The sequence below is a fragment of the Theropithecus gelada genome, chromosome 5 (genome assembly GCF_003255815.1).
Source record: "Theropithecus gelada isolate Dixy chromosome 5, Tgel_1.0, whole genome shotgun sequence".
Classification (NCBI taxonomy): domain Eukaryota; kingdom Metazoa; phylum Chordata; class Mammalia; order Primates; family Cercopithecidae; genus Theropithecus; species Theropithecus gelada.
Window position 1 is genome coordinate 95,656,042 of NC_037672.1, and position 243,793 is coordinate 95,899,834.

Genomic DNA, 243,793 nt, shown 5'->3' on the forward strand with positions numbered 1-243,793 from the left:
AGGTCTGAATATATGCTTTGTCTGTTCTCATTTGGTCTTCATTTATTTCCATATATGGGGTACAGTTTCTCTGGGGATCCCAACAAAATTAAGCCCCAGTTGCCCACTGCTGTACTTTGCTCATTGATGCACTTTTTATTGGCTTTCCCTGCTTCTCTATCTCAGTTTGGTTTCCTCAATTTGCCTACCATGAGGAATTATCTCCCAAATATATCATCTGCACCTAAGCTCTTCTTCCAGGGTCTATTTTGAAGGAAACCTAATGAAGATAGACCATATTAATGGAAGCACAATTTTAAGACAATTATATATATTAACCTTGAATATTTCCTATAAAAAGAGGCAATTAAAACTAAAATTCCAAAGTGAATGCATCAACCATTGTTTTCTTCTAGTCAAAATGTTAAAATACTGAATATCACTTTTTAAATGTTGGGATTATTCCAATGCCTTTCTATGCCATTAATGTATTTGGCATACATTTTTCATTTTCTAAAAAATGTTGGCAAAATTCCCTAAAGTGAATAGTCATTTAAAAACTTTTTAAAAATTTTTTGTTTATCCCACATGTTAGATATGAGTTCTAAATTTCTTTTCAAAGAATCAATATGTTAGTAAATCAATTCTTTGCCTTCTACTTTTAAACTTAACTTCCACATAAAGCAATCTTTTTCGATTACCTGCTCCACCCTGACTCATTTCAATCACCTGCTCCACCCTGACTCATTCCGATTACCTGCTGCTACCTGCTCCACCCTAACTTATTCTCCACCCTGCATAACCATTTTTCCCGCCAAACCACTCACCCCGTCACTCTTTTTAGCTAATCGTAATTAGTTTAGCCTGTGCGGCCTAACCCTAGCCAATAGGGGAACAACACAGTATCAGGGGCCACGTGCATCAGGCATAAGAACCCCTTCCCCTCCTTTGTCCAAGTGTGCGCTCACCATTGCTCTATCTGTAAGGGCGCACCCTTCTATACAAGTAACTTGCCTTGCTGAGAATTAAAAAGAAAATTTTATATTCAAGTACTATTTCTTTTGCAGCACCGAAACTTTATTTATAACACACAGGTAAAGGTTTAATGTGTGATTGTACTAAAAATAGGACTGAAATTTGAGAATGCATTTAAAGGAGAAAGAGTAATAATCAATAATATTCTACTGGTTGGAATAGAGTTTATAAGAAAAGCTAATTGCATTTACAGAGTAGTTGAAAACCTGGGACTTAGAATATGTGAATGATATGCATTTGAATAAATTAAGAGAATTGAATCATCTTTCTTGCAAAGTGATCCAGTTACATTTAGTCAGGGAATATTCATGTTTAGACTCAGTGTTTCTGGAAACCCAAAAAAACTAGAGCACATTTGCCCTGCAGGTTCTAACTTGGAAATTCAATTACGATTTATTGATAAAAAGACTGCACCAGTGAAAATATGTTATCCTAATTTAGGAATCAGTAAGCATTTCTGTGATTTTTATGCCCTACAAATTATATACTTTAATTTATGCCTATCTGATGTCCAAGTATGTTGGTAAATGAGATGCCTAAAACAACATGTGGGGTTAGAATATAATTATGTTAATGCATAAAAAAGGTGGCATTTGTAGTCTAACCGTAACAGAGCTTATGTGAACTGTTTTAAAAACTTGCTCACTAGGCCCATTGCAGTTTCATAGTGTCCCTTCTGTCTGTTATCTTTTACACCTGGCTGATCCACCCACACACCATAAAGACAAAGTGAAAGCACCAAAAGAAGTTTTAAGCAATTACCTCCACACATTTCCATTTCTCTCTCCCAAAACTCTCATCTCCGTCTGGCCTGCTCTAATTTTTGATGGCCTGCATGTATAATAGAGTTCCAAGTGAGGCTGAATTTAGAACACTGAGTGACAAGCTGGCAGCATGTACTGCTTTACGTACCTGTAGCCTGTCCTCTTGGAGATTTTCTCTGTTTTGCTCTTAGTTGTGTAAGATGTTCAGGCACCTGTTCTCTTGCGGGGAAGTCCCATAACCTGATGTTTGTCAAGACTTCTTGGTATGCAGAGCTTGCGTCTAGGGTAGGGTATGGAAAATTTGCATACTAATGAAGGAGCCTTTTAGGGAAAAAAATGAGTCAAGATCTGAACGACTAACTTCCCTTTTGAGGTTTAACGTCGTTAGAAAATTTCTGACAGATTGAGGTGGCTTTGCTCAAGATTTTTAATTGGAAAATGGCATCAAAGGTTTTGAAATAGAAGTCTCCCTCAGTGCTTTGGGCTTAAGACCCATCCCAACTCATGAGCCTAGCCATCCAGAATAAGCAGTTTCAGTTAAAGCACATGTGAGAAGTGGGAAGTTCCTAAGCTACTTCAATTCCTAAGAACCCAGCACGTGGTCAGTTTTGGAGATCCAAGGCTAAATGTGTGTCTGTATAAACTTGAAACCTAACTATGGTATAACTGTACAGTGCTAAAGAGATCTGAACAAAGAAAGGATATCATTGCAGCAGTAATAAATAGGCATTCCTTGGACTGCAGAACAAGTGCTTGGTAGAAAAACCAAGTGCAATAATAGAAAACCTCTGATGTTAAAGGCCTTCATGGAATTTTCAGTTCTCTCTCTTCCCTTCTTTTTATGAATAGTTTTTTTGTGGGGAGGCCATAGGAGGCAGACATTGATATTTCTGCAAATACAAGAATGAGATTGCTAATAGATATAGACCAAACTGATAAATTAAGTTGCGGTTTCCAGCTCTGCTCGGTTTTAGAGTTTTGGCAGACTCCCTGTATTCCTGTGTCTCTGAGTATAAGCTGCATATATTGCAAAACTTAGATAAGAGTCTGTGGATTCCATGGGAGCATAAAAATTGAGCAGAAAAATAGTTAATTAATTTATTTTTTAAAAATCCACATAACTCGAAATATTAGAAAACATAATAAATTAAAACATAGAAATCAGTATGTAGATTTACAATGTAGCCCGTTTTGGCCAGGTGCAGTGGCTCATGCCTGTAATCCCAGGATTTTGGGAGGCCAAGGCGGGTGGATCAACTAAGGTCAGGAGTTCAAGACCAGCCTGACCAACATGGAGAAACCCTATCTCTACTAAAAATACAAAATTAGCCGGGCATGGTGGAGCATTCCTGTAATCCCAGCTACTCAGGAGGCTGAGGCAGGAGAATCGCTTAAACTTGGGAGGTGGAAGTTGTGGTGAGCCAAGATCACGCCATTGCACTCCAGCCTGGGCAACGAGAGTGAAACTGCCTCTCAAAACAAACAAACAAACAAACAAACCAAAAACACAACAATGTAGCCTGTTTTACAAATCTCAAAGATTTAGGTGGCCAGTAGGAAGTTGGCTAATTGGGAAAGATGCTGAGATACAAGATTGGCTGAATAATTAGAGAAGGCATTCTTAGTTTTGGAATGGGGAACTGGGAAGTAGGATAAGAGCTAGACCAAAAAAAAAAAAAAAAAAAAAAAGACCAAATATAGCCCAGAAACTCTAACTGATGTCTTAACTCTGTGCTTTTAAATCAGTTTCACACTTCTATTCCTTATGTGCCTGGTACCCAGTCAAAAACAAAAAAAAACAAAAAACCCTCTGGACAAAAATGTGTTGGAAAATAAAATGAAAGAAAGCATCCCATTTACAAAATCAGATTTCATAACTAAAATACTTAGGAGTAAAAATTGAGAATCTACTTGGAGAAAAAATTAGGGAATTTTTAAAACTTTAAATAAATGGAGATATGTTTTGATCTGGTATAGAAAGACCAATCTTATAAACATGAAAATTCTCCCAAAATTTAGTAAGTTGATTCAATGTAATCCCTAGCAAAATTCCAAAGAGTTGTCTTCTTTTATTTTTTGATTTGCAGAAGCAATACAAGAGCTCACCTATAAAAATAAATATATGAATAGAGCCAGAAAATTTCTTAAAAAGAAAATTAATGTGGGGAAAATATTTCTATCTGGTATTAATATGTATAAAGCTTTAATATTAATGAATGTTATTAATAGCCAAAGAACAGGCAGATCTGTGAAACTAAAGAATTCAGAAGTAAGCTCAAAAACAAATGGGAATTCAGTGCATTAATAAATATATCTCCTTAAATTACTGAGAGAAAAATCAGTTGTTCAAAAAACCAATATTGAAAAACTGGGCTAGCAATTTAGAAAGCTCTCAAAATAAAACCCAGATATATAAATACTTGATTGTAAAAATGAAATCATAAGAGAACTAAAAGAAAAAACAGAGGATTTTTTTTAACAATCTTAGACTAGGAGGCTTTTTATAGGAAGACTGAAAATCCGAAGTCGTTAAGGAATAGATTACATTTGACTGCATGAAAACTAAGATCTCCTGTAAGACTAAGTGCCTGTAAGAAAAAGAGTCTTACCACAAAGACAAAATACAACAAACCACCTGAAGAAAGCATTATTTGCAACATATGACAATAAAATCTTAATTTCTTTAATACACAAATAAGACTTGCTAATCAATAAGAAAAAAGGCAATCAAATAGACAAAATAAATGGCACTGTCTATAGACCTGTAGATCAATTTAAAATACTTTACTTCACTAAGAAATGATGCAGGCACAGAAAAAGTCTCCTTCATGAGTCTTAATTCTAGTAGGAGGGCTGACAGTTAGCTGGTGAACACTTGTATAGCCATACTAGTTGCTTATGACTTGTGCTTACTCTTATTGGTCAATGCCCATGCCCCTTTTAGTTGTTAAATATTTTAGGTATCATCACTGCTGGCAGAGTGTAGGCAGACAATAAACCAACAAGAATGTATAGCAGAGTTTCTCAACCTCTGCAGTACCGACATTTAAGAATGGATAATTCTTTGCGTGAGAGCCTGTCCTGTGCATTGTAGGATGTTTAACAGCATCCCTGGCCTCTACCCACTAGATGCCCACAGTAGCAATCACCCCCCACCATTTGTGAAAACCAAACATATTTTTAGATATTGCCAAATACCTCTCTCTCCTGTTGACAACCACTGATATATGAATAACATTTCAGGTAGAGTGTTATGAAGAAGAATAAAGGTAGGTGAGAAGAGACAGAATGAAGGAGGCATAGGCAACTTTCAGTGGGATGGTAAGGTAAGAGCTCTCTGAAAAGTTGGCACCTGAGCAGTGAGCTGAAGTGAGTGAGCCATGCTGCTACAGAGGAAGAATTCCAGGCGGAGGGAACAGCAAGAGCAAAGAACCTAAGACATGAACATGTCTGACATGCTTGAAGAATAGTGAGAAAACCAATATAGTTGGAGCAGAAGGAGAAAGAGTGGGATTGAAAGATAAGGTCAGAGAGGACGCCAAGAGCTGGTCTTTTAGGGTCTTGTAGAACACAGTAAGAACTATGAATATTACTTTGGATAAAATGGAAAACCATAGGATGGTTTTGAGAGAAGATGGATGCGGTCTATCTTACTCCTCTATTTTAAAAAAGGAATAAAAATAGCTGAGAATCTTATTAAAAAATAATCAACCAGTTGCTATTAATTCGAAAGACTTTTAAAAATTAAAATACCACCTTTCTCACTTAGGACATTAGCAAAGAATTGGAAGTTGAAATACCCCGTCATGGGGAGATTTTTGGGAAACAGGCACATTCCTCTGCATTAATGGATGTAAATTGGTACAATTTCTTTGAAGGACAAGTTGTTAATGTCTATCTATCTATCTATCTATCTATCTATCTATCTATCTATCTATCATCTACCTATCTAATCTATCTAGTTTTTTTGTCGTTATTGACAAGGTCTCACTCTGTCACTGAGGCTGGAGGGCAGTAGTGTGATCATGGCTCACTGCAGCCTCAACCTCTCCGGGTTCAGGTGGTTTTCCTACCTCAGTCTCCCAAGTAGCTGGAACTACAGTCATGTACCACCATGCCTGGCTAATCTTTGTATTTTTTGTAGAGAGCGGGTTTCACTATGTTTCCCAGGCTAGTCTCAAATTCCTGGCCTCAAACCATCCCCCCAATCTCGGCTGCTGAAAGTGCTGGCATTAATGGCATCAGCCACCCCAGGCCCAGGCAATTTTTTTTTTCTTTGAAACAGTGTCTCACTCCAGCTCAGGCACGAATGCAGTGGTGTGATCATGGCTCACTGCAGCTGCAACCTCCTGGGCTCAAGCAATCCTTCCACCTTAGCCTCCTGAGTAGCTGGGACCATAGGCATGCAACACCATACCTGGCTAATTTTTTATTTTCTGTAGAGACAGGGTCTCACTATGTTGCCTAGGCTGGTCTTGAACTCCTGGGTTCAAGAGATCCTCTCACCTTGGCCTCCCAAGTGTTGGGATTACAGGCATGAGCCACCACACCTGGCCTGTTAGAATTTTAAATTTTAAGTGTTAAAATGGACACAGTAGGCCAGCAGGGCGCAGAGGCTCATGCCTGTAATTCTACCACTTTGGGAGGCCGAGGTGGGAGGATAATTTGAGCCCAGGAGGTGGAGGTTGCAGTGAGCCGAGATCCAGTCACTGCATTCCAGCCCAGGTGACAGAGCAGGACCCTGTCTTAAAAAAAAAAAAAAATGACACAGTAACTATATTTAAAAGGAACTTATACGGATATACTCACACAAATGTGCAAAAAAAAAATGTAAAATTATTTATTGCAACATTGTTTGAAAGCGAAAATTGCAATTAGCTCAGTGTTCACTAATATTGAACTGGTTGTAGAAATTGCAGCAAATCTATATAACAGAAATGGTTCAGTAATCAAGAAGTTTAAGATAAATCTATATAGGCTGATATGGAATTCTCCAAAAAAAACATTGTTAAAGAAAATAAAGCTTGGTACAAAAGCAGCTTATAGCATGATTCCATTGTTATTTAAAAGAATTTAAAAGGCACATGCGTGTTTGCTTTAAGGATATTTAATGTCTTTATATCTGGTTTCAATTAACTGGTTTGTTCCCTATAATTTTCATTGAACATAATAAAAAATGATCAGTAATGAATGCTCCATTCTGCTTGGATTTTGATTCTCAGGACTATGCTTATTTTGTAGATTTTCATTGGGGAACTCTTCATGGGTTTTGTGTGTGTGTGTGTGTGTGTGTGTGTGTTTGCTTTGTTTGTTGAGGTATTATCTGACTTACATTTACACTTTAATATAACTTCATCATAAATATAATAATTTTTAAAGTAAAAATTCCATATTTCCATGTGGATAGAAAGTTTCTGGGAGGATATATAAGAAACTAGTAACGATGATTTGGAGAGTGGAAGTAGAAATGAGACAGGGGTGGGAGACTTCACATTTCATTTCACAGTTCTATGTACTTGTTTAATTTTTTATCATGTGCCTATTTTCTACAAAATTAATAATTTAAATTAAGCAAGAGAATCTTCTTCAATACCAGTGCCATCTTATAAGTGATCCCTACACTAGTGGCCCTGAACTTTTGTCTCCAGGGCCTGTCTCCCATTCCTGGCCTAGGATTATCTCTTGAAAGGGATAACAAATTTGATTTTCCTGGTTTTTATTTTCAATTCTCTGAGACTCCACTTGCTTTCACTCTGGCTCCTGTTCCTCCTAGTACTTCAGGTAACCATCGCATGATCTAACCTGTAGTCCATCTGTCTGCTTAACTAGCACCCAAACCTGGCCTTCCATAAAAGAGAGTAAGATAAAACTTTCATAAACCTGCCCAATATAAGCAACACTATCCTGCAGGAAATGCTACTGTAATATTTTGTGGAAATAGACATCATTAAGATGCTCAATAACTGCATTACATCCAATTTAGAATTGGTGGTAGTTGTCATGTTTTTGTTTTTCTGTTTGTTTTTGTTTTTGAGACAGGGTCTCGTTCTCTCACCCAGTCTGGAGTACGGTGGTACAAACACAGCTAACTAGCCTTGACGTCCTGGGCTCAAGTGATCCTCCTGCCTCAGCCTCCTTTGTAGCTGGGATTATGACAAAATGGCATGACACCATGTCTGGCTAATTTTTTAAATTTTTTATAGAGAGAGGGTCTCACTTTGTTGCCCAGGCTGGTCTTGAACTCCTGTGCTCAAGAGATCCTCCCGTCTCAGCCCTAAAGTGCTAGGATTACAGGTGTTAGCCACTGCGCCGGGCCATGTTTTTGTTATGGAATGGTAATATTATTATGGATTTTATATGCTGTAGGTCTTTGTAAGCAGATGCATGCTTAGTTCAGATTTCTACCATATAACATGCATTATTGCAAAAGAGTAGCTGAAGTTGGTAATTTTTTTCTTACTGGTTTTCAATGGGCCCATTTTTGGTGCATCCCCGGTCAGAGAATATATGGGAATATTGTTTCACATAGACTTGAGATCATATGTAGTTTGCAAGGGAGCGTTTCTCATCTGTCTCTTACCCATCCCTCATCTCCATGGTTTGTTTTCTCTCACCATTTTTATACACTACTTTCCTGACCATTACTTCCACCTCCCAAGTCTAGGGTGAGTACTTTTTATCTCTGCTACTGTGATAGGTTACCCTGAGTTGTTAACATGTAGCCAATAATAAATGATGACATTCCCGACATTTTCACAAGGAATAAAACAATGTATATAGGTGTACATGTCAATTTTTGATGTCCAATCTCATTTCATGCTTCTTCTAACCTTTATTTTGTGCCATTATTTCTAACATCTATTTCTGGGCAAAGTTTTCTAGATGAAAACTTCCCGATTTGTTGACATTTTCTGGTTGAATAACTGTCAGATTCTCATTTGGCCTTTACACGTCATTCAGCTCCAAGTGGATAAACACTAAAGAGGAAAAAAAAGCAGATATTCAGAAGCAGCCTAAATAACATATGGGTTTTTTTTTTTACTACTGACTCTGCCAATGTCAGTAGTAGTATTGCAGCTTCAGTTAATAAATGTGGATTGTTGCAGCCAAAACACAATTATTATTTTTCCAGTAACTGTATTAAAAGAGTATTAAAATGATTATTCAGGTACCCGACTCTTTAAGGACAGATGGGATTCTATAAAACTGTCTGAAAAGCTAATTTGGCAAAATGCTATTTGTTATTTTAATTACGGAATTGGGGAGATAGTACCATGCAAAACAAATTCTCCATTTGGCTGAGTCCAGAGCTTTCCAGAAGGAAAAGATTGCTATGGTGATCATCATTGTGCTTTGCTGGCTATCGTCAGATAATAGCATTCCAGATGAGCAGGGCACCTAGTGATGAGCAATTTTTGCCTTAGGTTTTTGAACATTTGGGCAGATCTTAGCAATGCCTTCTCTACTTTATGATCTACTCTTTCATTATTTCCTTCTATTGCAGAATCCTGTTTTGCCTGAGTATGTCCAGGTTCTTCATAGAATTCTCCTACCTTTTATACTTTTTAAATGTTAAAAATTAAAAATGTTAAAAAATAATAAATAAAATAAAATATGTTAAAGGACCTGAACAGATAGGTGGCTAATACATGTTGTATTCCTCCAGCAAGTATCTTAACTTCAGATAATGTGTTAGCTCCCTATTTTGTCAATTTTGTAAGTGTGAAGTTTCATTTATTCAGTAATGAATGACATTTATGAGTAACATTTCATGTATAATAAACTTCACTATTAATATAGAAAGTATGGATTATTAGCAACAGAATTTTAATTAATACTCAATTAGCCTGGAGTCTCTCTGAACCTACTCTGGCTCAGGATGCTGCCTGATTTAAAAAAAAAAAAAACAAAGAAAAATAACCTTCCAGTTCGCCTTAGAAGAACTGCTACAAATATTTTTTAATGTAAAGATCTGTTTTCACTTGAGATATAAAAGGAAAAGACTGAATTTTACTTGTTAGTGTAATAATTATTGGAAAATGACAATAATGCTTTCAAAATTATGGTTACATAAGAAATCAGAACGTTTTTAATGTTTTTAAAATAAGCGTTTTTTTTTTTTAGACAGGCTGTCACTCTGTTGCCCAAGCTGAAGTGTAGTGGCATAATCATGGCTCATTGCAACCTCAACTTTCGGGCCTCAGGTGATCGTCCCACCTCAGCCTTCCTAGTAGCTAGGACTACAGGTGTGTGCCATCACACCCGGCTAATTTTTGTGTTTGTTTGTTTGAGACAGAGTCTCGCACCGTCACCTGGGCTGGAGTGCAATGGCGTGATCTCGGCTCACTACAACCTCTGCCTCCCAGGTTCAAGCGATTCTCCTTGCCTCAGCCTCCCAAGTAGCTGGGATTACAGGCACCCAACACCATGCCCAGCTAATTTTTTTGTATTTTTAGTAGAGACAGGGTTTCACTATGTTGGCCAGGCTGGTCTCGAACTACTGACCTTGTGATCTGCCCATCTCGGCCTCCCAAAGTGCTGGGATTACAGGTGTGAGCCACCACACCCAGCCAATTTTTGTATTTTTTTTTTTATAGGGTTTTACCATGTGGGCTAGCCTGATCTTGAACTCCTGGATTGAAGCAATCCTCCCACCTCAGCCTCCCAAAGTGCTAGGAATACAGTTATGAGCCATCACACCCAGCCTAAAAATAAGTTCTTAAAGTTAAGCTACAATATGCAATTTGGATGAGAAGTTTCTTGAAATCTAATTTTAATTAATTGTTTTGTTATCACTATATTTTGTGATCAAATGTAATAACTGATGGGGCCGGGCACAGTTACACATGCCTGTAATCCCAGCTACAGTGAGGCTGAGTGAGCTATGATTGTGCCACTGAACTCCAGCCTGGACAACAGAGCCAGACCTTGTCTCTTAAAAAAATAATAATAATAATTGATTACTACTAATAAATATGTAACTGTCAGTTTTTTGCTTCTTTAATAACTGTATCGTATTATCAGCTCTCACAAAGAAGAATTACTTTCATTACATTTTTTTCTTTTCCAATGTCTTTATAAAACAGGTTCTCTAAAGCTATGAATGAATAAATAATTTTGAGCCAGATCTTCTTTCTTACCTCAGGTATCTTCTTTTTAGAACTTCCTTTGAAGGGATGACAGGCCAAAAGATGGAAATGGGAAGCAATAGAGGGAAATCAAAATTTCACTGCTGGTATTTAACATTATTGTGAAGTCAATTCACCAACTTCAAAAGAGCAGTGATAGGAACTGGCAAAAAAAGAGAGATCAGACAGAATAAGTAAACAGAGGTTTGAATGAAAGACTGAGAAACTTGGATTTAATTCTACAAGTAAAAGTAAGTCAGTGAGAGTTCCTGACCAGAGAATTGACCCAATAAAAAATTACTTTTGCAAAGATTAATCTGCAACTCTGCTAGGAATAAACAGGAGTCAAGAGATGGAAAACAAAATTAATATAGGAATTTGATTATAGTTATTCTAGCCAGAGGTCCTGAACACCTGGAGTAAAGTGGTTATTATGCAGAAGACAGACAGTATTTAAGGAATGTTATAAAGAAGGAATGGGCAAAGTTTTGGGACTGATTGATATGGGTAACAAATGATGGGGAGAGATAAAAAGGATTCCCTGATTCTGCCCTTATTAGGGTAGCAAAGTCAACAAATATTTTCTGTGTAAGGACATCTTTTTAAGAAACTCATAGTCACCTACAAGATCATAGTCGTAATTTAAAAATCCAATCATGGAGAAAAATATTTAACAAATAATTGCTATTAACTCAATAATGCTTTTAGATGAATATATATTTATAAATAACATCCACTATATGTCTGTTCACGCTGTGCACTGTTTGACTCTTCTGCATATTGACATTGATATAAATGTCAATTATAGCACAACCTAGAGTTGTGCAGTATACAACCTACCCTACTGTACACAGTAGTCATAGACTGTAGCATTTATGTATCTCTGAAAACAGTTAAGCAAAACTTGAGGAACTCCCACTTATTCAGTCCTCGGATATTATCCAGTTCAAGATGACTTCAGGGATGTTTTCGAAAGACTCTATAATTCACCAGGGACAGTCATCTATATATCAGATAACAATAAGAGGAAGAAAAACAAGAGGACTATATTGCTATGAACAGTGATGGGAAAGTTCATAGAAAGAAGAGTTCTTCTTCCCTACAAAATCCCTTAGCCTCTCTGCTTTCTAAGATAACGTAGGGACTAAGAATTATCTACTCCACTATATTAGTTTCCTAGGGTTGCTGTAACATTACCACAAACTTGGTGGCTTAAAAAACATAAATTTATTTTCTTACAGTTTTGGAGGCTAGAATTCCAAAATCAAGGTGTCAACAGGGCCATGTTTTTCCTGGAGGCTCTAGGGAAGAACCGTTGCTTGCCTCTCCCAGCTTCTGGTGACTTTCAGCAATCCATGGCATTCCTTGGCTTGTAGCTGCATCACTCCAATCTCTGCCTTCCTCTTTACATAGGTTTCCTCTCTGTGTCTTTATGCATCTTCACATTTTCTTATAAAATCACTTATCATTGGATTTAGGATCCATCCTAATCCAGTATGATCTGATCTTGGGATCCTTAACTAATTACATCTGCAAGGACCCTTTCAAATAAGGTTACATTTTGAGGTTCTGGGTGAACACGAATTTGGGGGGAACTTTATCTAATCCACTACATATATCTATGTGAAAAACCTAAATATTTTGCAGGCCATGCTTTCAAGTCTCTTAAATAAAATGCTACCTCTTACAGTTGCTGAATTTTACAAAGGTAAAAACGCAATATGTTCAGATTCTAAAGCTCAAATAAAAAAATAACAGCCTCAAGACCCCAATAGGGGTGGGTTACAGCAAAAATGCTTTGGTTGAACAAAGAAGCACGGGGCATCAAAGAAAAGTCAATGTCTCCAGGCTCCTGCTTTAACAAACTCTTGAGAACATAGCCTTCCCTTGAGTAATGACTTTCCCATTCATTGTTTTGATGTACTTTTTCCTACTTGTGTTAAAGTCCTGCTTTTATTTCATTATGAAAGAAGAAAATGAAGGAAAGAAAATAGGATATAATTATATGGGCATGTTATCTGTTTTCATAAAACAAAACCTTTTATTTTGTTGTTAATTGATGTTTACATTGTACAATTAGTTATTATATTGATTTTTCCTTTCTTAATCTAGTTTCATATATTCATTCATTGAAGCATAATTGGAATGTTTTATCGAAAACATTATGATTGTTTATTAATATAGAATAGAATATTTGAGACTTTTAAAATATTAGTTTATAATTCTTTTTGAAGTTTGTATAGAATGGTGAATTTTTAAAAATTCATCACGATGTTTTTTCCTAACATGAATTATTTATCCTTTGCATAAAAAGAGGTAATTTTTTATTTATAAAACTATCTTTCTTCTTATTCTTTGTTGCTTTCACATTTTCACATAGCAAATTAAAGGAAAAATTACATTATTGCAGGAATTCAGTAATCTTTTCCTAAATAAGGTTAAATTTGTTCTGCTATCTATATTAAATAATAACAGAGGAGATAGGTTTCACCAGAATACTAGGGGCTGATGGCAAAAAGATGGGAGAAACTGTACCCCTGCTATTAAAGGACTGAACAAACTAGTGGTAAAGAAAGAAATAATTATAGGCTGGGTACAGTGGCTCACGTCTATAATCTCAGCACTTTGGGAGGCCAAGGAGGGAGGATTACTTGAGGCCAGGTGTTTGAGACCAGCTTGGGCAACATAGCAACACCTATCTCTACAAAAAAATTTTAGGAAAATTAGCCAAGGCCGGGTGCAGTGGCTCATGCCTGTAATCCCAGCACTTTGGGAGGCCAAGGCGGGTGTATCACCTGAGGTCAGGAGTTTGAGACCAGCCTGACCAACATGGAGAAACCCCATCTCTACCAAAAATACAAAATTAGCCAGGCGTGGTGACACATGCCTGTAATCCCAGCTACTTGGGAGGTTGAGGCAGGCAAATCGCTTGAAATGGGAGGCAGAGGTTGCGGCGAGCCGAGATCTTGCCATTGCACTCCAGCCTGGGCAACAAGAGTGAAACTCGGTCTCAAAACAACAACAACAACAACAAATTAGCCAGGCGTGGTGGCTCATGCAGGTAATCCCAGCACTTTGTCAAGGCAGGCAGATCACCTGAGGTCAGGAGTTCAAGAACAGCCCGGCCAACATGGCAAAACCCCTTCTCTACTACAAATACGAAAATTAGCTGAGCGTGGTGGCCCATGCCTGTAATCTCAGCTACTCTGGAGGTTGAGGCGGGAGACTCTGTTGAGCCTGGAAGGCATAGGTTGTAGTGAGCTGAGATGGTGACACTGCACTCCAGCCTGGGTGACAGAGTGAGATTCTGTTCCACATTAAAAAAAAAAAAAAAAAAAAAAAAAAAAAAAAAAAAAAAAAAAAAGGAAGGGACTAGAGACTGTGGGTTTGCGTTGTTGTCATGGGCAATGGGGTATAGTGACCTTTACTGACATGGAAGGCTTGGTAGAAAATGAGATGCAGAGGAGTCAAGAGTTTTGCCTTGTCTGTGTTAAGTTTGAGATGCTAATGAATCCAGGAGGAGATACCAAGTTAGGAGAAAGATACACAAGTCTAGAGAAGAAGAATTTAGAATTGGAGATTGGAGATCAGTCTACAGGTCATCTGCAGCATAAAAATGGCATTTAAAGCCAAGTGTTACCTATGATGGGTTCAACTACACAGGGAGCGAGGAACTTCTTTCCTCACTACCAAAGGCTGTGTGAAGTGCACAACCTTCTCCTCCCACCTTAGAGACTCTTGGAGAGGAATAGTGGAGAGAGAAGAAACCTGAGAAACTAAGCATGCTACCTTAAGTGACTACACATTAATCCAAAGAGATATTTAAAATTGTTTTACTAGATTATGTCCACAGATTTAGAACAACATTTTTGCCCACCACACAGTAAGTGAGGGCTTATGGGAAATATAGGATCAGCCCTAGAGAAAATAAAGAAATTCCATTTTCTTTGCTCATCTTTGCTCACCTGAGTATAATGTGAATAAATCTAAGCTCTTTTATCACATATAATTTTAAACGCAACAATTCTTACTATTAACAAATATCTGCTCCTATTACTCCCCTGAAATGAAATTCATGTATAATAAAACTAACCTACGCAGAGTTTCAAAAATAATCAATATAATATTTAACATTATATCTTTATAAGAGAAATGAGAAAAAAGTAATTTGTAATAAAATAGTATGTGTTTCAGTATGTCAATGCTCAGGCACAGCTATACTAGAATACCTGAAGCAGTCAGATGCTTGCATTTATTTATAGTTACATGCCATAAATGTGACAGCCACAATGCAGGTACATTTTTGGCAACTCAAATATCCCAAGCAGCATCTACCGACAGTGGCAAGATTCTCCAAAATAGCTAACAAATTTTGTAAAACTCTGAACAAAAGAAAAGTATATGCTTCCCTCAATTTACACAATACTTCCATTTCTAGAAAATTCTTGTTTATATGCTGAAATAGATTTTCACCTATATTAATTGCTAGGGAGACATTTGAAAGTTGTGCAGGATGTGGAACAATATTTTGTTGAGAAAGACTGTTCAAGCACTGCAGGATCTAACCTCCCCGGTCCCTGCCCAATAAAAGCCAGTAGTACTTCTAATCTCTGGGACAACCAAGAATGTCCCTACACATTAGCAAATATCCCTAGGGAACAGTCTCATTCCCACTGAGGACCACTCTTTAAGTGATGTAAAACTATGTTTTAGTTAATACAGAATCAATGAAAACATGATAAGCAGAAATGTGTCCACACACAAATGTTTTGGAAGATACTACCAATGGCATCATATAGACTGAAATGGGTGGAAATTAATGGCTAACAGTTCCATCCAGTGACTGTTGCAGTGCTTCAGATAATAGATTATAAAAGCTAGATTAAGATCATGATATTATAAAGGGAGAGAAGAATACAAATCTAGAAACTGTGTAAAGCAAAATGAAAAATATTTGAAGGTCAATTAGACATAGATTGGGGAAGACCTGGAATGTAGTATGGCTCTGAGCTTTCTAACTTAGAAGACCAAAAAATTATAATGCTATTAATCGTGTTAATAAATACAGAAAAAAAAGATTTGAAGGACATGGGGGTAGAAGATAAGTTAAATTCAACTTCATGCACATATAGCTTGAAGGAACTGCAGGGTGATTTTGCTTCCACCTAATTTATTATCATTAATTCATTCAACAAGTATGCATTATCGACTGTCTGCCTGGTATTGAGTCTGTGGCAGTAAGACAATCATGTTCCCCAACCTCAAGGAACATAGCATTTAATGAGAAAGACTTACCAATAATTACACACATAATTATCTAGTTATAATTGCTGTGAGTGAAGTTGTGATAAGTGCAATAGTTTGACATCCAGAGAAAGGCTGATCTACGTTTGGGCAGTAAAGAGATGATCCTTGAGTGGAAGGCACCAGCAAATGTTATGCTATCCAGTTTCTCAACCATATTTCTTTATGTCCCTCTGCATTGGTAGGATATGACATTGATTGAAAAAATTATCGAAATGACCTATTGTCTAATTTCCTCACCCATTGTCTTGTGATCTTTGAGCCAGGCTTGCAAACTTTATGATCCATCATGGCTTTCATGTGAGAATAGAGTTGTTACATCTTCTACACAAAAAATGCCCACAATTGAACCCATTGGGAAAAAAATAAAACAAATCTTTTTCCCCGTGTAAATTCAGACTCTTTATTACCAAACACTCCTAACTCTTAGCGGGACCATAAGAGTAACTGGTCTTTTAAAAGACTCATGTACTGCTGGGCATGGTGGCTCATGCCTATAATGCCAGCACTTTGGGAGGCCAAGGCAGAGGGATCACTTGAGCCCAGGAGTTTGAGACCAGCCTGGGCAACATAGTGAGACCCTGCCTCTACAAAAAAAGGAAAAAATTAGCTGGGTGTGGTGGTACATGCCTGTGGTCCCAGCTACTTGGGAGGCTACGGTGGAAGGATCACTCGATCCCAGAAGGTGGAGGCTGCAGTGTGCTGTGATTGCACCACTGCACTCCAAAAAAAAAAAAAAACAAAACAAAACAAAAAACCCTCTCATGTTGGTTCTTTGGTTCTTTCAAAAATTGTATGAGACCAACAATCTTTATAAGGCCAGGAAAGCAAACACCCAATCTAACAAAACTGCAGATCAGTTCCAGCAAAATTAGCAAGTCCTCAGCCCGAATCCTGAGTGCCCACACCATACACAGGAAGGCTGAGATTACCCAGGGCTCCTCATACCCCAGCGGAGACTGTATCCCAAGGGAATCCTTCCCTCTTCAGTCATACCTTGTGAAGAAAAGCTGGTGGAGCAATTTTTGAATAAGATAAAGTCTTAAAAAATATCAGAATAAAAGGGAGGGCGTTACATAAAGTGAACGTTGGTGAGTTATAAAAATCTATGGATAAATTAAGTTTCTTCTTCCTATAACATGGCCAAATGATGTTCACAACATGCATCTTCAAATCACTCAATATTGAACTGGCCAGGAGTCATAGCATCAACTCAGGACAAATGGGAAATATTTTCCATCTTTTGCAATTTTCACTGGAAAACCGTATTTCAAATATAATTTTAATAAATAAATCACTACTCTTCTCTAATTCAGTTTGAAAAACCAAAATTTGTGTGAACTTCTGCATTTTACCCCTAGACACAAGTCCTAGTTAACATACACACTCAAACTCTCTACTTTTATTTAACAGGAAAATCTAAAATATTAAAATCCAGCTGGGCATGGTGGCTCACGCCTGTAATCCCAGCACTTTGGGAGGCCGTGGATCACCTGAGGTCAGGAGTTCGAGACCAGCCTGACCAACATAGTGAAACGCTGTCTCTACTAAAAATGCAAAAATTAGCCGGGTGTGATGGCATGCACCTGTAATCCCAGCTACTTAGGAGGTTGAGACAGGAGAATCGCTTGAACCCGGTAGGCGGAGTTGCAGTGAGCGAAGATCTCACCAGTGCACTCCAGCCTGGGTGACAGAACGAGACTTCCTCTCAAAAAAAAGAGGCCAGGCACGGTGACTCACACCTGTAATCCCAACACTTTGGGAGGCTGAGGCAGGCAGATTACCTGAGGTCAGGAGTTCGAGACCAGCCTGGCTAACATGGTGAAACCCTGTCTCTACTAAAAATACAAAAAAAAAAAAAAAGAAAGAAAAGAAATTAGCCGGGCATGGTGGCATGTGCTTGTAATCCCAGCTACTTGGGAGGCTGAGGCAGGAGAATCGCTTGAACCTGTGAGGCGGGGGTTGCAGCGAGCCGAGATCACGCCACTGAACTCCAGGCTGGGTGACACAGCAAGACTGTCTCAAAAAAAAAAAAAAAAAAAAAAAAATTTATAATCCAGGCTATAGTGAAAACAAAAATTTAACATCTATCTTCACTTAAAAAATATCTCAGTACCAAAAGACCATGAATTCATAAAGCTTCCAACCATCTTGCAAACACCTGGTAGTTCTGTTAAGAAAATCTAGGTGATTAGAAGTTTTTGGAAACTTAATTAAAGAGGGGTGCTCCTAAAGATGAAGACAGTTTTGCATCTGTGACATGCTGTTTTCCTATCATCCTTGATAGTTTGACAACGACAGACACATGCATCTCTTTGTAGCGTAGACAGGGTCTATGGAACATCTACAGAAGAGTAATTAATTTGTGTAAATGTCTAATTTGGAAGTTGTTGGAAATTATGTACTAAAATATTCTGAGTATTTTTAAGAAGTTGTATGATATATATGTGATTAAATAGATAGTGTAAGTCACCAATTATTCTCTTTTAATGACAGTTCTAATGCAGATAGAATTCGTTGCATTTCTGATGATAGGTGTGCTTTAAAAAAATTGTTTCTGCTAAGTAAAAATGATAATTGTGGAAAATATTCAGCTACCTTGATAATTGGGGCCAGGAAAGAAATGATGATAAATAGATTCAAATCCTAGGGCATAAATTCAAATCAAATGTATTTCGATAATGAGGTCTCACTTAGCTATAATCTCTTCGGGAGCCTCTATTCAAATTCTCAGATATGGGAACTTGGAAAACACAAGCTGATGCAATATTCTGAAAAATCCTCCAGGGAAAAGAACATCTACCTAACAAGCGTATCAAATGAATTTTGTTCAAGAATTTAAACCAAAATGTTAAAGCTAAAAGAGCAATAGTGGATTATGAAAGTAAAATTACTTTGCATTATCATTTTAAATCATTCTCTCTGTTTGGGAACTGTAGTAATTCCTTTCAAGAATATATTCCTTATCTGAAATGAAAGCTACAGTTATTTTGTCTGCTTTGGGTCAAAAACAGTGTCATTTTCATGATAGCATTTAGCTTAATAAGAGTAATAAAACAAAAGACTCCCATAAATGCATAGTAGTATATAAATGGCTCCTACTTTGGCCACACCCACCTAAAAATAAGGAAAGATTAATGTTTATAATAAATCCCACTGGATTTGAGAATATTTTTGAGTTTGAATATGAAAGTTCCTATGAGGAACATTTGCATTTTGCCACTGCAATAAAATAAAGCAAATTGTAAATAAGATAGAATTTAATTAAAAATACTTCACTAAATCGTAATTCTTAAATGCCTAACAAACCATTGTGATAATACTCTCACTGACTAGTTAAGATGGAAAAAGCTTTTCAATTTTAAGTAGTTTTCTAAAAGTGTAAGGAATCCTCACACTAATCTTGGTTTACAGTTTAAAATGTTAATTAGGCTACCTTCTAAATTACTATTAGAAAGTAATCATTGTGATATTTGTGTGTGTGTGTGTGTGTGTGTATGTGTGTGTATAGGCCAGAAAAGAAATGATGATAAATTCAAATTTATCAAATTCAAACATTATAGAGAGAGAGAGAGAGAGACGGAGTCTCGCTCTGTCACCCAGGCTGGAGTGTAGTGGTGTGATCTTGGCTCACTGGAAGCTCTGCCTCCCGGGTTCACGCCGTTCTCCTGCCTCAGCCTCCCAAGTAGCTGGGACTACAGGCACCCGCCATGACGCCCGGCTAATTTTTTTTTTGTATTTTTAGTAGAGATGGGGTTTCACCATGGTCTCGCTCTCCCAACCTCGTGATCCACCCGCCTTGGCCTCCTGAAGTGCTGGGATTACAGGCGTGAGCCACTGCGTTCAGCCTTTGTTTCTATATTTTAATGTATTCAATAAAAATTTAGTTCTATGAATTTAGCAAGATGTAAATACTTGTGATTATGTAGTCAAAATTCTTATACATTATTCAGTAGGTATATACTATCTTCTTACGTTGGTACAAATAGGAATCTCATAGAATACTTATAAAATTTAGAATCTTTGATAGACCAGGAAGGACAATTATAAGTTACCTACTATGAAATCTACGCTAAAAATTTGTTTCTGAATTATAAAATCAAACATGGTCAAAGCAAAAGTTTTAAAAAGTTTGTTTAGTGTTCATTTATACTTCTGTGACTGGCTTCATTCACTTCTATTCTTCTATTGGGTTGGGTGCCTTTTTACTATCGATTTTAAGAGCTCTTTGTTTATTATGGATGCTGGTCCTTTGTTTAGCAGATGTTTGGCAATTTGTTTTTCTAGTTTGTGGTTTATTGAATATTTTTTACTATGTTTGAGATTATTTTTCATACAAATCTTTATATAGTAGCTTCAGAATTATTCATTTAGTACCTTCTAATTTTCATGATATTCTTTTAAAAGTCTACCTTATTCAGCCACATTTTCTTCTTATACATTTATAATTTTGTTTAATAAAACTTAAGCTTTTTATCCAGCTATTTGGATTATGTTGTTAAGAATAAGGTAGATAGCCCTTTTTCTAATTTCCCAAGTGCCTAGCCACTTATTTCAATATAATTTATAATCACTTTTTTCCTCTCACTTGAAGTGATAATATCTTCTGCAGTAGACAGAAGATATATATCACAGATGCCCACATCCTAATCTCCAAAAACCTGTAAATATGTTAGGTCACATGGCAAAGGAAAATTAAGGTTGCTAATCAGATGAAACTGTGATGTGGTGTGTACCCTGGATTATCCAGGTAAGCCCAATGTAATCACAAGAGTGCTTGTAAGTGGAAGAGGGAGGCAAAAGGGTCAGAGTCAGAGAAAGAGTTGAGAATGCTATGACTTTGAATATTGGGGCAAGGGCCATGAGACAAGCAAAGAAGGCAGTCTCTAGAAGCTGGAAAAGGCAAGGAAACAGATTCTCCCCAGAGCCTTTTGACGTCACCTTGATTTCAACCCAGAGAGACCCACTTTGGACTTCTAATTTCCGGAACTGTAAGATAATAAATTTGTATTGTTTTAAGCCAGTAAGTCTGTGGTAGTTTGTTACAGCAATATATGGCAGATGCACCTGTCAACAATAGCTTAACTTAAGCCTACCCTGAGAATGACCTTATAATCTAAGAAGAGGGTGTGTTTCAAGTTTCAAGTTAAGGAATCCAGGAGCGGCCAACCTGAAGATTTATTCCTTATTCTGCGAAGAACATCTGAACCCCTAGTCCATTCCATGGAGCACAGGCCATATTGAGGATCAAGGCCCTTTGTTTTGGGTTAAAGGAAGGTTGCCTGGTGGAGGCTGCTAGGGGGAGGGTGCTAAGTGAAATTGCAATATAAACTGCATGCTTTTTATACTTGGTTGCAATCCTCCCATCCTGCCCACCACTACTGCACCACCCTGTATGTAAGTCCTCTCAATAAGCCCTATGTCTCGTTTGCTGGTTCCAGGTCTCCTCTTTGGCCTCTTGAACACGGTGCCATCCATATTGAAGTCAATAGATGTCTGGCAGAAGAGCAGCAATAGAAAACTAAAATGCCTTCTTTTACAAACAAGAAAATAGATAAAGTGGCATTAATTTTCTAATTAATAGTAAACTTGGTTAATATAGAGGGCTTCTTACTTTTACCTATGTACTTACAGTTAAAGCACTTATATTTATAATTAATAAAGGAAAAAGGAGAAAGCTAAAACTTAAAAAAAAGGACAAATATTTGAATTGAACTACAAATAAAACTATTAAAAGATAGAAGGCAACTACTACAAATAAAACTATTAAAAGATAGAAGGCAACTACTATGCCATTCAACAGTACTATGGAAAGTTATGGCAGATAACTCTAAGGACTGGACAATCATATTGTTTTTTAACTTTAGAGTATAATTTACTTTATTTCTTGGGACAGAGCCTCACTCACATCCAGGCTGGAGTGCGGTGGTGCGATCATGGCTTATTGCAGCCTTGACCTCCAGGACTCGAGTAATTCTACCACCTCAGCCTCTTAAGTAGCTGGAACTACAGGCACACATCATCACACCCAGCTAACTTTCTAATTTTTAGTAGAGACAAGGTCTTGCTATGTTGCCCAGGCTGACATCAAAATTCTGAATTCAAGTGATCCTCCCACTCTGGCCTCTCAAAGTGCTGGGATTACAGGTGTGAGCCGCTGCATCTGGACATAGAGTATAATTTGTATGGATGCACTTGACATTTTTAGAATTTCCAGAGTCCCACAATAAAGGCCACAATGAGGATGCCATAGAATGAACTTTTGCTTATAAGAAAGAATGAAACTTTCTAGATTATGGTACCTTACCTTTCCACCCAATGTATGATTTCCTTTCCACACAAAAGTTGGACAGAAGAACTTCTTACACAAGTGAATAGTGTAGTTTACACGGAGAAACTTTCTAAGTGTGCTGCCTTTCTCATCTCATCCTTCTGGTGCAGAGAAAGCGTGAAGTTTTAGGCTTTAAAAGAGTGTTGAGAGATTTACAGTTAAGATGACACTAAATATAGGTGTTCATGCAACATATGGAACCAAAAATATATATGTAATAGATAAAAACATTAAGAAAGAAAACCAAAAAGACTTAGTCAGATCCAAATACAAGATAAATATCCACGGATAAGAAGCAGAAGAGAAATGCCACCACCTCTGCTAGATTCTAAACCAAGACTAGGCACTGGTGGCTGGAATTTGGTTTTTGCAGGCTAAAAGGTCAGAAAATATACTGTGCAAGATAGAAGACTGAAACTACATCTATTGCTCAAAGCTAAAACCTGAGATGGAACTCACCTCCTAAAAGGAAATAAAAAATAATTGTTGTATCTGCTGCTTTGTTCATAGTTCATTTGAAACTTTAGGCTCAGGCAGGGAGAACAATAGGCACAGTTCCTTGAATATGAGGCAAAGCAAGCCACCAGCTGGCTTGATAAACAAATTTGCAATATTACCAAGTCAATATTTGTGTACCAAAGACTCCAAACTCATATGATGATACCTGATTTTGGCCTGGGAGCCAGGGCATCTGAGCAGAGGTAACCATACAACCACCAGACAAGCAGATGTGAACACAGAGGTTGAGAGAGTAAGAGAGAAATGCAAAGTGAAACTTCAAAATACGTATTTGTATGTGTGTGTGTGTGTAGCCAACAGCAACACCTAATAAAATAAAAAATCAGATGAATCCATCTCAGATGAAATTAGAGAGCAGTCTAAAAAAGATATTAAAATAAATTCTTAGTAAGTTAATTGATATGAAGGTAAAGTTTCAAAAACAAAAAATTTTAAACAAAAGGAGAAAAAATAAAGGATACAAAGATAAAAGAAGAAACAGATACATGTGACAATTACAGAACTTACAAAAATTAAAAATAGAGGCCAGGCACAGTGACTCATACCTATAATCCCAGCACTTTGGTAAGCCAAGGCAGGTAGATCACTTAAGGCCAGGAGTTCCAGACCAGCCTGGCCAACATGGCGAAACCCTGTCTCTAAAAAAAATACAAAAATTAGCCAGGGATGGTAGTGCATGCCTGTAATACCAGCTACTTGGGAGGCTGAAGCAGAAGAATCACTTGAGCCTGGGAAGCAGCGGTTGCAGTGAGCCAAGATTGCCCCACTGCACTCCAGTCTGGGTGACAGAGTGCGACTCTGCCTCAAAATTAAATAAATAAACAAATATAATAAAATACAACTGCACACTACTAGCATAGCTAACTAGAACCCTCCTACATTATTGATAGCAATGTAAAATTGGACAAACACTTTGGAAAACTTCTTCGCAATTTCTTATACAGTAAAACAAGCATTTCTCGTATGACCCAGCAATCACATTCCAAAATACTGGCTCCAGAGAAATAAAAACATGTGTCTACACAAACTCCTATAAGAGAATGTTTATAACAAGTCTATTTCTAATAGCCTCCAAACTGGATAAAACTCAAATGTCCATCAACAGGTGAATAATGAATGGGTGAACAAATTGTGGCACATTCATACAATGAAATACAACTCAGCAGTAGGATGTCACAAAGTACCAATACATGTAAGAACATTGATAAACCTCCAAAGCATCATGCTAAGAGACAGAAATCAAACACTGAGTTCTATATGATTCTATTTACACAACATTCTGGAAAGGGTAAATCCATAGAGATGGTAATCAGATCATTGTCAGAGATTGGAACTAGAGGAGGGATTAAATAACAAGGAGCATAAAATAATTTTTGGGGTTAATGGAAATGTTCTATATTATCACATTATCAAGTTTACACATTAGATAGTAAATTTCATTCTATGTAAACTATACCTCAATAAGCTTAAATTTTAAAAACAAGAATAAAGAGAAAATATTAAAAGCTACCAGAGAGAAAAGGAACACATTTTGACCTCCAGCGGGCCTCTCCTCTGTGATAATAGGTGCCAAAAAGCAATGAAGTAATACCTGTAAGCAATGAAGAAATATAATTATGAACCTAAAATTTAATATCCAGTTAAACTATTATTTGGGTTAAAATACATTTTCAAATATACAAAGACTAAGATTTTTATCCATGGATTCTCACTAAAAGAATAAAGAATGTCCTTCAGCAACAAATAAAACCAGCAGGGATGCAAGATTTATTTTTTAATGATATGCTCAAAAATTAATAAAAATAAAGTTAATTAATATTAGTATTGACTGTAAAAAAAAAAAAAAAACCACTACTTTTGAAACCCCATCTCTACCAAAAATACAAAAAATTAGTTGGGCATGGTAGTGGATGCCTATAATCCCAGCTACTCGGGAGGCTGAGGCAGGAGAATCACTTGAACCCGGGAGGCAGAGGTTGCAGTGAGCTAAGATCGCACCATTGCACTCCAGCCTGGGCAACAAGAGCAAAACTCACTTTCAAAATAAAATAAAATAACAATCATAACAGCATGGGAAAGTGTAATCAGTAAATAACTCAAGCATGCTAAGAATATTTTCATGTTTGGAGAAGCATAGAAATGGCAAATAAATTAAAACGTATAAAAAATTATAGTTAAATATTATGTGAATAACTAAGGGTTACCACTAACATACATATGTGTATGTAATACATATATATAAAATTAGTATAATTTGTATGTAATACATATATATAAAATCAGTAGTACCTGACTCAGCAGAGGAAAAGTATGAAAATAGAAAACTTTTGGTCCAAGAGAAGACAGAAAAAAATGTAAAAGCAACAACAAAGAAGTAGGGAGAAAACATAAAATAAGATAGTAAAAATCAGTACAAATGTACCAGAAATAATAATAAATAAGATTATTAGATTGGATTAAATAACAAAACTTTACTCTATGCTGCTAGTAATACACTAAACTGAAATAAAGACCATAGACACAGTTAACAAGAAAAGATAAAGATATCCTATGCAAATACTAACCAGAGGAAGGTTATTTTAGCAATATAATAAATAAAAAATAAATTAAGGGCTATAAAAAAATAGAACATTAATTGAAAAAAATGATATAACAAAATAGTAACAGAAAACAGCCACCTGGATGTTAACAATAATTACGTTACAATAACATAACAGCCATGAAACACATAAAATAGAATTGCAAAAATTAACAAACTCTATAGTCATTATAGAAGATTGTAATGCCTCCTTATCAGAAACTACTACGACAAACAGGCAAAAAATTTAGAATATAGAAGATTTGAACAACAGAATTAACAACATGATGTATATAGTCCTGCTCCCTATGGGTTTACATATCCTTTTCTTGCATGCTTAGAAAATTTATGAAAATTGAGCATCTATTAGGTGACAAAATAATAACAACGTATATTAAATTATAAATTAATAATGGCAAAAATAGATATACATTTGTAAACTAAAGGATGCACTCCTAAGTTCTTCATAAGTTAAATAGAAATGGAAATGATGAAATATTTATAATTAAATGAAAATAAATGTAATATACTAAAAAAAATCCTGTGACATACAACCAAAACAATAATTGTAGAGTAATTGTACAGTTTTAAATGCATTTATTTAAAAATAAGTGAAATTGATTTTAAAAGTCTTAAGTTGACTCAGGAAGCTAGGGAAAGAACAGTGTCTTAAAGTTTCTAAAAAGCAAAACTGGGCGCAGTGGCTCACGCCTGTAATCCCAGCACTTTGGGAGGCCGAGGCAGGCAGATCACCTGAGGTCGGGAGTTCAAGATCAGCCTGACCAACGTGGAGAAACCCCGTCTCTACTAAAAATACAAAATTAGCCGATGTGGTGATGTAATGTAATTACATGCCTGTAATCCCAGCTACTTGGGAGGCTGAGGCAGGAGAATCGCTTGAACCCTGGAGGCAGAGGTTGCGGTGAGCCAAGATTGTGCCATTGCATTCCAGCCTGGGCAACAAGAGCGAAACTCAGTCTCAAAAAACTAAATAAAAAGCAAAAGTAATAAAATAATGACGATAGAAATTAATAAAAGAAAAGAAAAAATTTAAAGCAACATATAAAAATCAATAGCATTCCCATATACCTATAAAACACTAGAAAATGTAGTAGTCACAAAAGTCACTAAAGACATATATTGGGCCTAAGAATACATATTAGCCTAAGAACATATAAGAATAAATCTATCAGTATATACAGAGAATAATTTTGGAGGAAATTGCAGAAAACTATTAAAAAAACTTTCATTAACGAATTTCACTGTCTTATTGTTCAGGGAACAACAACAACACAAAACAACCAAGAAAGATGACAAAGGCCGGGTGCAGTGGCTCACACCTGTAATCCCAGCACTTTGGGAGGCCAAGGTGGGCAGATCACGAGGTCAGGAGATCAAGACCATCCTGGCTAACACGGTGAAACCCCGTCTCTACTAAATATACAAAAAAATTAGCTGGGCGTGGTGGCGGGAGCCTTTAGTCCCAGCTACTCGGGAGGCTCAGGCAGGAGAATGGCGTGAACCCGGGAGCGGAGCTTGCAGTGAGCTGAGATCCGGCCACTGCACTCCAGCCTGGGCCACAGAACGGGACTCTGTCTCAAAAAAAAAAAGGTGACAACGAAGACCTGATTCAATGGAGAAATATGCCATGCACATATCAGAGAATACTCAATGTTGTTAAGATGTCAACCTCACCCAATTAATCTATAAATTCAATGTAATTCTAATGAAAGTATCCAAATGGATTTTTCATGGACCCTGAGAACTGATCTAAAATTTCACACAGAGAGCAAAGGATTATAATTAAGCAAGATAATTTTCAGGAAGGACAAATTGGGAAAACTTACATTCCCAGATAGCAAAAAAAAAATTTTTTTTTTTGAGACGGAGTCTCGCTCTGTCGCCCAGGCTGGAGTGCAGTGGCCGGATCTCAGCTCACTGCAAGCTCCACCTCCCGGGTTCACTCCATTCTCCTGCCTCAGCCTCCCGAGTAGCAGCGACTACAAGCGCCCGCCACCACGCTCGGCTAATTTTTTGTATTTTTAGTAGAGACGGGGTTTCACCATGTTAGCCAGGATGGTCTTGATCTCCTGACCTCGTGATCCGCCCACCTCGGCCTCCCAAAGTGCTGGGATTACAGGCCTGAGCCACCACACCCAGCATAACTTCTTATGAGAACACGATTATTAAACAGCATGCCATACACACAGCGATAGATCATGAAATAGCATAAAGATCACAGAAACAGATTCATGCCTAAATGGAAACTTAATTATGACAGAAATGGCATTACAAACTACTGAGGGAGTTATGGGCCCATCAGTGGGTTTGTTGGTACAATTGCTATCCATATGGAAAATTAAAATTATCATGCAACATACAGAAAAATCTGTTCTAAGTTAAAGAAGGAATATTATGAAAAGCAAAACTTAGAATAAAATAGAGAGAGAGGACAGGGAAAGACATTATCAAAAGCCAAATTACAGACCATGAAGGAAATGTTTGATACATTTGACGTTATTAAAATAAAAAAATCTTATTTTACAAATGTATATAAACTGTATAAGAATATACATATGTGTAAAACATATATATGTATGTGTAAATACTCATGTATCTTAATAAACAACTCAGCAGAAAAAAGTTGTAGGTAATTCAAAGAATCATAGAAGGAATAAGACATAAGAATTAAAACAACACAATAAGAATAAAACCAATAAAATAAGAAAGCTCAAAACCAATAACAGACAGTATATAAGCCAAGGGGAAGAATATGAGTGGGTGAGCACTGTGTACAACACTGTATTCCCCCACAGTTTGTAAGTGCAGTAGCATCAGTGTAATTTGCATTCAGCTGCTATTACTTGATGACACAAAACATTAAAAGATTGGAGAAAATGTGATTCGATTTTACTGACATCATTTCTTTATATACCAATTTATAAATCTAATTCATGTCACAGAAACTTGAATGGTAGCAGAACAGGCTAAATCTAAAGCTGAAGATGCATAAACCTATCAATTACACTTTTATTTATATGCTCTAGAGAAAATCTCAGATATGTGCACAGGGAGACATGTTCAAGGATGTCCATTGCAGCATTCTTCATAATAGTAAAAAAAAAAAGACAGGTATAAGGATGTCCATTGTGGCATTTTTCGTAATAGTAAAAAATGTGAAAAAAGTATCAATATAATTCATCAGAGGAATGTAAAAGTCAAGTGTATATTCAAATAACAGAATACCATGTCAATTAAATTGAATGAACTACAGCCACATTAACATACGTAACTTTTAAAAATCTAATGTTGAATGAAAAGAAGTTGCAGAATGATACTACAGAGACCATTTATATAAAGTTTTAAAATATGCAAAATACATAAAATTGTTTATGGATGCATATATATATAAAATAAAGATGGATATAATTATATAACTATGGATATATAAATTTTACATAAACTAAGTTTCTTTAATTAAATCAAAGGTTATTTGCCTTTTCAGGGCAGATAGAGGCACTTTGCTCCGTGAGGTTACCCAAAGACACTGACTGGCACGGTGGCTCTGCCTTAACATGTGGCTTCCAAGGCTGTTTCAGTTACCACTTTCCAGCCAGTGAGAAAAAGGAAGCATCTTTAAAGAGGTTATCTAAAGTTGCATCATCACTTCCACTTACGTGCAATTGTCCCTAATTTAGTCTTGTCTTGCTGCAAGGGAGGCTGGGAAATGCAGTTTATTCGTGTGGCCACATGCCCAAGAAGTAAATAATGTACACGAGGAGTAAATAAGGCACTGAGCCCACCAGATAGATGTCTCAGTCACAATAGTAAAAATATAAAAGCAGACATGGGAATGAGAGTTGTTGTCTCTAGGAAAGAAGAGAAGGAAAAGAGATGAGGGAGGCTACACAGAAAGCTTTAAACGTGATGTTTAAAAAAATAATGAATATCAAGTTCAACAGAGCTTAAAGGGAAAAATAAATAAGTTTTTAGAAAATGAATACAATCTGACAAAATGTTAGAATTTCTTAAATCTGAGTGATGGAGATAAAGGTATTCATTATCCTATTTTTCACAGGTTTGAAATATTTTATAAATAAACAAATAGCCTTTAAGTACCTCTAGTAAGTGAATAATAATATGCAAAAGAACAAATAAGTAGATAGTAGTTGTAGTTGTCATATGATACAGTTTTCATCTACATTAAGTGTTTACCAAACATATTGTAATAATTAAATCAACAAAATCAGCATTACAGGCTTTCTAAATAATGAACGGTGCATACTAAAAACATTTTACATATTTTCACTTTTTTGAGACAGGATTTCACTCTGTCGCCCAGGCTGTGAGTGCAGTGGTGCAATCTTGGTTCACTGCAGCCTCAACCTCCCGGGCTCAGTTCACCTCAGCCTCCCAAGTAGCTTGGATTACAGGCACACGTCACCACACTCAGCTAATTTTTTGTATATTTTGTAGAGACAGAGTTTGGTTTAACCATGTTGCCCAGGCTAGTCTGGAAGCCCTGGGTTCAAGTTATCTGCCTGCCTCTGAAATCCCAGAGTGCTGAGATTACAGGCATGGGCCACCACACTCAGCCCCCCCCATTTTAAGTATTTTAAAAATGCTGAAGTTAACCTGAGGTCCTTAAAGCGCAACCACTGCCTAGCCTTCTTAGCGAATCTGAGAAGGCTGAACTGCCCTAAGCACACCCACTCAATCTGTATCTTGGCTGCATCTCTTTTTGGTGAGTGACAGCTGTTTTAAGGGGCTATATGCAAGGCGGGTTGGAGGTAGAAAACTAAGAGAATCTAAGAAAAGAAGCGTATCCAGTCCATATCACTTAATTACAGGGTACAAATCAATTACTCAAATCAAACACATACATAGTTTTCTCTAATGAGGTCTAATTCATAAATTTTAATTAAAAAGGAAGATTTGTACAGTCCTGTCATCAGAACTGAGTTTTCTCATAAGAAATCAAGAAACTGGCAGATACATATGTTTAATTTACTATATTGTAATCAGTGAAAACGTACGCTTTTAAACCAGCTACAAATTTTAATCATGAAAGTACTTATTTAGATTTGGAAGGATTACAAAATGCAGGGGAGGTAAGACTGTATAATAAACTAACAGAAACTGTGTTAAGCTCTATTACACAAACAATTGCCTCATCTTTTGAATTATACATGATAAAGCATATTAATTTCTGTGTAAACAAACACATTACTTGATATGGTATGATTGTATGTTTTTAAATAAATGATAAATAAGTAAACTATGTATTTATCACTACATGCTTCCACAGATCTCATGGATTTTACATTTCTTCGTTTTCTTTGGGGATATATATCTCTATCTCAATGAAAAATTCCACACAAATCATTGATTCTGAGCTAGATACTTTTTTTTTCTAAGGATAGAAGTTCCTAATTTGCCTATAATTCTTACTTTTTGTACCAAGCAATTAATGTGATGGCTTAAATGTAATGGGTAAGTTAACACAAATATTATATATTAAATACTTTATTAACTATGTAGCCCTGGATTGCTTAGAACAATGTTGCTCAGAGTGAGTTTTGTGTACTGATGCTAATCTACAAACTGTTAGTGGTTGTGGTGTAGTAAGCTCAGAAACTCAGAATATAGCTTTGGCAACTGTTATAGCAATTTGACAATAATTTTATGTCTATTAAATCTACAAACATTATTTTTGTTGAATTTTTCAAGTAATTCATTTCTAATATGTTGGTATTGGTCCACAACTAACTGGAAATTCAAAAACTTGGTTGTCCCCACAGATAGTATGAGAAATACCAGCCAAAAAAAAATAAAACAAACCTAGTAGCTTTGACCTAAGAGCCTTAAAGCTCCCAGACAGATTGATTTTATATAGTACTGAGAAAAGTCATTTTAAACAATGTTAATAAGACCTTACATTTATTTAACATTTAATAGTTCACCAAGCATCTAAGTCCGGTAGGATAGGGATCATTATCTCCACGTTATAGATAAGGAAACTGAAACTGAGGTAAGTGATCTGGCCAAGGTCACCTAGTCACTAGATAAAAGAGCCGTAAATGGAACATGCATCTTACAACGCTAAGCCAATATTCTTTCTGGTACATCATGCACAAGGGTAAAATAACGCTGGTTTGATAGAAAAATTGAAACCATGATTGTATCACTCAACTTTGAAATGAAGTTATTCATGCTTTTAAATTCAATTGTTCTTGGGGATACAGAGAAACAAAAGAACCTATTCAGATCTGAACTTGGTGTTTTAGACTGCAGCCTTTAATGTCGAGGAATCTTAGACTTTTACTTCCATTGTGCACACAAGCTCAGGGGTAATAAAGTGTTAATATTTTGTTGATGTATCAAGTTTGAAATGCGAAGGAGTGAAATAGAAGGCCTACATTTAAAAAACTAACTTTTTTCACTGCTATGCAATAGATGTACATATTTCCAAATAATAAAGTTATTAGAGGTACACATGATAATTGAATACATTTATATAATTTCCAATGATCAAATCAGTGTGATTAGAATATCTATCACCTTAAATATTAAATATTATGCCAGAAACATTCAAATTATTGTCTTCTAGCTATCCTGATATATACAATAGATTATTATAAATAGATTATTGTATAGTCACCCTACCGATCTATCAAACACAAGGTCTTATTTCTTCTAGCAAAATTAACTTTAGAAGGCATGTTCTAGTCAGTGCTGTCTAATCATGCCACATATGGCTATTTAAATTTAACTTAGTTAAAATTTTAAGTTAAAAATTTGGTTTTTTAATTGCTTGGGCCACAATCCAACTGCTTAATACCCACACATGACTGATGGTTACCATATTGAACATCATAGCTATGGAACATTTCCATCACTATAGAAAATTCTACTGGACAGTGCTGTTACAGTTTTCCAGACAGACACTTACCTTTGATGAATTTAAAGTAGAAAGATACAGAAATTAAAATCAAGAGTCTCCTACAATAAGAAAAATCTAGTTATATATATGCAACAATTATTTCCAAAGCCAAATTGTTTCATACACTATAGGCAGTCAGTTAAGATAGTGAGGGGAATTTTATCCTAAATTTATTAGATACAGATTAACATAAAAAACATAAAACTTGCATTGAAAGAAGTCTAATTTTGAGATAGAAATTTATCATGAAAGTAAATAGTCAGTATGCCTCACCTTTATAATTTAAAAAAAGAAAAGAAAAATATGTAAATAAGATGTAATTAAGGCGAAATAAAAGAAACATTTGATGGCTCTCTGAGAATTTATAGCAATGCCAGCATAGCAAATCAGAAAATTAGGCTCAATAACACAATTAGGACACATTGGAATTATGGTGGAGTAACCTTATTATTTGGTAATAGAAATTAAAAATGCAGAGTAGAAAATCTAAAGCAATAAGACAAAATGAGTTTTTTGTAGCAAGCAAATCAACCATGATTTAGAGTCCAGGAAATGGAATGTGTTTTTAGATCCATCTCTGAAGAAAGACATATGGCCAGCATCCTGAAGGCTGCTTCCTAGCCAGCTGCCATGCTCAAATCCTAAGGTGCATTTCAGGCAAAGGCACTCTTCATTGTGTATGATCTCGTCTCTCACTCTGATGGAGTATGCTGGACTCACGTGAAAGCCTCAAAAACTCCTTTTACTGCTTTATCTTAAGGCTCACATCAAAGGTAGGCCAACACTGTGTTCCACATTGCCTTTCAAGGTCAGGGAGGTCTGAAAATGCATCCAGTCTCCATTTTATTATTCTAATGACATGACAGGAAGAAAGCAAAGCACTAAGGAAGGACCAAGAGGGATGACAATGCAGAAGAGTGCTGCAGGAACATGTGTCGCAGTCCAAGGGTATTTAGAGTAACTTTACTCCTGGCATGTTACATCGTTGACCCATATGTAGGCTCCTCCTCTTTTAGGGTAGATGGAGAGAGAAAGAGAATTTTTTTTTTAATGTCTCACAAAAACAAAATATATTTACTTCCAAAATATCTCTTCTGAAATCAACTGAGATAACCATAGTTTACCCATTTTTTTTGAAGGCTCTGTGAACAACCTATCTGATTCTTGCTAACAGAAAGAAATTAGTCGGAAATTTAAAAGTAGGTGTCAGTGCTGGAAGAAGTAATCACAGCGCTCACAAAGTGATGACAAGAAGCAAAGAGGTGTTGAAGGAGAACTGGCTCTGAAGGCAGGTGGACCTGTGTTCGAATTGAGCCTGAACCTCTTACTAGCTCCATAGGAGGAGTTGATAACATTCAATCAGCTACATTACCCGCAATTATCTAGGGGTAAAGGTATCTATCTTGCAGAAGAAGATAAACAATGTGGCTAAATAAAAGTAATTTTTAGAAAATCTAAAGTTGCCACAGTTGGAATCCAATGGAGAGGCAATAAAAAAGCCAAAGAACATAACATTTTTACATAATCATTAGCAAATTATCCCAAGAATGAGAAGGGTAATTTTAAAAATCAAGTTAGCTACAGACTAATATCTAATGGCAATTGAGTCTAACTGCCACAATGTGGAAAGTGAGATCTGATCACTACAGATTAGCATTAGCAGGGGCCTCTATGCAAAGGCTTTCAAAGATCAAAGTGGAAAGCATAAATGCGTGAAGCGGCAGAGAGTGGTACAGCCTGTAAAGAACTGAAGAGGCTACACCAGTCAAAAGGTATTCAGATTTTAAAATGTTAAAAACCACGTATGCTGCACAAAACAAATCTGAAGGCAGAATTTGACTTAAGGGATGCCAGTTTGGAACTTCATACACAAAGACAAATTCCCATCTATGGATAACTTATACACAACATAAAACAAAAAAAAAATCCTGTCAATCCAATATAATTCACTTTGCACCATAAGGGGATGAGGATGTGGGAAAACAAATACTACCTACATTTCTAAAAAAAAATTAGTATTTATTGAATATTGAATTGAATTGAATATTGTGGTCACTATTCATTCCACATCCTATCCTTTCATTAACTGCAGAAAAGGGTGAAGGAAGAAGGCATTAAAATCATTCAGTAGAGGAAGGTATGGAGAGAGGAGTATGGAGTCATAAAATATCCCAAACCAGGAACAATGGTAAAGGTGAGCCTTAGGAGTAGGAAAACATCCTGAAAAGCTGGGGGAGAACATCTTGCCTAGAAGAACAAGGAACAGATATTTTCCTTTCTTCTCCCTTTGTCTGTTTGGTTTAAAAGACTGGATTAAAACTTTTATAGGAGCATTAAAGGAAGCTGAGGGAGTCATGGATTTTTGGTCTGTCGGCTTTTGTGGCTTTAAATCTTTTAGCCTGTGAGCTTTCAGGATTTTGCCTTTTGGGGCTGAGGAACTTCATGGGTCTTTTGGACCTTTGGAATTCTGGGGCTATGTTGTCTCTCTTGGACTGAGGAATGCTATTGTTTTACAGATACAGGGATGGAAAAAGTACAGAGCGAATTGTTTGAGATTGACTCTCAGCCTCAGGCTGAAGTAAGAGAAGCGAAGGATAACTGTATATGTCTTTCTGAATTCCTTTAGCAGATGCTTGTCATTTCTTTTGACTGCCCAGCATTGGAGTCCTTTTCTGGATTTGGGGAATTCTCTGCCTTATAAATCTTGATGGGAGACAAAGACTCCCTGCCCCATCTAGAAGCTAGATACTCTCTTTCCTACTTTCCTTTGCAGGTAGAAAGAAATGTATCCAGGCTCCACTTTGACTCAGGAGTTAGTGGCACAAGGAAGCAGGCACTCTGCAGAATCCAATCCAGAAGCTGCAGTGGTAGCAGTTCTATAGTAGCCACAGTTAAGTGTTTCTTATATGTTGGCAGCTATTTGAGATGCAGCATCTGGGCAGTGGTGCCTTTATGGGACTAATTTGGCTTCAGACTTCAGAGTTGGTTTCTATCTGTGTAACCTCCAAGCTTGGTTCGACTTCCATTCTAGAGATTCTGGGAGGTAGCCAATATCCTTTATGAAAATCCTTTTCTACTTATTCTTAGCAGAGCTGGTTTCTATTGCTTACAACTAACAATTCTTACTGATACAGCTCTGAGGTCCAACCCACCAGGAAATTAAAGAAGAAGTTCAACAAACAAGCTCTATTGAGAAACAGACTGCTGTCATACTGTGTTGGGAATCTGAGCATAGTAGTATAGGTGAGGGTATGAATAATTTAAGAGTTATGTCCACTTATACTGATACTCTACTAAAACTAACTCTCTCTGAGGTCACCTATGACTTTCTTATTGCTAAATCTAATGGCCTCTGTTAACTTCCCACATTTACATTTTCTGCCATATTTGACAGTGTTGACCATTCCTTCCTCCTGGAATCTTTATTATCTATTGACAGGGAACATCTTGAGGGCAAAAATTTATCAGGACTGTCTTTGTACTCCCAGCACATTGCATTTTGCCTGACACATCGCACTCAAGATTTCAATGAATAAATGCATGAATACATATTGTATTTTTAACTATGATGAAAAGAGAAAGGCTAATTGAATAAAGCACACAGAAAATATTGGTGAAGAGTGAAAAAGTGACGGTCACCTATTTTGAGTATTTTAAGCCCATTTTAATGCAGTGATCAGCAATAGATATTATATAAGCAATGTATTGATTAATAATACAAACAAGACAAGTAACTGTCATCGAACTAATATTTATCAATGGAATTGGTCTATTTGTTAAGACACATTGATTTATCAATTAAATTGAAGACTAAAAACATAATGAAGAGTCACAAAAACTGCATGTAGTTGTCAGAATCCCAAGAAACATCAAAGGCCTGTGAATATTTAGTTAATCAAACAGGTTTTTACCTCAACAAAGTCAAAAGTTCTCTTGTCCATGTAACAAGATCATCACACTTTCTGGATCTTCAGAGATCACCAGATTGATGTTTACCATACTTAGATGAAAATCTGAAGATAAAAGTGATATTTAGCTGGGCAAGACTGAACCTCCTCTGTAGAACACCAATAGTTAAATAGGAAAAATCAAGATCAACATGTCCCAACCTAACCAGATATCAATCTCTCTGCTCTTACTGATCAAGAACCGGGATCACAAAACTGTCATCAGTGGGACAAATCCAGCCCATCATCCGTTTTGGCAAACAAAAGTTGATCAGAACACAGCCATACCCACTTGTTTATATATTGTCTATGGCTGCATTTGTTCTGCAATGGCATAGTTGAGTAGTTGGGGGACAGAGTATAGCCCAAAAAGAGCCTAAAATATGTACTACCTGCTCCATTATAGAAAAAGTTTGCTGACTTTTAATAAAAAAGATATGGAGAAAGAAGAGAAGTCTAATTTAGATTTCTGGACCTACACAAAAGTGCCCTGAAAATGAGAATTATTTTGCTCCATCCATCTCACTCTCAGAGCTGAAACGTTTCCTCTATCCTCCCTCTTCCTCACTTCACTACAATCAAGGCTTACAACTGTGAACAGTTTATTTATTTTTTTCCATACTTTGGAACACTTACATCAAAAGTAAACAGTTTATGGTAATTAAAATATGTGATTAAAAATCTAACCACTTCTAAATTATCCCAGTTCTTTTCCTTGAGTTATCACATTGTTCTCTTTTTTTTCAAAAGTAATAGTTTCCTTTTCATTGACAATCCTTCTTCTGACCACTCCTTGTCAACCTGTCTCTTTGCTCTTATTTTCCCACAGATTTTTCTTTTTTCTTTTCTTTTCTTTTCTTTTTTTTTAAGACAGAGTCTCCCTCTGTCAGCCAGGCTGGAGTGCAGTGGTGCCATCTCAGCTCACTGCAACCTCCTCTGCATCTTGGGTTCAAGTGATTCTCCTGCCTGAGCCTCCCGAGTAGTTGGGACTACAGGCGCATGCCACCATGCCGGCTAATTTTTTGTATTTTTAATAGAGATGGGGTTTCACCATGTTAGCCAGACTGGTCTCAAACTCCTGACCTTCTGATCCACCCGCCTCAGCCTCCCAAAGTGCTGGGATTACAGGCGTGAGCCATTGCGCCCGGCCTTTCCCACAGATTTCTTAAATGCAATATGTGTTCTAAGAACTATATTCTTCCAGCTCCATACTTGCGCATGCATCATTTATCTTTTTTCCAGAGCTTTCACCATCGTTCCGTACAGCTAATTCCCGTTCACTTTAACCTTTACTTTAAACCCCACACCTGCATTTCCAAACGCTGTAAATCTTCATGTGGGCGTGTTGTGTTCCTATTCACATTTGTCTGGCTTGACATCTAAATCATTATCTCTGCCCACAAAAACAAATCATAAAATATACACAAAAATAGTACAGCTGCCGGGCGCGGTGGCACACGCCTGTAATCCCAGCACTTTGAGAGGCCAAGGTGGGCAAATCACAAGGTCAGGAGATCGAGACCATCCTGGCTAACACGGTGAAACCCCGTCTCTACTAAAACTACAAACTTAGCCAGGTGTGGTGGCACCACCTATAGTCCCAGCTACTCGGAAGGCTGAGGCAGGAGAATCGCTTGAACCTGGGAGGTGGAGGTTGCAGTGAGCTGAGATCCCACCACTGCAGTCCAGCCTGAGCAACAGAAGGAGACTCTGTCAAAAAAAAAAAAAAAAAAAAAAAAAGCACTGCTGTTCATTGTCTAACGTTCTCTGGGTTAATTACATCACTCTCCTACCAGTTGCCAAAACTAGAAACAAGAGAACCTCTCACCATCTACATCTAACCAAACATAAAATTCTAAAGATTCTTGAGTTTAAAATGTATCTGGAAATTTTCTCCTCCATGTAATTTCCAATACTCTATTTTATAGTCTCATCATTGAATACCTTCAAAATAGCTGCAACTGTATTCCTGTTTTGCTTGGGCTATTTCTCTAATTCATCTTTCATGTTGTTCCCAGAATTATCTTCCTATAATACAAATCAGATCATGAAACATCTCTGTTCAAAAATCTTCAAGATTCCCCTTGACCTACAAAGTCCAAATGCTTGGAGTGGCATTCAAGGCTGATCATGGTCTAAGCTACCTTTTCAGATCTATTACCAACTTACCTCCATCATAAAGTTTGAACTCTGATAGCACTGGATTATTTTTCATTTTCTGAACATAGCTGTAACATGTTCATATATTTCTATTATATTATGTTCCAAAGAGTTGAGCCATACTCCCCACCCGCACCCCTAGGCTAACCATCCTACAATGCACTTGAGGAAAAACAGGTGGCCATAGTTTGGCTGGCAATTAGATTTTGCTTGCTGAGACATGTATGCAAGGTGGCTAGATTTTCAGAAGGGGGAAAGGGAAAAGGGGACCTCAGTAAGGTGGTTAGAAAGGCTGCTGAGGAGGTTCTGAGCCAGAACCAAAAGAAATAAGGCAATTATACGAGAAAAACTTCACAGAAAGAGCAGTTTAATGCTGTTTGCTGTATCATTCCCTCCTGTTTTCCCACTAAACTTGTAGTGAGTCTATATTTCTAAGCAGTATTCTCACAGTTGGGTTTATTTAAGAGCTAAAACCTAGTGGCCTGGCCTGAAGGTATGCGTGAAGTGATTCCTTTGAACTATGTTAGCCTCAATTTTTATGTTGAAAATTTCTTTAAAGGCATGAATCATATTTTATAGTAACTGATCTTTGTTTATGCCATTGATTTGAATTCTATCCAGCTCTATCCTGTTTTTCTCTTGTACCTAGTTCCCCCTTATCCACAGTTTCACTTTCTGTGGCTTCACTTACCGGTGGTCAACTGTGGTCCAAAAATATGAAATGGACAATTCCAGAAATAAAAAATTCATTAGGTTTAAATTGCCATCATTTTGAGTAGCAGGATGAACTCTCTCATTTTCCTGCTCCATCCCACCTGGGATGTGAATCATGCCTTTGTGCAGTGTACCCACATTGTAGATGTTACCCACATGCCCCTTAGTCAGCTTGTCTCAGTTATCAGAGCAACTGTTTCAGTATCGGTATGGAAATGCTTGTGTTTAAGTAAGCCTTATTTTATTTAATAATGACCCCAAAGTAGAAGAGTAATGCTGCTGGCACTTCAGATATGCCAAAGAGAAGCCAAACATATGCCAAGGAGAAGTTGTTAAGCTCCTACTGTGCCTAATTTATAAATTAAACTTTATCATAGGCATATATTTACAGGAAAAAAACATAGTACAGTATATACAGAGTTCAGTACTATTTGAGGTTTCAGGTATCCACTGGGGTGGGCTTGGAATGTACCCTTTGTGGATAATGGGGGGACTACTGCAATTGTTATTTTAGTACGATTTCTGTGGTCTTTTTCTCCCAACCCCTTATAATATAAGAAGCTGGAAAAATGAGGTGCTCCATTCCACAATGGTATCTCCTATATAATCCTATCAACGTCATCAGCATGGCACATGCTCAGAAGTGCTCCTTGAGCCTATTCATTCTTTCTCTGAAACAGAAGTCTAAAGCTATGAAGACATTTTAGAAAACAGTTATGTCATTAGACATCTCTCCCACTACCAAACAAATGTTGTTGACTATGGTCCATTCTCCCATTAAATAACATTAGATTTGAGATACTTTTTAATGAGGCTTATAATATTATTTAATTCTTTAATAATTCTTTAACTTTTAAAGCTGTCTCTTCCACTGCAGTCAATTAGAGCATACAATTGATGTTTAAAAGAAAATCATGCCAGGCACTGTTCTAACAGTGCCAGTTAACAAGAAAGACAAAATCCTTGTTTTCATTGTTATCCCACTCTAGTACAGAGAAAAAACAAGCAAGCAAATAAAATAACAAAATACCAGAAAAGAATAAGGGTGTAATACAATAAAACAGGATGATGTGATAGAATGACGATTTTAGATTTGTTTGTTTGTATACATTATAAAAATGAGGCAACTGAGTTCTTCCAAGATACTTGATCTGTGACGGGAATGACCAGAAGGAGGCAGTTATAGAAATATCTGAGGAAAGAACATTCCTCACTGAGAGAATATGTAAGGTAGGAATGTGCTTGGCACGTTCGAGAAACAAAGTGTAAGGGGAAAAGATTTAAAATGATGACAAAAATACAAGCATAGCATAGATCACTTGAGGTCTTACTAGCAGGGTAACAAATTTCAGTTTTCTTTTAAGTGAGTGTATTAGTCTATTCTTGTGTTGCTATAAAGGAATACCTGAGACTGGTAATTTATAAAGAAAAGAGGTTTAATTGGCTCACAATTCTGCAGGCTGTACATGCACAGCTCCTGTATCTGCTCAGTTTCTAGGGAAGCCTCAGCAAGCTTTTACTCATGGCTGAAGGTGAAGTGGGAGTAGGCTCATCACATAGCCAGAGCAGGAACAAGAGAGAGAGAGAGTGGGAGGTGTCACACAGTTTTAAACAACCAGATCTAGTGTGAACTCGCTCATCACCAAGAGGATGGTGCAAAGCCATTCATGAGCGAGATTCTCCAATGATCCAAATATCTCCCACCTCCAGTGGATTACATTTCAACATGAGATTTGTCAAGGACACAAATCCAAACCACATCAGTGAAGTAGGAGGTTTTTGGAAGATTTTAAGCTTGGGAGTGATGGACCTGATTTTATAATGATGGTTCTGACTGTTCTATGGAGATTAGATTGTAAGTGGGCAAGATAAAAGGAAGGAAGACTAGCTGGGAGGCTCTTCAAAAAGTATAGACATGAGAAGATGGTGGCTTGGACCAAGGTGGTATAACAGTAGAAGTGGATAGATGTGAAATATGTTTTGAAAGAAGGAGGAATTCAATGGATCAAATGTGAGGGCAACAGAGAAAGAAAAAGGACAATCAACAGTGACTTCTAAGGTCAGGTACGGTGGCTCACGCCTGTAATCCCAGCACCTTGGGAGGTCAAGGCAGGCACATAACTTGAGGTCAGAAATTCAAGACCAGCCTGGCCAACATGGTGAACTCCATCTCTACTAAAAGTACAAAAATTAGCTGGGCGTGGTGGCGCATGCCTGTAATCCCAGCTACTCAGGAGGCTAAGACAGGAGAATCACTGGAACATAGGAGGCAGAGGTTGCAGTGAGACAAGATGGTGCCACTGCACTCCAGCCTGGGAAGCAAGAGAAAAACTCTGTCTAAAAAAACAAAACAAACAAACAAAAAACACACAAACAAACAAAAATCCCAACAATGGCTTCTAGGTTTTTGGTTTAAATAAAATGAGATAGTAAGGAATGGGAAAGGAGCAGATTAAGGGGGAGAGGATAATCAAAATTTGTCTTTTAGCCACATAAAAATTGAATTGTTTATGACATGCAAGAGGAAGTACCATTATAGGTAACTGGATATACACATCTGGAGCTCAGTGTCAAGATCAGAGATGACATATAGTCTTGGGAGTAAATGGAGACATTCAGGGAAAGTGTGTAGAGGAGAGAAGAGAAAAAAAGGGGACGGGAGGCCACCAGTATTTAGAGGACAGCAGAGAAGGAGCCTCTGAGTTACAAGAAAAAACAGAGCATGAACTCTTCTCCACTAAGCTGCAGACTCCTACATCCAATGCCCATTTTATAATCACTACCAAACAGCCAACAAGATCTTCTTTTCTTATGTTACTGTATGTAGAAATGCTAGGATTTGCCTATAAGATGCTGGTCCAATGTGCTTATTTGTTTTAACAAGACAAACATTTCCAAGAACTTTCTTATTTTGAGTGATATTTCTAGTGCTGCAAGCCACTCACAGGTCATTTCTGAACTCAGCATACTGTTATCTGACTTCAGCAATTGGATGTCATGCTTTTCCCCCGATGGCACAAGTCCTGTTGCACATTTTTGTTCTGGGGGGATGTCTCTGTTTTATTTTGAGCATTTTATGCCTGATTAAACTCCATCTCAGCAACTGAAGAACTTCTTAAGAGAAGCATTTTTAGGTAGAAAACCTGGGAGCTTAGCTTATTGTTCACTACTAGTGTAAAATTTGGTGAATCCTTGAAACACATTTGTCTCACTTCTACAATGTGTGCTTTGAATGTCATTCTGTACTATAAAAAACAAAACAAATACAAAAAATAAAAAGTATGCCAAAAGTTCTGGAACAAACATTAAGTGAATGATTGAAAAAATAAATATATGCATGTAATATACACCCAAAGTCTAGGAGTTAAACCAGGTCTCTTTATCATCCAGAGGTCTTGTCAAATACTAAGAGTTTTAATTCTCCCTGATTTGGTGGTTAAAAATTGTGTGTGAGATAGATAAACCAATAGTATCAATTTCTTCATTCTTCTCTCTCCTGTCCAGTTCCTTTCCTTCAATGTAAAAGTCATTGGCTGGGCATGGTGGCTGACCCCTGTAATCCCAGCACTTTGGGAGGCCAAGGCAGGTGGATCTCGAAGCCAAGAGATTGAGACCATCTTGGCCAACATGATGAAACCCCATCTCTACTAAAAATACAAAAATTAGCTGGGTGTGGTGGTACGTGCCTGTAGTCCCAGCTACTCAGGAGGCTGAGGCAGGAGAATCACTTGAACCTGAAGGTGGAGGTTGCAGTGAGCCGAGATCATGCCACTGCACTCCAGCCTGGTGACAGAGTGAGACTCCATTTCAAAAAAAAAAAAAAAAAGTCATTGTTTAAACAATTGTCTGTATGTAGTTGGTGCTTAATAATTGTACTGCAGTGAGACTTTTTGGTATGAATTCTCTATCATGCCAGGTGTCTTGAGAACCTGGAACCATTAGTCACCCAAGTCACTGTTTTACTGAGCTGTTTTACAGTTTTAAGCAGACCATGTTGCTAGAGCAAAATATCCACTCTCCTCATCCTTAAAGAATGTAGTTTCTAACATGGGGTATGCAAAACAAAACAATGGGAAGCAAGAAGAAAATATATACTTTATAAATATAAACTTTATACTTTATTTTGTATAAATTTCATATAAAGTATAGACTTTGTACTTTATTTTGTATCTAGAAAATATGGAAGGATTTACGTTTTTCTAACACATAATGTAATGACTAACACTTGTTCTCACATGTTCCAGAAGTCAAATATAGTACAGTGGGTAGCCCCAGTAGGGCTTGGCAGCAAGACACTCATAAATTCATTCCTCTTCTATGTATTACACTGCACCACAGTTTATGTTTATACTGTACCACAGTTTATGTGCTACACAGAACATTGTCAATGTGATTATTTTTTATAAAGTAAAATCTTTGAAATAATAATAGAGTCATTGTGATACTTTGTAATAAGACAAGGGCTGATCATGAACTTTTTTTTTTTACCACATAGTAACCAGTTCACCAGTTATCTTGCAGAAATGACTGTCCAACTAAAAGCTGAGTAGCAACACTTATGTTTTAAAAATTTTAATAAGTGTTCCTAGTATGCTGACCCTTTCTATGAATACAACTGACTGTCAGATTTTTAAAAACAATATTATTAATCAGTTCTTTCAAGGTAAAGGTGACATTTTTAATAATGAAGGAGAAAATGGCTGCTGTTCAAAAGACATTTGTGCTATGGAGAGAGAATTTTTAAAATAGAAACTTGAAAATGTTCCAACATTATCTAATTTTATTGCTGAAAGCAATTTAAATGTAGAAACTCTTAATATCTGCACATTTAAAAACTTGGAAAAATAGAGTTTTAAAAACTGTTTGTAAAAGATCTTCCAAATGAGTAGTTTCAATATGTTTTGAACCCATTTCTTAAAGATACAAAAATGCAATAACTTCTGATTAGTTTGCAAGAAAAAGTGATGATATTGGGGATGATATATATTTGCTAGCTGAATTTCAATAAAACTCTTTGCATAATTGGGGATGGGATTGAAAATAAATGAATATCATGATTTAGCAAGCACAACTAATGGTGCACTTCTTCCATCTGGCTGTACTTATTTTTGTGAGATAGCTCTTTCAGCTAAAATAGCTATTAACACCAACATGGGAATACGCTGAACTTAGAACCAGACTTCTGAGCCACAATATCACAAGGTATAAAATCAAGATTTTTTAAAACTGATGACGCATTTTTAGTCATATTGTTCTCACCAGAAAAGGCAAAAAAGTTATTAAACCATTGATAAACAATATGAAATAATTCAAAAAATATTATTTAATCTTTATCTCACCATTCTTAATCTTTGTTTTTGGTTGTTTTACAAAGTATATATTATAGCAGAATATTTGTTTGCTTGTTTCTTTGAGATAGAGTCTTGTTCTGTCACCCAGGCTGGAGTGCAGTTGCGCTATCACAGCTCACTGCAACCTCTGCCTCCTGGGTTCAAGCGATTATCGTGCCTCAGCCTCCCGAGTAGCTGGGATTACAGGCATGTACCACCATACCCTGGCTAACTTTTGTGTTTTTAGTATAGGCAGGTTTCACCATGTTGGCCAGGCTGGCCTTGAACTCCTGGCCTCAAGTGATCCACCCACCTTGGCCTCCCAAAGTGCTGAGGTTACAGACATGAGCCACCAAGCCTGGCGAAAATATTATTAAATATATATAATTAATAATTATTTAATTATAATATTTGAGGAGTGTTCAAAAATTTTAGTAAGGGGTGCATGATCATAAAGAAATTTGGAAATCACTGCTTCAGTAGAACTAGTCCTGTCATGCCTCAGATTTCTGTTTACTTCTGTTATGTTGGGAGGTACAAGTCCCTCTGTCATCTACTACAATTTGCTCTTTCATTCCCATACTGCTTTGTAATCTTCTAAACTGAACCCCCACTTCTACCTCAGTCTTTCCAATCTACCCTCAAAAAATTCTGGATCTATGATCAATAAACTTCCTGTTGTAGCTAATGTCCACAGATGTTTCCCATTGGATCACATCTCCTGGTATTGATATCATTGTGAGTCCCTTCTCTTGAATCTGGATTGGCCTCATTCTTCAATTTAATCAAGAGAAAAAGGCAGAAGTGATGCTGTGCCAATTCTGGGTCTAAGTCTCAAGGAGGCCTAGCAGCTTCCACCTTTGCACTTTTGCAAGCCCTGAGCTGCCATGTAAAATGTCCAGCTGTACTGCTGGAAGGTTCATGTGAAGAAAGAGAGACTTTGAGATGAGAGAGAGAGAGAGAACTAGCCATCCTGCCTGAGCCCAGCTATCCCACCACCTCCACTAAAGCAGGTACCAGTTACGTGAATGAGCCATTTTGGCTGTTTCAGCCCTGTCAAAGCCTCCAGTGATTTCAGCTCCCTCTAATATCATGTGAATCAGAAGAATCACCCAGCTGGGCCCAGTCAACCAAAAGTATCTTGAGGGATAATAAAATTGTTATTTTAAAACATTGAGTTTTCACACGGTCTATTGGACAGCAATACACAACAAAACCCTCTCTTACATACTCAATCCTCTGGGAACTTTCCCTTCAAATTTTTGACTTGTAAGTAACTTTCCATTTGAGGACAAAATTTTACCCAGTAGTCCTCTCAAGTGACATATGCGTTTTCCCTCACACCCCACCTACTAAAAGCCCAATACATCACACCCATGTGATGACTCAGCTAGTAACCTTTCTCTCAGTTTCTAGACTTCTTAGTTCTTACCCTACTCCTCCTTAACCACCTGTTCTCATGGTCACACCCTAAAACTTATAAACTGAAACACCTCTGAAATACAAATTTTAAACATTTTATCCTTTCAGTTCACATGTGCAATAACTTGCACTGCAACCACTCCTTGGCCACATCAGGACCTCAAATAAACAATGAAAATTGTTGAGGAAAATAACACAACCAGGCTGACATATTAAACTCTTCATCAATGATTCCAACCTTAAATGGCCATTCAACACAGCCCAGCAAATACTATTTTATTTCTGCCTTAGGTTTGCAATCACAATTTTGGATACAACAGCTTCATGCTCTCTTCTCTCCTCAAATCATCTATCTCCCATGCCCCTTCTCTTACCTTCCATTAATGACCCCTTCTCTTGCTTCATAAATATAATCGAAGTTATTCAGTGGGGACTTGCCATCTTCTTGCCATCAAATCTACCAACCCTCCTGTGTATGATGGTCTTCATTTCTGTTACAAAGGTTCATGTTGGGTGTCCTTCTTTCAGGACCTTCACCCACTCTTGCCTCTCCAAAAGTTTTGTACCTCTAGTTATTCTGTCTATCCTGTGTCACCAACAGATCATTTCCTTCAGTGTAAAACAACAAAAATATTTTAAAATATCGTATTTCCCCTCCTATGCCATTTCTCTGCTCACCTCCACAGCAGAACTTCTTTTAAAAAGTGTGTGTATACACAGAATCATTTACTAGTTCTTCAAACTCTAAATCTAGCTTCCCTTCACAGTATTCACAGAAATCATTCTTGCTAACTGACCAACAATTTTCACATTGACAAATCCAGAGTACGATTCTGTTGCCATCTTATTTCTCTCCCAGTTTTCCTTATTTCAGTACATGACATCATCATTCATCCAATCACTTAAACCAGGAATTTAATACTTAACCTGAACAACTCCTTTACATTCTCTTCTAAATCCAATTCATCAGCAAGCCCCAGCTTTTCTACCTGTAGACAACCAAACCTCTGGTTTTTCTCCTTCTCCACCACAACTGCCCTGGTACAGCCTCAGCATGTCTCACCCTGATCTCTGCAACAGCCTCCTGGAAGCTCACCTTATTTCCACTTATCTCCATAGCTGCCAGAGTGATCTTTCCAAATTGTTGGTCAGTCTATGTAGTTTCATGGGTAAAACACGTTCAATGCTTTCTTTTAGTATGTAGAATGAAATTCTGATTCCAAATCATGGCCTATAAGACCCATCTGATAGGAGTGTAAGGATAATACTTATCCTCACTCCACACATTTCATAGAGAGGCAAGAACTTTCTATCAACAGGAAGAAGATCATGGAAACATTCCTGGTCCCTCTCATTAACTGCCTCATCTCCTCTCATCCCTTAGTACTCCTTTCTCTCCCTGAGAGGAAAAGATAATCCTCTCATTGGTGAGAGGGGAAGAGAGATTGAGCATGTGTGTCTTACTGGGTTCTTTCCCTTAGAGTGGCTTAATTCTCTGCCAGTTACTTAGTAGCCTACCCTGGAAGGAAAGCCTGCAGTTCCGCTTTGCCTGGGTCAATAGAGAGGTAAATTGATTCAGGGTGATGACAGTGGGAGGAGTATTTGGAAGCCCATTTGGCTGCAATTCTCCAATCAGCAAACTCAGTAATAAGGCTGTCATTTTGATCTTCATCTAGTGACTCTTGAGTCTCATCTCCCACCTTGGTTCCAAATTCTGGAGTAACACAGAGGACTTTTATTTACTGGCACCCACTAAAGTGCCAACTTTCACATTATTTGACTTTTCGCTGCCTCTGCAACTTCATTTGTTGCCATTCTCCCCTGTTTACTAGGCTTCAATTACTCTGACATTCTTTAATTTCCTAAAACATAGCCACAATTTTCTTGTTGCGCTTTGCACTTGCAGCTCCCTCTGCCTAAAATGTTTCTCCTCTGGCTTTTTCATGATTGGCTCTTTCTCATCTTTGGGTCTTAAATTAATTATCATGCTCCAAGAGTGGCCTTCAAACACAAAATGTTACATAAAGGTGCTTCTCCACTGCCATTTTTGTCAATCACAGCTCCTTATCTGCTTTCCTCACAGTATTTATCATATCACATCTTCATGTGTAGTTTGTTTGTTTATTTGCTTATTGATTGTCTTCCTCACTCAAATGTACTCAATGAGGGAATAGGTCTTTCTTGTTCACTATTGTATCTTCAGGACTTAAATCACAGTAGGCTAGTAATAAGTAGTTGTTGAATAAATGAATGATTACATGGAACTAGCAATTTAGAATTAATACCTGGTTTTCTGACTTGATAATTACAAAGTATTTATTTCAATTCATTTCCATGTGAATTTTTCATGTTTCAGTAATTGTTTTGTTCCCAAGTAAGCAGAAATTGTTTCTCTTTTTGCCATAAAAACCAAGTTCTAAAAATACAAATGCCTTAGAGAGATGTTACTTCAAGAATGCGGGGGTCAAGTTAATGATGTTTATTGAAAATTACATTGTGGAACTTTGACTAAGTTTTAGGAGGGAAAAAAGGACATAAAAAGGAAATTTATGGTACATCTGAAAAGACAAAAATGTATGTCACTGACATGATTAAAGCACACATATAAAATAAAAAGTAAGAAAAGTCTATTTTCCAGCATGATTAGAGAAAGTTAATACATTTATTAAGTAAATTTACATATACATATCACATATGTATCATTTATACATATAGGTTCTTACTAATTTTTAAAAATTGGAACAAAATAAATTTGATATTAACTACTGAGGTAAGCAAAATAATGCCCTGTCCCACTCCCCTAAGATGTTCATATGCATGTCCTAATCCCTAGACCCTGTGAATATGGCACCTTATGTGGCAAAAGGGGTTTTGCAGATGTGATTAATTAAGAAGCATGGGATTATCCTGGATTATTTGGGCAGACTGGATATAACCACAAGGGTTTTCATAAGTGAAAGAAAGAGGCAGGAGGGTGAAAGATGTGATTACAGCAGCAGAGGTTGAGTGATGCGATTGCTGGCTGGCAGGGGCCACAAACTAAGGAATGCAGGCAGCCTCCAGAAGCTTGAAAGGGCAAGTAAACAGATTGTCCCCTAAAGCCTCCAGAAAGAAGCCCTGCCCTGCCCACACCTTGATTTTAGCTCAGTGAGATCCATTTTGGACTTCTGACCTCCAGAACTGTAAGATAATAAATTTGTGTGGTTTGAAGCCACTAAATCTGGGGTAATTGTTAGAGCAGCCATAAGAAACTAACACAACTACATTAAGCAAACTTTATTCAGCCTTTAGTATTTTAGAATCTTGCAGCCCCTCAGGATCATCATATGAGAATCAATTATTGTGAACTGTAGGTAAGTAGACATGTTGGTTAATGAGGTTTTCCTATTCAGAAGGCTGAATAAGCCAGCTTTTATTACAGAACTTTTGTAAATACTAAGAATTGCTTAATCAGGACTGGCTGAGATTCAATTAGAAAATGTCTCCTAAAGGAAGTGAGTCTTCAGGTGAACTTTCAAGGAGATAAAAGAGGATCCTTGAAAAGGAGATGGCAGAGACTCCAAGAGGATCTAGAAAAACCCTAAGAGATGGGAGGATGGGTAATTACTGGCAACTGGAGCTACATAGAAGTATATGAAGGAAGTAAGATAATCTCATCAGAAACACCGTTTTGAATTACAGCTGACCCTTGAACAATTTAGGAGTTAGGAGCACTGTCCCCCAAATCCCCATCAAAAATCTCTATATAACTTTAATTTGACTGCCTTAAAACTTAGCTACTAATAGCTTACTTGTTGACATTACTGATAAGATAAGCAGTCAATTATCTCACAGTTTTGAGTGTTTTATATTATATACTGCATTCTTACCATAAAGTGAGAGGAAAGGTTAAGAAAATAATAAGGAAGAGAAAATATATTTACTATTTACTAAGTGGAAGTGGATGATCATAAAAGTCTTCATCCTCATTGTCTTTGCACTGAGTAGACTGAGGAGGGGGAGGAACACAAGGGGTTGGTTTTACTCTCTCAGGTGTGGCAGAAGCAGAAGAAAATCCAGGTATTTGTGGACCCATAACATTCAATCTTGTGTTGTTCAAGGGTCAACTGTACTTTATTTTTGCCTAAAAGACCACTCTTAAAACACATATACCTATTTCACAAGACTTTGGAAGGGATGGCTATAAGCCTATTGGCATAGATTACTTGACTAGCTTCCTATTGCTCTGGAAAGGAAAGCACTTCTAGACAGAAACCGAACCAGACAGGTAACCATGCCAGTGTGGATAAGTAGGTAAGATACACTTCTCTTCCTCATGGAATGTCACAGTGGAGGTAAGCTTAGGGGTGAGGAACAAATTTACCCAAGGCAGTATGATGAAATGGAAAGACCATGGACTTTGAAATCAAACAGACCATGTTCAAATTCCAATTCTACATTGTATTGGTCATGTGACATTAGACAAATGAATTAAAATATTTTGATTCTCCATGTCCTTATCTGTAACATAACTAACTTATGTGGTTAGCATTATATGAGAGTTTCTGATACAAATAATTCCAAGAGCATCAAGGACAAATTTCAGTTACTTCCCAGTTTTCCCTTAGGCTAGACCGAGGTAGAAAGAATGGAATGCTTTAAGACATGGAGGATGTCTTCAGTGAGTCTGTGAACATGTGTACATGTAGGTAGGTAGGGTGGAGGGTGGAGAGTGGAGATGATTTTAGGTGGTAGAACTAAATCCCTCTACTAGAACCAAACTCCATGAGAAATATATTTCTTACATTTGAAAGACAATTCATGGCTTCTCCCCTTGACATGCAGATATTATAATTCACAATTTTTACCAATAGGAAATATGAGAGCCAGAGACAAAGTCAACTGCTCAGAGAGACAAAATTAACTATCAGAGGTAGTTAGCGGTGGAATGAGACTCGACATTCTCATTTCCTGGACTCTCTTTCCCGCTATGGTAATGTTGTCAGCCATCAGGTTTCTTGGTGTTCTCAAGCCACCTCTTATTTTATACTTTGGCACAACTTTACTATGAAATGTGGAAGATACAATGATGTGAGAAAACTCAGTGAGGCTTCTTTAAAATGAGAGCTCATTCTTCTCTGAGCAGATATCACTCCTAAGAACGAGTTAAGAACTGAGGTGGGCAGAATGGCAAAGCCAGTTGAAATTATTATAAAATAGGCTAAATATTATTTCAAGAATAACTGAACCTATGTCTTAATCAAAAGTATCTTTGTTAAACATCCATTCATAAAATGATATGATAGTAATACAGAGATTCTTCTTACATCTGTAAATTTAAGAGAAGTAGGAACAAATATTAATAAATCATATTTTAAAGGCATGAACATCTTTATTGAAATAAAGATATTTTACAACATTGTATTATTTTTTAATGTGTGGAGGTCACACAATATATAGGGCATTTTCCCTCAACACATTTATCTGCATATTATTTTTGCTGTGAGGATCTGAGCCAGAGAGGCTTAGAAATTACTTCTGCTTTTTTTACTTATTAGTTATAGATCCTAAGTTAAATTATTTAATCTCTGAGCATTTTTCATTATTTGTAAAGCTGACACAATAATACTTCACACATAGCACTGTTATATTATTTAATAGTAATATATGAGAATTTCTGACACATAAATAATTCCACACAACCTCTAATCAATCATCAAGCCAATACTACTTCCTTAATATTTCTCAAGACTGTCTATTACTCTCTAACCCCACTGCTTTTAATTTACTTCAGCTCACTTCTGGAATATTACAAGAGTCTCTTAATAGTCTCTCAGTCTCTGGTCTACACTCCATTCTTAGCCATTTTCTTTTTTTTTTTTTTAATTATACTTTAAGTTCTAGGGTACATGTGCACAACGTGCAGGTTTGTTACATATGTATACATGTGCCATGTTGGTGTGCTGCACCCATTAACTCGTCATTTATATTAGGTATATCTTAGCCATTTTTTACTTTGCAACTACTAAAATATAAATTTAACAATGTCGCTTTTAAACTTAAGAGCCTCTAATGGCTCCTGATTCCCTTAGGATACTGTCCAATATCTTAGGTCAGATGTCAAGGCCCTACAAGATTTGATCCCTCTAACTTCTCCATTCTTGTCCCATGACCTTCTCTCTTTCCCTACATCTTTGCATGCTTCATGCTAGCCAGAAAGCACTGCTTGCAGGTTTCTTAAAAATTCAAACTCTTGCCTCCAGGTCTGTGTACATTTAGCCCTCTGCCTAGTTGACTCTATTCATTCCTCAGGTCTCTGCTCAGATAGCATCTTCTCCAGGAGGCTTTCTATGATACAGTTAAATGTTATACCCATATTCTTCCACACTACCCCAGTGTGGTAGTTGTAGCACTGTATTTTAACTATTTACTTGTCTGTCTCTATCACTATACTCTTTCAGTACCAGAAATTCACCCTGTGTACCTAATTCCCAGACAGAATGACGCATCTCTCAATATTACTTAAATTACAATAATTACGGCCAGGTGCGGTGGCTCACACCTGTAATCCCGACACTTTGGGAGGCTGAGGCAGGCGGATCACGAGGTCAGTAGTTCGAGACCAGCCTGGCCAATATAGTGAAACCCCACCTCTACTAAAAATACAAAAATTAGCTGGGTGTGGTGGGGGGTGCCTGTAGTCCCAGCTACTCAGGAGGCGGAGGCAGAAGAATTGGTTGAACACAGGAGGTGGAGGTTGCAGTGAGCCAAGATCACACCATTGTACTCTAGCCAGGGCAATGGAGTGAAACTCTGTCTCAAAAAAAAAAAAAAAAAAAAAAGAAAAAAAAGAAAAAGAAAAAAAGACAATAAATTACAATAATTACTAAAATTATAATATTATTAAATAACAATAAATATTACTTTCTTTGATGCACTACTTTTCCCCCTTCGATTCTGTTTTTGCCACGCTATTCCATTTCTCAAGAAACTTTCAATGGTTTCTTATTTCCTAACTTACCAAGTTTAAATTCCTCTGGCTGGCTTTTTCAGCCCCTCACAATCTGTTCTTCATAGTAAATTTTTAATCTTATTTCTCAAGATGCCACAATAAGTACTCCTGCATCTTTTTTGTATTTTTTTATTTTTAGACAGAGTCTCACTCCCTCACTCAGGCTGGAGTGCAGTGGTGCAGTCTTGGCTCACTGCAACCTCCACCTCCTGGGTTAAGGTGATTCTCCTGCTTCAGCCTCCCAAGTAGCTGGGGACCACAGGTATGCGCCACCAGGCCCAGCTAATTTTTGTATTTTTAGTAGAGATGAGGTTTCACTATGTTTTCCAGGCTGGTCTTGAACTCCTGACTTCAAGTGATCCGCCTGCCTTGGCCTCCCAAAGTGCTGGGATTACAGGTGTGAGCAACCACATCCGGCCAATATGTACTCTTTTTAATGGTCTTATGAATATGGCATAGAGGTGTCTTACCTCATTCTGTTTCCCTGTCTTGGAGTAAATTATTTTCTTCCCATCCTTTCTAGAAAATTATATCCATTCTTCAGTTATGTTCTCCTTATACAGCTATAGGAAGAGATTTTTAAGAGAGATTGGTCTTACTCTATTGTTTTGCATGATATGTACTTACAGTGATTTTTTTTTTTTTTTTTTTGAGAGGGAGTCTTGCTCTGTCACCCAGGCTGGAGTGCAGTGGCAGGTTCTTGGCTCACTACAAGCTCTGCCTCCCAGGTTCACACCATTCTCCTGCCTCAGCCTCCTGAGTAGCTGGTACTACAGGCACCCGCCATCACGCCTAGCTTATTTTTCGTATTTTTAGTAGAGATGGGGTTTCACTGTGTTATCCAGGATGGTCTCGATCTCCTGACCTCATGATCTGCCCACCTCGGCCTCCCAAAGTGCTGGGATTACAGGCATGAGCCACTGCGCCTGGCCCTTATAGCTATTTCTTATAGTATCTAGCACAGTACTGAGCTCAGAAGAAATGTTCAATAACTACATGACTGATTTTAAAGTGGTATGTCCCATCTAAAAACTGTATATAATCTAGGTCTGTAGTTGCTTGAAATATGTAGACATTAGTTTGAGGTGACAGCCTATGAAAACAATTTAGATTTTACAACATTTAGAAAACGGCTACAATATTAAATAAATGGAGGGTGGGGGAGAAAGAGGTTACATTGAGGTTAAGACATTTCAGTTGTTCAACCTGGACTAACTGGATCTCACCAACGAAGTCTTTGAAAAATAAACAGTTTAGGCAAAAGGCTGTTCACTGGCAAATCATTTTCTATCACTGCAAAGTTCAATTAACTACTCCAGTGATATTCCCTTAAATGATATTCAGAACATCTTGGTGAAGAGGAGGCAATCAGTTCCCTATTATACTTTTACAGAACATTCTCTCCTCTCTTTCTACTTCCTGTTGTGTTGCCCCTCCCAATAGTTTTCCTCTAAAGAATTTAAATCACCTTCTAACCTCTTTAAGCTTACATGCATCAATGAGGTGATAAGTCTTGCCAAAATGTACGGCTTCTGATCTTTTCTAAAAGACATTTTCCTTGATACTCCCCCATAACAGCTATTTAGCTAATCATAAACCAATTTTCAACAGAAATTGTCATTCAAATAAATCTGATACTTTATAAATGACATTTCCTAGATTGAAGTTGAAAACCTTTGCACTGGGCCAGAACTTCCTGTTTTGTAGCAGGCCTGAAAAAATCCTGACCATTGCCTAACCTGCAGTTTGGGTATCAGTAGATTGATTTTGGAAGAGTCTCTTGACATCCCTGATGTCAAGAGATGTTGATATAAGGTGTTGCTGTCTTGTACTGGCTGCTCTCAAGATCCTGACCTCAAGTGATCCTCTGATCCTCCCTCCTCAGCCTCCCTAAGTGCTGGAATTATAGGCGTGAGCCACCATACCTGGCAAATGTTTATTAAGCACTTGCTACGTGCTAGCACTGTTTAGGCATGGGGGTTATAATGGTAAATAAAGCAGACAAAAATTATTTCCCTAGGAGAACTTACATTTAAATGTGGAAGACAGTCCAAAAGCAAAATATATATTATTTTACTGATAAGTGCTAAGGAAAAAAGTAAAGTATAGAAGTGGGCATATGAAATGGGAAGGAGTGTTGAAATTTTAGATAAGATAACCAGGGAAGATCTCATGCAGGTAACTTTTGAATAAACACATAAAGGAAGAAAGTAAATATATGAGAAAGAAACGTTATATTTTTATAATAGAACAAGAAAGGAGAGGGGAAGGGAGGTGGCATTGTGTGTGCAAGGAGTAGGCAATATACCAGTCTGGAAGTAATTCACTTCTGCATGTAACAATCAGTATTGGTTCTCACTATGGTTCCAACACCAGTGCATTAGAACTCAGTATATGCACTAAGCCTGAACAACCCTTTGGTTTTAATTCGCAGGAAGGCTAAGGAGATGGCTTGTAGATTGAAGTAGAACAAAAAAGGCACTTAAACTAGTGTCAGATGGGAGGTGAGAAAGCCACTTCAGCTGCTTTTGCTAATTTCAGTGCTTGCATCCAAATAAATGATAGAAGATACTCTATGAAATTATTGTAATATGTAATTAGATAAGGAAGTAGGAAAAATAAAGCAAGTTAACTTGAGAATCTGGAAGAGGTTAATGAAGGTTAAGGAGAGATGAACAAAAAATGATGAGCAGCAATGCAAAGGCCCAGGCTGGTCTTCTGGAGGAGTAACAAAATGAATGTGTGACATGGCAGATGTGGGGGCAGTGAGGGGCCCTGAGGGTGGGGTCTGCGTTGGTGTATTATGCGTTGAATTGTGTATCCCTCACTGATTCTTTTTTTTTTTTAATTGAAACAGGGTCTTGCTCTGTGGCCCAGGCTGGAGTGCAGTGGTGCGACCTCAGCTCACTGTTACTTCCGCCTCCCGGGTTCAAGCGATTGTCCTGTCTCAGTATCCCAAGTAGCTGGGATTATAGGCACGTGCCACTACGCCCAGCTTGCTTATTTATTTATTTTTTAGTAGAAATGGGGTTTCGCCATGGGGGTTGGCCAGGCTAGTCTCCAACTCCTCACCTTAAGTGATCCCCCGCCTTGGCCTCCCAAAGTGTTAGGATTACAGACGTGAGCCATTGTGCCTGACCCCGGCTAATTTTTTGTATTTTTAGTTAGACATAGGGTTTCGTCATGTTGGCCAGGCTGGCCAGATTCGTATGTAGAAGTCCTAATCCCTAGTACCTTAGAATGTGACCTGATTTGGAAATGGAATCATTGCAGATACAATTAATGTTCATGAGGTCATACTGGAGGATGGTTCACCCCTAATACGTTATGACTGCTGTTCTTACTAAAAAGGGAAATTTGAACACACAAGAACACTGGAAAACAGCCATGTTCAGATTGGAATTATGCTGCCACATACCAAGAAACTACCAGAAGCTACAAGAGAGGCCTGGACGAGATGCTTCCCCAGTGCCCTCAGAGGGAGCACAGCCCTGCCTACACTTTGATTTCAAACTTCTGGCCTCCAGAATTGTGAGATAATAATTTGTTGTTCTAAGCCACCCAATTTGTGGTATGTTACAGCATCCCTAGGGAACTAGGGATTATTTTGAGAGGCAAACAAGAAGAGCATCCTAAGAGAGTGAGATGCCTGATAGTCTCGTGCATCAGAAAAGTCCCATATAGTTGACTTCAGCAGTTAAATTGTATTTTCCTGTTTTACCAAACCTTTTTAATTATCGTTTCTTACTGTAGAAAAATCACATAAAATCTGCTCTTTGCTTAACAAATTACAGGGCCCCTTCAGATTTGTGTGCTCGAAATACCAGTCACCCAACAGAAACTGATGACTGTGACAATAGGCGACTAATTAAAAAACAAACAAACAAAAAAAGCCCTGTCTCAACATTGGATTGACCGAGTGAAAGTTGACAGGGGAAAGACACCTCGATTCAGCTATCTTTCTCCCACAGGTTGTACTGCTGACTGCACCCTCTCCCCTGAAGGACTGCGGTCGCTGCGCCTCGGAGAGCGACCAGATTCCGCATCCCACCCAGGAGGAGCCAGGGCAAGATTAGGGTTTCCTCCAGCCTCCTCCCACAGGGCAGAGGACCGAAGCCAGCCCTGGCCTCACGCGCATGCCAGGTCGGGAGGACGCCCTCAGTGGGAGCGCCCTGCTCAGGTTCTCCCCGCGGCCGAGTGGTGGTGGGAGCGGGCGGCGGCCCCGGGATCACAGGACCTCCGCCGGGTTAGCTTGGCTGTGCCGCCGCCAACCCAGCAGGACGCCTATTTTCAAGCCTGGGGAACGTAGTTCCTCCCGCTTTCACAGAGAGCAGGATGGAGCCCGACGGCACCTCGGTTAAAGGGCCTTTCCAGCGCCCTCCGGGGAACGGAAGGCCGCGCTCCTCCGGGAGGGAGAACGACACACTCTTCAAGGAAATCCTGGGGCAGGCGCTCTCCTGGCTGCTGGGACCTCTGTTTCTAAGCTGGCTACTGCTAGAGCAGCCTTAACTGTCCCAATGACACCCCTGCTATAGAGCACCCTCCCGGCGGCCGCTCCTCGGCCAGCTGCCCAGCGGGCGTCCTCAGGTGTCCCCAAGAGGCGCAGGCCTAGTCGCCTACACGTACTTTCCAGCTTCGTGTCGAGGCGTCAGCTTTGGCTTCCCACCACCCCTCCCGGCTCTGCGGCGGCTCAGCCTCTTCTCCGGTTAATTCTGGCCTGTGCTGCCGGGTCGTCCCGTAAAGAAGGCGGGCCCGGGTTCCGGGTGGGGGGTTGGTGGGTCAGGGTGGGAAAGCAAGGCAGCTGTGAGTCCTCTGCTAGCAGATCGGGCTCAACAGCCCCATTCCCTGCTTTCTCCGGGCCCACCCTCCGCCCCTCAGACGGCCGCCATGAAGATCCTCTGCCGCGGCTGCAGCCGGTCTGCGAACACACGCCCACCCGCACGCTTAGCCTCGCTCGCCACAGAGGGGTGGAAAAGGCACTGAGCATGCTCAGTGGGGAGGGCGGGGCGCTCGCGGGCCGCGAGTCGGAGCCGCTGTTCTTCAGGCCGGCTACCGCGCCTCCGCCGCCCGCTCGCTCGGAGCCGCGCCCGCCGCAGGCTGCGCCCGCCAGCCCCGCCCCGCCCCGCCCCGCCCCGCCCCCCGCCGCTCGTCCCCGCCGCGGCCGCGCCGCCTGCAGCAGCACCAGCTGCTCCTCCCCGGCGGCCGCCCCCCGCGGGTCCCTCCCTGGCTGCGGGAGAGACGGAGGTAGAGGGAGGACACAGAGCCGCGCCGCCCGCACCGGAGACCTTCTCCTCGCCCCGCCGGTTCCTCACCCTCGGGGAGCAACATGGGTAAGTCATCCTTCCTCCCCCGTCATCGCCTGACATTTTTTTCTTTCTCGGCGTGCTGCAGGGTGGAAAGCATTTCTCGCGCAAAGTTGCCGGATTTCTCCAGTCCCCCGGCGTGAGACTGTGGCTGTTCCTCCGGGGAGAGTCAGCGCACGCGGAACGTACGCTGGGTGCCGGGGCTGGGAGGGTCCCGAGCGCGGGCTGGGGTGGGGTCGGCCGCGGGCCGGACCGCCGCCCGGCTCCCCGGCACCTCGCCGTCTCGCCTCCCCTCCTCCATTCTTCCTGCCGGTGCCCGGGCACCACGGAGCCTGCCTCGCGGGCTCGCATCCGCGTCTCCATCCCCGTTTCTCCGGAGGCCGCCCGCTTCCTTTTCCCCGGCGTCTGCTGAGCTCGAGGCTCGGGTCCGACCACGACCACTTAATGTAACTTCCTTCTCTGTCAGTGCGACCTTTCCCGGTCGTGGAGACTCCTCATCCCGGGCGGGGAAGTGGAAGCAAGTAGTTTGTGAGGGAGATCTTACAACCTGCACGGAAATTATTTTCCAAGGGGGAGAGCGGACAGCCCCATAGGTTGAAAGGATGACTTGTCAGAGGCCACGAGGAACGTGAGGAAGGATAGAGCCGCTCGCTGTAGAATTAATGCTGGGTGACTACAGTGTGCAATATTCCTGTACTCAGCCTATTTTTTGGATTCCTTCGTCTGTCTTCTGAAGCAGGAAACTGCGCCCTGTAACGTTGTTACCGAACTTACATGGTAGTTATTCTTTCCCAGCTTCCCCCTGTCTAATCTACATAATCTGATTTTACTTCTTTTGTATTTATAGTTAATCTGAAGATACTGGTTTGGATGAGATATTTAAGAGCAAATATGTTTTATAAAACGACATATAAATTTAACCTAATTTTTTTACATCATCTATTGCTTAACTGTTACATTCAGTAATCACAGAAACGTCTGATGAATGCTGTCGTGTAATTAAGAGCTCAAAGTTTCTTTTAATAGTAGCGATAAGTTCCCCAGTTTGCTGCCACTCCTGTCTGTCATAATTTCCTCTTTTTAAAATTTGCTCCCTTGGCATCTGTCAACTGGGACTTTTCCCACCCCTTCTGTGCGAGTTATTTAAAGATTGAGATGAATGTGATCCTTTCATCTGTTAATACAGTGCTCAACACGTTCAAAGTTAGGTTGCGCAACTCAGAATCTTCAAGAAGTATCTAAACCTGGGAATGGTGTCCATAGAGTTTTCTGGAACAGCAAATACTTCAGGCTTTGATCGCGACCTTTGGCCATATATCTGGAAGAGGCCAGGGTTGATGGAGGAGGTGGTATGAATCAAAAAAGGTCTACGGCTCTGAATTTTATTTTCAGTTAAGTTTTTTTTTGTTTGTTTGTTTTTAATGTGAGTACTCTTGATATGCTGAGCAAATTTCTGTAAAAATTGGGTGGGCCGTTTATGCGTGTCTACCCTTTCTCTTAAAGTAGAATTTTAAATAGGTATTATATCAGATTATTGGACAAGCTGTGTATTTCCGTCGAACATACACACGTTTATGTATGTTTCCTTTGAACGTACATACACAGATAAATGTGTGTACGTTCGAAGGAAATACTCAGTATGTCCAATAACCCTATCTGATATTGGACTGTAAGTTCAAGTTTGGCTTGAAAAATACATTTTCCTATGTTTCCAGGTGAGCCTCAAACAAACCATTTAACATTTTAACTTATATGTTAAATCCGTACTTTTTCAGTGGAAAAAATCCAATTTCGTTACAACACTAGTGAATAAAAATACCTAAAAGAGATGAAATTATCTACTTAAATATCATCTTCAAAATCTTGAATGCTATTGCTTGATTTTTAAAAAGGGCCAAATAGAAACCTATCTCTCATTTTGAAGCCATCTCTGATACTCTTTGGTTAATCGCTCTCTCTTCATAAGCACTGTTTGTACCTTATTAGAAGCTTTTTAGCACTTATATAATCTACCATATAATGGAGTTGTTTATGTGTGTGTGCTGTGCATTTAATCTTGAGTCCCAGAAGATGAAAAATGTCCTATTATTTTTTGTGTTGCCCACACTGCTTTTCAAATAGGAATTCAGTAAGTCTTTGGCAAATTGTTGAACTTAAAACCACCTATTATTTTCAGCTTTTGCATCTGAAGATTTAGTCTCTGAACAAACATTTGGATTGGCACATAGTACCTAGTTGGGGGATAAGCAGAAACAGAAAGGTATAATTGTACCATGCTTCCCAGTACACTGTAGGTAGGTTTTGAGTCAACCTCAGGCAATGGTAAGGCAGTTTCATGTATGATCAGTAGGTACATACGATAATTTAAAATTGAAACCTTGGGTAACAGTTTTATATCTGAGCCAAGGAAGTTAGTATTACAATTCATGTACACATAAGAAGGTAGAAGGTATACTGGTTAATGATGGGGGGAGGGAGAAGTGCTTTTTAATTTGTCTCAAGAAATAAATAAGGTTGATTTTTAAAGATGTGCTCGGCTGGGAGCGCACTTTGGGAGGCCGAGGCGGGTGGATCACCTGAGGTCAGGAGTTGGAGACCAGCCTGACTAACATGGTGAAACCCTGTCTCTACTAAAAATACAAAAAAAAATTAGCCGGGCATGGTGACGGGCGCATGTAATCCCAGCTGTGTGGGAGGCTGAGGCAGGAGAATCACTTGAACCCGGGAGGCAGAGGTTGCAGTGAGCCGAGATCATGCCATTGCACTCTAGCCTGGGCAAAAAGAGCGAAACTCCGTCTCAGAAAAAATATATATATATATTTTCTTGTAGCAATAATTTCCTACACAAGAGAGTGAAAGAAAATTCCTATATGACTTTATGGCCATAGCTACTATTTTATGTATATGTCATATTTCAGATTCAACATACGTTTAGTGTTTGTTGGATATCAACAGTGTGCAGTGTACTGTACTACAGTGTACTGGGAGGACAAAGATAAAAATATATTCATGTTTCATGTTTATAATCTTAGCGGGAACAATATGACACATACACAAATTATAATAGAAGTAAATATATGAGTTATATAAAAGACTTTTACATATATTATAGATTCAGAGAATGGAGAGAACGTTTTGGAGAAATGGTGTTATTTGAACCAAAGGTGGATTAAACTTCTTAAAGGTGGAAATGGGACTGTTAATCAGAATGGAGTTGGTCTGGGGTTGGAGGAGAAGTGACATAAATGAAAATAGAGAGATAGGAAACATTTTATGAGTTTCCGGGATATGATTAAACAACATTGTTTGGCTAGAGCAAAAGGTAAGGAAATAGTGGGTAACAGACATGAAAAAGTAGTACAGTGATAGCTAATGGCCAGATAATGGAGGATCTAAAATGCCAAGCTGAAGAATTTTAACCTGACTTACCTATTGAGAGACCACTAAACTTTTTTATGCAGTTAAGTGATGGATCACGTCTGTGGTATAGAAAAATGTGTCAGTTGAGTGCAGGGTGGCTTGGATGAGAAACTAGAGAACACTTCAGAAGATTGTTGTTGGAGTTCGGACGAAAATGTTTAATGACTTGAACCAGGTTATGGCAATGGGAGTAGAATATTGGAAATGAAGAATAGGATTCACTTGGCAACCTATTGAGTAATGGAATTGAGAGTCACAGGTTTTAGCCTGGGTGATAATGAGGATATGAGACTCTCCTGATACATACTCAGTTAACAGGAAGAGGAAACATAGATACTCAATTTTGTACCTATTGAGTTAGACTATTTGGTCTGTCCTTTAGTCTCTGCTCCTTGATGACAAGGACGTTGTCATATTGGGATTTGAATACATTTCTAACACTAGTGTCTGGCACATAGTAGCTATGTAGAAAAATTTGTTGACTGACTGAAACTAGATAAAAAATAGTTAACAAACATTTATTTTAACTTTTGAGTGTACAATTTGAATTAGAGATCTGGAAGTTATCCACAAATATCCTGAGGTGATACTTGAAGTTACATCAGTGGATGAGAGTCAACAAAGAAAAAAAGGAAAATTGTCCATGGTAAGAATCTTGAGGAATGGGGTTCCTTAAGTTTCCCGTAGTTAGGGAAAAAGGAATGATACGATTTCACACTGAAAAACACAGAAGTAAGAGTGAAAGACTGGCATTGGTATATGGTTGGTTTTAAGAAAGAGTGAATAGTCAATAAGGTCTGTTTTTTCAGAACAGTCAGGAGGCAGATAAGGACTGAGAACAGGCTCTAAGTGCTTTGGTTAGGATATTACCCAATATATTTTTCTAAAAAGCCACTTTAAGAGGTTTAGTAGATATGGAGGTCAGTTGTAAAGGCTAGGTGAATAGTAAGTGGAAACAGTTCACTAGGTGTAGTCATGCTGTATTTCTCACCTTGTTTAAAAATCTGTGAGAAAACATAGATTTTTAAAAATATTTTTAACTCACTCTGCTTGACATATTACATTTTAGAAAATATTTTAAAATTTTAAATGTATTTTAATTTACAAATATTAAAAAATTATTTTAATGTTCCATTTTACATGGACTGACGTGCTGTTTTCTTGTCTAGGAATAATTTTTAATTTCACCATAGTGCCTCACATTTCTTTGACATTTCATTTTTAATGTCTTTGTGACTTAGTATAGTACAATTTTTATTTTTATAATGTCTGTCATGCAGAGTGAGTCTAGAATGATTTTATAATTTTACACAGCATTTTGCCTAAGTAATACTCTTTACTGATGAATGATTTTATCACTTTTACTCTTAGACTTTGTGAATTTGAGACTTCTTTAGATTATAGGTATACTTCTAATTATATTTTTAATTCCTGGAGTTGTATTTTTCTCTGTAAATGTGTATCAAACTTATAGTCATTTTATTTTGCCTATATTTCCAAGTCCAGGAATGGTTTTCATAGCTAAATAATAAATACAAATTTTGCCTGATCTTTGCAAGTCTAGGCAGGGTGATAAAATATTTTTGAAAGCTAGTAATTACTAAAATTTGTGATTTCAAAAAAGCATAGCTGCTAGATTGGTAAATTTAAAAATGTTTCTTTGGTTGGCATTATATCTGTTTTGTATATGTCTTTTTTCATATGAGAGAAGGGTTGAATTCACTATCCTTGGTAGTCATATTCTGAAGCCTATACTACTACTATTTGAAAAGTTAAAATAGCCTTAATTTGTTTTAAGAACCAAAGTGATTTTGCTTTCATAGTGGAATCTTGGAATTTCTAGGTGACTTTGGGGAAATAGTGTGGATGTTTTCCAGAAATTCCTGATTGAACCTCAGATTGAACATAGCATTTCTGGAGTTATTGGTGGCACTAACAATAGCCATCAGAATTACCTAAATTTTAATATCCAGTCATGAACATCAGGAGGAATGAAGGAGGAAGATCCAGTCCTTTGGGAACCTGATGTAATTTTATATAGCCAAATGTTTGGATAACTGATGGGGAAAAAGTTTAATTTAAAATACATGTTGATGTTGAGTTCAGTTTGCCAGTATTTTGTTGAGGATTTTTCTATTTATGTTTATTAAGGATATTAGCTTGTAGCTTCTTTTCTTGTAGTATCGTTGTCTGACTTTGGTATCAGGGTCATGCTGGCCTCATTAAATGAGTTTGGAAGTATTTCCCTTTCTTCATTGTTTGGAAAGAGTTTGAGGAGGATTGGTATTAGTTCTTTTTTTTAAAATAATTTCAACTTTTGGTTTAGGTTCAGAGGGTACATGTGCAGGCTTGTTACATGGGCATATTACTTGACGCTTTGGAGTATGAATAATCCCATCACCCAGGTAGTGTGCATAGTACCCAATGGGTCGTTTTTCAGCCCTTACCTCCCTCCATTTGTCCCTCTCTAGTAGTCCCCAGTGTCCGTTGTTCCCATCTTTATGTCCATATGTACGCCCAGTGCTTAGCTTCCACTTATAAATGAGAACATGTGGTATTTGGGTTTCTTGTTTCCATGTTAATTTGCTTAGGTAGTGGCCTCCAGCTCCATCCATGTTGCTGCAAAGGACATGATTTCATTCTTTTTTGTGGGTGCATAGTATTCGATGGTATATATGTGCCACATTTTCTTTATCCAATCCACTATTGATAGGCACCTGGGTTGATTTCATGTCTTTGTTATTGTGAATAGTGCTGCGATGAAGATCCAAGAGCATGTGTCTTTTTGGTAGCATGATTTATTTTCCTCTGGAAATATACCCAGTAATGGGATTGCTGGGTCAAATGGTAGTTCTGTTTTAAGTTCGTCGAGAAGTCTCCAAATTGCATTCCACAGTGTCTGAACTAATTTGTATTTCCACTAACAGTGTAAAAACATTCCCTTTTCTCCACAGCCTTACAGCATCTGTTTTTTGTTTTTTGTTTTTTTTGTTCTGTTTTTTGTTTTGTTTTGTTTTTGCTTTTTAATAATAGCCATTCTGACTGGTGTGAAATGGTATCTCATTGTGGTTCGATTTGCAATCTCATCACATTAAGAGGATCATACATCATATTATCATCTCAGTTGATGCAGAAAAAGCATTTGACAAAATTTGACATACTTTCATTTTCAAAACTCTCAACAAATTTGGTGTAGAATGAATATGCCTAAACGTAGTAAAGGTCATATATGACAAGCCCATAGCTAACATCACACTTAGTGGTGAAAATCTGAAAGATTTATCTCAGTTTGAGGAAAAAAACAAGGATGCCCACTCTTGCCACTGCTATACTAGAAGTCCTAGCAGAACAAATAGACAAGAAAAAGGAAAAAAAAAAGCATTCAAATTGGAGAGTAAAATGATCTGTTTATAGATAGCATGGTCTTATACATAGAAAGCCTTAAAGACTCCTTGAAAAAAAAGACAAAAACTATTAGACCTAATAAATGAATTCAGTAAAGTTTCAGGATACAAAATCAGCATAGAAAAATCAGAAGCATTTCTGCACACTAACAACAAACTATCTGAGGATGTAATCAAGAAAACCATCCTATTTACAGTAGCTACAAAAATATAAAACATTTAGAAATAAATTTAACCAAGAAGGTGAAAGATCTCTACACTGAAAACCGTAAGATATTGATAAATTTGAAGAATTAAATAAACATATCCCATATTCATAAATTGGAAGAATTAATATTGTTACAATGTTCATATTACTGAAAGTGATATGCAGATTCAATGTAATCCTTATCAAAATTCCAATGAAACTTTTCACAGAAATAGCAAAACAATTCTAAAATTTGTGTGGAGCCACAAAATATCTGAATAGCCAAAATAATCTTGAGCAAGAAGAACAAGGCCCGAGGCATCACACTACCTGATTCAAGTCATGTTACAAAGCTATAGTGATCAAAATAGTATGGTACTGGCATAAAAGCAGACACATAGATCAATGGAACAGAATAGAGAGGCCAGAAATCAACCCAAGAATTTACAGTCAATTGATCTTAAAAAAAAAAAAAAAAAACAGCCAAGGAAACACAGTGGGGACAGGACAATCCCTTCAATAAACACTGTTGTCAAAACTAGATATGCACATACTGAAGAATGACATTGGATCCTTATTCACCCCATATACACAAATCAACTCAAAATGGGTCAGAAATTTAAACAAAATATTTGAATTTGAAAAGCATAAGATGCCTACAAGAAGATACTGGAGAAAAGCTCCATAACATTGGTGTTGGCAATGATTTTTTGTTTATGGCACCAGAAGCACAGGCAACAAAAGCAAAAATAAACAAGTGGGACTTCATCAAATTAGTAAGTTTCTCTATAGCAAAGGAAACAATCAACAAAATGAAAAGGCAGCTTACATAATGAGGGGAAATATTTGCAAGCCATATATCCGATTAGGGGTTAACATGTAAAAATAACCAGGAACTCATACAACTCAATAGCTAAAATAAAAATAGAGGTTGAGGATCCCTAATCCAAAATCTGAAATGCTTCAAAATCTGAAACTTTTTGAATGCTGACGTGACACTCAAAGGAAATGCACATTGCAGCATTTGGATTTTTGGTTTCAGATTTTTGGATTAGGGATGTTAAACCAGTTAGTATCATGCACATATTCCAAAATCTGAATAATTTCAAAATCTGAAACGCTTCTGGTCTAAAACATTTTGCATTAGGGATACTGAACCTGTATTTACCTAGATGTAAATAATAAATGAAGATATTAGAATAGGTTATTGTCTCAGTCCATTTTGTGCTGCTATAAGAGAATGCTGGAGGCTGGGTAATTTATAAAGAACAGAAATTTTGTCTCTCAGAGTTCTGGAGTCTGGGAACTACAAGATCAAAGTGCCCGCAGGTTTGGTCTTTGGTTTCAAGATGACGCCTAGTTGCTGTGTCCTCCGAAGAGGAAAAACCTTGTACCCTCACCCAACAGAAAAGCAAAAGAGAAAATCCATTCTGGTAAGCTCTTTTTATGATGCCATTAATCTATTTATGAGGACAGAGCCCTCATGACCTAAATACCTCCTATGAGGCCCCACCTTCCAGTACTGTTGTATTGGGGATTAAATTTCAACATGAGTTTTTGAGGGGACAAAAACATTCAAACCATACTAGTTATAAAGACTATTTCAGTTATAAAAGCCTGTGATTCCCTGAAACTAAAGTTTGAAATATACTCTGTATCATTGGTATCTTAAATATAATCTCTGTATAACTTGTTTTTCTTTAGTGTTCAAATGGTAATGTATACTTGAGGTAGCAACTTAAGGTTCGAACCAACTTATTAGCTTTGTCTAAATAAATGACCTAAAAAACCATTTCCCATGCTGGCTAAGATACGGATGCTGGATTCAAATTGCAGATGAAATAATTCTCTCAATGCTTCTATTTATACCACTTTGGTTACTAGAAGCATTTCAGGAGTTAAAACCAAGGACTAGGATAGTGATAAATGGAAGTGGTTAAATTGAGCTCCTAGCTATGATTGGTTGTACAGTTGACCCTTGAATAACATGGATTTGAACAGCACAGTTCCACTTCCATGTGGATTTTTTTTTCAATAAAAGCTATACCAAGTGAGTCTGCCTCTCCTGCCTCACCTTCTCCACCTATGCCACACCTGAGACAGCTAGATGAACCCCTCCTCTTCTCAGCCTACTCAGTGTGACTGTAATAAGGATGAAGACCTTTATGATGATCTAATTCCATGTGATGAACAGTAAATAAATTTTCTCTTCCTTCCATTTTCTTTTCTCTAGCTTACCTTATTGTAACAATATGGTATTTTATGCATATGGTATATGATGCATATAACATACAAAATATGTGTTAATTGACAGTTTATGTTATTGGTAAGGCTTCTGGTCAGCATTAGGCTATTAGTTAAGGTTTTAGGGAGTTAAAAGTTATGTGTGGATTTTTGACTGAGTGAGAGGGGGATTAGTACCCCTAGTGCCTGCATTGTTCAACGGCACTTGTAAATTCCAAAGTCCTTTTTGTTCACAAAATGATTTTAGGTTCTTATTGGTACTGAAATATATTTATTAATATCTGGACTACATCTTTGTATTTAGCAGATTAGTAGACCTCTCTACATGTATAGTTAATTAAAACTCATTGAATTCAAAATATAACTCATTTTATAATTTTTAATAATGATAATTAGAGGGGTGCTGGTAAATGTTTAACTAAAAGCCTTTCTCCAAAATAGCCCTGATTTGTGATGGCTGTCAATTTCCTGTGGTGTAAATACTCCCCCCATGGCCAATTTCAAGCTACTAAAATAGTGTCACTGAATGCAGAGTTGAGAAGAGATAAGAGGTAGCACGTCATTATATACCGTATTCACCATACAGACATAATCTCATTAGCACATATAATAGTAACATGTAAAGTAAGTAGTGATGGTTTTGAGTGTTAATTCTTGTTTTAGTGTAACTCATTTATGTTTATATAATTTCAATAATGACTGTTTTAATAACTGCCTCATAAAAATCCTGAAAATTTAATAATTATATCTCATGGGGTAGTACAGGGGGCTCTAGTACACCATTGAGTTCGTAATTACCATTTATTAGGAATTATTGATGTCAGTTATGCTACACTTTACATATTTTTAAAACAATTTTAATCCTTTCAACAATTCTGTGAAGTAGGTGACACTGTCCCCATTTTACCAAATCAAAGAATTAAATAATTTATTCAAGGGGACAACTAACACTCCAACATCCTGATTTAGAGCAATGGTTCTCAAACTATAACTTGCATTGAATAACTTGAAGAGCTTGTTTGTAAAAAATACTGGGCCCACCTTCAGAAGTTCTGATTCAATAGATGTGGGGTGGGCTGAGAAATTGCATTGTCAAGACCTTCCCATGTGATGCCACACTGGGAACAGCACCACCATCAAGCATAGGCTGACAAGCTTTTTCCATAAAGGATCAGATGATAAGTATTTTAGGCTTTGTAGCCCATGAGGTGGAATCAAAGATATTACATATTAGGTTGGTGCATAAATAATTGTGGTTTCAGACTGTGCATTTTAAATAATTATTGCTGGGCGCAAACACATCTTTATAAAATAGGAACATTAAAATCAACGCATTTGGAAAGGCTTTTCCACCTTTCCAATTTGCTGCAAATGCTGAACTACCGTAGAATGGTCGACATTGAGTTCTTCGGCAACTTTATAAGAGGATCAGCTTTGATGGTTGCTCTCAATTGGTCATTGTCTACTTCTCATCTCCCACTACACTCCTCATCTTCTAGGCTTTCATCTCCTTTGCAAAACTTCTTGAGCTACGACTGCACTGACGTTTGTTAGCAGTTCCTGGGCCAAGTGTGTTGTTGATGTTGGAGTTGTCTCCGCTGCTTTACGACCCATTTTGAACTCAGAAATAAGAAAATAGCTTGTAAAGAGAACTGTGCATTAAAATGATGTATAACATAACCACATTTATTTAAGAATGTATTCAAGCATCTAACAGCAAATTTCAACAGTGCAAACACTGAAGTTATGTTTGCACCAGCTTAATAGCAAAGGAAAAAAATATATATGAGAGAACATAAATGTTCATAATTTTTTTTACTGCATTTGAAATATGATAACATTAATTGAACACAATTTATTGTGATGCAAAATGAAAAAACTTTCATTTTTCATTTTCAAATGAAAAGAAATTTTTTTATTTATATTTTTTGTTTCGAAGTTTTTTTGGGAGAACATTTCACTTATTAGAATTCAAAGTTATCCTCTTATCAGAATTTATTATAGATGTTCATCTGTAATGCAGACCTATAATGCAATTTTACAGATTTCATCTTGGAGGCATTTGTTTTTCCTCAAACAAATAAGTACTGCCAATTGTATATGATCTTAATGAGCATATTCATTGTATGGAAGGCACTAATAGAATTCTCTCAGTACAGCTGTAATTGTTGGCAAAAACATTGTTTTGTTTTGTTTTGTTTCTTCTAGACTTTTTTTGATATTTGCCGTTTAGTATGCAATTACATTGCAGAGTAACCACTTCCAATTTAAGGTTAGGTGGGAGCTCCTTAATTGTTTGGTTAAATGGATTTTGAGATATAGAAATTTCCTTTGCACTTGCAGTGAGTTCTGAAAAGCACTGCAGGAACTATAGTTTGAGCTTGCAAAACATATCTATTGCAAATTTGTGTATGGAGGGAGATCTTTTTATTTTAACATTTGACAACACAGGAAGTATATATAAAGCCATTATTACTTGTAATTGGAACAGTGTTGTCAAAATGACTTTTATTGCAGTATTTTCTCATATAAGCACTGCTTTGCCTTGACTTTTAAGTCAGATTCATTAGGAAACTATCAAATTTGCAGCAAATTTTAATTTCCAAAGCCATAGTAGTAGTTAAAGGCATTTCTTTTTGTTCAGAAAATTTCGTTTGTGCCCTTGAGCTCAAAAAAATCACAATAAAACTCTGTAACCACTAAGCCATTAGACTTCTGTGTCATAAGGCAAGTCCAGATTTTGTTTCCATTTCTGATCAAAATTCACGGAACTTATGATGGTTAAATCTTTGAGAATAAAGAAGTTCACTGGTGACATTACTGGTTCAGTGATATATGATAAATTAATGTTTTCCCTACTGGTTCAATGATACATGATAAATTGTTTTTCCTATTGATGAATAATAGAATGAAGTACCATAGCTTTAAATACCTATGCTTTCACAAACTTAGTACATTTGTTCAACTAAACCTTTTTCTGGTCTTCATTTATTTTTGTCACCATCAGTTGCAACACATCTTAAGAGATTCCACTTCAGGTTATTCTGAATTGGTGCTTTCTCAACTCGGGAAATATTCTTGCTTATTATTATTTTATGGAGACTCTTCGGAGAGTCTAACTCTTCCGTGATTTCAAGCTTGGAATTGACTTCTTGAGAAAAAACTAAGCAGTATCATTAATATCTGCCAGCTCATCAAGAGCCAAAGAAAACCTCTACGATTCTTTTGCCTTGTTCTTTAGTTGAATGTTGGTATTGCTCCCAGTGTCCTCATCTCCAATAGTGTTATTCTCTCTGAAAGATTATTCTTAAACAAGTTTATTTTCTCTGGAAACATTGGTTGCTACAGCCAAATACAATTTAATTAACTCCCCATGGGTAACTGGATTTCCTTGCTTGGATAATAAATGAGACACCCAGAAACTTAATTTGTTTGCAGCTGTGAGTGTGTGTGTCTGTGTCTGTGTGTGTGGAAATTCTTGTGATGAGATACTTTGTTTTATATTTTCCTGATTTCTCTGATGATAACTTTCCTTTGTCTTGGGAATGTGATGTGTGCTTAGTCTGGTAATATTGATGTATATTGATAGTACAATGGTTTGCCATCTAACTCAATAACAAAACAATTCACGTACTACTTTAAATGCCTTAAAGGCGTGACATGCTTCTCTTATTTTGACAGGATGATCAAATGTGGTATAACAGTATACTATGGTTTTTGAAGCACTTGACAAGTCATAACTGTCACTGCAATTTGTAGTGCATCCAGCAACAGTGTAAAGTGAATCATTCTGTTACAACCCCTCAACTCTGCTATCATAATGCAAACACAGCTATAGGCAGTGCACAAAGGAATGAGTTGTGTCCCAATAAAATTTTATGGACACTGAAATTTAAATTTTACATAATTTGCATTTCATGAAATATGTTCTTCCCTTAATTTTATTCAACTGTTTATAAAAGTAAAAGCCATTATTTTTGCATTACTTTTACTTTCACTGTTACATAAAAGTATGTATGGGTTGTGGACTGTACAAAAATTTTACATGGGCAATGGGCTGTAGTTTGCTAGTTCTTGCTATAGAGTAAAGCTGTGCTACTTCACCTTTCCACAAGACTTTTTCTCTCTGAATTCCCTATCTAAGTGAATGGTATCACCATTCATCGTGCAACCGTTCCTAAAATCTGGAGTCATTCTTTGAACATCATTGGGTTCCCTAAGTCTTAACAATTCTACTTCTTTGAATTAATCCTCCCCGCCCCTTTACTGTAAACATGTAAGTTTAGGCCCTTATTACCTCTTCTTGCGACTCTACTACTCTTTTAACAGATGTTCTTTCCCCTGGCATCCCTCTTCTTGACCAGTTTTTACATGTTGCTAGAGTACTGTCTTAGTTCATTTGGACTGCTGTAACAGAATACTATATATATTGGGTGGCATATAAACAACAGATTTTTTTTTTTCTCACAGTTCTGGAGACTGGGAAGTTCAAGATCAAGGTGCTGACAGACTCAAAGTCTGGTAAAGGCCTGCCTCCTGGTTTATAGGTCATCTTTTCTCTGTAACCTCAGATGGTGGAAGGAGTGAGGAAGCTCTCTGGAGGTCACTTTTATAAGGGCACTAATTCCATTAACAAGGGCTCCACTCTAATGATCTAATCACCTCTCAAAGGCCCTACCACCTAATACCATCACATTGGGAGTAGGATTTCAACATATGAATTTTTAGGGGACATAAACATTCCATCTTAACAAGTACTCTTTCTAAAATATAAATCTGATTGTTTTACTCCTTAGACATATTTTGTAATGATTTTCCATTACCTAGAGCAAGGTTCCCAAACTCAAATGAAGCTGATTAAAGGTAATTAAATGGTGATTTTTTTTGACATGCTGTTCTTTTTTTTTTTTTGCATATTGAGTAAAAGAGAATATTTTTTATTTCCATGAAGATGACTTTCTCTTATTTTTCTTGAAGTATGTCTTTCTTTTTGTCTTTCATTTTCTTACTTTGAATAAAAGAGAACAGCTTAGAAATACATTTCTCCACTGTAACAAAGACAGCAGCAAAAACATGATGAATGGCATCTAACACTGGACGTCATTCTAAGGATACAGAAGGAAATGCTGGGACTTTGGCAACTAGAGCATTTGCCCAACCTGGAAGAGGATTCCCTGTGCAACCACAAGTTTTGCCCTAGGAATGTGGGCCCAAGGAAGTCAGATTTTTGACTTTTCAAAAGAAGTCAGAAACCAGATTTTTAAGTCTGAATTCTTCAGATGGCTGGTTTTGGACATGGAAAAATATGAGATCTGGAACCTCAAATGATGAAATTATGGTTCTCTCTCTATTTGGCTAGATTAGGGAACTGAGGATCAGTAAGGTCAAGAGACAGGTCTGAGTTCATGTCTTTTGTTAGGAGCAGTGTCAGGCCTAGAATGTTGATCTTTCAACTCCTGTACTAATGTTCTTTTTATTATACCAGGCTAGCTCCAATTTGTTGCTGAAAAAAAAGCAAATGCACACATACATACACACACACACAAACATGAACAAGCTAATACTAAGGATTCATTCAAGTGAGTGAGTTAATGGAAAACTCTTGACCCTTTCGGACATTTCCACTAACAGAATCCAGGCACTAATCACCTCATTCCTGTAGTACTGTGACTTTCTGCTCCCCAGTCCTTGCTATATACTATGACCAGATTAACATTTTTAAAAAGATCAATTGTATTACTTTCTTATACAAGAATCTAATATTGCTTCAGTTGCTGTCATGTCAAGTCTAAACCCTGCTGAGCTTTCAAGACCCACAGAAATTTGCTATCTCTTATTTCTCATTACTCTCTGAAATACATCTTCCTTTGATATTTCACTGTCCCCTGTATTCTTTGTCATAACACCAGTGATAACACCAGCACATCTTTGATCCTGTTATTTTATTACTTCTTCTAGAATAGCCTGTTTTCTTCTGTCTTCTTAATCATTTTTCATAGTCGAACTCATTAAGACGGCTTCTGAGTTCTACTCACTTCTCATTTTTGTGGTATCTACTACTACTTGGATTTCAAATCTCATTGAGTGATGTAGTTCTATTCAGTGTTTCATATTTCATTTTGGCATTCAGTAAATACTTGTTTGTAGATGTTACAAAGTCACTACAGGTTTAGGTCATGCTCCTACTCTTAACAACAGTATCCTACAGTGATAATAGAAATGTTTGTAATAGAGTTTTCAAGCAGCAGCCTGTGGGCCAAATATACCATGTAGATGGATTTTGTTAAGGAAATTTTAGAAATTGGAATTAGTTGTCAACACTTGAATATCAAGAAATTTCTGATGAAAATATGCTTTATAGCCGAGTAGTGGCTTATGCCTGTAATCCCAGCACTTTGGGAGGCCAAAGCAGACGTGTCACTTGAGGCCAGGAGTTCAAGACCAGAGTGGCCAACATGGCAACATGAGTACTTTGTACTCAAAGTACAAAAATTAGCCTTTAGTCCAAGGTACTTAGGAGGCTGAGGCATGAGAATCCCGTGAACCCGGGAGGTGGAGATTGCAGTGAGCCAAGATAGAGCCACTGCATTCCAGCCTGGGCGACAGAGCAAGGCTCTGTCTCAAAAAAATAAAAAATGTACAGTCCCTTAGGCTGCATTTCCATTAAACAGTGATCTGTAGTTGTCTTTTAGACAGGGTATGAGGTCCCCCTAGTTTTCATCACTTCCTATTATCTTATATCCTTCAAATTTCACTCATTAAAACTCCTGTTTATCTGGTTCCTGGAGGTATCTGAATTGCTAAAGATTTAATTATGTTCAAAATTATTGTAAAGTTGGATTTATGTTACTTTTTGAAAATGAATATTTTAAAATTAAGAAGTTAATTATGAAAATTTAATCATACAAGTAGTCAAGAGCACAGTTAACTACTTATGATCTATATAGTTAGTAATCATGGTTAAACTGAATTTTTAATTAATTAGAATGATATAAGAAATCATAGAGATATGGGATAGAATCTCTGCTCTCCCTTGAAGTGTGTATAGCCTTTGGCAAGTTACTTTAGCTCTTTTATATCCTCATTTTATATATACCCATAAAATATTATCATTATCATTCATTAAGAACCACAGAATAAATTCCAAATGAAGGAAATGAGGGACCTATTTTGTAAGGAACTAATACAAATTTTAATATGGAAACTTTCAATCTCAGTTACTTCATAAGGACTTCACTAGCCCAAACCAAGATCTGTTGAATTTTTTCTTTCCTTATTTTTGGCCTTGTAGCATTAAATAAATTTTATAGGGAAAATGATGGCATTCCATTTTTAAAAGTCATAGTATAATAATAGGGCCACTATATTTTTTCTAAAGAACACTATTTTTTTATATCTTAGCATTTTATAATATATAAGAGTTCTATAACTATTTAAAATAATTATATGCAAAAGAATTACATAAATGATACATAATTTTGAAATTTTAAAATAATTACATTAAAAATTTTTTTTAATGACATAAAAAAGAATTGTACAAAATAATTTCAGATAGCTGGTACATTCTCTTTGGAATTTTTTTTTCCTAGTCAGGGAAAAAAAACAGGAATTGAACTTTTTTTTTGTGACTTAGTTTTTTAGAGATGTAAATTATTTATATATACTTACATGTATGCATATATTGTGTAATTTATATTTTTGACATTATAAAATATTTTCTGAACTTTAAGTTCTGTACTTTAAGTTCTAGGGTACGTGTGCACAACGTGCAGGTTTGTTACATAGGTATGTATGTGCCATGTTGGTTTGCTGTACCCATTAACATTAGGTATTTCTCCTAACGCTATCCCTCCCCCTGCCCGCCCCCCTACGACAGGCCCCCATGTGTGATGTTCCCCGCCCTGTGTCCAAGTGTTCTCATTGTTCAGTTCCCATCTATGAGTGAGACTTGTGGTGTTTGGTTTTCTGTCCTTGTGATAGTTTGCTCAGAATGATGGTTTCCAGCTTCATCCATATCCCTGCAAAGGGCGTGAACTCATCCTTTTTTATGACTGCATAGTATTCCATGGTGTCTATGTGCCACATTTTCTTAATCCAGCCTATCATTGATGGACATTTGGGTTGGTTCCAAGTATTTGCTATTGTGAATAGTGCCGCAGTAAACATACGTGTGCATGTGTCTTTATAGTGGCATGATTTATAATCCTTTCGGTATATATCCAGTAATGAGATTGCTGGGTCAAATAGTATTTCTAGTTCTAGATCCTTGAGGAATTGCCACACTGTCTTCCACAATGGTTGAACTAGTTTACACTCCCACCAATAGTGTAAAAGCGTTCCTATTTCTCCACATCCTCTCCAGCATCTGTTGTTTCCTGACTCTTTAATGATCACCATTCTAACTGGTGTGAGATGATATCTCATTGTGGTTTTGATTTACATTTCTCTGATGACCAGTGATGATGAGCATTTTTTCATGTGTATGTTGGCTGCATAAATGTCTTCTTTTGAAAAGTGTCTGTTCATATCTTTTGCCCACTTTTTTGATGGGATTGTTTTTTTACTTGTAAATTTATTTAAGTTCTTAGTAGAGTCTAGATACTAGCCCTTTGTCAGATTGGTAGATTGCAAAAATTTTCTCCCATTCTGTAGGTTGCCTGTTCCCTCTGATGGTAGTTTCTTTTGCTGTGCAGAAGCTCTTTAGTTTAATTAGATTCCATTTGTCTATTTTGGCTTTTGTTGCCATTGCTTTTGGTGTTTTAGTCATGAAGTCCTTGCCCATGCCTATGTCCTGAATGGTATTACCTAGGTTTTCTTCTAGAGTTTTTATGGTTTTGGGTCTAACATTTAAGTCTTTAATCCATCTTGAATTAATTTGTGTATAAGGTGTAAGGAAGGGATCCAGTTTCAGCTTTCTACACATGGCCAGCCAGTTTTCCGAGCACCATTTATTAAATAGGTAATCCTTACCCCATTTATTGTTTTTGTCAGATTTGTCAAAGATCAGATGGTTGTAGATGTGTGGTGTTATTTCTGAGGCCTCTGTTCTGTTCCATTGGTCTGTCTCTGGTTTGGTACCAGTACCATGCTGTTTTGGTTACTGTAACCTTGTAGCATAGTTTGAAGTCAGGTAGTGTGATGCCACCAGCTTTGTTCTTTTTGCTGAGGATTGTCTTGGCAGTGTGGGCTCTTTTTTGGTTTCATATGAACTTTAAAGTAGTTTTTTCCAATTCTGTGAAATTCATTGGTAGCTTGATGGGTGTGGCATTGAATCTCTAAATTACCTTGGGCAGTATGGCCATTTTCATGATATTGATTCTTCCTATCCATGAGCATAGAATGTTCTTAGATTTGTCTGTGTCCTCTTTCATTTTGTTGAGCAGTGGTTTGTAGTTCTCCTTGAAGAGGTCCTTCACATCCTCGTAAGTTAGATTCCTAGGTATTTTATTCTCTTTGTAGCAATGGTGAATGGTAGTTCACTCATGATTTGGCTCTCTGTTTGTCTATTATTGGTGTATAGGAGTGCTTGTGATTTTTGCACATTAATTTTGTATCCTGAGACTTTGCTGAAGTTTCTTATCAGCTTAAGGAGATTTTGGGCTGAGACGATGGGGTTTTCTAAATATACAATCATGTCATCTGCAAACAGGGACAATTTACCTCCCTCTTTTCCTAATTGAATACCCTTTATTTCTTTCTCTTGCCTGATTGCCCTGACCAGAACTTCTAACACTGTGCTGAATAGGAGTGATGAGAGAGGGCATCCCTGTCTTGTGCCGTTTTTCAAAAGGAATGCTTCCAGTTTTTGCCCATTCAGTATGATATTGGCTGTGGGTTTGTCATAAATAGCTCTTACTATTTTGAGATACGTTCCATCAATACCTAGTTTATTGAGAGTTTTTAGCATGAAGCGCTGTTGAATTTGGTCGAAGGCCTTTTCTGCATCTGTTGAGATAATCATGTGGTTTTTGTCTTTGGTTATGTTTATGTGATGAATTACATTTATTGATTTGCGTATGTTGAACCAGTCTTGCATCCCAGGCATGAAGCCCACTTGATCATGGTGGATAAGCTTTTTGATGTGCTGCTGGATTCAGTTTGCTAGTATTTTATTGAGGGTTTTTGCATCAATGTTGGTCTAAAACTCTTTTTTTTGTTGTGTCTCTGTCAGGGTTTGGTATCAGAATGATGCTGGCCTCATAAAATGAGTTAGGGAAGATTCCCTCTTTTTCTATTGATTGGAATAGTTTCAGAAGGAATGGTACCAGCTTGTCTTTGTACCTCTGGTAGAATTCGGCTGTGAATCCGTCTGGTCCTGGGCCTCTTTTGGTTAGTAGGCTATTAATTATTGCCTAAATTTCAGAGCCTGTTATTGGTCTACTTAGAGATTCAGCTTCTTCCTGGTTTAGTCTTGGGAGGGTGTCTGTGTCCAGGAATTTATCCATTTCTTCTAGATTTTCTAGTTTATTTGCCTAGAGGTGTTTAGAGTACACTCTGATGGTAGTTTATATTTTTGTGAGATCGGCGGTGATATCCCCTTCATCGTTTTTTATTGCGTCTGTTTGATTCCGCTCTCTTTTCTTCTTTATTAGTCTTGCTAGCGTTCTATCAATTTTGTTGATCTTTTCAAAAAACCAGCTCCTGGATTCATTGATTTTTTTGTAGCGTTTTTTGTCTCTCTATCTCCTTCAGTTCTGCGCTGATCTTAGTTATTTCTTGCCTTCTGCTAGCTTTTGAATAGTTATTTCTTGGCTTCTGCTAGCTTTTGAATGTGTTTGCCCTTGCTTCTCTAGTTCTTTTAACTGTGATGTTAGAATGTTGATTTTAGATGTTTCCTGCTTTCTCTTGTGAGCATTTAGTGCTATGTATTTCCCTCTACACACTGCTTTAAATGTGTCCCAGAGATTCTGGTACGTTGTGTCTTTGTTCTCATTGGTTTCAAAGAACATCTTTATTTCTGCCTTCATTTTTTAAATTTACCTAGTAGTCATTCAGGAGCACATTGTTCAGTTTCTATGTAGTTGTGCGGTTTTGAGTGAGTTTCTTAATCCTGAGTTGTAGTTTGATCGCATTGTGGTCTGAGAGACAGTTTGTTGTGATTTTGTTCTAGGAATTGAACTTTAAAAAAAAAATGCCTTCAGAGCTGTGAGAAACACATACCATGAAAGATATTTTTTTCACAAGAAATTTGTCAGATTTTAAAAACATTTTTTTTAACTCTTCTGAAAATTATCCCCATTTGAAGATTATTCAAGTAACTTCATGAAAGATGAAACTGATCATTACAAAAACACAAAACTTACATTGATGTAGTTATGTTTCAGAGAAATAAAAGTGTTGATTTGTTTTTAATATTATAAGCTATATTTGGTGTCAGAAATACAGTTAAAGCAAAGAAAAAATTGTATGAACTGATGGTTTTCCTTTAGTTGCAGAAATGCATTTCTGGGGATGGTGGTGTGGTCTTAAGCTCTAATAAAAACTGTCCAGTGTGTCATATTTCAGGCTTTACTGTGTTGTGTACAAAGCACCATCAGTCAAATCAGCAACACAAGACTACCATATTAGGCATAATAAACAGTGACAAAGTAAGTAGTGCAAGTAGTCATATTTTCTGGTTTTGAAATGCTTAAAGTCTAGTAGATAAAGAATAATAGAAAATGAATGATAAAAAAGGACATAATTTAGATTGTCAAAAGAAAGCACAGAGCCCTAAGAATTTAAATAAGAGGACAGATTATATTTACCTTTTCAGCACCTAGTATGGCTTCTTGGACGTGCATAAGTGCTCATTATTTAAAATGATCTGGAACTTTTTTCTAGAATTTATTATTTATTCAGTAAAACACTTATTGAAAGCTAAAGTGTGTATTCAGCATTGTACTACCCTTGAGATACTATGCAGACTGCTTCCTGGTACCTTTCATTGTGATTTTTTTTTTTAGTCACATATTCAGATACATAGACCGTTGTTACCTAGTACAACTAGCTAACGTGTTTGGATTATAAATTCATTTTTGAAGAGCTTACATCTATATAAAGGAAGGTACAGACAGTCCTTCGCACAGTTCTGATTAGCACGTATCTGCGTAACTTTCATTTAACTGAGCAAAGTTCAACTGCCTATACAGAAGGAAGAGCCTGTACTTGCAGGCACACGTATATCTGGATTTATCTGAACTTTGGCATTTATTCTGGGCAAGTTATTCAGCTTCTGAATTCAGCTTTCTTATTACAGTCAGATAATAATATCTGTTTCACAAGGGAATTGGAAATAGTACATAAAGTGATATCCATATAACTTTTAAAAATAATGTTATCTGTAGGTTTTTTCCCCCTAAATTTTATTTTAAATTCAGGGGGCACATATGCAGGTTTGTTACCTGGATACAAATGATCCCATCACCCAGGTACTGAACATATTAAATAATACAGAGGAGTTTTTCAGCCCCATGTAATTTTAAATTTCTGTTTCCAAAGCTAAAAATATAATCGTTTTTAGAAAACTTTATCTTGTATTCGGAGCTAAAACCAATCAAAGAATATAATGCTGTTTATTGTACTATTTTAACCAAACCATGTGGTGAATATTAAGTTATGGTAGCCAATTATATTTTCGGAAGATGATCACAACAATGTCTCTTGCCCCACATATTTTTTTAAAACTTCCTACCACTCATTAAGAATTGGGGTCTAATTCTCCTATTGAATCTGAGCGCACTTATGTAACTGGTAGAATGCACAGCATGTGACTTTCCTAGTTTAGGTCATAAAAGGCAATGCTGCTTCCACTCTGATTGTTGGAATACCAGCCTGCTTGGAGCCCTGAGAAATCCGAGTACCTGGAGGCTGCTATGTCAGGAAGCTGAGCCTTGTAGGAAGGTCCCAGGTCTCAGGTATCAGATTTCAGATCAGAAATACTAGTCTTCGAATCCTTTCATGCCAGTCACCAGCCATGTGAGTGAATGAACTATTAGATGATTCACATCATGCCAGCTTCAGCCACTGAGTCACTCCCAGTCACCCCTAGCCTTTGAGACTCTGCATCAAGGCCTTGGATTTTGTGAAGTAGAGACTAGCCCTTTGTGATTCCTGGTTCACAGAATCTATGAGCATAATAAAATGGCTTTTGTTTTATGCCAGTAAATTTGGGGTGGTTTGTTATATAAAAACAGTAGCTGAAACAGTTATAAAATTTAAAAGATACATTTTCTCAGTGAGCAATAGATTGCTGTTAAAATTCATCAAAGTAGGAACTACCTGCTGAATAAATGTTAACTGAGCTTTTCTTTCATTTCAAAAGAAATAGCCTAAACAGAAGTTTGCCTAGAGAAATTTGGTTTCTCTACTTGTTCTTTATTCTGACATTAATTGTCTTGAAGAGATATTAATTGACTGTTCTAACAGCCAGGAAAGAAATATGTATGTTTAAAGAGTGCTGTGGGTTTTAACATAGCTTTATGATAATTTTTTTACCAGTTTGGCTAATGGAAAATGTCAGTTAGTACTTTTAAATTAATAAGAATAGTTTCCACAAAAGTTTAGTATTTTTATTAACACAGGAGCCTAATAAAACTTTGTAGGAAAAAAGGAATATCTGTACTGATCTCTCCAACTGAAAATTGTTATCCCTGATACTAATTTAGTGTTAATGTAAAATATTAGCGTCATCAGTAGTATATTTGGCAGTTGTTTTGAGTCATATCTTTCCTGTCACTTCTTAGAAGACAGTGGATTTTCTAGGTTGATCACCATTGAATAAAATTATAGCTCTGTCATAAAATTATCAAGGGATTTCTGTTATGTAGTACATATTATGATTTCCTAAAATAATATAATAATTATAATAATGGGCACTTTTTATTAAGATGGTTGCCATGGCTGGGCACGGTGTGCTCATGCCTATAATCCTAGCACGTTGGGAAGCTGAGGCAGGAGGATGGCTTGAGCTTAGGAAGTCGAGACCAGCCTGGGCAACATAGAAAGACTCTGTCCAAAAAAATAAAATTAGCTGGGCTTGGTAGTCAGCACCTGTGGCCCCAGCTATTCAGTTTGCTGAGGTGGGAGAATCGCTTAAGAATCGCTTAAGGTTAAGGTTGCAGTGAGCCATTATTGTGCCACTGCACTCCAGCCTGGGTGACAGAGTGAGACCCTGTCTCAAAAAAAAAAAAAATTTATTGCTGTGAGTGCCAGGAACCAAAGCATTGTAGGCCTGTCACATACAGACACAATGTATGTGTGTCACAGAGAGAGCCTAATCACATACAGACATAATTTTTCAACTTTATGGGAAAAGGTCTTTAGGTATTGTGTGAAATAAAATATTACAAATTGTATTTTGCTCTTATTTATTATAATTTAGTATTGTAGCTATGAAGATCATCTGTCAGACTCTTCACCCTCTAATCAAACAAAATAAGTAAGACTAGAATGTTTCTAGTTCAGACTAAAATAGATTTTTAATTCCATTTAAGAATGAACGAGGCCGGGCGCAGTGGCTCACGCCTATAATCCCAGTACTTTGGGAGGCCTACGCAGGCGGTTCACCTGAGGTCAGGAGTTCAAGACCAGCCTGGTCAACATGGTGAAACCCCGTCTCTACTAAAAATACAAAAAAATTAGCTGGGCGTGGTGGCGGGTGCCTGTAATCCCAGCTACTAGGGAGGCTGAGGCAGAAGAATCCCTTGAACCCAGGAGGTGGAGGTTGCAGTGAGCCAAGATCGCGCCATTGTGCTCCAGCCTGGGCAACATGAGTGAAACTCCGTCTAAATAAATAAATAAAAAAGAATGAAAAATGACAGCTCAGAAAATTATTATCACATTTCTAAAATAATTAGAGAAGATAATTTAGAGCGAAATAAAGTCACTGTTTTTAGTATAGCCCGTTTTAATACAATTATTTCTTAAGACAGTTTATGTCATAATTTCTTAGAAAACATGCAAGTGCAAGTAACTCAAAAGTAATGTAGGTTTCCAGGATTTACTAAATTTTCACTATAGGGAGTAGCGTGAGTATCCTAGAATAATTTCCTGTCCTAGAGGAATTTTCAGTCTAATAGTAGAACTATACAGGTAGGGTTTTATTTACCTAGAACTATAAAACTAGCAAAATGAAAAATACAGAAAAAATAGAACTGTATGAAATTCTACAAAAATAATCTCATAAGTAGATTACAGGCTTATTGATGAAGTTAAGTTTTGGGATTTAACCACTTGGTGTAGAGTTCAAACTGCTTGACTCACACATAGGACAGGTTGATTACATTCATATAAGCCCTTATATTTTATGAAATCTTATAATTAATTATAATTAACCTGGAATGAAAGAGATGTATCTAGTGGATAGATGTGTGCGTAACTGGTGAATAGGCACAGAGTTACAATGTCATTGCAACCTGGAGAGTCATACTGGGTGCAAAGCCGATGTGTATGAATAGGTATGACCACATGTTAAAGTCATAAATTAATGAATTAAGGTAGAAGTTAGGTGTGTAACATTTATGAAATTTAGTTTGGAGTTTTCATTAAATAGAATAGTTTTTAGCTCTTCTGTTTCTCTTCAAATATTAGAAATATTTTTAATTTTCCAAGTACTGCGTGAATTGCCTTTGAAATATTGCGCACATGCACCCTGAACAGTTACGTTTTTGCTCAGATATTTCTTTTTCAGATCACGTGTACATAATGTATATTCACAAAACATATTTAGTATTTAGGTACATTCCTGTTAGATCTTGCTTCTGTAGAACTTAATCGTGGAAACTAATTTATCAAAGTAGCCCATTCACATTGGCTTCATATTCTTTTTGATTTTCAATTTTATTGGGACCAAGTAATAATTATGAAGGTAGTGATAAATGATTAAACTTTAAATACTTTTTCTAAGCTCTCAGTTTTCTTAATTTTTTTTTCTAGTTTATATCTTAACAGCAAGCTTCTGTAGCAGCAGTAACAATGAAGAGAGGCATGATTTTTATTTCATATCATTAGAAGTCAGTGAAATGGGGAATAACTGGAGAATTAGATTATAATACAGTAGTCTCCCTTTATCCACAGGGGATATGTTCCAAGATCAAGAGGCATAATTTTTGTACTTAAACTTTTTTAGCTTGCTAAGAAATAAAATAATTTGAATGGTGACTGAATATGTGATAATTAGACAAGGTAGCCCTTTTTTTACTGTAGATATGTCACCTACCCATGAAAATGGGACAACTTATTCTCAGCAATGACAAAATTCTAAAATATGTTGGAATAAATTTAACATTAAAGAATCTACATAAAAATAGAAAATTTCTTGTTTATCAAGGTATAAACAAAATATGGGAGCCTAGAAAAGGAAGGTTCCTCTGACTGCAGGAATACAGAAAGCTTCATGTAAGACTTGGCATATTATTTGACTTTGTCAAGTAAGTAGCCATGCTATATGTGGAAAATGCACAGAAAGGAATTTTAGAAAAGAATTTAATTCTCACAATTGTAAAAATGGAGGTGTGCTTGGGAAAAAGCCAGTAATGTAGTGGGACTGACATACATGATGTTGTGTGAGAAAGTAATGGGAGATGAGGACATAATGTGAGTTGTAAAAGTTTCTGATTGGTTTAGGACCAGCTCTGGTAAACAGGAAAAAAAAAAGAAAAGAAAAGAAAAGTAGGAAACTGAAATACAACATAGTAAAACTGAAAATATTATAATTTTTAAACACAGATCTTTCCCCTTGACATGCTAACAGAAACTATTATTCCTACTTCGTTAGACAGGCTTTTAAAAGTATCTTCATTCTGTCAGATACTAAGCCCTTTAGATAAGTAAAACATAATATTCAAGAGAGATTGCTATTATTTCCAGCTGCTAAGCCAGGTGCCCCAAATTGACTTAATGCCATTCATTTTGAGATAAACTTGAAATTCTTCCATTCACGCATTGGCTGTATTCTAGGTACTTGAAAACCACATTAGCACAGAAATAATTTTGTTTTTTAGATTTGATGTGGATAATGATGCTTTTAAAGTAAAGCTTTGTTACTAGATAGTTATGTGAAAATTATAAATACAGAAAAAAATTGAGGGACATTTGAAGTGAGGTAAAAATGTCTTGAACTTTTATAAGCTCAGTTAGCAGTTCTTATGTACTTGTCTCCTGTCGGTTTTATCATCAACAATGGTATAATTGTCCAAAGATAACAAACATGTATCTATCTATATACCCATGTATCTACTTACTAGTATATAGTAAAGTGATAGAATTCATTAACATTTAAAAGTACAATGTTTTAGATCCAATAACCTTGAAAATAAAGCTACCGTTTCTGAATAATATTGTGAGGAAGATAAACTGAAAAATGCCACCACAAATAACAAAGAATTTCATGACTTCCTAGTTTAAGATGACACTGTCTTGAGATTGGTTCTTTGGGAAAATCCTTTCTTCACAGTCAAGTATATTCTTTGATGATGGTGATGGTCTTAAGTACTTTTATAGTCAAATTATTTAAATATTAAAACAGCCTCACTTTCCTCATTAGTTTTTCTTAGATTGATGTTAAGAAAAGAGAGGAAGTGATAGCTAAAAATTTAGGTCTTATGAAAACTATTCCGTTGCAGCAAGTAATTACAGACCAGTAAATAATTTGTTTCTGGTTTATAGAAGAGAGAGATTGGAGTATAAAGAGCCTCTGGTGCCTAAGATAAAAGAATAAAAAGGCTTGGCAAAGTTTGAAGGTTTTAGTGGGAAAGTATAGCTGTCTGTCTTTAACAGGTACTTTTGAGAAATGTGAGGAATGATAGTTAGCTGTTCATGGTTACCAGAAGTTGCATCAGGTTTTATGCAAATGTAACAAGGCCTAAAATGTGGCAGTTCTTTATACTGATAGGAAGATAAAGCAAGTGGTCTGTCCAGCTGGATAAAAGAAGGAAGGACAGAAGGAAAGAGCATACCATCCTAATATTATGAAGGGCATACATATGTTATTCAGGAAGAGAAGAGGCTGTGTGCACAACTGGGGTCACACTAATTTCAAAGGGGCAGATAGAGAAGGAAGATCTATTGAAGAAGACCAAAAACAAGTGTTGAGACTGATGTTTCTAAGTTAAGAGGTGTTTCAGAAATGGAAAAACAGTCTGTTGCTACAGAGATATCAAATAAGAGGACTGAGAAAAATTCATTGGCTTTGTCAAGGTATCATTTAAGACCTTTGACAGAGTAATTTTGATAGGCTTTTAGAGGACTTGGTTAGATCAGGTTTTAAGGAGTGGTTGAGTGGGTAAGAAGTGGGAGACTCAGAATTAATGACCAAGTCAACTTTGCTTTAACCCTTTGAAGATGTCGCATATTTCACAAGACAAGCTAGACCATATGTTGATATATAGGAAAGAAATTGTTTTAAGAAAAAATTTTATTTTATTTGTTAATACTTCTCCATTTCTATCTCTGCTTACTGCCTCATTACCAGCCAGAGGCTGACAAATTTTCATTAGAACAATTTCAATGTTTTTAAGGAAATATAAAATACAGGTCTCTGGAATTACACAAAAAGTAATTTGGATGCTAAGGATTTGCTACTGAAATTTACTCTCATGGTTTGAAGGAGTACAAAAATAATATCCTCTGTTTCTCACCCAAGTTTAGAACCACTGGAGATATAAGCAGATGAGTCGTCTGCTACAATTTAAAATATCTGCTTTGAAATTGATAAAGACTAGAGTTAAGGTCTCTATTTGTAGACTCATAATGGGATTACTTACAATTTACTGCTGAATTACCATATTTACTCATTTTGTCACTGGTACACCTGGACAGCCACAGGTTTAGAACAGAAAATTCGTGTTCCTTCTGAAAGAACAGGAATGCAGAAGGGGTTGAGCCATACACGTCCAGTAGTCCTTCTCAGCCTTAATCAGATAAATCAGATAAATCTTTCCTCTTCTGGAGAATGGAAACTTTCATATTGTTTCAGCTTAGCAGGGCAACTAACCTTTAAGGAACTGCCAGGTGTCCAGTTTTAGTGTATCAATGAATATCTGCAATTATCTGAAAAGGCTGTTAAAAATACTCACCTGTTTTCCAACTACGTACATATTGAGACTAAATTTTCTTCATTTATTCAAACCAAAACAGCACAGTAACCAAGATTGAATACAGAAGTAGATACAAGAGTCCAGTTATCTTCTGTTAAACCACATTATGGAGATTTCTTTTTTTTTCCCCCCCTTTTTTTTTTTTTTTTTTTTTTTTAAAGAGATAGGGTCTTGCTCTGCCGCCCAGGCTAGAGTCCAGTGGAGCAATCCTAGCTCACTGTAGACTCAAACTCCATAGGTTTAAGTGATCCTCCCACTGTAGCCTCCTGAGTAGCGGGGAATACAGGCACGTGCCACCATATGCAGTTAATTTTTTTTTTTTTAATTTTTCTTAGAGACGAGGACTCACTTTGTTGCCCAGGCTGGTATCAAACTCCTGGCCTCAAGTGATCCTTCTACCTTGGCCTCCCAAAGTGATGGGATTACAGGCATGAGCCACCGGGCCTGGATGAAATTTCTAAAAATGTAAAACAATGCCTTATGTAAGTGACAGGTGGGTGGGTGCGGCAAACCACCATGGCACATGTATACCTATGTAACAAAACTGCATGTTCTGCACATGTAAGCCAGAACTTAAAGTATAATAAAAACAAAACAAAAACAATGCCATTCTTCTTGCTAAATTTTTTTGTTAGGAAATAATACTTTTTTCATTAAAATGCTAGTTATGTTAATATGCAATAGGTTTATAATTGTTACAGTAAATTACTAAATAAATTGAAAGAAGTTTCAGTTTTGATTTTTTAGTATGTTAAATGTCTATAGCAATAATATAAACAAAAGCTCTTTGGGATTCTCAATAACTTTTAATAGTGTAAAGAGGTTTTGAGAATCTGTGATCTAGAGGAATTTACATATAATTTAGGAAGAAAACATAGCTTTATAATCCAAAATATGCATGTTAGGGCTTAAAACAGTACTTTGATGTAAAGTGTTTTTTAAATGATAGTGTAAGTTTTGTAGTTATCACAGTTTGTATTATTTGGAATTTTTCATATTATTCATATTATTTTGAAATTTTTCTAAACTTTTTTTGTGTCTTTAATGTACAACAGAGGAAGTGAACAATGAAATAAAATGTTTGCAAAACTATATAATTTTTTTGTGAACATTTAATTTTTCTAAGCCATAGATGCTTTCCTGAACAAGCTCAGTAAGTTGTAAGAATATGGAAAAAAGATGTTCATTGATAATCTTTGGAATATTCCTGGTATCTTACACCTAACAGAATGAGTATTTCATATCTGCGTTAAGTGAACAAAGTGTATTTACATTTTTTTTTTGATAGTACAGTCTAATGCCATTTTGGAATGTATGTGGAGGTTAATTTGCTATTATAGGAAGCTCTCCAGTTTAGTGGTACCTGTTTATCCTTTTATCGTGTGACATATGGTGGTCATAAGGTTGGTGAGTTTCTGATTTTTCTTTTTTTTTTCTTTAAGCAGATAGTCTCAGTGATACCTTGAAGAAGCTGAAGATAACAGCTGTTGACAGGACTGAGGATAGTTTAGAAGGATGTTTGGATTGTCTGCTTCAAGCCCTGGCTCAAAATAGTAAGTTTCATTATGTTTACTCAAATTCCAAAGAGGAAAATCAAATCAGTAGTCATTCAGAAACTGGTATGTAGTTAAGCACATAACTTTGTATTCATATAACTTGAATTCTTTTGAATCATACCCCTGAATACTGAGATTGTTTTACGTGTTCTACCCTCCTACTTACCCTCCACGCCCCCACAAGATCCTCAAAGCCAAGTTGATAGGCAAAGAAAGGAGGAATTGATGGGTAGTGATGACATTAATACCAGTCCCGGAGAGAGGCCATTGTTTCATTTCTAACAGTCAAGCTTCATAGTTGTTTTTCTTAACACCTACGTCTGTGCTTTAAAAATAGACTGTTTTATATGTCGGGAGAGTGGGGAGGGATAGAGAGGAGAAACAGAGGAGGAGCTTAAAACACTTAACGTTTTTTTGGGATCTTATATTTTAAAATAATTGTACCTTAAAATAATATGTATGCATAGATAAATTTGGAAGGAGCCATTAGTAGTCATCAAAAATCTTTTGAAATTGGAGTAAGATTTCATCTTTGATGTGATAAATAATGCTAGAGATAGAAACTGTGCAATTCTTCATTGACTAACACATTATATTGCATTTTATTTATCCTATTTCTATGCACTAATTTCTGTGTTATCACCATTAATCAGTATAGAGTGATTTTCATTTGTTATGTTAATTCTACTTGGTTGTGCTATAGTTTGTTCTGTACTTGTTTTTAATTATGCTCTTATCCTATCCTGAAACTAATTATGTAGCTGACAAAGAATCAAGGGGAAAGTATATATTGTTAAGGTTTTAATTGTAAGGTTTCAACACTTGTTGATGCATGTGTTTTTTATTTTTTAGTAAATCTTGATTAGAAAAATCTAAAATAATTGCAGTACTTTTCATCAAAAAAGCACATTTAAGAGCTAGCTTTTAAAATTATTTTTCAGTAATTATTTTGAGGTTATAACTGTCATGCTGTTTAATCTTAGAGATAACAGGAAGGGATTTGAAACAAGGAGTTCAATAAGAGCATCTGGGTAAGGCTCAAAATGGTAAAGAAAAAGGACAGGAAAGCAGAATGTCTAAGACTGCTATCCATTTTAGTAGATACATGTGGCTATTTAAATTTAATACAAGTAAATAAAATTTAAAAGTAAGTTCCTTAGTCTTACTTCTCAGTAGCTGTATTTGGCAGATAACCACCCTCTTGGGAATCACAGATATAAAATATTCCCATGATCACAGAAAATTCTTATGGATAGCACTGGTCTAAAAACTGGAAAGAACCGCACGATGACCTAATTTTTTTTTCACATGTGCCTGTAATAGGCAGCTTTACACAGTAACGTAATTAGCCTAAGTAAATTGACTATCTCAGGTATATTTTTTTGAGCAGTTTTTTATTATAACCTTCGTCTGTTTTCAACGACATTTTTTTTCTCTGTTAGACAGTAAACTTTTAAATAGACTGTTTGCTTTAGGTACTGAAGGACATGAAGGGTCATATTCTTGATCATCTTTAGAGGTTGCCCATTTGTCTCCTAGAGAAACTAGAAGACAGGATGAAGTTGAAGGGAAATGAAGAAAAAAGGGAGTAAAAAGTTTATAATTTTAAAAGAACAGATTTAAGAAACACTGAGAAATTCATAATTATTAGATTAAATTAGCTTAGATTAGAATAAGCCCATTGCGGGCTTATTCACTGTACCTTTTGTTGAAAATGGTCTTGAAATTGTGTATCACAAAATGTTAAGGCCACGTAACCACAAGGGATTAAAACAATAAATTCTCACCAATTTAATGACGTCCCAGAAAGGGAACAAAAGGAATGTCTTGTTAACAATCTGAAACAAAATTTATAAATGTCCTCATGCCTGAGACTACTGACAAAAAAGAGTTGGACTTTGGAAGAAGGAGTTCATGCAGATGTTCAGTCTTTGATTTAGGAGTTACACCTGTCATTGGATCACTTACTGTATGTTTAGCACTGGGCTGGGGATTATAGCCACTATCTAATCTTTCCTATAGTCCCATGAGGTAGGTATTATTATCACCATTTAAAGGATGAAGTAACAGATTAATAAGCTTATTTGCCTTGCTCTGGAAGAAGTCGGAGTTTGGATTTGAACTCTTGATTTACAAAATAAAAAATTGTAATCTGAGTAAAGTGAAGCTTTTTGCTGAGTTCATGTAATGTGAAATCGTTCCAAGAAGCTAGGTTTTAACATTGTGTTTTAAATTTTTGTTTTTTCTTTAAAACAGTTCCAAATTTTTATTAAAGCAGATAAGCCTTTTTTCTTGAACTATAGTGATCCATGTATTTTATAGGCATTTATTGGCATACTTTATAAAGTTAGCATATAGCTTTTTAACAAGAAAAAGTAAAATATATTAGTGAGATGTTAATTTTCTACAGTTCTTCCTTGAATAAGGTGATTGAGCCATTGCTACTTCTGTCCTAAATGTAAAATTATAAAACATTTAACTTAGAAGAATCTGTGCTTGCTTTTTTAAACAACAACAACAACAAGAACACAAGAGCTTCTAGTTTCGTATTTCTTCCTTAAAAGTGTCAGGTGTTTTAACTAAAAATAACACTGTTTCCACCACAATTGCACCTGATCAGGAAAGAAAGATTTCTCCATTCTGTACAAATATAAGATGGTAATGTGTGTAATGGAAATATAAACAAAATTTTATTTTATAATCTACTACCCTGTTATTGGAAAGGTTATCTCAGAAAGGAACAAAATAATGCTTTTGAAAGTTTTACACTGTGTGAATTTAGTGTATTTGAATTGCATATTACAAATGACTGTAATCTGAAATTAGAATTTTTACTTTGATGTATGGCTTTAGAGTGGTTTTCTTTTTTTACCATTGGCAGTATTTCTCTCTGTAACATTTATAGTATATGTGTCTATCTTAAGAGACAAGAAGTTTTGAATACTTACTAGATTTTATGAAAACATTTTGTTTAAGCAAGCATTTTGTGTAAATCTCTGATCTAAATTAATATAAAGTCATTCATTCACTCATATGAATACATCAGATCTCAGTTTTAAAATGTTTTTGGTAAATGTGTGAAGGCTACCAGCCAATAAATCAGCTTCTGTTTATTTTGGTCTCTTTTGATTCAGATTATAGTTAGAAGATTCTCAGTAAATGCTTATTTGATTGTAGTGTGGTTACTCTATTTTATGCTTATTTGGAAATGTAAAAGAATAGACACCTGTTTTCATACCTAAACATTAAGACAGGAATTGTCTTTGGAAAATGTGGCATCTAAATCATCTTGCAAGAGAAACTATTAAATTAAAGTCCCAAAGGCAAGAAAAAATTAACCTGTTTGTAATACAAATTCTATTCACTTTATTCCATTTTGTGGATGAGGACCATTTTGTGTTGCCAGGGGGGACCATAAAGTGATGCCATACAGCTTTAAATTCTCTTCCTGAAGAAGTAAGCTGTCTTCTCCTGCCTCGTTCTCTCTCTTTTTTTTTTTTTTTTTTTTGTCTTTAACGTAGTTTCTTGCTTGATGGCAATTCCCATTTCATATGAGAGTCATGTAATTGTTTATTTATTTATTTATTTATTTATTTATTTATTTATTTTTTGAGCCGGAGTCTCGCTCTGTCGCCCAGGCTGGAGTGCAGTGGCCGGATCTCAGCTCACTGCAAGCTCCGCCTCCCGGGTTCACGCCATTCTCCGGCCTCAGCCTCCCGAGTAGCTGGGACTACAGGCGCCCACCACCTCGCCCGGCTAGTTTTTTGTATTTCTTAATAGAGACGGGGTTTCACCGTGTTAGCCAGGATGGTCTCGATCTCCTGACCTCGTGATCCGCCCGTCTCGGCCTCCCAAAGTGCTGGGATTACAGGCTTGAGCCACCGCGCCCGGCCAATTGTTTATTTTTTATAGAACAACTCTGTGAGATACTGTGTGTTTACTTGTCTTCAAAGAAGAAAAGCATTTAATGTCTAGTTCCACATCTCTAACCTTCTATCATAATATTCACTCACATGTTGAATTCTTGGTTTATTTTCTAGCCCTAAGGTAATTTGCTAGCCCTTATTCTTTATTTCATTTGTTGTATTGATTTTTGGCTCCCTTCTAGGCTACAATCCTAAGCATACATAATTATAGGCACACTTCATTTTATTGTGCTTTACTTTATTGAGCTTCAGAAATACTGTGTTTTTTACAAATTGAAGGTTTATGGCAACTCTGAGTTGAACAAGTCTTTCGGTGCCATTTTTCCAACAGCATGTGCTTACTTTGTGTCTCTGTGTCACATTATGGTAATTCTTGCAATGTTTCAGACATTATTATTATATCTACTTTACTTTGGTAATCTGTGATCAGTGATCTTTGGTGTTACTATCATGATTGTTTTGGGGTGCCGTTAACCATGCCCATATATGATGGTAAACTTAATTGATAAATGTTGTGTCTGTCTGACTGCCCCACCAACTAGCTATGCCGTATCCCCTACTCCCCATCTCTGTTCCTCTCCTCAGGCCTCCCTATTCCATGAGACACAATGTTTAATTTAGGCCAATTAATAATTCTACAGTGGCCTGTAAGTGTTCCAGTGAAAGAAAGAGTCACATCTCTCTCACTTTATATCACAAGCTAGAAATGATTAAGCTTATTGAGAAAGGCATGTTGAAAACAAAGACAGGCCAAAAGCTAGGCTTCTTGAGCCAGTTAGCCAAGTTGTGAATGCAAAGGAAAAGTTCTTGAAAGAAATTAAAAGTGCTACTCCACTGAATACATAAATGATAAGAAATCAAAGCAGCCTTATTGCTGATAGGAAGAAAGTTTGAGTGATCTGGTTAGAAGGTCATACTAGCCACAACATTCCCTTAAGCCATGTCCTAATCCAGAGCAGGGCTCTGATTGTCTTCAGTTCTGAGAAGGCTGAGAGGTGAGGAAACTGCATAAGAAAAGTTAGATGCTAGCAGAGGTTGGTTCATGAGGTTTAAGGAAAGAAGTCATCTTCACAACACTAAAAGTGAAAGATGAAGCAGCAGCTGCTGATGGAGAGGCTGAAGCAAGTTACCCACAAGATCTAACTAAGATCATTGATGAAGGAGGCTATGCTAAACAACAGATTTTCGGTATAGATGAAACAGCTTCATATTGGAAGAGATGCCACCTAGGACTTTTATAACTAGGGTGGAGAGGTCAATGCCTGGCTTGAAAGGACAGGCTGACTCTCTTGTTAGGGGCTAATGCAGCTAGTGATTTTAAGTTGAAGCCAGCATTCATTTACCATTCTGAAAATCCTAGGGCCCTTAAGAATGATGTTAAATTTCTCTGCTGTTCTCTGAAGATGGAACAACAAAGCCTGGATGACAGCACATCTATTTACATCATGGTTTACTGAATGTTTTAAGCCCACTGTTGAGACATACTGCTCAGAAAAAAAGATCCCTTTCAAAATATTACAGCTCATTGACAATGCACCTGGTCACCCAGGAGCTCTGACAGAGATGTACATGGAGATAAATCTTATTTTTGTGCCCGTTAACACAACATCCATGGATGAAGGAATAATTTCCAAGTCTTATTATACATTTCATAAGGCTGTAGCTGCCATAGATAGTGGTTTCTCTGGTGCATTTGGGCAAACTAAATTGAAAACATTCTGGGAAGGATTCACCATTCTAGGTGAATTCTTATGCCATTAAGAATATTCATGATTCATGGGAGGAGGTCAAAATATCAACTTTTTAAAAATTATTATTATACTTTAAGTTCTAGAGTACATGTGCACAACGTGCAGGTTTGTCACATAGGTATACATGTGCCATGTTGGTGTGCTGCACCCATTAACTTGTCATTTACATTAGGTATTTCTCCTAATGCTGTCCCCCTGCCAGCAACCCACCCCACAACAGGCCCCTGTTTGTGATGTTCCCCACCCTGTGTCCAAGTGATCTCATTGTTCAATTCCCACCTGTGAGTGAGAACATGCAGTGTTTGGTTTTCTGTCCTTGTGATAGTTTGCTCAGAGTGATGGTTTCCAGCTTCATTCGTATCCCTGCAAAGGAGATAAACTCATCCTTTTTTATGATTGCATGGTATTCCATAGTGTATATGTGCCACATTTTCTTAATCCAGTCTATCATTGATGGACATTTGGGTTGGTTCTAAGTCTTTGCTGTTGTGAACAGTGCTGCAATAAACATACGTGTGCGCGCGTCTTTATAGTAGCATGAAAATATCAACATTAACAGGAGTTTGGAACAAGTTAATTCCCTCTCTTATGGATGACTTTGAGTAGTTCAAAACCAGTGGATGAAGTAATTGCAGATGTGGTAGAAACAGCAGGAAAACTAGAATTAGAAGTGGCACTTCAGGATGTGACCAAATTGCTATAATCTCACGATAAAACTTGAGCAGATGAGGAGTCACTTCTTATAGATGAGAAAAGAAAGTGGTTTTTTGTTTTGTTTTTGTTTTTGTTTTTTGTTTTTTTGTTTTGTTTTGTTTTGAGACGGAGTCTCGCTCTGTCGCCCAGGCTGGAATGCAGTGACACAATCTCAGCTCAGTGCAACCTCCGCCTCCCGGGTTCAAGCGATTCTTTTGCTTCAGCCTCCTGAGCAGCTGGGACTAAAGGCGCAGGCCACCATGCCTGGCTAATTTTTGTATTTTTAGTAGAGATGGGGTTTCACCATATTGGCCAGGTTGGTCTCGAAACTTCTGACCTTGTGATCAACCCGCCTCTGCCTCCCAAAGTGCTGGGATTACAGGCGTGAGCCTCCGTGCCCGGCCTTGAAAGTGGTTTTTTGAGATGGAATCTACTCCTGGTGAAGATGCTGTGAACATTGAAATGACAGGAAGAATTTAGAATATTACATAAACTTAGGTGATAAAACATTGACAGGGTTTGAAAGAACTGACTTCAGGCTTTAAAGAAGTTCTATAGGTGAAATGCTATCGAACAGCATTGCATGCTACAGGTATCTTTTGTGAAAGGGAAGAGTCAATCAGGATGATAAACTTCGTCTTATTTTAAGAAGTTGACATAGCCACCCTAACCTTCAGCAACCAGCACCCTGATTAGGTGGTGGTTAGTCAGCAACCTTCAACATTGAGGAAGGACCCTCCAGCAGCAAAAAGATACGACTTAGTGAAGGCTCAGATGATTGCTAGCATTTTTTAGCAATAAAATATTTTTAAAGCAAGCTGTGTACACTGTTTTTTTAGACATAATGCTCTTGCACCCTCAGTAGACTACAGTACAGTGTAAACGTAACTTTTTTTTTTTTTTTTTGAGACAGAGTCTTGCTATGTCACCCAGGCTGGAGTGCAGTGGCATGATCTTGGCTCACTGCAACCTCCTCCTCCCACGTTCAAATGATTCTCCTGCCTCTGCCTCCTGAGTAGCTGGGATTACAGATACCCACCACCACATCTGGCTAATTTTTTGTATTTTCAGTAGAGATGGGGCTTCCCCATGTTGGCCAGGCTGGTCTTAAACTCCTGACCTCAGGTGACTCACCTGCCTCAGCCTCCCAACGTGCTGGGATTACAGGCATGAGCCACCATGCCCAGCCTGTAAACATAACATTTATATCTACTGGGAACCAAAAAAAAAAATGGTGTGATTTGCTTTATAGGGATATACACTTTATTGAAGTGATTTGGAACCAAACTCACAATATCTCTGAGGTATGCCTTTATGTACGTACATAAGGTGTTAATCTAGATTACTCAATGAGTCTTCTCCAGCAGTAAAAACTTTTGTTGTCATTTACTTTAGTCAGCTCTATGCATTTACTATTTTTGAACAGACTTACTTTCAGGTAGCAAAGTTACTTCCTAAGTAAGAGACTTCTTATTATCAACTGTTTTTTTTTTTTTTTTTTTTTTCAGTGTTTGCAATCTCTGAACATACTCCTGCTGTTTTAGTACAGATGAAAAATTATTATTTTATTCTTTCATAGTAGTATCTTGAATAGATTTTTACCTTTTTATCTAGAGTTATCAGATGTTCCACAGAAGTGATGTATTTCTTTTGTGAATGGAATTCATTGGGTTTTTTTTTTTTTTTTTTTTTACGTCCTTTACTTTTTTTCATATTATATGCCTCTTTTAGTGATTGTGTTCATTGTCCCTGAGGACTTAGCACTGGTGCTCCTTATGAACTACTGATGATTCAGTTTTTACCAAATAAAGATAGCATTTGAAGAATATAGGGGATTCTCAACTAAAGTGTCAACTAAAAAGACATTGACAATTCCTGATGAGTTGAGACTCCTGGATTGCCATAGGATGGTGATGGCCTCCTAAATCTGTGTCTTTCCATGCATTCTCTAAAAGTCCACACAGATCCACGAAGAGATAAAACCAACTAACAATATTCTGTGTCTTCAGCATAACTAGGAGACGGACTTCAGATTATTACGGAGATAAATAAATATCCAAATTTAGCCTACTCAGCTTCAGAGACCACTGCAGAAAGAGTTACGACTGCAGAGACCACAAGGACAAGAGGAGAGGGAAATGGGGAACCAGGAGCCCAAGGGTAATAGCACACAATGAAAATTACCTTTAAAAGAAAAAATTCCTACCCTAGTAGGAAAATAGTATGATCTGGTCTTAGATTAGATTCTGACATTGGCTACTCAAAAGTACATGGGACTCCAGGTGACAGGTCAAGAAAGCACCACTTTGGGGATGGAGTTGTTCACCTTTATATACTTGGTGATGAAAAGAAAGAAGCAAGAGGGAGAAATGAAGTGTTCTGTAGAAATAAGGAAACCACAAAATCAGAAGACATACTAATCACCCCACTTTGGCCTCAGTTCAGAAGAGGGAGCATTTGAACTAAAAATCCTGGGTATTTATCCCAAATTGTTGGCTTTACTGCATTCAATTTTTATTACTAGTCAAGGAAAATAAAAAATTATACACTGAATAGGAAATTTCAGATAAGGTACATACATAGGTGCTACAAAAAAGGAAACAGAAAATAAGAATCAAAACATTTTAGCTATTAAAATTTTTCAGTCTAAGCCATCTGTGAGGCAGTTATCATTAACAGAACACGATGACCCATGTTAAATATTCTTAAATAAGCCTTTGCAGATATGAACAGAAGAAACCTTCAAGTTATAAATTCAGAAACTTAGAACCAAAGTAAACACCAGGAAGATGTAAAATTAGAGTTGACCAGAAGAAATTGAAGAAAATGACAAAATTGTTTTAAAAATTAAGACTAAATTTCAGGGTACCCAAGGAAGAATAGAGGTGATTGAAAATTTAATAAGAGGCATTGAGGAAAGAGATGGAAACAGGCAAATGAGAAGACAAAGGGTCAGAGAAAAGATAATACAGAAGACAGTCAAAAAGATCCAACATACATGCAATTGGAATTCATAAGAAGGAAAACAAAATTGTGAAACAGAGATAGTATTTAGAAGTATAAGCTTTCTGAGAGTAAAAGAACACCAGAATCTGTTTATTGAGAGGGCCCACCATATATTTGTGAACATTGATCTGAAACAGTCAACTGAAAGACATAGTGTAGGAAAATCTTTAGACTTTAAAGATAAAAACAAATACAGAGGAAAAAATCCTTAAGGCCTCCATGCAAAAATATTATTTACAAAGGAAAGAAAGGCCAGGCATGGTGACCCACACCTGTAATCCCAGCACTTTGGGAGGCCAAGGTAGGCGGATCACTTGAGGACAGGAGTTCGAGACCAGCCTGGCCAATATGGCAAAACCTCATCTCTACCAAAAATACAAAAATTAGCTGAGTGTGGTCATGCATGCCTGTAATCCTAGCTACGTGGGAGGCTGAGGCATGAGAATTGCTTGAGCCCAGGAGACGGAAGTTGCAGTGAGCAGAGATTGCGTGACTGCACTCCAGCCTGGGCAGTAGAGTGAGACTCAGTCTCCAAAAAAAAAAAGGAAAGAAAGTCAGATTGGCATCAGACTTCCACAGAGCAATACAGAATTCAATAGTGGGGCAGTATTTTCGGTAACTGAAGGAATAAGAATTTTATATTGAACCAAGCTGCCCCTTAAAAATCAAAGCTGTAGAAGAATCCTGTTAAAGGTAAAAGAATCCAGGGAATACTGTACTCTTATCCTTACAGAAGAATCTTCTTAAACTTGTACTGTTTAATACAGTAGTCACTCTTCAACATGGCTGTTGAGCATTTGAAGTGAAGCTAGTCTAAATTGAGATGTGCTGTGCATTTAAAAAACATAGCAGATTTCAAATACTTAGTACAAATTTAAAAATGTAAAATACTCATTAATAGTTTTAGAAATATTGATTACATATTAAATCTTATTTTAAAAATTTTGTGAAATATTTACAAATGCTTTGTTTCTCCTGAAGCTTTATAGGCCAGCATTTCTTGGATTGTGGGTACTAGCTGATCAAAGTGCTTTTAAGACTTGGGCCAGTCACTGTGATATGATGGAAAATGCAGGTTAGAAGAAAATAATAAGTAAATTAATTTAATATAATATATAATATAATTGGGGTATTCAGTAGAGGAAGAGAACTGTTTTAAAAAATTATTTTAAGTTCTGGAATACATGCGCAGGGCATGCAGGTTTGTTATATAGGTAAATGTGTGCCATGGTAGTTTGCTGCACCTATCAATCCATCACCTAGGTATTAAGCCCCACGTGCGTTAGCTGTTTATCCTGATGTTCTCCCTCCCCATAACCCCCTCTATAGACCCCAGTGTGTGGTGTTCCCCTGCCCGTGTCCATGTGTTTTCTTTGTTCAACTCCCACTTATAAGTGAGAACATGCAGTGTTTGGACTGCTGTTCCTGTGATAGTTTGCTGAGGATAATGGCTTCCAGCTCCATCCATGTCCCTACAAAGGGACATGATCTCATTCCTTTTTATGGCTGCATAGTATTCCATGGTGTATATCTACCACATTTCCAGTCTGTCATTGATGGGCATTTGGTTCCATGTCTTTCTATTGTGAATAGTGCTGCAGTGAACATACTCGTGCATGTATCTTTATAATAGAATGACTTATATTCCTTTGGGTATATACCCAGTAATGGGATTGCTGGATCAAATGGTATTTCTGGTTCCAGATCTTTGAGGAATCAGCACACTGTCTTCCATAACAGTTGAACTAATTCACATTCCCACCAACAGTGTAAAAGTGTTCCTGTTTCTCCGCAGCCTTGCCAGCATCTGTTGTTTCTTGACTTTTTAGTAATCACCATTCTGACTGGCGTGAGATGGTATCTCATTGTGGTTTTGATTTGCATTTCTCTAATGATCAGTGACGTTGAGCTTTTTTTTCCTGTTCAATGGCCGCGTGTCTTCTTTTGAGAAATATGTTCACGTCCTTTGGCCACTTTTAAATGAGGTTCTTTTTTCTTGTAGATTTGTTTGTAGTTCCTTGTAAATTCTGGATTTAGACCTTTGTCAGATGGATAGATTGTGAAAATGTTTTCCCATTCTGTAGGTTCTTGGTTCACTCTGATGGTAGTTTCTTTTGCTGTACAAAAGCTCTTTAGTTTAATTAGATCCCATTTGTCAATTTTTGCTTTTGTTGAAATTGCTTTTGATGTTTTTATTATGAAATCTTTCCCCTTGTCTGTGTTCTGAATGGTGTTGCCTAGATTTTCTTCTAGGGTTTTCATAGTTTGGGGTTTTACATTTAAGTCTTTAATCCATCTTGAGTTAATTTTTGTATAGGGTGTAAGGAAGGAGTCCAGGTTCAGTTTTTTGCATATAGCTAGCCAGTTTTCCCAGCATGATTTATTAAATAGGGAATCCTTGTCGAAGAGCAGATGGTTCTAGATGTGTGGTCTTATTTCTGAGATCTCTATTCTGTTTTACTGGTCTGTGTGTCTGTTTCTGTACTAGTACCATGCTGTTTTGGTTACTCTAGCCTTGTAGTGTAGTTTGAAGTTGGGTAGCGTGATGCCTCTATCTTTGTTCTTTTGCTTAGGATTGTCTTGGCTATACAGACTCTTTTTTGGTTCCATATGAATTTTAAAGTAGTTTTTTCTAATTCTGTGAAGAATGTCAATGGTAGTTTAATGGGAATAGCATTGAATTTATAAATTACTTTGGGCAGTGTGGCTGTTTTCATGATAATTGATTCTTCCTGTCCGTGAGCATGCAGTGTTTTTCCATTTGTTTATGTCCTCTCTGATTTCCTTGAGTAGTTGTTTGTAGTTTGGTAGACAACATTTTTAAAGGAACCTTAGGTTCATTATTCTAGGGTTACATTCTAAGGAGAAGGCAGTATATAGGGTCTAAAATATGTTCTATGTACTTAATCTAAAGCAGAAAGGAGAGAACAGTGTATATCCAAATATATTCTTACCTAAGAGTTTATAGAAAAGGGAGCACGGAAAAACTTGAATCTGGGAGTGAGAAAGACCATCTTAAAATCAATCTCTCACAAACCATGAGATTAGTAACAGAAACAAGATATATAACAGTGATACTGGGTGCTGTTTGCCTTCTGATATGCTCTGAAGCACCATACTTTATAAAAGGCAAAAAAGGACTCTCATGATGTGCAGTTGCCAGAAGGATATAAATCTCCATTGGTATTTGTAGTTGGTGATTGAAGCCTTGGCAGAAGATCTGGGTTTGCTAACATTAGCTAATGAATGTTACCATTTTTGCTTCTTAAGTTTGCTACATTTGAAAAACTTTTTATGTTCCTAACACAGAGAAAATGTGTAAGAGAGAAATGTGATTTGAAATGATGCTGTATGCCAAATACATACTGAAGAAGATTTGCCAGTCTCAGTATTTATAGTACCAGTACTGATTTACTATCACTAAGGACTTCACTTTAAATTATACCTGGGGAAGAAGAGATGAATTTGTTCTGCTGTGTCTTTCTAACATTATTTTTCATCAGGGTTCCATGTCACTGCACCTATAGCCAGCTGTGTGAGTAGTCTGTGGACATATACTTGATTGAAGTTAACTGGCTTCTCTAATCGTATAAGCAGTATAAGACTGACAATGTGTCAGTCTATTTGTGCTGTTACAACAGTACCACACACTGGCTAAATTACAGATAGTAGAGATTTATATTTCTCCCTGTTCTGGAGGCTGAGAAGTCCAAGATCAAGGTGCTGGTAGGTTCAGAGTCTGGTGACATGCCATACCTCATTGATGGCACCTTGTTACTGCATTCTCACATGACAGAAGGTGGAAGGGAAGGAGAGTGAGAGAGCGAGGCAGCTCTCTGAGGCCTCTTTTATAATGGCATTAATCCATTATAAAGGCCTCACCTCATACTACTGTCATATTGGGGATTAAGTTTTAATATATGACTTTTGGGTGGTACACAACTTTTAAACCACAGCACCCAGTATGTTGTGAATGTGTTCAAGAATATAAGACATGTAAATTGGCATATTAATTGATATAATGAATTGGAAATGAATTAATATTTGTATCTGAATAAGAATTAGGTATTCTCAACAGAAAGCTAGTTTGATACAAAAGAAAATAGCTTAAAGTAATAAATAGATTAGATAAATGTGTTTTCATTGTAGATGTTTGAATTTGAAATTAAAGGCAAGGGTAGTATCATGCTACTTTTTACTTCAGTAGTACTTGAAAGTCCAAGTGGGTTGTATTCACTCTAGAACATCTAAATGCTTTCATTTTTACCTCTTTCTTTTCAGATTTTCTGAAAAGTACCCATTTGGCATTGTAAAAGAGAGAAGATTAAAGTTTCATCATTAAGTATACCTTGGAATCTATAATGTGACATTTTTTGGAAATAATAAAATTTAGTGAATCATTTTTTTCTAATGGAAGAGTCTTTCTAAAATGTATGTATTCTTGTTATAATTTATTTGTACTATATGTTAAAATTAATTTTTACACACACACTTTTGAAGCTACACATTACTAGATTAAGAAATATCCTATGTTTGTCAGACGTTTTAATAGTCATTTTTTCTAAGATATACACATTCATATTATAAATTCCAGTCATTCTTTACATACTAATTCTCATTAGATAAATATTTGTCCCTGAATACACAAAGGAGGATATAAATTATACTGAATTTCACTAGTATACTAAATGACCTTGATTCAAAGATTATAAAACTTTGTTGTATTTTCCTTCTTATAAAAAAGTTCCCTTATTATTAATGCTCTCAACAAATAATTTTTTTATAAACAATCTTTACAGCAATAAAATGGTAGAGACTTACTACTTTCAACACTTATAAATTAATAATTTCAACACTTATTAACATACACACTATGTGTGTGTGTATGTGTGTATATATATACACACATACATATACATATATACACACACATATACATATGTATATATGTATGTATATATACACACATACACACTATGTGTGTGTGTATGTGTGTATATATAGATGTTCCAGGCATGGTGGTATGTGGCTCTATTCCCAGCTATGTGGAAAGCTGATGCTCAAGCATAGAAGTTTGAGGCTGCAGTGAGCCGTGATTGTGCCACTGTACTCTAGCCCAGGTGACAGAACAAGACCCTGTCTCAGAAAGAAGAGAAAGGAAAATAATTAAAGCACAGTTTCTTAAAAAACAAAAAGATTTTAAACCACAAATTTTTTGCCAAATTAATAAGTGTTGAAAGTAGTAAGTCTCTACCATTTTATTGCTGTAAAGCTTGTTTATATAAAAATTATTTGTTGAGAGCGTTAATAATAAGGGAACTTTTTTATAAGAAGGAAAATACAACAAAGTTTTATAATCTTTGAATCAAGATCATTTAGTATACTAGTGAAGTTCAGTATAATTTATATCCTCCTTTGTGTATTCAGGGACAAATATTTATCTAATGAGAATTAGTATGTAAAGAATGATTGGAATTTATAATATGAATGTGTATATCTTAGAAAAAATGACTATTAAAACGTCTGACAAACATAGGATATTTCTTAATCTAGTAATGTGTAGCTTCAAAAGTGTTTAAAGCTACATTCAATAAGGCATTGCTTTTGCCACCAGAAAATTGTTTACACTTACAAGGTCATGTTATATCAGCCTTTAAAGTATATCTATATGCCTTTAAATTACTAAGTATTCATTTATTTGTTAGTTTATATTCAACCCTGAAAACGTGAACTTAATTGCTTATGATTTCAGTTACTTTAAAAAATGTAGTTTTACACAGATTCACATATTGAGTGCATGATGCCAAGTGAATTTTGGTATTTCAAGATTTAATAATATATGAATAGAAATTTTTAATAAATTAGTACAAAATTTTTAAAATACTTGGCCTTAAAGACTGTTTTTTGGCCCTAGAGGAAAAGAGAAACACATTTAACTGGGAAAAGAGGTAATTGAATTGGAAAGAATTTTGAGTGAATCTTAATTCACACAAATCTGTCATTTATCCATTATGTTAAATTGTGTGGTTCATGGTCATTTTATTCTTTCTTAAATCTCTAATAACTGAAGAAATGTGAATATTTCATGTTTTTAGTAAGGTAGGGTTGAGGTATAATTTTCTAGGGTAATATATGTATATACATATGTATATAATGGGTTATATAATTAAGAGTCTTATTTGAGTTAACTTTTTAAGAAAGAAATTCACTTACTAAATGTAGGTCGGCTCATTAGAATATTTGGTGAGTATTCAAACAGAATTGAGCTCATACTGTTGTGCTGTGTCATACTGCTATTAAATACTTAGTTTAACGTTTAACATAAATGTTAAATACTTCATTTAATCAGAGATTGGGAGCATTTTATACAGTTATATCATGCTTTGATGAGGTAAGATTTAGACTACACACGCCTCCATCTTCAGGTCTCATTCATTCATTTATTCAACACTTAGTATTTATTTATAAATGAAAAAGGCATATACAAACAATGAATACACATTGTGCCAAACATTGTGCTATCTCCCAATAATTACAGAAGCTTATTTCTTTCGATCAGTAGAGACTGATCGATAAATGTTATATTATAATTTATCATAATAAGTGCTATCATAGGGGAATGTTCAGTGTCTATACTTGATCTTAGCCAGACAGCTGAGAAGCAGTGAGGTACGTTCAGTATCTAATGGGACTACATATTTACTGACCTTAAAGTAAAAATTGTGATGTCAAAAAGGAATAATCATAAAATAATGAAGGGCAAAAGGAAATGATCTGACTCTAGTACTTAATTCAGCTTATTAAAAGTTCAAATCTTTGATTTTTGATTGAATTGGTTCTTTAAAAAATTGTTTTAGAAGACCCCAGAAGTACTGTATGTAAAGTAGAATGAACTAACTTATATTGTATTATGCTCTGAATTACTCTGATAACATGCATGCTGATGTTTTTGGATCATGTACCAGTCTTTGAATAACAAGTTCTAGATGTATGCCAAACAGTCCACTAGCCACCAAGCCACATGTGGTTATTGAGCACTTCAAAGGCAGCAAGTTGAAATTGAGATAAACTATAATCTCAAAGACTTATTGCTAAAAAAAAAAAGATTTAATTTTTATATTGATCAAAACTTAATTTTATGTGTTTCTTTTTACCTTTTTAAATATTGCTGCTAGAAAATATAAAGTTATATATGCAACTCACGTTATATTTCCCTTGGACAGCAATGGCTCAGACAAATGCTTCTCAAATTTTAGACTGCATAAAATTATTTGGAAAGATTGTTAAATTATAAATACTTAGGCCCTATCCCCAGAGATTCTGATTCAGTAGTTTTGGGGTGGGGCTCAGGAATTTGCATTTCTAATAATTTTCTAGAGGATGCCAATATGCTAATTTATGGATGGCACTTTAAACCATAAGGTTTTAATGTAGACAGTATCTTTTCAGTGGGTTGAAAAGAATGCTGCCTAGAGTGAATCAAAGGCAATACCAGTTTTCACACAGTCTGTTATCTGGTCTAATCTGTAAATAAGATACTGTCATACCGTCTAGAGGAATATAAATGTAAGCATTTTGCTAGGCCTCTGAAGAAAAAATGCAGAATTTTGTCAAAGACCATAAGTATTTTTTAAAATAAGTATGTGTTTGTTGTTGTTATTTCTTATAAAGAGAAAAGAAAATAACTCTTTGTAAAATGGGAAAGTAAGACCTAGTTTGTCATTTCCAAGACAACAGAATTTACTTACATTCTAAGCAAAGGAGGGGGAGAACGTTGTAGGAAAAATCTTACATACCTATGAAAGTCCCATTGTGTGTGAAATTAGAGAGAGAGATCTTTCATTTAAAGTATTTGCTTTTTCCTATTTTCTTGTCATAGATACATATGGTAAGAAATATATATGTATATTTATGTGTGTGTGCACACGCGTGTGTATGTTTTGAGACAGGGTTTTGCTTTGTTACCCAGGCTGGAGTGCAGTATTGGGATCCATGCTCGCTGCAGCCTTGAACTCCTGCACTCAAGCAGTCCTTCTGCCTTAGCTTCCTGAATAGCTAGGATTGCAGGCATGCCTCACCATGTCCAGCAATTCATTTTTACTTTTTGTAGACATGGGGTTCACTATGTTATCCAGGCTGGTCTCAAACTTCTGACCTCAAGCAGTCCTTCTGCTTCAGCCTCCCAAACTGTAGGGATAGCAGGCATGAGCCACTGCAGTTGGCTTCATTTTTATGTTCTTAAAAACACTTAAGCAGGGGATGATGAAATTGGAATGAGGAGTAAGATAAGGCAGCAAGAAGTCAGAGTGACAGGAGGAAGAAGATAGAGGATAGTAAATAATGGAAAGCAGTGAGGAGATAGATGATTTTACTAAAGTTGGGGAACAAGGCTTATGGTTTCTTCTACTATGATACTTGTAGACCTGTTTAGCTACTATTCTCAGGGCCAGGGAAAGCATTTTAATGATAGTATCGTCTAATCTTACAATTCATAAACACCTTAGTAACCCAGTCTCCAGCTAATAATTCTGTCTCATCCTTACCAAATAGTTACTCAGCCTTTATGAAGAAGGAATCTTCCATCATTCTTTATGAGGGGATCTGTTTCATTTTTTCATAGCCCTAAGACTGGAAGACACTTTTTAATGTTGATCCCTAATCTTCTTTCCTTCAGTTGCTGCTCATTGGTCCTATTTCTAGCTCCTGGATAAACATACAATGTGCTTTCTCCCTAATAAGTCCTCTATACTTGGTGATAACTGTCATATTCCTTATTTCCTCATTTGGCCCTCATATGATGACAAGGAGACAGTAGATGGTAGAGCAGAGGTTGATACTATTTTTTCCTAATACTTGTGTGGTATGTTTGTGTTCTTACTTGGAAATATTTGTTGGAAGGGCTAAGATGATCCTTTTTCTAGGAGCAGTGGTATATTAGGGTTCTTCAGAGAAATAGAACTAATAGAATATGTGTGTGCGTGTGTGTATGTGTATGTTTGTGTAGCTATATATAGATGTATAGATATATATGTAGAGATAGATAAGTATGGGCAGTGGGGAGAGAGATTTATTTAAGAAATTGGCTCATGCAAATATGGGGGCTGCAAGTCCAAATCTGCAATGTGGGTTGTCAGGTTGGAGACCTCGGGAAGAGCTGATGCTGTAGTTCAAGTCTGAAGACTGTCTGTTAGCAGAATTTCCTCTTCTTTGGACAAGGTGTGTTGTTTATTCTATTCAGTTCTTCAACTGATAGGGCAATGCCTGCCCCAGTGTCCTACCTCAAGGGCAAATCTGCTTTACTGAAAACCTACTGATGTAAATGTTCATCTTATCCAAAAACACCTTCACAGAGACATCCAAAATAATGTTTGGCCAAATGCCTGGGCACTGTAGCCCAGCTAATTGATACAAAATTAACCATCAGAAGTGGAATATACATTTCTGGGTATCAAGATGGATTGTATTGTACAATAGTTATATGTTGGGATAACTGCTAGTGAGGAATACCTTAGCATTAGAACTTTACACACAAGAAGCTACAGTTGGGCCTGATGTGTTAGCTCACACCTATAATCCCAGAACTTTGGGAGGCTGAGGCCAGGAGGATCTTTTGAGCCCAGGAGTTCAAGATCAGCCTGGGCAACATAATGAGACCTCATCGCTACAAAAAAATTTAAAACATTAGCCAGGCATGGTGGTAGGTGCCTGTGGTCCCATCTACTTGGGAGGCTGGGGTGAGAGGATCACTTGGGCCCAGGAGGTTGAGGGTGTAGTAAGCCATGATCATGCCACTGCACTCCAGCCTGAGCGACAGAGCAAGACCTTGTCTCAAGAAAAAATAAGAATCTATAATTGATTTTACTGAGATTTTTCATGATCACAACCAACTTTTTAATCATTGAAGTAAACCTCACAAGGAGGCTCCAAAAGGCAGAGAAATTGGGTGGTTGTTTTGTTTCTTAAGAGATATAAGGAATCATAGTCTAGGTTTTAGCACACAATGTTCCATGAGGTGAGTTCATTTTAGATGCTTATAATTTTCTTTTCCATGGTTGGTTATACATCTTTTCATTGTACTAAAGGAGCAAGCAGAATGTTTTTATTTGGCTCATAGTAACTTAGTTATGGATTGATTATATTTTCATTCTGATGTGTGCATGTGGGAGGGATAATATAAAGGCAAGGTAATTTTCTGCAATGATTTCTGAAAGCTTAAAGAACATTTTTGCATACATTTGCTTATGAAAAAACTATAATCCAAGACCTGATTAGCTTAATGCAAAGTAAAAAGTTTAGTCTCTGCATGAGCTAGTAACTGGTAATTATATGAAAAACTTCTATTCTTAACTTCAGAAGAAATCAGGGTTACTTGGTGAGAGAATCTTACCAAGATGCTTGATGAGAGAATCTTAAAATATAAGACAGTCTCTTTGTGAACTCAATCCTCTTTCCCTTAGGAGTAATTATAACTATGACAACATCAATACATGTAACTTGCTTCATCTTTAGTATTCCCATAGCAGTTTATACATCCCTCCAATTGAACTTACGTCAGTGTGTATTCATTGTTTGTATATGCCTTTTTCATTTATTCTGTTATAACTCTGTAAGAGGAGGGATGCAGTTCTATTCAACTAGCATTAATTGTGTACCACTATGCGTTAGTTGGTAATCTTGCCCTGGAGAGTTTAGTGGTCTACATAGATAAGTAATATATAAGTTTTAATATAGTATAATATAATATATAATGGAGCTGATTACAAAGTGTTGTAGAAACAGAGAGATGGATTCAACTCACATTTTTAAGAGTCTTTCAAAGTGTCACAGAGGGGATGACATTTTATCTGGATCCTGATGGGTAAATAGACATTTTATAGGTATATTGTTGTCCTTTTCCTTCTACCTAGCTTTTCTTCAAATCTTGGATAATACCAGTCATCTACTTTTTACAGCTTCTCAATACTGGTAGCCTTCAACTGTTGGCCAAAAAATTGCTCAATGGTAGAGAATGTTGCTTTTAGAAATTTAGTGTCTGTAGTTTCAGCTGATAGTGCTTTTACCTATTCCTTGCTTGTAGAATGCATTTTTCTTTTTGTCTTAGAATATGCTTTATTGTCCTTAATAACTCAGCTCAAATGTTATCTTATTTGGAAACTTCGTGATATTTATACATCTTTGATTGTTTATCATTATAGCTTGTACATAGCCTCCATAGTGGTATCAATCACATTGAATTGTGATAATTTATTAACCTCTCTCTGTCTCTTACTGGACAGTTAGCTCTCTGAGGATATGATTTGTGTCCTCTTTATTTTTATTCCCAAGATAGTAGCGACTCAGTTAAAAAACACTTTCCTTGGGTGATCTCGTTCTCTCCATGTCTTTGACTACCAAATATGCTCTAACAACTTGGAAACAATTACAATGCTGTGTGCAAGTATTGAAGTGGGGGTAAGTTTGATAAGCAGAACCAAGGAATGCTGAATTTTGAAAACACAATGTATTTTAACCAGCTAAATGTGGGGGCCTGAGGATTATGGGAAGAAGAACATCCTAAGCAAAGGGAGAGCATGTACAAAGTCATAGTGGTGAGAAAAGAATCTAGTCCATTAAGAAACTGAAAAGCTTGGTATGGCTAGGAAAAAAGGTACATGCAAAGGAGGATCAAGGATCAAGAGGTGAAAAATGGAAAGGGCATAAGGGATCATATTATGAAAGGACTTTTATGTCATGCTAAACATGATTTTTTTATTTGAAAAGCAAGTAAAAATCAGATTTGTGTTTTAAAAAGATCAGTGTGGAGACAGTGTGAAAGGAACAAAATGTTGACACACCTAATTACCAGGAAAGGTGATCTGTTGACAGTGATGGAGAATATGGCATATAGAGAGAGTAATAAATGTTTAGAGTGTAGGAATATGGCGTACATAGAGAATAATAAATGTTTAGAGTTCCAGGGCCTAGGAAATGTGAAAGGAAAATGACCAAGGGTGAAAGGATAACTGAACAATGTTGAAGGGTCCAATTAAGATTATAAATTATGAATTTGTAGTGATACCAGCGAACATATTTAATAACATAATTTACTGTTTTAAAATCACGGAACAGGCAAAGTATATGGCTAGATTTATCCAGTGCTAGAATTTAATAGCAAGGTGAAATAAATAGATAGGGTTTGGGGTACTGCAGTAATACTAGAGTTGTTGAAATCATTGGTCTTTTTTTTTTTTCAGTGTAGGTAAGCATGACTTGAATTATGGAAAGAGGGCTGATAGGGAAAGAAGGAGGAGTTGAAAGAATATAGGTTTCAATGAGGCTTAAAAAATGTTTAAGAAGTATAAAAGACATGGTAGAAGAGAAGACTAATCAGAAAGTGATTTCCAAATAAAAGCTTTCAATCATAGGGTAGTTCTACCTATGATGATAGGCTTTGGGTGTGATATTGTGATGGATTGTTAAAGAGCAGTGGAAGTTATTAAAGTCAGGGAGTGTGAGGCCAAGTTATTAACCACTCTGTGTAGATTCAGAGTTGTTCAGGACGATGGCAGGAGTTGAAGGGGAGAGACAAACTGGAAGTAAGCTCCAGTGTACTGGAGGGTTGTTGTGGTACTAATGAAGAGAATGGGGAAAATATGTTACCAGATGGTAGAGGTTGAAAAGAGAGAAGCTGTCTTTGAGTGAAGCCAGAAGACAAAATGTCTCAGATATTTTTGAGCTAAGAAAATACAACTTCAGCTCCAAGCCTGGGTCTTGGGGTAGAAAGTGAAGAAAAGAGAGTTGAGAAGTTTTTCATGAGAGTACTTCAAGGGAAGTCTCCTGAGAAGAATTAATCTAGCTAAAAGTGAAAGGTAGGGCCTAGAGTTTTGTGAGTGTCTGGCTTTAAGAGATTCAAAGGGTACAGTAAAAAGTGTTCAAAACTAGGTCTGAGGGGAAAATTCCAGTGGAAGGATGCTGCTATAGGGTGGGAAAGTCTTTTATTGACTGTCGTGCAGTTAATCTTTTCCCAGTTGCTTTGCTCTGTCCGTATGGTTTGGGAGATTGTGATCTGTTTTGTCATTATAATCTTTTCTTTTCCTCTCTGCTTGGGAGGGTGAATTCTGGTTTGACTATTATTTCCCTCTTTGTTCCCCTAAATTAGGTACTGTTAAGGGGCCTCCATCACACTTTTTTACCCTTATCATTTAAATAAGGCCAGCTTGTGATACCATGCATTCCCTCTTACCTTAGAACATCTTGCCTTGGCCTTTCCCCGTGCCAAATTGTAGGATTTTTACAATTTCAGCATTTGTCTTAGGTATTAGGGAGATCTAAGTAATTACTCTAGTGCCATGATACTTAGTAAATCCAGGATCAATATGAAAACCTTTCAGCACTCATGTTAGGCTGCTGTGTATTACTGTATCTCCACAGTCTACAAAGAACATTATATGTTTTTAGAACACAGACATCTCCAAATTCAGGACTAAGGTCATATTGCCAGTCTGGCTTCTACTGTCATGGGGTAATTAGATGTTAAGGTGATAGAGTTGGAGGAGGAGGAAGTATGGGAGTGTAGTGAAGAATAGGAACTAAATGCAGTTTTTGAAGACGAGGCTGAACTGATAGATGATTGTGAAATATTGCATGTGGGAAGAGTTTTTGACATCTGCAAGATTCTGCAAGCCACACTAAGTGTCTTTATTCCCTAAGCTATCATGGAACCTTAAGTAGCCACAGGAGTCATGCCTTAGTGTGGGGTGTGGAGAGGGAGATAGTTTTTTGGTGAACATCCTAGTGGTTTTAACAGATGTGATGCTCTGTGCTGTTACCTCAGCCCTAATATTTGACTATGTTCTTTTTTTTTTTTTTTTTTTTTTTTTTTGAGACAGAATCTTACTCTGTCGCCCAGGCTGGAGTGCAGTGGTGCAATCTTGGCTCACTGCAACCTCTGCCTCATGGGTTCAACCGATTCTCGTGCCTCAGCTTCCCGAGTAGCTGGAATTACAAGCGCATACCACCACACCCGCTTTTTCTTATTTTTAGTAGAGATGGAGTTTCACCATGTTGGTCAGGCTGATCTCCAACTCCTGACCCCAAGTGACTTGCCGGCCTTGACCTCCTAAAGTGCTGGGATTACAGGTGTGAGCCACCATACCCAGCGATATCTGGCTGTGTTCTTGGACGCTGAATGTAGCCACTCTGGATAAATACCTTGCTTAGTCTAGCTTAGTCTCTAATACCTTTCATTTTAGCATGGGACCTACAAAAGGAAAGAGTACAGAGATCCTCAGGGGATGCGTTCCTAGACCCACAGTGGATGCCTGAGACTGTGTGGGTGGTTCTGAACCCTCTATATACAATGTTTTTTCCTGTACATACATACTTGTGATAAAGTTTAATTATTAGGCACAGTTAAAAGAGTAACAACAATAACTAATGATAAAATATAATTATTATAACAATATACTGTAATAAAAGTTACATGAATGTGTACTCCCTCTCTTCCCCCATCTCAAAAATACCTTATTGCACTGTACTTAACCTTCTTGTGATGTGACATGATAAAATACCTTCTTGATGAGATGAAGTGAGATGAATAATGTGGGCATCGTGATGTAGCATTAGGCTGCTGGTGACCTTCTGGGGATATGTCAGAATGAAGGTCACTTGCTTCAGGTGATCTGAGACTGTTGAGCCATGGTGATGTTGATGGTTGAATTTCAGGAGCAGATAATGTTGATGTCTGTGTCAACGACTAATGGACAGGTAGCATATACAGCATGGATAAAGGACAAAGGAATGAGTCACGTTCTGAATCAGGTGAAAGTGTAAGATTTCATTATGCTACTCAGAACAGCATGCAATTTAAAACTTATGAATTGTTTATTTCCAGAACTTTCCATTTAATATTCTCAGACCACAGTTGACTGTGAAAATTTCCAAACCATGAAAATGAAATTATGGAAAGTAAAACTGCAGATAAGGGGCAACTACTGTAGTTCTCTGGGGAAAATGAGGTTCTGGAACCATGGCTGATCATCATGCAGGTTGGGCTGATAGAAACCTAGAACAGATTAGGTGCCTCTGTACATTAAGTATGTTGTGGAATTTTTGTCAAAATATTAAAACTGCTTCTATACATATCTGTCTCTCTTACTAAACTATAAACTCTCTCAGAGCAGAGTCTGTATCTTGTTAGCCATTTGCTTAGCATGTGCTAGGCACTTAACTAAGTATTTAATGATGAGTCATTGCATGAATCTAGTAACTTTCTTTTGAGTGGCTAACCTCTCAAAATTAATAATGTAATTGAAATGTATGTGTAGTGGTAATATATCATATTCCCTCATTAGCATGTATTTCTTTGAAAAAGCAAGAAATTTTCTCAAGAAATATGGTATAGGTTTCCTCATACTTTTTATGATGTATTAGTTTACTGATAGTTTTTCAGTCTCATGTGTATTTTAAAAGCCATTATAGTCGACTGTTGGAAAATTGGGTTTTGTGGCTGGGCATGATGGCTGACGTCTGTAATCCCAGCACTTTGGGAGGCTGAGGTGGGCAGATCACTTGAGGTCAGGAGTTCAAGACCAGCCTGGCCAATGTGGTGAAATCTTGTCTCTACTAAAAGTACAAAAATCAGCCTGACATGGTGGTGCATGCCTGTAATCCCACCTACTCAGGAGGTTGAGGCACAAGAATCACTTGAACTCGGTAGGCGAAGGTTTCAGTGAACCAAGATCATGCCACTGCACTCCAGCCTGGACAACAGAGTGAGACTGTCTCCAAAAAAAAAAAAAAAAAGAAAAAGAAAAATTGGGGTTTGAACTACACAGGTCCACTTATAAGCAGATTCTTTTCAATAAAAGTTGCACCAAGTGTGCCTGCCTCTCCTTCCATCTTCTCCACCTCTTCTGTCCCTGCTACCTCTGAGCCTGCAAGACCAAGGCCTCCTCTTCATCTTCCTCCTCATGGTGTGTAGACCATGAGGATGAAGACCTTTATGATGATCCACTTCCACTTAATGAATAGTAAAATATTTTGTCTTCTGTATAATTTTCTTAATAACATTTGTTTTTCTCTAGGTTACTTTACTGCAAGAATATGGTATGTAATACATATACAAAATATGTGTTAATTGTTATGGGTAAGGCTTCTGGTCAATAGTAGGCTATTAGTTAAGTTTTGGGGGAGTCAAAAGATACATGCAGGTTTTCGACTTACAGGAGGGGAACTCTTGTATTGTTTAAGGGCCAACTGTATTTAATTTATTTACTATTTTATCAGCAATAATTAAATCCAACATATATACTTACTCGTTTTTATTGGTTGACTTGGTGGCCTAAAGAATGTTTCTCTTTTTAGATTAGTGTTGATGGGTTTTGTGTTTTTTGTAGCCAGAGTATCTTGCGAAGAGCTGTTTGAAAATGTTTACATGATTCTCTTTTTCTTTTCAGAATGATTCAGTGCGGTTGTAGTGCTAGATATATTATATGGAATTGTCAGCAGTTTACCGGTTGATTCTTTATTAGTATTCCTCATGTCTTAAACAAAAATGAATAATTGTTTATCTTTTCTCAAAGTCTCTCATCTGTTCAGTAACAATCACAGTTTTCTCTGACGGTCTTGTGTATTACTTTTTCTTTTAAGTGCTTTGGTTTGATATTTCTTTCATTCATTTCTTAGAATAGAACTTAACTCTTCCCTCTTCCAAACATACACTTTTTAAACACTGAACTTCCTCAAAATACTTCATAGTTAGCACAGCCAGTATCTTAGCCATCCTCCCCAATAAATCAAAAACGTCTACCAAAAGTTACATTCATTGTCATTTCAGCATTAGGCCATCTTTTAACCTTTGGGTAATTAATATCAAATTTCTACTTGATCAGTAATATCTCCTTTTTTTCTTCCCCATTCCCAACCCCTTTCTTGAACCTCATTTGGTAACTGTTGAATTTCTTTCTAGGATTATACTTGAAAGGAAATTGTGATTTATTCCCATTAAACTTTAAAAACTTTTCAGCTTTACTTAAACCAACATGATTCTATTTGGATTTGCTTTCTTTTTCACTACAGATCTTAATCACTTCTGTTTTTTATGCCCTGTGTTTCTACATTTATTTATTTTTTCTTTATTAATACTTAAATTCTTTCCCTCCTCAGCTCCGGCACCCGTTTCCCTTCCTTTTCTTGCTTACAACCCTTCTCCTTTGGGGAGGTTATAAGATTAGAGTGAGATGACCCTCAGCTCCACTCACTAGGTTACAGGAGCCATACTAATTATACAGATTAGTTTAGTCATGTGAGCTATGGTGGTTTTGGTCTCTTCTTTTTTGGAGGGTAGGTGGAAGAAAAGACTTTTGTGTTGCTCTGAATTGTGTGTTGTGTGTCTGTAAGAGCTGGAATTAGTATAGTCGTTTTTCTACTGTGGTATAAGCTAGTCTGATGACAGTGCCACACACAGACGAGGAGAAAGTTGAGAAGATCTCAGAGAAATGAGGCAGGAGCCTTGATTAACCTGTTTACGAAGCTCCTTCTACTTCTAGACTTTACAATGATGTGATCTCTGAGCTAATAAATTCTTCTACTGCAGCACAGTACAGTAGTTTCTGTTACTTCCAGTATATCCTAACTGGTATATACAAATTGTAACTTTTTAAAAAAATCTAAAGTACAGTGAGCATCTTGTTGGTGAGCCTAAATATCAGAGAGAGGCTCTCTTAACGGAAATGATATTTAGGAATAGGGCATTGCCATGGGAATACATGTGCCATGATAAACTATGTGTGTTTCAAGGAAATAAAGGAAAGCAAATATTTTTAATAGAAAAAAATGAGGAGGATTACATAATTGTCTTGGCTACAAGGATCAGTAACAAGGATCACACTGGTCTGAGGTTGGACAGGCAGTTGCTGGGCAGATGTCTTTCCAGAAGTATTTTTTGTGTAAGGTTGTGAGGGCCTTTGTGTAAGGTTATAGTTTTTGAAGAATGTTTTGTGACAGTTTTTGTCAGGCATTTATGCATGAGAACCCTATTTTCATGGTCTTTCCTGACTCTGTTTGTTAGGGTTTTTTTGGTTTTGTTTTTAACACAAGTGACTCTTGATTCCAACAGCTTTCATTTTCTCCCTTTTGATCAAGGTCTTTCTCTGAAAGCGTTGATGATCAGTCTTCCTGTAATTAGGTTTTGATTGTCCCTTGGTGCTGAGATGGACTGATTTGGTCCCACATTGGAGAGGGTGATTGGTGACTTGGAATCAGTGTTAAAATTCTTACAGCCACATTTGAGCAACAAGGGAGGTTAAAGGTGAGTGGCTCTTGGTCTAAGCGTATCTGGAGACCATCATTAAGTTTAATTTTGTCTGTTTTGTAGGTGTTTGCTGTCATCTCAAAGTGCTGAACTAGTATTATTTTGTTAGGAGTTATACTTCTGCAAAAATTTAACAAGTAACAGATACAAAATTTAAGAAAGGAAAATACAAAGTAAAATTCATAATAATATGGCAATCCCAGTTTGCATAATGGTTTTGAGCCATGAAACCTAACGTAAAGACAACTAATTAAATTATTCCAATGGCCATAGAGAATTCAGTGAGACCTATTGTAACCATATGGCCTGTTTTCTTATTTTACGTATATGGGGTCTCAGCTTTCCCATAGGAATTTATCCAGTTACAGCACGTGGTATTAGCAATAGCACAGGCATTTTCTTATTTAACCAGTTGATACAAAAAGATCTCTTAGGTTGCATTCTTTCAAACTACCAGCAGAAGCCACTGATTGTGAAATTTCAGTTATGGCATTCTCCTATCAAGTGAAAACAGTAGCATTGAGATGGATAAGAGTCTTATTATTAAAGTCTTGTTCCAGCACCTTGGGAAAAGCTGTCTACCGTGTAAAAATGTCAACTTCTTATCTTGGTTTGTAGTTTGAATGTCTCTAGTTAGGGCATCAGGTGGTTTGGTGAACTTCCCATGTGACTTGTACATCAGGCCCAGAACTTGTTCCTTCAGATCCATCTAGTTTCAGTTTATAAAGCTTTAGGAAAATTTAGGATTCATTCTAGTCTATAGGTAGATAAGAACTATTTTAAGACAATGCACAGAGCTACGGTCTAATAACAAACATGTGTTTTATAGTTTTTTTTAATAAACATAACTTTCTCTGTATAGTCATCCTGATTTATTTATTTTTTTTGAGACAGAGTCTCTGTTGCCCAGGCTGGAGTGCAGTGGTGCAATCTCAGCTCACTGCAACCTCCACCTCCTGGGTTCAAGTGATTCTGTAAGTCATACTGATTACTGATTTTTATCAAAGATAATCAGAGTAAGACAAGCTTGTTTGTAAAATAAGTTTAGTTTTATCAAAAATTGCCTGTAAGAAGTGATTTGATTACATGGTGTTCTCAGATTTAAAAACTCTTAAGGCTACAAAACTAAACCAAGGCAGACTTTAGATTTTATCACTATGAGAGTGGGAACCCTTGAAACCAAGCATTGTATACACATTCTCAAATATGATATTGCAGTCAAAAGCCTTGGTAACACAATCAGTGTATTTTATTGTATCTAGATAGAAAGATAATAGATTTTTTTATTAAACCTTTCAGTTAACCATATTGCCATAAGAATACTCACAAATAATTTTTGAATGGTAGGGGCAGTCAAATAAAGAGAAAATGCAACTGTTTCTACCTTTGTTCATAAAAGTGTACTTTATTAAATTGCCTAAAAGTTTCCTTAAATCTGGGAAACAAAACATTTAAGTAAAGAACTAACAGTGTTTCAAATAGAAGTCATGGAAACATTATCTTTATCTTTTATTTAATCTCATGTGTTTTTATTTTTGCTTCATCTTAGCAGTCTTTTGAACCTATCAGTTTATTAGTGTTCTAGAAAAAAAAAGATTTAGTCCATTAATCTTAACGTTATTAGAAACCTGCATTTAAAGGACCCATTAGGGCCAGGTGCAGTAGCTCATGCCTGTAATCCCAACACTTTGGAAGGCTGAGGCGGGCGGATCACGAAGTCAGAAGTCCGAGACCAGCTCACCAACATAGTGAAACCTCATCTCTACTGAAAATACAGAAAATTAGCTAGGCATGGTGGCAGGTGCCTGTAATCCCAGCTACTCAGGAGGCAGAGGTAGGAGAATCACTTGAACCCAGGAGGCAGAGGCTGCAGCGAGCCGCGATCATGCCATTGCATTCCAACCCAGGCGACAGTGTGAGACTCCATCTCAAAAACAAAAAGTGCCCATTAGGGTCTTTTCTGTTAATCTGATTGTAAATACTTTTAGAGAAAAATTCAAAACAATTAACTCTGAATGTCAGAGACTTAGAGTGGCTATGGTTAAAAATCCAGTGGAAGTTTATTATAATTAACAGACAAGAAAATTTAGTTGTATTTGTGGCATATGACATATTATCTAGAATTCTGACTGATTACATTAGATTTCTGCATTTTATATCGTTTTGGAACATTCATTATCAATAACATATACGTTCATGTAACTGAAAGATCTAGTATCACGTACCATTTGACAATGTTTCTTATTCAATTTATCCAGTAACCCTAATCGCTTAATATCTCTACAAGATGAGAGAGACATTCGCTGATGCTCTCTAGGAGCCCAATAGGAAAATCCCAAAGTTAACTCTAGGTCAAAAAATCCTAATTTAGAATTTTGAGCTTGGGAAAGCCTGCCAAAGATGTCAAAAGATTCAAAACACTTGAACAAAACAGTAGCACAGGTCACTGTGAAATCAATCTTGTTTATTATTATTATTATTATTATTATTATTTTATTTTAACCAGAGTAATAAAAGATTTCAAAAGCAATACAGGAAGTTACGTGGATTTTTAAAATCTTAATCCTTACAAAGATCAGTTTCCCCAACCAATCAAAAATCTATTAAAGACCACATGAAGTTATCTTGATAAAATGCAAAGTGTTTGTTTCTTTGGCCAGTTACCAAAAAGATAAAGAGAATTTTTCTGCAGTATAATTGCTTCTCCTTATGGTAAACCCATTTAGATAGCCTGGAAGTTGAAGCTGATTAAAAAGGTACTTCAGGTTAATCAGACAAAGGAGAAGTGTATCTAAGGTTATGACTCTATACCATATTATAGAGGAATGTAAACAATAAAATTAGTACCTTGAGCAGGGGAATACGTGGATCTTAGCAGCAGCATGAGAAATTTCCTGTTTACATGGAATAATTCAGATACATCAAGAAAAGACAAGAGTGCAGAATCAGGTTTTACTAGGAAGCATTGCTTTTCTAGACCTTCAAGAAAGAACATTTCAGTTTCAGGTCACAAAAGCAGTGTTGGAACTCGAGAAAAAAGGAGCTGATGAAAAAATTAGAAAGAGAGAGTCCCAGTTATTGTCCCAGCTAAACAAAAAGATGTATTTTTCAAGAGGAGAAAGGAGGAGAGCAGAAGGCAATGATGCATGACCTGCAAATCATGTGCAGTGAGATACAGCAGAATTTAAACTTCTGAGCTCGAATATGAGAAGCTTTAAGAGGAAAACTCTACCTCAAGAAATGAAATTACCATTCTAAATGAAAAATATGGCATTTCCAACTTGAAACTAGGGAAATTAGATGGAATCTGTTAGAAGATTTTAGAAGTAAAAATCAAAATCTCAGTACTTCAAGAAAACCTTGTTCTAACATAGGGGACAAAATTTTTAGTTTTGTATCTGTATTTTTAGTATCAAAGCTCAATCTTTACAAAGACTTGGAAATAATTCCCTTCTAATTATAACCAACTTGATCACACAGCATTTCTTTCCTAAATTCATCTTTCTCAAACCTTTCATGAGCTGCCTAAACCTTTGACCACATGGTTAGACTTCTTGTTTTGTCCTATACTTCCTCTTTCTTAAATAATACACCATCTTTAGGGCAAAAATTTACAAGATTTTTTCTCATACAAAATTATTCTCTTTTTCTTGTTAACCTTTCTTACCAAAAATATAACTTCATACCTGTAATTTTTTTCATAGCTCTCTTTCCTACTTACTGTACATATTAGTTCCTTTTCTGTCTTATTTCCTTCTTAAATCATATTTTGAAACAACTTTTAACCTCTGAATTAGACAAAATTATTGTCTCAATAGAGAATACATTTTTATACTTTCATTATTATTGAAAACACATTTTTGTGTACTTTGTTTACAAAATTATATATATTAGAATTTTAATTCTTAGTAACATTAATTTTTAGTGAAACATAGGAAGCAAGATATTTTGAACTGTTCATCGCACATCAGTATTTTTATAGATGAGAATCATTTTGTAATTTCAGAAAATGTTTCCCCATAATTTTTATAAGTAGACCCAAATGTATTTAGTCTTTTTATAAAATTTAAGAAGCTAAGAGCAAATTTACAATTATGTTCAGCAATTTATGTTTTAATGTTTTTTAAAAATCTTACTTGGAAAGGCCCAGACGTTTAATGAATATCTATTACTTAATTTAACATAACATTGGGAATTTAGATTGCCTGAAAAGTTCAAGGGTAAACATTTATCCTGTCTACATTTACCTGGCTTATCTTTAGCAGTTATACCTAGATTACTTATGAAAGTTGAGATACTGGGTAAAACTAGTCATCATTTCAAGTTATTTTTCTTTTAACCGTTTATTTAGACTGAATATCAGGCATTCACCTAAGTAAGAAACTTAAATGTATTGGTATTTTGCCAATAACTCAGAACACACAGCTGTTTTTATTAAACTAGTGTTGCGTTAGTCTTACCAAAGAATTATACCAACAAAGATTATTCTGTTTTAGGTTGGGTTTATAGTTTTATGGCCTTAAAACATCTAGCAGAGACAAATATAATCCTCTCTGACCAGTACACTCAGGCAAAAATGTATGCTGATAATTTTGAATATATTTTTAATTAAGTTTTAAAACCAGCTTATTTATCAAAGTTTTTTTTAAGTCATGTGAACTAAAAGACATTTGGCTTAATTACTGTGTATTTCATATAAGCGCTTATTTGTTTAATCCGATCTGAATGGAATTCCTTAAGGGATTTCTGGCCAAGTACATCAGATTTTACTATGTAGACATAACATACAACATAATATATATGCATATGCATAAAACACATAAGCATATATACATACATACACAAAATTTAGGGGTAAAACAGTTTCTGTAGCAGCTTAAAAAAAAGAAAAAACTATTTTACTCTCCCCCGACCTTTGACTCAGTTCCACATGAGTTTAGGGTTAAATTTTCAATGTTTCCATTTTTAGCTAGGGATGGCCAAATTGTATAAGAAAAACAAAATTTCTAAGTGGCATTGAATTTTCGGTAACAAGTCTGTCTTTTGTTTGCCAGTCTGATTTGCTTGACTAGTCAGTGTAGCAGGGAAATTGTTTAGTGGGTTTTTGGTTTTTTGTTTTTCGCCCCCACATGACAGAAAAAGCAATTTTTATGCTGAACAGAGATACTTTATATTATTTGTTTGAGCTCAAGACTTTCAAGTGTTTGATCTGAGATCCTAACTTTTGTGAACACTATGTAGTTCTTTTTCTTTTAGACTATGAATCCTTCAGTTAACTGTTTCTTTACCCTAAACAGTTGTTAGTCAAGCAAACCTAAATTTACATTTCCAAAAGATACCTGAGTCGTTAGTTGTCATTGAGCTGTTATACTTTGTAAAGCTATTAATTTGAAAGTCGTTTAAGACATTTATTTATTTATTTATTTATTTGTTTATTTATTTAATTTATTTTTTAATCTTGGCTGAAATTCCACAAGCAGTGAGTTTTTTTGTATCAACGCCAGTAGGAAAATCAACAGAATCAAAGTAGACAAAAAAAGAGAGAGAGAGATAGATAAAGAAGGTAGAAGCCTTTACATGTCAGCTTAATATTTGCAGGTTTTTTGTTTTTTTGAGAGGAGAGTTTGAATAATGACCATTTGAGCTCTGGATTTTCCTGGATATACTTGGGCCATCAGTTAAAGAATGAGAATAGGCCATAAGATGTAGCCCGCTGAAGTCCCCTAGAACCTGACATGCCTTAATGTTTGAGAATTCCGTTCCTTTTCTTATTAATCTCTCAAAACTAAGGAAAATCTCATAAATTCTGTCAGGGAGTGTCAGGACTGTTGTTTTAGGTGCTGGTGACTGCCCTACTGGCTTTTAATTAATCATTCTGTGTCCATTAGGCTACAAGGAGCAATAATAAGAGTGATGCCAGTCTGAGGCTGGTCATGGAGATGCTGGGCAGATGTCCTCACTGAGGTTGCAAGTTTGTGATGGTCTTTGTGGTTTTTGCAGTCTTCTGTGATAGTTTTTGTTATCAGGGATTTATGCATGAGAACACCCTCTTCATGACCTTTTCTGGCTCTATTAGGGTTGTTTGTTTTTAAACACAGGTGACTCCAGTTTGATTTGGATAACTTTCAAATTGTATAGAATTTGGAAAATATGAAAAAGTTTTTTGTTTTATTTTACAAATTTGAATTATTTCACATAAATGTAGCTTCTTTTAAAAAAAACTTATCTGAGCATTTATCATATTAAATATTATTTTAAAATGATATCTTAATGATTATGTAATGTTCTTTTAGATTGCTAGACCATAGTGATAGTTATCTTTTAAGATGATACTGTGAGCCACTTGACTTTTTCCTTTGGCCAAGATTAATGTTGATTTTAAGTGACTTCTTACCTTTTTTTTTTTTTTAACTTTTCTGTTGTCTTGTTTTCCTGGAAAAGTGGAGTAAATTTTATATCACACTTGTATAAAGTAGTATTTCCTTAAATAGATTTCTTGGGTTACTCATTTTCTTAGATGCCCTATTAAGAAGTGACTTACTTGATAAACAGTGTGTAATCACATTGGCTCACAGTAAACATTAGCAAATTGAGGACTTCAGAGAATCTTGCAGATGCCAAATCTGTTTATCTTTATTTACTTCATATTTTCCCCCAGAGTATTTGACAATAAAATGGAGATAGATCTTTTGCTGAAAATAGTTTTTCATTTTGTTTTACTGTATCCTCATTCTCTTAGTCTGCAGTAAGAAATCCATATTTCTTATAGGTAAATATTCATATCTTCAGTAATTCAACTTCTTGGTGAACCATCTAGTTATATACTCTGCTTATACCACGATCATTAACACATTTCCTCATGGTGTTTACATTCTCAATAAATATATCTTATTTTTTAACCATGTAACTCCTAAATTTTTTAGCAACTGCTTTATGACCTACTTAGTGGTAATTTTAAAGAAAATAGTCAAACTAGCAGATCTCCCTGCTTATTCTAGTGATGATTTCCACACACATAACTTCTCCCACTCCCACATCCTACATTATCCCTTGAATTGAGATGAGTACAAGACTATCAAAATCGTTTACTGTAATTTTATAAAACTTAGTTTTTTAGTGAATCTATTTCTGATGGTGAATCATGGTATAAATGGGTTTTTGTTCTGCTCTCTTTCTTTTCATGACTGCATATATCCTTTTTTTAAACTCTTGCATTTCATGTTCCTTTTGTTTATTTAAGATCCTCAAACAATTTTCTTCACTGGAGGAAAAGTTGTCATCAGTGAAAGAATTGCCATTTTTTAAAATTTCCATCTCTGCCACCCCCACTTCAAACACTTTCATTTTCTTTTAGAAACATTAATTTCTCATTTGTCTGGCCCATACTTTAAGCTACTTATACTCAGCATATTTCTAATTTCTCATTTGTCTGGCCCATACTTTAAGCTACTTACACTCAGCATATTTCTCTTCTGTGTTTTCATTCTGGTTTTTGTTTTTGTTTTTGTTTTTCTAGAGGCAGAGTCTCGCTTTGTTGCCCAGGCTGCAGTGCAGTGGTGCGATCTCAGCTCACTGCAAACTCGCCTCCCGAGTTCAGGTGATCTTATGCCTCAGCCTCCCGAGGAGCTGGGATTACAGGCATCCACCACTATGCCCAGTTAATTTTTGTATTTTTAGTAGAGATGGGGTTTCACCATGTTGGCCAGGCTTGTCTCGAACTCCTGACCTCAAGTGATCCACCCACCTCGGCCTCCCAAAGTGCTGGGATTACAGGTGTGAGCCACTGCACAGATTCTTCAGTCTGTTTCAGCCTGCTTCATTCTTTGTATACGCAGTTGCCTGTCTCTCATTTAATCACTGCCTCAGTTTAGCTATCCCAAAATACTATACATCTCTTTCTCACTCAGTTGTCTTACCTTAGTTCTTACTCTTGTAAAATGTGTTAAATAACAATATTTTTCACAAAATAGTTTGGCAAATCAGGTCAAAGTATAGTCAGCAACATGTAACTTCTGAATGACGGTTGTAGTGGGAAGAGCTTTGGAGAAGAAATCACAAAAGCTGGTTTCCTATTCTTTTTCCAATATAATCTTCTAATATGGTCTTATTTGTAATATGAAGAACATGACCTATCATCCCTATCTCAGATGACTTTTAAAATGAAGAGATTAATGTGTTTGAAAATGCTTTGAAATTTTTACAAATGCTCTTAAAAAAATGAAGATCCAGTGTTTATGGAAGTAGATAACATTAAAAAGATTGAATAGCTTTCAATCAGGTACCTTTTAATGAGGACAATGTGAGTCTAATGAGTAGGAATTAGCTAAAATGGTAGGGTGAGGGGGGTGGCATTTTAGAGAGGGAACATTATATGCAGAAAGGAGTTATGAAATAAGATGATTAATATAGATTACTATAAGTAATTTAGTGTGGCTAGAGTGTAGGATGTCCATGGAGGAGTATCAGGAGAAAGGATTAGGAAATACGGATATGCTTGAATGTTTAATGAAAAGATATGGAGGATTGCTTAAAAATTTAAAGGAATGATATAAACTTTACATGTCCAGAAGTTAATTCTTGTACTATTGTAGATGAAAGATGGCGAATGGGGTGGGGAAGGCAAACTGGAGTTAGGGAGACTTGAGGAGGCTGTTGCATTTAACAAAGGTCTGAACTGAGAGCTTGAAGTAATATGAATGTAGAAAGGGAGAAGATAGATGCAAAAAACAATAGTGAAATGGAATCTGTGGGACCTATGTTCTGATTAAAAGTAGGTGGCAGGAAGTTATTCACTAAAAGAGAAAATTTTATAATTATTCTAGGGCTCCTGGCTTAAATGGGTTTCCTACCATTCACTGAGATAGAGACCAAAATGAATTTAAAGGAAAGAGGGTACATTTGATTTTGATTTTGTTAAATTTGAGGTATTTAGCGTATACCCAAATGCAAATGTTTTATTTACTGTTGCATAAAAGGAGAGAGGATTGGGGACCTGTCTCTTTGGTAAATGAAGCCTTGAGTTTAGATCAGATCACCCAAAGCAGCATAGGGCTGTCTTTGTTACACCCTATTTTTAAAATCTACCCCTTGAGAGATATACAGTTCCCCAGAAATCTTGATACCCATGGCCCTGCTTTGATTCATATTTCTGGTCCTTGTCGTTAATCCCAAGTCTGAGCCTTCAGTGAAAACCTGTCTTCTCACAATCTGCCATAAGGATCCCTAGGCCACTATTTTACCATTCTTTATTGTTCTTACAACTCTAAGTAAAACTTAAAATGTTTTTTATTGCTCTAAAGCTATATTACCAATCTAATCCAAATACACTTTTAACCTAATAGAGTCTTAGTAATAGCAGTCATTATTTTTATTTTTCTAACTTGGGGTTTACTATAAATTGATTATCACTTGCTTTTCATTAGTTTATCCTCATGAAACCTGTATGCTAATATAACATCATAAATTCAGTTTATTGTAGTAGCATACCTGGAAATCCCCTCTTGGTATTTAACTGTAAAGCCAATTATTTTAATATATTTACTTGGCAGTTGTGTTTGGAACTTGAGCCTTTCTCAAGCTATAACCTTAAATTATGAGCTCCCTCCCATTCTCCATACTCCCTCCTTTGTAATACTTTGTATTGGCCTTGAGGAATTGCGTGAGTTGTGCTTTAGCCTCTGCTCATATGACATTATAGCCTGGCTTCTTGATTTACTCTTCTTTCAAGTTTCTCTGGCCTGATCGCCCAATTTTCCTTTTCTTTCCGATATCTGGCGGTGTCATAACTAAGCTGCCTCCTTGCCACCAGGAGGTCAGATGGAGTGACGACATAGGGCTTCAGGGACAGAATGAGTGCTAGAAGAACTTCAAGGGCTATTGTGATGGATATGACTCCTGCCCCAGCTCCCACAGATACTATTTTAAAGTAGCAATTGCCGGTCATATATGGGTCCTTCAAAATTCAAAAACTGCCAGCTGCCTAGAATTTGTAGGCATTCTCAAACGTTTTTATGACTGCACCTAGATGCGAAGGAGGAGAAAGATGTTGAATTGATTCCTGCAAACATTTAAAAGGAGTGTGGTTAAAATGTCAATAGTAGTCTGGCTACAGATAATGAAGAGTCCTGGTCACAGTGCATGGTTTTTTATCTTGTTTTTTTGTTTGTTTGTTTTGTTTTGTTTTGTTTTTAACAAGTAGGCATTCATTTGGACATGTAAACATCAACCTCTGACTACTCCTTAGTGCCATTTCAAAATTGTTTCAAGGGTTTTCACAGATAACCTGAGAACATCCTTAGTTCACAGGTCAGTGTACATTTTGAAATACAGTGTAATGCCAGTGCAAAAAGTATATATGAAATGAAGTTAAAACTTTGTAGTTTATGCAAGTTGGAACAGCTATTAAAAAGTCAAAAAATAACGGGTGGTGAGGTTGCAGAGAAAAGAGAATGCTTTTACACAGCTGGTGGGAAGGTAAATAGTTCAGCCATTGTGGAAATTAGTTTGGCAATTTTACAAAGAACTTAAAACAGAACTACCATTCTACCCAGCAGTTATATTATTGGGCATGTACCCAAAGAAATAGAAATCATTCTACCATAAAGACACACACACATCGCAGTACTATTCACAGTAACAAAGACATTGAATCAACTTAAATACCCATCAACGATATACTGGATAAAGAAAATGTGGTACATACACACCATGGAATACTACACAGTCATAAAAATGAATGAGATTATGTCCTTTGCAGCAACATGGATGGAGCTGTAGGTCATTATCGTAGGCAAACTAACGCAGGAACAAAAAACCAAAGACCACACATTCTCGTTTAAGTGGGAGCTGTCAGGCATGGTGGCTCACGCCTGTAATCCTAGCACTTGGGGAACCACTTAAGGTAGATCACTTGAGGCTGGGAGTTCAAGACCAGCCTGGCCAACATAGCAAAACCCCATCTCTACTAAAAAATACAAAAATTAGCTGGGTGTTGGGGTGCACACCTGTAATCTCAGCTGCTTGGGAGCCTGAGGCATGAGAATCACTTGAGCCCCCAGAGGCAGAGGTTGCGGTGAGCTGAGATTACACCACTTCACTCTAGCCTAGTTGAAAGAGCAAGACTCTGTCTCATCAAAGAAAAAAATATATATATACACATATATATGTGTGTGTATATATATATGAAGTGGGAACTAAACATTGAGGATATATGGACACAATGAAGGGAACAGCAGACATTGGGACCTACTTGAGGAGGGAGGGTAGAAGATGAGTATTGAAAAACTTCCTATCGGGTACTATGCTTATTACCTGAGTGACTAAATAATCTTTACACCAAACCCCCGTGACACGCAATTTACTCATGTAACAAACCTACCCATGTACCCTAAACCTAAAATAAAAGCTTAAAAAATAAAAAAGAATACACTTTGTAATTAATTATTGGACAGTGGTGTTTTTGTGATAAAGTACAAATTTGTTCTTTACTTTTTTATGTCAAAGAAAAATGGTAGTTCCCAGACATTTACATTCTAAACCTATATAGAAATCTATATGCTAGCAGGTAAAAATAATCCCTGTTAGATTTTTCTAAATTGTAAATCAGATTTATATGAAAAAACAGGTAATATTTTTCCCTTTTATTTCTTTGGTAATAGCAGTGAAAATACTATTTTCAAATTCTGGATTCCTGTTTAGTACAGCTATTCTCCCAGTTCCCTGGATTTAATCTGTGGAAAGTGTCATTGGAGTGCAAGAGTTAGCATTGTTTTGTTTGGTTTTCCCCTTGCCCCTGACATTCTACTCTGATATTAAGCCACTCTTTTAGTTATAGTTAAATGAGACATCCATGGGTGATTTGCAGTTAACTGCTCGCCTCCACACACAACAAATGCCTCGGCTTCATATCTAATCATGATTCATGCCTTATGCCAGACACTTGCTGTCATCCCAGTACCAGCAGATGGTGGGGCTAGACCCCTGGGGCAGTATGACCCAATGTTCTAAGGTTATATATCTTCTGGTAGCAATGGTCAGAAAAGAAAAGATTGTAACATGGCAAATTAAGTTTACCTCTTTATGGCTTTTTGCTTAAAAAAAAAAATAGGTGTCACATTTTCAAGTGATACCATAAAAACGTATTTTTTAGTCCAATAAAATAAAAGCATAAACTGGAGTGTTATCATTCCTTAACTCCAAATCCTGGTAGTCAAGGGATACATGGAACAATGGTTTTTCGCTTTCCTCAAACCCATAATTAGAAATACATTTTACATACAGTACGTATATACTTACATATGCATATGCATATACATAATTCATACCAAAATTTCAGTAGTAGTGTTTGACCTTACCATGTGCAATTTTTTTTCTCTTTTTTGTTGTTGTAGATGTTGTTAATTCTTTCTCTCTTTTTAACCAGTTTTAGTCTTCATTCCCCAAGTAGATTTTAGTGCTCACTAATGGATTGGGACCCACAGTTTGAAAAACTGTATTAAACAATCAGCACTTATTATAAAGAAATATGCTACTTACTTTTTTGTGGACTTTCTCAAATTATAAAAAATGATTTTCCTACTCTTTACTGATCACATCAGCTACCATTTAGTTAACAAGAAATTTTTAGGGTTCTCTATTACTTGTATGTATATCCAAGGACCTAAAGGACATAGAGGAGCTACATATAGAAACAAATTTCAATTGAATGTTTTAATGAGCCTTATAACCCTCTAGCTTTAAACACATGCCATTTCTCTTCATTGTTCACAAGTAATCATTTTATTTCTTTGAGCTTTTCTTTATTTTTATCTTATATTTTAATAGGTCATTCTTTTTAACATACATGAAGTAGCTTCTTTTTAGGCCCGTTATTTGTATTTTAAAAAGAAGGAAAGGAAAGAAGTAGGGCATTTTGAATTTCTGTGTCACCAAATAGAATTCAGAATACTATGGGTTGTTGCAATGTGCTATTTCCCTTCTTCATTAATGGTGATGTGAATGAGTTGTATGAAAAACATAGTAGTCATAGGAACCATGTAATCCCTTGACTATCACTTTTCATTCCATATAAAATGATAGGAGGTGAGTTTTTTTGCCTATATAATATACATTTTTAAAAGTTGCCTATGGCATTGTAGAGAACCATAGAGCTTATATAAAGTGATAGCTCTTAGAATTCAGAAGAGATATAGAAAAAAAGCATTTATATTCTGAATAGACAGGGTTAGAACTAACACTGAGAGGAAGTTTGGTACACAAATGATATATTCAGAGAGAACTTTATAGTCTGGCTGTAAATAAAATATATTATCAGGTGTTTTGTGCAGATTAAAACTCAAGGTAAAAGCAGCTTGTGGAGCAGAAGGTAATTTTATATAAACACATATATTTGAATGTATACTGAAACTAATTTATATTATGGGTGGGAAAAATTCTCGAATAATTTATTGTAGATAACGGTTGTCAGTCTTACCATTAAAGATTTTCATTGAAGCTCTTTGTGTGTATCTCTTTTAGATACGGAAACAAGTGAAAAAATCCAGGCAAGTGGAATACTTCAGCTGTTTGCAAGTCTGTTGACTCCACAGTCTTCCTGCAAAGCCAAAGTAGCTAACATCATAGCAGAAGTAGCCAAAAATGGTGAGGTTTACCTCAAGAACTTTTCTGCTGGGAACATCTTCAGTTTTACATCTTACTTGTCAGTATGCTTTATTAATTTATGTTTTAATTTTGTAGATTAGATTTTTTTATTTCTATCTATCTTTTGTTTGACTCTTCATGTAATTGTTTTAAATGGCTATAGTTACAGTCATTCATACATGTCTCATTTGATAACCCATTCCTTCTCAGTAGAATTATGGGAAAGCTCTGCTGCCCTCAGCTGTACCTGTGTTACTTATTACTTTTGGTATAAGATTCTTGAACTTGCCACCGAGTCATTCATCTTTATTGGCATAAGAGATAATATATTTTTAAATATTTATGTTTGTTTGTGTTACACCCACATAAACTCACCGTTCTTTTTTAGTTTTGCCTATTGTTCCGACATTGGCACTTCAACAGTATAGTTGGAATATATGTTCTATTTTCTACACTTACCTTTGTGGAAAACATATATTTCTTAAGTTTCCGTGTAAGAATACTTTGGAAAAACAATGACAACAAAGTTTAGATTATAGAATACTTAATCCATCCCATTGTGTACTATTTATACACTGAGAGATTCTTTGGGTGAATTATAGCATAAATATTTGCAAGTGGTTTTAGTTCAGTCAGTTTAAGAAAAACACTGAATTCCTAAAACAATTTTTAAGCATAAGAGAAGGCCATACTATATATAATACCTTTAGTGTGCCTCAATTTGTCAGTTTTACATTATTTTTTAGCCTTTTATTGTAATATGATTCATATATTATTCTTTAAAGGGAAGGAATTTAAAAATTCTGGCTTCATCATGGCAGGTGACTTTGTAAAGTATCAGTCAGTATATGTTGGTTTGGGCTGGTTAAACAATGTATTTTTAGGTGTGTTGCCAAAAAGAAAATTGTATGAAACTGTCATTTGTGTAGAGGTTCTGAAAATGCATTTCAAGTTAGATTCCATATTGGTATATCATTTTTTGGTGGTTGTTAGAAAATTGGCCACTTATCACTCTTATATGTCACATCTAAGAAGCAGATCTAGTTTGAAAATGAATTCTTTCCAGACATTGCTTGTTAACCTGGACCAACCCTTATCTGAATTTTCTTAGATACAAGCATCTTGGTTTTTAAGAACAAGTCTTTTATTTTTAACTTTGTTAGAGTCACAGTATAGAGGTCCAGAAATCAAGGTAGAGACTCCACAATTTTTATCTTAAAATCCTTTTTCTTAAGCATTCTTGTAGTGTAAAATCAGAAATTTTGGATAACAGATTTTGTGAAATGGATTGCCATTCCTCTATTGTCTTACTTAATAAAATTCCTCATAATGCTCTGTCACAATTTCATGACAACTCTGCTTTGAAGAGTTTCTTGTAGTAATACTCTAGTAGATGATAGCTATGTTCTAAAGACATAATAGAATTTTTAATGTTTATGCTTTTAATCAGAGGCTGATAAAGGGCATATCACTAACCTCCACTGGTTAAAATAAATACGATACATTGGTATGTTTATTACTCCATGACCACAGCCAATTACTTTTTTAAGTGATTGGCTGAGAAAGTGGACCAGAATCTTGTTGAGTGGTTTTTTTTGTTGTTGTTTGTTTGTTTGTTTTTGAGACAGGGTCTTACTGTGTCACCCAGGCTGAAGTGTAGTGGCAGAATCACGGTTGATTGCAGACTTGACCTCCTGGGGTCAAGCAATCCTCCCACCTCAGCCTCCTGAGCAGCTGGACCATAGGCATGTGCCACCATGCCTGGCTAATTTTAAAATTATTATTATTTTTTGTAAAAACAGGGTCTCCCTATGTTGCCCAGGCTTGTCTTGAACTCCTAGATTCAAGGGGTCCTCCCACCTTGGCCTCACAAAGTGCTGGGATTACGGGCATAAGCCACTGAGTCTGGCCATTGAGTGTTCTTTTCAAAAGAAATACATAACTTCAGAAGTGCAACCTGGCACAACATAGTATACTGATTGGGCATGTATTTCTTGGTAGAAATTGACGATGAAAAAGATTGTATGAACCAGAGAATATGAGGTTGGAAGGTAATTTGTTCATCTTTACTGTGCACAGAGGAGAAATATTAGCATATACTTCTTCGATTCACGTAAACCCCAAATAGGTTTTTGTACCTAGAAAAAGAATCTTTAAAAATTAACACACCTTTTTGCTGACATTCAAAATTTAGAGGATTTGTAAGAAGTTCCATGGGCGAGTTTAATGTGGGAGGGTAGCTTTGACCATAAATTATAGTAAAAGATTTTTTAGACCTTTTAAATGTATTATTCCTTTATATGATAGACTTAAGACTGATAGGAGGCAAAGGACAAATAAGATATGACATATCTGTGAATATTTCAGAATTGGACTCTCAAAAGTATTTAATAATAATAGTAATACTTCCTAATGCTAGCTATGATTTTGTGCTCACATAATTTAAGTGTTGTCTACATTATTTCAATCCCCTATGAGATAGGGTTATTTTATACACATGAGAAAACATAGAGGCTAAATATCTTGACTGTCGTCACACTTAAGTGATAATAGTTGGATTTTATTCACTAGTTTGTTTCTCTCCTTTCATTTCTTTTCAGTAAATGAAATTTTATGATGGCAGTGGAATGTGTAGAGGTGGTCTGAGTACAGGGGTAGCAGCATGTAACATGAAAGACTGGGCTGGTAACTGGTGTGAAAATGTGTAAAAACCAGCAAAAGTTGAACTGCTGTTTGTCTGTTCTTCTATAGCAGTTCCCTGCCTTTGACCTGTAGCAGCAACAGACTCATCCAGGGACTTGTTAGATGCAAATTCTTGGATCCATTCACCCAGACTTACTGAATCAGGGACTCAGGAGTGGGCCCAACCATCTGTTTTAACAAGTCCTCTAGGTGATACTGATGAGTATAAAGCTTGAGAACCAAGTTTCAGTCTAAAGCAGTACAGAATCAGGAGTTTCGATTAACATTATGCTTTTTTGTTCTTCTGTGTACTTTATCATATTGCAAAGTGTTTATCAAAACTTCCACCTGAGTGCTCTTAACAACAAAAGAGTGAAAGTTTACACCCAAGAGGACCTGGGAAGAGCACTAACCAGAAATACAGAAGTCTCCTGTTCTATTTTATTGATTTTAATTTTGCCCTCTATTCCATAACAGGTACATGTACGTGTTTATTTTAGTATGAAATGCATGTGTGCCCTAGAAAAATCATTGAATAAAGTTGAGACTCCAGAAGAATGCACTGTGTTGTCAAGTAGTTGAAAGTATACCTTCAGACCTCAGTGTTGGAAGCTTAACCTCCGTCATTTTGTAAGAATTATTATCAGTACGTTTTTTTTCTTTTTCTTTTTTTTTTTGAGACAGAGTCTCACTCTGTTGCCCAGGCTGGAGTGCAATGGCGCGATCTCGGCTCACTGCAAGCTCTGCCTCCTGGGTTCAAGTGATTCTCCTGCCTCAGTCCCCCAAGTAGGTGGAATTACAGGCGACCGCCACCACGCCTGGCTAATTTTTTGTATCTTTAGTAGAGATGGGATTTCACCATGTTGACCATGCTAGTCTCGAACTCCTGACCTCGTGATCTGCCCCCCTCAGCCTCCCGAAGTGCTGGGATTACAGGCATGAGCCACTGTGCCCGGCCAGTACTTCTTTAAAAACAAGGGCAGTACAAAGTGTGAATGAAAAATATAAATGTCAGTTTGACAACCCACATATAAAAGTGACTCATTCTTTGTATTCATGCCTCATGGTTTTCCTTGTTTTTCAGAATAAAAATATAAAAAGCTAAGCGTTAACACAGGGAGGTTATTAGAGAAAATTCAAACGTGAATATAATGATTTAGTCTAATAAACACTGAGGTGGACTCTACTACTCAGTGTTTTTATTTGGCTTGAAAATTTTGGTTTAAAAGAGTTTTAATAAAATAGTTTCTTCAGGTAGCTGAAAGTGGAGAAAGTAGACATTAGATTTTTTAATATTTGAGGAGATGTGAGGGGGATATAAATCTCAGTGTATATAAAAGAAGATAATTTTATTTTGTGGTTTTCATCACAGCCTGTACTTTATGATGCTGCTGAATAAATGTGTAATTCAAGTAGGTTTGAGAAAGTAAAAGCAAGAAAGTAAAATGTTAACACTCTAGATTTAGAAAAGAATAGAAATAATCAATAATTATTTAATGAATATATTACTACAGTCAAAGGGAACAACATTGGTCTTAGGTGGAAATCAACTTTTTATTTTTATTGATATTGAAATAGAGCAGTACCTATTTCCTTAAAACCTCTGCATTGAATTTCTACATTAACCTACACATGTTTTGCAAAGAAAAAAAAAATGAATTCTGTGTTGTGTAGGCAAATACAAATATGCAGAAATACTTAATGGCTCCTGCTTTCTGCAGCATAATGGCATCCACTAACTTTGATATCTATTCGCTGTCATTCTGCATGTATCTTGGTTTCAGCCTCTTTCCCTTGCAGTACTGCCCCCTCCCCGAACCAAAATGTTCAGTTCTCTGAGTTCAGATTACCTAGAGAGAATCTGATTTTTTGCCTGTTTCTTTTTAAGTTCATTGCCATTGTTCTTTAGGAAATCTTTCAAAGTAGACCATTTTTTAGGCTATTGAGTCAGAATCCAGCCAGCTGTGAAAGGTAGCTGATGTGAAACGCAGAGGTATAGGTAGTAGGAACCCCTTTGAAGAAAGATGACTGTCAGCCATTCTGAAGCTTCTCTAATGTAGTATGTATAACATTTTAAACATATTCTTACACATCCCTGGCATTTTTTTTTTAATATATCTGCCTGAAGCGTGATAATTTTATGTCTTTAAAATTAGATAGCGAGGGCTACCACTCTTTGGTTAAAAAAGTAAATTAGCTGAAAAACAAAAGATTTTTAGAAGAAATTCTTTTTTACTTTATCCAGAGACTGACAGTGACTAAAAGCTGAGGAATATATTAGCTTTGTTTTATCTTTATATGTTTTTGAGTAAAAAATGGTTCCAAAGAGTTTGATTCCATAATTTTTCTGTAATTATTTACCCTCTACTATTCCAAGAATACTTGAAGCTATTGATTGTAGAGTCAAAATTTTGAAAGATTGGTATCATATAGGCAAAACATAAAAGAAACACAGCAATTCATCAATGTTGCCATTGCCTGAAGAATAGCAGTAACAAAACAAGTAAAATAATAAGATAAACAAGTTTTATTTATGAATGAGTGCAAATCAGACCATTCCTAAATTTCTTGTTTTAGTAATCAATGAAATCGCCTTACTGTTGGGAACCAGGCATACTTCAGTGAAAAGGATAATGAACATCTGTCTTTAAATCTAGACCAGGCCTGGTGGTTCTCACCTATAATCCTAGCACTTTGAGAGGCCACAACGGAAGGATCACTTGAGACTAGAAGTTCGACACCAGCCAGGGCAGCATAGTGAAACTCTGTCTATAAAAAAATTAAAAATTGGCTGGACATGGTGGCTCATGCCTGTAATCCCAACACTTTCGGAGACTGAGGCAGGTGGATCACGAGGTCAAGAGTTCAAGACCAGCCTGGCCAACATGGTGAAACCCCATCTCTACTAAAAATACAAAAATTAGCTGGGTGTAGTGACACTAGCCTATAGTCCCAACTACTCGGGAGGCTGAGGCAGGAGAATCGTTTGAACCGGGAGACAGAGGTTTCAGTGAGCCAAGACTGCGCCATTGTACTCTAGCCTGGATGACAGAGCAAAGCTCCGTCTCAAAAATAAATAAATAAATAAAATTATCTAGGCCTGGTGGTACACGCCTGTAGTTCCAGCTACTCAGGAGGCTGAGGTCAGGGAGGATCCCTTAAGCTCAGGAGTTCGAGGCTACAGTGAGCCATTATCATGCCATTGCATTCCAGCCTGAGTGATAGGGTAAGGCCTTGTCTCAAGGAAAAAAAGATTTGAAATCTATGAAGGGTGTCAAGTAACAATTAACTAAAGAGGTCGATAAGAAGATTGGTGTGTCCTCTTCTATAGATGGTCATTGAATTCATGAACATGTATAGGATAATTCATTTTCTTAGCATGAGTAGTAGGATACTTAATACTATTGAGTTTGATAACATCAGTGATAAACTCAAAGCTTAGTTGTTGAGATAGGAAATAATCTCAATCAGAAGTTTACATGACAGGGGATTTTTCAGTGATAGAGTAAGAAAGAAGGAGATGATAGGAATTAAATCCTTTATTTAGGGAGAGAGGAATACCTCTGTGATTTACAGCTATTTTAGGCGGAAAAGAAGTTGTCTCAGAGGTGACAGCTGATAGAATATCCTATATGGTATGCTCTAAGAATTTGAAAATGAAGGGAAAGAGAGGGAGGATTGCTTGTGAGGGTACCTGTGGAACAAAGTAAGGGGTAGACCACCTTGATAGAGGGAAAAGGTAGTGATTTTTCTTTTTTTTTTTTTTTTGAGACGGAGTCTCACTGTGTCTCCCAGGCTGGAGTGCAGTGGCGCGATCTCGGCTCACTGCAAGCTCCGCCCCCCGGGTTCACGCCATTCTCCCGCCTCAGCCTCCCGAGTAGCTGGGACTACAGGCGCCCGCTACCGCGCCCGGCTAGGTTTTTGTATTTTTAGTATAGACGGGGTTTCACCATGTTAGCCAGGATAGTCTCGATCTCCTGACCTTGTGATCCACCCGCCTCGGCCTCCCAAAGTGCTGGGATTACAGGCTTGAGCCACCGCGCCCGGCCAAGACTATCGCCGGTGCAGGAATCGAGCCCGCGACCTTGGCGTTACCAGCACCACGCTCTTACCAACTGAGCTAACCGACCTCCTGACTGATTTTTCTAGTAGGACAAGTTATAGATGGATAAATTAGTTCTTTGTTAACTAACTTTATTAACCAGAACATCCTTATGGTGAGTTGTGATGTCCAAAAAGGTAATTCAGTTATTGGTTATTGGAGAAATTTCACCAGTTTCATATTTCCTTATGTTTTGTAGTAGTCCATCATGAGACACTGTAAAAAAAAAAAAAAGTTTTTCTAATCATGACTGTGGTGGTATCATGGGGAGTTAATACATAAGAGAATGGCATGCCATAAAGATAAGGAAAAAATGAATTTGAAATTTAAGAAATCTTAACATTTGATTCTTTAGACCTGTAAATGTGTGGGTATAGCAGCAGATATGAATGAGCCATAAAATGGATTTTAATAAAGGACGGGAGTGAGGATAAGAAGAGGATGATTCCACCATATCTTACCAATCAAAAAGGACATATTATTTTTTAACGGTTTACTGAAACCTTTTTTAATATATATATAGGCTATATATATAAAAATATATGTTTATATGTATTTAATAACGTATATTACATATATAAACAAATATATAAACATATATATTTATATGCATATAGCCTATATATATATATAGGCTTTTTTAGAAAACAGTGAAAAATTAGACATTATGATGGCTTAGCTTATAACTCTAGTACTTTAATTATCAGGCTCATAGAAATACATTGCCATTGTTTCCATCATCACACATAATGCTTCCAAAGCACATCCAGTTATTACGAGAAGATAGTGATAAATTAGCTGTGACATAAGTTAATTAAAAATCCCTTTGGTTTATGGCAGAGACTGTCAGCAAACAAAAATATGACCCCAGTCAGTTTTGTGTATTTTATGAAGCATTTAGTAGGGCTGTAACAGGGTACTTTTGAACAGAAATGTACTCTTCAAATATTCAGCCACCTTTTCAAGGTGACTTTTAAATACTACATATTAAAAGTAGGTATTTATTTTATTAGGGGAGGTGATTTATGTAAATTGTGAATTGTTAGATTTTTAATTAATATGTCTCTTATTTTCAGAGTTTATGCGAATTCCATGTGTGGATGCTGGATTGATTTCACCACTGGTGCAGCTGCTAAATAGCAAAGACCAGGAAGTGCTGCTTCAAACGGGCAGGGCTCTAGGAAACATATGTTACGATAGCCGTAAGTGTTGACATCTCAATAATACACATACATTTTTAAGAATTATGATATTCAGACTAATCTGCTTTGGTGTTAGCAGTGACTTTTCTAGGCTAAAACACTAACATGGGCCAGCGTGATTTAGCACTGCTTATTTAGCAGAATTTGTGGAGATTCGAGTCATTGTATTCTTATCTAAGAAATCACAGGAAATAAAATGTTTTCCTCTATTATCACAAATGATATTTTCAGAGGAAATTAAGTCAGTTTCTAAGAAATTGGGGCTTTAAGTTTAGACAAAATACATATGTGCATCTTCTCAATTAGGTTTCATTGAAGTGTTATCTCTGAATGGGAATGCTTATGGACACAATTTTTTAAAGTTTCTACGTCTGTCCAAATACATTTTTAATTACTTGCAATTCAGTAAAACCAATCATAAAAACCATTCTCTTCTCAAAAGCTAGATTGGCCCATTGCATTCGCATTGACTCCATTCCTATTTGTCATATCATTGTCATCCTCACCACCTTCTATAATATACTGTTCTACTAGGCAAAAAGAAAGCAAGAACTGGGGTATGGGTATATTGTAACAGCGTTACAATTTCTACTTCCCCTTTCTACATGTAAACAAAATACAGAAAAATATTTTAAGTATATTTAGCTTAACTAGGCTTATTCTGATTTTCCTTAGAGTTCTATTTGCTGAGCCAAAACACATATTTTATCATTCACCTGTAAAGCCTCCTAGGAATTTAGTTTTATTTCTATAACAAGGATAACTTTTAATGCTTATTTTTCCCATTGAGTGTTTAACTCAAATGAGTTTTATTTTGTTATAAACACACAAGATTTGGCGCTTTTATAATAGGCAGTCCTTCAAAAAGTGATTTATGCATATGAGCCAGAAAGAAAGGACATAAATATATTCATTTATGATATAAGAAAGAAGTAGGGAAAAAGATGGAAACTACAGTTATAACTTATATATAGCAGTAGTGGTAAAGCTAGCCTCATTTATTCTCCTTTTCTTTTTCTGAAATAGGAGTTACAATAGCCATAAGTATTGAAATATCAGTAATTAATCTGAGGACATAGATGTCTTAATATGAATTTTAACTTCAGTTTTCAGTCCCCAATATAGCCTGCAAATCTGCCTATCTGCTCCTTCATTCCAGTTCTTTTTATCATAGGGTATTAGCTTTATTTACAAAATTCTATTGCTTTATGTTTACAATTTTGTGTTTTCTTATTTAGGATTTTTATTAAGCACCATAGTTTATAATATCAACTTTCAAGATTGAATCATTTATTGTATATTTATATGATTAATGTTAGCAGTATATATTAGACCTCAGCTGAGTAGTAGTCAAAGGTTAGTTACATGTACTTGGAGAGTATTGATTATTACTGTTTTTATTGTTACTTTTCTGTGTTTGTTACTAGAATTTAAGGGTACCAAAAGTATTCTTTAAACCTTGTTCATTTTAGTTATTCTTGAATTATACATTGTTTGAACATAGAGAATATTACCTGTTTTGAGAACTTTTGTCCTGGAGTTTTTCCTATTAATAAAATAGGAGAAATACACACAGTGATATTTTGTTTCATATTGCTTTGGTTTTTAATGGGCATAGAGTAATTTTATTTCCTGTGTATTCTAAAGAACCTTGAAGTTAGGGTAATAAATGTCTAGTTAAGATTATTCTTTTGATGAAACTGAAGTCCATTATTATAGTATTTATTATATCTATTTACTTTATCTTATGGGATATACAATATAAAGTTCTATGGATATCCTTTAAGTTATGAAGTTAATTTTTTTCTTATTATAAATATTTATGACCAACTTATCTTCATTTAGTTCAATGGAAGTCATAGCTAAATGATTAATTAAGCATAGTAAATACAGGCCATATTTTTATACTTTTAAACTTTAGTTCAGGAAATGAAGTTTGAAGTCTTAAAAGTGAATGTAAGAAGTGATTTATTACTTACAATAAATCAGGTGATGAAAATGTATTGTGCTATGCTTTCATATGCATATAATTTCCATAGACTGCATGCTTTCTTACCCTTTTATTCAAAATTAAATCCTGTGAACTTCTTAGTGATTTCTCTAGAATGATTGCAGGACAATTACAGTTTTATGCTTGAATTACAAGAATAATATAAAACCCTGTAAATGTGATGGTATGTGGTTGATTGGGGAATTTACTTGAAATGCATTTCTCAATTTATTTTGTGACAACTGGATAGTTTTCCTTTTTAAACAAGTTTTTAGTGGCTTTTATTTTAATTCATCAACCTTCTTCACTCTCGGGAATGTAATGCTTCATTTTTAAAAGGAGTATAGAAAACTACATGATAGCCCTGTGATCAATACAAATAATCTTTTTCTTTCAAATAAAGTATGTTTTAAAGAGTTCATATATTTGTGTTTTATCAAACTTACCTATGGGGCTAATCAGTCGATTTCCGTTTTGTTAATGTACTCCAGATGAATAACTTTTTTAACGTAGGTTTATTCAGTATGATCGTAGGCTTACAGTAGATAGTAAAGTTGATGTAAATAGAAAGTGGTATAAATAATTCACTGTTAGATCACTTCTTGGCCTTTTGGCTAAGATCAAGTGTAGAATTCACTATTGGAGATAAAAATTTGACAAATTCATACATGTTCTATAGATTTTTACTTTGACACATGAAAAGTAAAGCATTTGCTAGCATATTTCAGTTAGCATAGTGTATTTGAAAGGAAGTGAGCTCCAACTGTAGAAAGAATTACCATAAAATCCGTGGAAATCTTTGGAGAAAAACTAGGTCAGATTTCAATTTTACCAGCCTTGACAGTGCCCATTTTAGGAACTTTTCCTAATGAAAGAGAACGGCCTTATGTAATCCTAACTTGAGGTAACAAACTGGCATACTGCTAAATGGGACGGAGTAAAGTTTTGTTGCTGATGAACTTTTGGAATCCCAGTCTCCCTCTTGCATATAGAGATGAAAGAATCACTGGCTGGGAACGTTTTTCATTTAAAATGCTTGATCTTTTTTCTTCCAGAGAGCTGCAAGGCACTTCATTTATGGATTTCTCTTTCGAAGTATCCAAACAGACTTCTGATACAAGCAATATTTTAAAATTCTTCTGCCCTTTAACTTTGCCAAAATAACTCTTTTTATGAGAATTTTGACATCTTTCAGATCAGACAAGAAAGGAAAGTTGTATTTCAATTTGGAAAGAAATAATCAAAATTGTGTGTTTGATGGGATATACCAGGGAATGTGGTTTTAAAGCGCAGTAGTATCATATTTCAGAAATGCATGCCTTTGGCCTGTTTACACTTCCATTTCAAAGGTGTTGTGAAAAAGAGGATTATGTTCTTATATAGCTGTCTTTGTGGCATTCCTCATTTCATTGATTTGTTTATGCAACTGTGCACATTTTAAATTGCTGATATACTTTAATGGCCTTACAGTTTTAAAAAGCTTTTTGTTAAATTCCCATCCTGTATTTATAATTCCTGGGGATAAATTGGTGATTTGAGACTAGTATTCTGTTTGTGGATATTACTGCTTGAGGTAAGGAAATAATTGTTACTTGATCTACTAGTTGAAAGATATTAGTAGAGGCCAGAAGAAAATGATTACATGAAATTAAATATTTGTGCCTTTTTATACACGTAGGAAGAATAATGTGCAAATCAAATAAAGATGTTTTAAAATTAAACAAATATACCTCTTTATAGAAATAAAGTGAATGCTTACTATGTAACTGGTACTATTATTGGAAAGATATGCACACTTAAGCTTATATGATATGCTTGCATACATGAGATAAAAAGTTGTATTCTTCCTCGCTGATGAGTAAATAAATATTAAAATGAGGTGGTAATCAGGCTTGCCAGGGCCAGTGTTTATGACGTGAAATATTGTTTATTCATTGACATCAAGTATATATGGGAAGGATGCTGAAACATATGCATGTATCCATTTGTATATTGGTGATTCTTGTGCTACACTATTTTAATATAAAGGCTTTATATATAAAAATTCTTTATATAAAAATAGTGTAGAAGGAATCATAGTTCTTACTGCAAATGCTGAAAAATAGTTACCAATAATTCTACAATATTTTATCATGTAAGTTGGTCAGAAAAGTATATATTAATATAATGCAGACATACTTTGAAATCGCCAAAGTAATCAAAGTATATTTGCAACAGTTATATTCAAAATGTAACTATTTATATCCATCATTTAAAATAAATGCTTATTTCAGTGATATCAATTAGGTTATTTGATGAGTTATATTAGTTACGTTATTAAAGTCTCATGTAAGTCTTTGTATTTACTCTATTTTCTGTGTTACTCAGTTTTAGAATAAAATAGAATTATCAGTCAATAAGTAGCATAAAAATAAGATTCTTCAGTTTTCATCAATCTGTTGTATTTTATGAGTTTTATTATTTAAGTACATCATGTATATAAGAATATACAACAATATGTTACTGCTACTTTTAAAGATAGTAGTTATGACTGTTATCACGTGAAAGCATTCCACTATAAAGACATTCTAAATATAGATTGAAGTAGGTGTTGTTTTGTAACACTGTCGTAAGCTCTAAAAACAAGCATATGCCATTAAAGAACTTTTTAAATGGTAGAGAAAGTAAAATGAACAAAGGAACACAACTTGAGGACAATTACAGAGCACACATTATATGTATTTTTTTATCAGAATGAAAATAAATAAGAATATTAACTGTAGCTGTTTTTTAAAGAAATTAACCAAATAGTGCATTACTTAGAAAAGAATTCGTTTACAAATTAATATAATTATAAATGTATAAAATTTTAATATAACCCCTAGAAAGTGGATATTGCAAATGAATGTGATTTACAGCTCTACCATTCACTAAGTTGTCATTTAATTTTTCTGATTTTAGTTTCCTTATTAGTAAAGTAAATTTGTTTGGATTAAATATGTTTATATGAAAAGTGTGTGACTCAATGTAATACATACAGCAACATAGAAAAGATATTTACGTAAAGATATTAAAGCCAGAAGCCATATAAAGAGAGGCAAAGATAAATCTGGTGGGAAGCAAGGATAATATGCTTAACTGTGTGTAAGCACTGATTTCACTTGAGCTTCTTGGCAGCTTATGTGGAAAAAAAAAACTTGATATACCTTGTAATTTTTATTTTATTATAGAAAGGAATATTTTAGTTCTTTAATCAAAAAACTTTTGAGACAAAATAGTAGGAGGGACTTATCAGGGTGTCATTAATACCCCAAATGATTCTGTGCACATACCTAGTTACAATATGTAAGGATATTTACTGGCATTACAGTGTCCCTAGTGACTGTTCTACAAAAGTTGCCCAGATGTTTTCCATGTGATTGTTTCTTGTACTAATCTTCAACAGAATCTGGGAAATAATACTGAGAACATTACAGAAGGTTGTTGTATTTGGGTAGTATATCCCAAGTGTGTTGTTTTTTGGTGGCTAAACTTGCTTAAACGATTCGGTTTAAAAATTTGAAAAAGTTTTGACTTTAATATATTTCCTAGTTCATTTTAAAACCAGAATACAATTCTGGTTTCCATTCATTGTACTTTGTCCTTTTCTCTCTCTTGTGTGATATATCAAGTTGTATTTCTTGAGATCAAAAACCATGTTTATCTTTGATTTTTGAGCCCAGTATCAGTTTGATGGAAACCTGACTAGCATGAAAGTGAGTATTTTAAAATACCACTTTAGTTGTGGTACACAAATCTGTACATATGTTAGAATTGCTTAGAACCATGCATGGCCATACACATACACTAATGCATGTAAAAACTGATGAAATATGAATAAGGTCCAACATTGTACCAATGTCAGTGTCCTGGTTGTGCTATTGCTTAGTAGAGTTATGCAGTGTTACCATTGGAAGAAGCTGGATAAAAGATATATGAGACCTTTTTGTGTTTTTTTTTTCTTTTTTTTTAAATAACTTCTTGTGAGCCTCTAATTACTTCTAAATAAAAAGTTTTAAAACTTCACCTATCCAGAAAGCATATATATTCTCTTCTCTATGGGAAATGACCTTGTTGTTTCAGCAGTACCTGAGGTGTAGGAGGTGGGGGTAGCAGGTATATATACACATACACACAAAAATTTAAAGCGTAGCTCACAGCAATAATTTTAATGAGTTTGTGCAATTAATGTGAAAGACAGAATTCCCTGTAATTTTTTCTCCCTCCAAATTGGACTTTTATGGAAAAAAAAATCAACAAAAACCTAACAGCCCTAAAATAAGTTTTAGGGAGTAGGAATTCATATTTTTGGGGTTAGGACCCAGGGACAACAGCAGAGTAAATTTCTTAGAAGGGGAATAACTGATAGGGAAATAATATAGACCAAAAAAGTGAAATTATGAACTCAAGTAAACAAGTTGGTGTTAAAATGAGAAAGGACATTTCTGCCATAGAGAAAAAAGAAGATAAATGAAAGTATTGAAAAAACCTTAATTAGTAAAGAGGGCACTCAAAGGTGTTTCTGGGTATAGTTCTATCTTCCCAGTAAGGTAGACGTCAAGCTCATCTGTTAATAAAAGTCAGCACCAGAATGATGGTAGGAAGTGTGTGGTTTTGGGGGCAAGTTCAGAATTGGGGCTGTGGAACATATGAATCATGAAGATATGATTTTTTAAAATAGCCAAATAGTAATACAGGTGTGCTATGGTAGAGATCTTGATTGTGCATCCATTAATGTATAGTGTGCACTTAAAATGTCTGTAGGCTAAGGAATTATTTTGACTTTATATGTGGACAGGAAGGAGCCTCTGAAAGTAACTTGAAGAAATTGATATTTTCAGTTTTGTAGCATCATATAGTCTAGTTTTGGAATGGACAGAGATGTGAGGCAGAGATTTCAGGAAGCCGTTATAGGAGGCCAAGTGTGGTGTGGTAAATAGTGACTGCGGCAGAGAGAACGGAATTATAATGTGAAGTGAGAGACAGTACTCAGATAGTTATCAGTTTGGCTGGTTCTTACATAGCGCTGTACCAGGTTTAAGCAATGTTAAGTACTCTATCTCTTCAGATAGTTTATACTTTGAGAAACTATGATCTTTCCATTTTTGTACTTGGTATTAAATTTAAATCCCTCTTTTATTAAATGGTATTCAGAAATGCAAGATTCTATAAAGTTTACCTTAAAAATTGTAGGACAAAGAACACATATTACTGCTTTTTTTCCCATGCTTGATTACTTTCCAACTACTATTTTATAAAAAGCTGATGTCTTAGGGAATACATGAAATAGTAATTTCTGAGTCATTGTTCTTAATTTTATAGATACGAAAGTAGAAGCAACCTGTGAGAGAGTATTGCATATACCAAAAATATTAGATGATTTTTCTTGGATTCAGTAAGAAGTCATATATGATTGCCTTCCCCTGCCCCACCTCACCCCCATTCTCTGAGTCAGGAGGCTGAATGGCTTTAGAATTTTCCTTTCCTTATTAACAGGACTTAGGTAGGGTGGGAAAAGTCTAATTATAGAGGCCTATTTGGGGGTTTAAAAACATTTTTGGTCTAGATCTGTTTTTTCTCCTTACCTTTACCACTCTCATTTCACCTATTAAAATTTAGATATGTGAAACGTAAGATTTCCAGTTTGCTTGTTGAAACCCTATCAACACATATTATCCACTGCTCTTTTTAATGGGGTTTTGTTTAAATTTTTTTAATTTTCTTATTTGTAAACAAGTTGAAGTACTGAGAACTTTCTCAACTTTTGATCAACGTTTTCCTTGCTACAAGTAGGGTTCATTTTCCTTGGTGGTGAGGAAATATGAAAAATAAATGCTAGTAAAAGTGAATAATTCAGGGCCAGGCATAGTGGCTCGCACTTGTAATCCCATAATTCTGGGAGGCCAAGGCAGGTGGATCACTTGAGATCAGGAGTTCAAGACCAGTCCAGTCAACATGGTGAAACCCCATCTCTTATTTAAAAAGAAAAAACTAACCAGGCATGATGGCATATACCTGTAATTCCAGCTTTGGGAGGCTGGGGCATGAGAATTGCTTGAACCCAGGAGGCAGTGATTTGAGATCACAGCATTGTACTCCAGCCTAGGTGACTGAGTAAGACTGTCTCAAAAAAAAAAAAAAAAAAGTGAATAATTTACATTTTTCCTGCTGAGTAAAATGTTTTTACCCTTTGAGAAACTATGCTGTCGTCAGTTCAGATTAAATTCTATATCATAACTATATATACATTTTACATTTGCTCACACACGTATATATAGTCTAGTATAATTTAAGTATGAAGTAGTTTGGTACAAAAACAGCTTTTATATTTACAATATTTATAAAAGCTTTTGATCTTGAACAATTGGAGTAATAAATTGGAACAATAAATTACATACATTATTATTTAAATGCTATGTAAAATTCACTTTCGGTAATTTTTGGAAATAATTGAGTTAAATGACTTTATGATTTGTTTATAAACTAAAGATATTCAGTCTTTTGCTAATAAAATGATACAGAAATATAAAAATATAGGAAGTAAAGAAAGCTTTAGCCATTTCTTTAGGAAATGTATTGCGATTTATGAATCCTTTATTAGATAAAGGGTTTTTTAAAAAGTAGAATTATTGAACAATTTAAACTGATGTGAGAAATCTGTTGGACTACAGAAATTAATACTAGTATCAGCAGGCACACCAAAAACTGTGTCCATCAAATGCTGGGCCATAACCTCATTTTATGCTGTATCCTTGGTACTAGTGCTTTGGGAAATGAAAGATTTAATTCATTTTCTTTTCCTGATCTGGCATTACAAGTGTAAATGTATATACACCTTGAAGTTTTCCCACCTAAATGCAGGTTTTTAAACCTGAATATAATATCAGAAAATTGCAAGTTGCATACTTCTCTTCTGATATGTGTGCACTTAACAGTCATGGTGGCTTTTTCTTCATGACTCACTTTTGTAATTTTACTTATGTAATATGTTATAGCTTTTGCTTTTATATCTAGTCTTTCAGGGATTTTGCCTGAATCTGGAAGGTGAATAAATTGTGTTTTGAGTTTTAGAAATGATATTGGTGAGCTTTTTTATTTGAATGCTGAAAACATTCAATTATGTCTAAGGTATGTAATGGAAATTCACTGTTGGCAAAATTATAGGGGGAAATGTAAGCATTAGAATTTAATTTTCTTTCCTAGTAGACTTCATAAATACATTTTAACTTTGTCTTGAAAAACATCGTAGGGTCTGGATGTGGTGGCTCACAGCTGTGATCCTAACATTTTCGGAGGCTGAGATGAGAGGATCACTTGAGCCCAGGAGTGCAAGATTAGCCTGGGCAACATAGCAAGATCCCATCTCTACAAAAAATAAATTTAGCTGTGCATAGTGGAGCACTTCTGTAGTCCTGCTACTCAGGAGACTGAGGTAGGATGACATGAGCCTGGGAGTTCAAAGCCGCAGGGAGACATGATTGTGCTACCACACTCCATCCTGGGTGACAGAGCAAGACCTTGTCTGAAAACAACAACAAACACAATGTAGGTATGTCTATTACTGTTTCCCTGCTCCAGGAACTTGGCAAAATTAAAAGCAGTATATTTAATAGGAATGGAAAAAAAGTCTTCATAATCATGCAGATCAGAATGGCCACTATTTCAGACTTAGAAAAATACGTTGCTGCTCATGATTTACATCACTGGCTTTTAATCTCTTTGAGTGTGAAAACTTCCTTTTTAACACCACAAGTTATTGTTCTCCCCCTTTGAGGATGTAGGTCACATATTTTATAGTAATGACTATACTTACAAATGTATGTACTGAGAAGATATGAAATAATGAGTAAATGCCAGGAAATTTTCTGTGTCTTTGTATTCTTTGGTGTATACGTACAACGATTTAATCCACAAATATTGATTGAACAAACTCTGTTTAGGGGACACTGCCTGTGATGGGGATTATGGGGGGAAATATGAGTAAGACGTCTCTATCCTTGTGAGGCTTTCACAGGAGGAGGTAGATAATAAACAAATACTACAGAAAAGATATTTATAGATCGTGATGATTGACATCAAGGGAATACAAAAGGTGATGTATAATAATGGAGTGTATTTGAGTGTGAAGAAAGTTCTCTCTGTGGATGTTAATTAAGCTGAGGTCTGGAAAATGAGAATGAGCTAGCTAAGAAAAGAGGAAGAATATTCCTTATAGAAGTGTAGTAATTGAGCTAAGTGTGGTGGCTCACATCTGTAATCCCAGAACTTTGGGACCCCAAGGCTCAAGGATTGCATGAGGCCAGGAGTTTGAGACCAGCCTGGCCAACACAGCGAGACTCTGTCTCTACAAAATAAAAAATGAACCGTTATGGTGGTACGTGTCTGTAATCCCAGCTACTCTGGAGGCTGAGGTGGGAGGATCACTTGAGCCCAGGAGTTCTAGGCTGCAGTGAGCCATCACACCACTGCACTCCAGCCTAGATAACAGTGAGACCCTCTCTCAAAAAAAAAAAAAAGTGTAGTAATTGTAAAGCCCTGAGAGGGGAAGGGATTTGGTAGAAATTCAGAAAGGAAACCAGGGTATGTGAGATACTATGAACAGGGAGTTTTGTGTGATAAAGTTCAAGAAACAAAAGTGTAGATGATAGAAAACCTTGTGAATCATCTTAGAAGTAGTGAGAAGTTGTTGAAGGCAAGAAGTGACATGACCTGATTTGGATTTTAAAAACATCACTGTTGGAGCTGCATGGAAAAGGAGTTGAGAAGGATGGAAATTAAGAGTTAAGAAGGGAAGCATTGAGACTAATTGAAAGACTTTTGTAATTGTCCAGGAACAACATGATGGTAACTTGGATTAAGTTATGGTAGTGTGGAAAGAGGAGGAACTTGGAAAGTGTTTAGAGTGATGGATTGGATTGGGAATATGAGAAAGGGAGAAATCAAGAGTGATTTCTAGGACTTGAGTACCTGGACAGAAGATGGGGCAATTTGCCGATGTAGGAAAGAACAGAGGTTGTTTTTTATTTCTGGGTTTTTCAGTTATTGCTGCTTTTTATTTTGTTTTGCTGCAGGCATTATTAAGTCTGAGATTCTTCGCAGAGGCACAAGAAGAAATGGCACATAGGCAATTTCAATATCTTTATATTCTTTTACATTTGGGGAATAAACATTCAAAAAGTTAAAGTAATCTCCTGCATTTAGCAAAATGTTAACTGTTTCTTAGATAGAATATGTAGATTCAAGGGAACCAAGAGAAATTAGAAAGCTTAAGTGAATAAAGCTACCTTGAAGTCATAGTTTTTTATGTAGGAGGGAATTTAAAAGTCATCTTAGCCACCCCTGCCAAATTTTATAGATAAAAAACTGAGACCTGAAAATTCAAGTGACTTTTCAGAATCCACAGTTAAATTGGTGATAGTGTTGATCTAAAAACCAGGTCTCAGGTTCATTGTTTCTGTAAATATATCTGAGGAAGTTACCACTGTCGAATACATAAATGCACTGTCATTAAATACATTTATGCTTCAATGTGAATAATTCTGAGTATGCGGGTTTTGGAATATGTTTTACGGATTTTACTAAAAGCTGTTCTTAAGCCAACATTTTGTTTAATTTGTTTAAAGATCACAAAAATAAAATTAACCTAATTGAAAGAACATAGAGTAGAACCAAGTGATGGAGGAAAAACTTTTTACATTTTTCCAAGTATAAAAGCTTTATTTAAAAAATATATATATATATGATGTGAGGGCTGGGTGTAGTGGCTCACGCCTGTGATCCCAGCATTTGGGGGAGGCCAAGGCTGGAGGATCACTTGAGGACAGGAGTTTGAGACCCACCAGAGCAACATAAAGAGATGCCATCTCTACAAAAAAGTAAAAGAATTAGCCTGGCGTGGTGGCACACACCTGTAGTCCCAGCTACTCCAGAGGCTGAGACTTGAGCCCAGAACGTCAAGGCTGCAGTGAACTCTGATCAGGCCACTGCATTCCAGCCTGAGTGACAGAGCAAGACCCTGTCTCAAAAAATAAAATAATACTGTCCTAATTGTTCTGAATAAATTTGCTCTTTCCTGTGATAGTGATATAAGGAATTTATACACATCTAATATTTTTTAAAATGTAATTTTATCACTTTTGTTCAATTTTTCTGATTGTTAATATGCCCTTTTAAATATATCTAATTTATTGGCACAGCAAAGTAAGCTTTTCAATTTAGTAGCTCTCTAACAAAATATTTTCTCATTCTGTGCTTTAAGTGAAATAGAACGGGGATGAAAGTGGCAAAACCATATAAACATGTCCATGAGCAGCAAAAAAGTCTTTAGTGACCTGAGAAACCTTAACATAAACAGTAAGAAGCAAATAATAGGACAGAAACGAACAGATTCTTTACTCAGAATGTTTGTCATCTGAAGTGAATACTAAGTGATTGTTCTCTTTCTCTCTTTTTTCAACATAATATGAGTCAGTTAATAAGTAATATATATGTAGTATGGTTTAGCTAATATATATGTGATATGGTTTAGATTTAGCTCACCCAAATCTCATATTGAATTCCCCCATATTGTGGGAGGGACCCAGTGGGAGGTAATTGAATCATGGGGGCAGATCTTTCCCATGCTGTTCTCATGATAGTAAGTCTCATGAGATCTGATGGTTATTATAAGGGGGAGTTTTTGCACACAAGCTCTCTTTGCCTGCTGCCATCCATGTAAGACATGACTTGCTTCTCCTTGCCTTTGAAGCCATGATTGTGAGGCTTCCCCAGCCACATGGAACTGTAAGTCCAATTACACCTCTTTCTTTTGTAAATTGCCCAGTCTTGGGTATGTCTGTATCAGCAGTGTGAAAACAAACTAATACAATAAATTGGTACTGGGAGTGGGGCGCTGTGGAAAAGATACCCGAAAATGTGGAAGTGACTTTGGAACTGGGTAACAGGCAGAGGTTGGAGCAGTTTGGAGGGCTCAGAAGAAGACAGGAAAATGTAGGCAAGTTTGGAACCCTACAGACTTGAATGACTTTGCCCAAAATGCTGATAGTGATATGGACAATAAAGTGCAGGCTGAGGTGGTCTCAGATGGAAAAGAAAAACTTGTTAGAAACTAGAGCAAAGGTGATTCTTGTTATGTTTTAGCAAAGAGACTGGCAGCATTTTGCCCCTGCCCTAGAGATTTGTGGAACTTTGAACTTGAGAGACGATTTAGGGTATCTGGCGGAAGAAATTTCTAAGCAGCAAAGCATTCAAGAGATGACTTGGGTACTGTTAAAAGCCTTCAGTTTTTAAAGGAAAGCAGCATAAAAGTTTGAAAATATGCAGCCCGACTATGTGACAGAAAAGAAAATTCCATTTTTCTGAGGAGAATTTCAAGCCAGCTGCAGAAATCTGCTTAAGGAAGGAGGAACAGAATGTTAATCCCCAAGACAATGGGGAAAATGTCTCCAGGGCGTGTCAGAGGTCTTCACAGCAGCCCCTCCCCTCACAGGCCTGGAGGCCTAGGAAGAAAAGATGGTTTTGTGGGCCAGGCCTAGGGCCTGCTTGCTCTGTGCAGCCTAGGGACTTGGTACTCTGCATTCCAGCCACTCCAGCCATACCGAGCAGGGGCCAAGGTACAGCTCAGGCTGTGGTTTCAGAGGGTGGAAGCCCCAAGCCTTGGCAGGTTCTACGTGGTGTTGGGTGCACAGAAGTCAAGAATTGAGTTTGGGAACCTCCACCTAGATTGCAGGAAATGTATGGAAACACCTGGTTAGCCAGGCAGAAGTTTGCTTCAGGGGTGGGACCCTCATGGAGAACCTCTGCTAAGGCAGTGCAGAAGGGAAATGTGGGATTGGACCCCCAAACAGAGTCCCTACTGGGGCATCACTAATGGTAGATCCATTGATGGCTTGCACCATGCACCTGGAAAAGCTGCAGACACTCAACGCCAGCCCATGAAAGCAACCAGGATGGGGGCTATACCCTGCAAACCAGAGGGCAGAGCTGCCCAAGACCATGGGAACCCACCTCTTGCATCAGCATGACTTGGACATGAGACATGGAGTCAAAAGAGGTCATTTTGGAGCTTTAAGATTTGACCACCCTGCTGGATTTCAGACTTGCATGTGGCCTGTAACTCCTTTGTTTTGGCCAGTGTGTCCCATTTGGAATGGCTGTATTTATCCAATGCCTATAGCCCCATTGTATCTAGGAAGTAACTAACTTGCTTTTGATTTTACAGGCTCATAGGCAGAAGGGATTTCCCTTGTCTCACATGAGACTTTGGACTGTGGACTTTTGAGTTAATGCTGAAATGAGTTAAAACTTTGGGGGAGTGTTGGGAAGGAATGATTGGTTTTGAAATGTGAGGACATGAGATTTGGGAGGGGCTGGGGTGGAATGATATGATTTGGCTGTGTCCCCATCCAAATCTCATCTTTAATTCCCATGTGTTGTGGGAGGGACCCAGTGGGAGGTACTTGCATCATGGGGGCAGGTCTTTCCTGTGCTGTTCTCATGATAGTAAGTCTCACGAGATCTGATAGTTACCATAAGGGGGAGTTTTCCTGCACAAGCTCTCTTTGCCTGCTGCCATCCATGTAAGATGTGACTTGCTCCTTGTTGCCTTCTGCCATGATTGTGAGGCTTCCCCAGCTATGTGGAACTATAAGACCAATTAAACTTCTTCTTTTTGTAAATTGCCCAGTCTTGAGTATGTCTTTATCAGCAGCATGAAAACAAACTAACACTGTATGTATCACCTAATCTTGATTAATTGAGATCCATATTATGCACTGCTTTATAATGAGAAAGGAATGGAGCTATGCCAGATTGTTTTGAGTTGGTATGTATTTCAGGAAATCATAAATAAATGAGAATGATGAGCAGTTTTCTTAAAGGTGACTTTATGTTAAAATTGATTGACTAACAACCAAGCCTCCAGGTAAAATATTTAATTTTTTATGAGTGAGATCAATTGCATTATTTTTACGTGAAGATCTATATTTAACAATCCTTATTTCTTTTAGCCTTGAACTTTTTTCATCATTTTATGATTTGTATGATTATGTTATTGTTAAATTAATTAGAAAAGTTACACATTTAAAATTTGTTTCATAGAATGGGGCCGATTCTTTTCTGTAGCTCTGTTGATTTCAGAGAAGGAGAAGCCCTATGTTTACCTGTATAAATCAGAAAGTTCCACTTCAGTTTGATATGCATGGACTGAAGTCCTCTTATACACTCAGGTATACACTTATTGTTTTAAGAATTTTTCATTTTTACAGTGTATTAGTCTGTTTCACATGCTAATCAAGACATATCCAAGTCTGGGTAATTCATAAAGAAAAAGAAGTTTAATAGACTCACAGTTTCACGTAACTGGGAAGGTCTCACAATCATGGTGAAAGGTGAAGGAGGAGTAAAAGTGTGTCTCACATGGCGGCAGGCAAGAGAGCTTGTGCAGGGGAACTGCCCTTTATAAAACCATCTGATTTCGTGAGACTTATTCACTGTCACAAGAACAGCACAGGAAAAACAAGCCCCCATGATTCAATTACCTCCCACTGGGTCCCTCCCATGACACGTGGGGATCATGGGAGCTATAAATCAAGATGAGATTTGGGTGGGGACACAGCCAGACCGTATCATACAGTATATGAAAACTTCTTAAATATAATTTTTCAGTGGCACATCATTCTTTTAATGCTTAATAACCATATACTCACAAATACACACTTACAGTATGATCTAGCTGTTTTATTCCTAGATACTTGCCCAAAGACTTATACATGAATGTTCAATGCAGCATTATTCACAGTAGCCTAAAACTAGAAACAACCCAATGTCCATCAGTATATTTGAGTGGATAAAAGATATAGTGGTTTATCCAAACAGTGGAATACTATTTAGCAATGAAAAAATACTTATATACGTGATGACATGGATGAATCTCAAAATCATTAGATTGAGTGAAAATAGACACGTAAAAGAATACTTACAGCTTGAAGTCATTTCTATAAAATGCAAACTAATCTATACTGACAGAAAACAGTGGTTACCTGGGACCAGAGGTGGAGGGAAAGATGGGTTACGAAAGGACTTGAGGGTTCTTTTGATTGTGATGAAAATGCTTAGTATGTTGATTGTGGTGTTGGTTCCTAAGGTATATAGAGCTGTCAGCACTCATCAGTTACACACTTTATGTAGTTTATTTTACCTACATTTTTCCTCAGTAGAGCTAATAAGGAAGGGAATCTAATTAGAATCTAAACAGAAAGGTGCACAATTTTTGTTTCTTTTTACATACATGTTAAATTGCAATAAGGGCTTGAAAGACACTCTGGAAAGCATGGCTATGAATCTCTTTCTGATTCCTCCAGGTAAAAGTAATTTCCTTATTTGTGCTTCCATTTTACTCTGAATACTTAATTGTGTTCACTGCTTAAATTATATGTTTTCCCTCACACTTCCCTCTTTTTCCTGTCACCCAGATAAAACTGAAATGTCTATCTTTGTATTCTCAGGACCTAGTTCAATGTGTGCAACATAGTAAGCATTCAGAAAAGTGATAAAGGAGGGAGAGAATGCTAATTTGGTTGCAGATTTTGAGATATATTGATGAAACTGACTATGTAATACATTTCATTAATCAGTATTTAAAATAAGGAAATTTTACTCCTATTAAACAGGATTTAACTTAGATTACAAGTGAACTAGAGAAAAATGTGTTAATTTTACCATGTAAATCTACCTGTTGTGGATTCATTATTTATAGATATTAGGTGAATGTATTCATGTTTATTATGAACATTTTATTCCTGTGCAGTTTCATATAAACCCCTTTCTCCTTTTTTCTCCATTCATTCCTCCAAAAGAGGTATAGTCTCTTCTCTGTGCTTCTATAACACACCGTAAAAATTGTTTTAGAGCTTTTTTTTTTTTTTTTTTAACGGAGTCTTGCTCTGTCACCCTGGCTGGAGTGCAGTGGCGCGATCTCGGCTCCCATCTCACTGCAACCTCCACCTCCTGGGTTCAAGCGATTCTCCTCCCTCAGCCTCCCAAGTAGCTGGGACTACAGGCGCATGCCACTATGCCCATCTAATTTTTGTAGTTTTAGTAGAGATGGGGTTTTGCCATGTTGGCCAGACTGGTCTCAAACTCCAGACCTCAGGTGATCCACCTACCCCAGCCTCTCGAAGTGCTGGGATTACAGGAGTGAGCGGTCACACCCAGCCATATTGAAGCTTTTATTTTGTTTACTACTCTGTCTTCCTCATTGGAATAGAAACTCTTTGAAACAAGGTCTTATATTGCTGTTTGTGTCTACTGTACCTGACACAAAGGTTAAGTTAAAACTTAATAAGCATCTGTTCTGTCATTGTGAATGTGTGGATTTATTCCTAGTTTTATCAGTTTTGTTTTATATATTCTGAAGCTCTGTTTATAGGTATTTGTATATCATTTGGGATTGTTATACTTTTTTTTTTTTTTTTTTTTTGAGACAGAGTCTCTCTGTGTCACACAGGCTGGAGTGCAGTAGCAGGATCTCGGCTCACTGCAAACTACATCTCCTGGGTTCAAGTGATTCTCCTGCCTCAGCCTCCTGAGTAGCTAGGATTACAGGCATGTACCACCATCCCCAGCTAATTTTTTTTTTTTTTTTTTTGTATTTTTAGTAGAGGCAGGGTTTTACCACGTCAGGCCAGGCTCGTCTTGAACTCCTGACTTCAAATGATCCACCTGCCTCAGCCTCCCCAAATCCTGGGATTACAGGTGTAGGATTGTTGTATCTTCTTGTTGAATTAACCCTTTTGTTGTTTTATAATGTCCCTCTTTTATCCCTGATAATACTGCTTATTTTTTATTTTTTATTTTTTTAGATGGAGTCTTGCTCTGTTGCCCAGGCTGGAGTGCAGTGGTGCGATCTTGGCTCACTGCAACCTCCACCTCCCAGATTCAAGTGATTCTCATGCCTTACCCTCCCAAGTAGCTGGGATTATAGACACACGCCACCATGCCTGGCTAATTTTTGTATTTTTAGTGGAGATGAGTTTTCACTGTGTTGGCCAGGCTGGTCTCAAACTCCCACCTTGACCTCCCAAAGTGTTGGGATTACAGATATGAGCCTCCATGCCCAGCCAGTACCGCTTGTTCTGATGTCTACTGTGTCTGACAGTGTAGACACATGAGTTTTCCTTTGATCAGTGTTTGCATGATATATCTTTTAGCAACCTTTTCTTTTTATTATTATTTAATATTCTTAAAGTGGATTAATTATAGACAGCATGGTTGGGTCTTGCTTTTTTACCCAATCTGACCATCTCTCCCTTTTAAGTGACATTTAGATTATATGTATTTAATGTGATCTTTCTGTGGTTGGCTTGAAATCTACCATCTTCCTAGTTGTTTCTTTTTTTCCTCCCACAAAGGTGGGTTTATTTGTGAACCTAGTTCTTTTCTGATAGTCTGAACTGTTCTTTGTTCCTCTTTCCCTCTCTGTCCACAGTCTTTTGGATTCTTCACATTTATCTCCATTACTGGTTTCTTGTGGTTTTTGTTTTTGAGGTGGAGTCTTGCTCTGCCACCCAGGCTAGTGTGCTGTGGCGCAATCTTGGCTCACTGCAACCTCCACCTCCTAGGTTCAGGTGATTCTCCTGTCTCAGCCTCCTGAATAGCTGGAACTGTAGGTGCACACCACCATGCCCAGCTAATTTTTATGTTTTTTAATAGAGATGGGGTTTCACCATATTGGCCAGGCTGACCTCAAACTCCTGACCTGAAATGATCTGCCTGCCTTGGCCTGCCAAAGTGCTGAGATTACAGACATGAGCTCCTGTGCCCAGCCCATTATTGGCTTCTTTTGCCTCTTTGTAAGTTTTTAGTGGTTGCCCTGTGGCTTGCAATATTTATTCCTAACTTATCACAGTTTATCTTCAAATATTATGTCATATTAGTTTAATAACCTTACTGTATACTTCCAGTTCCTCCCTTCCATCTTTTATGCTTTTGTCTTCTATTTCATTTTTACATATGTTAGAAATCCCAAATACATTGATGTAATTTTTACTTAAAAATTTGACTCATGGTCTTGCTGTGTTGCCCAGGCTGGTGTGTAGTTGTGCAATCATGGCTCACTGTAACCTTGAACTCCTGGGCTCAAGTGATTCTCTCATCTCAGCCTTCTGAGTAGCTAGGACTACAAGTGCATGCCACAGTGCCTGGCTAATTTCTTTTTTTCCTTTTCTTTCATTTTTTCCTTTTGAGTAGAGACAGGTTCTCACTATGTTGCCCAGGCTGATCTCAACCTCCTGGCCTCAAGAAATCTTCCTGCCTTGGCCTCCCAAAGTGCTGAGATTATAGGCTTGAGCCACTGTACCTGGCCTGTTTTTACTTTAGACAGTCAATTATCTTCTAAAAATAGGAGAAAAACTGTCATCTGTTAACATACTTTTATCATTTTCAGTGCACTACATTCTTTGGGTAGATCCAAATTTTTGTCTAGTATACCTCTAACTGAAAAACTTTTACTAACGTTTTTTGCATAACAGGTTTGTTGCAATGAATTATCTCTTCTGTTTGCTTGAAGCAATTTTACTTAACCTTACTTATTGGCAGATATTTTCACTGGGTGTAGAATTCTAGGTTGGACTTTAAAGATGTTATTTCATTGTCTTCTAGCTTGCATAGTTTTTGATGAGAAGTCTGCTTTATTTCTTATTTTTTCTCTTCTTTTTTTTCCCCCTTCTGGCTGCCTTTAAAAGATTCCCTCTCTCTCCCCCTTTCTCCCTCCCACCCTTTTTCCCTCGTTTGTTTTCAGCAGCTGGCTATGATAGGTCTAGGTGTGTTTAGTTGCTTTGCTTTCCTTGGAGTTCTCTAAGTCTTAATAGATTTGTAGCATGATGTCTTTCATTTTTGGAAAAATTTTCGGTCATTAACTCTTAAAATATTTTTTCTACCCTGTTCTCTAGCACTTCATGCTCTGAAATTCCAGGTACAGTAGTTCTACCTTATCCACAAAGGATACATTCTGAGACCCTCAGTGAACACTTGAAACCAAGGGTAGTACCAAACCTGTATATGTCATGTCTTTTTTTAATATATTTTCACACCGGTAATAAAGTTAAACCATGAATTAGGCATGGAAAGAGATTAATACAATAACTAATAGAACAGTTATAACCATATGTCAGCATCACTGCTCTTACACTTTGAGGCCATTAAGTAAAATAAGGGTTACTTGAACACAAGCACTGCGATAGTGTGACAGCTGATCTGACAGTTACTTAAGTGACTAATGGGCAGGTAGTGTATCCAGCATGAATACACCGGGCAAAGTTGGAGAGTTCATGATTTGAATGTGATGGTGTTAAGATTTCTTGTTACTCAGAACAGCATGCAGTTTAAAACTTTATTTTTTTATTTCTGGAATTTTTGTATTATTTTCGTGCTAGCATTGAGCATGGGTAACTGAAACTGCAGAAAGTCAAACTATGGATGAAGGGAGACTACTGACTACTATACACTTAGGGTAGACTATTTGCTGTTTTCTTTCCTTCAGCTCTTGGGTGCTCTGGGTTACCCCACTCCTACTTGTTTAGTTTGTTCATGTTTTAGTTTGTGTAATTTCTATTGATCTATGAGTTCACTGAGTCTTTTCTTGGTTTTGTTGAGTCTGCTATTCAACCTGTTGAAATAATTCTTTGTGTTGCTCCTTTCTAGCATTTCCATTTAACTTTCCTGTAGTCTCCATTTTTCTCCAAATTTTCACATCTGTTCATGGATATTATTCACTTTTTCCACTAGATCCTGTAATATAGTCATCATAGTTACTTTAAAGTCCCTGTATGATAGTTTTAACATCTGGCAACCTGTGAGTTTTGTTGGTTTCATCTTTGGACAGTGAGCTATTTTTTTCTTAAAATGCATCTCAACTTTTTATTGCAGCTGGATATTATTGTAGGAAAACAGCTTAACAGTACTTAATCTCTGGAATTGAGCACACTTCCTTTTATTTTAGGGTGTTCGCATACGGTAAAGGTCAGGCCAGTGTAGTCGGGAGTTGAACTAGGTTCACATATTGTTGTTGCTCACCTTACTTCAGTGCAGTATGTTCTTCAGATTCCTTTAATAGTTAGCTGTTCTTACTTTATGCTTAGAGTATGGGTGCTGGAGGACTTTCCTTAGTGTTCTTGCTTTGCCTTCAGGCTTGGACCCGTTCCCGCACAACTGTGGGCTTTTTCAATGCTCTTGCTCCTCTCCCAGTGGTAAATTGTTGTTAACAAGGAACATTACTATTACAATTAGCCTGTAGAGCAAAATCCCATTTCTAAACAATACCCAATTAAAAAAAAAAAAGAAAGAAAGAAACTTAAATATTTCACAATGTTGTATTATATTGTATTATATGAAGTGGTGTATTAGTTTCCTAGGGCTGCTGTAACAAAGTACCACAAACCAGGTGGCTTAAAATAAGAGAAGTTTGTTGTTTCACAGTTCCAGAGGTTATAAGTCTGAAATCAAGATGCTCACCAGGGCATGCCTCCCTCTGAAACCTATAGGGGAGGAGGACATTTTTGCCTCTTCGTAGCTTCTGGTGGCCCCAGGTGTTCTTTGGCTTATGGTAGCATAACTGTAATCCTTGACTCTGTCTTCACATGGCATTCTCCTCTGTGCATCTCCCTCCTCTTATAAGGACACAAGTCATATTGAATTAAAGATCTGCCCTACTCCAGTAGGACCTCACCTTAACTAATTATATCTACAATGACCCTGTGTCCAAATAAGGTCACATGCTGAGGTATTAGGGATTAGAACTTAAACATAGATTGAGGGAGGGCACACAGTTTAACCCATAATAAGTAGAAATGACATCTGTGTCTCCAGAACATTACTCTCATATCAGTAACATCTCCTACAGAAAAAGATACTAAACTACAGAATATAAAAGCCAGGCTAAGAATACACTAACATATTAGAAATATTTTTGATACTTGATTCCTTTTTAATTCAGATAAACTTAAAGATGCAACTCAGTTTTTAAAAATCACATTTTAATATGAAATTTACAAACTCTATCCCATTTGTCACTAAATTGGAACATTCTTCACACACAATTCTGGTAAAAAATAATTTAGTCATTTCCTTAACTTGTGATATGATAGTTTTGGAATTTTTCATTAATATTTCTCATTTAGCTTTATAAGACATCTAGATTTTCTAATGTGTGGCTAGTGTACACTGAGAACCAGTGGGCTGAAGTTTAAAATGTAGGACTGTAGCCTCAGTTATAAAATCAACTGATATTGACTACAAAGACTGAAAGTAGTATTTGTGTCCTTACATTTAAAATGAATCTAATTTGTCTTGCCCATTGCTTTAAAATCCTTGTTCAGAATATATCATACATGTTCAAAATCTATCATAATAAACTGTTTGTTCTTGGAGACTAAAAAGTGGGATACCAGTAGAGTCTAAAGGAAAAACTGTAATTTTACCAAGTTAAAAGATTATATAATTTGTTCATTTTATTTTTTTTATTTCAATAGGCTTTTGGGGAATAGATGGTGTTCAGTTACATGAATAAGTTCTTTAGTGGTAATTTCTGAGATTGTGGTGCACGCATCACCCGAACAGTGTACACTGTACCGAATGTGTCTTTTATCCCTCACCATGCCCCACTCTTTCCCCCAAGTCCCCAGAGTCCAATGTATCATTCTTAAGCCTTTGCATCTTCATAGCTTAGGTCCCACATGAGTGAGAGCATACAATGTTTGGTTTTCCATTCCTGAGTTACATCACTTAGGATAATAGTCTCCAGTTCCATCCAGGTTGCTGCAAATGCCATTATTTAGTTCCTTTTTATGGCTGAGTAGTATTCCATGGTGTATATCTATATACCACATTTTCTTTGTCTACTCGTTGATTGATAGGCATTTGGGCTGGATCTATATTTTTGCAGTTGCAAATTGTGCTGCTATAAACATGCACATGCAAGTATCTTTTTTTGAATAATGACTTCTTTTCCTCTGGGTAGATACCTCGTAGTGGGATTGCTGGATCAAATGGTAGGTCTTCTTTTACGCTTTAAGGAATCTCCACACTGTTTTCCTTGGTGATTATACTAGTTTACATTCCCACCAACACTGTAAGTGTTTTCATTTCACCACATTCACACCAACATCTATTTTTTGATTTTTTGCATGTGGCCATTCTTTTAGGAGTGAGGTGGTATCACAGTGTGGTTTTGGTTTGCATTTTCCTGATCATCAGTAATGTTGAACATTTTTTTCATATGCTTCTTGGCTATTTGTATATCTTTTAAGAATTGTCTATTCATGTCCTTAGCTCACTTTTTGATGGGATTGTTTTTTTCTTACTGATTTCTTTGTAGATTTAGGATGTTAGACCTTTGGTGGGTATATAGATGGTGAAGATTTTCTCCCACTCTGTGAGTTGTCTGTTAACTCTGCTGATTATTTCTCTTGCTGTGCAGAAGTTTTGTTGTTTAATTAAGTCCCATTTATTTATCTTTGTTTTTGTTGCTTTTGGGTTCTTAGTCACAAAGTCTTTGCCTAAGCCAATGTCTAGAAGTGTTTTTTCGATGTTGTCTTGTAGAATCTTTATGGTTTCAGGTCTTAGATTTAAGTCTTTGATCCATCTTGAGTTGATTTTTGTATAAAGTAAGAGATGGGGTTCCAGTTTTATTCTTCTACATGTGGCTTGGCAATTATCCCAGCACCGTTTGTTGAATAGGGTGTCCTTTCCCCACTTTGTTTTTGTTTGTTTTGTCAAAGATCAGCTGGCTATAAGTATTTGGGTTTATTTCTGGGTTCTCTATTCTGTTCCATTGGTCTGTATACCTGTTTTTATACCAGTACCATGCTGTTCTGGTGACTGTGGCCTCATAGTATAGCTTAAAGTCAGGTAATGTGATGCCTCCAGATTTGTTCTTTTTGCTTAGTCTTGCTTTGGCTGTGCAGGCTCTCTATTGGTTCCATATGAATTTTAGGATTGCTTTTTCTAATTCTATGAAGAATGATGATGGTATTTTGATGGAAATTGCATTGAATCTGTAGATTACTTTTGGCAGTATGGTCATTTTCACTACGTTGATTCTGCCCATTCATGAACATGGATGTGTTTCCGTTTGTGTCGTCTATGATTTCTTCCTGAAGTGTTTTATAGTGTTCCTTGTTGAGGTCTTTTACATCCTTGGTTAAGCATATTCCTAAGTATCTTATTTTTTGCAGGTATTATGAAAGGGGTTGAGTTCTTGATTTGAATATCAGCTTAGTCACTCTTGGTGCATAGGAGAGCTACTAATTTGTGTACATTAATTTTGTATCCTGAAACGTTGCTGAATTCATATATCAGTTCTAGGAGCTTTCTAGATGAGTCTTTAGGGTTTTCTAGATATGCAATCATATCATCAGCAAACAGTGACAGTTTGACTCCCTCTTTACTAGATTTGGATGCCCTTTATTTTTTCCTTTTGTCTGATTGCTCTGGCTAGGACTTCCAGTGCTATATTGAATAGAAGTGGTGAAAGTGGGCATCCTTGTCATGTTCCAGTTCTGAGGGGGAGTACTTTCAACTTTTCCTCATCCAGTACAATATTGGCTGTGGGTTTGTAGTAGATGGGTTTTTATTACCTTCAGGTATGTCCTTTCTATGCCAGTTTGGCTGAGGATTTTAATGAGAAAGGGATGCTGAATTTTTTCACATGCTTTTTCTGAGTCTATTGAGATGATCATGTGATTTTTTAAAACAAAATCTATGTATTTTAAACATTCTGTATATGTATTATTGATGTGTGTATGGTTTTTTTTTGAGACAGAGTCTCACTCTTGTCACCCAGGCTAGAGTGCAGTGCCGCCATCTCGGCTCACTACAACCTCCACCTCTGAGGTTCAAGCGATTCTGCCTTGGCTTTCCAAGTAGCTGGGACTACAGATATGTGCCACCACGCCTGTAACTTTTTGTATTTTTAGTAGAGACAGGGTTTCATCATGTGGGCCAGGCTGGTCTCAAACTCCTGATCTCAGGTGATCTGCCCACCTCAGCCTCCCCAAGTGCTGGGATTACAGGTGTGAGCCACCGCGCTCGACCTGATGTGTGTGTGTTAAACCATCCCTGTGTCACTGGTATAGAACCCATTTGATCATGGTGGATTATCTTTTTATAATGCTGTTGGATTCAGTTTCCTAGTGTTTTGTTGAGGATTTTTGCATCTATGTTCATCAGGGATATTGGACTGTAGTTTTTTGGTTTTTGTTTTTTGTTTTTATTATGTTCTTCTCTGGTTTTGGTAATAGAGTGATACTGGCTTCAGAGAATGATTTAGGGAGGATTCCTTCTTTCTCTTTCTTTTGGAATAATATCAGTAGGATTGGTACCAGTTCTCCTTTGAATATCTGGTAGAATTCAGCTGTGAATCTGTCTGGTCCTGGACTATTTGTGCTGGCAATTTTTAAATTACCATTTCAATCTCACTGTTTGGTTTTGGTCTGTTCAGGGATTCTGTATCTTCCTGGTTTAATCTAGGAGGGTTGTGTATTTCCAGGAACTTATCCATCTGCTCTAGGTCTTCTAGTTTATACGCATAAAGGTGTTCATAATAGCTTTGAATGATCTATTGTATTTCTGTGGTATCAATTGTAATATCTCATTTCATTTCTAATTGAGCTTGTTTTCTTCGTTAACCTCACTAGTGGTCTATCCATTTTATTTATCTTTTCAAAGAACCAGCTTATTGTTTCATTTATCTTTTGTATTTTTTGTTGTTTCATTTAGTTCTGCTCTGATACTGGTTATTTTTCTGCTGGATTTGGGTTTGGTTTGTTCTTGTTTCTCCAGTTCTGTGAGATGTGACCTTATATTTTCTATTTGTGCTGTTTCAGACTTTTTGATGTAAGCATTTATTTAATGTACAAACTTTCCTCTTAGCACCACTTTTGCTATCTCTCTGAAGTTTTAATAGGTTGTGTCACTATTATCGTTCAGTTCAAAGAATTTTTAAATTTCTATCTTGACTTCATTGTTGACCCAGTGGACAACATTGTTGACCCGCTCATTCAGGAGTGGGTTATTTAATATCCATGTATTTGCATGGTTTTGAAGGTTCTTTTTGGAATTGATTTCCAATTTTATTTCACTGTGGTCTGAGAGAGTCCTTGATATAATTTCAGTTTTCTTAAATTTACTGTGACTTGTTTTGTGGCCTATCATATGGTCTGTCTTGGAGAATATTCCATGTATTGATGAATAGAATGTATATTCTGCAGTTGTTGGGTGGAAGGTTGTATAAATATATTAAGTTCATTTGATGTACAGTATAGTTTAAGTCCATTGTTTCTTTGTTGACTTTGTCTTGATGACCTGTCTAGTGCTGTCAGTGATGTATTGAAGTCCAATCCCCCAGTGTTATTGTGTTGCTGTCTATCTCCTTTCTTAGGTCTACTAGTAATTGTTTTATGAATCTTGGAGCACCAGTGTTAGGTGCATATATATTTAGGATTGTGATTTTTTCCTGTTGGACTAGTCCTTTTATTATATAATGTCCTTTTTTGTTTTTAACTGCTCTTGCTTTAAAGTTTGTTTTGTGTGATATAAGAATAACTATTCCTGCTCACTTTTGGTGTCCATTTGCATGGAATATCTTTTCCTACCCCTTTAAGTTTATATGAGTCCTTATGTATTAGGTGAATCTCCTGAAGACAGCAGAAACTTGGTTGGTGAATTCTGCCAGTCTGTATGTTTTAAGTGAAGCATTTAGGTCATTTACATTCAATGTTAGTATTGAGATGTGAGGAACTATTTTATTCATTGTACTGTTTATTGCCTGAATACCTTTTTTTTTTTTTTGCGTTGTGATGTTGTTATATAGGTCCTATAAGAGTTACGCTTTAAGGAAGTTCTGTTGGTGTATTTTGAGTATTTGTTTCAAGACTTAGGGCTCCTTTTAGCAGTTCATGAGTGTTGGCTTGGTAGTGGCAAATTCTCTCAGCATTTGTCTGAAAAAAGCTTGTCTTTCCTTCATTTATGAAGCTTAGTTTCACCGGATACAAAATTCTTGGCTGATAATTGTTTTAAGGAGGCTGAAGATAGAACCCCAATCTTGTAGGGTTTCTGCTGAGAAATCTGCTGTTAAGATGATAGGTTTTCCTTTATAGGTTACCTGATGCTTTTGCCTCACAGCTCTTAAGATTCTCTCCTTCATCTTGACTAGATAACCTGATGACTGTGTGCCTATGCAGTGATGTTTTTGCGATAAATTTCCCAGGTGTTCTTTGAGCTTCTTGTATTTGGATGTCTAGATCTCTAGCAAGACTGGGAGAGTTTTCCTTAATTATTCCCTCAAATACATTTTCCAAACTTTTAGATTTCTCTTCTTCCTTGGGAACACCAATTACTTTTAGGTTTGGACGTTGAACATAGTCCCAGACTTCTTGGAGGCTTCATTCATTTTTAATTCTTTTTTGTCTTTGCATTGGTCTAACACAAAAGCCTGTCTTCAAGCTCTGAAGTTCTTCGGCTTGTTCGATTCTATTGTTGATACTTTCCAGTGCAGTTTGCATTTCTCTCACTGAGTCCTTGACTTCCAGAAGTTGTGATTATATTTTTAATTATGCTATTTCACTACTAACCCTTTCATATCCTGTATCATGTTTTTGATTCTTTTAAGTTAGACTTCATTTTTATCTGGTGCCTCCTTGATTTCAGCTTAATAATTGACCTTCTGAATTCTTCTGGCAATTCATAGACTTCATCTTGGTTTGGATCCATTACTGATGAGCTGGTATGATCTTTTGCATGTGTTATAGAACCTTGTTTTGTCATATTACCAGAACCGTTTTTCTAGTTCCATCTCATTTGGGTAGACTATGTCAGATGATTCAAGTGATTCTCCTGCCTGGAGGGAAGAGCTGGGATTCAAGGGCTACTGTACATATACTTTTGTCCCATGGTGTGCTCCCTTGATGTAGTGTTCTCCTCCTACCCCTAGGAATGGGGCTTCCTAAGAGCCGAACCGTAGTGATTGTTTTTGCTCTTCTGAGTCTAGCCACCCAGCAGAGCTACTCAGCTCTGGGGTGGCACTGGGGAGTGTCTGCAAACTGTGTGATTTTATGATGTGATTCATCTTCAGGTCTTGTAGCCATGGATACCAGCACCTGCCCTGATAGCAGGGGGGTGAAGTGGACTCTGAGAGTCCTCAGTTGGGTTTTTGTTTAGTGTGCTGGTTTTGTGTTGGTTGGCCTCCAGCCAGGAGGTGGCACTTTTAAGAGCACATCAACTGCGGTCCTTTAGGGAGGATGCAAACTTGCTTTAGGGACACCTGGTTAAGTATGGTTTCTTGGGCAGTGGGCAGAGCCATAGAGCTCCTAAGATTATGACCTTTGTCTTCAGCTCCCAGGGTGGGTAGAGAAAGACCACCAGGTGGGAGTCAGGGATAGGTGTCTGAGCTCAGCCTCTCCTTGGGTGGGGCTTGCTGCGGCTGCTGTGGGGGATGGTGGTGTGGTTCCCAGCCCAATGAAGTTATATTTCCAGGTGGATTATGGCTGCCTCTGCTGAGCCATACAGGTTGCCACGGAAGTTGGGGAAAACTGGCAGTCATGGGCCTGATCCAGCTCCCACACAGCCCACAATCCTAAAGGCTGGTCTCACTCCCACCATCCCCTAACAGCACTGAGTCTATTTCCAGGCAGCTGATGGCCAGAGCTGAGAACTTACCCAAGTCCATGAGCCTCCATGTTGAGAAAGCAAGCATACTCACAGTTTTTCAGCATTTCAGATAGTCTGCAGTGATGATCCAGTTCCTTCAAAGGGTCTCTCAGCTTTTCTGCTATGTTCCTCCAGTAGTTCTTGGAGCAAAAGTTTGTGTTGTGAGTCTCCATGTCTGATTGGGAGCTGCAAACTAGTCCTGCCTCTTATCTGCCATCTTCCCAATATCTTGTTCATTTTTTGTTGTGCTTCGAAATATTGTTATTTAAAGTGTATTCTTTATAAGTTTTAGAAATTTCTTTCACTCTCAGTGAATGGATTTGTGACTCTCCATGAGTTTTGATATGGATATGAAAATTGTTATTATACTGTGCCACTTTAAGCCCTGAACCGATTGTATATGAAATAGATCTTATCAATCAAATCCTCTGCTTAGTGTACATTTTAGACAGCTATTGTGTGATATAAGTTGGTCTTAATATTTAAGTTACAAATACTCTGTAAAGATTTGTTGGAAAATATACCAACAAGTTTTCACAAGTGAATCTTTAAGGATAGATTCTCAATTAATGCTAAGAAAGTGCTGTTACCTTGCTTGACTTAGTGGCATAAGTAATATACATTTTTAAAAAGTGTGTAGGCCGGGCGTGATGGCTCACACCTGTAATCCCAGCACTTTGGAAGGCGGAGGCAGGCAGATCACGAGGTCAAGAAATTGAGACCATCCTAGCCAACATGGTGAAACCCCATCTCTACTAAAAATACAAAAATTAGCTGGGGGTTGTGGTGCATGCCTGTAGTCCCAGCTACTTGGGAGGCTGAGGCAGGAGAATCACTTGAACCCCGGAGGCGGAGGTTGCAGTGAGCCGAGATAGTGCTGCTGCACTCCAGCCTGGCGACAGAGCAAGACTCCGTCTCAGAAAGGAAAAAAAAAGAGTGTGCAATGAGGGAACATTGAACTAGACTTAGACTTTCCAAGTTGCAATTCAGAATGCTGATATTTAATCATCACCATTTCTTTAAGCAAATTCTTCTCTCTGCATGTATGTGTGTGTGTCACTCTCACAATCCATCCTCGAGGTGAATAGTAATTTATCAATATCTGTCAAAAGCCCCATTCATTAAAAAATTATTGAGTACCTACTATATACTAGGCATTTACCTTCCACAAGGAGGAAACGTAGTAAAATCCAAAGTTAGGATACACTGTAAGACATGCCACAATAGTTAGATTCAGTGGTTGTATTTTAGGTCTTTTCCTCACCCTTGGTGTACCTGATAATAGTGTTTAACGTGGTAACATTTTTTTTTTCTCATTTGTGAGACATGATAACCATGACACAAATTTTATTGCTGCTTGCTTTTGATTACAGAAGGGTAATGGAAGTGCAGTAACTCTTTAGATTTAAAGCCCTGCTCTTACCTAATGTGAAGAATGATCACACTTGTGCTGGAAACTACTTTGTGTGAAAGATCATCATTAAAGGATTTAATAGGACTTTAAAGAGTGGGCTGCACTTTTTCCAGTGGTTGGATGCTTCATAGTTAAATGAGGAAAATTGAGATGTAAATTATATTTTTAGAAGTGACAGCTCAGGATGCTTCACAGGTTAACTGTTACTTACGAGAAGAGTGAAAGATGAGCTTACACTTAGGGATACACAAATTTAGGATAAGGAACCTTTCGAAAATTATTTTTAAGTGAACAATACTCTTGATAATGTAACATGAAGTATAGAGTTAACTATGGAAAACCAATTTATATGGACTTGTGCAATGATAGCTATTGTATTTAAAAATGATTTGTTATCTAAATACTACTGGAAAAAGTGAGTTGTAAGATACTTCTAAAGATGACTTATGTCACTGGTTTTGCTAAAGGAACATAATATTATCATTTATTCCTTTGAATCTTTAAATCCTATTAAATATTTTAATAAAATGCTTTTACTTTGTTTCTCAGGCTGATTTGTCCAAAGAAAGAAAAAAGCTGTATAATCATTCCTATAGTGGTAGTTAATATTTTTTGAACCCCGATCACTATTATTGTAATACATGCTTTGCTTTTCTTCTCATATTTGGTAATAACATAATTTCTAGTATAGAGATTGTGTTTATGCCTTGCAAACAATTCTCAGTAACACATGAGTTAAAAAGCTATGTTATAGACAATTCGGAGGAGGGGGGTGGAAGGAAAGGAAGAGATGAAAAGCACTGTGACTCTGAAACACAAATAGGTAATTTGCTTTGAATTGTATTGTGTTTTTATTGCTTCAAATTTGTTGAATAAGTTTGTATTTTAATTTATTGAATTTTTGAACATTTACTAGCTTAGTCTGGATAGGAAGCCAGCTTTCATTCACAGTTCATTGCAAATAGGTGCCACATAGTTTCTAAGCCCCAGTTTCCTGGTATATGAAATTCCTAGTATATGAATACAAGGCTTAGTTTAGCTATTCTCTAAGATGTCTTCTTCTAAGTCCTAAGCATACATAATTTATATTTCAAAAGCCCAATTTACTCAGCAATTAGAATAAAAAAATATTCGAGCTTTGCAATTTAGGGATGGGATGTACTATACCTTCACATTATTGAAGGTCTGAACATTTAAATTTGTAATCCTAATGTTCAGTTTTCTGAGACATCATCCACATTGAAATTGCCCAGTAATTTAGATAATTTACATCTATGTTATGGAAAACAAAAATTTGGAAATTAGATTTCTAACTGAGATTTGACCAGTGTTCTTGGCTGGTTCCTCTAGCTAGTTACTCTGGCAGTATAGGAATTTTCTGTGATCAGATGAGCTGATTAGCATATGGTCCTGTTTTCTGTCTTTATAACAATACAATAAAACTAAGTGGATAAAACTGTTTTGTTTCATTTTAGTGTGGATTTCCTCAAAATTTTTCAAAATTATGAACATAGTATTTCTGAGGTCTTACTATATAATTTGTGTGTGTGTGTGTATATACCATAAGAAATTACATATTTTAAGTTGTATCATCTAATATGATTCAGCAACAGTAATAAAGATATGACCTAGTTTCAGTTCTTATATTTAGAAAATGAAAATCTTTCAAATTGTAACTAACTTCATAGCTATAATTCCTTTGTGAGTCACTTCTTTTGCTGATCTTTGTTCTACACTTCTGTAGCTGAACAGTACAGTCCACGTGGTAGCTACTAGCCAAATTTAGCTGCTGAGCAGTTTAAATGTGGCTAGTCTGAGTTGAGATGTAACTGTAAGGGTAGAAAACAAACACTTGGATTTTGAAGATATATTGTGAAGATGATAATACAAAATGTTTTGTTAATTTATTGATTTCCATGTCAGAGTGCTATATATTGAATTGAATAAAATATTACTAAAATTAATTTTTCACCTTTTTTTTAATGTGGCTATTAGTAAATTTAAATTACACATGTGGCTCACATTTATGGCTCACACATTTCTCTTGGACCTCTTCTAGAGGGCGGTTATATTTTATATAAGGTATCATTTAGAATGACACATATTCTTCTTTTAATTTCTTTTCATTCTTATGTTCAAAAGTTAGAAAGTAGTCTAAAGCTATTTATATGTTCCAACAGTTAAGTGACATCTGTTTTATACAATGTAGATGGACACATAATGGAAGTTATGTTTCACCATCACTTGACCACTTTTTGTAATGTTGAATTATATTGGTGTGCCCTAGAAGAGAGGGAATAAGGAAAAAAGAAACAAATCAAGCTCCTGGACTATAGGAAATGCCATTAACAAAGACCATACTACTAATATTCAGAAATTACATATTATGATTTAGAGTTATACCATATGGTTTTCTTCGATAATAGCTGATTTTGAAAACCAATGGTAAAAAGTTGTATTTAGTGATTTTTCAACCTGAAGGACAAAAACTTATACCAATAGAATATCACTTAGTTTCTATTTTTTTCTCTTACACAGCATTGTCATTTGTGAAAGGAGTGAAAGTTTTCACATCATAAACTTCTAGGACACAGGGAAGTTCTGTTAGTTCCTGTATGATGCCAATGAGAATAATCTTATTTTGCCTAAAAAGTGATTGTCTCTTTTCCCCATCCCACCCCCATTTCCATGTTTATTTCTTTTGTTTTGTTTTTTCTGAAAAGACATATTTAATGTCCTGCCTAGGTTTATTTTCTATTTATTCACAAAATAAAGAATAACACTGTTATGTTTTGTATTTGAAATTGTAAGGTACATTTCTTTTTTCTTTTATTTTTAATTTAACTCTTTGTTTTACAGATGAGGGCAGAAGTGCAGTTGACCAAGCAGGTGGTGCACAGATTGTAATTGACCATTTAAGGTCACTGTGCAGTTTAACAGATCCCGCCAATGAGAAGCTCTTGACTGTCTTTTGTGGCATGCTGATGAACTATAGCAATGAGAATGGTAAACAAAACTGAAAACTTGCTTTATCTCTGGGGGAAAAATTAAAAATTATCTTTACTATAGTGCAAAACAAAAATATTTGAAAAATGATGAACAAATTATTCATAAGTGGCATATAAAATTAATAATTAGCCAACATTAAATTTCATGTTTCAAAAATGTAAAATGGTTAATTTACTAACTGGGACTAATTTTTGAAGGGCTGCCAGTGTTGATCATTATCAAAAACAAAAACTCCACAGCCATATAGTATGATTTAAGCATTCTTACTATGAACATTTTAAAAATAAACAATATTAAAATAGTTTTATGTTCATTATATATATATACCAGTAGCTTTAAAATATGAACACTGTTTGCAAAAGTAAAATTATTTTATCTAGATGCTAGGTTTACTTTGAATAATTTTTTAAAACTAATAAAATCTGGCTTTAGAAACAAGTTCAGAGCAGTTGCAGAGATCTCATTTTAGAAATTTAATAAATTATTGTAAACAGCAGTTTCTTTTCTCTGTAAAACACTTTTAGACCCTAGCAAAAAGTGACATGTCAATAATTTTCAGACAGCCTATATGGTTAATTAAATGAATATAAATCTGTGATATTAAGACTTCACAATACATTTGTGTCACAGAATATCCATTTGTTTGTTTATCATCTTATATGAATCACTGTGTGGATCAGACATTCAAATTTTGTTATGTTCCTGGTATGTAACACAAATAAGGTCTTTCTGTGGTTTGTTTCATAATGGCATTTTAAGTTGTGATATTTTGGCAGAGACGTATTTTATTTGTATATTAGACATGCAGTATTATTCTTTACTTTCATGTGTTCTAGAAACACATGGCCCTTTTGCCATATTTTTTTTTCCATATTTGATAGTTGTGGGTCCAAAGAAATATTCTCAATAATTAAAAAAAAAGATAAACCTTGACAATAAATGGCTACTGACATTTGGCCCTTGATGTTAGTGACGACAGTGAATGGTAGGGACTGTGGTAAATTGAAGAGCCCTTGTCGTATTGAAAGGGGAAAACCACCACTCTTCTCTAGCCAGTTGTTTCTGTATGACGATTTGGCCAAATACTGCCCAATCTTTTTATTTTGGGGATGGGAGGTGGGGGAGAAAGCTGAAATATCTAGCTTGTTACATGACATCTGAGTTTTAAATGTTGGATGGCATATTTTTAATACTATAGAAGCTAAACAGAAAGTACCTTCAGGTCTCATCCTGTCCAAGGGCTTTCAGTTTTAAGTCTTTGAATTAGGATAATAGCGTTTTTATTGATCAAATGGCTTACCTATTAAACTTGAGCTAATAATAAATGGTAGTCTTCATAGGATCAGTTACATCTATTTTTCCTGTCTTCTGGTGGAATCAATTTTGAAGAGCAAATGTCCTAAATATAAACATGAGAAACAGAAACGACAGAGCCTGAGAAATCCACAAAATACATACATATTTCCTAAATAATTGAAATTTAACCATAATACACAGGTATCTGAATTGCATTAAGAAATCATTGGTCAGATTTTCATATTGTTTCCTTTGCTTTTAACTACATTTGGGCTTGGACATTTGAGAAAGTAGGAAGAATGCTAAATGGGAAAAGGTTTTAGAAATATAAATGAAAGAAATTTTATGAACTTATTCCAGTTTTGGAAGTAGTAGAATTAGTCTTGTTATGCATCTAAACTAGCCGTTAGTTCTTTGAGGAAGCTGTTAAAAAAAAATCTGTATAGAAGTATTAATATATCAGATGGCTGGTCTTCAAATGCATCACTATTTCCAATCCAAAGCAGTGATTAAGTCCCTATTATAGTGTATCCCAATGTGTAGAGAAGTGTTATGATTAACAGCATGTGGAGTGCACAGTCTAACTGTATAATATATATGTGTTTTTTAAAGAGTAGGCTTTTTTCTAGAGCTCAGGCATTCCCAAGAAATAACTTAGAGATTTCAGAAAGCTGTATTAACTTTTCTCTGAATATTATTGGACAAATGGTCTTTTTCTTCCATTATTTCAAAAGCTGCAGTTTGAATGCAGCTTTTAAAACTTATCGAATAAAAAAGACATAATCGAGTATTTTTAAGAAACAAATGCGAAACTTGTAACTATCATCATCTTTCCTCTACTTCCTTTTTACATTTTGTCTGTCATGAGTGTCTTAGTTTGTGAAGTGATTTCTTTTTCTTCTAATGTGCTTTCACTGAAATTATATCCTTTTTGTTTGTTTGGCATAATTATTAAAGTATCTTTATTGTTATGTCCATTATTTGCTTTCTCTTTTCCTTTAAATTTATGTTTGAAGACTTAACTATTACATCATCTTTACTGACTTCAGATTATTTGGTATTGATCATGTGTACCTAGATAAGTCCCTGAAACAAAAAATAACAGCTTTTTGAAACTCAGGAGGCACTTTCTATTAGCACTAATAAGTGAAGTTTCTTTTTATATGTATTTACTATGTAGAACATCAGTATACAACACTCTGCTAATTTATGAGTAAAATATTTGAGTGACAAATAGCTTTTTCCTGCTGTAGCAGAAAAGCTAACTGCCCTTGGACCCAATAACTTAAGCCTTATCTGTGGTTAGGAAGTTATTGTTCTTTAGCTGTATATATAAAATGTTTTAAATGTGCTGATTAAAAAAAAAGTACTGAGAGTATTCACAAAAATTCACCAACATAGTTTCCCTGAAGAGAATATTTTCAAATTATTTATTAGTCCTAAAATTGAAACTTAGAATGTCTTGATTCAGATGCTTCCTGTTCATACAGTAAAACTCAGAACATATCTACTTTTTAAAGCCATTAAATAGGGAATAAAACAAGTTTCCTGAACACATGCAAGTCATTATATGTTATGAAAATACTCAGTAAAGTCATTTTTGTACCATTTGCTAAAGCTGTATATGATTCATAATTTATCAGTTTCAAAAGTTTTAAACTAGCTCAAGACTCTACACTTTCAAGCTATGAGCTAGATATATACTTTTGTTTCCCTATTGGTGAAGCAGTTAAAACTTAATACTCAGGTAAGTGTAGAATAATCTGAATAGCAAAAGTTATCATTGCTTAGCCAAAGACTTGTATCAATAATATTGTATAAATAAAATAATATGTAACACAAATAAAACTTTGTTTCGTAAAAATCATTTAAATTCATCCATTTTGGAAAAAATTATACATGTTTTTCACGTGGCGAAAAAGCACTCTTTGATTCTGTGGCTCATGAAAATAGCCTGAATATTTGACAATTATGGCTATAGAAAAGCATGTTGACAATTTGACGTTCAGTTTGAGGGAATGTGTTGAACTTGCTATTTTTTTTCTTCATTTAATTACAACTTTAGTTACTGTATAAACCAAAGAACTCAAACCTTTAATTGTAGGTATTTTAACCTCATTAGTTTCTTAGCTTATCTGTTTCCTAGCTTTGGTTACCCAATGCCAAATCATTACAGTAATGACTGCAAATTTTGTTCAGTCATCCAGCTGTTTTCAAATATAACACTGCTTTAGCACATAGGATTTTGGAAAATATTCATTGATGGACTTTTCTGGATACTTATTATTGTCTAAAATTTTCATTAGCAAATTCAATACTTGGAAGAGAAACATGTTATTGGAATGCATTTGCTTCATTAAGTAAGTTAGAAGCATTACAAACTCTTTCCCACTGTATTAGTTGATGTTCCTTATCTACATATGGTACACGGTGGCAGCAGAAAGGGGCATTGAAAACACACTGGTAGTAACAAGTACCAGATCTGTAATTAAAAATTTCCCATAGGTGATCCACAAACTTGTTGAGTCTGCATATGTACACTTGAATTAATTGCACCTTTGAATAGAAACAAACCAGGGATCTAAAGCAAAGTGCTAAAGACCAAAACACCACTTTGTTGAGGAATCTATTGGTAGTCACCATTGTTGTACGTAGACATAATTAATCAATAAATATCTCATGGAAAGTGTAATTGAGGGTTTAACTCTTTCTCTTAGTATAGTTGTGCTGGAGATACAGAGAGAAGGAAAATTCTTTTATAACTCTAAAGAAAGTGGTAAACGATAAACATTAAACACTAAAGTTACTTATTTTACATAAGCTATGCCATAAGAGAGAAAAGTAGAGGCAACTGAAAGATGCCATCAGGAAAGGAAAAAGTATCTTCTAAAATTATTAACATATGCAGTTTATGGCTTCTTCATCTGACCTATATTTTATATATACATGTATGATATGTGTATATATGATTTCTACAAATAGAGCCGATTTTTCTAATATTTTAATTACTCATTATTGAAAAACTAATTTCTCTTTTTTTGTAGTTGCTGAAATCTCTCTGAGATACCTACATGGTAATTCTTATATTTATTTGCTGCATAGGCTGGTGATAACTAAGCTATGGTTGAAGGGAGGCCATGTATGTAATTTAGGAAATGTAACACCTGTGGTATATTATTGAAGTATGACAATTGAATTTAAATATTAGGCTCATTGTTTAAATTCACTTGTTTAAAAAAGGCCTGTATTTCTTCTCCCCATATTAAAGATTGTTTAATGTGTAATTAACCTTAGCTGCTACTTTCATTTCAGTCAATAGCAACAATTTCTTAGTTCGTGATTAAAAACTAAAAAGCTTGTTGGCCTGAGCTGCATGTTTATCCTTATCTTTCAGTATTACAATACTTTATTACAGGTGAAAAAGAGCATTTCCTAGATGTTAGATGTTTAGAAAAATGATTGGCTTCGCATGAGTGAAGAACTATTTTTAAAGTTTACTTACTATGGTTACAAGCTAATTAATAATGTATATATTTCCTAAATAGTAAAATATTTTTGCCTTACTCTAAGGAAAAAGAACAAAACAAAATTTAAAAGGTAAAATTGTATATTTGCAATTTATTCTTTTGTATCTTATTTAAAGTTTTACTCTCTCAGAGATCCTTGTTCTGATACTGTCTTTTTTTCTTAATGAGACTAATTTTCCATCATACTACCTTACATGTATTTTCTGGGGTTTTTTCCCCCCTCTATTTATGAAGACATGGGAGACGTACATTTAAGTTCACATCTTTTGAAGCCCAGTTTGTCACTTTATACTCCAGTGAGTTAAATGAAGTGTGTTGAAGACTTACTGGACAGCTGAAAAGTACTTAGGCTTTTTTATTCTTTCTTTATTATACTGATGTTGTTCTTTATTTACTGTTGTTCTCTTTTTTAAAAATTTCTAAATTTTTGCTGTTTGTCCAACAGCTTTCTAGTCAGTTTGCTGAAGCAGGTTGCTTTCATAAAGTTCTACCACAAGTGTTATTTTAAACAAATTGTTTCACTAAGGAGTAGAGCAGTTAGTTATTCTGGTGCCTCTTGCTAATTCAACCTATTAAATTTGACCAATTAGACCAGGTTAGCTTTTAGTGATAATCTTCCTAGACTATTACTATAATAATGCTGTTACTTAATGAACAGTCTGAGAGCTTGATTTTCAGTGGAGGTGTATCAAATGCACATTTTGGTCTAATTCCACATGGTCAAGTATTGGCGTTTATATTCAGCTTCATCTATTAGAGAATGAACTTATGAATGTAAGAAGCTGAAATTTTATCTCAGAAAAATAAATTATTATAGTCTTTTTGTAATTTTAGTAGCCTAATACTTAAAATTTGACATTATATTATTACAGGAATAATACTTTCTCAGCATTGTTAGCTTCTAGATTGCTCCTGCAATTATGATAGTACATTTAATATCATAATACCACATAGATGCCCACTTAGCTGAGGGCAGTGAAGGGGCAAAATATGTTTGGAGTTCCCCATTCTTTAATATGGTTTTCTCATTTTTATTTACTTTATGTCTGGATTGAAGATTAATCATAGCCGTTATCAAGTATTATTTTCAAGATTTTTCTCATTGTGAAAATTTGAAGTGGAAAAGTTGGTTTTCTGATTTTGATTTCATCCTTACAGGATGTATATCATCATTAATTATTGGTGCATTTTAATATAATAATATACATTTACATTTCAACTGATAGAATTTCAACATATAAAGCATATAGGCAAATTTTCTCTTTACATGAAATGCTTACCTATATTTAAAACTAAATATTCAGATAGTAACAAATCTGAAAGACCAGCTCTTTACTGTAAGTGTTCCTATACTAGTTGAAAAATGATGATATGAGGCACATAATCATTGATCATGCACAAAGTTTTAGGTTCCATAAATGGTGTTGAAGTAAGCATTGAGCTGTTTGGCCTTCCAAAAGCTGAGGCTAAAATCAGAGGTAAATAATAGATTAGAGCCAAATATCTGTATTTGCATGTCTAATTTAGGCCACTTACAAATTCCATTCAGAGAGGTGCTGAAACCAGAAAAGCATCATGTACAAATTAACTTTTATAAAGATTATTAATCCTGTTTTAACTATAAGTGAAATCCAACTAACACTGAACTGCCTATATTGTTTTATTTACCAAAAAAGTTTTTAAGTCCTACTTGAAAAACTAAAAAGTGAAATGCTTTTGGATATGCAGATGTATTTTGTTAACAGAATTTGTGCCTTGCAAATAACTTCTGTGCAATTTTAAACTGTAAAATCTAAATTATAATAATGCCCCTTGTTAACTAGAAAAGATTTTTTTTTAAGCTAATATATTCTTTTGTAAAAGAAGGGATTTCTATGTTTTTAAGCATATGTTTGCAAGATACACATGTTGGGATATAAATTAATTTGACATTAGCTTAATTTGCTGTACCAAAATTCAAGCTTAAATTTATACTTACTGTAGATGTGATCTTTATCTCAGCAGTGCTGTATGAAAGCAGAGACTGGATTGGTTTCTCTTAATAAATGCTGCTTAAGCAACAGCTGGCAGTAGTCCTCTTTAAAAAAAAAGACCACATTTAACTTAAAAGACCAGTTTTTTTCTGAGATGAAAGCGTAGAGTTTTCTTTAATCAGAATAAACATATCTATAGAATTTTTTTTGTAGCAGGATTCATTGTCACAAAAGTTGATCTGTAGCAAATAATTAACCTGGAGTAAATACAGGGAAAAATTATCTACTAGATTAGGGCATAATCAGTCTAGTTGTCATTGTATTGAGAACAGTAAATGAGTAAGTTTCTTAATAATAAAATATTTTTACTATCTCTCATGATTTTTGCTTTGGCATTTTTTTGTTGTTGCTTCTGTTTTACATCAATCTCATGCATATAATTTTGCCATTTATATTTAAAACTTTTACAAAAGGGAAATTTTGCCATGTAGAGACACTTTTTATTTTCAGAACCCAGAAAGAACTTTAGAACTACCTTTTCTAGTTTTTTATTGTTAGCATCTAGGAAGAAATGTATAAATGTATTGTTTTAAACCTCCAATATTGTCAATATCAGTGAATCTTGACTTTTTTTTTTTTTTGAAATTTCTATGTATCATTGAAATGTATAATAGGGCTTAAATTAAAGCGATAATCTGGGTGCAAAACACATGCATGTTTGACATAAAGAAGGCTTTAAAATAATTGAATTTTAAACACATATAAATAATCTAGTTTTATATCCTCCTTTAGAATAAAATTCTCCACTTTATAAACATTTGAGTATATAAAGTTTTTAACTACTAATCATCCCCTTGGTAGCCACATTTAAGTCAGTTTACTTTTCAGTGTTAGAACTAAAACTCACTTGAACTTGAAGCTCTACTTCACTATTGTATCGTTTCTAATTTTTAATTTTCATATCCTTTTTTGGAAATACAGATAAGTCATTAAGTCAAAGGTAGTTTTCTTCAGTCTTTATCATGCCCAAATCATTTTTAGCCAATTTGTATTAGAACTTTTCATCAAGAGTTTTATTTGCTTCCTTCACTGTTTCAACTATGCTCAACTCATTTGACTGTAGATGGGATTTTTAATGCAAGCCTGTAAATGGCAATATCATATCATTATACTGTGAATAATATATCTACGTACTAATGTAGAGACTGTATTTTGAATTGTGTTGTCTAGTTTTGACAGTTTCATTCTTAAGTTCTGTTTACCAAAAAGCTTAATAATCTTACAATATTGTCTATCTGTAAGAGCCCTAGGAACGAGGTAAACCTGTTATAATCTTCTTAAGAAACTTATTTTTAGTAACTTCAGTTGAGCTACTGGAATTCTCAGCATACTTTTCTGGACCTATAATCTAGTTATACCAATGTTTTAAACATTAAACTTAAAACTCAGGGGGGAAAAGGTTCCTCAACTTGAGATCTTCTCTCCAGATCTCCATTCTTTGGAGTTTCCATGAGTGTGACCTGAAGAACTTGGAACCATTGAAATTCAAATGTAGGTAGGTAAGTGTTCACACCAGCGCATGCGTTGATTGCCTTATATCTCTTTGTATATGCATCTGTATTGCACCCCCTCAGTGCCTTTCTTCCTCTTCCTTCCCATAGATCATGTAGGGCCTGTGTCATTTTGATATTATGTAATTTTGTAAATCTGTATTTGGTCAGTATTTGTCTGTGATGTGTGTCAGGAGCAGTCAAAACAGAGTCTTCAGACATTTATGACATTGTGCTGTCTAAAGACTGTCTTTCACACATAAGTGTTTGCTATGTATGGGCCTGGGTTACATTTTTGTGAATTGCTGTGTTTGTTGAGCTCTGATAACATTCCCCTGGAGTTGCTGATATTCACTGAGGGAGGCAGAAGTCATAGTCTTGCAATTGCTTCACTTAGTCTCCCTAATGTATCTAGAGAACAAGAGCTATTTCTAGTTCTAAGAATTTCTTCCTGTTTGTCTTTCACTTAAAAGTCATACTCTTGATAACATTCTTGATATCATGGATGTCAGCTATTATCCTCTGAAAAACATTTGCAAGCTTTCTTTGGGCAGTAAACAAAAAAGATGATCAAATGAATCATTTATTTCTGTCAATAAGAATATCAACTTATCGTACACAAACAGGACCCCTGCTTAATCTTTTCAAAAAACAACTGCCACCACCTACTGAATTGTAATATCTACATAGTAACTGAAATAGGTAGACTCAATCTGGAATAATCTCTTAGGCTTAAATAGAGTTTCTACTCAAATAAGCAAGATGAGATATTAGGAGCTTTATTAGTGTAATTTCTCTGAAAATATCAGAGTGCCAAAATCTAGGATTCCTACTAAGCTTTTATCTTATTTTTTTCCTGTTGTCACTTCTGCTAAGCACATCATTGAACTTCAGAATATTTTCCATGTTTCCCACCCACCTCCCAATCTCTTATAAAAATTAGGTAGTCCTGGCAGGCGCAGTGGCTCACACCTGTAATCCCATCACTTTGGGAGGCTGAGGCAGGTGGATCACCTGAGGACAGGAGTTTGAGACCAGCCTGTCCAACATGGTGAAACCCTGTCTCTACTAAAAATACAAAAATTAGCTAGGCGTGGTGGCAGGCGCCTGTAATCCCAGCTACTCGGGAGGCTGAGGCAAGAGAATTGCTTGACCCTGGGAGGCGGAGGTTGCAGTGAGCTGAGATCACGCTACTGCACTCCAGCCTGAGTGACAGAGCAAGACTTGGGCTCAAAAAAACTGTTTTAAAAATTAGGTAGTCCTTTGACAGTGGTTCTTAAATTTTTGGTCTTATGATTTTAGATGTCTAAATATTATAGAAGACCTATAAGACTTTTGTTTATGTATTTGGGTTATATCTGTCAATATTTACTGAATTAGAAACTTAAATCGAGAAAGTATTTAAAATTATTTAGTATTTCATTTTAAAATAAACCCATTGTGTGTTAACAGAAATAATATTTTTATGAAAAATATTTTCCCAAAAAAATTGCTGCAAAGAGTAGCAGTTTGTTTTACTATCTGTAATGGTGAAGAAAACAATGGCTACGGCCAGGCATAGTGGCTCATGCCTGTAATCCCAGCACTTTGGGAGGCCGAGGCGGGCAGATCACGAGGTCAGGAGATCGAGACCATCCTGGCTAACACGGTGAAACCCCATCTACCAAAAATACAAAAAAAGGTTAGCCGGGCATGGTGGCAGGCGCCTGTAGTGCCAGCTACTCCGAAGGGTGAGGCAGGAGAACAGCATGAACCTGGGAGGCGGAGCTTGCAGTGAGCCGAGATCATGCCACTGCACTCCAGCCTGGGCCACAGAGTGAAACTCCATCTCAAAAAAAGTAAAGAAGACAATGGCTACTAATACAATTTGGTGCCATTGCTGGTGTTCATGCTAAAGTGCCAGCAGTTTTACCTACCATTGCTTTCGAACCATTGGTACCAATGTCAACACAGTGGCAAGAACAAATAAAATCTTGGCATTTTTATGAAAATAGCTTTGATTGTGTGATCCTCTGAAAGGGTTCCAGGGACACTTTGAGAACCATATTCTAGGATGCCTCTTTGTCCATAAAATGGAAATTTATATCAAGCTGTTTCTGTTAAAAGTGTTTTTTTTTTTTTTTTCTCTCCTCCTCTGGGCCTTCATTATACAAGTAGAATGGCAGGCCTGCAGTCAGTGTGAACAAATTTTAGAATTATTTGAGTATGATGATTGTTTTAGTTAGCATCATAGAAGTAGATATAAAAGAGAGCACCCAGTTGGTCCACAATGAGTTCATCCAATTGGATGGCTATATATTTTTCTCTTTTGTGTGGTATGTGTGTTATATGTGAGGATATAATGAATTTGGCTCCTGGGTAGTTATAAAACACATTTTCGTGAAGCAACATGATTTTCATGAATTATGGCAGTACCTACAATGTGCCATTTGGCTATGCTAACTTTTTCTCCCAGTCTGCCACAATTTGAAATATTACTGCTTCAATTTGTATACCAAAGATTGTATTAAGCACTATAACATTTCTTGACTTTTCATCCCTCTTTTACCTGGAACCAAAATTTGTAACATTGTAAAAGCAGTCCAAAAAAGTGATAGATATGCCAAGTTAGCAGAACATGAAGAGCATTATCTTCTAAGTGGTATTCTTCTGTTATCTTCTTCATAAAATGTGTTATTCCTCTGATGTCCCTGGACTGTTGGATTTTTTATAGTTCATACCAACAGAACTGAGGGGGTGTGTGATGCTTACATATATGCAGACATACAGTGGAGTTTGACTCACATTCAATGCATGCGCTAGTGCTCACGCTTACATACCCGAAATTTAATGATTCATCAGCTCTGCAGTATTTGACAAAGTAATCAAAATGAATACATTTATAAATAAAAATACTGCTAAAGAACAAGGATCTGCAGAGGTGACCCTCTAGTAAAGAGCCCTATCTACTGGTAAGTAACCTAAATAATTTCTAACTTGGAAAGCTCCTTGGTGCATGATTATTACAAATACTATAACCATAATGCAACTATTCTACCAATGTAATATAGATATAACACTATTGTTTAAGTATTTTACCTTTAAGTGTTCTAAATTATTAATTACTAAATTGCATATTCAGAAAATTTAACATCAAAAGTATAAATACAGATTACTTAGTTGAGTATATTTTAATTCTTATCTCCTTTTAGAGTTCGTAACTTCATTACAAAATTTGAAATTGTTTTATTAGAGTATTTGAACTCTAAACATAAACTCCCATTTTTTCCATGTTTGTTTTTTATTCTTATTTTGGTAAGAGGCCCATTTCTATTATATATGGGCTTCCACAACCAAACCAGATAATTATCTGTAATTAGCCAGTCATCAGTTTTCAGGGACAATAAGCCTGTGTTGACCATCTCTCATACTTCACTCTAAAAGCAGGAATAATTAACAACAAAGACCACCAGGCAGTGATGAACTGGCATATAAGATAGCTCAACTCTGTATGTTCTTTTCTGAAAATCACCCACCTACTTCCTTATCTATAGATTAAGAACTATAAAGAGTAATAATAAAAAAAAAAAATAGCAGGCCAACCCTGCCAAGGGATTGGAGCTATGAGGAACATGTATTTTTGTAAGAAAGAGTTTTGTCTTTAGATTGCAAAGAGATAACTTAAAAGAATTTGGGGAAAATTATTAGCTTGAAAATGGCATATCATTTTAAAGAGAAAAAAATTTTGAAAGAGCGTTTCTGTATCTTTGGATGAACCAGTTGTGGACAGTTATAGTGTTTTGCATAAACATATGAATTTTTGTATTTCTTTCTTAGCTTATTCTAAAAGGCAGTACTTTTGGTTTTCATTTTGGTTCATTTACCTTCAGCTTTGCTACAGGTATTCTATTATTGCCATGAAGAACCCTTGTGGAAATCCAAGGCATGTTTAGTACTTCAAAGTCAATTAGTTTCTTAGAAAATGAAGGCAAACAATGATGACAAGGCCATGTTAACCTCATTCTCTTCACCTCTCTAAGCCAAACTTTCCTCTCTCTCACTGAGATGATCTGTCACTATAATTAAATAAAACTTTAAAAAGAAAAATATTTTAGGTAACTTTTTTTTTTTTTTCTGGTATATCTCTTCCTAGCAGTCATCAGGAATGCTCTGGTTGCAAATATTCAGAACCAGTCATTTTTGTGTATTTATTATATACTTTTAATGTTGTATTATGAAAAGTGTTTTTAAAGGATTCTAAGATTTTTTTCTTTCTTGGTCTTTATTAAACTTGCTACTTTTCTCATGCTTTTCATATTCTGTGATTTCCTGTAATGCAAATGTTACTCTAACTTTTTCACTCAAAAATTAGTGGTAATGTTTGTTTATACTTATTAAAGGCCTGCTTTTTAATGGTGTAAGACCCCGTTTAAAAAACTAATGATTTGATAGTCTTCAAACTATTTTTATTTCTAAATGCCTTTTGGTTATTCAAAGGATTCAAAACTAAACTCTTCTGAACTAATGTTTAAAATGTTCAAGACAATCATGTGAATGGACTTCATTTTCTATTACTGTAATTTAAATAACTTTGAGTTTCCAGTAGGGAAAATAAGAGTTGTTTTCTTCTTATAATGTTCATTTGGCATGTCAACACTTTCTTTTCTGTTGTTGTTTTTTGTTTTTACAGATTCACTTCAAGCTCAGCTTATCAATATGGGTGTTATTCCTACCTTAGTGAAATTACTGGGCATCCACTGCCAAAATGCAGCTCTTACAGAAATGTGTCTTGTTGCATTTGGTAATTTAGCAGAACTTGGTAAGTCTTAGTCATGAACCACAAATGTAATTAACTTATTCATGTGCTTACAATAAATTTTTCTTTAGATATTAAGAAGCTAGAAATCCACTTAGATTGTATTAATTTTTTGAAGCATTTGAGATATTTGCGTCAATATTTTTAAAAGTAAGTCCAATTAGATCTTATGATTGCATTGTTTATAATGAGAGCTATTTTGTTTCCCTAATAATTTTATGTATTAGTGTTTAAAGCTTACACTGTACATTATGTAATAGAGTTGAATATTTAAAATTGTCTCCACATGGCTTTAATATTTTTACATGAGGGATGGCAATTGTATGTCCGTGGGTAAAAATAAGATTGAAATGTGTTGCATAGTGGCTCATGCCTGTAGTTCCAGCACTTTGGAAGGCCAAGGTGGATGGATTGCTTGGGCTCAGGAATTCAAGACCAGCCTGGGCCCATCTTTACAAAAAAATACAAAAATTAGCTCGGTGTGGTGGCTTGTGCCAGTAGTTCTGGCTACTCAGGAGACTGAGGCAGGAGGATTGCTTGAGCCCAGGAGGCATAGGTTGCAGTGATCCGAGATCACACCACTGCACTCCAGCCTGGGCAGCAGAGCCAGACCCTGTCCCAAGAAAAAAAAAGAAATTTATTACATTTCATATAAATTGCATGCTTCTCAGGTAAAGAGGAATCTAACAGACTAAGGTTCTTCATCCTCTTTTCATAAAATCTCAAAACATGACAGAGGACTTTTTTCTATGAATGTATGTGTTACAGTATTAGAAAACAAAATCTGTGGAAGCCTTGAAATTCAGAAGGCAAACAGAACCAGACCAATGATGGAAACACATCCTAGTCATAACACAGAGGAGGATGATGGCCTCAGTACCTCCATCTCTTTTCATTTTTCTCTTTGTTATGGACTACCATTTCTTTCTTCTTCCCCCTGCCCCCCGCTTCTTATCTTCCTTCACAACTCTAGGTCTGAATCTACTCCACAATCATGTTAATAATAAATTATTATGGGCATAGTGAAATGAAATGGTGTTTTGTCATAGCTAAATACAGTAGTTACAACAAGCAAATATATCAATTCTGTTATGTACTACATTTTATAAATAAAAGCACAAAGTCACTAATCTTGGTTTTTCTAACTGAAAGCTCATCTTGATTTTAATATTTTACTTTTGTTTTGTCTTCCAGCAAAGGGAATAGAAATTATTTATTAAAGATATTTAGTAAAAGTCATTCTTACTTAGTGGGTCAATCCTAGTATTTGTGAATGTTTCTCATTTTCTCTCTTCATCTGTTTTTTCTTTTTTATGCTAGCCTAATTAACACATTTTTTCTGTCATCCAAGTGAGACCAAGAATAAAAGAACATTCATTTAGTATTTGACAAAGTTATTCTTTTTTGTGATTAAAATGGAATGTAGGAGTTTGTGTTCAGTATGGTTGGCAGAAATAAAACAGAAATTGTGTTATAATCCCATACTGATAGTGTAACAGAAACATGATTGGTTCAAATCTTTCTTCATTTGCCTTTGGTTTTATGAAAATCAAAGAGTGCAGGTCCTTCGCTGTTACATTTTAATGTGAGTAGTTTCTAGAACAGCACGGTCCAATACAGTAGCTACCAGCCGTGTGGCTTAATGGGCATTGAAATATGAAGTCTCAATTGAGATGTGTTCAGTATAAAATACACAATCGATTTCAAAGACTATGAAAAATATAAAATATCTCACCAATATTTCATATGTTGATTGCATGTTGACATGATAATTTGAATATATTGGGTGGAATAAAATATTAAAATGTTTAACCTTTTTAGCACATCTTACTAGAAAATCTAAAATTATATATATGGTTTCATTTTTGGCTCTCATTATATTTATGTTGGACAGTGGTGCTGTAGAAAATGAACTGCAACAGAGCCATCCTTCACCCTGTTAAGGCCCCTCCCTTTTGAAGTTTTAGGAGAGTACATGGAAGAAAGCAAAGATTAATGAAATTTATCTCACCTAACTTTAAGGGAAAAGTCAGTACCAAGTAAGGAAATTACAATAATCCTTGGATAGGTTGTGCTGAATACGAACTTACGTAATTGTAGTTGTTTGCTGAGGAGTATTTCATCTCTTTTATGGTTTTGTGTCTAAATCTTGTAAATCCTTCAACATCAGGAACTGTGCAGAAATCCTGCTTGACCTCGTGAGAAGATAGTTGTTGTTTGTTACCCAAAACAGTCATCGTCCACCTCTCAAATGAGAGTCAAGGAAAAGTATTAGTCATTATTACCTCCTCTTGTGAAAAGAATGTAACAAGAACTGTGGCAGGGGAAGAGGGTGGGCTTTGAGTTTAGTCATAGGAGTTACAGGAGTCTTTTAAAACTTTAAAAAACTTATTCCATGTAGTATGTCCATATAAGGAGTCTTATATTTTACAGTAAAAGATGATCTTGGATCTGTATCAAACCTTACTCAGCTTTACAGCACCCCTATGAAGTAACTTGGGCCTAATCCTTATAGTTAACCCAACCCTGTGATTTATTTAGTAATACTAATTTAGGATCATACATACAGTTGAGAGCTTCTTTGAGAAGAAAATTCATTTATCTAAGTTATGAACACATGAATATCGAAGTATTTTAGAGTTCTAAGACAGCTTACATATTTGAACCCCAAATACTTCAATATGTAAATATTGGTATAACTCTTGCTCTGTTTAAGACATTATAATAATATAAATACAAAATATTAACATTTCTCCAAAAATGCCTTGCATAAACCCAGATTCCAAATTGCTCACGTTAGGGCAATAGTTTTCAAACTTTTTGACTATGGTCCATAAGAAGAAATACATCTTCATATCACCACTTACTGTATTACCTGAAACTAAACAATACTTATTATCCTTAACATATTCAGTGTACTCGTCCTAAACTGATCACATGACTTGTTAGTGGATCTCTGTCTGGCATTTGAAAAAAACAGCATTATAGGATTTCTATTAGTCATAAATCATTTGGAAAGCAGTTTTTTGTATTAGAGAAAAATAATTCTTGATGTACATTCTTTTTAAAAGAGAATTTGAATTCTCACACAAAGCATCTTTAAGTGATAGTTCAAATAGTTTCATGTCTGATTTTAGTGTCCATAGTTATTTTTACTATGTACATAATAGGCTTAGCTTGTCTTACAAGTTTAATCAAAACGTTTGGTTGTTTTTTGTTTGTTTGTTTGTTTGTTTTTGGAGACAGAGTCTCACTCTGTTGCCCAGGCTGGAGTGCAGTGGCGAGATCTCGACTCACTGCAAGCTCTGCCTCCCAGGTTCACGCCATTCTCCTGCCTCAGCCTCCCGAGTAGCTGGGACTACAGGTACCCGCCACCACGCCTGGATAATTTTTTTGTATTTTTAGTAGAGACGGGGTTTCACCGTGGTCTCGATCTCCTGACCTCGGCCTCCCAAAGTGCTGGGGTTACAGGCGTGAGCCACTGCGTCCAGCCTCAACTTTTAAAGTAATTAGGCAATTAAAAATTTTAATGGATATAACAAATTCTCAGTGATTATGTTTGCTTTGCTGAGTATTTATAAAAGTTTTTCTTAGATAATAAATATATACTTGCTAACTGATGTTTTAAAGTTTCCATAATGTATACCATGCCAGCCTGTGCTTTCTCACTAAGCAGTGTTTTTACTGAGCCCTGTGAACTCTAGAGATACCTGCAAAAGTATTGTTGGAAGAGTCAAAGGCGGGGAATGGTTTAATATTTAATTCAATCATTTTATCCTTTGGGAAAAAAGTGAAAGGTTTTTCAAAAGCTAAAACCCCAGAAATAAGCAGAAGTATTTGCCCTGTAACTGTTGGTCAACTCTGTTAACCAACCCTTTTTAAACATAAATACTCTTTAGGATAGCCAAAGTTATCAACCGTCCACCTCTTATACTTTCCAGTCTTACACTTCTTTTGGGTATCTCAGTGGATAGTGCTTGGCACATATTATTAAATGAATAATAATATGAATGACCAGATCAATACTGTGATATCAGCGACATTTGGGAAATGGGAGTGTATTAATCCGTTTGCACTACCGTAAAGGAATGCCGAAGACTAGGTAATTTATAAAGAAAAGAGGTTTAATTGGCTCATGGTTCTGCAGGGTGTACACTAAGTGTGGTGCCTGCATCTGCTTCTGATGAGGGACTCAAGAAGCTTGTAATCATGGCAGAAGGTGAAGGGGGAGCAGGCGTGTCCATGGTGAGGCAGGGAGCGAGAGAGAGAAAGGGGAGGTCACAGACTCTTAAACAACCAGATCTCACATGAACTAACTCACTTATCACCAAGGGGATGGTACTAACCATTCATGAGGGACCTGCCCCCATGATCTAATTACCTCCTACCTGGCCTCACCTCCAATATTGGAAATTACATTTCAACATGAGATTTGGAAGGGACGAACAGCCAAACCATATCAGGGAGTTTTAATTGGCCAGATAAATAAATAAGGAAAAATAATTTGAGGATAAAAGCAGAGCACTGTATACTGAGAGAGCCCTGACCTGGTAGGAGAGATAAGAGGTAAGTAAAGAGTTGCAAAGACAACCTTGTTTACCTTGCTGATTTCTCTAGTATACAGGGAAAACATGCCATTGAAAAACTGCTTCCAAACACTTTGATACGAGTTGCTGTGTTAAAATACCAGGTTTGTTTGAGAGGCTGCATAGACCACCTCTATTCAGCCTAGTCTCCCCCAATCTATGTTAAAAGATAATTATGCACCTAATTTAGGTTCATACTCTAATTTCAGTGGTTACGGCCCTACACCCCATTTGAAGGAAGAAAGGATAAAAGAAAAATAAGTTTATCTAAGACTTCTCAAGTTTATATCATGAGTCTGTTATGCCCATGTAATAACTAGGCTATATACATCGACACGTGGAACATGTATGCCCCAGAATGTTTCCCCTTTCAGAGTGAGCTTTCTTGCCTGTTAACAAGTACTGTATTTTTATTGACTCATGTAAATATCAAGTGTTTAAAATTCATGTCACATACTTCTGAATATGACATATTACTAAATGCTACAGTTACTTTTTGTCAATGTTTTTAATAAAAGTGTTAAATTTGTGTACTTTTGCTGACTAGTGATGAAATGTAGCAGCTTAAAGATGAAATGGAAATAATTTAACAAGTGCAGTCTATTTCGCAGTTGGGACAGAAAGGAACATACAGCTCTGCTTTATTAAGCTTCACAAATTTTATAGGATTAAAGATGTTTTCATTTTTTCCATAATAACGAAAAAAGATTGTTTTCCTCCTGATTGTTATTTATGCACACATAATGTTAAAGAGAAATTGGCTTTTAACCCAACACTCTTTAATATAACCATGGAATTTTTTTTGTTCTCTTTGAGTCCCAATTAATGTGTGTACATAATTTTTTATACTTAAAAATCATAGCATGAATATGGTTTTAAAGTATGCATTCTTATTTAACATGGAATAAACAGAATGAGACTTCGCCTCTTTTAAAATTTTAATTGGAAACTAACTAAAACTCTACGGTAAAGAGATTTCTTCTTAAAGGCTTAAGACCTCAAGGATTGGGAGCCCAAGGCAGGAAGACTGATTGCAGCAGGAATTTCAAGACCAACCTGCACAATATAGTGAGACCTCCCCCCTACCCATTCTCTAAAAACAAAAAGCAAACAAACAAGAACAACCTCAAGGAAAGGGAATAACAAAGAAAAGCAGGAGAGAGGATTGTGCAAGAACATCTTGGGACCTGGGAAGAAAGGCAATAACTTACATAGCAAACCTTTGACATCTAAATCCTGGATAAGAAACCAAGAAACCCAGTTTGCATTTCACAATCTTCAAAGAGCTTGGGATTTGGTGGCATCAAGATTTCTAGACCCTCTTTCCCCTTCACACCTTGTGATGACTACCCCTTGCCTATCCAAGGAGAATACTATACTTCTTGTCAGGATAGAAGAAAAAGAGGGTTTCTTGATGGGGGATATCACACTAAATTGAAGTAAAAGGTACCACAGTACCAATCCATAAACAGGTTAAGTGAAATCTGAATGCTGAGAACCACAGTTTTATTGTCCTATTTGTCTCCCAGAATATAGACTTAAAGTTCTTTATATTGAGGGTTCTCTACAAAAGGCCAGCAGATTACCCTATAGGGAATCTTGCAGTCAACAAGACTACTCATACTCATAGCTGATAATCAGTTTTATTTTATTTTATTATTATTTTTTTAGTTCCTAACTTCTTCAATGGCAGACAGCTCAAGAGGTGAGGGCAACTTCTAAGATGGGAGATAGAGAAAAGCAACAGTACACTATTCTTAAGGAGAACAGAAAAGAGCTTGAGCATTAAGAACAGTTGCTAAAATGGAAGACAAAAACTGGAGAAATATTTGTAAAAGTAAAGCAAAAAAAAAGAAAAAATATAAGAGGATCAGACCAAGAGTATTAGAAAAGTTAACAGGAGGAAACTGCCAAATAACTCAAGTATCACAGAACTGAAATACAAAATTTCCTACATTGCAAGTATCTGTCAAATAAATGTCCTAGTGAACGAAAATACACCCAGACCATAGCACATCAATGTGAACTTTTACAATGCTGAGGACAGAACATCTTACAAACTTCTAGAGAGGATGGGGGAAGTAAAGTTGAATGCAAAAGATAATTCTGTGGAGAAGCTTCTAGAGAGGATGAGGGAAGTAAAGTTGAATGAAAAAGATCGTGATTCCGTGGACATATGTCTCAAAACAACATTGGCAGCCAGAAGAAAATGCAATATTGCCTTCAAAATTTTTAGGGAAGCCAGATCAATTAGGCAAGAAAGAAAGGGTGTCAAAGTTGGAAAGGAAGAAGTCAAATTGTGCCTGCAAACATAATCTTACATCAAGAAAAACCTATAGACTCCACCAAAAACCTCTTGGAACCAAAAAATGAATTCAGTAATGTTGCAGGATACAAAATCAGCATACAAAAATCAGTAGCATTTCTATACACTCACAGTAAACTAGCTGAGAGATCAAGAAGGCAATCCTATTACAATAGCTATAAAACATAGGAATAAACTTAACCAAAGAGGTGAAAGACCTACAAGGAAAACTACAAAACACTGATGAGGGAAACTGAAGAGAATACCAACAACTGGAAGAACATCCCATGCTTATGGATTGGAAGAGTTAATATTGTTAAAATGGTCATACTACTGAAAGCAACCTACAGATTGAACGGAACCCCTGTCAAAATACCAATGATTTTTTTTTTTTTTTTTTTTTTTAGAAATAGAAAAAAAAAAGTAACTTAAAGTTTTCATGGAACCACATGTAAAACCCAAACTATGAAACTAGTAGACAAAAAAGAGAAATGCTTCAGGACATTGGTCTAAGAAATGTTTATGAGTAAGACTTCAGAGCACAGGCAATATAAGCAAAAATAGGATCATATCAAATGAAAAAGCTTTTGCAAAGCAGAGAAAACAACGGAGTGAAAAGAGAGGCTACAGAATGGGAGAAAATATTTGCAAATTATTCATCCAACTGGGGATTTTTTCCAGAATATCCAAGGGACTCAGACATCTCAACAGCGGGGTCTCACTCTGTCTCACAGGCTAGAGTGCAGTGGCCACCTTAGCCTCCCAAGTAGCTGGGACTACAGGCACATACCACCATGCTCCATTTGTTTTTGTATTTTTTGTAGAGGCAGGGTTTTTACCGTGCTTCCCAGGCTGGTCTCGAACTCCTGGGCTCAAGCAGTCCACCTGCCTCAGCCGCCCAAAGTGCTGGGACTATAAGCATGAACCACTGTGTCTGCCCCAATCCTGTTTTTAAAATGGGCAAATTATCTGAACAGATGCATCTCAAAAGAAGACATACAAATGACTAACCAATGTATGACAAAATGTTCAGTATCACTAATCTTCAGGGAAATGCAAATCAAAACAATGACATATTATCTCACCTCAGTTAAGATGGCTATTATTAAAAAGACAAAAATTAACAAATCTTGGTGAGAATGTGGAGAAAAAAGAACTCGTACACTGTGAGAATGTCAACTAGTACAGCCACTTAGGAAGGTTTCTCAAAAACCATAAATGGGCCAGATGTGGTGGCTCACACCTGTAATCTCAACACTTTGGGAGGCAGAGGCAGGAGGATCACATGATGCCAGGAGTTTGAGACTAGCCTGGGTGACATAGGGAAACCATCTCCGCAAAAAATTTAAAAATTAGCCCGGCATGGTGGCACAGGCGTATAATCCTAGCTACTTGGGAAGGTGAGGTGGGAGGATCGCTTCAGCACAGGATGTTGAGTAAAGTTGCAGTGAGCCATGATCACACCACTGCACTCCAGCTTGGGTGACAGAGCAAGACTCCATTTCCGTTTTAAAAAAACACAAATAGAACTACTATATGATCCAGCTGTCTCCTTACTGGGTATTTATCAAAAGGGAAGAAAGTATATTGAAGAAACATTACACACCCGTGTTTATTGCAGCACTGTTCACAATAGATGTGGGATCAACCTAGGTGTCTAAAAACATGAACAGGTAAAATGTGGCATATATATACAAAATGGAATACTATTCAGCCACCAAAAAGAATGAAATCCCGATTTTTTTTTTTTTTTTTTTTTTTTTTTTTTGCAACGACATGGATGGAACTGGAAGACATTATGTTAAGTGAAATAAACTAGGAATAGAAAGTTAAACACTGTATGTTCTCACACATGTGGAAGCTTAAAGTTTTTTATAGAAGTAAAGAAAAAAAAGGATACTAGAGGTTGGGAAAGGTAGAGGGAAGAGGAATAATAGGGAAAGATTAGATACAAAAGATACAAAATTACAGCTAGATAGGAGGAGTAAGCTTTAGTGTTCTCTACCACTGTAGGATAACTACAGTTAACAATAATATATTACATAGTTTCAAATAGCTAGGAGGAGAATATTGAATGTTCCCAACACAAAAGTACTTGAGATCATGAATATGCTAATTACCCTGATCTGCTCACTATTCATTATATGTAACATCACAGTGTACCCCATATACAATATTATTTGTGAAATAAACTTTTTTAATTTTTTGAGGGAAAATGACTTCCAACATAGAATCCTATACTGTGTCATACTGTCAGTCAAGTGTGAGATTATAATAAGGATATTGTCACACATGAACATCTCAGAAAATTTATTTCTTAAATACTTTTCCTCTGGAAGCCACTGGAAGTTCAGTTCCACCAAAACAAGGGATTTAAATGAAGAAAAACTACATAGGAACTGAGAACGAAATCCAACAGGAATCCCAAGTATTACAGTGATGTTATTGTCCCAAGTGGCATGTTTTTAAGGAGCAACCAGTCCAGGTTGGGTTAGGTCAAAAAACTGATGGGATGGTGCTTGGGAGAGTTCTTACAGGAAATGAAATTGATTAATATCTAAAGTGAATGTATTAAGAGAAGATTAAACAACTGATGGAGTGTTGGGAGTTGCATTAATAATAAGCACATAGAAAACTACGCAAATGAGAAAACACTATTCCAGGAAGAATGAATTAGTGTATTGCTGAAACACAACTAGTGATATAAACAAAATTACATATAATTAGAAAGATGGAGAGTATGATGAACACAGGAAAGAAAGAAAACTAATGTTTCATCTTTCATAGTAGAAATCTGATGAGAAATACCAATTTTTAGCAGTACAAATATGTAATGTAGATATATGTAAGTAAACAGTATGAATTAGCTAAAAGAGCTTTATGTATTTGTGAGGAAGAATAAATGGAGGAGAGGAAACTGGAGTCTGCTGGTAATAATATTAGGCCAACTCTTTGAATTCATAGAGTTTTAATAAAAATAAAACCTTAGTAAAAGAGGCTTCTTGCCAAAGGCCTGTTGAGGGTCTCTGGCACTTAATTGATAAATATAATGTCCAAATTATACTTCATTCTGTCTTTTCACTCTATTCACCTGCAGGTTAAGTACAGATTTTGTTCTATAATTCCTGTATTAATAATGATGCATAATTTCCTTGTGCTGGCAAACAGAGCCTGAGTTACATAGCAGCAGTGACTCGGTTTCCTTTTATTAAATGTTTGGAGGAAAAGAATGTGGATTAGAAGGAATAGAGTGCCAACACTGTTCTTTTAAAGAAGAGTAAAAACATGTAACTAGATGAATAATGATGTCTATATACTTTACGTATGATTTTATGTTTTTGAAATTCATCTCACTTGGACAATTCTCTGAAGCAGAGGAATAACCAACAAAGTTCCAGGGATAAATCATCTCTACTTATTTTTTATTTTATTTTTTTCTTTTGGGGACAGAGTCTCACTGGGTCACCCAGACTGGAGTGCAGTAGCATGATCTCTGCTCACTGCACCTCTGCCTCTCAGGTTTAAGTGAATGTTGTAACCTCCTGAGTAGCTGGGACTATAGGTGCATGCCACCACGCCTGGCTAGTTTTTGCATTTTTAGTAGAGACGGAGTTTTGCCATGTTGGCCAGGCTGATCTCGAACTCCTGGGCTCAAGGGATCTGCCCACCCCAGACTCCAAAAGTGTTGGGATTGCAGGGACAAGCCGCCATGCCCGGCCTCATCTCTAAATGAAACCTCCTCTTTGGGTGGAGTTTGCTGACATTTGCTGAATATGATCTCTGAGAGTTTCAGTATCTTATCGGAAAAGACACCCTACCCTGACTTTTCCCCACTCCCTTGGCATGTGAAGAGCTAAAGCCGTAGTGTTTTATGGCATTAAAGAATCATACTTAAAGTCTTGGGGTAGATTTTTATCATTTTGGAATAGATCCATTGACATGTGCACCAAAGCAGTGTAATAAAATATTGATCAAAACTATATTTAACCATATTAATGTGTGTTTCTCCTCTTTTAAAATTGAATTTGCAATATATTTTACTTGATAGTAACACAAGAGATTTACCAGAGACTAGCAAGTGGAGTGTAACCTTTATAATTCATTTACATGTTCATTTAGTTACTCATAAATAACTTCATTTTGGACACCTGCTTTATACCAGGGAGTATCCTGTGCACTGTGTTTCTGGTGGTTGAAGCAGTATGTACTGTCCTTGCCCTCAAGGAGCTTATAGTTTAGTGTATAAGATGGACATTTATTTTTAAAATAGTTTGCAAATAAACTACCGTATAATTACAATTTATGATGATTGCTAGTATGAGAAAGTAACAGAGTAAGGTAAGGGACTGATTTAAATTAGAAGCATCAACTCTAGGTGGGAAAGATCATTTTCAGACAATATTTTCAAAATGTCTACCTCCCACATACGTATTATACAGTAGCTTTCTCACGACGCTGCTGGAGGATGCTGCCACCAAAACAAAACAAATGAAAGAGAAAAGGCATAGATAACAGGATATCTAATACAGGAAGGAGAGAAGTGATCCATCAAGATAATGATAAAGAGAACCCAGGATGCCAGCTGTGCCACCAGAGAGACCTGTATATATTAGATTAGGTCAGAATTCACTGAAAGAAATTTCTAGAAAATAGGATAATGCAACCAAAGACATTAAGAGGAGAATTGGAGAGAAATGGAATTGATTTGGGTTGGATTTTGGAGGTAGATTGGTGGACCTTGGTGATTGATTAGGTGTGGAAGTTGAGTGATAAATGAGCTATGACTGCTAGATTCCTGCCTGTTCAGATAGACGTAGTGTTCATATACTGAGTTGAGGGAACACTGGAGGAAGAAGATTTCAGAGTATGTCGAAAGCCCCTTTTCGGTATTGAGTTTAGAATGCTAGAGAGATCCTCAAGTAGAGATGTCAAATGGGCAGTTAAATAAATAGCCTGATGTCCAGAAGAGGGTTGTGAATATTTATGTTGTATAAATATCAACACAGAGATGCTGTTTGATGCCATGGAAGAGAATTAGATAGCCTCAGGTGAGAATAAGGACTGAGAACGTAAAGCAAAGGACGAATCCTAAGGAACTAGAATTTATAGAGGTCTTGTGGAGAAGGAGGAACGATTATTAAGAGATTGCTGAGTGTAGAGGCAGGTAGGCCAAAACTAGTAGATTTAGTAATGCATATGAGTTGAGAGAGTAGAGGCAGTGTGTATAGACAATGTTATCAGAAACTTGTTTGTAAAAGTGAAAATGAGATTGAATGGTAGTTGATAGAGGTTGATTGGGGGAGGATGTTTGTTTTAAATATATTTTATGTGAGAAATACCAAAGTATATATAAATGCTGATCAATGGTGAGGCCCTAGGAGAGTTTGGAGATGCTGAGAGGCAGGAAGGAATGAAACTCCAATTACTCATGCAGAATTAGTCTTCAATAGTAGATACGTCAGGACCAGGGTAGAAAACATGGCACTTTAATGATACTAAAGATAAGTCACCTTTAATTCATCCATATAGAATATAATGTTATGAGAAATTTTTCGTCTTTGACTAAAATCCTTAAAACTGTGAATTTATGACTTAGTAATTTTATTGTTGCCGTGATTACCTATATGTTATGCTAGAGAACCTTTTTTTATAGCCCAAATATAATTAGGTCAGAACATTTTCTCTAAAGCCTTAGACATTTTTCCTTTTCAGGGACATTAAAAATGCATTTGATTGTTCCTATATTTGAAGAGTATTTGTATTTATCAGTAATGGAACAAAATGACCAAGTATTGAAAGTAATAGAAAACAGTTTCTGGGCTTAATTTGGTTTAAGTTTTTCTTTTTTATTTTACAGAGTCAAGTAAAGAACAGTTTGCCAGTACAAACATTGCTGAAGAGCTAGTAAAACTCTTCAAGAAACAAATAGAACATGATAAGAGAGAAATGATTTTTGAAGTTCTTGCTCCATTGGCAGAAAATGGTGAGAAAAATAAATGCACCTTTGGATTTTCAATCATGTATACTTTAAATTTTTTTTCTAATATTATTTAATTGCCAGCCATTTGACTCAAAACCATTCTTTATTAGTGATATGTTTTATTTTGCATATCTCTAACTTTAGATAATTAGCTATGTTATCTACTCCATAACTATATCTACATTGGCCAAAGCAACTTTCCAGGTTCCTTTGATTTTAAAATCTTAGAAAAGATACTTCTGTAGCTAACACATTCTTGTGCCATTCTGGAAAAGGCAGCTGCGAGGCTGACCTCTACTTCTATACACTTGTAAAGCAAAGGGGATAAAAGTTGGAGTCTCAGGCCTGCCAACAGCGAAGATAGTGGTTAATCACTCTCTTCTTTGGGCACAAAAATCTTAAGAGATGCATCGCAGAAATAAGAATGAATCAGAGGAAACAAACCATTCCATATTAGTAATTTTTCAAATATAATGTCTAGCACATACTCAAAGAGGATCTGATGTTAATACATGAGACAAAACATTATAAGCAAGACTAGGCAGCAAATCTTCAGATACTGGAATTATTAGACACTGATTCAAAACAGGTATACTTATTGTGTTCAAAGAGGTAAAAGTAAGCTTAAATAATTTAGAAGGAAACTGAAAACTATTTTTAAAAAGTGACGTAGCAGATTTAAGAATGAAATAAATGGAAATTTCTGAATTGAAAAATACAACCAAAGTTAAAAATCCAGTGGGGGACTTAATAGCAGATTTAATAGATACTGTTGAATTAAAGAACCAGTGAAGTGGAAAATGGGTTGGAAAGAAATCCAATATGAACTAAAATGAAAAAAGAACCTATTTACATAAAAGAGAATAAGAGGTCAGAGGATAAAGTGAGACATTCTCATATGCATTTTTTGGAGTCCCAAAAGGAGAGTAGAGAAGGTGGGGAGGGGAGTGTGCAGAGGCAATATTTGAAGAAATTTTGGCAGGGAATTTATCAGAAATTATGAAAAATGCAAAGATCCAAGAAGCCCTTTAAACCCAAAATACAATAAACAAAAAGAAATCCATATCTAGATTCCTCATACTGAAAATGTAGAAAACCAATGACCAAAATCATTATCTTCAAAGTAACAACAGTTTGTCTGACAGCTACCTTCTCAACAGCAACAATGGAAGCCAGATGTTATAAATGTGGTTTGTCAGAAGGAAAGTGATACAGATGCAGGGGAGAATAAAGACCAAAAAAACCAGTGAATATGTAGGTAAATCTTATGAACATTGAATATATTTGAAAAATAACTTACTGTGAAGTTTACAATGTACATTTATATGATTTAAAATATACCACAAACTGAGCATATAAATAAGAAGAGAGGTAAAAGGAGTTAGAGTCCTAAGACACTTGTGTTATCTGGAAGACTCTGGTTATTTAGTCACTTCAACTTTTAAGGTGACTACTAAAGTAATTTTTAAAAATCATGTATAACTACCGAACAAACTGAACAAATGGAAGGGACTTACAGAAAGATTTTTTAATACCCTAGCAATGCAAAACAAGAAAAAAGAAGAAAGAAAAAGGAACATGAATTATAGAGGACAAATAGAACATAAAAATGCAGTTTTAAGACACAGTATTTCAGTAATTATGTTAAATGTGGCCTAAATGCTCTAATTAAAAGACCATTTGTCACTTGTGTTTTAAAATAAACAGTTATACTACTTAAGCAATACTTATTAAATAGGAGATTTAAAAGATTGAGAATAATAGGATGGAAAAAATGTACCACTGAAACCTAAAGAAGGCTGGGGTAGTTATATTAATATCAAGTAAAATATTTTAAGATGAAAAGACTTGCTAAAGAGGGTGACTTTAGTAATAAAAGATCCAATTTACCTAGAAAAAAAATGACCATCATACATTATCCCAAAACATACAAAGCAAAAACATTCAGAACTATGAAGAGAAATAGACAGATCCACAGAAATTGAGAAATTTTAATACCTCTTTCAGTAATTTATAGAATAAGATAGAAGAATAAGGTTATAGAAAATTTGAAAATGATTAAGACAATTGATTTAATAGACTTATTTTAGAACACTTCAACTACAGAGTTCTTTCAAGTACATATGAAACATTTAAGAACATGTATACTTGTCATGAAAGAAAGAAATTTCAAAAGATTGCTATCATACAAAGTATTTCTTTGACCTAAGTGAGTTGTCTAGTAACCATTTATAAAAAGAAAACCAGGAAATCTCTGTATGTTTACATAGTAGGAAATATACTTCCAATACCTCAGAGGTCAAAAAAGAGTTGTAATGGAAATTAGAAATTTTTCTAGTAGTGAAAATGAAAATAGTCTATCTCAAATCTTACATGATACAAGTAAAGCCCTATTCAGAGGGAAATATTTTGCTCAAAATGCTTTTATTAGAAAAGGAAAAGAACTAAAATCAGTGAGCTCAGTATTCATCTCAGGAATTTAGGGGAAAGAAAATATAAACCCAAAAACCCAAAAGGTAATTTTTCAATCCTCACCTCCCAATTTGTGTGAATATGCTCATAGTAGTCTCTGATAATCTTTTGTATTTCTGTGGTAGCAGCTATAATGTCACCTTTATTGTTTCTGATTGTGCTTATTTGAATCTTCTCTTTTTTTTGTTAATGTAGCTAGTAGTCTATTAATTTTGTTAATCTTCACTTGTACTCCCTAAATCTACAAAAAAAAAAATTTAGTAGTTAACTGGAATAAAATACAACAATGTTGACAAAATCCACAAGTAATATATATTCTTTTAAAAAGCAGAAGAAAAGATAGGGAATCAACCTAAGTGTCCATCAGTGGATGAGTGGATAAAGAAAATGGGGTGTGTATACACACACACACATACCATGGAATACTACTCAGCTATAAAAAAGAATGAAATAATGTCTTTTGCAGCAACTTAATTGGAGGGCATTAATTCTAAGTGAAGTAACCAAATGTCACCTATTCTCATAAGTGGGAGCTATGCTCTAGGTACACAAAGGCATACAGAGTGGTAGAATGGACTTTGGAGACAGAAGGATGGAGGGAGTGAGATGAGGGGGTAAGGAGTAAAAAACTACTTTTTGGGTACAGTGTACATTATTCAATGACGGGTGCCCTAAAAATCCTAGACTTCGCCACTATATTATTCATCCATGTAACCAAAAACCACTAAAGCTATTGAAATTTTAAAAAATAATAATAATAAGCAGAAGGAAGGAAATGTAAAGAGCTGAAATAAAATGGAAAACATACAGTGCAACACAAACATATAATTGCTACAGTTGAGTCTGAAAAGACATTGGAATTGATAAACCCCTAGTCAGATTCATAAATGAAAAGAGAGAGAAAGCATAATTAACCAAAATTAAGAATGCAAGAGGAGGAGACCTTACCACAGGTCTTACAGCTATTAAGAGGATATTATGAACAATTTGATGCCCATATATATGTGTATGTATGTGTGTTTGTGTGTGTGTGTGTGTGTATATATATACACAGGAACATATATATATATATATATACACACACACACACAGGAATGTTCAGAGCAGCATTATTTATAATGAAAAATTGGAAACAACCAATATCCATTAACAGAATGAATAAATCATAGGATATTAATATAATGGAAAAATATAGAGTTATGAAAAGGAATGAAGACAGCTATAACTATTACTGTGGATGAATCTCATCATGTTGAAAGGAAAAAGCCAACACTGAAAAATACATATTGTATGATTCAATTTATATAAAGTAAAAAAAAAAAGTAAAACTAAATTGTAGTTTTTAGGAATGATTGTTTACTTGGTAAAACGAAAGTATAGAAGTGATTGCCATAATAATCAAGATAATTTGAGATGAATGAAGGAAGGGGTTTGTTATCAGAAACAGAAATGTAGAGATAGGCTTCCTGAGTTGTTGGTAATGAATTTCTTGATCTAGGTGATAGATCCATGGTTATTTGCTTTCTAATAATATATTAAACTTAACTTGCATATTTTATGCACTTCTCTGCATTTGTGGTTTTCTTCCACTCTTTAAAAAAAGTTTTAAAATACCTGTATATGATGCATACGTGATACATACATGTGTACATTTGTACATGTGTGTGTAAACAGTGGTGATAAAGATACATGTCCTTGGACAGAATGGTTTTGGTAAATGTGCTGGGCTGTCTGCTTTGGCAGAATGTGTTGCTAATCCTATTTAAGGTAGTTTAAGCGTTCCATATATTTGTTTTCAAGTATTTGATTTCAGTCAAATTATGAGATCATCTGTAAACTTTAACATTGACACATTTAGGTTGGGTGTGATGGCTTATACCTGTAATTCCAGCACTTTCAGAGGCCAAGGCAGGAGGATTGCTTGACCCCAGGAGTTCAAGACCAGCCTGGGCAACAGAGCAAGACCCTGTCTCAAAAAAAATAATTGATTAAAATGTTAAAACTACAATATTGACACATTTAAAATTTCTTAAATGTCTTAGGTCCTATGTTTTAGGGAGAAATTGGTTTTTCATCTCATTGGCGTTTTGGCAAAGTGAAAACTTTATTGTGACCTTCAGTCACTTTTATGTCATAAAATTACCTGTAACTTTCCTTGCAGTATTTCAAAATAACAATATGTTTATTACTGTTTTCCCCTGTGCCTTCACATCTGTTTTATAATTGCACAATGGATAGAATGATACCATTGAAGGCATATTTTTGGACTAATTTTTTGCATGTATCATCCTTGATTTTCTCAGTACACAAAGGAGAGTGATTTCAGCATTAGAAGTAGGGATTTGTGTAGTTCAAGGTTTTTAGTATTTTTAAGGTTTTTTCATCATAGTTTTTAATTCTAGTCGCCACACATCTCTAGCCCTAGCATTCTGTAACCAAGGAAACGCCCTACTTTTAGCATGGCACAGTGCAAGTATACCTTTTAAAGAAATATTCCAGGTTGAATACTCTGTGTATTCTGAGATAATATTCAAAAGAAGAACAGTGATCCTAGTGATTCAAAAACGCCAAATTTTAACACATTAAAATTGCCTGAAAGTCTTAAGTATTTATTTTTACAAGTCTTTATTTTTCCTAAATGATAAGGTGAAGCTGCCATTGCCATATATGGATGCATATACAGTTTAGGGAAACCAATGACTAAAATAAAATCCAACTAAAAAAATAAAATTTAAATTTAAAAGTTTCTGGCCAGGTAGTGGCTCATGCCTGTAATCCTAGCACTTTGAGAGACCAAGGCAGGAAGACTACTTGAGGCCAGGAGTTCAAGCCCAGCCTAGGCAACATAGCAAGACCCTTTCTCTACAAAAAAGTTTAAAAATTAGCCAGGCATGGTGGCATGCACTTTTAGTCCCAGCTACTCAGGAGGCTGAGATAGGAGTATTGCTTGAGCCCAGGAATTCAAGGATGCAATGAGCTATGATCACACCACTGCACTGCAGCCTGGGCAACAGAGCAAGATGCTGTCTCTTAAACAAAAAATTTGTGTTGCAAATGTATTTTTCATGTCAGTTGATTAGCATTTATCTTAAGGCGTATCAAGTACACTCAAAGCATTTAGATAGGCCAGTTTAGGTTAAAATACAAAGATGAGTAAGGTGTATCTATCTGGGGAACCAGCCCCCAATGTTTCAATGTAGGTTCTTTCTGTTTTCCCTAAGTGTTGGCCCATCTGAGAAATAAAGAGAAAGAGTACAAACAGAGGAATTTTACAGCTGGGCCTCCACATCCCATATCAGTAGGTCTGTGATGTCTCCTGAGCCACAAAACCAGCAAGTTTTTATTAGGGATTTCAAAAGGGGAAGGGGTATACAGGGAGTAGGTCACAAAGATTAAAGGGCAGTAAAGATCACAAGGCAAAGGGCAAAATTAGAATTACTGATGAGGGTCTATGTTCGGCTATGCACGTATTGTCTTGATAAACATCTTAAACAACAGAAAACAGGGTTCGAGAGCAAGAACTGGTCTGACCTCAGATTTACCAGGGCGGGATCTTTTCCCCACCCTAATAAGACTGAGGGTACTGCAGGAGACCAGGGCATATTTCAGTCCTTATCTCTACCACATAAGACAGACACTCCCAGAGCGGCCGTTTATAGACCTCCTCCCAGGAATGCAGTTCCTTCCCCAGGGTATTAATTATGAATATTCCTTGCTGGAAAAAGAATTCAGTGATATCTCTCCTACTTGCACATCCATTTATAGGCGCTCTGCAAGAAGAAAAATATGGCTCTATTCTGCCTGACCCCGCAGGCAGTCAGACCTTTGGTTGTCTTCCCTTGATCCCCAAAATCGCTGTTATTCTGTTCGTTTTCAAGGTGCACTGATTTCATATTGTTCAAACACCCATGTTTTACAATCAGATTTCATCTTGTTCAAACACACATGTTCTACAATTGATTTGTACAATAGTGGTCCTGAGGTGATGTACATTCTCAGCTTATGAAGATAACAGGATTAAGAGATTAAAGTAAAAACAGGCATAAGAAATTATAAGAGTATTATTTGGGAACTGATAAATGTCCATGAACTCCTCACAATTTATGTTTTTCTGCCACGGCTCCAGCCAGTCCTCTGTTCAGGGTCCCTGACTTCCCGCAACATATATCTGCTTAGGAGATAGTTGGAGACAGATATGGATGCAAATATAAGCTCTTCAATGAAATAAGTGTTATAATGAAAGAATACTTAAAGATATTAGAGGCCGGGCGCGGTGGCTCAAGCCTGTAATCCCAGCACTTTGGGAGGCCGAGACGGGCGGATCACGAGGTCAGGAGATCGAGACCATCCTGGCTAACACGGTGAAACCCCGTCTCTATTAAGAAATACAAAAAACTAGCCGGGCGCGGTAGCGGGCGTCTGTAGTCCCAGCTACTCGGGAGGCTGAGGCCGGAGAATGGCGTGAACCCGGGAGGCGGAGCTTGCAGTGAGCTGAGATCCGGCCACTGCACTCCAGCCCGGGCGACAGAGCGAGACTCCGTCTCAAAAAAAAAAAAAAAAAAGATATTAGAAGTATAATTAAAAGTTTTGATGTGGGGGTGGAGTTTCCTGTGAAGATCAGTTTTAAAAATATAATTGGGATGTAAATTCTGTCTCTAAAATACCTTATGCTATGTTTAGCCATCAGAAAGGTTCAAAGTTATTTTCTTTTAACTTTTATTATGAACATTTTGAAACGTATTCAGAAATAGCATTTAGTAAACCACCATGTATCCATCGCCCAAAAGCTTTAAATCAAAGAAAACCTGAAGCCCTTTTTAAAAACATGACTTTATTTATTTATTTATTTATTTATTTATTTATTTATTTTTATAGACAGGGTCTTACTCTGTTGTCCAGACTGGAGTGCAGTGGTACAGTCATAGCTTACTCTAACCTTGAACTCCTGGCCTCAAGCAATCTTCCCACCTTGGCCTCCCAAGGCACTACGATTACAAGCGTGAGCCACCATGCACAGCCCTATTTTGTAGTATTTTATGGCTTGCCCTTTAAACATGAGCATAGTATCTAGAGTAATAGTGGAGTGACACTAGTTGCCTTCAGAGCTGAGTATCAATTTGTTTAGATGCTGCAAGACATTGTGAAAAATGTGACAATTTCAAACTGAACTGTCAAGATAGTTTACTTTGAAGATTTGAGTTTCAAAAATGTATTATCTAAATCATGCATTTTCTTAGTTTCTTATAATTCTTTATAATGGATTTCTTATACCAGAGCTCCTGTTTTATCTCAAAGTTTGATTATTTTGTTCACATTGTTCTTTAGATGCTATTAAACTACAGCTGGTTGAAGCAGGCCTGGTAGAGTGTCTACTAGAGATTGTTCAGCAAAAAGTGGATAGTGACAAAGAAGATGATATTACTGAGCTCAAAACTGGTTCAGATCTCATGGTTTTATTACTTCTTGGAGGTGAGCTGTAATTTATGCCAGCCAAAGAATGTTGTTTTCAGATTTTTTTTAATTTATTGTCTCTTCTGTAAATACTACCCTAGGCATTTTCTCATATTCCTATCTCACCTGCTGTTGAGGTGATGATTTTGACATCTTAAACATGTCATTGATAGAACCAGACATAACGAACCCGAAAAAGAAGTGTCTTCACCATCTTCCAACGTTTGAAGAGCTGTCCCATAGAAGAGATAGCTTTGGCACCAAGGGACTAAAGAAAAGCTAGATGGCTCCCTAGGACTTGGACTAGAAAAATGCTAAACTCTATTGTCTAGTATCTATTAAAAGTTTATTATAAGGCCGGGCGCGGTGGCTCAAGCCTGTAATCCCAGCACTTTGGGAGGCCGAGACGGGCGGATCACGAGGTCGGGAGATCGAGACCATCCTGGCTAACATGGTGAAACCCCGTCTCTACTAAAAAAATACAAAAAACTAGCCGGGCGAGGTGGCGGGCGCCTGTAGTCCCAGCTACTCGGGAGGCTGAGGCAGGAGAATGGTGTGAACCCGGAAGGCGGAGCTTGCAGTGAGCTGAGATCCAGCCACTGCACTCCAGCCTGGGCGACAGAGCAAGACTCCGTCTCAAAAAAAAAAAAAAAAAAAAAAAGTTTATTATAAAAAGAATCATTACTTTTCCTATTATGAATGTAACAGTTTGTGAAGTATGAGTTTCCCAGTTGGATATTCACCTAAGAATATGAATTTGTTACTCTTAGTTTTCTCTTGTTTAACTATTTGTTTCATTTACCTCCAGATGAATCCATGCAGAAGTTATTTGAAGGAGGAAAAGGCAGTGTATTTCAAAGGGTACTTTCTTGGATTCCATCAAATAACCACCAGCTACAGCTTGCTGGAGCATTGGCAATTGCAAATTTTGCCAGAAATGGTAAGCATATTAGTTCCTCCTTTGTTAGTCAAATACTCTGTATTTGTTTATTTTTGCTTTGCCGTCACATATACTAAAACTGGAACAGTTTAGAAGTTCTGTAATATGTGTATAATGCTGCTAACTTTTCAGAAATCTGAAATACTTATAGTGACATTCCTAACAAATTACATATTTTATGCAATTCAACTAAATTCTAGTAGTTTAAAGATCATGAAGTGCTTCTTTTGAATACTTGGCACTTCAGAGCTTAGTAAGTTTGAATCCCATTCTAGTATACATATGCTTTCTTTTGCCTAGTGATTTTATTTTGGATCTAATTATTGAGTATTCATTCTAGGATTATTGTGCCTCAACTTATACTTTTATGCCCATAAAACTTAAGTATGAATAATCCCTTGGCTTTGTGTAGAATGTTTAATTTAGTTTAATAATATTTTAGGGGGCACCCGACTTCTATGTTATGAAATCTGGCACTACTAAAAAACTCAAATACAGTCTAGAAACTAATTCTTATGTTCCTCATGAAATATACTGTGTCTAGGAAATACAGTTTATTTTTCTTTTTAGTTTAATCATCTTCCAATACGAACTGTTGGTATATATTATAATGGCTGACTTACTCTATTTTTACTTCTCCTTTTTGGGAGTGACTCCCTAATAATGGAGGTAAGAGTGCCATAATATGGATAATTATTGAAACTAGATATGGGGTAAATAGTGGTTCATTATAATATTCTCTCTGCTTTGTAAATGTTTGAAAAATAATTTAGGTATCAGCCATGATAGCAAAAGGTAGAGTACTATCACTATAACATTGGGAGAACACAAGCATCACAATAAATGAAAAATATTGGACATTCTAACCATGTGTTTCTACTTCTGATATATTATCTGGCTCTAAACTGAAGATTTTTCTGGTAATTTTTCTGATTTTTAAAATTTTATCTAGTTTAAGAATTTTTATAATACTTCTCACTCAGTGAACAGAAAAACCTATAAATCTGATGGGAGAAAGATTTGGAATTCATTTTATTGTATACCTCCATTTTCCCTAATGTAGATAATAGCCAGACATCAGTATTATAAGATATTTATAGATATTTTAAAGAGGAAGAAAAAGATGTGTGGTTTTTTTTTCAGATGGAAATTGTATTCATATGGTAGACAATGGGATTGTAGAAAAACTTATGGATTTACTGGACAGACATGTAGAAGATGGAAATGTAACAGTACAGCATGCAGCACTAAGTGCCCTCAGAAACCTGGCCATTCCAGGTAAGACTTAAGAATAGAAGTCAGCTATGTAAAAAATAAAATCCATCATTTGGGGAAGCTATTTACTGTATGTGATTTGTGAACCTGCTCTGATGAAGAAAATTAAAAAGAAAAAATAGTCTTCACATTGTTTACATTTTTTCATGCTAATAAATGGAGATCATATGTTAAATAAGTTTTGTGAGACTGTACAAGAATAATCTCTGCCTTCATTCAGATATCCTGTTACCTTGTGTGAATTCTTAGATTTTCATCATGTTGTATAGTTAAGCTTTTTTGCGGTTTTTTGTTTTTGTTTTTTTGAGATGGGGGTCTCACTCTGTCAGCCAGGCTAGCGTGCAGTGATGCAATCCTGGCTCACCACAGCCTCTACCTTCTGGGCTCAAGTTATCCTCCCATCTCAGCCTCCTGAGTAACAGGGACTGCAGGCATGTGCCACCATGCCCAGCTGATTTTTTATTTTTTGTAGAAACAGGATCTCACTATGTTGCTTAGACTGGTCTTGAACTCCTGGGCTCAAGCAGTCCGCCCACCTTGGCCTCCCAAAGTGCCGGGATTACAGGTGAGAGCTACTGCACCAGGCCTTAAGTATCTTTAGTTGAGGTAGAATAATGACATCAATTAACAGAGTCCCCTCAAGAATGACTTTCAGTTGTTGGTGGTGTTTTTCCATGAGCAGACGTACAATATTTTAAAATAGCCTTAATGTGCCTTTGGAAGTCATGAAATCACATTATTATGGAAGATACAACAGAAGATAGTTAAAACTATTCTTTTATTCTACTTTCTAAAAATAAATATTTGGTTAGATGAAATAGTACAATTACATGATGATCTAATCCATTTGAATTCATTTGGTTTATATAGGATAGTAACATTTATTAATGTCTATAACATTTATATTAACACAGTTGGATCAAAAACGGAATTGTGCTTTATTGTTGTAAGAGGGTAACTGTGTAAGTAAATGTTTCGGATTGGGTTTAAAAAGCCATGATATTGTCATAAAAATTATGATATTGTCTGTTATCCGCTTATACACAAATAGGATACGGACACACACATAAACAACTGAATTCCATTCTTAAAATTGACAAAAAAGTGACAGAATTGTTTCTAAATGGAAAAATATAACATGGATCTTAAAGATACTCAATAAACCTGTATTGAATTGAATGTTTATCAACAGGAATGCTAATACCATTTTAACCATAGTCTCTCTTTTTCTACAGTTATAAATAAAGCAAAGATGTTATCAGCTGGGGTCACAGAGGCAGTTTTGAAATTTCTTAAATCTGAAATGCCCCCTGTTCAGTTCAAACTTCTGGGAACATTAAGAATGTTAATAGATGCACAAGGTAAAAGAAATGTTTTCCCCAACTTGCATTTTTGGTATGATAGTCTTAATGTGCTTCTAGTTGAAAAAAGACTTGTTTCTCACTTTCAGGATTATGTAATCATAAAAAATAGCAAATAAAAGATTAAAAAATTAGTTTTGGAACTCCATTTGTTAATTTTTGTGCTTGTTATAATTGATTATTTATTTATTTATAACTATTATTTATTTATTTTTGAGACAGAGTCTTGTTCTGTCACCCAGGCCGGAGTGCAGTGGTGTGACCTCAGCTCACTGCAACTTCCACCTCCTGGGTTCAAGCAATTTTCCTGCCTCAGCCTCCTGAGTGGCTAGGATTACAGGCATGCTCCACATCTCCTGGCTAATTGTTTTTGGAATTTCACTAGAGATGGGGCTTGTTGCCCAGGCCGCTCTTGAACTCCTGGCCTCAAGCGATCCACGCACTTCAGCCTCCCAAAGTGCTGGGATTACAGGTGTGAGCCACCACGCCCAGCCTATTATTGACTTTAAGTAGAAATTATACCATATCTCTCCTTATTAATTCTTATAATCCTGGTTTTAGTTTGCTTTATTATCAATTTCAGGGGAGGGCGTTGTGTTTTGGCATTCTATACCCATTTTCACCTTGGCTTTGAAATCAAATTTCATTATTGTGACAGTCAAAAATCTTAAAAATTTGTCTTGTGGCAGGGAGAACATTTTTCTATTTGCAGAAACAGCAGTCAGAACCACTCCTAGGAATGAATTATGTTTATTTACTTATTTCTAAATTCTAAACCCTTTTCTATATTGATTGCATAGAGTCCTAAGAACGCTGCATTATAGTCTGCCAGAGCACTAACAGACTAGCAGGCTTAACCAAAAGAGTATGAAATCATTTGTTTTTGTATTTTCTATAAAATTTCACAATGTTACAGAAAAAGGCAAATAGCCTGTCACATAAGGAGTATTTGCAGTTCCAGCTTTAATGAAATTGTTGTGCTGTGTTTTTTTAGATGTATTTCTCCTTCACACTCTTAAATCTTTACGAATTACTTCAGCTGATTGTCTGTTAGTGATTCATTCCTTGGTTTGCCTTCTTTCCTATAGCAGAAGCTGCTGAACAACTGGGAAAGAATGTTAAGTTAGTGGAGCGTTTGGTGGAATGGTGTGAAGCCAAAGATCATGCTGGTGTGATGGGGGAGTCAAATAGACTGCTGTCTGCCCTTATACGACACAGTAAATCAAAAGTAAGTTCCAGAGGAAACTGTTCACTAGAAAACTTCAGAGCGTCTTTTTCAGAAACCCAGCATTGTAGGTCCTAACAACTGGGATAATATTTACCTGAAAGTATTGTGAAGATTCAGTGAGATCATGTGTATAATATGCTTAGCTGGTACATGGGATATAGGAAACACTCAGTAAATGGGGGTTGCTGTTGCTGGTGCTATTGTTGTTATTACTTTTACCACCACCATTACCAGCATTAGTGTCAAACATTTCTTTGTGCCGGGCATTGACCATGCAGGCTACTGATATTTAGAATTTAGAAATTAAATGATATCTAGATAGTATATGATGTCCAGAGCTCACAGAGTTAGAAAAAAATCCATTCTTGTGACTGTGCAGCTTTCTGGCACATGGTAGATAACCAATAAATGAACAGATGAGCTGTTTCAAAGATCACAATAGTGAGTACCCAGGCCAGCAGTTCAGCAGCTGATTTAGTATCTAGATTATATGATTTTTAAATTTTTTAAATACTGTTTTTTTCTTTTCTTTCTTTTTTTTTTGAGACTGAGTCTTGTTCTGTCGCCCAGGCTAGAGTGCAGTGGTACAACCTCGGCTCACTGCAACCTCTACCTCCCAGGTTCAAGCAATTCTCCTGCCTCAGCCTCCAGAGTAGCAGGGATTACAGGCAGGCGCCACCACGCTCGGCTAATTTTTGTATTTTTAGTAGAGATGGGGTTTTACCATGTTGGCCAGGCTGGCCTCGAACTCCTGACCTCATGATCCGCCTGCCTCGGCTTCCCAAAGTGCTGGGATTACAGGCATGAGCCATCATGCCCAGCCTTTAATACTGTTTTCTAAGGTGACCCTTTCAGTCATTTCTCTTATACAACTTCAGTAGTGATTATATATGAGGAGAAAGTTTAGAACTCAAACCCACCAGATGTTTTCATTTATTTTTAGAACAGATAAGAAGATGCCAAGAGAAAAAGCGTAAAACTAAAACTGTTCTTGACTTGTATAAATCTCTTTCATATAAATAATTCACTTCACCATAATAGCCATCCCAGCTGGTTAGCCTCAGGAGTGTTCTTCTCCATCAGATGCTAAATCTTGAGAACTTTCCCTGGGGAAAAGCAGCTGTTAACTAGGACCTTCCTATTACCTGTCTCACCCAGACCACCCTAAAATCTTATACATTTTCCCTGACACAGGACCAAGTAGTATGTTGGCAAAGCGGAAGTTATCAAGAGAGAATAGCAAAATGGCTTCGTTGGTATGCCTTTCACCCCTTCTCCATCATAACTGTTCTCTCATGCCCATTTGTTCATTTAACAGTTAATATTTGAGTTCTTGCAGTGTAAATACTACAAAATAGTGTTTCTATAAAGGAATTAACTATCTATTGAGGGGACAGACATAAAAACAGCTAGCTTAAGTACAGCATTAAAGCTACATATGCTATTCGGATGTAACAGAGGAAAGAAAGACTAACACACTGTCTGAGTGGTCTGGGATGGTGTCATAGAAGGAGTGCTATTTTAGGGGCTAACTAGGAATCTCTCAGGAGGAAAGGGAAAGAGAATGAAGGAAAGGGCCTTTTCAGGCAAAGACAACAGGATGTACAAAAAGTACAGAGATGTAAAACAGCATAATTTTAGAAGGAAACTGCAAATAAAGCAGTATTGCTAGAACATAGAGTGTGGAGAGAGACAGTGGCCAGAGAGGTTGAAAACTGGGAATTAAGTAAATTATATGCCAAGTTAAGGTGTATGGACTTGATTCTGTAGAGAATTCTGGAGCACTTAAAGGATTTTAAGCAGGAAGTTGCCATTATTTGGGTTTTTGTTTTTTCGGGGTTTTTTTGAGACAGAGTTTCACTCTTGTTGCTCGGGCTGGAGTGCAATGGCACGATCTCCACTCACTGCAACCTCCTCCTCCCGGATTCAAGCAGTCCTCCTGCCTCAGCCTCCTGAGTAGCTGGGATCACAGGCATACACCACCATGCTCGGCTAATTTTGTATTTTTAGTAGAGACAGGGTTTCTCCATTTTGGTCAGGCTGGTCTTGAACTCCTGACCTGAGGTGATCCGCCCACCTCAGCCTTCCAAAGTGCTGGGATTACAGGTGTGAGCCACCACACCCAGCCATTTAGTTTTCTTTAGAAAGATGTCTCTAGGGTTTAAAGGGGGTAGAAAGAACAGTTATTGCAAAAATATATATGAGAGTTGATAAAGGACTGAATTAAGGTTTTGAGTTAAGCAACTTGAAATTGCTGATACTCAGCCATTTTTGAAACAAATTTCATATGGGTTATTCAACTAGAAGCAGTGAGGATGGAAAAGAAGAGACAGAATTGAGAAAGATATGGGTGGTAGAATTGACAGATTCAAAGTAGAATTAAAGGAGGAGGTAGTTTTAGAGCTAATTCCAAGTTTGGGGTTAACCACCAGATTGGATTATGCCATTCAACAAAATAAAACACGATAGGAAGAGGTGCAGCTAACACTCCCTAAACTTGCCCACTCACCCATGCTCTTTGGAGTCATTACCCTTAATCTTTTTGCTCTACTCCAAGAGAATCTCCACCATTGGTTTGCAGGGGTGTATAATCATTTGGATTTCCCTGGGCCATATTGGAAAAAGAATTGTCTTGGGCCACACATAAAATGCATTAACACTAACAATAGCTGATGAGCTTAAAAACACACACACACACACACACACACACACACACACAACGCAAAAAAAATCTTAAACACCGTTGGCATTTGAAGAAGAAGAGAAATCTAAAAGTTTAGAAAAGTGCATTGGCTCACGCCTCTAATCCCAGCACTTTGGGAGGCCAACGTAGGCGGATCATTGTGGTCAGGAGTTCCAGACCAGCCTGGCCAACATGGTGAAACCCCATCTCTACTAAAAATACAAAAATTAGCCAGGCATGGTGGCACGCACCTGTAATCCCAGCTACTAGGGAGGCTGAAGCAGGAGAATTGGTTGAACCCGGGAAGCGGAGGTTGCAGTGAGCCAAAATCGTACCACTGCACTCCAGCCTGGGTGACAGAGCAAGACTCCCAAGACTCTGTCTCAAAAAAAAAAAACTTGGAAAACATACTTGGGGGAATAATCAAGGAAAACTTCCCTGGTCTTGCTAGAGACCTAGACATCCAAGTACAAGAAGCTCAGAGAACACCTGGGAAATTCATTGCAAAAAAAGATCATTGCCTAGGCATATTGTCATCAGGTTATCTCAAGTTAAGACAAAGGAAAGAATCTTCAGAGCTGTGAGGCAAAAGCACAAGGTAACCTATAAAGGAAAACCTATCAACTTAACAGCAGATTGCTCAGCAGAACCGCTACATGCTAGAAATTATTGGGTCCCTATCTTCAGTCTCCTTAGACAAAACAATTATCAGCCAAGAATTTGTATCCAGTGAAACTAAGCTTCATAAATGAAGGAAAGATACAGTGTTTTTCAGACAAACAAATGCTGAGAGAATTCACCACTACCAAGCCAGCACGACAAGAACTGCTAAAAGGAGCCCTAAATCTTAAATCCTGGAAACACATCAAAACAGAACCTCTTTAAAGCATAAATCTCACAGGACCTACAAAACAAAAATACAATTTAAAAAATTGGGAGGGTATACAGGCAACAGATAGCATGATGAATGGAATAGGACCTCACATCTCAATACTAACATTGAATGTAAATGGCCTAAATGCTCCACTAAAAGATACAGAATTGCAGAATAGATAAGAATTTACTAACCAACTATCTGCTGCCTTTAAGAGACTTACCCAACACGTAAGGACTCACTTAAGGTAGAGGGGTGGAAAAAGACATTCCATGTAAATGGACACCAAAAGTAAACAGGAATAGCTATTCTTGTATCAGGCAAAACAAACTTTAAAGCAACAGCAGTTCCAAAAGACGAGGGACATTATATAATGATAAAAGGCCTTGTCCAACAGGAAAATACCACAATCCTAAATATATGCACCAAACACTGGAGCTCCCAAATTTATAAAACAATTGCCAATAGACCTAAGAAATGAGACAGACAGCAACACAACAGTGGGGGACCTCAATACTCCACTGACAGCATTAAACAAGTTATCAAGAGAAAAAGTCAACAAAGAAACAATGAATTTAAACTATACCCTAGAACAAATGGACTTAACAGGTATTTACAGAACATTCTACCCAAAACTGCAAAATATACATTCTATTCATTAGCAAATGGAACTTTTCTCCAAGATACACCATGTAATACTCCACAAAACAAGCCACAATAAATTTAAGAAAATTGAAATTATGGCAAGTACTCTCTCAAACCACAGTGGAATAAAACTGGAAATCAACTCCAAAAGGAGCCTTCAAAACCATGCACATACATGGAAATTAAATAACCTGCTCCTGAATGATCATTGGGTCAACAATGAAATCAAGATGGGAATTTAAAAATTCTTCGAACTGAACAACAATAAATGATACAACCTATCAATACCTTGGGGATACAGCAAAGGTGTTGCTAACAGGAAGGTTTATAGCCTGAAATGCCTACATGAAGAAGTCTGAAAGGTCAGTAAGATACAATCTAAGGTCACACCTCAAGAAACTAGAGAAACAAGAACAAACCAAACCCAAACCCAGCAGAAGAAAGGAAATAACCAAGATCAGAGCAGAACTAAATGAAATTGAAACAAAAAGAGACAATACAAAAGATACATGAAACAAAAAGCTGATTCTTTGAGAAGATGAATAAGATTGATAGACCATAACCAAGAAAAGAAGAAAGAAAATTCAAATAAACTCAATTAGAAAAGAAATGGGAGATATTACAACTGACACCACAGAAATACAAAAGGTCATTCACAGCTACTATGAACACCTTTACATGCAAAAACTAGAAAACCCAGAGGAGATGGATAAATTCCTGGAGAAATACAACCTTGCTAGCTTAAATCAGGAAGAATTAGATACCCTGAACAGACCAATAACAAGCAACAAGATTGAAATGGTAATTTTAAAATTACCAACAAAAATGTCCAGGACCAGACAGATTCACAGCTGAATTCTACCAGACATTCAAAGAATAATTGGTACCAATCCTATTGACACTATTCCAAAACAAGAAGGAATCCTCCCCAAATCATTCTGTGATTAGTATCACCCTAATACCAAAACCAGGAAAGGACATAACAAAAAAAGAAAACTACAGACCAATATCCCTGCTGAACTTAGATACAAAAATCCTTAACAAAATTACTAGCTAACCAAATCCAACAACATATAAAAAAGATAATTCACCATGATCAAATGGGTTTCATACCAGGGATGCCTGGATGGTTTAACATACCCAAGTCAATAAATGTGATATACCACATAAACAGAATTAAAAACAAAAATCACACGATCATCTCAATAGACGCAGAAAAAGCATTCCACAAAGTCCAGCATCTCTTTATAATTAAAAATCTTAGCAAAATTAGCATACCAGGGACATACCTCAATATAATAAAAGCCATCTATGACAAACTCACAGCCAACATAATACTGAATGGGAAAAAGTTGAAAGCATTCCCTCTGAGAACTGAAACAAGATAAGGATGCCCACTCTCACCACTTCTATTCAACAGTACTGGAAGTCCTAGCCAGAGCAATCAGACAAGAGAAAGAAATAAAGGTCATCCAAATCAGTAAAGAGGAAGTTAAACTGTTGCTATTTGCTAATGATATGATTGTATACCTAGAAAACCCTTAAGAGTCCTCCATAAAGCTCCTAGAACTGATAAAAGAATTCAGCAAAGTTTCCAGATACAAAACTAATGTACACAAATTAGCTCTCCTATATACCAAGAGCAACTAAGCTGAGAACCAAATCAAGAACTGAACTCTTTTACAATAGCTGCAAAAAATAAAATAAAATAAAATAAAAATACTTAGGAATATTCCTAACCACGGAGATGTAGTTTTACAAGGAAAACTACAAAACACTGCTGAAGAAAATCATAGATCACACCAACTAACGAAAACACATCCAGTGCTCACCGATGGGTAGAATCAATACTGTAAAAATGACCATACAGCCAAAAGCAATCTGCAAATTCAGTTCCTGTTAAAATACTACCATCATTCTTCACAGAACTAGAAAAAACAATTGTAAAATTCATATGGAACCAAAAAAGAGCCTGCATAGCCAAGGCAAGACTAAACAAAAAGAACGAATCTGGAGGCATCACATTACCTGATTTCAAACTATACTATAAGGCCACAGTCACCAAAACAGCATGGTAGTGGTATAAAAATAGGCACATAGGCCAGTTGAACAGAATAGAGAACCAAGTAATAAACCCAAATACTTACAGCCAACTGATCTTTGACAAAGCAAACAAAAACAAAGTGGCGAAAGGACACCGTATTGAACAAATGGTGCTGCGATTATTGGCATAGAAGAATAAAACTGTTGCCTCATTTCTCACTTACACAAAAAAAATCAACTCGAGATGGATCAAGGACTTAAATCTAAGACCTGAAACTAAAAATTGTAGAAGATAATATTGGAAAAAAATCCTTCTAGACATTTGCTTAGGCAAGGATTTCATGACCAAGAACCCAAAGCAGATGCAATGAAAACAAAGGTAAATAGCTGGAACTTAAGCTAAAGAGCTTTTACATGGCAAAAGGAACAGTCAGCAGAGTAAACAGACAACCCACAGAGTAGAAGAAAATCTTCACAATCTATACATCTGACAAAGGACTAATATCCAGAAGCTACAGTAAACTCAAACAAATTAGCAAGAAAAAAACTAACAATCCCATCAGAAAGTAGGCTAAGCACATGAATAGACAATTCTCAAATGAAGATATACAAATGGCCAACGTATGACAAAATGCTCAGCATCACTAATGATCAGGGAAATGCAAATCAAAACCACAATGCCATACCACCTTACCCCTGCAAGAATGTCCATAATCAAATCAAAAAATAATAGATGTTGGCATGGATGCAGTGAATAGGGAACACTTCTACACTGCTGGTGGGAATGTAAACTAATACAACCACTATGGAAAACAGTGTGGAGATTCCTTGAAGAACTAAAAGTAGATTTACCATTTAATCCAGCAATCCCACTATTGGGTATCTACCCAGTGGAAAAGAAGTCATCATACGAAAAAGATACTTGCGCACATGTTTATAGCAGCACAATTCACAATTGCAAAAATGTGGGACCAACCCAATGCCCATCAATCAACGAGTGGATAAAGAAACTATGGGGCCTGGTATGGTGGCTCACGCCTGTAATCCCAACACTTTGGGAGGCCGAGGCAGGCAGATCACGAAGTCAGGAGATCAAGACTATCCTGGCTAACATGGTGAAACCTCATCTCTACTAAAAATACAAAAAATTAGCCAGGCATGGTGGCAGGCACCTGTAGTCCCAGCTACTCGGGAGGCTGAGGCAGGAGAATGGCGTGAACCCGAGAGGCAGAGCTTGCAGTGAGCCGAGACCGCTCCACTGCACTCCAGCCTGGGTGACAGTGCGAGACTCGTCTCAAAAAAAAAAAAAAAGAAAGAAAGAAAAAAAAGAAACTATGGTGTGTGTGTATATATATATGACGGAATGCTACTCAGCAATAAAAAGGAATGAATTAATGGCATTCACAGCAACCTGGATGAGATTGGAGACAATTATGTAACTCAGGAGTGGAAAACCAAACATCATATGTTCTCACTTATAAGTGGGAGCTAAGCTATGAGGATGCAAAGACATAAGAATGACACAATGGACTTTGGGGACTCAGGGGAAAGGATAGGAAGGGGGTGAGGGATAAAAGACTACAAATATGGTGCAGTGTATACTGCTTGGGTGATGGGTCCACCAAAATCTCACAAATCGCCACTAAAGAACTTACTTATGTAACCAAACACCACCTGTTCCCCAATAGCCTGTGGAAATTAATTTTTTTAAAAACTCACAGAAAAATTTCATAATGTTTTAAGAAAACTACGAATTTGTATTGGGCCACATTCAAAACCATCCTGGGCCGCAGGTAAGACACGCTTGGTTTAGAGTTTTGGCAAACCATAATTGTATTAACTGATTTACAGACATGATCCTGGCACCTGAATTTGGAACGCTCAGATAAATTCCTGTTATATGTAGTAGTAAGGCTAATGGAAACCTTAATTAATCTAGTATCTTCAGTATCAACTAACAGAATTATGTAACCAAACCATTCATGGACACAAAAATATGTCCAGAGGAAGATGCATCCCAGCTTCTTACAAACATCTGAATTTAGGAGCCAGAACTATTTAAATGCTATAATATTTAATAAATTTGAAGATTTTGAGGCTCTTCTGTGAATTTTATCATAGATCCGCCTTTCCCTTATCTAACCTCCTACTTCTCGCCCATCCCCAAAAGCAGAGTTCAAATGCCCATCACCATGCAGGTTCTTTGAATGATGAGAGCTATGGCATGGTACCCTTTTAGGAAAAGGTGGGTGGGGGGGTGTGTAGCAGAAAACAACTTGAAATTATATAGGATTGTAACTTTATAGTTACATATTACAACTTTAGGATTACAATTCAATACCTTTATATATCTTTCCTACAATTGAGAGTATACTGCTGCTAAGCAGCAGAGGAGCCTTGATTCTCACACTTTAATAATCAGAACTATAAAGTATATTAATTGCGTGAGTTCCAGGTCAGAGCTGTTATTTTCAAACTTAACCAACATTAAAGTAGACATGACTACTTTTGAGCAGCAGTTCAAGTTTGTTTCATCAAATTATAATCCCAAGAAATCTTCCACAAAGAAAGAGTTGCATAGGTAGATTAGTTATGGAAATAGTAAATTATTTTTTCTTTGCCTTTGAGATTCACAGCACACATTAATACTAAAGAAACCTTTTTAATTTTATTTGAATCCACTGATTCCCAAACTGTTTGACCATGGATCCTTTTTGCAGGTGGCATCTATTATTACACTGGACATACTTTGGAAAATACTGTTCTGGAATAAGTTTTTAAAATAATTAAACACCAGGTTCAAATGTATTACATTCCTATAGATCCTTAGCCAGCTATGTGAATCACAGCTCTCTCCTTGTGTTGTTCTTAAACTTTGAAGATCGTGCCCCACGCTGAATTCCGTCTTAGAGTTCAACCCTTCAGAAGTTTGCACTGACTCACAAGGTTTCGTGCCGCTTAGTCATCTCAGCCCTTTGCAGTGTATTCCTGTGCTGATGCTCTTAAAGTCACACCTTTCTTTGAAAGAATGCCCTAGTCTAGGACTGCTGACCAACTACCTGAATCTTCCAGTTATAGACATCAAAAATGTAAAGAGGAATATAGGTTGCCTTTATACCAGGAATATAAAAACTCCCTGCTATCAAAGCCAGCACTTTTCTTTACCCTTTAAGAGTAGAGAATTCTTTATCAGTTACCAGGCTAAAAACTTGTTTAAACCAATGTATTTAGTCATTTGCTCATTCATCCAACAAACATTTATTTAAATCCCATATTGAAAAGGCTTTGATGATACAATCTTGAAAAAGAAAATTTTTGTTAAGTGGCTCACCAACTTAGTGGCTATGCCAACCTGCAATCTTATAAATTACCTCAAATCAAAGCCTATCTGAAAATATTCCGTTGTGATCAATATGACACAGTTTTCAACAGTCTTAAGCTGGGTTGATTTCACTAATCAAGGGCAAATTGACCAAATGCTAAATAGATGAAACTGTTAGCATGAATAATTTGCCTTAGTTTTATATTATTCTAAAATTTAGCTTTCTATAAGAATAGAACTATGAAATAAAATACTGTTTCAAACTGCACAAAGCATCTCCAGAATTTTTAAGAACAAAGACCCAGTAATCAGCCATCCTACCTGGGCTTGAGCGTTGGCTTTACCACTTATGTTCTGAACTTGGGCAGATGACTTAATCTGAGCTTCAGTTCCTTCATCTGTATGAACAGGAGATGATATCTAGCTAATGGGATTTTCTGCAGGATTAAAATGTACTGATATCTATAAGCTACTCAGTACAGTGTCCAGTTCGAAGTTTTTGCTCTATAAAGGGTTGCCATCAGTATTATTCTGTCACATATGACAAATACAATGTTTTTTCTGTTTTTTATCCCATATTCTGTAAGGCAAAGTGATTCCATAGAGTAACTATTCAATAAACATTTGTTGAAGTAGTTGATGAGAGGACAGGAAATTTTTTTAAGTTCTAGGGTACATGTGTACAACATGCAGGTTTGTTACATATGTATACATGTGCCATGTTGGTTTGCTGCACCCATTAACTCGTCATTTACATTAGGTATTTCTCCTAATGCTATTCCTCTCCCCTCCCCCCACCCCATGACAGGCCCAGTGTGTGATGTTCTCCGGAGGGCAGGAATTTTAAAAAGGAGATACTCAGGTGTCTGTTCTGGAAAAGTGAGATGAAAAGAAGCTATGCCTGGCCAAAGAGAGGGCACTGTTCATTTCTGATGTACACATTTCCTTAGTTCATTCCCTGCTCTTCCTTCTGCTACACTGGTCTTTTAAGTGTGATTAGAAACGTAGAGGACAAAATGACAGTTCAAGCATCTTCCCTAAATGATTGCATATGTATCTGTTCATCTCTTGTGGTATTCTTTTTTCAAGCTCTGTTGTGATTTTTATAAAATTTTTTACTAAGAATTCTGTATCTGTTTCACATAAACTGTTGCTGAGTAAACAGTAAATTGGGGAGGTTAGAAAAAGCTTTCTAAAACAGATTGATGGGAAAAAGTGTATTAGATGCCAGAACACAGCTACCATAAAAACTTAGTTCTTGGACTCTATTGATTTAGCATGTTTGATCACTAAACAAGTTTGAGCTCAAAGCAAAGATACTATCTAAAAATAGTTTCCTCAAAAAATTTTTATGAAATGGAAGCATAAAGGAAACCCTTTAAAAATATTTTAGCAAATTTGAAAAATATTTGCTAAAAATATTTTAGCAAATTTGAAAAATTTGAAAAATACAATTAATTTTGAAGCTGACTCAGAGGCTGCTTTTTTAAAATATCCAGACCTTCAAATTATTAAAAATGTGAAAATAGAGAAAATTATTTTTAAAATATTTCTATTATTGAGACCTCCCACTACATCAGATTTAGTTCAAGAGTTCTAAGACAATGGAACCCTCAGTGGAATGAAGACCAAAATGGGTACTAGAAATAAAGGTGGACATTGTTTTTTTCCATCTAACTTTTGCCAGATGGTCTTATATATCTTTTGTGTAATAACTTTGTAATAACAAAAACCTATGAGATATATACTTACATCATTCCAGTGACATGGAGATATTACTGAGATAAGAGAGGTTCAATAATGTGCTCAGTCAGTGGGATTTATTGAATCCAGAGCTTGATGTCTCCTCTGCCATGGAGAGAAGACAGAGCTCTAAGCACCATGAGAAATGAAGGCAGATGGAGAATTTTAAGTTCTGCTCAGTCCTTTTGCATGTAATTCAGTTTTTATATTTGTAAGATTAAATCAAGGGGTAAAAAGTACTTTACCCTGGAACATCTGCAGAACAACTACCTGGCACTATCATGAAAATTTAAAAGTAACTTTTTTTTTTTTTTTTTTAAGAGGCAGGGTCTTACTCTCACCCAGGCTGGAGTGCAGTGGCGTGATCATAGTTCACTGCAGCCTTGAGCTCCCTGGCTCAAGCAGTCTCCCACCTCAGCTCCCTGAGTAGCTGGGACTGCAAATGTGTACCACCATGCCTAGCTAATTTTTTTATTTTTTGTAGAGATGGGGTCTCACTGTGTTGCCAGGCTGGTCTCAAGTGATCCTCCTGTTTTGGCCTTCCAAAGCACTGGGATTACGTCCTGAGCCACCATGCCTAGCCGAGAACTTTTTTAAATTCCAAGTTTTATTCTTATTTGTCGATCCCAAGGTAGGTCAACATTTGAGGCAATGGCACTTTTACTTCTTTGGCTTTGGTAGCTTCTAAGCCTTCTGTTTTTTTAATATGAACGGCAGTGGTCTTTTCTACTTAGGCAATCTAAGTTGTCATCTTTTGATGAATGTATTTAAAGCTAAAAGCTTTTTCCTTCTGTGGAGAAAAAACTATGATTAAATCAAATGATTCATACAGGACACTGTCACAAAACCACTCAACAATGAGTTGACTGATTTTAATGCATGTTCCTAATGTTTAAAATTAACGTTTATAATTCTCTGATATTTATTTATTGTAGGATGTAATTAAAACCATTGTGCAGAGTGGTGGCATCAAGCATTTAGTTACCATGGCAACTAGTGAACATGTAATAATGCAGAATGAAGCCCTTGTTGCTTTGGCATTAATAGCAGCTTTAGAATTGGGTAAGTACCCCAGTGACAAACTTATTTTCTTCTATTTTTATCTTGGATGAAAGGAAGCATAGAAGTGGAGTTGAAGTCAGACAGAACCTTGACTGGAAGCATTTTACTAGTATCTGTACTGTTCTCTGAATCTATGGAAATCATTCCGTATAGGTTGTTACAGCTGTCCCCTTTGGCTGTGTTTTTGGTAACATTTTTAGGGCAATGCGTTAAGGTAAGTTTAACTTTTAAATAATGTCTCAAGTTACAGCCGCTTAGAGAATAGAGAAAACATTTTCAGCAGGCTTCACAGAGAAACCAAACAATATTTAGAATATGACAGCATATGAAGAGTCTGCTACTCTCCCCGTGACCCAGGCTTTCTCTTCCATCTCTGCTCATTCTCTCTACTACCGATTCTTTCTTGCTGTTCTCCTTCTTCATCACCGTGACTTCTGTTGCTTGGTAGCATTGCCTTACTCTAATGTCTTCTGTGTTACTCTTCTGTGTGTTTTGCATTCAGAACTCCCCCAAAGCAGAGGCTAAATAATTTCATTAGTTTCAGTTTAACATAGCATTTTTTGTTTGTTTGTTTGTTTTTTTGAGACAGTCTTGCTTTGTCACCCAGGCTGGAGTGCAGTGACGCAATCTCAGCTTACTGCAACCTCCGTGTCCTGGGTTCAAGCAATTCTCGTGCCTCAGCCTCCCGAGTAGCTGGGATTACAGGCATGCACCACTGCGCCTGGCTAATTTTTGTATGTTTCGTAGAGATGGGGTTTCACCATGTTGGCCAGGCTGGTCTTAAACTCCTGACCTAAGGTAATTCACCCACTTCAACCTCCCAGATTACTGGGATTACAGGCGTGATCCACCATGCCCGGCCCTAACATAGCATTTCTAATGGGCAGAATTCATCATGAGAAGCTAATTCATAGGCATCTAGTTTATGAATAGCATCAACTAGATGGCTTAGGAGCCAACCCAAGACAGTCAGCCAGGGATGGTATAATAGAGTCACATGGCCTGTGGTTAAAGCCTAAGGCTGCTTTACACAAAGAGGACTTTACGCTTAGTAGGGATGTCCTATCCAATTCAAAGCCATTTGGATAAATACTGTTAACTGATAGCCTCTTAATTCCCACTGATGACTTATATCCATAATTCTCACACTGGGGCGAATGGACCCTCCAACCCCAGTTCCAGGAAGGGGAAACACTCATGTATTTTTTTATGTGCATAGAGTGTGTAATGATCAAGTCAAGGTGTATAGGATATCCTTCTCCTTGAATGGTCTATTGTTGACTGGAAGCCTTACCAATAACACAGTCAGTGAACACACATTTTGTATATTATATACTATATTCTTATAATAAATCTAGAGAAAAGAAAATGTTAAGAAAATCATAGGGAAGAGAAAATATATTTACTATTTATTAAATAGAAGTGGATTATCAAGAAGGTCTTGATCCTTGTCTTCACATTGAGTAGGCTGAGGAAGGGGAAGAACAGAAGAAGGGGCTTAGTCTTGCTCTCTCAGGGATGGCAGAAGAGAAGAAAATCCAGGTATAAGTGAACCCACACAGTTCAAACCTATTTTGTTGAAGGGTCAACTGTATATTCTTTGGTGAAATGCCGATTTTTGTCTTTTACCCTGTTTTGTTTTTTTGTTTTGTTTTGTTTTGTTTTGACTATTGAGTTTTGAGAGTTCTTTATATATTCTAAAAGTTTATAGTTCTATATTTTACATTTAAGTCTGTAATCCATTTTGAGTTAATATCGGTGTAAGGTATGAGGTTTAGGTTAGGGTTCATTTTCTTTGTCCCATGGATGTCTAATTGTACTAGCACCTTTTGTTGAAAAGCTTTCTTTCCTCCACTGAACTGATTTTGTACCATTATCAAAAGTCAGTTGAGTGTATATGTGTGAGTCTATTTCTGGGTCTTCTATTCAGTGCCTTTGACGTAAGTGTCTATGTTGCCACCAATAATATGCTATCTTGATTACTGCAGCTATAGAGTAAGCCTTAATACTGGATAGAGGACTTTCTCACACTTTATTCTTCTTTATCAAGATTGTTTTAGCTATTTTAGGGCCTGTGGCTTTCCATATAAGTTTTAGTGTAAGCTTGTCTATTTTCTATAGAAAATCTTGCTAGGATTTTGATTGACATTGCATTGAGTCCTTATCTTTTACTTGTGGAGGAAATTATGTGATTTATAGGATTTGCTCCAAAATAATTTGAGATGGTTGAAAGTAGGTGAATGAGACAGATTGGCCATAATTCTTTAAGGTGATAAGTGCATAATGTATATTATTATACCATCTTTTCTGATTTTGCATGTGTTTAACATTTTCCATAATAAAAAGTTTAATTGTCTCATATTAAAAGAAATGTGTTAGTATTAAATATTAAGCTCAAACACCTGAAATGTCTACTGAAATCTAGTTCTGTTTATTCTTTTCACGTGGTCTGAATTTAATATTATTTTTCTGGGTCATTATTATTTATCAGTTCCATTTGGAAGGTTTCATATGGTCAATTTCTGGAAAAGGAAGCAGCGTTTATCCTGAGGGTACTGGGTTCATACACAGTAGATATAACTTATACTTTGTTTTATTTTGTAGGCACTGCTGAGAAAGATCTAGAAAGTGCTAAACTTGTACAGATTTTACATAGACTGCTAGCAGATGAGAGAAGTGCTCCTGAAATCAAATATAATTCCATGGTCCTGATATGTGCTCTTATGGGATCTGGTAAGTATTCTTCTGTCATCTGATGTCCATAAACATATGGTTCACATTAAATATTAAACATGGAGTAATAGTAGATGATGGCTTTGGGTTTTAAAGCCATTAGAAATTAGTTTATGGAGGTTATAAGATTGCTTTTTTCCCCTGTTACTGTAACCACTCATTTCTTTATGGTGATAACATTGAAAATCTCTTCTAGCTGTCTTGAAATATACACTACATTGGTATTTTCTAGCCATCCAACTGTATAATAGATAGAATTACTTTTCACTTAAGATATTCCCAAAAGAGTCTTACTACAATAGAAAGTATCATATAGTGAATCTAGACAACATTCAGTATTGCAAAATCAGTAAGTCTCATGAACCCTAAAATGTTATTTTATAGCAAGCACAGGTTCTGATTTTGTATGCCATAATATTAACTAAGGAATTTGTTTAGGAGGCCAGGCACGGTGGCTTATGCCTGTAATCCCAGCACTTTGGGAGGCTGAGGTGGTGGATCACTTGAGGCCAGGAGTTTGAGGCCAGCCTGGCCAACATGGTGAAACCCCGTCTCTACTAAAAATACAAAAATTAGCCGGGAGTGGTGGCACACACCTGTAGTCCCAGCTACTCAGGAGGCTGAGGCAAGAGAATCGCTTGAACCCGGGAGGCAGAGGTTGCAGCCGAGAGATTCTGCCACTACTCCAGCCTAGGCAACAGAGCAAGACTCGGTGTCAAAAAAAAAAAAAAAAATTGTTCAAGAAATCATTGGTATATCTTCTATGGACATTGGCATATCTTAGTATATGTTCTGTGGACACTTGAAAAGAGTGTGTATTGTGCAGTTATTGGGTACTGTTGTATAAATGTGAATTTGATTCTGTTGGTACTAGTGTCAAATTTCCTGTATTCTTGCTAGTTTTCCAGTTAATTGTTCTGTCAATTGTCGAGAGGAAGGGTGTTGAAGTTTCCCGCTATAATTGTAGATTTGCCTATTTCTCCTTTCTGTTCTGTCCATTTTTGCTTAACATAATTTTCAGCTCTGTTGTTAGGTACCTACACCTTTAGGATTGCTGTGCTTTCTTGAGGGATTGACCATTTTATCATTATATAATGTACCTCTCTCTGGTATTTTGCTTTGCTCTCATCAACTTTATCTGACTTTAACATAGCTACTTCTGCTTTTTATTATTATTACTATTTTATTTTCTTTCATGTGCCACTACAAGAAGCCATCCTATTTTCTTTTGAATAACATTCACATGATCTTTTCCCACTCTTTTAGTTTCAGTCTGCTGTATTGTATTTGAAGTGAGTTTCTTGTATGCAGCCCAAAGTTGTATCATTTTCTAATCTACTCTACCAGTCCCTTTTGTGTATTTAGACCATTTACATTTAATGGGATGACTGATATGGCTCAAGTCTGCAATCTTATTTTTGTTTTCTGTTTGTCCCATTTCTTCTTTCTTTTCTTTTTTTTTTTTTTTTTTTTTTTTTTGAGACAGAGTCTCACTCTGTCGCCCAGGCCGGAGTACGACGATCTCGGCTCACTGTTCTTTATTTCTGACTTCCTATGGGTTAAACATTTTTTAGTCATTTACATTTATTCTTCCTCATACATATATATATATATATGTGTGTGTGTGTGTGTATTTTTTTTTTTTTTTTTTTTTTTTTTTGGTGACAGAATCTTGCTCTGTTGCCTAGGCTGGAGTACAGTGGCGTGATCTTGGCACACTGCAACTTCCACCTCCAGGGTTCAAGTGATTCTCATGCCTCAGTCTCCCGAGTAGCTGGGATTACAGATGCCTGCCACATCACACCTGGCTCATTTTTGTATTTTAGTAGAGGCGGGCACTCTGTTGCCCAGGCTGGTCTTGAACTCCTGACCTCAGGTGATCTACCTGCCTTGGCCTCCCAAAGTGCTGGGATTACAGGTGTGAGCCACCACGCCAAGCCTCTCATATATATCATTCTTAAATATTTCTTCTACATATATTAGAATCACATTAGACAGTGTTACAACTTTTCTTTCAACCACCAAACGTATTTCAGAAAACTCTTTGAAAGAGAAGGGAAGCCTATTGTATTTAGTCACATTTTTAGATTTCTTATTTTTGTTATATCATTCCCTTTCTGTTTAGAGAACTTCCTTTAGCCATACTGCTAGCAACAAATTTTTAGCAAAAAAAAATTTTTTTCTTTCGTAATGAAAGGGAAATGACATTCTCAAATGAGAGAAAATGGGTATAGGATTCTGGATTCACAGTTCTTTTCTTTCTTTACTTGAAAACTATTGTGCCACTTTTTTCTAGCCTCCCTGGTTTCTGATGAGAAATCCGCTGTGTTCCTATGTGTGTTTTTTTCCCCTGTAGGAAACGTGTCATTTTTGTCTCTCAGGACTTACTTTGCGTTTAGTATTCAGAAGTTTGACTATGATGTGTCTTGGCGTGAATTTCTTTGGGTTTATCCTGTTTGAGTTTGCTCAGCTTCTTAAATTGACAGGTTTATGTCTTTTGCTAAATTGGGAAGTTTTGACTATTACTTCTTCAGGTACTTTTCAGCCCCATTCTGTCCACTCTTTCCAGACCTCTGATGACACTGATGTGAGATCTTTAATTATAGTCTTGTAGGTCCCTGAGGTTTTGTTCTTTTTTACCCCCAGATTATTTTCTTTCTGTTGTACAGACTGAGTAATTTCTATTGTTTTATCTTGGAAGTTCTCCGATTACTTTCCTTGTCCCCTCTATTCTGATGTTGAACCTATTTTTATTTCAGTTATATATTTTAGTTCAAAAATTTCCATTTGCTGCTTCTTTATATCTTCTATTTCCTTGCAGAGACTTTGAGTCTTTTCCATTTGTTTAGGCATTTTTTTTTTTTTTTTTTTTTTTTTTTTTTTTTTTTTTTTTTGAGATGGAGTCTGGCGCTGTCGCCCAGGCTGGAGTGCAGTGGCCGGATCTCAGCTCACTGCAAGCTCCGCCTCCCGGGTTCCCGCCATTCTCCTGCCTCAGCCTCCCGAGTAGCTGGGACTACAGGCGCCGCCACCTCGCCCGGCTAGTTTTTTGTATTTTTTAGTAGAGACGGGGTTTCACCGTGTTCGCCAGGATGGCCTCGATCTCCTGACCTCGTGATCCGCCCGTCTCGGCCTCCCAAAGTGCTGGGATTACAGGCTTGAGCCACCGCGCCCGGCTGTTTAGGCATTTTTAGAATTGTGGTAAAATATACAAAACATAAAATTTACTGTTTTAACCTTTTTTAAGTATATAGTTTAATGGCGTTAAGAACGTTGCTGTGCAATGACCACCAGCATCCATCTCCAGAACCACCTTCATTTTCCCAAACCGAAACTCTGTACTTATTGACCAATAACTCCCCATTTACCCCTCCCCACAGCCTCTGGCAATCACCATTTATTTTGTGTCTCCATCATTTGACAACTCTAGGCACCACATATATGTGGAATAATCAACTTTTGCCCTTTTTTGTCTAGCTTATTTCACTTAGGTCTTTAAGGCTGATCTGCATTGTAGCACATGTCAGAATTTCATTTCCTTTTAAAGCTGAATAATTTTCCATCATATGTATATATCACATTTTGTTTATCCATTCATCAATCCATGGACATTTGGGCCATTTCCACCTTTTGGTTTTTGTGAATAATGCTGCTGTGAACATTGGTATACAAATATCTCTGAGTCTCTGCTTTTAATTATTTTTGGTATATACTCAGAAGTGGAATTGCTAGATCATATGATCATTCAATGTTTAATTTTTTGATTAAATACTGTTTTTATTAATTAAATAGTGTCATACTCTTTTTCACAGTGGCTGGACCATTGTACATTTCTACCAGCAGTACACATGGATTATAATTTCTCAACATCCTCATCAATATTTGCTGTGTTTTAGTAATGGCCAAACTTATGAGTGTGAGGTGGCATCTTACTGTGGTTTTTATTTGCATTTCCCTAATGATTACTGATGGGAATCTTTTCATGTGTTTGTGGGCCATTTGTGTATCTTCTTTGGAGAAATGTCTATTCAAGTCTTTGGCCATTTTTAGAATTGAAGGGTTTGTTGTTGTTGTTGTTGTTGTTATTGTTGAGTTGTAAGAGTTTTGGTTTTTTGAGACGGAGGTTCGCTCTTGTTGCCCAGGTGGGAGTGCAATGGCGTGATCTCGGCTCACTGTAACCTCTGCCTCTCAGGTTCAAGCGGTTCTCCTGCCTCAGCCTCCTGAGTAGCTGGGACTACAGGCATGCACCACCATGCCCAGCTAATTTTGTATTTTTAGTAGAAACGGGGTTTCTGCATGTTGGTCAGGCTGGTCTCAAACTCCTGACCTCAGGTGATCCACCCACCTTGGCCTCCCAAAGTGCTGGGATAACAGGCATGAGCCACCATGCCTGGCCCAAGTTGTAGGAGTTTATACCAGTACCCCACTATTTTGATTATTATAGCTTTGTAGTAAGTTTTGAAATCAGTTAGTATGAGAACTCCAGCTTTGTTCATTTTCAAGATTGTTTTGGAGATTTAGGAGCAAGGTCCCATCTTTAAACTTTTTTCTTTTAATTTAAAAAAAAAGGAAGTTTTAATTTTTTTTTTAATTATAATACATTCCTAAGAAAGACATTGCTAGGCTACTGCTATGTCTTTTTCCAGAGTTGTTTCTAGTTTTATAGCTTAGTCTTGCCAAAATAAACATTTTGGGTATACGTTTTGGATAGATTGTATAATAATATTAGAACAACCTAACAGAATCATATCTGTTTTTTGTTTTGTTTTGTTTTTTGTTTTTTGTTTTTTGTTTTTTTTTTTGTCTTCCAGAATCTCTACACAAGGAAGTACAGGATTTGGCTTTTCTAGATGTCGTATCCAAACTTCGCAGTCATGAGAACAAAAGTGTTGCCCAGCAGGCCTCTCTCACAGAGCAGAGACTTACTGTGGAAAGCTGAGAACTGCCCGATACACGGCATCATCCCATCTCTAATTTCCCCTCTGTCCTCCATCCAGCGGCTTCTTCCGCTTCATTCTCTACCATACCACTTGTGCATGCATGTAATGGTCTAATACCAGTTGAAGAACTGCTGTAGGTACCTCCCTAATAAGATTTCTAAACCCATAGTTAGTGTGATCATGACTTTGTCAAAGGCAAGTCTCCACCCATAACTGTTCTCTTGTATCCCTGTTGCTTGAGCTACATTAAGTAGAATGTGCATGTTGTAGTCCTATGATGATGTAAACTTGGTACTACATAATGACTTGCTCCACACATGCAGTAAACTACATAATGATGTACTGGTAAACTAGAAACAAAGAATGCAGCAGGATCTGTCCAGCATATTAAAGATGAAACTGAATTGGAAAAATAGCTCCATTTTTTGGTGCTTGGGAAGCACAGTGACCAAAAAAGCTGTATGGCTGCTTATTCATTAGTCTTTCCTACTAATGTCAAACCCATGGTACCTAGAGTTAAATAAAATTCCAATGCCCTTACTCTTTAACCTATTGTTTCTCCTTTTTCCTTTGTAGACTATTGAAACTGCCACAAACTTGGCAAGACTTTCTGAGGTTTCTGATTCCATATTTAATTGACTATTATCAATAGCCTGATATTGAAAAACATTTGTAGTTTTCAGTGTGAAACTAAGGGGTTGAAGAATCGCTATTGGGTTTTGCCTGTATTTTAGATTCTGATACATATGCTGTTTCACTCAGGAACTACTTCTACCAGTTAATCAGCATTATCCAGCACTTGTCTTTAAAAGTCATTTGGCACTTGTTTGTTTTCAACAGAGACAATTGAGTATAGTTTATTGAAGAATGGATTTTTTTTTTTTTTTTTTTTTTTTTTTTTGCTGTTTTTCATCATTCAGCTAGAAAGTGAGAAGTTTTATCTTCCATGGTCCTTTTAAATCTTGTTAGAACTAGCAGGACGTAGGTGGAAAGATGAAGAAATAAGCTTGTCTAGACTAAAGAAAGGAAAGCAGGTTATAAAAGCCATAGTAGCCAGTCCAGTTTATTCTGCAGATGGCCTCATACCAATCGCTGTTAGTTTCCCACCTCCACTTTCCCACTGAGAACTGCAGCAATTTTAAAGGATATGAAAAAGCCAAGACTCAAGAGATGAGAAGACCCCGTTGGCAAAATATAGTGTACTCTTCACTGCCACTGCCGCCACCAAATGGGTTTTTAGAGCTTTGAAACACAATCTTTGTAAATTAATGAAAACCTCCCTGTGACCCACCTGACTTCTCCCCATACCCAAATTTGACCACTACTGGCCTAAAGGCAAGATGGGCTTCGATATAGAAGGACTGCAGGACAGTAGAAAGGGCTGCCACGGAGGTGACAAGAGCTCCTTCCTCTCCAACATGTGATGCTACACATCTCTGTGGGTGATCTAAGTTGGACTTTTGACTCTAAAACAGCTATAATCCAAGAAAGATAAAATTCTAATGGAGGTAAAGAATCCTAACTGATTGTTCCCTTTGATGTCCAAATAAGGGACTGTCGTGAGTACTTATGCTACACTTACTATAAGAATGATATTGTTTGTCTTTCTCCTGGGCTGGATAGCGGACTATATTATAGGCTTTGAGAGACATCTGTCATGTTGCATAACTGTTCATATTAATAACTTAATAAATAGTATATGAAGCTATAATGGCATCATTTGGTTTTTTTCGTATATTTTATCTATATTTCCAACTCCTAGAATAGGGCTTGCTATTGATGTTCAACAAATATTTGTTGACTGAATGAATGAATCCTGCATCCATGAAGTTTCCAGACTGCCTGAACTAATTCCAGAAAGAGAGACAGACTGACTGATAGAGAGTTTGAGATTTGATAGTTTGTCTGACTTTAGGGAAAAAATTTTAACAAAAGCATCCTAAAATCATAGACGTGAGAGAAGTTACCATCTAGGCCAGCTACCAGCCATCAATTTGCTAATATACTAGGAACTCCCATCTCCAACAAAATAAAGTGCAATTCAAAGTACTCATCATTGTATAGAAAGACCAGAAGGCTGTGATGGGGGCTACCAAATTATATGGTACACTGATGTGCCATTGCAGTGGATGGGAGAGTCTATAGACTGTACTCTCCCTTATCTCCTACTAAATCTTAGTCCTAGAGACCACTATTAAGTTAGTTTGCTACCCACTAAGAGTACATTCCAAGGGAGACGACGGGAGGAAAGAATAGCACAACAAAGCTCTAACTGTCCATCTTGAGCCAGTACTAGAACATAGATGAAAAGCGCAGGAATTCAAGCAAAGAAGATGCCTGAGTGCAATGCACTAGAATACCCCTTTTCCCCCAGCCCTGTTAGCAACTTGGAGTCATGTCAACCCACCCGACTAGACTGTAACCTCATTGTGCTCAAAGCAAACACTAGCCCATAATCCAGTGTTTTCCTTGATTTAAAAAAACATGTTTTGAGCATACTGTCTGATAAGAATGGAGACACAGAAGAAAACTTTTTCATCTAAAATGATTTCTTGAATGGAATAGAATGCAGTTCTCATATGCAAGCATTAGTCTGAAGGGTTCTGAAAAATGCTACATGTGAAGAATTCAAAAAGAAATGCTCTTTGGTATAATTAGGAGGCTTATTATCTAATTCTCTTGAACATACTGAGTGAGGATATCTAGATGTTAAGACATTTACTTAGGTGAGCATTACCCTTTGTATCCAGCTGTTACTGGAATCAGTAAGCTTAAAAGCCAGTTAACATTAGGACACTATAACATTTGTATTATACAAGTGTCTATTAAAAAGCATGTAATAATATTTGGGATGAATCTTTATAGCTGTAGCCAGGAAAACTGAGGTCTTTTTTCACAGGTGTGATCTCTAACTTTGCCTACATACATACATACATATAAATAATATGCCATGTAACTTCGCTCTGTTGTCCAGGCTGGAGTGCAGTGGCACAATCTCGGCTCACTGCAACCTCTGCTTTCCAGGTTCAAGCGATTCTCCTGTCCCAGCCTCCCAAGTAGCTGGGATTACAGGCGTGCGCCCTGACGCCTGGTTAACTTTTGTATTTTTAGTGGAGACAGGGTTTCACCACGTTGACCAGGCTGGTCTTGAACTCCTGACCTCAAGTGATCCACCTGCCTCGGCCTCCCAAGGTGTTGGGATTATAGGCGTATGTTTTATAGGTGTGTCCGACTCAAGTGTTACGTACTTTAAAAGGGTGATACAGTGCGAAGAGTACTGTCTTATCTATAGTCATATCCTGGGTCTGTTACATACCAGCTGTGTGACCATAGCCAAGTAAACTTAAACTCTTTGGGCCTGATTCTCAATAGGACAAGCTTAATAATCCCTACTTCCCTTAGGATTTTCATGACAATTGAAACTTTTAGACATTCAAGACAAGGTGAGATGGAATTGTGGTATCTTAGGGCCTAACCTGTATACTCCTCTCTCACTGCTGCAGGATTCCCAACTAAAAGGATTCAAAAAACAACCCTCAAACAGAAAATAGTATACCTATTAATAGTTTGTAATGTAGAAACAAAACGACTCAACACCTGTAATCCCATCTACTTGGGAGTCTGGGACAGGAGAATCGCTTGAACCTGGAAAGTGGAGGTTGCAGTGGGCCGAGATTGTGCCACTGCACTCCAGCCTGGATGACAGAGGGAGACTCCGTCCCAAAATAAAAATTAAAAAAAACTTTTAATGAAATTGAGCTTTTTAGCTGTAGCCACAGAGATTCTGTCTAACACTTTGAAAATGGACAATACACATCTGTCTCCTATTTATAACACTGAACAGGAACTTAATATGATGACAATTCATTTTTATATATTGGAACCAAAGTATCAAATCAAACTTAAGCCAGGTAGGTACTGCTGCCTGCGGTTCTTCTGACCTTTGCTCTCTTGATCTGGTGGTCTTCTCTGGTCTACCAGCAGGAAGCCCAGAGAAGGTCAGCACCTCTGACCTTGACCTCCCTTTAGGGAGGTTCTGCTCAGCATGTTGGTGCTTAGTTCCTTTATGTCTAGCATAGGCACATCAGACAGATGCCTAAAACACTTAGAACTTAGGAAGGAAGGGATGATTGAATACAATTATAAGATGATATGAGAAAATATTAACCAGAGGAGCTTTGACTTCAGACTCATCTTTGGAGGAACCCAAAATAGTTCCTAATTTCAGTTAAAGCCAACTATCGGTAGACAGTTCCGTTGCCCCACCCTCCCTTTTCTCAAGTTTCCAGAATGCAACCCACTCTCCACCATGCTTCTCCTACCATGACTTCCTTTTTTGTGTAGGTAAGAAAAGTAGAAGACGTGTTAATGAATCATATTCTGCTCTTTTCACCCACACAGCCTCATCCCCTAGTACCCAGCAGAAGTTAGAGGAAGTAACACAGCAGAGTGTCCATGTAGATACATCATATCCCAAAGTAATAACTATTAAGTCCTCTGCTTCCCACTTGCCTATTTCTTGTCCTCTTGTTACCCTATCACGATTGTGAAACGCAGCGACTTCCCCTAAGCCACAAGTGAGAACAAGATGTTCACTGACCTGAGAAAACCATCTGACAAAAATTCATTTCCTGTTAATAAGAAAACAGCTTGGCATTTGTGTTATAATATGATCTGACAGTTCATAGAAAGCATGCTTTGTTGTACCTGTGCCTAACGTCTGATGCAAAGCTTCAGAATGATGTTCTGGCATGCTTTCCCACAGCATTTGGCCAGTGTGTGTTTTACATGGTTGAAGCATTGTGCCATGTGTAGCTATATCCTTTTTTCCCCCGACTTAAGAATTTCTCACGTTACTAAGAACTCAAGTTTTTATAAACCTCTTTTTTAATGGCTGCATATTTTTTGTTCTTTGTTGTGTTCTTTGTGGTTTTGAGACGGGGTCTTGCCCAGGCTGGAGTGTAGTGGTGCAATCTTGGCTGACCACAGCCACAACCTTCTGGGCTCAACTGATACACCTCAGCCTCCCTAGTAACTGGGACCACAGGCATCACCACTATGCCCAGCTGCTTGTTTTTGTTTTTTTAATGTTGCAGAGATGAAGTCTCGCTTTGTTGCCCGGGCTAGCCTTGAATTCCCAGACTCAAGCGATCCTCCCAAAGTGCTAGAATTATAGGCATGAGTCACCATAATCCCATATTCTTTAATTATATGGCTGTACCAGAATCTTACTTAACCTTTTCCTGCATCTAGACATTCAAGATATATTCTGAGTTTTAAAAAAACAAACCCCAAATGCTAGGTTGTGTGTGTTTTCAGGTGCTAGGGTAGTTCCTCAACTAAAACCTATCTGACCTGCCAGTCCCTCTATTTTCTGCCCCTAATTGTTAAATCGAAGGCCCCAGTCCTTTCTTCCTCAGGGATCCTAATCAATTCCTCAGTGTGGCAGAGCTGCACTGCCCTGCCCAGCCTCTGTGCAACCCTTCCTGATGCACCCTTACTTTTCGTCACCTCTTTAACACTCTACTCCAGCCAAGCCCTCCCCACTCTCCCAAGGGAACCCACAACAGCACCTCCTGGTGGGCAACCAAGCGTTACATCACTTATATCCACTCAACATCTACCACCAGCCCGTTACCAAATGTATCAGAGTGGGTCCAGAGTGTATCAGAAGAGGTATAGAGCACACCCTACAAGTACCTCCGGAACTGATGTTTAGCTAATTGGAGTCTAATTGCCTCTTAGCACTGCCATCAACTGCTAGCAACATATTTGCACCTCTAACCAAACCTGTGAACCACCACTGATTTCTTCCAAGCTGATAAACACTCTCCAGGCACCACTCACATGGAGAGGGGAGGGAAGGAGTGGAGAGCCTTTTCTTCCAAAAGAGTCATCATGAAACACTCTTCATGCTCTTCATGATTCTATCACCTGGCCAACCCGTTTCTTCCTCTATAGACTAGGGATGGCAAACTAGGGGCCCTCGCATGTGTTTTGTTTGGGCCACATGGTTACTTTTGGTTTTTTTTGAGACGGAGTCTTGTTCTGTCACCCAGGCTGGAGTGCAGTGGTGCCTTCTCAGCTCACTGCAAGCTCTGCCTCCTGGGTTCACGCCATTTTCCTGCCTCAGCCTCCTAAGTACCTGGAACTATGGGTGCCCGCCACCACGCCCGGCTAATTTTTTGTATTTTTAGTAGAGACGGGCTTTCACCATGTTAGCCAGGATGGTCTTGATCTCCTGACCTCGTGATCCGCCCACCTCAGCCTCCCAAAGTGCTGGGATTACAGGCGTGAGCCACCACACCCAGCTTGGTATTTTTTTTTTTTAAAAAAAGGAAGAAGAAAAGGAGAAAAGATGAATAGCTTTAAACATTTATAATTTAAGTGATTTTGAATAAAAATCCATTTCTCTGGCTTTTCTTTTAAAATGAGGAGATCTGGCAACCAGGGACTCTACATTTCAGGAGAAGAGCATGTGGCTGGGGCCTCCTTGGGACAGAATACGTCTCTCTACCGGATTAGATCCCCACCTGGTCATTCAGCTAAACTGCATAGCCCCTGGAAGCCTATGCATCTGTGACCCTGTGGATAGAGGCTGTCTGCTTCCAGAGCAGGAGAAAGGGAAATGGATTTTTAGGGACAGAGAACAGCACTATGGGAAAGGCCATGTTTAAAGGAGGTCCAAATATTTGACTGACGGTCATTTGTATGACCTGTACAAACTTGCACTGCCTTTAGCCCCCAGAGAAAAGACTTGCCATCCTGATAGTCAGTGACAGCTGCAGTCTGACACGTGGCAGGAACATGAAAACAGCTGCAAGCCATGCCCAAGCCTGCACTCACCACATCCTGCTGATAGGAGGGAGCTGGTGCTGGCCCTCCTGTCCCTCTCCTCTCACAGGGCTGGCAGTAGCTTGTGGCGACTGCAGGAATTTACAAAGTCCCTTAGCTCGGTCAGAAATGTAGCGCTTCTCCTGAGGCCAAAGGCATCTTCACCATCTTCTTTATCCCATGTGTCAGGGGATCTTATGCAATATGGAACCCTGCTCACCCAAGCTTACTGCACTCTGCTCTTGGAGGCCTCCCTTTGGAGAATTCCTAACACGACTCTACCTGCCAACCTCCCAGGCTAACCTATCAACCACAATTTCCTCTGTGTAGCCAACCCCACAGAAATGAGCCTCCTCATTTTAAAGGGCTCATACAATTAGAAGTTCTGCTCCGTTCCAGCTAAGATTCCAGTGAAAAGAAACATTCTGCTCCTAAATGTTTCAACAACAGCATGTACCAAAGAACAGTATGTTCCCTATATACCCCGAGTGAGTAAGACCCAACAGGCTCAAAGAAAGACCAGATAATTCTCCATGACTTAAGCCAACAAGGGTTACACAGACCAGGAGCTAGAGCATGACAATGGCAGAGGAATAGTTACCAAACCGTGCGTTCACTCGGGGTGGCCAACCCATAGCCAAAAACATGTCAGAACTCCTACATCCCTGCCATATTTGAAAAAGAATATAGTATCAAAAAGTGTTAAAAATATCTTTGTGGAGTGTCCTCGGGGCGTAGGGGCCGACCGCACGCAGTCGCGCAGCGCTGCCTCCGCCTGCCAGTCTCGCCCGCGATCCCGGCCCAGGGCTGTGGCGTCGACTCCGACCCAGGCAGCCAGCAGCCCGCGCCGGAGCCGGACCGCCGCTGGAGGAGCTCGGGCGGCAGGCTGAGCCCCCCGCTCCTTGGCTGAAGCCCGAGTGCGGAGAAGCCCGGGCAAACGCAGGCTAAGGAGACCAAAGCGGCGAAGTCACGAGACAGCGGACAAGCAGCGGAGAAGGAGGAGGAGGTGAACCCAGAGAGGGGCAGCAAAAGAAGCGGTGGTGATGGGCGTCGTGGCCATGGCGGCGGCTATCGCCAGCTCGCTCATCCGTCAGAAGAGGCAAGCCCGCGAGCGCGAGAAATCCAACGCCTACAAGTGCAGCCCCAGCAAAGGCAAGACCAGCTGCAACAAAAACAAGTTAAATGTCTTTTCCCGGGTCAAACTCTTCAGCTCCAAGAAGACGCCCCGAAGAAGACCACAGCCTCAGCTTAAGGGTATAGTTACCAAGCTATACAGCCGACAAGGCTACCACTTGCAGCTGCAGGCGGATGGAACCATTGATGGCACCAAAGATGAGGACAGCACTTACACTCTGTTTAACCTCATCCCTGTGGGTCTGCGAGTGGTGGCTATCCAAGGAGTTCAAACCAAGCTGTACTTGGCAATGAACAGTGAGGGATCCTTGTACACTTCGGAACTTTTCACACCTGAGTGCAAATTCAAAGAATCAGTGTTTGAAAATTATTATGTGACATATTCATCAATGATATACCGTCAGCAGCAGTCAGGCCGAGGGTGGTATCTGGGTCTGAACAAAGAAGGAGAGATCATGAAAGGCAACCATGTGAAGAAGAACAAGCCTGCAGCTCATTTTCTGCCCAAACCACTAAAAGTGGCCATGTACAAGGAGCCATCACTGCATGACCTCACGGAGTTCTCCCGATCTGGAAGCGGGACCCCAACCAAGAGCAGAAGTGTCTCTGGCGTGCTGAACGGAGGCAAATCCATGAGCCACAATGAATCAACGTAGCCAGTGAGGGCAAAAGAAGGGCTCTGTAACAGAACCTTACATCCAGGTGCTGTTGAATTCTTCTAGCAGTCCTTCGCCCAAAAGTTCAAATTTGTCAGTGACATTTACCAAACAAACAGGCAGAGTTCACTATTCTATCTGCCATTAGACCTTCTTATCATCCGTACTAAAGCCCCATTATTTAGATTGAGCTTGTGCAAAAGAATGCCAAGCATTTCAGTGAACTAAATCTGGGAGAAGGACTGCCAAATTTTCTCATGATCTCACCTGTACTTTGGGGATGATAATCCAAAAAGATTTTACAGCACTAATGCTGATCAAAATGTGCTCTCCCACCAAGAAAATTTCAAAGACCACAATTGTTCTTCAAAAACAAACAAAACAAAACATAACAAAATTAACTGCTTAAATGTTTTGTCTGGGCAAACAAAATTATGTGAATTGTGTTGTTTTCTTGGCTTGATGTTTTCTATCTACACTTGATTCACATGTACTCTTTTCTTTGGCATAGTGCAACTTTATGATTTCTGAAATTCAATGGTTCTATTGACTTTTTGCATCACTTAATCCAAATCAACCAAATTCAGGGTTGAATCTGAATTGCCTTCTCAGGCTCAAGGTAACAGTGTTCTTGTGATTTTACCAATTTTTTTTTCTTTTTTTTTTTTTTTAGATTTGTAGTATTCTGGTCAAGTTATCGTGCTGTACTTTGTGTGTAGAAATTGAGTTGTATTGTCAACCCCAGTCAGTAAAGATATCTTCAAAAAATTATCCTCAAGTGTAGATTTCTCTTAATTCCATCTGTGTATCATGTGAAACTATTGCTGTGGCTTCTTGTGTAAAGACGGGAACTGTGGAACTGTGATGTTGTCTTTTGTGTTGTTAAAACAAGAAATGTCTTACCTGTATATGTATGAGTCCTCCTGTCATTGTATTTGGCATATGAATATTGTGTGCAAGGAATTGTTAAGACTGGTTTTCCCTCAACAACATATATTATACTTGCTACTGGAAAAGTGTTTAAGACTTAGCTAGGTTTCCATTTAGATCTTCATATCTGTTGCATGGAAGAAAGTTGGGTTCTTGGCATAGAGTTGCATGATATGTAAGATTTGTGCATTAATAATTGTTAAAAATCTGTGTTCCAAAAGTGGACATAGCATGTACAGGCAGTTTTCTGTTCTGTGCACAAAAAGTTTAAAAAAGTTGTTTAATATTTGTTGTTGTATACCCAAATACGCACCGAATAAACTCTTTATATTCATTCAAAAAAAAATGTCTTTGTGGCAAATATGAATTATTTCTTCAATATCCAGCTCTCCTTATTAACAGAACCCCAATTTTCTTCAGGGACTAGTATGCCAAGCTTCAAATAGTCCAATTTTCCAGCTTTCCAAGCTAGTGCTACAGTTCTATAGAAATCCCCGGATATGGCATCCTTTAGTGAATAGAAAGGAAAAGACCTGCTGGACAAACACTGTTTGCCCCTTCACCTGTTCCTTTTTTTCCCCTCCTTCTTGTCTCAGATAGGGACCCAAGAAGTACAGCAGCCCTTTAGCAACCATTAGGTAGAAATGTGAGGATGAAGGCCTGTACCTTAAGGACAGTGGAACAGAAAGGTACAAAGAGCCTGGGCCCACAGGAGCATCAACGAGCTGGAGTAGCAGCCCTATGCTGAGAACCCTCATGCTGATGGCAGGAGACACACACCGGCCTGTTGAAATCCCTCAAGCAGGGTTTTCCATTATTTCAAATGGAATGAAATTTTGATTCATGAGGCTAGTTGTTAATGTATCAAAATCTCCCCTAGGACACTTTGTTCTGCTTAAAGGCCATGGCCACAGAACTCATGACAACAGAATCCAAAGGATTTAAACAACTGGGGCTACCAGTTTTAACCCTCAAAGTTCAAAAATACCCCAAACAGCCTGACTCTCTAACTCAACAGCCTTCCTCACTACCCAAAGATTTACTGAACACTTACTATGTCAGGCACTGTGTTGGAAGAAGATAAACATGAACCTGACTATTGAGCAAACAAGTAAGGGCTTTAACCAAGGCATGAACAGAGTTATGGGGTTCTGTAGAGGTGACTCTGGGTGCTCTGGGCATCCTGGGGCAGAGGGTACATAGGAAGGAAGGGTGGAAGCAAAAGAAAAGGCTGGGAAAATAGAGCAGCAGAGATGGCGGGGGCAGGGAGTAGGCATTCGCCATTTTAACTTTGTATTATATAATGGAAAAACCAAGGTTTCTACATAAAAGATGTGTATATTTGCTTTATGTTTTGTTCTAGAATCAGAATTATTACTAATGAGGGTGGGGCAGGCTAGCTTTCTGCTAATTTCCTTTCTGGAAATAGGTAATTGTGATGAATTCCTAATGTTGAGAGACAATTCTCGATGAGTGTCTTGTGTTTCTATACCTCTGTGAAAGACAGCTTCAGCTTTTGTCTTTTTAACTACCTTTTCAAGGATGTTTACATACCAAGTAGCCTTGTAAGATAGAGACAGTGTCTCCCTGGGACAGGCATTTATGTTTACTGTACAGAAATAAAGATAAGGTCTCCCTCGGGGGCAAAGGTTGGTCAGGATCGCTTGCAGGCCCCTTTATGAGACTGGGGTTTCCTAAACTCAGGGTTCCTTTGCTGGGTCATAAACCTGCTGTGTGTGTAGTATCCATCTGGGTCACTATTCCCTGTGGGACTTGGGAAGCAAGAGAAACTACTGCAAATATGAGATTCATTTTACCAGAGGTGCATGCATAATAAAGTCCTTTTGGTCTGACCCAGGAGTCTCAGGCCTTCTCTCAGCATCTATGTACCTGTGACAGGCTAACTTGTTAGCTTGCAAGGAGGGTAAAATCTCAAACACTTCACAATTTTTGATGCTTAAACTAAGATTTTTAGAGAGGAATGGTCTGGGATACTTTTATGGGGCTAGAGATTGGAAAAGAAGATAATTCTGAAGTATCTGAGTTGGGTGACTGGGCAGAAGACTGGGCAGAAGATGGTGGTGGTGTTAAAAGGAGGAACACAGAAAGGAAAGCGGGTTCCTGTAAAATGAGTTGGCTTTGACACATTTGGTTGGAGATGCCTAGAGGATCTTGAGGACGAGATAGGCAGGTGGGCAGGTTCTTATTCCAGCTGAACCATGAGTACAGGGGATGCTCCATAAACAAACTGAGCCCCCCAGGCCTCAGTGCTCCCCTTGGCACTTCCTAAACTCACACGTCATTGTGTTGTCTCAGGGTCTCCAGAACACACCAACAACAGATCCACTTTTTTAAAAAGTATGCTTAAATCAGTCAGACATGGTGGTGTGCACCTGTAGTCACAGCTATGTGAAAGGTTGAGGTGGTAGGATTGCTTGAGCCTGAAAGGTAGAGGTTCCAGTGAGCCGTGATCATGCCACTGCACTCCAGACTGGGTGACAGAGCAAGACCTTGTCTTAAAAAAAAAAAAAAAAAAAAGGTGTGCTTTTCCCAACACTTAGGGAGTCAAATTCCCGGAGCTGGAGCCTGGGCATCTGAATTTTTTTAAAGCTCCAAAGGTGATTCTGATCTGCAGCCAGAGTAGAAAAACGCCAACTATTAGAACCAAGGGCAATGACACTTTCCCTAAAGTCCTCAGAGTGTGGCCTGGCCAACAAGAGTCCTCACCTTGTTTGGTGAAGTAGGTGGCCGTTTCCTGAATTGGTAGCCCAGGATTTCTGTTCGACCTCCATCCTTTTTGAGGCCACTGAGTTCTGACTCAGGGACCAATTATCACTTGCCAAGTAAAGCACTGTACTTAAAGAGATCAGATATCCTGAGCCAGCCAGCTCCTAGATGTTGCTCTAAAGTAGACATTATCTCCCAGAATGGTTCAGAGATTTTTCTGCTCCCCTAAACTTTCTGGAATCCTGCCTGACACATCCTCTGGATTAATCATCAGGATACCCTCATGCCCAGCATATGGGGCATAGCCCCAGATACAACCATTCCCTACCCCCATCATCCTTATGAAAAGCCATGTTCTCTCAGACTTCTGAAGTCTTTTGCTGATAGTTTGAGACTTTGAGCTTTTAGAGAAGGCAGAGGGGATGGTTGTGTGCTTGGTTAGCTCATGGCCTTTCTCCTTAGCTTTCCGCGTGCCCATGTGTACCTCATAGCCCTTCCATGTGCTGGCATGACTTCTTCCTGTCTTGGAAAGGCTTTTTTCTCTATATGATCATGTCATCAGCAAACAGCAACAGTGTGGCTTCCTCTTTACCAATTTGGATGCCGTTTATTTCTTTCTCTTGCCTAATTGCTCTGGCTAGGATTTCTAGCACTATGTTGAATAGAAGTACTGAAAGTAGGCATCCTTGTCTTGTTCCAGTTCTCAGGAAGAATACTTTTAACTTCTTCCCATTCAGTATAATGTTGACTGTGGGTTTGTCATGGATGGCTTTTATTATCTTAAGGTATTTCCCTTCTATGCCAATTTTGCTGAGGGTTGTAATCATAAAGCGAGGCTGGATTTTGTCAAATGCTTTTTCTGCATCTATTGAGATGACCATGTGATTTTTGTTTTTAATTCTGTTTATGTGGTGTATCACACTTTCTGATTTGCACATGTTAAGTATGCAGGGATGCAGAACACATCCCTGGTGTGAAAAGCACTTGATCATGCTGGATTATCCTTCTGATACGCTGTTGAATTTGGTTAGCTAGTATTTTCTTGAGGATTTTTGTATCTACATTTATCAGGGATATTGGTCTGTAGTTTCCTTTTTTGTTATGTCCTTTCCTGGTTTTGCTATTGGGTTGATACTGGCTTCATAGAATGACCTAGGGAGGATTCCCTGTTTCTCCGTCTTTTGAAATAGTGTCAATAGAATTGGTACCAAATCAATCTTTGAATGTCTGATAGAATTCAGCTATGAACCTGTCTGGTCCTGGACTTTTTTTTTCTTGGTAACTTTTTTTACCATTTCAATATCACTGCTTGTAATTGGTCTGTTCAGAGTTTTTATTTCTTCCTGGATTAATCTAGGTAGGTTGTATATTTCCAGAAATTTACCTGTCTCCTCTAGGTTTTCTAGTTTATGTGCGTAAAGGTGTTCTTGGTAGCCTTGAATGTTTCTTTTGTATTTCTGTGGTGTGGATTATAATATCTCCTGTTTCATTTCTAAGTGAGCTTATTTGGATCTTCTCTCTTCTTTTCATGGTTAATATCACTAATGGGCTATCAACTTCATTCATCTTTTCAAAGAATCAGCTTTTTGTTTCATTTACCTTTTGTATTTTTTTGTTTCACTTTCATTTAGTTCCGGCTCTTTGTTATTTCCTTTCTTCTGCTGAGTTGGGGTTTGGTTTGTTCTTGTTTCTCTAGCTCCTTGAGGTGAGACCTTAGATTTTTTATTTGTGCTCTTTCAGATTTTTTGATATAAGCATTTAATACTATGAACTTTCCTCTTATCACCCACCACCTCTGCTGTATCCCAGAGATTTTGATAGGTTATGTCACTGTTATCACTGAGTTCAAAGAACTTTTTTTTTTGTTTTTTGAGACAGAGTCTCACTCTGTTGCCCAGGCTGGAGTGCAGTGGCATGGTCTTACAAGCTCCACCTCCCAGGTTCACGCCATTCTCCTGCCTCAGCCTCCTGAG

General features: G+C 36.6%; 1 protein-coding gene, 1 non-coding gene and 2 pseudogenes across 8 annotated transcripts; 3 read left to right on the forward strand and 1 right to left on the reverse strand.

Annotated features, from left to right (window-relative positions):
• Positions 1–58,281: 58,281 nt before the first annotated feature.
• RAP1GDS1 (Rap1 GTPase-GDP dissociation stimulator 1) lies at positions 58,282–231,246 on the forward strand. 6 transcript variants are annotated; one of them, XM_025385352.1, is made up of 15 exons: positions 58,282–58,475; positions 88,222–88,332; positions 129,519–129,641; positions 137,502–137,627; positions 170,609–170,755; positions 183,774–183,902; positions 196,648–196,773; positions 204,568–204,711; positions 205,502–205,633; positions 206,777–206,911; positions 208,144–208,269; positions 209,358–209,497; positions 221,743–221,869; positions 224,474–224,602; positions 229,411–231,246. In XM_025385352.1, exons 1-15 carry the CDS (start codon positions 58,472–58,474, stop codon positions 229,536–229,538), a joined length of 1,827 nt encoding a protein of 608 aa, XP_025241137.1. In that variant the 5' UTR covers positions 58,282–58,471; the 3' UTR covers positions 229,539–231,246. The 6 variants fall into 6 exon arrangements, with proteins under 6 accessions (XP_025241137.1, XP_025241139.1, XP_025241138.1 ...); XM_025385354.1 differs by having other exon boundaries at positions 209,361–209,497; XM_025385353.1 differs by having other exon boundaries at positions 88,225–88,332.
• TRNAT-GGU lies at positions 136,380–136,453 on the reverse strand. Its single transcript has one exon. It is a non-coding gene; the product is annotated as a tRNA-Thr (tRNA).
• On the forward strand, positions 140,212–140,364 carry LOC112625662 (annotated as a pseudogene).
• A 6,179-nt stretch (positions 231,247–237,425) lies between the features above and the next one.
• Positions 237,426–239,439, forward strand: LOC112624980 (annotated as a pseudogene). The gene has a single exon (XR_003119497.1). The product of XR_003119497.1 is annotated as a fibroblast growth factor 13 pseudogene (transcript).
• The last annotated feature ends 4,354 nt before the right edge of the window (positions 239,440–243,793 follow it).

Excerpts from the sequence above, each read along its gene's own strand:
- RAP1GDS1 (XM_025385352.1), top strand. Across the intron at positions 137,628-170,608 it reads AAACATATGTTACGATAGCC|ATGAGGGCAGAAGTGCAGTT; the intron begins GTAAGTGTTGAC and ends TTTGTTTTACAG. Across the intron at positions 208,270-209,357 it reads AATGTTAATAGATGCACAAG|CAGAAGCTGCTGAACAACTG; the intron begins GTAAAAGAAATG and ends TCTTTCCTATAG.